This window comes from Canis lupus, chromosome X (genome assembly GCF_011100685.1).
Source record: "Canis lupus familiaris isolate Mischka breed German Shepherd chromosome X, alternate assembly UU_Cfam_GSD_1.0, whole genome shotgun sequence".
NCBI classification, from domain to species: Eukaryota; Metazoa; Chordata; class Mammalia; order Carnivora; family Canidae; genus Canis; species Canis lupus.
This window is the reverse complement of record NC_049260.1, coordinates 48820853-49109210: the sequence shown is the minus strand read 5'-3', so window position 1 is coordinate 49109210 and position 288358 is coordinate 48820853. Positions and strand designations below refer to the sequence as shown.

General features: G+C 39.3%; 1 protein-coding gene, 2 non-coding genes and 2 pseudogenes across 13 annotated transcripts; 2 read left to right on the top strand and 3 right to left on the bottom strand.

Annotated features, from left to right (window-relative positions):
- Window positions 1–63477: 63477 nt before the first annotated feature.
- On the top strand, window positions 63478–63568 carry MIR1468 (microRNA mir-1468). Its single transcript, NR_128885.1, has one exon. It is a non-coding gene; the product is annotated as a microRNA mir-1468 (primary transcript).
- A 355-nt stretch (window positions 63569–63923) lies between these two features.
- Window positions 63924–275975, top strand: ARHGEF9 (Cdc42 guanine nucleotide exchange factor 9). Of its 11 annotated transcripts, none has more exons than XM_038587547.1 (11): window positions 63924–64521; window positions 134818–134997; window positions 165905–166096; window positions 194014–194193; window positions 212967–213199; window positions 218703–218832; window positions 231005–231136; window positions 240345–240588; window positions 249326–249394; window positions 272658–272817; window positions 273967–275975. In XM_038587547.1, the coding sequence occupies exons 1-11, from the start codon at window positions 64492–64494 to the stop codon at window positions 274019–274021; spliced, it is 1605 nt and encodes a 534-aa protein (XP_038443475.1). In that variant the 5' UTR covers window positions 63924–64491; the 3' UTR covers window positions 274022–275975. The 11 variants fall into 11 exon arrangements, with proteins under 11 accessions (XP_038443475.1, XP_038443483.1, XP_038443479.1 ...); XM_038587551.1 differs by lacking the exon at window positions 63924–64521 and adding an exon at window positions 64840–64860; XM_038587550.1 differs by lacking the exon at window positions 63924–64521 and adding an exon at window positions 100401–101226.
- Window positions 106173–106311, bottom strand: LOC119868688. Its single transcript, XR_005386652.1, has one exon. It is a non-coding gene; the product is annotated as a U4 spliceosomal RNA (small nuclear RNA).
- On the bottom strand, window positions 116960–117769 carry OR6C86P (olfactory receptor family 6 subfamily C member 86, pseudogene; annotated as a pseudogene).
- Window positions 154514–155782, bottom strand: LOC111094709 (annotated as a pseudogene).
- Window positions 275976–288358: the final 12383 nt, after the last annotated feature.

Sequence of the window (288358 nt, the reverse complement as noted above, 5' to 3'; positions counted from 1 at the left end):
CTCTGCCTTGGGAATAAGACACTTTCTCACAATCCCCTGGGAGGTCAGGCCAGGGAGTCTAATGCAGATTATCTGGTCATAGCTATTACTCTCCTCCCAAATTAGGAAGTGATCCCAACTCCTGGAAATTCAGACGCCTTTTAAAGAAGCTGTTACTACTTCACTGCCCGTATATAAAATGCACCCTGACACACACTAGCCTCCTGATTGTCAGGAACAGATGAAAGCCCCTCCGGGAAAGGCCTGGCAAAGCTAGGGTTAATACTTATTTTGTGAAATGCTCTGGGGTTATTTATAAATAACCTCATGGCTGGGAAAATGTATCCCTGAGATTGGCACAGGTCCTGCCATCACCTCAGCAGCTGCTCTCACCTCTGGGATATAAGTGGCTTCCACATTGTGGCTCTGCTTCTCAAGGTCCCCAATAGACACTTGTGCTAAAGATATCACTAAGAAGAAGAATGACATCAGGATCCCACTTCAGAAGCCAGTTGTCATTTATCTCCTCTTATATCCCCAACCCTGGAGGCAATGGGATCCAAAGATCTCATTCCCATTATGTTTAGTATTTTTTATACCTCTATCTTCCTCAGTCTAAAGGATTCAGTGTATTTTCTAGTGCTCAATCTCTGTCCTTCCATCTTGCTCCACATATATTTCTACTGGCCTCTGCCTCGCAGCTTCTAATCTGAAGTTTCCCAGGATAAAGCAATATAGTGGAAGCAGGATCTACTTTGGAGTTGGATAGACCCACGTTCACATTCCTATTCTGCCACCTTGAGCAAGTTGCATAACCCTTCTGAGCCTATTTGCCCAACTGAAGAAGAGATGCTGGATAACATTTGACTCCTGGGATCATTGTGAGTATTGAATGAAATAGAGTCTAAATGAATTTTCCTGCCATAGTTCCTGGCATACAGACGTGCTGTCATGGGATATTCTTCTTACCACTGTCCTTTACCAGCTCCATTTGCCCAAGAACTTACCGAAACATGCATATATACATTAACATGGGATTCAACCTGAATATGCTCTAGTACTACTTCCTCTCATTATTCACTCACTCGCTCACTCAACAAATAGTTATTGAGTAAAATCAGAAAGGCAATGGAGATTGCCTTCTATTAGCCTGGTGTGCTGAAAAGGACAAAAGTTTTGAAGTCAGAGGGTGGGGCAAGATGGCAGAGGAGTAGGGGTCCTCAACTCACCTGGTCCCACCAACTGACTTAGATAACTTTCAAATCATCCTGAACACCTATGAATTCGACCTGAGATTTAAAGAGAGAACAGCAAGAATGCTACAGAGAGAAGGGTTTTCGCTTCTAGCAAGGTAGGAAGGCAGAAAAAAATAAAAAAAAAAAGAATCAAATGGGGGAAGGGCATCGCAAGATGCCCAGCTGAGGCTGGGGAAGCAAAAGCCTCTGGGACAGGAAAGCCCAGCCCCAGAGAAGTGGGAACTTTAAAAATCCACACCAGTTTCTTCCGGACAGAAAAGCACTTAGCAGGGAAATTGGGCAGAATCGCAGGAGGGGCAGGGAAGCCTCCAGTTTCCAGGAGACACTAATAGAGGAAGTGTGCCTGGGGAAACTGCACCAAAAACTGCACACCAATCTTGGTAAGGGGCTAGAGCACAGCCAGCAGGGCTGTTAGGCGGTCCGTACAGAGTTGTCTGTGACCTGCTGCCTTCGGGAGCCACCCCACCTGGGGGCATGATTCCAGCAGCACAGTACCCTGAATCCCAGGGCACCAAGAAGATGAATCCCACAATGTTGCACTCTTCCTGGGACAGGCGGAAGTGGGGAGGGCACAGGATAGCAAGGACTCTCCTGCCTGTGGGCACCCTGCAAGCTGTGCAGATAAGTGGTCTCATTCATTTGGGGAATATAAAAAATAGTGAAAGGGAATAAAGGGGAAAGGAGAGAAAATAAGTGGGAAATATCAGAGAGGGAGACAGAACATGAGAGACTCCTAACTCTGGGAAATGAACAAGGGGTGGTGGAAAGGGAGGTGGGTGGGGGGTGGGGGTGACTGGGTGATGGGGCACTGAGCGGGGCACTTGATGGGATGAACACTGTGTGTTATGCTATATGTTGACAAATTGAACTACAATAAAAAAAAGATAAGTGCACCCGTGCCTGTGCCTGGAGCATCTAGGCCAGTGAGGACTGCATTAGTTACTAGTGGGGAGCTGACTCCAGAGCTGCAATTCTAGCTGCCACCACTGTTGTTTTAACTCCTTGTTTCATCTTGTGCCTGGGAGAGGCAGGCCACCAGGGAAAAAAGGCCTCACTGGGTAAACAGCTCCCACTGAGCCTAACACCCAGCAGGGGGGTGGGGCATTTCAATTCAGGCACACACACCTGAGAATCAGCACAGCAGACCCTTCCCCCAGAGGACCAGCTGGAAGAACAGAGGAAGAGCAACTTCTTGACCAAGCAGCACTGGAAAGCTCCAGGGGAAGTTGGAGGGATTTATAATATATAGAACTAGAGGCCCCTCTTTTTAAATTTTTTTCCCTTTTTCCATTACATCTTGTTTTTATATCAGACTAAATATTTCCAATATTTTTCTCTTTTCCCACCTTAACTACAATATTTTACCACATACTCATTTTTAAGTTTCTTCATTTTTGACTTTCATATTTCTACAACTACATGTTGGATATATATTTTCCAATTTAGATTCCATTCGACATACTCAATTTAATTCTGGGAGATATACGAGATATGAATTTTGTTTTGTATTTTTTGTTTTCTCGGCCTCATTTTGTTCTACAATGGCAGGAGTTAATACCTTCTAAAACATGTTGAGCATGTACCCAGAACCAAGTAGAATACTGTGCTGGCTCATTCTCTGAGATTATATTCTCTCTTCATTCCATTCTGCCCCCCTCTTTCATCTCGTTTATGTTTTAGTGGTCAATGTTGGGGATTTCTACAAGTATTGCTGGTTTATATAAATTTGGGAATAAGCATCTTCTAACATACAGAACTTAATACTCTCAGAACCAAGAGGACACCCTCTAGGACCCCTCAAGTAGACTACATTCTCCCTCCACTACAACTACTTCACCACCATCTCCCAGTCCCCCCTTTTTCTTTTATTTTTTTCCTTTTTTCCTCTTTCCTTTTTTTTTCTCTTCTTTCTCTCTTTATCTTTTTTTCTTCTCCTTTGGTATTTTTGCCCTATTATTTTTAAATACTTTGTTTTAAAATATGATTTTCAATTTACTAGTCCTTTTATTTTATTTCGTTCTGATCTTTGTTTCCAATTTCTGGTCTCTGCTCTCGTCAGAATCATCTAGGGTGAAATTTACTTCAGTTGTGGTTAATGCTCTTAAATCAGCCACACATACACCCACTCTGCACTGAGTGAAATGACTCGAAGGAAGGATCCACCACAAAAGAAAGAAACAGAAACAGTACTCTCTGCCAAAGAGTAACAGAATATGAATTATAATTTGATGTTAGAAAGCCAATTCAGAAGCACAATTATAAAGCTACTGGTGGCACTGGAAGAAAGCATAAAGGAATCAAGGGATGTCATTACTGCAGAATTTAGATCTAATCAGGCAAAAATTAAGAATCAATAAAATGAGATGCAATCCAAAATGGATATCTTAACTAGGGTTACTTGGTGGAAAAAAAGAGTGATTGACATAAAACACAAGTTGATGGCAAGGAAGGAGGATGAGGAAAAAAGAGAAAAACAATTAAAAGAGCATGAGGAAAGGTTAAAGGAAAGAGATAGCCTCAGAAGGAAAAAATATACATATAATTAGTGATGTAGAAAGTGCTCAGAGGGACAGAGGGCCAGAAGGCATATTTGAACAAATCATAGCTGAGAACATCCCTAATTTGGGGAGGAAAATGGGCATTCAGATCCAGGAGATAGAGGTCCCCCCCAAAATCAATAAAAAGCGTTCAACACCAGGACATTTAATAGTGAAACTTGCAAATTCCAAAGATAAGGAGAAAATACTTAAAGCAGAGAGACAAGAGTTTCTTAAAATATGCACAGAGAAATATCAGATTAACAGGACTCTCACCAGAGACCAGGCAGGCCAGAAAGGTCTGGCAAAATATATTCAGGATCCTAAGTGAGAAGAACATGCAACCAAGAATACTATATCCAGCAAGGCTGCCATTCAGAATAGAAGAAATAAAGAGCTTCCAAGAGAGGCAGAAACTGAAAAAAATGTGACCACCAAATCAGCTCTGCAAGAAATACTAAGGCGGATACTGTAAAACAAAGAGGAAACCCAAAGAAATAATCCACAAAACACAAAATCCATTTAGGTATTAAAATGACACTAAATTCATCTTTCAGTAGTAACTCTGAACATGAATGGGCTAAATGATCCCATCAAAGGATGCAGGGTTTCAGACTGGATAAAAAAGCAAGATCCATCTATTTGCTGTGTACAAGAGACTCATTTTGAACATAAGGACACCTCCAGCCTGGAAACGAAAGGTTGGAGAACCATTTACCAAATGGTCCTCAAAAGAAAGCAGGGGTAGCAATCCTCATATCAGATAAATTAAAGTTTATCCCAAAGACTGTAGTAAGAGAGGAAGCGGGACACTATATCATACTTAGAGGGTCTAACCAACAAGAAGACCTAACGATCATGAATATTTATGCCCTTAATGTGGGAGCTGCCGAGGATATCAATCAATTAATAACCAAAGTAAAGACATACTTAGATTTTAATACACGAATAGTAGGAGAGTTCAACACAGCACTTTCTGCAAATGACAGATATTCTAGGCACAACATCACCAAAGAAACAAGGACCTTAAATAATACACTGGACCAGATGGATTTCACAGATACATACAGAACTTCACATATGAATGCAACTGAATGCATATTCTTCTCAAAGTCACATGGAACATTCTCCAAAATAGAACACTACTGGGTCACAAATAAGTCTCAACTGATACCAAAAGATTGGGATTGTCCCCTATACATTTTCAAACTACAGTGCTTTGAAACTAGAACTTAATCATAAGAAGAAATGGGGAAGAAACACAAACATGTGGAGATTAAAGAGCATCCTGTTAAAAGATGAATAGGTCAACAAGGAAATTAGAGAATTAAAGAGATTCATGGAAGCTAGTGAAAATGAAGATATAACCATCAAAACCTTTAGGATACATTAAAAGGAGTTCTAAGAGGGAAATACATCCCAATAGAAGTATTCCTCAAGAAATTGGAAAACTCAAATACACAAGCTAACCTCACACTAAAAGGAACTGGAGAAAGAACAACAAATAAAACCTACACCAAGGAGATGAAGAGAGAATATCAAGATTTGAGCAGAACTCAATGAAATAAAGACCAGAAGAACTGTAGAACAGATCAATAAAACCAGGAGTTGGTTCTTTGAAAGAATTAATAAGTTAAAAAAAAGTTAGATAACCATTAGCCAGCCTTATTAAAAGTAAAGAGAAAATATTCAAATTAATAAAATCATGAATGAAAGAGGAGACATCAAAACCAATACAAATAAAATACAAACAATTTTAAAAACATATTATGAGTAGTTATGTGCCATTATATTAGACAATCTAGAAGAAATGGATGCATTTCTGGAGAACCACAAATTACCAAAACTGGAACAGGAAGAAATAGAAAACCGGAACAGGCTGATAACCTGGGGGGGAAATTGAAGCAGTCATCAAAACACTCCCAAGGCACAAAAGTCCAGGGCAAGATGGCTTCCCAGGGGGAATTCTACCAAACGTTTAAAGAAGAAACCATACCTATTCTACTAGAGCTGTTTGGAAAGATAGAAAGAGATGGAGTACTTCCAAATTCATTCTAGGAGGCCAGCATCACCTGAATTCCAAAACCAGACAAAGACCCCACCGAAAAGGAGAATTATAGACCAATATCCCTGATGAACATGGATGCAAAAATTCTCAAAAAGATACTAGCCAATAGGATCCAACAGTACATTAAGAAAATTATTCACCATGACCAAGTAGGATTAATTCCCGGGACACAAGGCTGGTTCAACACTCATAAAACAATCAACGTGAAGGATCGCATGAACAAGAGAAAAAACAAGAATCATAAGACCCTAACAATAAATGTAGAGAAAGCATTTGACAAAATACAGCATCCATTCCTGATCAAAACTCTTCAGAGTGTAGGGATAGGGGGAACATTCCTCAGCATCTTAAAAGCCATCTACCAAAAGCCCACAGCAAATATAATTCTCAATGGGGAAACGCTGGGAGCCTTTCCCCTAAGATCAGGAACAAGACAGGGATGTCCACTCTCACCACTGCTATTCAACATTGTACTAGAAGTCCTCGCCTCAGCAATCAGGCAACAAAAAGAAATAAAAGGCATTCAAATTGGCAAAGAAGTCAACCTCTCCCTCTTCACAGATGACTTGAGACTGTCCATAGAAAACTCAAAAGGCTGCACCCCAAGATTGCAAGAACTCATACAGCAATTTGGCAGTGTGGTAGGATACAAAATGAATGTCCAGAAATGGTGGCATTTCTATACAATAACAAGGAGACTGAAGAAAGAGAAATGAAAGTCAATCCCTTTTACAATTGCACCAAAAGTGTAAGATACCTAGGAATAAACCTAACCAAAGAAGTAAAGGATCTATACCCTAAAAACTACAGAACACTTCTGAAAGAAATTGAGGAAGACACAAAGAGATGGAAAAATATTCCATGTTTATGGATTGGAAGAATAAATATTGTGAAAATGTCAAAGTCACCCAGGCAATTTACACATTTAATGCAATCCTTATCAAAATACCGTGGACTTTCTTTTTCTTTTTTTTTCTTTTTAGGAAATTTTTTAAATAATAAATTTATTTTTTATTGGTGTTCAATTTGCCAACATACAGAGTAACACCCAGTGCTCATCCTGTCAAGTGCCCCCCTCAGTGCCCGTCACCCATTCACCCCCTCCCCCGCCCTCTTCCCCTTCCACCACCCCTAGTTCATTTCCCAGAGTTAGGAGTCTTTATGTTCTGTCTCCCTTTCTGATATTTCCTACCCATTTCTTCTCCTTTCCCTTCTATTCCCTTTCACTATTATTTATATTCCCCAAATGAATGAGACCATATAATGTTTATCCTTCTCCAATTGACTTATTTCACTCACCATAATACCCTGCAGTTCCATCCAAGTTGAAGCAAATGGTGGGTATTTGTCATTTCTAATGGCTGAGTAATATTCCATTGCATACATAAACCACATCTTCTTTATCCATTCATCTTTCGATGGACACCGAGGCTCCTTCCACAGTTTGGCTATTGTGGACATGGCTGCTATAAATATCGGGGTGCAGGTGTCCCGGCGTTTCACTGCATCTGTATCTTTGGGGTAAATCCCCAACAGTGCAATTCACCCCCACCCCCCGCCCTCCTCCCCTTCCACCACCCCTAGTTCGTTTCCCAGAGTTAGAAGTCTTTTAATTGTTTCTCTCTTTTTTCCTCAGTTTCCCTCTTTGCCATCAACTTGTCTTCTATGTCACTCACCCATTCTTCCACCTCGTTAACCCTCATCGTTAGGACTTCTAGTTTGGATTGTATCTCATTCAACTGATTTTTAATTTCTGCCTGATCAGATCTAAATTCTGCAGTCATGAAGTCTCTTGAGTCCTTTATGCTTTTTTCTAGAGCCACCAGTCGCTTTATCATAGTGCTTCTGAATTGGCTTTCTGACATTGAATTGTAATCCAGATTTTGTAACTCTGTGGGAGAGAGGACTGTTTCTGATTCTTTCTTTTGAGGTGAGGTTTTCCTTCTAGTCATTTTGCTCAGTGCAGAGTGGCCAAAAGCAAGTTGTATTGGGAAAAGGAGAAAAAGAGAGGAGAGAAAGAAGGAAAGAAAAGAGAAAAAGAAAAAAGAAAAAAGGAAGAAAAAAGGAAAAAAGAGAAAAAAGAGAAAGAAAAAGAAAGAAAGGGAAAAATAGGGTGGGGAAGCAATCAGAAATCAAAAAGAAAAAAAAAAACAAAAAAACCCACAAAAAACAAAAAACAAAAAACACGGGGGAGTATCTTCTGATTCTGTATACTTTAAGTCCCTTGACTTCCCCTGGAACTTGTCTGTCTAGCTGGTCTTCTGGGGGAGGGGCCTGTTGTGCTGATTTTCAGGTGTTAGCACTTGGGGGAGCTGCTCTGCCCCCTGCCTGGTGCAGGGCTCAGTTGGGGTTGTTTACCCCGTGAGGCCCCAGGAGGAACAACCACAGTGGCTGCAGCCAGCTCTAGAGCCCTGGATTCAGCTCCCGCAGTAACTAAAGAGCTCTCAGTCTACAAGGCCTGGATGCTCCGGGGGGCGGGGCCGCTGATCTGCTCAGCTCGGGACAGGAGCCCCCTTGCTCTGCCTGTCCCAGGGGGAGGTTGGATTCTGGGCTGTGTCCCTGGCGCCTTGTGCTCCGGTGCCTGTACTTTTGGATTCCCGCTCCCAGCCCTGCAGCCGCCTCTCCGCGGAGCCTCCGCCCGAGCCCCTCCAAACTGCTCCCAGGCCTGCGCAGCCCCCTCCGCAGGGAGTCTCTTCCTCTGCCGGAGCCGCCTCCGAGCTGCTCCCGGCCATGCAGCCGCCTCTCTGCAGAGCCGACGCCCGAGCCCCTCCGAGCTGCTCCCTCCGAGCTGCTCCGGTGTCCAGCCGTGGGTGCGCTGTAGCCCTTTAGGGAGCTCGGCACACTCTTCCTGGTGCATAGTTGCTCTGTTAGTGTCCCAGGGAGCCTGAGGGCTTCCCCACCTTTCCGGGGTCCTGCTCTAACTCCCTGGGAGCGCCTTTCCGCCCAGGAAGATTGCTGAAGCTCCTGCTTCTCTGGGAGGGAGCTTTCCTGTCCTGGATGCACTCGCCCCAGCCTTAGCCCGGCTCCTAGCGGGGCCCCTCTCCCTTGGATGCCTTTTGTTTCTCTATTTCTTTTTTCCCCGTCTTCTTACCTTGATAGAAGCGTGAACTCTTCTCACTGTAGCATTCCAGGTGTTCTCTCTTTAAATCTCAGGCTGAATTCATAGATTTTCAGGATGATTTGAAGGTTATCTAGGTAATTTGGTGGGGACAGGTGATTTGGGGACCCTACTCTTCCGCCATCTTGCCCCTCCTCTCTGCTTTATTCATTAAAAGAAAATGAACAGCACTATGCAGTCTCTTTGGGGAAAAAATTTAAAAAAAATAAAATAAATTCAAGTTACTTAACATATAGCGTAGTATTGGTCTCAGGAGTAGGATTTAGTGATTCATCACTTGCATGTAACATCCAGTGGTCATCCCAACAAGTACTCACCTTAATGTCCATCACCTGTTTAGCCTATCCCTTCCCGCATCTCTCTTTCAGCAACCCTCACTTTGTTCTCTATAGTTAAGAGTCTGTTATGGTTTGCCCCCTCTCTGTTTTTATCTTATTTTATTTTTCATTTTATTCTCCAATGTTCATCTGTCATATTTCATAAATCCCACCATATGAATGAGATATATTTGCCTTTCTCTGACTGACTTATTTCACTTAATACACTCTAGTTCCATTCACATTATTGCAAATGGCAAGATTTCATTATTTTTGATGGCTGAGTGATATCCATGTATATATCAAATAATATTCCATATGTGTATGGAATATATATGATTGACCTCTTTTTTATCTATTCATCCACCAATGGACATATGGACATTTGGGTTCTTTCCATAATTTGGCTATCATTGATAGTGCTGCTATAAACATTAGGGTGCATGTGCTCCTTTCAATCAGTATGTTTGTATCCTTTGGTAAAATAACTAGTAGTACAGTTGCTGGGTCATACAGTAGTTCTATTTTTAACTTTTTGAGGAGCCTCTATAATGTTTGGCTGCACCAGTTTGCATTCCTACCAACCATGCATCAGGGTTCCCCTTTCTCCACATCCTCGCCAACATCTGTTGTTTCCTCAGTTGTTCATTTTAGCTACTTAGACAAGAGTAAGGTGGTATCTCATTGTGGTTTTGATTTGTATTTCCCTGAAAATGAGTAATGTTGAACATTTCTTCATGTGTCTGTTGGCCATTTGTATGTCCTCTTTGGAGAAATGTCTGCTCATCTTTTCTGCCTATTACTTCACTGTTTTTTTTTTAAATTTTTGAGGTGTTAAATTCTTTATAGATTTTGGATAATAGCCCTTTAACTAATATATAATTTGCAAATATATTCTCCTATTACGTTAGCTGACTTTTAGCTTTGCTTTTGTTTGTTTGTTTGTTTTTGTTTGTTTTTTGCTGTGCAGAAGCTTTCTATTTTGAGCAAGTGCCAAGAGTTCATTTTTGCTTTGGTTTCCCTACCCTCTGCAGACATATCTAGTAAGAGGTTGCTATGGCCAAGGTCCAAGAGCTTGCTGCCAGTGTTCTCCTCTAGGATTTTGATGGATTCCTATTTCACATTTAGGACATTCATCCATTAGGAGTTTATTTTTGTGTATGGTTTAAGAAAGTCGTCCAGTTTCATTCTTTTGCATATGGCTGTCCAGTTTTCTCAATACCATTTATTGAAGATTTTTTTTCCATTGGGTAATCTCTCCTGCTTTGTCATATCACTTGACCATAGAGTTGCAGGACTATTTCTGGGTTTTCTATTCTGTTCCATTAATATATGTGTCAGTTTTTGTGCCTGTACCATACTGTCCTGATGAATAAAGCTTTGTAATATAGATTGAAGTTCAGAACTGTGATGCCTCCAGCTTCAGTTATTTTTCAACATAACTTTGGTTATCTGGGGACTTTACTACTAACATTTACACATTTTAGAATTATTTGTTCTACTTCTCTGAAAAATGCTGGTTTTGTTTTGATAAGGATTTCATTGAATATGTAGATTGATTTGGGTAGTATAGACATTGAACAATATTTGTGCTTCCAATCCATAAGTATGGCATGTATTCCCTTTTCATTGCATCTTCTTCAATGTCCTTCACAAATGTCCTATAGTTTCCAGAGTACAGATAATTTAACTTTTTGGTTATGTTTATTCCTATGTATCTTATGATTTTTGGTGCAATTGTAAATGGGGTCAATTCCTTGATTTCTCTTCTGTTTCATTATTAGTGTATAGAAATGCAAAAGTTTTCTATGCATTGATTTTATATCCTGCAACATTCCTGAATTCATCTATCAATTCCAGCAATTTTTAGTGGAATCTTTTGTTTTTTCTATATAGACTATCATGTAATCTGCAAATAGTGAAAGTTTGAATTATTCGTTTCTGATTTAGATGCCTTTTATTTCTCTTTGCTGTCTTATTGCTGAGGCTAGGTCTTCCAGTACTATGTTAAATGGTAATGCTCAGAGTGGATATTCCTGTCATTTTTCTGACCTTAAGGGAAAAGTTCTCAGTTTTTCCCCATTGAGGATGATATTTACTGTGGGACTTTAATGAGGTTGAACTATGTTTCCTTTATCACGAATATTTTTGAGGGTCTTTATCAAGAAAGAATGCTGAATCTTGACAAATGCTTTTTCTCCATTGAATGAAAGGATCATATGGCTTTTACCCTTTTTTAATCATTGTGGTGTCTCATGTTGAATTATTTGTGAATATTGAACAAGCCCTGCAGCCCAGGAAAAATTCTTACTGGAATGCAATGCTTATTTTAATGTACTGTTGGATTCTATTTGCTAGTATCTTGTTGAGAAATTTGCATCTGTATTCATCAGGGATATTGGACTGTAATTCTTTTTAGTGGGATCTTTGGTTTTGGAATCAAGGTAATGCTGGCTTCATAAAAAAGTATTCCTTTCACTTATAATTTTTGGAACAGATTCAGAGAAAAAGGTGTTAACTCTTCAATAAATGTTTGGTAGAATTCCTCTGGAAAGCCATCTGGCTCTGGGATCTTGTTTGTTGGGAGATTTAGATTACTGATAAAATATTTTTGCTGACTATGGGTCTGTTCAAATTTCTTATTTCTTCCTGTTTTATATTTGGTAATTTATATGTTTGTAGCAATATACCCATTTCTTCGATTGCCCAATTTGTTGGCATATAATTGCTCATAGTATTCTCTTATAATTGTACTTCTGCAATGTTGGTTGTCATCTATCCTTTTTCATTCATAATTTTATTGATTTGGGTCCTTTCTCTTACCCTTTTGATAAGTCTGAGTAGGGACTTATCGATCTTATTAATTCTTTCAGAGAACCATCTCCTAGTTTTGTTGATGTGTTCAACTGATTTTTTAATTTCTATATAATTCATTTCTACCCTGATTTTTATTTTTCTTTTTTGCTGTTTTAGGCTTTACTTACTTTTTTTTCCAGCTCCTTAAGGTGTAAGGTTAGGTTATGTATTTTTGACTTCTCTTGTTTCTTGAGTAAGGCCTGTATTGCTATATACTTCCCTCCTCAGGCTGTCTTTACTGAATCCCAAAGGTTATGAGCTGTAGTTATTTTATTTTCATTTGTTTCCATGCATTTTTTATTCTCCTTTAATTTCCTGGTTGACCCATTCATTCTTTAGTAGGATGCTCTTTAACTTCTATACATTTGTGTTCCTTCCAAATTTTCTTTTGTGATTGAATTCAAATTTCAAAGCATTGTAGTCTTCAAAATATGCACCGAATGATCTCAATCTTTTTATACTTGTTGAGACCTGATTTGTGACCCAATATAATCTATTCTGGAGAATGTTCCATATACACTCAAAATGAATATATATTATGCTGCTTTAGGATGATATTCTCTGAATATATCTATGAAGTCCATCTAATCCAGTGTATCATTCAGAGTCCATTTCCTTGTTGATCTTCTGCTTAGATGACTTGTTCATTGTATTTACTATCATTATCAGTGTGTTTCTTTAATTTTGTTATTAATTGGTATATTTAACTGCCTGCTCCCAATTTAGGGGAATAAATATTTACAATTGTTACATATTCTTGCTGGATAGTCCTTTTTATTATGATATAGTGTACTTCTTCATCTCTTATTACAGTATTTGGTTTAAAATGTAGTTGATCTGCTATTGAGATGGCTACTCCACCTTTAATTGATGTCCATTAGCATGATAAATTGTTCTTTACTCCCCATTTTCAATCTGGAGGTGTCTTTGGGTCTACAATTAGTCTCTTGTAAGCAGCACATTGATGGGTCATGTTTTTTATTCCAATCTGTTAAGCCTCCAATCAAAGATTGGAGCATTGAGTCCATTCACATTCAGGATAATTATTGAAAGGTATGAATTTAGTGCCATTGTATTACCTGTAAAGTAACTGTTTCCATAGATTGTCTCTGTTCCTTTCTGGTCTTTGTTACTTTTGGGCTGTCTCCTTGCTCAAGGGATCCTTTAGTATTTCTGGTATGATTGGATTAGTGCGCACAAATTTCTTTAGTTTGTTTGTCCTGGAAACTATTTCTCCTTCTATTCTGAATGACAGCCTTGCTGGATAAAGTATTCTTGACTCCATATTTTCCCCATTTAGCACATTGAATATATTATGTCAGTCCTTTCCAGCCTACAAGATCTCTGTGGAGAACTCTGCTGCCAACCTATTATTTCTACCCTTGTAGGTTAAAGACATCCTGTCCTAAGCTGCTCGTAGGATTTACTCTTTATCCTTGAAGATTGCAAGCATCACTATTATATGACATGGTTTTTTTCCCATTTTTATTTATTTTGAGGTAAATGTTCTGAGCCTCCAGGACTTGAATGCCTGCCTCCTTCCCCAAAGTAGGGAATTTCTGAGTTATACTTTATTCAAATATCTCTCTCTCTCTCTCATCTTCTGGGAATCCTATTATTTAAATATTATTTCACTTTGCTATATTGCTGATTACTTGGTCTCAGGTTGTGATCCAGTAGCTGTCTTTCACTCTTTTTTCACCTTCTTTATTCTCCATCATTTTTTTTTATTCTCCATCATTTTGTCTTCTGGATCACTGCATCTCTCTTCTGACCCATATGTCCTCCATGTTATAGCCTCTATTTTTTACAGCATATCGGTCATAGCAATTTTAATTTTGGCATCATTAGACATTACTTCTTTTATTTCTATAGTAAGGGATTCTTGAGTGCCTTCTCTGCTTTGTTTCAAGCATAGCTAGTAGCTTTATAACAATTGTTTCAAATTCTAATTCAAAAAAAAAAAAACAAAAACAAATTCTAATTCAGACATTTTCTTATCTCCATAATATATAAAAAGCTGGCAGTGACTACTACCTCCTGTTCTGTCTTTTCTGGTAAATTTAAAGGTCTCATTGTGTTTTTTTTCATATATATAAAAATATATACATATATTTATATTGAAGTTCAATTTGCCAACATATAGTATAACACTTATTGCTTATCCCATCAAGACCCTCCTTAGTGCCCATCAGCCAGTCACGCTAACCCCCACCCAACTCCCCTTCCACATCCCCTTGTCCATTTCCCAGAGTTAGAAGTCTCTCATGTTTTCTCACCCTCTCTAATTTTTCCCGCTCATTTCCCCTCCTTTCCCCTATCATCCATTTCACTATTTCTTATATTCTGCATATGAGTGAAACCATATAATGATTGTCCTTCTCTGATTGACTTACTTCACTCAGCAAAATACACTCCACTTCCATACATGTGGAGGCAAAAGGTGAGTATTCGTCCTTTCTATCGGTTGAGAAATATTGTTATATATATATATAAAACAATATTTATATGTTATATATATATACACAATATTTATATGTATATATACAATATTTATATATAGCAATATATATATAAATATATATAAAGAAGATATGGTGTGTAAATATATATATATATTTACACACCATATCTTCTTTATCCATTCATCTTTCGATGGACCCTGAGGCTCCTTCCACAGTTTGGCTATTATGTACATTGCTGCTATAAACATTGGGGTGCAGGTGTCTCGGCCTTTCACTGCATCTGTATTTTGGGGGTAAATCCCCAGTACCGCAATTACTGGGTAGTAGGGTAGCTCTATTTTTAATTCTTTGAGGAATCTCCACATAGATTTCCAGAGGGGCTGTACCAGTTCACATTCCCACCAACAGTGGAAGAGTTTTCCCTTTCTCCACAACTTCTCCAACATTTTTTTTCCTGTCTTGTTAATTTTCACCATTATCAATGGTGTGAGGTGATATCTCACTGTGGTTTTTATTTGTATTTCCCTGATGGCCAGTGATGCGGAGCATTTTCTCATGTGCTTGTTGGCCATGTCTATGTTTTCCTCTGTGAAATTTCTGTTCATGTCTTTTGCCCATTTCATGATTGGATTGTTTGTTTCTTTGCTGTTGAGTTTAATAAGTTCTTTATAGATCTTGGATATGAGCCCTTTATCTGATATGTCATTCGCAAACATCTTCTCCCATGCTGTAGGTTGTCTTTTAGTTTTGTTGACTGTTTCTTTTGCTGTGCAGAAGCTTTTTATCTTGATGAAGTCCCAATAATTCATTTTTGCTTTTGTTGCCCTTGCCTTCATAGATGTATCTTGCAAGAAGTTGCTGTGGCCAAGTTCAAAAAGAGTTTGCCTATGTTCTCCTCTAGGATTTTGGTGAATTCTTGTCTCACATTTAGATCTTTCATCCATTTTGAGTTTCTCTTTGTGTTTGGTATAAGAAAATGGTCTAGTTTCATTCTTCTGCAAGTGGATGGCCAATTTTCCCAGCACCATTATTGAAGAGACTTTTTTCCAGTGGATAGTCTTTCCTGGTTTGCCAAATATTAGTTGGCCATAGAATTGAGGGCACATTTCTGGGTTCTCTATTCTGTTCCATTGATCGATGTGTCTGTTTTTGTGCCAGTACCACACTGTGTTGATGATCACAGCTTTGTAGTACAACTTGAATTCTGGCATTGTGATGCCTAGGGCTTTGGTTTTCTTTTTCAATATTCCTCTGGCTATCCAGCATCTTTTCTGATTAACACAAATCTTAAGATGATTTTCTCCAACTCTGTGAAGAAATCCCATGGTATTTTGATAGGGAATGCACTGAAAGTGTACATTGCCCTGGGTAGCATAAACATTTTCACAATATTAATTCTTCCAATCCATGAGCATGGAATATTTTTTCATCTCTTTGTGTCTTCCTCAATTTCTTTCAGAAGTGTTCTGTAGTTTTCAGGGTATAAATCCTTTACCTCTTTGGTTAGGTTTATTCCTACGTATCTTATGTTTTTGGGTGCAATTGTCAATGGGATTGACTCCATAATTTCTCTTTCTTCAGTCTCATTGTTAGTGTATAGAAATGCCACTGATTGAGTTCTGGACATTGATTTTGTATCCTGCCACACTGCTGAATTGCTCTATGAGTTCTAACAATTGTGGGGTGGAGTCTTTCGGGTTTTCTATGTACAGTATCATGTCATCTGCAAAGACGAAGAGTTTGATTTCTTCTTTGCCAATTTGAATGCCTTTTATTTTTTTGTTGCCTGATTGCTGAGGCTAGGACTTCTAATACTATGTTAAAGAGCAGTGGTGAGGGTGAACATACTTGTCATGTTCCTGATCTTAGGGGAAAGGCTACCAGTGTTTCCCCATTGAGAATGATATTTGCTGTGGGTCTTTCGTAGATGGCTTTTAAGATGCTGAGGAATGTTCCCTCTATCCCTACACTCTGAAGAGTTTTGATCCGGAATGGATGCTGTATTTTGTCAAAGGCTTTCTCTGCATCTATTGAGAGGATCATATGGTTCCTGTTTTTTCTCTTGTTGATATGACCTATCACATTGATTGCTTTACGATTGATGAAACAGCCTTGCATCACGGGGATAAATCCCACGTGGCCATGGTGAATAATGTTCATAATGTACTGTTGGATCCTATTGGCTAGTATTTTGTTGAGAATTTTTGCATCCATGTTTATCAGGGATATTGGTCTATAATTCTCCTTTTTGGTGGGGTCTTTGTCTGGTTTTGGAAATAATGTGAAGCTGGCCTCATAAAACAAGGTTGAAGTATTCCGTCTCAATCTTTCAGAACAGCTTTAGTTGAATAGGTATGGTTTCTTCTATAAACGTTTGTTAGAATTCCCCTGGGAAGCCATCTGGCCCTGGACTTTTGTATCTTGGGAGGTTTTTGATGACTGCTTCAATTTTCTTCCTGGTTATCAGTCTGTTCAGGTTTTCTATTTCTTCCAGTTCCAGTTTTGGTAGTTGGTGGTTTTCCAGAAATGAGTCCATTTCTTCTAGATTGCCTAATTTATTGGTGCATAGCTGCTCATAATAAGTTTTTAAAATCGTTTGTATTTCCTTGGTATTGGTGGTTATCTCTCCTTTCTCAGTCATGATTTTATTAATTTGAGTCTTTTCTATCTTCTTTTTAATAAGGCTGGCTAATGGTTTATCTATCTAATTAATTCTTTCAAAGAAGCAACTCCTGGTTTTGTTGACCTGTTCTACAGTTCTTCTGGTCTCTATTTCATTGAGTTTTGCTTGAATCTTTATTGACTCTCTTCTTCTGCTGGGCATAGGATCTATTTGCTGTTCCCTCTAAGCTCCCTTAGGTGCAAGGTTAGCTTTTGTATTTGAATTCTTTCCAGTTTTTGGATGGATGCTAGTAGTGCAATGCATTTCCCCCTCATGACTGCTTTTGTTGATTCCCAAAGTTTTTGAATGGTTGTATCTTCATTCTTATTAGTTTCCATGAATCTTTTTAATTCTTCTCTAATTTCTTGGTTGATCCTGTCATCTTTAAGCAGGATGGTCTTTAATCTCCACATGTTTGAAATCCTTCCACACTTCTTCTTGTGGTTTAGTTCTAGTTTCAAAGCATTATGGTCTGAAAATATGCCGGGGAGGATCCCAATATTTTGGTATCAGTTAAGACCTGATTTGTGATCCAGTATGTGGTCTATTCTGGAGAAAGTTCCATGTGCACCTGAGAAGAATGTGTATTCAGTTGCGTTTGCACAAAAAGTTCTGTAAATATCTGTGAAATCCATCTGGTCCAGTGTATCATTTAAAGCTCTTGTTTCTTTGGAGATGTTGTGCTTAGAAGATCTATCACTTGTAGAAAGCACCGTGTTCAAGTCCACGTATAAGTCTATTATTATCTAAGTATGTCTTAACTTTGGTTATTAATTGATTGATATACTTGGCAGTTTCCACATTTGGGACATAAATATTCATGATTTTTAGGTCCTTTGTTGGATAGATCCTTTAAGTAAGATATAGTGTCCCTCTTCATCTCTTACTATAGTCTTTGGGATAAACTTTAATGTATCTGATATGAGGATGGCTACCTCTGCTTTCTTTTGAGGACCATTTGAATGGTAAATGGTTCTCCAACGTTTCGTTTTCAGGCTGTAGGTGTCCTTAGGTCTAAAATGGGTCTCTTGTAGACAGAAAATAGATGGGTCTTGCTTTTTTATCCAGTCTGAAACCCTGTGCCTTTTGATGGGATCATTAAGCCCATTCACGTTCAGAGTTACTATTGAAAGATATAAATTTAGTGTCATTATAATAACTATTCAGTCCCTGTTTTTGTGGATTGTTTCCTTAGACTTCCTGCTTCTTTTACAAAGTCCCCTTTAATATTTCTTGCAGAGCTGGTTTGGTGGTCACAGATTCTTTCAGTTTCTGCCTATCTTGGAAGCTCTTTATCTCTCCTTCTATTTTGAATGAGAGCCTTGCTGGATAAAGTATTCTCGGCTGTAGGTTCTTCTCATTTAGGACCCTGAATATATCCTGCCAGTCCTTTCTGGCCTGCCAGGTGTCTGTAGAAAGGTCTTCTGTTAATCTAATACTTCACCCCATAAAGATTAGGGATCTCTTGTTTCTTGCTGCTTTAAGGATCTTCTCCTTATCTTTGGAATTTGCAAGTTTCACTATTAAATATTGGGGTGTTGAACAGTTTTTATTGATTTTAGGGGGGATCTCTCTATCTCCTGGATATGAATGCCTGTTTCCCTTCCCAAGTTAGGGAAATTCTCATCTATAATTTGTTCAAATACACTTTCTGGTCCTCTGTCCCTTTCAGAGCCCTCTGGAACTCCTAAACATAGGTTTTTCCTTTTGAGGCTGTCATTTATTTCCCTTAACCTATCCTCATGATCTTTTCATTGTTTTTCTCTTTTTTCCTCAGATTCCTTCCTTGCCATCAACTTGTCTTCTATGTCACTCACTTCTATGTCACTTCTTCTACCTCGTTAACCCTCATCATTAGGACCTCCAGTTTGGATTGCATCTCATTTAATTGATTTTTAATTTCAGCCTGATTGGATCTAAATTCTGCAGTCATGAAGTCTCTTGAATCCTTTATGCTCTTTTCTAGAGCCACCTGTAGCTTTATAATTGTGTTTCTGAATTGGCTTTCTGACGTTGAATTGTAATCCAAATTCTGTAAGTCTGTGGGAGAGAGTACTGTTTCTGATTCTTTCTTTTGTGGTGAGTTCTTCTTTTTAGTCATTTTGCTCACTGCAGAGTGGCTAAAAACAAGTTGTACTGGAAAAAGGAGAAAAAGAGAAAAAAGGGGTGGGGAACAAACAAAAAACAAAAAACAAAAAATAAGGAGGGGTAGCCTCTGATTCTATATACTGTAAGTCCCTAGACTTCCCCTGGAACTTTCCAGCGCTGCTTGGTCAAGAACTTGCTCTTCTGTCCTTCCAGCTGGTTTTCTGTGGGAGGTTCCTTCTGTGCTGATTCTCAGGTGTGTGCACCTGGGGGAGCTGCCCGCCCCTCCCAGGTGCATGGCTCAGTGGGAGCTGTTTATCCTGTGAGGCCCCTGCTCCCTGGCGGCCCTGCTCAGTCACAGGTTCAAGGTAACACCAAGAGGAAAAACAACAGTTGCAGTGGCCAGCTCTCCAGCTCTGGAGTCAGCTCCAGCAGTAACTACCGCAGTCTCCCAGTCTGCAGGGGCCTTGATGCTCCAGGGGCGGGGGCGCTGATCTGCACAGCTCAGGGCCGCCCTGCGGCAGGAACTTCCTTGCTGCCCTGTGTCTTCGGGCCTCTGCCTGTCCTGCGGGGAGCGCTGGATCTTGCTGTGTCCCCTGGGGCCCTGTGCTCCAGGGCCTGCGCCACTGGAATTGCACTCCCAGATGCGCAGCCTCCTCTTGCGGAGCCGCCACTGCCCGAGCTGCTCCTGGGGCTGCACAGCCCCCTCCGTTCAGAGCCGCTGCCTGATCCCCTGCCTGAGCTTCTTCAGGGGCCTCACCGGGGGTGCACTCCAGCCCTTTAGGGTGCTATGCCCGCAGTGTGTGCTCCCCCAGGGCACACTTCCTCTGTTAGTGACTCTGGGAGCCTGAGAGCATCACTGCCCCTCCTGGGATCCTGCCTGAGCTCCCTGGAGTGCCTTTTCATCCGGGAAGATTCGTAAAGTTCCTTCTTCTCTGGGACTGGGCTTTCCTGCCCTGGAGGCTCTCCCCGCCCAGCCTTAGTCCGGCTCCTTGCGGGGACCCCTCCCCCTTGGATGCTTTTTTATTTGTTTATTTTTTCCCTCTTCCTACCTTGATAGAAGCTCGAACTCTTCTCACTGTAGCATTCCAGCTGTTCTCTCTTTAAATCTCAGGCAGAATTTGTAGGTTTTCAGGATGATTTGAAAGTTATCTACGTAACTTGGTGGGGACAGGTGACTTGGGGATCCTACTCTTCCACCATCTTGCCCTGCCTCCTCCTGTCCCTTGAAATTTTGAAGCCAGGCACAGCTTCTTCTCTCTAGCTATGAAAGTCTCAGATGGTATCTTCTTCCAATAAAAGGATACTTCATCTACACTGAAAATCTGTTGTTTATGTAACTGCCTGCATTAATTGTCTTAGCTAGATCATTGGATAATCTGAGAATGATATTCACTGTGGAGTTTTCATATATGGCTTTTATGATAATGAGGCATGCTCCCTGTATTCCTACATGGTGGAAAGTTTTTATCAAGAAAAAATGCTGTATTTTGTCAAATGTAAAATTGTCCTTTCATGTTAGTTCTAAATATGACACTATGAAAAAAAAAGAAGATGCTTGCCAGATTTTGCAGGGGGCTGGTGGCTGTATTCCAAAGGTTAGGGCTGAGAGCAGGGATGAGGGTCTTATATCTCACTTCTGTCCCTCAGAAGATTGGAGTGTAGCTCAGAGATAATGGATATTTGACAGGCCTTACCCAGCATCTTATCTCCCTCTGACTGCCTAATTCTCGGGAAGTGGAAAAGAATTTTCCTTTTAGGGTTCTGGGATTGCCTCTCAAAACTGTTTCCACTTCTGGTTTAGAACTGTCATAGGTTGGGAAAGAACTATGGAGCTGGAAAATAAGAGGGGCAGTCTAACAGGATCTCTGTCTCCAACTGAGGACCATTTTCTGACCCATCCAATCTCCTAGAGGGACACTTTTCTCCCAGGTTAGTATCCATAGCTGTACCATGTCACCCAACAGGCCCATATTTAACAATATCGCCTGATCATTGGTAGGGTTCATATCAGAGCACACTCCAAGTCTCCCTGTCCTTTATTTTCCAGTCAGATAAGGCCTCATATAGTGACCCCTGACCTTCCCCCAAGATCTTTCTAATTCTTCTATTCCTGGAAAACATGACTTAATTTTATTGTATATGAAAGGCATTTCTAACACCACTGTTATGAATGGGTCTGGAAAACTACTAGGGGTTGGGACAAAGGACAGATAGGGTATTCAGGAATGAGTCATTTGGGTTGGAGGTGTGGTATGCCTTATTTACTTGGGGAGAGAGGGAGTTCTGACAAGGAAGAAAGGTTCTCTAAGGCAAAGTATAAATGATATTTCTCACATTTGTAGCTTGCATCTAGATCCAGAGCAGAGTTCCTGGAGACCAATGATTCAAGAGACTTCAGGGTCCCCAAAGCCACAGAAAAATCTAGGAATGGGGGCTATAAAATCTGTTTATGTCATGTTAAATATTTACTGTGCCCAAATGTATTCAATTTAAATCATTATTCTGTAGAATAAATAAAACAGAGATGATTCTTATAATGATGTACCTTAGAATGTTTTTGTTGAATTATAAATCTTAGTGTAAATATCAACTCTAAAAGATATTTACAAACCCTTATTTTCTGATTATTATGTAAAATCAGAAATCCAAGAACCAGAAAGAACCCTGAAAATGAGGCATAGGCTCTGCCTTCCTTTAAGAAGAGTCCTCGACCCATTTGTAGATGAGGATCAAATGTAGAGAGGGCCAGATAACATACATAATTTTGAAAATCGAGAAGTCCCCAAAGAAGTTTTGTTTAAAGCAATCTAAATTTATGGTTTCTCCTTTACTTGAACTTTGTTCAGTTTGTTTTAGGAGATAATGATCATTTCAAGTGTAACAGGGTGTAGAAGGCAGCCTCCCAGATATTCGCTAATGATCCTTGATTCCTGGTGTTCATGCCCTTGTATAGTTCTCTTCCATGTTGAAACAGAGCTGGTAGGTATGGCTAATCAAGAATCAGAGGTGACAGTGTGTGACTTCTGAGGCTAGATCATAACAAGTGTTGTTGCATTCGTCTTGATTTCTTGAATTGCTCACTCTGTGGGACTCCAGACACTGTGTCATTAGAACACTTGAGCAGCCCTGTGGAGAATTCCATAAGGAGAGGAATTGAGGCCTTGCATGAACAACCAGCACCAATTTGCACACCATGGGAGTGAACCATGTTAGAAGTGATCCTCCAGCCTCAGTCAAGCTGATAACTGGAACCTCATGAGACCCTGAGCCAGAACTGTCTAGCTAAGCCACCCAAATTCCTGACCCAGAGAAGCTGTGAGCAATAATAAATGTTTATTGTTTATGCCACTAAAAATAAAAAAAATCTGTTTATGCCATTTTCTCTGCTTTTGTATGTATGTAAAGGTTCAAAAGTAGATCTCCTTCAATCTAAAGTGTAATTGGTTTGAAGTACCCTGAGTGGGTAGCAAAACTCAAGTAGGCCTGGGTTACCAAAGATAGGATATTAAAGCTATATAGAAACAAATCAAAATGGCATTGCTGGGATTGATGTATAAATGGACTTTAAATGCCCCCACCCTAATACATGAAATCTTTTCCCTTTAAGGTATGCATTCAGAACTGTGGAACACATAAAAATTACTGGACAAATCTACACAGCTTATTTTTAAACATTTTTTTGTTTATTATGGGAACTTTGAAACATACACAAAACAGAGAAAACAGTATAATGAACCCCTACATACCCATTATCCAGCTTCAAAAATCAGTAATTTGTCTATTTCTCCACCCACTCCCTCACCACACTTCTCTAGATTATTTTGAAGCAAATCCTTGACATCCTATCATTTTGTCCAAAAATAGTATGTATTTCTAAATAACAAGAATTCTAAATATTGTGACTACAATACCATTATCAAACTTAAAAATATACTAAGAATGATTCATTAATAATATTCAATAATCAGTATTCAGATTTCCTTGATTGCCTCATAAATGTTATTTTTAAATGGCTATATTCCCATACGTATCCTCATTAAGGTCCATATATTAAAATTGACTGACACATTTTTTAAGTCTCTGTTAAGTTCAAGCTGTACAATCTCCCCTCACCCCGATTCCTCTGTATTTATTGAAGAAACTGAACTGGTTGATTTGTCCTGTGGAGCTTCCCACAGTTTTACACACATCTCTGTGGTAGACTTTAATGTTCCCCTCTCTTCTATCTCTTATAAATTAGAGAAATCTAGAGGTTTTATCAGACAGAGATTCAATCGTCATCATCCAGTCTGTGGCCAGATTAATCTTCACAAGGCACAGCACTGCTCATATTAGAAAAGCTGTGGAATATTGTCATCAGAGTGTAGGCTCTGGAAGCCAGACTTCCTACTTGAGCAAATATCCTAGTTCAGCTACTTCTTAGCTAGGTGACTTTAACTTCCCTGGGCCTTAGTTTCCTCATTTGTAAAATGATATATTGTGAAGGTTAAATAAGTTGGTAGGTGTCAGACACTTAGAATAATATCTGGCACATACTTTTGGCTTTGGTTTATGACATTTCTTCTGCCAGAACTAGCCACTGCCTATTATCCTCCACTTCCGCTTTTTGAAATCCTACCATGCCTCTAGCCCAGCTTAAGTGCTGCTTCCTCCCTAAAGCCTATCCTGAGCTTTTGCAACCTCTTCCTCTGCTACATTCCCAGATAATTTGTGTGTCTGTACAGCTCTTATGACATTTCCACATATTGTCATATATCATCATTGTTTACATGTGACATCTTTTTTTTTTAAGTTTTTTTTTAATTGTTATTTATTTATGATAGTCACACACAGAGAGAGAGAGAGAGGCAGAGACACAGGCAGAGGGAGAAGCAGGCTCCATGCACCGGGAGCCTGACGTGGGATTCGATCCTGGGTCTCCAGGATCGCGCCCTGGGCCAAAGGCAGGCGCCAAACCGCTGCGCCACCCAGGGATCCCTACATGTGACATCTTAATGGTATTCCCTTAAGAAAAACTGCCTGACAAACACCTGCCACTTAGTCCAGTGCTCAATAAGTGGGGATGATATTATTCCTAGGTGCTTTTGCTGTTAAAGCCAGTGGTTCAGTCATAGCTGCAAACTGGAATGACCTAAAGATCTTTAAAAACTACAGATATGGGCAGCCCTGGTGGTGCAGCGGTTTAGCGCCGCCTGCAGCCCGGGGTGTGATCCTGGGGACCTGGGATCGAGTCCCATGTCGGGGCCTGCTTCTGTTTCTGCCTCTCTATGTCTCTATGAATAAATAAATAAAATATTTTTTAAAAATAAAAATAAAAACTACAGATATGTCACTGCTCTGGAGTGGGGCCTGAGGATTTGTATTTTTTAAAATCTTCCCAGGTGATTTTGATGTATAGCCTGGGCTGAGAATTCCTGTTTTAAAAGTGTTAGTAACAGGGCAGCCTGGGTGGCTCAGCGGTTTAGCACAGCCTTCGGCCCAGGGCATGATCCTGGAGATCTGGGATTGAATCCCATGTTGGGCTCCCTGCATGGAGCCTGCTTCTCCCTCTGCCTCTCTCTCTCTCTCTCTGTGTTTCTCATGAATAAATAAGTAAAATCTTAAAAAAAAAGTGTTAGTAACAATACTGTTCTTATATAAGCCTCAGAACAACACTGGCAAGTTATACTGTAGACTAATGTAAATCATATTTTATAAATGAATAAACTGAGGCTCAAAAAGGTTAAAATGACTAGTCCAAGGTCACACAGACCTCAAATAGCAGAATGGAGAAATACGGAAAGAATTTGTAACTCCAAGTTCAGTGCTCTGTCCAGAGCATAGATTTCTTAGCCTCTCCTACCATTTTGGTTACTCCTCAAAATCAAGAACTGTGTCTTAAAGGTTAGGGACTTTTTCAAGGAATAGAAACATATCCTCAAGGTTGGAGATTATGTTTTACTCTCCTAAGTGCTCTGAGCATGTGGTATTAAATGGTAAAAGGCAAAGAATGAAATGTATCAATCACTCATGAGACAAGAAAATAGAGAGGGGGTGTGGTAGGTTGGCATAGGTGAGGAATGCTGGGACAAACATTTTGAAGAAAGATATTGAGGCAAGGATTAGCACAGTATTCTCCTAATATAGTGCTCCTCCTAATATAGTATTCTTTCCATTACATTCCACAAAAGAAGGAAAGAAAGAAAGAAGTTAGTTAGTTAGTTAGAGGTAAATGCTTAAATGACAGCACCATAATAAATTGCTAAAGAAAACAAAGATGTGTCGCAATGTCTCTCACATTGGAGATTGCTTTTAGCAGGTACACAGACCTTGCTTCTGAAGAGTCTTCACTGAAAGATATGTAGACTGGAGGTTCTGTGGGCCCACCTGGAGTATTTGGTATGGCCTGTAAGTCATTATAAATTAGTAACAATAACTTGCCTGTGTCTACACAAGACTGAAACTATAGGTGGAGAATGAAAAAGGGAAAGAGGAAAATGGTCAAGGGATGTTGGAACTGTGGAGAAAGTGGAAGCCATGGCAAAGGAGGAGGTATGCTCTTAGTGAACAGTAAAGAATATATTTAATACTATCCCAGGTTAGCAGGGCAAATGTATATGAGAGAGAGAGAGAGAGAGAGAGAATAAGAAAGAGAAAGAAGTGGAGAGAAGAGAAGAGGGAAGAGGAGAAGAAGGAACAGGAAATGGAGAAGAAGGAAGGGGAGTGGGGCAAAGGCAAAAGCAGCTCTGGAAGGGGGATGATACAGCAATTTTTAAATGCTTGATTCTCCTCACAGTGTGAATAAAAATTTGTCAACCCAGTAAAGCTTGATGAAGATAACAATTACCACCATCCAATGTCCTTTTTTTCAAGCTCACCAAGAAGCCTGTGAGATGAGGGAGTGAGAGTAGGGATTCTTGGCCAGATTACAGGCATTGCAAGTTAGGTGATCTCTCTAAAGTCACAAGGTAAGTTTATTGCTCAGTCAGGACTAGAACTTCCCTTTCCTGTTAGCTAGGCCTGTTCCTCTTTTTCTAGACTACTGAGCTCAACTCACAAATCCCCTGCATTTCACTTGGTCTTAGAACCAACCATTAGACCTTCTTTTGCGGATCCTTGAAGGAATTTTTTTAGATTGTTATAACCCTAAGAAAATGTAAATGTTCTTTCAGAGGGATCACTCCTTAAGTGTATCAGCAGAATGACAAGAATGCCAGAGACAAATATTCTTCACAATTTTTCTAAGGAGTTATATCCCAGACATCAGGCTTTTCAACATCCAGGCATATACTTTCATTCCCTGGGGTCATTGGCAGATAGTAACTGCCTTTTGGAAACAAATATCATCATTGGAATTTCAGCAACATAACAGACTGCTAGTGGTGGTGAGAGAGTAATATAAGGAAATTTGTTTCATATATCACCCCTTATAGGGAGCTACCTGCTCCAGCCCTGCATATGGTCATATAACTATGAAACCTCAGAGTCTCCTCTGACTCCCTCTTTCTTTACTTCCCCATATAAACATTTGCTAGGTGTTGCAGATTCTAGCTTTATTTATTTTTATTTTTATTTTTTTTAATTTATTTTTTATTGGTGTTCAATTTACTAACATACAGAATAACCCCCAGTGCCCATCACCCATTCACTCCCACCCCCTGCCCTCCTCTCCTTCTACCACCCCTAGTTCGTTTCCCAGAGTTAGCAGTCTTTACGTTCTGTCTCCCTTTCTGATATTTCCCACACATTTCTTCTCCCTTCCCTTATATTCCCTTTCACTATTATTTATATTCCCCAAATGAATGAGAACATATAATGTTTGTCCTTCTCCGACTGACTTACTTCACTTAGCATAATACCCTCCAGTTCCATCCACGTTGAAGCAAATGGTGGGTATTTGTCATTTCTAATAGCTGAGTAATATTCCATTGTATACATAAACCACATCTTCTTTATCCATTCATCTTTCGTTGGACACCGAGGCTCCTTCCACAGTTTGGCTATCGTGGCCATTGCTGCTATAAACATCGGGGTGCATGTATCCCGGCGTTTCATTGCATTTGTATCTTTGGGGTGAATCCCCAACAGTGCAATTGCTTTATATCTTAATTATGTGTTGTACTGTTTCTCCTTGGTCCTAATTGAAGGCCTTTATTGTTTTCTCACCTGGACTGGTGCAATAGCCTCCCAGCTACTCTTCCTACGTCCCATCTCACCTCACTCTGGTCCATCTTCCCTGACGTACAAAGGTTACTGTTTTCAAGCACAATTCTTCCAGTGGCTCCACTCCTCATAAGCAGCTGCTTTCCCATTTTTTCCTGAGGCAATCCTGTTCTCTATAATGCTCTCTGGCTTACATTCACCTATTTAGACTTTATTTAGCTGGAGGCCACCACTTCTACAAAGCCCCTGCATCATGTGACTGCCTTCCTTTGGGCTGTTAATACCTACCTAACAGCACTTGACATATTCTATCCTGTCCCAGAGCTGTATAGTTATATGTTATCTCCATTGTCTCCCTCCCACCCAACACACACTAATACAACAAATACAGCAACATGATTGTATTAAACTAAGATCTGAATATTCCTCGTCAGGGTATTCTACATGTCTGGCTCACAGCATTGAGCCAATAAATATTGGTTGAGTAATTTGAAAATCTTTGGAGCTTGCTGCCCTAGTCTCTGTGTACTGCTGCATATTGCAGCATAGAAAGCAGCCATCTCAGGTTTTTTTAAAAAATCTGTTAAATTGGGTCAGTTTATAGACTAGGCATATCAGCTGCTTAGCTTTCAGCAACCTCCTCAGCAGGCACCTTCCAATGAGCTGATAGGGAAGTGGGGGCAAAGAGGGATTGGATGAGCTTCCCACACCTAGCAGCAGCTGCTGAGCAGTAGGATGGGGGAGGAGGCTCAGAGAGCAACAAGGCCAAAAATACAGGTCAAAACTCAATTTATACAGAAAAAAAATGTTTGGTGATCTTAATGGCAAGGAGACTTATCTGAAACCTACAGAAGACAGCCAAGGGGCATTCAGTGAGGGATACCTCTCCAGCTCACTCCCATTCTAAACTTCATTCCAATCTTCCTTTGACTTCCCTTTGAAATGAAGTCTATTTATTTTTGCCTATAAGCTGTCACTTAGTATATGAAAATAATCATTTTTATATCCTATGTTGCTAAATCTGGACACAAAGCTATTTCTTCTGCTTGCTCCAGCAGTGGAGCTGAAGATACTAGAAAGGAGGACTGACTTATGCAAGGTCATATGGCAAGGAGGTGCCCAGACTAGAAATTACAAGCTGCCCTTGCCATTTCTTCTCCTTGCAGGAGTCCAAGAATGAGGAGATATACCACTGGGAATGGAATCTCCAAGGACTAGAAGGGGCAGGTGGTGAGATGCACATAGGCATAATTTGAGACCTAGAAAAACTAAAAGCACCACTGCAGCAAATGCCAAGGGAAAGGAATTGCCTGCAGCCTAAGAGCATGGGCCCTGGAGTCTGATAGGTAAACAAATGACCAAATGCATATTGCTAAGTAGCCTTAGGGCCACAGAGAAGAAAGTGTGTGTGTGTGTGTGTGTAGAGAGGAAGAATGCACCATATATGCATGGGTGTGCATGTGTACATGCATCAACAAGCCCCTCTGAGGAGAGAGATTCACTGTTAATCTTTGACAAATTACATGAAACACCTTATCATTATACTGATATACTTGCTGAGGCTTCAGTCAAGCCAACAAAATACAGAGAAAGGAGGTCCAGGCAACTGCAAGTGCAACAAATGCTGGTCGAGATGATTCAGTAGATTGAGTTCAAGTCCATTATCCCCCACCTCCTTGCCTGTGGTCCTATAGTACCTGTTTCCTCACTGAAAGCCAGCGAGAGCCCAGTGGGAGGGAGAGTCAGTCATGATTTCTAGAATTTTTGACCCTGTGTGAACAGTGTTAACCACTGTTACACTTACAACCCCCAGCCTGGGCTTATCACCCCTTTCCTTTTTTTTTTTTTTTTTTGTAAACCAAAATTTGTATTTTTATTAGCATCAAGAAATATAAACTCACTCTGTCAAATGGCCATAGAAGTTTCTAAATGCTTACTGTTGACCTCTCTACTGACCTCATCACAGACCTAGAGCAGTCCAGGGACCGAACTGGTCTACAGACCACAGTGCATAGCATTGTTCTGGCAACATGTCCTTGCCCTCACCTCCACAAAAACCTGAAATGGTTTGGATCATCTTTCCAATTTAATTTCCTCCACCAGCCATCCTTCTGTGGTCCTTGCCTAGTGGCGCCGGTTCTCCTGGGTGACAATGACAGGCAGGCTTTGAAGAGGGTATGATGGAAGTCTCTGACCGCAGCCAGAAGCTGTTGGGAAGGAAGCTGTCTGCAGTTTGCCAGGTATCACCCCTTTTCTGTAGTACTGATAGGGCCTCCATATAAGCTTGCCTTTTTTTTTTTTCCCATGGCAAGGTCACTGGTTTTTTCCCTATCATTTGCTTGCTTTGAAACATAGCAGTGAAGAGTGTGTGAGCTCTGGAAACAAACTACTTGTGTTTGAAGCCTGACTCTTTTCATTCTAATTAGTGTGATCTTTGGCAACATAGTTAAGCTCTTGGCCCAGTATCCTTTTCTGCAAATCAGGGATAATAATACAGGTATCCCTCACTTGTTGAAAGTTTGTGTTAGACTACTTTGCTTTTATGAAACCCTTACACTAGTCCCTGCTTTTCCTAACTGAAAGAAATCTGAAGAGGGTTTTTGCTTTTATGAAAGAAGCCAAAAAGTCAAGATAGTGTTCAGTGTTTGTTTTGCAGCAAGTCATAATAGAGGCAGCACATCCCTAGCAGGGGAGTAGCACTGCCAAGTTTCTTCCCTGAGAACTACACACAGCATCTCAGCATCATGCCTAATTGTGTCTGTGAGCAGATATGGTTTTTCTCAATTTATTTTTATGCATTTACTAACAAGATATGTCCTAGGGTATCAGCAAAGCCTAAGAGAGGTTATTTTGGGGGCCTAGTACTGCGCAAAATTTTTTCCATATAAAAATAATGGTAATTACTTCTTTATGTTATCCCATTTGGGCTTAGGAAAAGTTTCATAGGAATGTTATACTTTCAGATAGCAGGGTAGACATGAAATACCTGCCTCCCCAGGTTTTTGTGAGCATTCACTAACTTGTTCCAGGTAAAGCTACTAGGATTGTGCCTGTCTCATAAGTGCTATATAATTTATAAGTTAAGATCTTGCTCTAGTTATCTCCCTTTTGGAATCCCTTATTTCTTTATGTCTGTAGTACAATAATGCTTACTCTGTTATAGCTCCTGAAGTCGGAATAATTGGACAAGAAAATATTTTACTAAGAGAAGTCAGGCAAGATTTATTCTACTGGCAGGGTGGGTATAGTATCTAGGGCATGTTTCAACTGAGTTTTGGCTATACTTGTAATACAAATTATAGAAATTAAGATATGGGAAAAAGAGAAAAAGAGAGGAGAGAAAGAAGGAAAGAAAAGAGAAAGAGAAAAAAAAAGGGAAGAAAAAAAACGAAAAAAAAAAGAGAGAGAGAAAAAGAAAGGAGAAAAAAAAAGGGGGGTGGGGGAAGGAAACAAATCAAAAAGCAAAACAAAACAAAACAAAACAAAAAAAAGAACCACTGGGGAGTATCTTCTGATTCTGTGTACTTTAAGTCCCTTGGCTTCTCCTGGAAGTTGTCCGTCTAGCTGGTCTTCTGGGGGAGGGCCTGTTGTGCTGATTTTCAGGTGTTAGCAGTTGGGGGAGCTGCTCTGCCCCTGCCCGGTGCAGGGCTCGGTGGGGGTTGTTTACCCCGTGAGGCCGCAGGAGGAACAGCCCCAGTGGCGGGGCAGCTCTGGAGCCCTGGATTCAGCTCCGGCAGGAACTCCGTCTGCAGGGCCTGGAGGCTCCGGGGCGGGGCCGCTGATCTGCTCAGCTCGGGGCAGGAGCGTCCTTGCTGTCCTGGGCCCTCCCGGCCTCTGCCTGTCTCGGGGGAGGCCGGATCCTGGGCTGTGTCCCGGCGCCCTGTGCTCCGGAGCCTGCGCTGGTGGATTCGCGCTCCCGGGCCGCGCAACCCCCTCCGCGGAGCTGCCGCCCGAGCCCCTCCGAGCTGCTCCTGGAACCGCGCAGCCCCCTCCGCACGGAGCCTCTTCCTCTGCCCGAGCCCCTCCGAGCTGCTCCCGGGGCCACGCAGCCCCCTCCGCGGAGCCGCCCCCGAGCCCCTCCTGGCTGCTCCGGGTCCCGCCGTGCGCGCTGCAGCCCTTAGGGAGCTCGGCGCACTCTCCCGGGGCGCAGTTCCTCTGTTAGTGTCCCCGGGAGCCCGAGGGCATCCCCGCCCTCCTGGGTCCTGCTCCAACTCCCCACGAGCCCCTTTCCGCCCGGGAAGGTTGGTGCAGCTCCTGCGTCTCCGGGACGGGGCTCTCCTGTCCTGGGGACACTCGCCCCGGCCTCAGCCCGGCTCCTCGCGGGGCCCCTCCCCCTTGGAGGCCTTTGTTTCTTTACTTCTTTTTCCCCGTCTTCCTACCTTGATAGAAGCGCGAACTCTTCTCACTGTTGCATTCCAGGTGTTCTCTCTTTAATTCTCAGGCCGAATTCATAGATTTTCAGGATGATTGGAAGGTTTTCTAGGTAATTTGGTGGAGACAGGTGATTTGGAGACCCTACTCTTCCGCCATCTTGCTCTCAACCCCAAGTCGAAATTAAGATATGGACCCCAATGTTTATAGCAGCCATGCCCATAATAGCCAAACTATGGGAAAAGCCAAGATGTCCATTGACAGATAAATGGATAAAGAAGATTTGGTGTGTAGATATACAATGGAATATTACTCATCCATCAGAAAGAATGAATACCTACCATTTATATTGACATGGATGGAACTGGAGGGTACTATGCTGAGTGAAATAAGTCAATCAAAGAAAGATAATTATTGTGTGGTTTCACTCATACCTGGAATATAAGAAACAGTAAAGAGGATTATAGGTTAAGAGAGGGAAAACTGAATGGAAAGAAATCAGAGGGAAACAAACCATGAGAGACTATTAACAAACTGAAGCTTACTGGAAGGTAGGGGGATGGGGTACTTGGGTGATGGGCATTAAGGAGGGAATGTGATGAGCACTGGGTGTTATATGCAACTGGTGAATTATTGTACTCTATATCTGAAACTGTATGTTGGATAATTGAATTTAAATAATAAAGAAATTTAAAATAAATAAATAAATAATAAATTAAGATGTGGATATGATTGGTGAAATTTATGTGGTAACTTAGATGAGATTATCTGCAGAGGGCAGTATGTATTTTGGTTGACCTTTGGAGGTCTCTCACACACACACACCTTAATTTCCAAGAGAGTGAAGTATTTCACAGTTTCATATTACTTTTGACTACTACAACTTAACAGTTACATGTAGTTAGGTTATAGATGACATTTAATAAGGTCAGAACTTATTTTATTCAGTCTTATTAAAGGAATTATAAATAATTTACTTATTTAAAAACATAAAAAACATTGCATTGTGGTAAATAACCTTTAATCTTATGTTGAGGTTTGAGAATTTCTGTGCAAAATAAAAAAAATGGCCATGTTAAACATCAGAAATGTGAATGGAGTCCAATCCAGTCTCAATTTCTCCAACAGCAAACTGGAGTTGTTAATCTCTTCCCTGGTTGTCTGGCAGGACCATCATATAATTCAAATTTGATGATGAATATCAAAGCAAGTTAAAAAAATTGTAATATACACATGTGAGTTATAACAGTAATACTAACTACAAAGGCCATGTATTGAGTATCTACTTTGGGCTAGATTCTCTTTTTAAGACTGATAGATTGATTTAAGAAAGAGAGCACACTCCGTGGGAAGGAGCAGAGGGAGAAGGGGATAAAGTCTTAAGCAGACTCCATACTGAGCACTGAGCATAGAGGCCAGCATGGGGCTTGATCTCACCACCCTGAAATCACAACCTGAATTGAAACCAAGAGTTAGACGCTTAGCCTGAAACCAAGAGTCAGATGTTTAAGCAACTGCACCACACAGGTGCCCCCTTTTAATAATGATAGCTAAAATCAATTGTAATGTTACTCCACTTCAGCTGTTATTCTAAAAACTTTACACTAATTCTTACAACAGCCCTAGGGAGTAAGTAGTAGTATCATCATCATCCCTGTGGTATAGAGATAATGTTGCTATACAAGATGTAAAATCGCTTTCTCTAAGCTACACAGCTACTAAGTGGCAGATCTGGGATTTGAACCTAGATTGTTTGTAAAATGCATACTTGTAACCACTATACTACATACTTTCAGAAGAACCCTCCAAAGTTGTATGGGGTACTTTTTTAAAGATTTTATTTATTGATTGATGAGAGACACAGAGAGAGAGAGAGGCAGAGACATAGGCAGAGGGAGAAGCACGTTCACTATGAGGAACCTGATGCGGGACTTGATCCCAGGACTCTGGGATCATGACCCGAGCCAAAGGCAGATGCTCAACCACTGAGCCACCCAGGCGTCCCCCTGTATGGGGTAATCTTGTTGTTCAATGACAGCTGATGCAGGCTTAAAAGCCCTCCCACTGGCCAAGTACTGACACATAAAACAAGAACATTCACACACACACACACACACACACACACACAAGGATGACAGCTAATTGAAATGAATTGAGTCCATAAGAGGCTTGAATCTATGGGCTTACTAAAAAGAGTAAATCAAAAAACTAATTGAGTGGAATTGGGCAGATATGACTCAGTAATAATAGTGATAACAGCTAGCATTTATTGAGTTCAATGCTTATTGAGTTCATTACCTCATTTACTATAGGCCAAGAACTGTTTTAAATAATCTACACATATTAGCTCATTTAATCCTTACAACTACCCTATGAGGTAGATACAATTATTATCATTCCTATTTTACACATGACATAAATGAGGCGTAAGGAGGTTACATATTATGTTCAAGATCCTAAAGCTAGTAAATGGTAGGACTAGGATTTACAACCCAGGTAATCTGTCTCCAGAGTCCATTGTGCTCATCGCCATACAATAGTACCTAAATGCATTCACTTATGTCTTTTCTGAGGTTAAAACCTTGGTTGATAAGTGTAATAATTAACATTTATTGAGTGCTGACTGTGTGTCAAGCACTGTGACAAGACCAATTACAAATAAATAATGCATTTAATCCTTATAAAATCCTGAGAATCAGAGACTATCTTTCTAAAATTCCCATCTGACAAAAAGAACAGAATTAGAAAGGATTATGTAAGTTATTACTACAAACAAAACACCTTGAATTATGCCTGATGTCTAAAAGTATCCAGAGTGGAGACCTAACATAATAAGCATTGGAGTTGGCATTTGAACTCATATTTCTCTCCCACCCACACCTATGGCAACAATACCTTTTCAGTGTGAAGGAAGATCAAGTGGCTATGGTGGGGGAGGGAGGTGGAGGGAGGAAAGAGGTATATTAGGCAAATAACTTCAGAGAGATTGACAGGTGACAGATCACACAGAACCTTGGAGCCATAGTAAGGAGTTTGTATTTTGATCTGTTGTGAGAAGCCACCAAGGAGTTTGAAAGCTGGGCAGTAATAGAATTTCAATAGCTTTCTGCTTTCTGGGAGGAGAGTGGTCTATAGGGCCCAAGGGAGCCACGAGTGAGGAGGCTACTGCAATATTCAGGTGGGAGGAGAGGGTACTGGTTTAGACCAAGTGGTCAGAGTCTGAATATATTTAGAAGGTAAAGCTAGGGATGCCTGGATGGCTCAGTGGTTAAGTGTCTGCTTCAGCTCAGGGTGTGATCCCAGAGTCCCAGGATCAAGTCCCACATTGGGCTCCCTACATGGGGACTGCTTCCCCCTCTGCCTATGTCTCTGCCTCTCTCTGTGTGTTTCTCGTGAATAAATAAATAAAATATTTTTAAAAAAAAAAAAAGAAGGTAAAACTAACAAATAGGCTTTCCTGATGGGTTGGATAGGGGTATGAAGGAAAATGAGAAATAAACGACTACTGCCAGGTTTGGGGCCCCATCAATTTGGTGAATGGTGGCACTCCTGGTTAAAGAAATGGGGAAAATGGGATGGAGGTAGTGAATCAGTGAAAAGTGATATTTTTAATTTTTTTATTTAAATTCAATTTTTCAACATACAATATAACACCCAGTGCTCATCCCATCAAGTGCCTTCTTTAGTGAGATTTTTTTTTTTTTTTGCTGGCCATGTTTGAGATGCCTATAAGAGAAAGAAGCCATGGGAATTCAGAGAAGGAAAAGATTTCCAGATGAGGAAGTAATGGGAGACTTTACAATGAAGGTGAAATCTATGCTATACTAGGCTTGGAAGAAGAGATAGGATTGGATATACAGAGTTAGTAGAGGGAGGGAGCATAGGAAGAGTTTAGAGAAGAAGTGTTTCTCAAACTTCAGAATTTTTGCCTTTTGCAGACACCATTTTACTTACTATTTTTCCTTAAATGACTCACTTTTAAAAAGTTTGATATTTGTTTTTAAAAAACTTTATACTGGTGCTATATAAGGTGATTTTAGTTATCTGTTCCTAAACACACATTTAAAATAAGCATCTATTAAAGATTTTGTTAATGTAATAATAACTAGGATTTCTTGAGTACTTACTATGTCCTAGGAGTAGTTCTAAGTGCTGTAAACTGATAATTTGGTTTTGCTTTGACACTAATTGCTTATAAATCTTGTTCTAAGTGCTTTACATGTACTAACTCATTTAATTCTTATGACAAAATTATGCTACAGGGGTATTGCCTTCCCTGTTTACAGTCCTAGCCCATAGGGGTTAGGCAACTTGCCCAGACTTGTACAAATAACGAGTAGCAGATCTGGGCTTTGAGCTGCAGGTCCATATTATAAATCACTAGCCCATTTATGCTCACCATTGGCTACATATGAGAATCACCTGGGGAGTATTTTTTTAATACTCATGCCTGGGCCCACTCAGACCAAATAAATCAGAATTTTGGGGATGGATCTCCAGCATTTGTGTTTTTACAAAGCTCCTGGGTGACTCTTAGACACAGCCAGGGGTAAGAATATCTGCCATATGCAATAAGGCCTCCACCACCTACAATCACCTCTTAACTACAACACGCTGGGAAACATGAGCTTAGGGCATTTGAGACGAAGAAGTACTTAGGTAAAGGCATAAAGATGTCTATTAGCAGTCCAAAGAAATGTATGTGGCCTTTTTAGATTTACAGAGGTCCAGGAGTTCATGCATCTGGTGGGGAAGCAACAGCCCACACAGGAGATATATTTGGTAGAAAGTTAATCCTCTGAGATGAGTTTGGGTCACATAGTTCCCAATTAACATGCTAATTTTTTTTACCAAATTAAATTTGCTGACAGATTATTAACTTTCAGTTGTTGAAATGTGTTGGGACAGGAATGAGGGAAGGAAGCCTAGCAACCAACTGCATGGCTTAGTAACCAATTTCCACACCTTAGTTAAAGCAGATGTGGGAGTCTGTCTACAAAATTGCAATTGCTGGAGCTGGGAAGACAAGTCAACAAACTAGCCACACAGCCAGCTGCAGATAGCAAGTAAGGACAAAGCACACTGCCACTAACTCACTGAATGAACAAGTCTGTTATTTGTTTCTTGAAATTCTTTCTCCAACTATAACATAGGGATAGTTTTTATGGATCAAATGAAAAATGTCTTAACTTTTTCAGCAAATACAAACTTGATTTAAGAGTTATTTGGGGGGCAAGATGGTGGAAGAGTAGGGGTCCTCAACTCACCTGGTCCCACAAACTTACCTATATAACTTTCAAACCATCCTGAGCACCTACGAATTCGACCTGAGATTTAAAGAGAGAACAGCCAGAACACTACAGAGAGAAGGGTTTTCGCTTCTAGCAAGGTAGGAAGGCAGAAAAAAAAATAAAAAAAGAATCGAGTGGGGGAGGGGCACCGTGAGGAGCCGGAAAAGCCTAATGGCTAAAGCCTCCAGGACAGAAAAGCCCAGCCCCGGATAAGCCATAATTTTAAAAATCCGCACTAGATTCTTCCTCTCCACGACAGAAAAGTGCTTAGCAGGGAAATCCGGCAGAATTGGAGGAGGGGCAGTGAAGCCTCCAGTTTCTGGGAGTCAGTAATGGAGGAAGTGCGCCCCAGGGGAAAGTGCACCACAAATTGTGGACCATCTCTGTAAAGAGCTGGAGCGCTCAGCTGATGCGGCATTTGGGAGAAGCCAGTCGGTTTGGTGGGCTGGCTCCAGAAGGAGTTGTCTGTGCCCTGCTGCCCTCAGGAGCCACACTCCCCGGGAACTCGATTCCAGCAGCACAGGGCCCCCAATCCCAGGGCCCCAAGCAGATGAAGCCCAGGATGTTGCACTCCCCCTGGGACAGGCAGAAGTGGGGAGGGCACAGGACAGCAAGGACTCTCCTGCCTCTGGGAGCCCCCAAGCTGTGCAGATCAGCACACCCAAGCCAGTCCCAGGAGCATCTAGGCCAGTGCAGACTGGGAGACTACATTAGTTACTTGAGGGGAGCTCAACTCCAGAGCTGGAAATCTGGCCACTGCTATTGTGGTATTTCCTCTTTGTTTCAGCATGTGACTGGGAGAGGCAGGCTGAGGGGAACAAAGGCCTCACAGGATAAACAGCTCCCACTGAGTCTGGCACCCAGCCTGGGGCAGGGCAGCTCTGTCCAGGCACAGAAACCAGAGAATCAGCATGGAAGGCCCCTCCCCCAGAAGACCCACTAGAAGAATCCGGGAAGAGCTTCTTGACCAAGCAGTGCTAGAAAGCTCCAGCGGAAGTCCAGGGATTTAGAATATAGAAATAGAGGGTACCCCCCCATTTTTTTTCAATTTTTCCAGTAAAACTCCTTTTTATATCAGACTAAAAATTTCCAAATTTTTTTCTGTTTTCCCACCTTAACTACAATATTTTACCACCTCTTCATTTTTAGGTTTCTTCCTTTTTGACTTCCATATATCTACAATTACATGTGTTAGATATATTTTCCTCTTCTAGATTCCCTAAAACATAATCAATTTTTGGGAGATATGCAAGACATGGTTTGTTTTGTTCTGTGTTGTGTTTTTTGTTTTCTCTGCCTCATTTTGTTCTACAATGGTAGAAGTTAATATCTTCTAAAAAATGACCAAAATGCACCCAGAACCAAGTGGTACACCGTGCTGGTTCATTTTGTGAAATTATATTCTCTCTTCATTCCCATTCTTCCCCTATCTTTTATCTATTTATGTTTTGGTGGACAATGTAGGGGCTTTCTACAAGTATTTCTGCTTTATATAAATTTGGGAATGAGCATCTTCTAAAATACAAAACTTAAAACAGTCAAAACCAAGAGGATCACCCTCTAGAACCCCTCAGGTAGATTACATTCTCACTTCACTACAACTTCATCACCACCGCCATTTCCCAGGACTCCCCCTTCTTCTCCTTTTCTTTTTTTCTTTTTTCCTTCTTTATTTTGCTTTTTTCTCTTCTTTCTCTCTCTCTCTTTTCTTCTTTGGGATTCTTGGCCTTTTATTTTTTACAACTTTGTTTTAAAATTGGTTTTCCCCACAATGAGATACCACCTCACACCACTGAGAATGGGAAAAATTAACAAGGCAGGAAACAACAAATGTTGGAGAGGATGCGGAAAAAAGGGAACCCTCTTACACTGTTGGTGGGAATGTGAACTGGTGCAGCCACTCTGGAAAACTGTGTGGAGGTTCCTCAAAGAGTTAAAAATAGACTTGCCCTAAGACCCAGCAATTGCACTGCTGGGGATTTACCCCAAAGCTACAGATGCAATGAAACGCCAGGGCACCTGCACCCCGATGTTTCTAGCAGCAATGTCCATAATAGCCAAACTGTGGAAGGAGCCTCGGTGTCCATCAAAAGATGAATGGATAAAGAAGATGTGGTTTATGTATACAATGGAATATTACTCAGCCATTAGAAATGACAAATACCCACCATTTGCTTCAACGTGGATGGAACTGGAGGGTATTATGCTGAGTGAAGTAAGTCAATCGGAGAAGGACAAAAATATGTTCTCATTCATTTGGGGAATATAAATAATAGTGAAAGGGAATAGAAGTGAAGGGAGAAGAAATGGGTAGGAAATATCAGAAAGGGAGACAGAACATAAAGACTCCTAACTCTGGGAAATGAACTAGGGGTGGTGGAAGGGGAGGAGGGCGGGGGTTGGGGGTGAATGGGTGAGGGGCACTGAGGGGGGCACTTGACGGGTTGAGCGCTGGGTGTTATTCTCTGTATGTTGGCAAATTGAACACCAATAAAAATAAATTTATTATTTAAAAAATAAATAAAAAATAAAATAAAATAAATAAAATAAAATAAAATAAAATAAAATAAAATAAAATAAAATAAAATAAAATTGGTTTTCCACTTTAGTGGTCCTTTTGTTCTATTTTGATCTTATCTTTGTTTTTAATTTCTGGTCTCTGACCTCGACAGAATCATCCAGGGTGAAATTTACTTAGCTTGTGGTTGATATTCTGGACTCAGCCTACTCATACAACCACTCTGAACTGAGAAAAATGACTAGAAGGAAGATGTCACCACAAAAGAAAATAGCAGAAATAGTACTCTCTGTCAAAGTACAGAATATGGATTGCAATTCGATGTCAGAAAGCCAATTCAGAAGCACAATTATAAAGGTACTGGTGGCTCTGGGAAAAAGCAAAAGGGATTCAAGAGACTTCATGACCGCAAAATTTAGATCTAATCAGGCTGAAATAAAAAATCAATTTAATGAGATGCAATACAAACTGGAGGTCCTAACAAAGAGAGTTAATGAGGCGGAAGAAAGAATGAGCGACATAGAAGACAAGTTGATGGCAAGGAAGGAAGCTGGGGAAAAAAGCAGTAAACATTAACAGACCATGAGGAAAGGTTAAGGGAAATAAATGACAAACCCCGGAAGGAAGAATCTATGTATAATTGGAGTTCCAGAAAATGCTGAGAGGGTCAGAGGGCCAGAAAGCATAGTTGAACAAATCATAGCTGAGGACTTTCCCTAACTTGGGGAGGGAAATGTGCATTCAGATCCAGGCTATAGAGAGTTTCCACCCCCCAAAATTAATAAAAACCATTCAACACCTCAACATTCAATGGTAAAAATTAAAAATTCCAAAGATGAAGAGAAAATCCTTAAAGCTGTGAGAGAGAAAAGATTCTTAACATATTCTCCCCATAGGGATAAATATCAGATTAACAGCAGACCTCTCCACAGAGACCTGGCATGCCACAAAGGGCTGGAAGAATATATTCAGGGTCCTAAATGAGAAGAACATGCAGCCAAGAATACTTTGTCCAGCAAGGCTGTATTCAAAATGCAAGCAGAGATAAAGAGCTTCCGAGATAGACAGAAACTGAAAGACTATGTGACCACCAAAACAGCTCTGCAAGAAATATTAAGGGGGAACCTATAAAACAAAGGGGAAACCCAAAGAAATAATCCACAAAAACAAGGACTGAATAGGTATCATGATGACACTAAATTCATATCTTTCAGTAGTAACTCTGAATGTGAATGGGCTAAATGATCCCATCAAAAGATGCAGGGTTTCAGAATGGATAAAAAAGCAAGACCCATCTATTTGCTGTCTATAGGAGACTCATTTTAGACAGAAGGACACCTACAGTCTGAAAATGAAAGGATGGAGAACTATTGACAATTCAAATGGTCCTCTAAAGAAAGCTGGGGTAGCAAACCTCATATCAGATAAATCAAAGTTTATCCTAAAGACTGTGGTAAGAGATGAATAGGGACACAATATCATAATTAAAGAGTCTATCTAGGGCAGCCCGGGTGGCTCAGTGGTTTAGTGCCACCTTTGGTCCAGGGCGATCCTGGAGACCCGGGATCGAGTCCCACGTCGGGCTCCGTGCATGGAGCCTGCTTCTCCCTCTGCCTGTGTTTTGCCTCTCTCTCACTCTCTCTCTCTGTCTCTCATGAGTAAATGAATAAAATCTTAAAAAAAATAAAAAAGCATAGAAAACTTACTATATTAAAAACAAAAGAGTATCTAACAAGAGGACCTAACAATCATGAATATTTATGCTCCTAATGAGGGAGCTGCCAGGTATATCAATTGATTAATAACCAAAGTAAAGACATACTTAGATTTTAATACACTAATAGTAGGAGACTTCAACACGGCACTTTCTGTAAATGACATATATCCTAAGCACAACATCACTGAAGACACAAGAGCTTTAAGTGATACACTAGACTAGATGGATTTCACAGATATACACAGAACATTCCATCTGAACGCAACTGAATACACATTCTCAAGAGCACATGGAACTTTCTACAGAATAGACCACATACTGGGTCACATATCAGGTCTCAACTAATACCGGAAGATTAGGATTGCCCCTGCATATTTTTCAGACCACAAAGCCTTGAAACTAGAATTCAATCACAAGAAGAATATTGGAAGAAAATCAAACACTTGGGGGTTAAAGAGTATCTTGCTAAAAGATGAATGGGTCAATCAGGAAATTAGAGAAGAACTAAAAACATTCATGGAAACTAATGAAAATGAAGATACAACCATTCAAAATCTTTGGGATACAGCAAAAGGAGTCAGAGAGGGAATACACTGCAATATAAGCCTCCCTGAAAAAATTGGAAAAAAATTAAATACACAAGCTAACCTCCCACCTAAAGGAACTGGAGAAAGAAAAGCAAGTAAAACCTACAGCAGGGGAGGAGGGGCAAGATGGAAGAAGAGTAGGGTCCCCAAATCACCTGTCCCCACCAAATTACCTAGATAACCTTCTAATCATCCTGAAAATCTACGAATTCAGCCTGAGATTTAAAGAGAGAACCGATGGAATGCTACAGTGAGAAGAGTTCGCGCTTCTATCAAGGTAGGAAGATGGGAAAAAAGAAATAAAGAAACAAAAGGCATCCAAGGGGGAGGGGCCCCGCAAGAGCAGGGCTAAGGCCTGGGCGAGTGTCCCCAGGACAGGAAAGCCCCGTCCCAGAGAAGCAGGAGCCTCACCAATCTTCCTGGGCAGAAAGGCGCTGGCCGGAGTTGGAGCAGGACCCGAGGAGGGGCGGGGATGCCCTCGGGCTGCCTGGGACACTAACAGAGCAACTGCGCCCCAGGGAGAGTGCACCGAGCTACCTAAAGGGCTGCAGCGCACGCACGCACTGACCCAGGAGCAGCTCCGAGGGACTCGGGCGGTGGCTTCGGGTGGAGGGGGCTGCGGGGCTCCGGGAGCAGCTCGGAGGGGCTCGGGCGGCGGCTCCGCAGAGAGGTGGCTACGAGGCCAGGAGCGCGAATCCAACAGCGCAGGCCGGGGAACACTGGGCGCCGGGACACAGCCAAGGATCCAGCCTCCCCCCGGGACAGGAAGAGGCCAGGAGGGCCCAGGACAGCAAGGACGCTCCTGCCCCGAGCTGAGCAGATCAGCGGCCCCGCCCCCAGGAGTATCCAGGCTCCTGCAGACCGACAGCTCCATAGTTACTGCAGAAGCTGAATACAGGGCTCCAGAGCTGGCCGCAGCCACTGTGGTTGTTCCTCCTGGGGCCTCATGGGGTAAACAACTCCAACTGAGCCCTGCACCAGGCAGGGGGCAGAGCAGCTCCCCCAAGTGCTAACACCTGAAAATCAGCACAACAGGCCCCTCCCCAGAAGACCAGCTAGACGGACAGTTCCAGGGGAAGTCAAGGGACTAAAAGTATACAGAAACAGAAGATACTCCCCCGTGGTTTTGTTTTGTTTTGTTTTTTGATTTCTGTTTGCTTGCCCCACCTATCTTTCTTTGTGGGGGATGGAGGGGAGGGGGGATGGCAGGGAGGGAGGGAGGGCGGGTGGGGGCGGGAGGCGGGCGGGCGGAAGGTCGGGAGGAGGCGGGCGGGGGGGGGAGGGAGGGAGGGAGGGGGAGGGAGGATGAGGCGGTGCGAGGGGGGAGGGGAGCATGTGTGGTCTCTTCTTCTTTGGGCTTTCTTTTTCTTCATTCTTTCTTTATTCTTTCTTTTCTTCTCTTTTTCATATTCTTTTCTCTTGTCTTTTTCTTAACTTTTACTTTTTCCCTTTTCTTTCCTTCTTTCTCTCCTCTCTTTTTCTCCTTTTCCCAATACAGCTTGTTTTTGGCCACTCTGCACTGAGCAAAATGACTAGAAGGAAAACTTCACCTCAAAAGAAAGAATCAGAAACAGTCTTCTCTCCCACAGAGTTACAAAATCTGGATTACAATTCAATGTCAGAAAGCCAATTCAGAAGCACTATTATACAACTACTAGTGGCTCTAGAAAAAAGCATAAAGGACTCGAGAGACTTCATGACTGCAGACTTTAGATCCAATCAGGCAGAAATTAAAAATCAATTGAATGAGATGCAATCCAAACTAGAAGTCCTAATGACGAGGGTTAACGAGGTGGAAGAACGAGTGAGTGACATAGAAGACAAATTGATGGCAAAGGGGGAAACTGAGGAAAAAAGAGACAAACAATTAAAAGACCATGAAGATAGATTAAGGGAAATAAACGACAGCCTGAGGAAGAAAAACCTACGTTTAATTGGGGTTTCCAAAAGCGCCGAAAGAGACAGAAGGCCAGAATATGTATTTAAACAAATCATAGTTGAAAACTTTCCTAATCTGGGAAGGGAAACAGGCACTCAGATCCAGGAAATAGAGAGATCCCCCTGAAAATCAATAAAAACCGTTCAACATCTCGACATTTAATAGTAAAGCTTGCAAATTCCAAAGATAAAGAGAAGATCCTTAAAGCAGCAACAGACAAGAATCCCTGACTTTTTTGGAGAGGAGTATTAGGGTAACAGCAGACCTCTCCACAAAGACTTGGCAGGCCAGAAAGGGCTGGCAGGATATATTCAGGGTCCTAAATGAGAAGAACATGCAACCAAGAATACTATATCCAGCAAGGCTCTCATTCAAAATGGAAGGAGAGATAAAGAGCTTCCAAGACAGGCAGCAACTGAAAGAATATGTGACCTCCAAACCAGCTCTGCAAAAATCTTAAGGGGGAATCTTAAAATTCCCCTGTAAGAAGAAGTTCAGTAGAACGATCCACAAAAACAAGGACTGAATAGATGTCATGATGACACTAAACTCATACGGTTCAATAGTAACTCTGAATGTGAATGGGCTTAATGACCCCATCAAAAGGCACAGGGCTTCAGACTGGAAAAAAAAGCAGGACCCATCTATTTGCTGTCTACAAGAGACTCATTTTAGACAGAAGGACACCTACAGCCTGAAAATGAAAGGTTGGAGAACCATTTACCATTCCAATGGTCCTCAAAAGAAAGCAGGGGTAGCCATCCTTACATCAGATAAACTAAAATTTACCCCGAAGACTATAGTGAGAGATGAAGAGGGACACTATATCGGACTTAAAGGATCTATCCAACAAGAGGAATTAACAATCCTCAATATATATGCCCCGAATGTGGGAGCTGCCAAATATTTAACCAATTAATAACCAAAGTTAAGACATACTTAGATAATAATACACTTTTACTTGGTGACTTCAATCTAGCTCTTTCTATACTCGATAGGTCTTCTAAGCACAACATCTCCAAAGAAACGAGAGCTTTAAATGATACACTGGACCAGATGGATTTCACAGATATCTACAGAACTTTACATCCAAACTCAACTGAATACACATTCTTCTCAAGTGCACATGGAATTTTCTCCAGAATAGACCACATACTGGGTCACAAATCAGGTCTGAACTGATACCAAAAGATTGGGATCGTCCCCTGCATATTCTCAGACCATAATGCCTTGAAATTAGATCTAAATCACAAGAAGACGTTTGGAACGACCTCAAACACGTGGAGGTTAAGGACCATCCTGCTAAAAGATGACAGTGTCAACCAGAAAAAATTAAGGAAGAATTAAAAAGATTCATGGAAACTAATGAGAATGAAGATACAACCGTTCAAAATCTTTGGGATACAGCAAAAGCAGTCCTGAGGGGGAAATACATCGCAATACAAGCATCCATTCAAAAACGAGAAAGAACTCAAATACAAAAGCTAACCTTACACATAAAAAAGCTAGAGAAAAAACAGCAAATAGATCCTACTCCCAGTAGAAGAAGAGAGTTAATAAAGATTCGAGAAGAACTCAATGAAATCGAGACCAGAAGAACTGTGGAACAGATCAACAAAACCAGGAGTTGGTTCTTTGAAAGAATTAATAAGATAGATAAACCATTAGCCACAATTATTAAAAAGAAGAGAGAGAAGACTCAAATTAATAAAATCATGAATGAGAAAGGAGACATCACTAAAAACACCAAGGAAACACAAACGATTTTAAAAACATATTATGACCAGCTATACACCAATAAATTAGGCAATCTAGAAAAAATGGATGCATTCCTGGAAAGCAACAAACTATCAAAACTGGAACAGGAAGATACAGAAAACCTGAACAGGCCAATAACCAGGAAGGAAATTGAAGGAGTCATCAAAAACCTCCCAAGACACAAAAGCCCAGGGCCAGATGGCTTCCCAGGGGAATTCTATCAAACGTTTAAAGAAGAAACCATACCTATTCTACTAAAGCTGTTTGGAAAGATATAAAGAGATGGAGTACTTCCAAATTTGTTCTATGAGGCCAGCATCACCTTAGTTCCAAAACGAGACAAAGACCGCACCAAAAAGGAGAATTACAGACCAATATCCCTGATGAACACAGATGCAAAAATTCTCAACAAGATACCAGCCAATAGGATCCAACAGTACATTAGAAAATTATTCTCCATAACCAAGTCGGATTTGTCCCCGGGATGCAAGGCTGGTTCAACACTTGTAAAACAATCTACGTGATTCATCATGTCAGCAAGAGAAAAACCAAGAACCATATGATCCTCTCATTAGATGCAGAGAAAGCATTTGACAAAATACAGCATCCATTCCTGATCAAAACTCTTCACAGTGTAGGGATAGAGGGGACATTCCTCAACATCTTAAAAGCCATCTATGAAAAGCCCACAGCAAATATCATTCTCAATGGGGAAGCACTGGGAGCATTTCCCCTAAGATCAGGAACAAGACAGGGATGTCCACTCTCACCACTGCTATTCAACATAGTACTGGAAGTCCTAGCCTCAGCAATCAGATAACAAAAAGACATTAAAGGCATTCAAATGGGCAAAGAAGAAGTCAAACTATCCCTCTTTGCCGATGACATGATACTCTACATAGAAAACCCAAAAGCCTCCACCCCAAGATTGCTAGAACTCATACAGCAATTCGGCAGTATGGCAGGATACAAAATCAATGCCCAGAAGTCAGTGTCATTTCTATACACTAACAATGAGACTGAAGAAAGAGAAATTAAGGAGTCAATCCCATGTACAATTGCACCCAAAAGCATAAGATACCTGGGAATAAACCTAACCAAAGAGGTAAAGGATCTGTACCGTAAAAACTATAGAACACTTCTGAAAGAAATTGAGGAAGACACAAAGAGATGAAAAAATATTCCATGCTCATGGATTGGCAGAATTAATATTGTGAAAATGTCAATGTTACCCAGGGCAATTTACACGTTTAATGCAATCCCTATCAAAATACCATGGACTTTCTTCAGAGAGTTAGAACAAATTATTTTAAGATTTGTGTGGAATCAGAAAAGACCCCGAATAGCCAGGGGAATTTTAAAAAAGAAAACCATATCTGGGGGCATCACAATGCCAAATTTCAGGTTGTACTACAAAGCTGTGGTCATCAAGACAGTGTGGTACTGGCACAAAAAACAGACACATAGATCAATGGAACAGAATAGAGAATCCAGAAGTGGACCCTGTACTTTATGGTCAACTGATATTCGATAAAGGAGGAAAGACTATCCATTGGAAGAAAGACAGTCCCTTCAATAAATGGTGCTGGGAAAATTGGACATCCACATGCAGAAGAATGAAACTAGACCACTCTCTTGCACCATACACAATGATAAACTTAAAATGGCTGAAAGATCTAAATGTGATACAAGATTCCATCAAAATCCTAGAGGAGAACACAGTCAACATCCTTTTTGAACTTGGCCATAGTAACTTTTTTCAAGATACATCCACGAAGGCAAAAGAAACAAAAGCAAAAATGAACTATTGGGACTTCATCTAGATTAAGAAGCTTTTGCACAGCAAAAGATACAGTCAACAAAACTAAAAGACAACCTACAGAATGGGAGAAGATATTTGCAAATGACATATCAGATAAAGGGCCAGTATCCAAGATCTATAAAGAACTTATTAAACTCAACACCAAAGAAACAAACAATCCAATCATGAAATGGGCAAAAGACATGAACAGAAATCTCACAGAGGAAGACATAGACATGGCCAACCTACACATGAGAAAATGCTGTGCATCCTTTGCCATCAGGGAAATACAAATCAAAACCACAATGAGATACCACCTCACACCAGTGAGAATGGGGAAAATTAAGAAGGCAGGAAACCACAAATGTTGGAGAGGATGTGGAGAAAAGGGAACCCTCTTACACTGTTGGTGGGAATGTGAACTGGTGCAGCAACTCTGGAAAACTGTGTGGAGGTTCCTCAAAGAGTTAAAAATAGACCTGCTGTACGATCCAGCAATTGTGCTGTTGGGGATTTACCCCAAAGGTACAGATGGAATGAAACACCGGGACACCTGCACCCTGATGTTTCTAGCAGCAATGTCGACAATAGCCAAACTGTGGAAGGAGCCTCGGTATCCATCGAAAGATGAATGGATAAAGAAGATGTGGTTTATGTATACAATGGAATATTACTCAGCCATTAGAAATGACAAATACCCACCATTTTCTTCAACGTGGATGGAACTTGAGGGCATTATGCTGAGTGAAGTAAGTCAGTCAGAGAAGGACAAACATTATATGTTCTCATTCATTTGGGGAATATAAATAATAGTGAAAGAGAATATAAGGGAAGGGAGAAGAGATGTGTGGGAAATATCAGAAAGGGAGACAGAACATAAAGACTCCTAACCTTGGGAAATGAACTAGGGGTGGTGGAAGGGGAGGAGGGCGGGGGTTGGGGGTGAATGGGTGAGGGGCACTGAGGGGTGCACTTGACTGGATGAGCACTGGGTGTTATTCTGTATGTTGGTAAATTGAACAACAATAAAAGATAAATTTATTATTAAAAAAGAAAGATTAAAAAAAAACCCTACACCAGGCAGAAGTACGATAGTAAACATTGGAGCAGAACTCATAGAAACAGAGACCAGAAGTGTAGTACAGATCAACAAAACCAGAAGTTTGATCTTTGAAAGAATTAATAAGAAGGCTAATGCCTTCTTTATTGAAAGAAAAGAGAAAACACTCAAATTAATACAATGATGAAGGAACGAGGAGAGACCACAACCAATCCCAAGGAAATACAAACGATTTTTAAAAAGTATTATAATCAGCTATATGCTAATAAATTAGGTAATCTAGAAGAAATGGATGCATTTCTGGAAAACCACAAATTACTAAACCTGGCACAGGAAGAAATAGAAAACTTGAACAGGCAAATAACCAGGGAGGAAATTGAAGCAGTCATCAAAAACCTCCAAAGGCACAAAAGTCCAGGGCCAGATGGCTTCCCAGGGGAATTCTATCAAACGTTTAAAGAAGAAACCATACCTATTCTACTAAAGCTGTTCCTAAAGTAAGAAAGGAATGGAATACTTCCAAACTCGTTTCATGAGCCCAGCATCACCTTAATTCTAAAACCAGACAAAGACCCCACCAAAAAGGAGAATTATAGACCAATCTCCCTGATGAATATGGATGCAAAAATTCTCGACAAGATAGGATCCGATAGTACATTAAGAGGATTATTCACCATGACCAAGTGTGATTTATCCCTGGGATTTAAGACTGGTTCAACACTCATAATGCAATCAATGTCATAGGTCATATCAACAAGAGAAAAAACAAGAACCATATGATCCTCTCAATAGATGCAGAGAAAGCATTTGACAAAAGACAGCATCCATTCCTGATCAAAACTCTTCAAAGTGTAGGGATAGAGGGGGCATTCCTCAGCGTCTTAAAAGCCATCTATGAAAAGCCCAAAGCAAATATCATTCTCAATGGGGAAACACTGGGAGCCTTTCCCCTAAGATCAGGAACAAGACAGGGATGTCCACTCTCACCACAGCTATTCAATATAGTACTGGAAGTCCTAGCCTCATCAATCAGACTACAAAAAGACATTAAAGGCATTCAAATGGGCAAAGAAGAAGTCAAACTCTCCCTCTTCACCGATGATATGATACTCTACATAGAAAACCCAAAAGCCTCCACCCCAAGATTGCTAGAACTCATACAGCAATTTGGCAGTGTGGCAGGATACAAAATCAATGCCCAGAAGTCATTTCTATACACTAACAATGTGACTGTCATTTCTATACACTAACAATGCAACTGAAGAAAGAGAAATTAAGGAGTCAATCCTATTTACGATTGCACCCAAATGCATAAGATACCTGGGAATAAACCTAACCAAAGAGGTAAAGGATCTATATCCTAAAAACGATAGAACACTTCTGAAAGAAATTGAGGAAGACACAAAGAGATGGAAAAATATTCCATGCTCATGGATTGGCAGAATTAATATTGTGAAAATGTCAGTGTTACCCAGGGCAATTTACACGTTTATTGCAATCCCTATCAAAATACTATGGACTTTCTTCAGAAAGTTAGAACAAATTATTTTAAGATGTGTGGAATCAGAAAAGATCCTGAATAGCCAGGGGAATTTAAAAAAAATGTAAATCCCCTAAGATCAGGAATAAGACAGGGATATCCACTCTCACCACTGCTATTCAACATTGTAGTAGGAGTCCTAGCCTCAGCAATCAGGCAACAAAAAGAAATAAAAGGATTTCAAATTAGCAAAGAAGAAGTCAAACTTTCCGTCTTCGCAGATGACATGAGACTGTCCATAGAAAACCCAAATGACTCCACCCCAAGATTGCTAGAACTCATACAGCAATTTGGTAGCGTGGCAGGACACAAATTCAATGCCCAGAAATCAGTGGCATTTCTATACACTAACAATGAGATTGAAGAAAGAGAAATTAAGGAATCAATCCCATTTACAATTGCACCCAAAAGCATAAGATACCTAGGAATAAACCTAACCAAAGAGATAAAGGATCTATACCCTAAAAACTGCAGAACACTTTTGAAAGAAATGGAGGAAGACACAAAGAGATGAAAAAATATTCCATGCTCATGGATTGGAAGAATTAATATTGTGAAAATGTCTATGCTACCCAAGGCAATTTGCACGTTCAGTACAATCCCTATCAAAATACCATGAACTTTCATCAGAGAGTTGGAACAAGCAATCTTAAGATTTGTGTGGAATCAGAAAAGACTTCGAATAGCCAGGGGGGTATTGAAAAAGAAAACCAGAGTTCAGGGCATCACAATGTCGGATTTCAAGTTGTACTACAAAGCTGTCACCATCAAGACAGTGTGGTACTGGCCCAAAACCAGACACATAGATCAATGCAGCAGAATAGAGAAGTTACAAATGGGCCCTAAACTCTATGGTTGACTAATATTCGATAAAACAGGGAAGACTATCTACTGGACAAAGGACAGTCTCACTCGATAAATGGTGCTGGAAAATTGTACATCTCTATGCACAATGAAACTAGACCATTCTCTTACACCATACACAAAGATAAACTCAAAATGGATGAAAGATCTAAATGTGAGACAAGAATCCATCAAAATCCTAGAGGAGAACAGAGGCAACAGCCTTTTTGAACTTGGCCATAGCAGCTTCTTGTAAGATACATCTATGAAGGTAAGGGAAACAAAAGCAAAAATGAATTATTGGCACTTCATCAAGATAAAAAGCCTCTGCACAGCATAGGGGAACCCTCCTGCACTGTTGGTGGGAGTGTGAACTGGTGCAGCCACTCTGGAAAACTGTGTGGAGGTTCCTCAGAGTGTTAAAATAGAGCTACCCTACAACCCAGCAATTGTGCTCTTGGGGATTTATCCCAAAGATACAGATGTAGTAAAACACCAGGACTCCTGCACCCCAATATTTATAGCAGCCTTGTCCATAATAGGCAAACTATGGAAGGAACTTCCATGTCCATGGAAAGATGAATGGATTAAGAAGATATGGTGTATATATACAATGGAATATTACTCAGCCATTAGAAACGACGAATACCCACCAATTACTTCGAAGTGGATGGAACTGGAGGAGATTATGCTGAGTGAATAAGTCAATTTTAGAAAGACCATCATGTGATTTCACTCATACAGGGAATATAAAACAATAGTGAAAGGGATTATAGGGGAAAGGAGAGAAAATGAGTGGGAAAAAGCAGATAGGATGATAAGACATGAGAGACTTCTCACTTTGGGAATCGAACAAAGAGTAGTGGAAGGGGAGCTGGGCAGGGGGATGGGGTGACTGAGTGACAGGCATTGAGGGGGGCCCTTGAGCGGATGAGCATTGGGCATTATACTATATGTTGGCAAATTGAACTCCAATAAAACATATACATTAAAAAAAGTGTTTCATCAGAGGAGGACCAAGCAATGCTTTAAAGTTCTAACTGGAAGCAGTGTGAGAATGAATTGGATAGCAGCAAAAATGGAGGTAGGTAGACCCCTAGCAGGCTGATATAATGGTCCAGGAGAGACATAAATGAGAGCCTGACTTGGAGTAGTGGTTAGAGGTAGAGGAGGGGGCACACAGAAGAAATGACATTGGGGTAGAGGCAACAGTAGTTGGCAACTAATTATATGTATGTGTGTAGAGGTGATGTCTTTTCTCCTTCCTGGTTTGCCCTTCACCTCAGGGCTTCCATGGCAGCCTAATGAATTCTGGGAATTCATCTATACCTTGTAGAGGGAGCATGGGAATGGGTGGGTGGTACTACTATGCAACAGATAAGGAAGAGAAGACAGTTCATCATAGGCAAGCCAGGAGGCCAGGCTGAATGGAGCCAGCTCATTTTGTTGCTATAGCATTTCAGAAGATCATAGAATTTTAAAGCTGGAAAAGGAGCTCAGGTTCCTGCTGTGAGGATGTCCTCCTGTGAGGAGGGGTTGGTGAATGAGGATGGATATTTCTAACAAAGAAAGAGCCTTTTCAGGAAAATCCTCAGACTTGATCCTTTATGTTCACCTCTTCCCCTTTGCTCCTCTCCCTTCCCCCCTCCACCTGATTCCATCTTCCTCTTCATCCACCATCTTCCTCTTCATCCACCATCTTCCTCTTCCTCCTTTTCCCCCTCCATCTCTTCCTCCTCTATATTTGACTCTTTCTCTTCCATTTCTTCTCATCTTCCTCTTCAACTTCCTTTTTTTCATTTTTTCCTTTATCATCTCCCTCCTTCTCTTTTCCCTTCTCTCCCTGACCCTCCTCAGGGTCTTCAACAACAAAACAAATTTCCCTTGGAGTTCAGGACTCAGCACTTGGAACCTGAAAGGTGACTTTAGCCATCCCAGGTTGGTGAGGGCAAATCCCCTAAAAGTAACCTCACGTAACATTAAACAGATACCTTGCCAGATTTCTTTTTAATGCTTTTCTTGTCAATCACTCCTCTGGCCAGAAGAATCTCCTTTTGTTTGTTTGTTTGTTTGTTTTTACCATCTCCCTGGAGAATGATTTACTAGGCCTGTGGAACAGAGGTTTAACAGTTTTCCCAATGTAGTTAATGAAAGTCATTGAGAGCTAGGGCTAAAGGTATGGCTCTTGCTTCTCCACTTCTTGCTCTTTCTACTATCTTCTTACTTCTGTAATTGTGATCCAAGGACCAACAGCATATCACCTGGGAGTTTTTTTTAGAAATGCAGAATTTCAGGACCCACCCTAGACTTATTGAATCAGAATCTTCATTTTAACAAGAACATCTGTGAAAATTAAAGTTTGAAAAGCCCTGTTCTGCATTCCTGGCACTGCCATTCCTGGAGCAACCCATTCTAGGTTTGCTAGGAGGGGTAAAGAAGCTGAAGTTCACAGAGCCCTGGAGGGCAAAGATCACCACTCAGACATCAGCAGAGGCAAGGCAGGGGTCTGTAAGCAGGGACTCTGGCTCTAAAAGGAGGCAGCTGTCATCCAGCTCCAACTAATTGTTACAAGGTAGGAATACTAGCCCAGGGCTACCGGATCTTCTGATGTTTTTAAAGAAGCTGGAATTCTGGGCATCCCCGGTGGCTCAGTGGTTTAGCGCCACGTTCAGCCCAGGGCGTGATCCTGGAGACCCAGGATTGAGTCGGGCTTCCTGCATGGAGCCTACTTCTCCCTCTGCCTGTGTCTCTGCCTCTCTCTCTCTATCTCTATGTCTCTCATGAATAAATAAATAAATAATAAACAAAATCTTTAAAAAAATAAAAAAAGCTGGAATTCTAGATTATTATATGAACTATCCTTATTAAAATTATATATAAAATAATATAATATAATATTAGTTTAACATCCAACAAAATTAAAACACCATGATGGACTGTTAGCCAGATTTTCTGTTTACAGCCTCTGATGTAGTCTAGGCTTGTTTGTTTTTAGCAGCAGAGACTGTTTATGTAATCACAATCTTACCTGAAAGCCTAATGTATTAAGCATATGAAAAGAAAACCACTCTGGTTGAAGTGGGGCCCAAAGATCTTCCCACTCAGCCTTCCCTATGCCCTATAAGGCAAGGAGTAGCCTCTGAAGGACCTTCCCTACATTCTATAGAAGCACAGGTCAAAAAGCATTGAGAAACTCTGACAAGACCATTTGACAGATGAAGAGACGGAGTGTCCCGTTCAAGGTCACACAGCAATTTAGCAGTCACCAGAATTCCAATCCAGTGCTCTTCTCATCTTGGCTCACTGACTTCTTTGCATGGTTCTCTAGCACAGCCTTCCATCGATGGAGGATTTACTCTATAGCATCTCTAGTAGGTACTCTTCCAGACTTGGATGACTTCAATGATGGGAAGCTCATCATTTGATAAAACTGGACCATTAACAAGTGAATTTGGCTTGCCCAAGAATCATTAGGCAGATATATATTGTTTGTAAGTTCTGCAGGTCCTGAAATCTGCCCAAGTGTTTTAAGTAACACCTCAAACCAGATGTAGGTTAAATCTGCTCATCTAATTGAAACTCCTTATGAAGTTATTTCAGCTCCTGCCTTTGTACTGAAAATAAGTAGTGGACTGAAAAGCAAATTCCTTGGATAGACAGGAAGTCCTTTGAGGCTGAAGGCATGGCATGGGAGAAAGAGAAGAGAAAGCTAAAGAGGAAAGGGGTGACTGCTAGGAAAAGGGATGGGTGAGGTGAACTTGAAGTCATTTATACTAACTTGAGAGAAAAGAACCCATGGAGAGCTTAAAGGAAAAGAATAACTAATGGGTCCCTAATCATAGTAGAGGGAATATGATTTTCACTGTCTGGTCCCTATGATCAAGCTGAAGTGGCCCTGCAGGGAAGTTGTTGGGCCAAGGCCTTCTGCATTCCAAGTGGTACTTTCTGTAGCAGGCCACTAAGCAGCATCTCACCCTGTTTCCACACTTTGCCTGTTGAGGCCTGAAGAAAGACAAGTATAGCTACCTCCTCCCTGTATTCCCCTGAGCTGCTTGGAGCTTGCTTCAAATGCCTGTAGGGTCTATTGAGTCTTTTCTCTGGCCTGGGTCTACAAGGTCAGATAGCTGCTTGGGAAATCTAGGGATAAGAAATTGTATTCCCAGGTGAATGACTGTCTTAACTAATATCCTCACAGAGAAAATGGGAGTCCATATGCCCAGCAAACCTTTTTCCCCAAATTAGGAACCCTGACTGTCCTCAACATCTCCGACTATTAATCTTCTACAGATGAAGATGTTTCTTATTCTTTTTTGGGCAAAGAAACTTATCTCAATGACTCCAACATAGTGACATTAGTTTGGTCTAGAGCTGGGCTTCTTACAATTTAATGCGCATGTAAATCATTGGGAATTTTGTGAAAATACTAATGCTAGTTAGTAGGTCTGAGGTGGGCCTTGGATTCTGCCTTTCTAATAAGTTCCCAGGTGATGCTACTGCTATTGGTCTGAGGCCCAAATTTTGAGTAGTAGCTAAGGGATAGATGATCTTAAGAATTCATCCAGCCAGATTTTACTTTTCAAAGTCTAAAATAGATTGCATTTAATCTATACATACTTTTACTATTACACTAACATCGTGCTTTGAATTCTTTCCTGTGTTAGCTTATTTGGGATGACATCTATCATGTTTCCCATTTCTTTATCTCCTGCCTTCACAACTCCCAGCTTCTTGGAAGCACATGTCATCTGCCTCTGCCACCCACTATATCTCTTCTTTTTGCTTCCATCTCCTGACATTCTGGCCCTGCCTGCCTCTCTGACATCATCTACCACCACTATATTATCCTCCACCACATTCTGCCATGCTGACCTTATTTTGTTCCTTGCACGTTATCAGTCTTATTGTCATCTCTGAACCTTTGCATTTGTCACTCCTTCATGTCTGGAATGCTCCTACCGTAGATTTTTTACATCACTGATTTCTTCCCATCATTCTGGTATTAACTCAGATGTCACTTCCTAAGAGAGGCCTTCCTTGGCTATTTGGGTAAAACAGTGTCTTTTTTTTTTAAAAAAAAAAAAGATTTATTTATTTATTCATGAGAGACACAGAGAGAGGTAGATACATGGGCAGAGGGAGAAGCAGGCTCCCTGCGGGGATCCTGATGAGGGGCTTGATTCCAGGACCCCTGGATCACTACCTGAGCCAATGGCAGATGCTCAACTACTGAGACACTCAGGCTCCCCAAACAGTGTCTTTCTTCCTCAGTTACTTTCTATTATATCATCTTATTTATTATTTTTGTAGCTATTCAATACCTAAAATTATTTATTGGTTTTGGATTCAATGTCTAAATCCCTTCATTAGAATATAAGTTCCTTGAGGAAAGAGACTTAGTCTATCTTATTCACTACTGTGTTCCCAGTACCTAGAAAGAACTTGGTAAATAGCAGGTATTTTATTTTTTTTCCTTTTTTAAATAATAAATTTACTTTTTATTGGTGTTCAATTTGCCAACATACAGAATAACACCCAGTGCTCATCCCATCAAGTGCCCCCCTCAGTGCCCATCACCCATTCACCCCCACCCCCCGCCCTCCTCCCCTTCCACCACCCCTAGTTCATTTCCCAGAGTTAGGAGTCTTTATGTTCTGTCTCCCTTTCTGATATTTCCTACCCATTTCTTGCCCTTCCCTTATATTCCCTTTCACTATTATTTATATTCCCCAAATGAATGAGAACATATAATGTTTGTCCTTCTCCGATTGACTTACTTCACTCAGCATAATACCCTCCAGTTCCATCCACGTTGAAGCAAATGGTGGGTATTTGTCATTTCTAATGGCTGAGTAATATTCCATTGTATACATAAACCACATCTTCTTTATCCATTCATCTTATTTGCAAATGATGTATCAGATAAAGGTATTTTACACATAACTCTCGGCTGACAGATTGTCTTTCTGGACATTCTTCCTCACTCATTGAAAACTTTAGCTCCTGGATCATCACTGTCTTCATCTTTCTTTTGTCTCTCTAACCTCAACACTCCCTATTAGATGGCCTATTCAACCCTGGCCTTGCTTTCAACAACCTGTTTCTTTACCTCAGTACAGTCAGAAAAATCCTGTAGTAATACCCTGGATCATGTCATAGTGTATGAATAACTGGATTTCCTCCAGAATCTTGATTTCAGGAATCTCTTCTCTGATCACTGCTCTGTTCTTCGAGCTTACTTACTCTGTTACCTCTATTCCAACAATTCTTCTATACCATAAAGATCTATCATTAATCCCACTGTTCCATTAAGCCGAGATTATTACTAATCATATCTCTTCCTGTAATCTTTTCTTCTCTGTCCAGCTTAGATCCCTTGGTCCATTAATATCACTTCCTTGAAAATATTTGCAACTCTATTGTCCATTTATTTTCTCATTTTATTTTTCTGGAAAATCTCCCCTAGATTCCACCCAACTACCTACCTTCTTTATGCCTGTGCTTGAGCAGCAGAATGGGCATGATAAAAGTCTCACATCTTGGGCTGATTGATTTTGCTTTGCCACAAGCCTTGGGCACTCAACACTTCCTCCAAACCCTACTGTATGTCACTAACATGTTTGCTTTTCCATTCTCTCTAAGACAGTGGCTCTCAACCCTAGTTGCATATTTAGGATTATCTAAGGATCTTATAAAATCTTGATGCACAGGCAATACCTCACTCTTATTAAATCATAATTCTTGAAGGTGGGATTTATTTACTTATTTGTTTATTTTTAAAAAGATTTTATTTATTTATTCACGAGAGACACAGAGAAAGAGATAGAGACAGAGACACAGGCAGAGGGAGAAGCAGGCCCCATGCAGGGAGCCTGATGTGGGACTCGATCCCAAGTCTCCAGGATCACACCCTGGGCTGAAGGTGGCGCTAAACCGCTGAGCCACCAGGGCTGCCCTATTTATTTATTTTAAATTATTTATTTATTTATTCATGGGAGACATGCAGAGAGAGGCAGAGACACGGCAGAGGCAAAGCAGGCTCCCTGTGGGCAGCCTGATGTGGGACTCGATCTCAGGACCCCGGGATCACAACCTAAGCCAAAGGCAGATGCTCAGCCATTGAACCAAGTGTCCCTTGAAGGTGGGATTTAGACAGCAATGATTTTTCAAAGCTCTCCTGGTGATTCAAGTGTGCAGCCAAGGTTGAGAAACACTGGTCTGAGAGGACTATTTCATACCTGTTCCTCTCTCTTATAACTTGCAATGACTCCTTCCATATTCCTCTCTCAACTTTGTCTCTTTATTGAAGAAACTGATAACACTTTAGGCAAGTTCCCTCCTCTTTCATTCACTAAATCCATAGGCCCACTGGCATTTGTACTCTCACTCACTTTCTCTGTTCTTCCTTCCTGCTAGAGTGTAGGAGGTAGCCCTGTTTCTGTCAAGGGCAAATATTTTCTCTTATGCTCTGGACCCCATCCCTTCCCACCTTCTCAAGGACTTTGCTCCTGCAAGCATTCTCTTTGCTACACCCAATGCTTCTCAGACTTTGATGTACTTGCAGATCACTGGAGGATCTAGTTAAAATGCAGATTCAATAGGTCTGAGATGGGGCCTGAGGTTCTGCGTTTATAACAAGTGCCCAGGTGATGATGATGCTGTAGATCTGTAGAACATCCTTCAAATAGTGAGGTCTTATATTGTCAGCTCCTTCTCATTCCCATAATCATATAGGCATGCTCCTAACTTCCTGTTAAAAGAAAAAAATTGCTTCCTTGATCTCATATACCCATTCAGATATTACCCTATTCCTCTTATTCCCTTCAGAGCAAAACTTCTCAAAGAGTTTTCTATACTTGTCTCCACTTTACCTTCATTCACTTCCCCGCCCCCATTCACTCTTCAAGTACTACAGAATGACTTCTGTTACCCTTGTTCTGATGAAGTTACTCTTGTTAAAGCTATCAATGGCAACCATGTCTCCTATACAATGGACGTATCTGTCATTATCCATTCAACTTCTCAGTTCCATTCCTCAAAACTTTTTTCACCTGAATGTGATTTCTCCTGGTTTTCTACCTCACCACCACCTCTTGATCTCCATTTTTACCCTTCTTTTTCTATTCAACTTTAGTCTAATTGTTGGAGAGCCTCAAGACTTGCTTCAGGGCCCTTTTCTGTTTATACTCTCTCCCTAGATGATCACATCCTGTTGTATGACCTTAAATACCATTTCTATGATGATGACTCCAAAATGTATGTCTCCAGGCAGATCTTCTCTTCTGAGCTCCAGGTTTGTATATTCAATTGTCTTTCTTAAATCTCCTCTAATATGACTAATGGACAGTTCACACTTCTTTATACATCCCAAATGGAATTCTTGGTTTCTTCCCCTCCTCAAACCTGCACATATTCCACTCTTTCCACATCAGCAAATGGTGCCACCATCTACTCGGTTGTTTAAGTGAAAAACCTGGAGTCATTTATAATTCCTCTTTCCATTCCCTCACACTCCACGGTCAACCCATCACCAAGTTCTGATGTTTCTACATCTAAAATATAGCCTAAGGATGTTTACCTCTGTCTGTCATCTTCATTGACCTTCCAGTCCATTTGCATCATCTCTCTCCTGAATGACTACAACTGCAACAGTTTCAACCCTTTGGCTCACCTTTAATCTGTTTACCACACAGCAATTTATGTTCAACAAATTTAAATCAAATCTATTTATTCTCTTGCTCAAAATCACTCAGTTCTTTCCCCTCTGTTTCTGTTGTCCTCAGATTAAAATAAAAATTTTCTACTGTGACTTTCAAAGCTTTATGTGACCTGTTTCTGCCAAATTTGTCTCCTATAACTTTTTCCCCTTTCTCTCTAGGTTTTAGCTTCATTGTGCTTCTAATTCCTGGAACACTAAACCCATTCAATCTTTGGACTTTTGGACTTTCTGTTTCTGTGTCTAGAATACTTTCTCCCTACCTCTTTATTTGGCTGGCTCACTTTAAGCCTGCAGGCCTCAACTAACTGTCATCTCCTTGGAGAATTCTTCTTTATCTAAATTCTACCCCCCCCCCCCCCGGCTATCTTTTCACTTTCTTCCACAGTACTTATTACTTATCATCATCTGTATTGGCATATTTATTTATTTTCCTTATTTAGTTATTTATTATTAAATTTATAAATTAATGAATAAGAATAGGTAGTGATCTATGTACTAAATAATACTTTTTTCAAGACAACATGGGTTATAGTGTAGATGTTAGCCATAGGCTCTCAATACTGGCATTATAATAGTTGTGTACTTGTAATTTTTATCCTTTTTTCACTATTCCATTCCACTCTTGAGAATTAAGAGTCTGAGTTTTCAATCCAGCCCAGCCACTAACTTACTTTATAACTTTGGAAGTCCCTTTCATTCCTAGGAGCTATATTTTCTCATTTGTAAAATAAGAATGTTGGAGGAGATAATCTTAAAGATATTTGCCAGCTCGGATCTATGGATAAGTGATTGCTTAACACTATTAAGGTAAATAATAATTAGTGTGTTCATTATATGGTTGGGGAACCTAAGATGTAAAGAAATTGGGTACTGTCCCGGGTTACTCATCAGTATTGATTTCAGTTCTTCATTCATCTCTGCACACAGGTAGGGACCAGTTTGGGCTGGTGCCTCTGGCCCTCAGAAGCCTGACTCTGAGCTCCTTGAATCACTATGGACTCAAAGAGAATGTGGTAGGCAGGGGACTTACCTAAGACTGTCTTTCTCCTTAAGCTACTCATGGCTGAAAAGAGGACAACATTTGGCATTTGTCCACTGGAGAGCTGGTGCCAGGCTAAGTACCAAATAGGCTTCTAGGAGATCACAGGGCTTCAGAGGAGAAGTATGGGGCAAGGAGATTGTGGAAACCCCTTTTCCAAATTTCTACTATTCTGTCCTGAATGTTTACTGGTTGCCAGACCCTGTGGTAAATGCTTTTTTCCCATGGATGAATTGATCAAATCTTATGAAGCAGGCACTATTATTATCCCTATTTTACAGATAAGGAAACTACCAAGATACAGGACATTTAATAACCTTCCCAAGTAAGTAGCAAAGCCAATAATTGAATCCAAGCAGTTCTGGCCCCAGAGTTCATACTCTTATCTACTACACTATATCATCTCTAACTGCTCGTAGGTACACAAGGAATACTGGATTCAATAGCCTCTATGCCTCTGGGATCAACATTTATTCTTTTTTTAAAAACTTTTATTTATTTATGATAGTCAGAGAGAGAGAGAGAGAGAGAGGCAGAGACACAGGCAGAGGGAGAAGCAGGCTCCATGCACCGGGAGCCCGACGTGGGATTCGATCCCGGGTCTCCAGGATCGCGCCCTGGGCCAAAGGCAGGCGCCAAACTGCTGCGCCACCCTGGGATCCCAACATTTATTCTTTTGAAAGAGTTTCTAGGCACATACATTAACACAGGGTTGTCTGGTCTCAGGTTCCTTCTCCACTCTTCATCTACACACTAAATTTCTTAGGGTCCCTTATTGTCTCACTTCTTTTGTCCAATGGGAGACACTTGAGAGAGATTTGTGAGCAGGTGGAAGGAAGGTATTTTCTTTACTCCCCACCTCTATGCTTCAGAGAGGTGTACTCCGGAAATGGTTGTATCTCCTACATGATTCCAGCATCTGTTTAACTATTCCTCCATTCATAGCTTCTGAACCATCAGGCCACCCACCCATGCTTTTAGCTTCCGTTTAGCACCGGTTTCTGGATTCTGGTAACATTATCTTTCTCATTATCCATCTATCCCTAGGAGTGGTAATAGTTTTCTGTGGTTGCTAAATGCTGACTTTCCTCACCATGCTCTGTTTGACTTTCTAGCTCTGCAGGCAAGATGTATTTCCTTCCTTCCTTCCAGGTAAGATCTAGGGTAGTTTCTATTTTCTTGACTGGATTATGATTGATATAGACAACTCCCATAATCCTAGGACTACTCATTATCACATAAATTAGTTTATAATCCTTCAAAACATATATCACAATCTTTAATTATCTTGTTTGTTTACTATTTGTTTACTTTTCCTCCACTCAAAGTAGATTGTAAGGTCCATGAGGAAATTTGTCTTGCATCTTGAGCATCTATCACAATGCTTGGTACATAGGGGTTCAATAATATTGTTGAATGAATGTATCCATCAAAAAAAAATCCAAGTGTTTATTGGATATTTCTTATGTGACAGTCACTATTGTAGGGAAATACTAAGTATTTCATTGTCCCTGACTTAAGAAAATACTTATAATTCCATTTAAATTACAAGACATAGAAAAATGTACACATGACCAGTGTATTAGTTTGTCAGGGTTGTCATAACAAAGTACAAAAGACTGGGTACCTTAACTAACAGAAATTAATTTTCTCAAAATTCTGAAGGCTAGGAGTCCAAGATCAAGGTGGTCTCTTCTGAGGCCTCTCTCCTTGGCTTGCAGATGGCTACCTTCTTCCTTTCTTTTCATATGGTCTTTCCTCTGTACCTGTTTGAGTCCAAAATTCCTTTTTATAAGGACACCAGACATATTGGAAAAAGGTCTATCTTAGTAATCTTATTTTAGCTTTATTATCTCTTTAAAGATACTATTTCCAAATAAAATCACATTATGAGGCATTGGAAGTTCAGACGTCAACATACAAATATTAGGGGGACACAATTCAGGCTGTAACAACCAGTAAGTAAAAGATTATTTTCAATTGAGAGAGATAAAAGGTAGCACTATAGGAATTAGACAAGAGATAATAAAACCAGGGCCTGGAATATTCCAGGAAAGCTTCCTAGAGGTGGTGTGCCTAGTGCTGTATCTTAAAGAAATCTAAGAGTGCTAACAGCCCTGACTGGCCTGGTTGGCAGGGGAGGTAAATCCAAGAGGCTTAGTGTGATTGAAGGCTCAGAGATGAGAAAGTGAGGAGACAATTGTAGAATTACAAGACTATCAGCCTTGGGAGGAAGTTGAAAGGCTACCTAGGCTAAGCTCCCATTTGATTCAAGAATCCTTTGCCAAAGGACCATTCACCTTCTGCTTGTATCCCTCCCAGGATTGAGTGCTTATCAAAGCATCTGCTTAGATCTTTGGCCAGCTCTGTCTGGCCAAACACAATGGCTTGGATGAAGTGGGGGAGAATCTGCTAGAACAGAGGAAAATAAATTTGTGTGTGTAAAATGCCAGTGATGTCTTCATACCAATCACCTTCAGGCACTTCTTTCTGCTGTCATATTTTAATTCCCTCTTGCTGAAGCTGCAACAATTGTTTTTGTAATCCCAATTTTGCCTGACCTGCCCTGTGGGTCAGGAGACTTGGATTCTTCTCTTGTTTAGCTGTACTACCTTAGGCAATGTTTTTCAATCTTTGGGCTTCAGTGTTTATGTGTGTAACAGGGGGCTCATTAACATTCCCTGTCATGTTCTTCTTACAGGGTAATTGTAAGGACTATATGGGTTTGAATGTGACCAGCAATGTCAACATTCAGCAGCTGTAAAGGTGCCAGCCTGGATTGCACTGCCCAGATTTAGGGACATCATGAAGAGGTGGGTGGTTTCTCCGTTTGCCTGTTTTGCTGATGTTCTTTTGACTCATTCTCAGAAAAACAAGCAAATGGAAAATTCATCCATCAACAAGCTACCTTTCATATTCCTGAGGATGTGAGGGAGAATCCTGGAATGGTGTTATGTGTGCGTGCTCGCGCGCGTGCGCGCCTAGGGGCGCGCGCGCACTTGCGTTAGCAAAAAGAGGCTTGGAAAGCTGCAAAGGGTAAAGTCAAGGCTTTATCTTTTTATGTGACCTTAGATAGGTCCCTTCCATCTTCTAAACCTCCATTTATTTATCTGTAAAATGAAGATACTAATGCTTTGTTCACAGAGTTGTTCTGAGAAGCGAAAGTAAAGAGGATGAAAGCCCCAAGAGTACACAATAGAAGACAGGATCCGAGGGGAGTATGCAGAGGGAGGGCTGGGGGAAGGGAGGGAGGGAGGAGAGTATCGGCGTGGCTCCACTGGGGCAGGATCTTATTGTGGCTCCACTGGGGCAGGATCTTATTATTTCGGAGGTTGGCCCAACACCTCTGGCAACTTTGGAGGGGACTTTTTGCTGACTCGACACAATTGACACAACTGGGGAGCCCCACAATAAACAGCATCTAACTACAGCACGGGGAGGGGGTTCAGGCAGGAAGAGGTGGCCTCCGCCTTCTCCCGGGTGAAGGTCATTTACCCCCATCCTCTCCCTGCACCCCACCTCCCAGTTCTGAAGCCTTGGCTGGGGACAAAGGCAGTCGGTTGGGACCCTCCTCCTACGCTTCTCCCAGCCAAGCACCCCTGGAGCTGCAGGGCGGAGAGGCAGAGCCTGCCAGCTGGGATGGAACAACCTGACTGAAGGGGAGGTCCGGGGCGGAGGGGATTGGGCTTTAGGGCTGTGGAGGAGGGGAGGCAGAGGGGGCGCTAGGGCTTTCGCTTGATCCAGCCCTGCCAGCCCAGCCTGCCTGAGACAACCCGCGCCAGCCACCCAGGCCTCAGAGAAGACGGACTTCTTCTCGGGCACCATGCAGTGGATAAGGGGCGGATCAGGAATGGTGAGTGCATATAACCCCAGTTTACCCTGCCTGAGCCTCAGTCCCCTAGCCCCACCCCAGCTCCTTCACCAGAGGCTCTGCAATGAGCCCCCTGGTTTCTGCTCACCGCCCTCTCCGGCTCTGTCCTTGAGACAGTAGCGAGCTTCCTGTGGCCATTTTAGGAGTCCTAGCTCACTCGCCTGCTGAAGAAAGACCCCTCCCATCCCCCTCCGCATTCCTACCTACCTTCCCCCATTGGGGTATGGTGAGAGTGGGGGTCACCTGGAAGGCCAATGAAGCAAGGAAGGCTGGTAGAGGGTCTCTCTGGGAATAGTGAGGCTCGAAAGCGCCGGTGAGCTGGTATGGATTTGGGAGGGAGAGAGTAGTCAAAAAGCCTGGGATTGTGGAGAAGACAGTATTGGGAGAGCTTCATGGTCCCCTAAATAGGCTGCATGCACCCCTTCACCCTGGCCAGTCTCAGGGCTTGAGGGCCAGGGAGTGACTCTCAGGGAAGCTGCATAGGGGGGCCCTGGAGCCCTTTGCCTGGGCTGGAGACATCCTGTACACACTTAGGATTTTGTAAAGGAGAGAGCTTCAGAAATCCTCATCTTGGAAATGGGTCTGAGCCCCATTCAGTTAGGAGAGCTCTTTCTCATCCCCACCCCCCATCAAGGAGTGTGTGCTTGTATGTGTGTTTAGTATTATCCTTCAACAATTCATTGTATGCTATGGTGCTCCCTTCTCCACCTGGAGACCTTGGAATGACTTCCCTTGAAGAGAGGAAGTGGTGGCTGCTTGTTGATGCCTTTCTGACTCAGCCAGGGGTAGCTCAAGTCTAGTCAGGGACTGGGGCCAGGGTGGGGGAGTGGGGGTTGTAGGAGGCAAGAGGGTCTTGGAGGGCAGTTGTGTTGGGTCAGCAGGCGCTGATGGCAACCCTAGCCCACACTTCTGCACTCCCAGTCACAACCCACAGCTGAAGGAAAGTAGCCTGAAGCAGTTGGGTAAAAACTGATGTTTAAATCTTTTTTGCTCCTGTTCTGGAAGGGAAGAGGAATTTGGTATGGATTAGGACTGTATTCAGAGGAGCTGTCCTCCTTTCCTCCAGGTTTCCTTAGAATTCTGTTTCACTGATTCTTAAAGGCATCCAGTTTATATTCCTATATGCCAGAGCTTTGAGAGACTTTCTTAGACCTCTACTTCCCTGCGGTCCCATGGAAACTGTTTCAGATGTTTGTAGAACCAGAAAAGGTTACGTCAGGAAAAGACCTTCAAGTCCTTGTCATCCATCCAGGAAACCTGCAACCCAGAGAATGGGAGAGACTTGCCCAGGGCCACACAGCTCCATGAAGGCAAAGCTGAGTCTAGCACAGGAGTCTTCTATCTCTTCATCATTGTCCCTCCCCACTGCTTCACAGAATCATCAGTTCAAATGGTGCTGAGAGGCAGAAAGAAACAAACAGTCATGATCTTGGGAAAGAATTTCTTTCAGGATGAACTAATGCCATGAAATTTGCCTGAAAAACAAAACAAAATATGACAGTCCTGGTATTTCTGGAAGATGAGTATGGGTGAGACCTCCCACCTCTTCTATATATATATTTTAGTATAGGGGTCCAGAGCCACCCATTGACAACAGATTAAATTAATAGAGAAATCTAAAATTTTGCCAATTGTGTGTGAGAGAAAAGAGAGAGTAACAGAAACCTTGTAGAGACTATGAAATTAAAGATTGATTGATGGGGAATTCTTATAATATTTTTAGGGGACTTAAGTGGTGATAAAAGCATTTATTTAAAAATTTGCCAGAATTTAAGAAACTTTATTCTCATCTGGTGGCAAGAAATCTCTAGTCTTGGCCCTACTACTGTTTTGATAGGAATGTTTGGGGACTTAGTTTTCTCACCTGTTAAATGGGGCTATTCATGATCACCAAAATTTCTTGGAAGTCTGAGATTCTCAGATTCTTAGAAGTAAATGTTGGATAAAATGTAAGTAGTGGCTCATTACAAAAAAAATAGAGAATATTTATTTAGCCACCATTTTTTAACGAGGCCATTCTAAAGGTCTTTACTCTTTCATTTGCAAAGGGCCTGTAATTTATATTAGGCTTTTTATAATAGTGGGATTCCTTTTTAGAGCATTTGATTGTTTTAACTGATTGCAAGTGTCACTTGCAAATGAAGGTCTTTGAACATAAAAAACACCAGTAGGGATTTTACAGAATAAGAATTGTCTCAGTAAAAAAAAAAAAAAAAAAAAAAAAAAAAAAAAAAAAAAAAAAAAAGAATTGTCTCAGTAGAGAGTGTCAAAAAAAATTGTGAGTTCACTTTTGATGGTAAATTGTAGTATATTCATTCATAACTTCTTTTTTTAAAAAGATTTTATTTATTTGAGAAGGGGAGAGAGAGAGAGCATGAGAGTGCAAGAGCAGGGGAAGGGAGAAGAAGACTCCCTGCTGAACTCTGTCCCAGGACCCCTGGATGCTGGGACTGTGATCTGAGCCAAAGGCAGAGGCTTAACTGAGCCACCCAGGCTCCCCTTATTAATTTGTGCTAGGTTAAGCCTAGAGTGGAGAGAACGCTGGTCTCAGAGTCACAAGCCTGGCTTTTATACTTCTCAGCTCTGAAACACTTGCCAATTGTCAAACTTTTTAAATCCTCGTCTATAAAATGGGTATAAAATAGCTTATTTCATAGGTGCTATTGAAGTTGTTAATTCATTAAAAAATAGAGTATCTACTATGAGTTTGCACTGATTTAAGTGCTGGGGAGACAGCAGTGAACAAAAACAAATTCCCCATTCTCATGGATCTTATATTCTGGGGGCTAGGTGCTCACTATACAATGACACAAATTAATATACAATATGGCAGGTGGTGCTAAGCACTAAAAAGAAAAAGAAAACCTGGCAAGAGAATAGAGAGAAATAGGGGGTGGGATGATATATTAGACAGATGACTCAGAGCCTCTCTGATTAAGAGACATTGGCACAGAGATGTGTAGGAAATGAAGAAACAAGCTCTGTGCAGATATTTAGGAGGGTTCTAGGCATAAGAAACAGCCGAGGTGGGGGGGGGGGGGGAGAGAGAGCGCGCGCGCGCGCGAAAGAGAGAGAGAGAGAGAGAGAGAGAGAGAGAGAGAGATTGAAGGAGCAAAACTGATTTGTTTAAGGAACAAGGAAGCCAGTTTCCCTGGGGCATTTAATCTGAGTGAGATTGGTAGATTTTGGAAGATTTGAACATGTAAGGGACATAATCTGATTTAAAATTAAACAATATAGTGGGGCAAAGGAAAAAGGTGTAAGGAGGCTCTTACAAGAGTCCAGGTTAGAGGTGATGGTGGTTTGGACAAGGGTAAAAGGGCTATACCTAGCATCATTTGCAGATAATTTATGTCTTTCTCCTTTCTGATCACCCATCTGTTTCTCATATGGTTGAGTGTGGGGCTAGAATGAACAAATAATGGGTATATGTAGGCAAGGACATTTCACATCTAAGTCAATGATCAAATGATCTGCTTTGGGCTCCTGACCTCTGATGGGGCTAATTGAAGATTGGTTCTATGTGAATTACCAGTGAGCCAGTTCCTTGCTTTCTAGAATTCTGGACAATAAGATTAATTAGATTATTACTACTTTGGAGATCTAGAATACTTAGCATTTATGTGAGATCTGAAATAACTCATTATTTATACTCTCAGCTATTTGACAAAATTATTTTTAATAGTAATCTGTACTAATAATTATTTTGTTTTGTTTTTAATTTTAAAATAATTAGTAATGAAAAAGAGGAATGAACTTAAATTTAAAAGATATTTAAATTCAGTAACATCTCACATTTAACTGTAAATGTGCACTTACTGAACAAAAATGGTACACATTGCAGTTTGTATTGTTTTTGCTGTTTTAAATTTTAAGCATAAATAAAAACTGTAGTTGGTCAAATAGAATGGCAGAATTGAAGACACTTACATTCCGTTTCTTTGACTTTACAATATCTGTGCTATCATTGTTTACTTTGAGCCTACAATTTAAATGATGGAACATATATTACCAGAGGGATTGAAGCCATGAAATGCACCCAAAGCTACCTTAAATGATTTTAAAGCTTTGCAAGTGAAATGAACTGAAGAAACACCTGTAAAGTCTGTGTGTGTGTGTGTGTGTGGGGCAACTAAATCCACATCCATGTAAATACAGTGTTATTAAAGTATATGTAATACAAGATGCTGATTTAAACCTCAATAGTAATAACAATTGCCTAGAACTTTGACCAGCAAAAGGTTTTATTCAGGGAGGAATATTTTATTACTGACATTGTTTAAAATTGCTGGTTCATGGTGCTAAAAAAATACTTTGACTTTTCATCTATAAAAAATCTCTATAGATAGCACACTCCTTCACTGCCTGCACTAAGGGTTGTTTACTTCTATTGTCACACCCTTGGTATGCCACTGCTTTGAAGAAGAATATGAAATCATGGGCTAAATTTCATGCCAAATTTCATGTGACCTTTATAAAAGCCACATTGTTGGATTTGGTGGAAATCTCTGCATAGGCAAAATAAAATGGCCAATTTGTAAGTTTAATAGTTGACTTGAAATCAGAGAGGATAATCATTATATGGTTTCACTCATACAGGGAATATAAGAAATAGTGAAAGGGATTATAGGGGAAAGGAGGGAAAATGAGTGGGAAAAATCAGAGAGAGTGACAAAACATGAGAGACTCCCAACTCTGGGAAACGAACAAGGGGTAGTAGAAGGGGAGGTGGGCAGTGGGGGATGGGGTGACTGGGTGATGGGCACTGAAGAGGGTACTTGATGGGATGAACACTGGGTGCCATACTATATGTTGGCAAGTCGAACTTTATATATATATAGTTGACTTGATTCTGCTATGAATCAGAGATATATCTACACTGGCTTAAAGCATACAGGTATTATTCCACATAAAGGAAGTCAGAAGATAGGCATATTAGGACCAGTATGGCAGCTTCATGAAGCGTTTATGAACTTCTCTGCTCTACGATCCCAGCATTTGGCTTTAATTGTTGAGGTTACTTAATCCAAGATTGGTCCAAGATTGGTATGGAAGTTCCAGAACATCTGTTAACATCCACATTCTAAGAAATAGGAAGGTTAAAAGAAGAGGAAAAGGACTTGACCATCCTTTTTAAATAAATATTCTTAAAGGTCTTATTTAATATTTCTACCTATGTCTCATTGGTCAGAATTGAGTCACAAGAATGCTTCCAGTTGCAAGGGAAACTTGGGAAAGTAGTCATGTAAACGGGTGACAATGTGTATAGCCAACAATCGGAGCAAGGTTTCTGATACAAAGGAAGAAAGGGAGAATGGGCTGTGGGGAGACAACCTGCAGTCATTGTCTCAGTTAATTCACATCTATGTATGCCAGTGTAAAAAATGCAAAATCTTAGGACTTGAATTTGGCTTTGGACTGTGACCCATAGCTTGATGGATGTGGCCAGAGTAAAAATATTGCTATCAGTCTGGTGGAAGATCAATCAAGATGTGACATACCCTAGTCTTCCTTTGCTTCCTCCCAGTGACAGAGTCTTCTTATGAGACCAAATGAATGGTGATATCTCCCACAGAAATGGGGAATGCAAAATGAGGACCAATGTTTAAGGAGAGGGTGGAATGAGGAGATGACAAGTACAGTCTGAGCCATGTTGAGTGAGATGCTTGGACAGCCTTGTATGGGGCATATCCAATAGACAGTTGGTGATCTACGTATTGAGCTCAGAGGACTGGGAGGCATTAGTGACAGTTAAAGTTGTGACAGTAGATGAACTACTAAGTAGTTCAAAATGTAGTTTAGCCTGGGTAAATGAGAAATGAGAACAAAACTTGAGCTTTCTCCTTTTTTGAGGCGTTCTAACTTAAAGCAGACCCAGTTCACTCTGTTATCTATTTTCCAGAATTTCATGGCAAGTATAGTTTCAGGCTTTATCCATGTTGCATATGGGCTGCCTCAGCTATAATGTCCAAGCTGAGGATATTGGGAATAAAAATTTAGTCCAACACCTTAGATCAGGGGTCAGCAAACTACGGTTTGCCAACCAAATCCAGCCTACAGGCTAAGAATGGTTTTTATATTTTTAATATAAAAATATATTTTTATATTAAAATATATAGGCTGGAAAAAGATTGGACAAAAAAGAGTAATATCTTGTGACACATATATGAAATTATATGAAAATTTATATGAAATTCAAATCTCAGTGTCCATAAATTAAGTTTTATTGGAACATAGCCATGCCCATTCTGCCTTTATGATACAAAGACAGAGTTGAGCAGTTGTGACAGAGACCATATAGCCTGAAAGCCTGCAATATTCACTATTTGACCCTTTACAGAAAAGGTTTGCAGACCCCTACCTGAATGCCCTAGAATTACCATGGCGGTGCCTCAAGGAAAGGAGATGGGCAGGGGCAGCCAGAAATTTGGGTCTCCTCCTTTTAATCTATGAAGAGTACCTGCGTTTTTGCATCATATGTTGGATTGTTGGTTAAGGTTTTGCAAAAAAGTTTTGCTTGCTCTGCATTTCCCCCTACCTGCTACAAAAAATGTGAATACTATTCATTTTATAGATTGAGAAAACTGAATGTCAGAGAGGGAGGGTGCTTGACACAAGACCACACAGCTACTCAGTAGTGGGAAAAGGATCCACATATCTCAATTCCCAGTTAAGTATGCCTTCTGCAACCTTCATTACTAGGGGGCAAAGGAAGGTAAATTTACCTGTTATATGCCAGTTATACTAAATATAATCTCAATCAATCCTTTCATTAGCCCCTACAAAATGGGTTTTAATGTCAACATTTGTTAGTTTATAAGTTCATGTAACAAATATTTGCTGAGCACCTACCATGTGACAGGTACTCTTCTACTCAAGTCATTGGGGATACACCAAGGAATGAAACAGAAAAATGTCTCTACCCTCTGGGAGTTCATAGCTTAGATCATCTTAGAAACAGGGATAGAGAATTTAAGTACCTTGCTCAGAGTTAAAGAAAGGGCAGCATCAGATTTCAAAATAAGATCTGATTTAAAAAGCCTTATTCTTAAAAAAAAAAAGCCAGCTACAACCCATTCACCCCATCCCTCTATCCATCCTTCATCCACTCACTGATTTACTTACTAATGCACATATCCATTTATTTGGTCCATCCATCCATTTATACATTTATCCAATGTATTTATTGATTATTTATAAACTGCTAGGTGTGGGTGATATAGCAGGCAGAGTTCTCTAGCTTTCATCATTCAGTCTTGGTATTAGAAACATTGTATAATGTTTAGGAGCACCCACCCTGGAACCAGATTCCCTGCATTCAAATAATTGCTCTGGCCACTTATTGTCTGCATGGTCTTGGACAGCCTGCTTAACCCCTCAGGGTCTTCATTTTTAAAGTTGAGAAGATAATAGTACATCCCCATTTGAAAATGTTGTTGTGAGTGAATGCATGTAAGGTACTTTGAAAAATGCCTGGAGCAGAGTAAAAGCTATATAAATATTTATTGTTTTTTTTTTATATTCTCTTCAGAGCCAGAGCCCATCCCAATTGGCTTAGAACCACAGCTTCATTTGTTTGTGATTGCCACCTAATTGTATTCCATTCCTCAGGGTCCTTTCTAGCTAATCTGAAAAAAATTTATGTCAATACTTAATGACAACTCCTTCTCCATGTAATAGATGCATGACAAAATTTATTTATCCTGAATTGGTAATAAATGCACATGGTGCAAAATTCAAAGAACAGGGAAGGGATTGAGGTAAAAATTATGTCTTTATAAGTTTTTTTCCTGCCCCTGGTCTTCAGTTGCCCAGCCTAGAGACAGATACTTTCATAAATTTCTTAGGTATTTGTATAGATATATCCTATGCTTCTACAAGCATTTACTTATGTACATAAACACACACACACACACACACACATACACTTTCTTTTCTTCATATAGTTAGTAGTATATTCAGCAGTTCTGTGCTTACCTTTTTTAAATTAATAATATTCTTGGAGATTATTCCATATCAGTGCATGCAGATATGCCTCTTTTTTTGTATGGCTACATAGGATTCTATTGTGTCCTTTACTGATGGCCAATTAGTTTGTTTCCAGTCATTTGCCATGATAAACAATGCTGCAACGGATTTTAGCAAGCCATTTAAGAAAATGGATGTTTATCAAGCCGCTACTCTTTCCGGGCACTATAGCAGGCTGAGGCATGGGATAGTCAAGACAAGGTGTGGACAGGGCTTCCTAGAATAGATAGTATTTAAGCTGTACTGTTAAGCCTTTCAGATAATAGAGTCGGCTTGGTGTGGAGAACAGGCATGGTAGATGAACCAAAAAGTATTCCCAGCAAAGGGAACAACATTAGATAAAGAATTGAAGCATGAAAGGGTAAGTATGTTCTGGAAATACAATATGGGTGCTCTGGTGTGGCTGGATCCAGTAATTATGGCAAGGTGAACTGGGGCCACATCAAAAAAGCCTTTGAATCCTTGAATACCAGGCTCAAAAGCTTTTCCCTGTTAGAAAGGGCAATGACATAAGATTGAGTGGTGGAGGGTTCCTTTTGTGGTACAGATAGGATAAGAGGAGGGAAGAGGTTGCATTTGATAGCTAGAGGCAACACACCAACACACAAACACCACCCCCCCTCCCGCCACCACACACACACACACACACAGTATGTCCTAGCCCAAGCTGTCAGGCAGGAGAAGTTCCCTCTTACTTAGCCTTTTTGTTTTATTCAGGTCTTCAATTGATTAGATGGGATGCATCTTTGGAGAGGACACTGCTTTATTCAGTCTATGAATTTAACTATTAATCTCATTCAGAAACACCCAGAATAATGTTTGACCAAATATCTGGGTATCCTGTGGCCCAAGTTGATACATAAAATTAATCATCAGATAGCTTCACTTATCTTCTGAGTCTACTGTGAGAATCAGATGAGTGAGTAGACAGAAAAGGGCTGTGTGAACTCTGCTTTTCTCTACCCATATAGGGAGTAATTAGTATTTCTGATGGGACAGAGGGATCCATAGTTGGGTGGGCAGAATATGATCTTTTCTTCTGACCTGAATTCAGACCTCAGAAGACCAGACCTGAATTTTTGCTGAGTGCTATGAGATGCAGTAAGAATTTCATTCACAAGGAACATATCCCCCCACCCAAGCCTTAGGCTTCTTGAATTGTCTGCTTGAGGAGAAACTGAGGAAGGCCCCAAACACATGACATAACGAGAGGAACTTCTTAGGAGCTCATTGCTCGTCATGCTATTTTTGCTACTATTTTTGGTGTGTCTATGTGTGTGTTAGAACATGACTAGTTCTGCAAATGATTAAGCTGTTTGGTAATGGAAACCAGGCAGGGGTGGGGGGAAATAAATGCATTCAGCTAGGTTTAAGAAGCCTGATTGTCATGAGGAAACATTTTGTCAAAGAGCCTGCCTAGCATACCCAGGGAAGTGACATTATGTTGAGTCAACATGTAGAGATTTGAGGAAAGATCCTAACAACTTTGGATTAAAATAAAGAATAAAGAAGGAGACAATGAGGTTTGTCGGGAGTTTGGGAGAGGTAGCAGGAATAGCATGTGCAAAGTCCTTGAGGTTGAAATAGTCTATGCTTGAGGGATAGAAAGAAGGCCAGTGTGACTGTAGCACAGGAAGAGAGGGGCAAGTGGCATGATAGGAAGCTATAGAGTTAGGCAGGGACCAGCTCACATAGGACCCTGTAGGCCTAAGGAGTTTGTAGGCCGTGGGAGAGTGTGCATTAGCTATCCTCAAAGGCAGCTATCCATGGTTGCGTGGTTAACAGCACACACTCTGGAACTAGACTGCCCAGGTTCAAATTCTGACTGCTACTTCTTAGTTTTGTGACCATGAGCATGTTACCTAAACTTTCTGTGCCTTAGTTATGCCCTCTTAAAAATGGGGATAATAATGGTACTACTCATAGTATTATTATGAGGATTAAATAAATTAATATGCTCACAGTGTATGTGACAGTGCTGGACACTGGCAAGGGCTATTTATTCTAAGTACAATAGGAAGCATTTGAAGCAGTGGAAAGATGGCGTTGATTTATTAATCTGAGAAGTTGACTTTTACAAACTCTTATAGACAGTGAATTGAGGAGGACAAAAGTGAAGATGTCAAGCTCAATTAAGAGACTGCTGCAGAAATGAAGTCAGTGAGATTGGGGAGAAGAGGGAAGACTTAACATCAGTTTTGGAGATAGAATCAATGGTAATTGCTGCTGGATTGATTGAAAGAGGTGTAGGACAGGAAAGAAAAAAAAGAAGATGATCCTTAGATTTCTGGCTCTGCCACTGACTAGCTGTGTAATTATGGACAAGGGATTTAAACATTATAGTCTTCAATTTTTTTATATTTTAGTCAGGGTGTCCAGAGAAATAGTAGTAACAGGGTGTATGTGTGTTTGCGTGTGTGTGCATGTGTGTGTGTTTGTGTAGAGGGAGAGGGAGAGAGATTTTAAGGAATTTGTTCATGTGAATATAGAGGTACAAGTCCAAAACCTGCAGAGTAGGCCAGCAAAGAAAGCTAAGAGTTGCAGTCTGAGTCCAAAGGCAGTCTGCTGGCAGAATTCCTTCTGGAATTCTTTGTTCTATTAAAAACCTTCAACTGATTAGATTAGTCCCACTTACATTATGAAATATAATCTGTTTATTCAAAGTCCACTGATTCAAGTGTTAATTTCATCAAAAATACCTTTGCAGAAATATTCAGAATAATATTTGACCAAATATCTGGGCATCTTCATCCCCTCAAGTTGACACATAAAATTAACCATCATTCCTTATCTATGAAACTTGAATAATAGTAGTACCTGGTTATTGGTACTATTGTGAGGGTAAGATGATTTAATCTATGTAAAGCACTTGGTACAGTGTCTTTCACATAGCAAGGGCTCAATTAATGATAGCCTTTATTATTTTAATACAATAATAATCCTTCACATTTGTTTGGTGTTTTGCATTTTCAAAGTACCTTCACATATGTGAATTCATAGAAGTCTCACAGCAGTGTTTGTATTTTAAAGTTGAGGAAACTAGGGGATTCCTGGGTGGTTTAGCAGTTTAGTGCCTGCCTTTGGCCCAGGGCATGGTCCTGGAGTCCCGGGATCGAGTCCCACATCGGGCTCCCTGCATGGGGCCTGCTTCTCCCTCTGCCTGTGTCTCTGCTTCTTTCTCTCTCTCTCTCTCTCTCTCTCTCTCTCTCTGTCTCCCATGAATAAATAAATTAATAATATTAAAAAAAATAAAGTTGAGGAAACTAAACCTGGAAAAGATGAAATATCTTCTTCACATACCTATCTCCAAATGGCGGCAGGACGAGAAATAGGTGTGTAACTTAATACTAGCTCCTCAAGCATTACTCTTCCCACTTGCCAGAAATGGATATTTGCCTGGCCTCCTTCATTCCAGAGGTGAAGGGCACCGGTAATAGGATCATGAATGCAATAAGGCTTGAGAAAAATAGCTAATATTTACCAAGCCAGCATTCATTTTGTGCCAGGCACTTTAAGTGTTTTGCATGTGCATCTAATTTAATCTTTCCAGCCATTCTATGAGGTAGACACAATTCTGTGGGACTTTCAGCCCACATGCTGAGAATTAAAATAACTTTTTCTCCTTTCTCCCTCACCATTATATAGTCCAGGGATGGTATACTTTGTGTACATAGCAGAAACTCTGAATATTTGTGGAATGGAAAAGTGTGCTGATGAAGGAGTGAACCCCAGTTTACCTGTAGCTACCATGCCTGGAGCTAGCCCAAGAAAGGCATTTGTAGTAAATGTTCCCTTTGCCCAGGTAAGATATCTCTGAATCAGTCAGGCAGTAAAGTGAGGGAGATAGGCTGAATTGGTGAAATGAGAAACTTCAGAAGTCCTTCCTGGGAAAAATTAACTGCTCTGGATATTAGTTTACTCATATGCAAAATAGACCATTCTCTCTGTGTCTCCTTGTCTTTGTCTCTCTCTTTCTACACACACACACACACACACACACACACACACACACACACACTTAATCATTCATTTATTCAGTAACATTCATTGAGCTTCTGCTATGTACCAGGCACTGTTCTAGGCACTGAATGGTGAACAAAACAAACAAAAATCCTGCCCCCATGGAATAAGGAAGATACATGCTTAGCAAATGATTACATAGTACATATTATGATAGTTCTAAGTACTAACAAGAAAAAGTACAGCAGGAAAGAGGAATAAGTATATGTGTGAATGGTTAAAATTTTCAGTTTCTATTTCCTGCTGTACTTCTCTCAGAAGGCAGCCATGAGGTTTAAATACCATAAAAGACCACAGTACTTAGGAAGTTGTGAAATTCTATCTAAATGTAATTTGTAATTATTCTTGGAGGAATAATTTTCTCCTAGTCCTTATTGCTGTTTCCTTTTATGTCATCAGTGCAGCAAGAGTTCTGATCTGGAGGACAGGAAATTTGGGTTCTAGGCATGGCCCTGGCATGACAGTTTCTTAAAATCCCAAATGTATAGAACTTTACAGATTTTAAAGCACTTTTCCCAGAACTTGGTCTTGTGACTCTTAATCCTTTATTATTTCCATTCTCCTAGGAAGTTGTGAGAGCTAGGGTAAGTTGCTTTCCCTCTAAGAAGCAAAATGTTCATCTTCTATAACATGGGAATGATTACTCCTCACCCCTTGACAGCCTTCTTGGGCTATTATGAGGTGAAAATCATATGATGGGGATAAAAGGGTATTATATGTCATAAAATAAGCCTGTAAAGGCAGGTCGCCAAGATTTGGAGAATTTCTACTCCTGCTGATGTGAATGGTGTTGGACTTTGTAAACTGATTATATGTGTGGAGGGTGGAAAGTGAGACTTCAGGACTGAGTACCACTTACTTTCCTTTCTGAGAAGCTTCTAAGGATGGTGGGGGCATCACTGAACTTCAGAACCTCCTAGAAATAGGAACAATTACATGGGAACACTTGGCATCTTACAATGGAGTGGCAACTACTGGAAGGAGACCCCTTTTGCCCACTCTTCATTAGAGAGGTGGAAACCAGGACTCATCTTCTGATATTTAATATACAAATAACTCATGAAAAACAAACAAACAAGCCAAATACCTCATGGCCTTTAAAGACCTTCACTTGCCCTTTGCATGTGATCTCACCCAGAATGCTGTAGGTGGCTGTAAGGAGCCTTGCATAGATAGAATCTCCATTTAGTTTGCCCCTTAACTTTTACTATAAATAATTCTTCACATTTTATTTTATTTTATTTTTAATTTGTATTTAAATTTTAGTTACTTAACATACATCACAATATTGGTTTCAGGAGTAGAATTCAGTGACTCATCACTTATATACAACACCCAGGGCTCATTGCAACAAGTGCCCTCTTCAATATTCATCACTCATCTACAGCATCCCTCACGCACCTCCCCCTGTCAACCCTCAGTTTGTTCTCTATCATTAAGAGACTCTTATGGTTTGTTTCCCTCTCACCTTTTTGTTTATTTGTGTTTTTGCTCTTCTCAATATGGGCATCTCTTGCTTTTTAAGTTCCACATATGAGTGAAATCATATGGTATTTGTCTTTCTCTGACTGACTTATTTCACTTAGCATGATACTCTCTAGCCCTATCCATATTGTTGCAAATGGCAAGACTTCATTCTTTTTGATGGCTGAGTAATATTCTACTATATACATATATACATATACATATATATGTGTGTGTGTGTGTATACACATCTTTATCTATTCATCAGTTGATGGACATTTGGGCTCCCTCCACAGTTTGGCTATTGTTGATAACACTGCTATAAACTTTAGGGTGCATGTATTCCTTTGAATCTGTATTATTGTATCCTTTGGGTAAATAGCTAATAGTCCAGTTGCTGGATGGTAGGATAGTTTTGTTTTTAAAATTTTGAGGAAACTCCCTACTGTTCACTGGAGTGGCTGCGCCAGTTTGCATTCACATGAACAATGCAGGAGAGTACCCCTTTCTCTGCATCCTCACCAACATTTATTGTTTCTTGTGTTGTTAATTTTAGCCATCCTGACAGGTGTGACATGGTATCTCATGTCATAGCTTTGAATGATATTTCCCTGATGATGAGTGATTTTGAGTATCTTTTCATGTGTCTGTTATCCATCTGGATGTCTTTTTTGGAAAATTGTCTATTCATGTCTTCTGCCCATTTGTTAACTGGATTATTGCTTTTTGGGTATTGATTTTGATAAGTTCTTTATAGATTTTGGATACTAACCCTTATTAGATATGTCATTTGTAAATACCTTCTCCCATTCTGTAGGCTGCCTTTTGGTTTTGTTGATTGTTTCTTTGACTGTCCAGTCCTGAAAGTTCATTTTTGCTTTTGTTTCCCTTGCTTCTTGTGATATGTTTAGAAAGAAGTTGCTATGGCTGAGGTTAAAGAGGTTGCTGACTGGGTTCTCCTTTAGGATCTTGATGACTTCTTTTTTCACATTTAGGTCTTTCATCCATTTGAATTAATTTTTGTGTATGGTGTAAGTAAGTGGTCCAGTTTCATTCTTTTGCATGTTGCTGTCCAGTTTCCCAACACCATTTGTTGAAGAGAGTTTTTTCCATTGGTTATTCTTTCCTGCTGTGTCGAGATTAGTTGACCATACACTTGTGGGTACATTTCTGTGTTTTCTATTCTGTTTGATTGATCTCTTTTTAAAATTTTTTATTTATTTACGATAGTCAGAGAGAGAGAGAGAGAGAGAGAGGCAGAGACACAGGCAGAGGGAGAAGCAGGCTCCATGTACCAGGAGCCTGACGTGGGATTTGATCCTGGGTCTCCAGGATCGCGTCCTGAGCCAAAAGCAGGCGCCAAACCGCTGCGCCACCCAGGGATCCCTGATTGATCTGTCTGTTTTTGTGCCAGTATCATACTGTCTTGCATGACTACAGCTTTGTAATAAAGCTTGAAGTCAGCAGTTGTGATGCTTCCAGCTTTACTTTTCTTTTTCAGTATTGATTTGGCTATTCAGGGTCTTTTGTGGATCCATAAAAATTGTAGGATTGTTCATTCCAGCTCTGTGAAAAATGCTAGTGGTATTTTGAGAGGGATTGTATTAAATGTGTAGATTGCTTTGGGTAGTATAGACATTTTAATAGTGTTTTTTCTTCTAATCCATGAGCATGGAATGTCTTTCCATTTCTTTGTGTCCTCTTCAATTTCTTTCATAAGTGTTCTATAGTTTTCAGAGTATAGACCTTTTACTTTGGCTAAGTTTATTCTTAGGTATCTAGTTTTTGGTATAATCGCAAATGAGATCAATTCCTTGATTTCTCTTTCTGCTACTTCATTATTGGTATACAGAAATGCAACATATTTCTGCATGTTAATTTATATCCTGTGACATTACTGAATTCATGCATTAGATCTAGCCAATTTTTGGTGGAATCTTCCAGTTTTTCAACATAGAGTATCGTGTCATCTGCAAATAGTGGAAGTTTGGTTTCTTTCTTGCCGATTTGGATGCCTTTTATTACTTTTTCTTGTCTGCTGAGGCTAAGACTTCCAGTACTATATTAAATAGTATTGATGAGAATGGAAACCCCATCTTATTCCTAACTGTAGAGGAAAAGCTGTCAGTTTGCAGATGAGCTGTGTGTCTTTCATATATGCTTTTTATGATGTTGAGGTATATTCTATCTATCCCTACTTTGTTGAGGGTTTCCATCAAGAATAGATGTTGTATTTTGTCAAATGCATTTTCTGCATCTATTGACAGGATCATATGTTCTCTTAGCCTTTCTTTTATTACTGTAGTGTATCATGTTGATTAATTTGGGAATATTGAACCAACCCTTCAGCCCAGGAATTAATCCCACTTGATCATGGTGAATAATTCTTTAAATGTACTGTTGAATTCGATTTGATAGTATTTTATTGAGTATTTTTGCATACATTTTCATCAGGGATATTGACCTGTAAGTCTGCTTTTTAGTCGGGTCTTTGTCCAAATTTGTAATGAAGGTAATGCTGGCCTTATAAAATGAGTTTGGAAATTTTCCTTCCATTTCTATTTTATGGAATGGTTTAATAAGAACAGATATTAACTATTCTTTAAATGTCTCGTAGAATTCCCCTGGAAAGCCATCTGGCCCAAGACTTTTGTTTTTTTGGGGGGAGATTGTTGATTGCTACTAACTCAATTTTTTTGCTGGTAATTGGTATGTTCAAATTTTCTATTTCTTCCTGTTTCAGTTTGGTATTTTGTACATTTCTATGAACTTGCCTATTTCTGCAGACTTATCAGTTTGGTGGCATATAATTTTTCCTAGTATTCTATTATAACTTTTATATTTCTGTGGTGTTGATTGTAATCTCCCTGTTTCATTTGTGATTTTTTCTATTTGGATCCTTTCTCTTCTTTTTGATAATCTGGATAGAGGTTTATCAATTTTATTAACTCTTTTGAAGAACCAGCTCTTAGTTTTGTTGACCTGTTCTACTGTTTTTTTGTTGTTGTGCCTATAATTGATTTCTGCTCTAATCTTACTATTTCCCATCTTCTGCTGGCTCTAGGCTTTATTTGCTGTTCCTTTCTAGCTCCTTTAGGTGTAATCTTACATTGTGTATTTGAGACTTTTCTTGCTTCTTGAGGTAGGCCTGTATTACAGTATACTTCCTTTTTCAGACTCACTCTTTTTGCTACATCCCAAAGGTTTTGGACTGTCGTGTTTGCAATTTCATTTGCTTCCATGTAGTTTTTAAAATTTTTTTAAATTAAAAAAAATTTTTTTCTGTAATTTCCTGGTTTACCCATTCATTTTTTTTTTGTAGGATATTATTTATCCTCCATGTATTTGTGGTCTTTCCAGATTTTTTCTTGTGGTTGACTTCAAGATTCACAGAGTTGTGATCCGAAAAGATGCATGGTATGACTGATCTTTTTGAATTTGTTAAGGCTTGTTTTGTGATCTATTCCACATACACTTGAAAAGAGTGTATATTCTGCTGTTTTAGGATGGAATGTTCTGAATATGTCTGTTAAATCCATCTGTTCCAGTGTGTCATTCAAAGCCACTGTTTCCTTGTTGATTTTCTGTTTAGATTATCTGTCCATTGATGTAAGTGGGGTGTGAAAGGCCCTACTATCATTGTACTATTATCAGTTAGTTCCCTCATGTTTGTTATTCCCTCATGTTTTATATATTTGGGTGCTCCCATGTAGGGTACATAAATATTTACAATGGTTAGATCTTTTAATGGCTAGACCCTTTAATTATGATATAATGCCACTTTTCATCTCTTGTCACATCTGTGTTTTAAAATCTAGTTTGTATGTTGTAAGTTTGGGTACTCTAGCTTTCTTTTGACCTCCATTGGCATGATAGATCATTCTCCAGCCCCTCACTTTCAATCTGCAGCTCTCTTTAGATTTAAAATGAGTCTTTTATATGCAACATATAGATAGATCTTGTTTTTTCTTTTTTCTCCATTCTGATACCCTGTGTCTTTTGATTAGAGCATTTTAGTCCATTTACTTTCAGAGTGATTATTGAAATGTATGAATTTAGTGCCATTGTATTACCTGTAGAGTAGGTGTTTCCAGTGATGTTCTCTGGTCCTTTCTAGTCTTTGTTGCTTTTGTTATTTCTTTTTTCCAGAGTCCCCCTTAAAATTTCTTGCAGGGCTGGTTTAATGGTCACAAACTCCTTTAGTTTTTATTTGTCTGGGATACTCTTTATCTCTCCTTCAGTTGTGAATGACAGCCTTGCTAGATAAAGAATTCTTGGCTACATATTTTTGTCTGTACAGCATTTTGAATATATCATGCCACGGTCTACTGACCTGCCATGTTTTTGTGGACAGATCTGCTGTGAATCTGATCTCTCTTCCCTTGTAGGTTAAGGACTTTTTTTCCCTTTCTGCTTTTGGAATTCTTTCCTTTGCTGTGTATTTTGTTAATTTGACTCTGATATGCCTTTGCAATGGTCGACTTTTGTTGAATTTAATGGGAGTTCTCTGTGCGTCTTGAATTTTGATATGTATGTCCTTCCTCAGATTAGGGAAGCTTTCAGCTGTAATTTTCTCAAATAAACCTTCTGCCACCTTTTCTCTTTCTTCATCTTCTGCGACTCCTATAGTATGAATGTTATTATGTTTTGATGTGTCATTGAGTTCCCAAAGTCTACCTTCATATTCTATTACCTTCCTGTCCCTCTTCTGTTCAGCCTCATTATTTTCTATATGTTCGCTTTCACTGGTTCGTTCCTCTTCATCCACCTTCATTTTTTTGGCCTCCACTTGGGATTTCATTTCAGTTGTAGCATTTTTAATTTCAGCCTGACAAGGTTTTAGTTCTTTTATCTCTGCAATAAAGGATTCTCTGGTGTTTTCTATGCTTTCTTCAAGTCCAGCTAGTATAATTATAGTTATCTTAAATTCTAGTTCATATATCTAACTTATATCTGTATCGATTAAATCCCTGGCCATTACTTCCCTGGCCATTACTTCTTTGTGTTCTTTTCTGGGGGTGGATTTCTCAGTCTCATCATTTTTTCCAGAAAAGAAAAGAGGAAAGAAAAAACAAAACAAAAACAAAAACAAAACCAAAATCTAGATCCTGGGTGTGTTTTAGTCTGCTTATTGAAAGAATTTAAATCCAATAATAATAATAATAATAATAAAATACAGAAAATTAAAATAAGCAAAAATATAGAAATTAAAAATTATAACGTAATTATTTGTTATGTTATTCAATTAAGGAATTGAAAAATTAAGAAAAAGACTGAAAAAATAATTAAGAAAATAAAAAATATATAAAAGTAAATAGGAAGCTAGATCCTATTTCCCTTAGAGCTGAGTCTTTGCGGGGCAGCCCAGGTGGCTCAGCGGTTTAGTGCTGCCTTCAGCCCAGGGCGTGATCCTGGGGACCTGGGATCGAGTCCCATGTCAGGCTCCCTGCATGAAGCCTGCTTCTCCCTCTGCCTATGTCTCTCTCTCTCTCTCTCTCTCTCTCTCTGTGTGTGTGTGTGTGTCTCTCATGAATAAATAAATAAAATTTTAAAAAATTAAAAAAAAAGAGCTGAGTCTTTGCATCACTCTATCATCAGTAGACTTGGTGTGACTGAGTTGTTTTTTCTGTTCTTCTGGAGGAAGGGCCTGTTGTGCTATTCTCAGATGGACTTGCTATATTGGAAATGTGCCTCCAGGGTGCAGGAGGGCGTGGCTTGGTGTATGTGGCTCTGGCCTTCACTAGGTGATGCTGTTTTGCTCTATGAAGGCTTTCAGTGCTTATGAGCAGGATGAATGTGGCAGTCCCCAGCTCTCTAGCCCTGGTGCTGGGAGTTCATGCTTCCCATTCCTCAGGGAGCCCTTACAGAAGAGCAATCAGTCACCCTTGCTTATGTCCCCAGTTTTTGTCAGAACCTTGTGTTCACCCTGCCTGTGTCCAGGCTTTTTTATTTCAGGTGCATGACTGAGCTTCAAACTTCCAAATTTTAGGGACTCCTATTGTGTGGACCCACAATGATCCTCTAGGGGAGGGTCTTGCCATGCTTTTTCAATTTGCCAGCCCATCCCAGTAAAGCAATTATGTGACCACACAGCAGTTCACAGTTTATGGTAAAACAGAGCAGAAAGCCAGCATGAAGACTTGTTATTCTCCGCTGGCATCCCCATTCCTATGCCTGGGAACAGCATGTTGGCACCACCCATTCTTCTTGCAACCCAAGGGATCCTCAGATCATGCTGTGAGTCCTGGGATTCTGCCCTGCTTTGCCGCCTGAGTACTTTCAAGCCAGGCATGTCCCCCATGGTAGTGGACTTCTAAAAGTTTAGATTTTATGCTCTGCTCCATTATTACATTTGGTGGTAACCTCCATAAGCAGGGCTCCCCTCCCCCACCATAATACCCACAGTTATATCTCCCCCAAGTCAACTCTGCACCTCTTACCTTCCAAAAGGTGGTTGCTTTTCTATTTGTAGACTTGCATTCCGGGAATGAAACAAACTTAGTGTCCCCCTACCTCCTACACCCCCACCATCTTAACTTCTCTAATTCTTCACATTTTTAAAAATATTTTTATTTATTTATTCATGAGACACACACACACACAGAAAGAGAGAGAGAGAGAGAGAGAGGCAGAGACACAGGCAGAGGGAGAAGCAGGCTCCATGCAGGAGCCTGATGTGGGACTCAATCCTGGGTCTCCAGGATCACAGCCTGGGCTGCAGGCGGTGCTAAACCGCTGTGCCACCGGAGCTGCCCAATTCTTCACATTTTAAATAAATTTTTATTCCACAGAGCACTTTCAGATCCTTTATATCATTTTCTCCTTGGTAGGTAATATTTGTTTCTTCTCTTTATAGATGTGGAAACTGAGGCTCAAAGAATAAATTATTTGTCGAAAGTTAAGGGCAGAGATAGTATTCAAGCCCTCATATTATAGTATTTGTTAGTATTTACTTAGCATTATTATGTACCAAGCATTGTCCTAATTGTTTTGTATGTATTCACTCTTTAAACCTTCAACAACTGTATGAATCTGTTTTTCACAGATGAGGAAACTAGGGTAGTGAGTATATGAGGCTTGCTCCAAGTGAAGGACATTATACCATTCTCTACATTTTCAAGATTAGAAAAGTAAACCTCAGAGACACTAAGTAGAGAGAGAGGGAAAGATGGCAGCAGAGTAGGAAGACTCTCATCCCCCTTCATCAAAGGAATATAACTAGATAACAATTAAATCATTATAAATACCCCCAGAAATTGACTTGAAGACTGGTAGAACAAACTTCACAACTAAAGGTAGAGAACAGGCCACATCAAAGAAGGCAGGGAGTGCAGAGATGTGGAATGGGAGAAAAGCAGATCACGGCTACTGCAATGGGAGGGAGCTGCAGTTGCAGAGAAGGGCAAGAGACAGCACACAGGGGAGGACAAGAATGATGATTCATCATAGAAATTAGCTTGGAAACTGAGAGGGGCTGTATTTGGTCAGTTCTTGCAACCAGCAGGGCTTAAAACCTAGAGTTCTAACGGTCAATTGGTTGGCTTGGGGAGAGCCTGAAGGGCATTGGGGCTGCTCTTGGAGAGAAAACACTGCAGCTCACAGACATACAGCTTGAAAGCAGAAATTTGAAGAGAACCTGGGGCATGCAGTGGGGATATTATTTACTCATCTTGGAGTGTGTCCCAGAGAACCAGTATTCACATAAAGACCCCTCTGGGAACAAAGGAACTCACCTGCACCACTTCCCTCCCTCACACCTTAGCAGGCACAGGGCCACTTGTGGGAAACAGCACAGCACTGACGCTCACTACTTAACTTGCTTACAACAAACCCCCTTCTCCCTCATATACTGGTTGAACTGCCCTTGCCAGTTACACTGGCCTCAGTCTCAGTGCAGGGGCCCTCTCCCCAAGAAGACCAGCCCAAAACCCTGCTTGCACTGCATTTCCTGATGTGGGAGCTTGGCAGAGCCACGGTTCCAGTGGCAGTGGCAACAGGTCTCATTTCACAAGTAGACTAGAGCACACCTAATTAAAACTCACCACATTTGGGCCACGGACCAAACACTGCCCATAACAGGCAAACAGAGCCTCTGCAGACACCTGGCCTGAAGGATAAAGTGGCCAGGACACAACAACAGAGCACATGCAACATACATTGGAGACACTCTGGAAAGCATAGGCCCTGGGGAACAGGGAACACTACAGTTCAGGGCACTATAAGACTCTTGTTAATAAGGCCATTACCCTCAAGAAGAGAGACTTAGACAAAATGAGAAGACAGAGGGATTTGTTCCAAATGAGAGAACAGGACAAGGCCATGGCCCGAGACCTAAGTGAAACAGATATAAATAACATGCCTGATGGAGAATTTAAAGTAATAATCACAAAGATGCTGGACTTAAGAAAACAGTGGAAGGCATCACTGAGATCCATAACACAGAAATAAGGGAAAACATAGCAAAGATAAAGGGCTAAATAAACAAAATGAGAAACATGCTTGATGGAATAAACAGCAGGATGCAAAGAGCAGAGGAACAAATTAATGACCTAGAAGACAGAGTAATGGAAAGTAATCAAGCTGAGCAAAAGAGAAAAAAAAATAATTATGCAAAATGCGAATAGACTTAGGAAACTCTGTGATTCCATGAAATGTAATAGCATTCATTATAGGAGTTCCAGAAGGAAAAGAGAGAGAAAACGGGACAGAAAATTTATTTGAAAACAAAATACCTAAAAAATTCCCTAATCTGGGGAAGGAAACAGGTATCAGATGCAGAAGGCTCAGAGAACCCCCAACAAAATCAACAAAAGAAGATCCGTAGCAAGACATATTATACTTAAATTGTCAAAATATAGTCATAAAGACAAAAATTTAAAGCAGTAAGAACTAAACAGTTACATACAAAGGAAATCCTATAAGGTTATCAGGGGATTTTTCAGTAGAAACTTTCCAAGACAGAATGAGGTAGCATGATATATTCAAAATGCTGAATGGGAAAAATCTGCAGCTAAAAATAACTCTATCCAGTAAGGCTATCATTCAGAAGAGAAGGAGAGAGATTTCCCCAGTCAAACAAAAACTAAAGGAGTTAATGACCACTAAAACAGTCCTATAAGAAATATTAAAATGGATCTCTGAGTGAAGGAAAGTCCAAAAGTAAAAGTATGAAGGTAGGAAACACTAAAGCAGCAAAAATGAATGTTTTTGTAAAATATCAGTCAAGGAACTCACAAAACAAAAAGATGTAAAATATGACACCATATACCTAAAACTTGGGGAGAGAGGAGTAAAGAATGGGTTCAAACTTAAGTGATTATCAACTTAATATAGACTGTTTCATGCAGAACAGGTTCTAGACAAACTTAATGGTAACAATGTATCAAAAAAAAACACCAGTAAATATGGAAAGAATAAAGAGCAATAAATTCAAATATATGACTAGAGAAAACCAGCAAACCATAAGAGAAAGACAAGAAAGGATCAGAGAAAATCTTCAGAAACAATCACAAAACAAGCACTAAAATGGCAACAAATGCATATCTACCAATAATTACTCTGAATGTAAATGGCTAAAGGCAATCTAAAGACATAGGATGTCAAAATGGATTTAAAAAAGACCTATCTATATGCTGCATATAAGAGACTCATTTTATAACCAAAGACACCTGAAGACTGAAAGTCAGGGGATGGAGAACCATCTATCATGCAAATGGATGTCAAAACAAAGCCATAGTAGCAATACTTATATCAGAAAAGATAGAATTTAGAACAAAGACAGTAACAAGAAACAAAAGAAGGCACTATGTAATAATAAAGGGATCAATCCAACAAGAAGATATAACGACTGTAAATATTTATGCACCCCACATGGGAGCACTCAAATATATAAAACAGTTAACAACAAACATGAGGGAACTAATTGATAATAGTACAATGATAGTAGGGCCTTTAATACCCCACTTTCATCAATGGACAAATCATCTAAACAGAAAATCAACAAGGAAACTGGCTTTGAATGACACACTGGGACAGATGGATTTAACAGACATATTCAGAACATTCCATCCTAAAACAGCAGAATACACATTCTTTTCGAGTGGAATAGATCACATATTAGCCCACAAAACAAGCCTTAACAAATTCAGAAAGATCAAAGTTATACCATTAATCTTTTCTGATCACAACTCTGTGAAACTAGAAATCAACCACAAGAAAAAAATCTGGAAAGACCACAAATAGAGGGAGGTTAAACAAAATGCTACTAAACAATGAGTGGGGGATGCTTGTGTGGCTCAGCAGTTAAGTGTCTGCCTTGGGCTCAGGGTGTGATCCCGGAAAGGAAACAAATCCCACATTGGGCTTCCCTCAGGGAGCCCGCTGCCTCTCTCTGTATGTCTCTCATGAATAAATAAATAAATAAATAAATAAATAAATAAATAAAATTTTAAAACAAACAATGAGTGGATCAACTAGGAAACAAAAGAAGAAATTTAAAAAATACATGGAAACAAATGAAAATGAAAACCAAATGGTCTAATGCCTTTTGGATGTAGCAAAAGTGGTTTTAAGAGGGAAATTTGTAGCAATACAGCTTTACCTCAAGAAGAAAGAAAAGTCTGAAATACACAACTTAACCTTATAGATCTAAAGGAGCTATAAAAAGAACAAGAAAACCTAAAACCAGGAGGAAAGAAATAAGTATTGTAGCAGAAATAAATAATATAGAAATTAAAAAAATAGAAGAGATCAATGAAACCTGGAATTGGTTCTTTTAAAAAATCAGTAAAATTGATAAACTCATACCCAGACTTATCAAGAAAAAAAGAGAAAGGACTCAAATAATATCACAAATGATAGAGGAGAAATAACAACACCACAGTAATACAATTATAAGAGAATATTATGAAAAATATACACCAAAAAATTGGACAACCTAGAAGAAATAAATAAATTCTTGAAAACATATAACCTACCAAAACTGAAAGAAGAAGAAACAGTAAATTTGAACTTACTTATTACCAGCAAGGCAGTTGAATCAGTAATCAAAAATCTCCCAACAAACACAGGTCCAGGACCAGATGGCTTCCAAGTTGAATTCTACCAAACATTTAAACAAGAGTTAATACCTATTCTTCTCAAAATATTCTAAAAAATAGGAAGAAAAACCTCCAAATTCATTTTCTGAGGCCAGCATTACCCTGATACCAAAACCAGATAGAGACACCACTAAAAAAGAGAACTGTAGGTCAATATCGCTGCTGAACACAGATGCAAAAATCCTCAACAAGTATACACACACATACACACACGCACCCACACTAGAATATCATTCAGGCATAAAAAATAATGAAATATTGTCATTTGCAAGAACATGGTTGGAGCTAGAGAGTATAATGCTAAGTGCAATAAGAGAAATATAAATACCATATGATTTCACTCGTATGTGAAGTTTATTAAAATAAATGAGCAAAGGAAAAAGAGATAAACCCAGAAGTAGACTCCTAACTATGGAGAACCATTGATGGTTACCAGAGGAGAGGTTGATGGGGGGATGAGTTAAATAGGTGATGGGGATTACAGAGTGGATTTGTCATGATGTGCACCGGGTGATTTGTGGAATTGTTGAATCACTATGTTGTACAATCACTATGTTGAAGCTAATGTAACACTGTATGTTAACTACTAGAATTAACATAAAGACTTTTAAAAAAAGGCATTAAGTATCTTGTTCCAGGTCACACAACCAGCAATTGTCAGAACTAAGGTAGAACCTCAGTAGGTTGGCTCTAGTGCCTGAGTTCTCAGCTGTCAAGCTATACTGATTCTAAGTCTAGGGCTCTTCCTGGCCTACTTAACTGAAGCAGAGAGTGAGGGGGGAGAAAGGGAGACTATGAGCAAAGTCTCATGCTTAATTTGATGATGAGTGCTTTCTGTCATGACTGCCCAGTAGTTTACTGTTTAAATGAAGCCTATAGGTAAATAATTTGGAAATGGGGGTCATAGGGGACAGCTGGTTGAATGAGTCACGAGGCCCCAAAATGGAACTATCCAGAAGATCAGGCTCCAAAACTAAATACTGGGCCTATACTAAGGGAAGCATTCGCTGTCCATCCCAGTTTTGAATTGATGTATGATTGGCTGCCCCAGAAAGATCCTGAGCCTGATAGGAAAGCATTGTACTTCCTCTGAAGGGGCTTTTAGATCCTTGCTGCTCTTTTCCTTTTTTTTTTAATTTTTTTTTTACTTATTTATGATAGAGAGAGAGAGAGAGAGGGGCAGAGACACAGGCAGAGGGAGAAGTAGGCTCCATGCACCGGGAGCCCGACGTGGGATTCGATCCCGGTTCTCCAAGATCGCGCCCTGGGCCAAAGGCAGGCGCCAAACCGCTGCGCCACCCAGGGATCCCCCTTGCTGCTCTTTTCCAACTAGTCCTTTCTACCCTGAGTACAGGCAGGTTGTCTGGTCCACTGGCTTACTTGACATAGAGCTGAAATAAGTCCCTTTGGCCTCTCTCCTCCTACAAAACAGGCTTGAAATAAATCCATGTAAAGGAACAGGAAGAAATTGCTATTCCTGGGTATTTAATTCAAATATGTATTCAGTCTTTGGCCACATGAGGTCGGTATAGGCAGTGATTCTTGAGGGAAGGGCTTCGGGTGGTGGTTTAGAGTGGAGTATGTGCCAATTGGGAACAGAAAACCGAAGGGGTCTGAAATTCTAAGCCTATAACTGGAACTCTTATTCCCTTATGGAGGAGTACTAACTACCAAAGGCCTTTTGGTGGGGGAGGGGCAAAAGTTGATATTCACAGGCTGCAGTAGAGAATATTTTCCATGACTACATCCTACATCCTAAAAACAGTTATGCTTTTATTCATTCATTCATTTATTAATTCATTTAGTTATTCAGTCATTAAAAAATATTTGTTGAATATCAAGTACTGCTCTATGTGCTAGAGATTTAGTAATATCAAAATGTTTTCTGCCTTCGTGGAGCTTACAGTTTATAAAGGGAGACAATAAATCAATAAACAAATAATTATATAATTTCTCATATTGTGATAGGGCTAGAAAGAACATCATGATAATGGAATTTAATAGGATAGTGATGCAGTGGTATACTTTCAAAGAGGGTGGTCAGGTAAGGATTCCTTTTGAAAAGATGAAAGAGCTAAACTTACAGAGAGCTAGGAGAAAAGTCTTCAGGCAGAGTCAAATTTTTAACCCTATGTCTGATTCTCCCCCCACCTAAAACTCCACCCCTCACAGCCAAACAATTCTGTGCATCCTTATTTAATTTAAGCAAATCACTCATCACCTTGTCCTCAGGTTACCCTACTTGGGACAAACTTCATGCCTTACACCTTTGGTAAGGCAGTTGAGATTTTAAAATAGTGCTTTATGTTAAGTTACAACTGAAACAAGTCATAGCCTTTTGAGATTTAAGGCAGTTAAGAGACTTGTTTGAGATCACACAGATACCAAGAAGCAGAGGTTGGACTTACATCTGAAAGTTTTAACTTTTTATTCACTGCCTTTTTCACTTTGCCATGAGCTTCTCAAGGCATGCTGGGGACACAGCAGCACACATGAGCATCATACATTTTAGGTGAACATGAGCTCACAGGTAGTTCTTCTTAAGGACTAGTGTTTAGAATAAGGGAGATGATAATCCCTCTCCCCACTGTCACTCCCACCTGGATATGTGTTCTGAGGTATATTGGACAAACTGATGAGCAACCAGCCTGGAGAAAGTTGCATACCATGCCACAAGGAAGACCTTAAAGACATGGTCACATTTATCTTGGAGAGTAAGTCGTGTGTGTGTGTGTGTGTGTGTGCGCGCGCGCGCGCGCCTATGTATACAGGGGGTGGGTTGTTAAGGAAGAATCAGAGTTTGAACCCATGATAGATATTTTGAAACATTTTAAGAGGACTATTGTTTAGGACTTGGATTTTTTTGTATAGCTCAGAGGATAGTGTTCTAACAAATGGTTGAAACCAGCTCAAAACAAATAATGGCTTTGAAAGCTTCAGAGTGAGCTTCCTGTTACTGAAAATATTCCAGCAGTTGTTGGATAGAACTCATCAGAGCCAGTAGGCTTTGAAAATATATCTTACCTGTATGGCTAAGGGTAATTGATATAAATATTCTGAACCTTAGTTTCTTACTCTTTAAAATAGTGATAACAATTCCTTCTTTTCAGACTTCTGGGGAGGATTAAATAAAATGGTATGTTGAAAGTCCTAGCACCATGTGTGCCCAAAGTAGGTGTTTCCTCCTTCTTCTTCCATTCCCCCTACCTCATCACAAAATATAGAGAGGATTCCTATGTAGGGAGGTTGGGAGAAGATGACTTTTATTCCCTTTTTGAGTATTAAATTATATGATTAATTCTATAGCCATCAACAATTTTATTCATTATTTGATTATGCTTAGGACACTTTACTGTATGAAATGCAAATTATGTGTGTTTGTGACTATGTCTACCACTAGACTATAAGCTTCCTAAGAGCATCTCTATACCCCATCTGCTATCAGAATAAGTGCTTCTTGGGGCACCTGGCTGGCTCAGTAGTGCATGCAACTCTTGATCTCAGGGTCATGAGTTTGAGCCCCACACTGGGGCAGAATTTACTTAATAAAAACAAATTAATAATAATGAAAAAAGAATAAGTGTTTATTACATTTAACTGATTTTGGAGGAGCAGTGAAGCTAATTCTCTTAAATAGAGTGGACATGCACAAATATGCAAGAGTATTTAGTCATATAACTGGCCCAAACAATGAGCATACAGGATTCAATATCTTCAGACTGTCTGTGGCAAGCATTGGGGATTATCAGGGGACTGGGGGGGAGCTGAATGGCAATAAGTGAATAGCAGAGGGGTCAGGATAAAATATGGAACTTTCCTTGGTTATGATTCCTAGAAGAGGTGTGACTTTGGGAACCATTTGAACCATGAGAGGCAAAAGACAACTAGGCATTGGCTTTTCCCTGAGATAAGGCAAAGATTTAAGACTTAGAGATCTTTGGAGGTAGACCACTGGGATTCAGATCAGAACACTGAAATGGTTTATTCCTGTGACCCAGGAGACATCTTGTCAGATGCTATGGGAAGATAGGACATGTATTATTTAGTGGCATTTATAAAGCACAGTGTCTAAGTGTATAGGCTTTAGAGTCAGACTGCCTGAGTTTTCATCTGGCTCAACCATTGACCAGCTATATGACTTTGGGCAAGTTATTTAACCACTGTGGCTCAGTTCCCTCATCTATAAAATAAGAACAATAAATAGTATCTATCTCATAGGGTTTTTGTGAGAATTAAGAGTTAATATATGTAAAGGGTTTAGAATAGTGCCTGGTATAGAGTAACCACTTTCATTTTCTTTAAATAATAAATTTATTTTTTATTGGTGTTCAATTTGCCAACATACAGAATAACACCCAGTGCTCATCCCGTCAAGTGCCCCCCGCTCGTGCCCGTCACCCATTCACCCCCACCCCCCGCCCTCCTTTATAAGTGTTCATTATTATCTAATGAATGATCTTTAGATCTTGAGAAATATACTGGGTGCTTATAGTAATTTCAGTGTGAGTTTTGGAGCATTTACATTCCAGACCAGCATTTACATGGAATGATTAGCTTCTCATCAGTGGTTGTGGTAGAAGTGGTGATAACATCTGGCTCAAAGAGATGCAAGAACTTTCTGCCAACTGAGATTGTCCCAGAGATGAATGGACTGTCTTAGGAGAGAAGAACCTCTTCATTGCTGTTGGTGTTAGAGTTTAGACTGGATAATTATTTAGTGGGGATATTGCAGGAGGGATTGAAGGATGGAAGTAGGATTTTGCTATACCCCAAATTCTCTGATTTCTTAGTACTTGTCATCAGAAGAGTTGGCTATGGGGTGGGGATGCTGCTGCTTGAAATACGGGAGACTCGTCTTTTTATTTTTTTAATTATGAGCAGCATTGGGTGGTCACTTCATTCAGAATGCTAACTGCACATGGATGGAGCTGGGATCAAGTGTCATGTACAATGGTCTGAAATCTCTCAAAAGTACTTTTGAGATTCAAGAAATAAGGATTTTGGTTTCTACTTTGCCAGAAATTAGCTGTGTAACCTTGGGTATGTTGCTTCCATTCTCTGGGCTCAGTTTTCTAACCTAGAACCTAAGTGTTTAGACTAGATTTTCTCTGCGATCTCATCATGTCTTACTTTATATTCTTGGAAGATATGATTCTCTGAGTGGAAACAAGTGGATGAAGAAGACATCCGTGCATTTAGCAAATGTTTATTAAGCATCTGCTAAGTGTTAGGCAGTGTGCTGGGCTTGGGAGAGAAAGCAGTGAACAAGACAGGAGTGGTCCAAAGTCCAGTGCAGGATACAAACAAGAAAAAAAATTACAATACAGTTTAATAAATGTTCTAAGAGGGTAAAATGCAGGATCCTGTATGATACAGAATAATTTTGAAAGAAGAATATCAGAGAAAGTCTTCTGGAGGAGATGGCATTTGAGTTGAGTTGTGAGATGGGGGCTGGGGAAGGATAGCAGCAGTTGTGTAGCTCTCAAGGCAAGAGAACCTGATAGTTATGAGAACTATGGTAGACTCTGTTTAGCTAGCTGGAGAGTGGAGAATGAGAGGGCATTGATGAAAGCTGAGGTTAGAAAGACAAAAAGACACCAGATTGGCAAGGTTCAGAATTTGTCATAAAGGCAGTTGGGAGCTATGGAAGGCCTTTAAGCAAAGAAGTTATGTAAGTCAGGTTTCAGCTGCAGAAATTAAATAATTCTAGTTATTCTCAGCAGAAAGAGTCCTAATACAGAAAATCAGGTGCTTCTAAAATTGGTAGAAGGGTGGCAGGGGCAACCTTTAGGCTAGGCTTCTAGGAATAACTCCCAGAATACCAGGGAAGATGTTTTCTGTGCCATAAACAGCAAGGTGAGGCATCAGGGGCTTTGGAAACATCACCTTATCTGAAGTCTAGGAATCAAGAATTTGCCACTGCCTTAACTATTGACTAGAGTATCATTATGCCTTCTAGATCCTCACTGAGAAAAAGTGAAGATAAAAACAAAAACAAACAAAATAAAATCAAATCATCCCATTCTCTGGTTCCTCAAATACACAAGGCCAGTGACCAGACACTGGGGCCTATGGAAAAGTAACATGGCTGCAGAAAACCCTAAAATCTCCATCACTGCTTGCCAACAGAAGCAGCAGAAATATGACTTTTGCGTCATTACCTACTTCCAAATATTGTGTGAGTGCATATGATTACCAGAAATAAATCACATCCAGAACGCTGGATGCAAAGGAGCCTGAGAAATGACAGGCTGTTGTAGGTTTTTGGTTTTAAGCTTTTCAGCAATATAGAAAGGAAGGCTAGAAGGAGGGTGGCATGGATCCTAAGCAACCAAACTACAGTATCCACCATAGGATTGATAAGAGTAGAACTGTTTTTGATAATTTGGGCAGGAGAGTAGAGGCTGAACTGGGGGGAGAGAGCAGCACAAGAGACCAAGTAATGGATGTTAATGGAATCAGAGATGATGAGGAACTGATTAAAAATACAAGTAGCAGGGAGACAGAGGAAGGACACATGAGAGAGATTAAAGAGGAAGAGAATTACCAGGACTTAGAGGACTGCTTGGCCAGAAGCAAGATGAATGAGAAGCAAGACTTAGGGATATCTACTAGGTTTTTTTTTTTTTTTTTTTTTTTTTTTTTTTTTGCAAGGAGACGTTCTTACAAGACAGGAAACTCCGGGGAAAGAGGAAGCTGGCAGGGATGGGAGATTTCAATTCTAGACTTATTAAATTTGAGGTTCTTGTGACATATTCAGGAAGAGATATCCAGAAGGCAGTTGGAGAATCATCTCTGGAATTCAAGAGAGCTACCTGGGACTCATCAGCAAAGAATTGTTAGCTGTATGCAGGCAATGGCTTTGTTCCCTCTGGTGTTCAGTACTTTGTTGAAAGGAGGTGCACCAGTGTGTAATGTAGGTGATAATTCAAACTTTGGGAATGGATGGGTCCACCATTCAATGCAAGTGCGGAATGCGAAGAAAAGGGGACTGAGATTAGAAGAACCCTGAGAGATCATGGTTCATCATCAGTGACTGAATGAAGAAGAACCCAGACAGGAAGTAAAGATTATATAACCAGACAGGTCATGTGGATGGTGTTGTCATGGCAAAGGGAGCATTTCAGAAAGGAGAAAGGCATTAATGGAATCAAGAGGGAGAGAAGTCAGGGAAAATAAAAATGGAAAATTAGCCATGCCATTTAGTAACAAGTTGGTTATTTGTTTATATTCACGAGAAATTCTAGTTTTGTATGAGATGATGTGAGTGAAAGCCAGGCTGCAGTGGATTGAAGAGTCAGTAGACAATGAAGTGGAGATAGGATACAACTGCACTTTCAAAGGCAAGGAGAACAAGAAACAATAAGTGTTGGCAAGGATGTGGAGAAAGAGGAAACCTCTTGGTCTGTTGGTAGGAATACAAACTGGTGCAGCCACTACCGAAAACAGTATGGAGATTCCTCAAAAAGTTAAAAATAGAATTACCCTACAATCCAGCAATTGCACTACTAGGTATTTACCCAAAGAATACAAAAATGCTAATCCAAAGGGAAACATGCACCCCAATGTTTATAGCAGCATTATCTACAATAGCCAAATTATGGAAATAGCCTGTGTCCATTGACTGATGAATGGATAAAGATGTGATATAATGTGATATATTTTGTTAAGCAAATTGAGTCAGAGAAAAACAAATACCATATATTTTCATTCACATGTGGAATTTAAGAAACAGTGAACAAAGGGAAAAAAAGAGAGAGAGGCAAACCAGGAACCCAACCTTAACTATGTGGAATAAACCAAGGGTCACCAGAGGGGAGGGGTGGTGGGTGGGGGGACAGGTTAAGTATGTGATGGGGAATAAGGAGTGAACTTGTGATGAGCACTCTGTGATGTATGGAAGTGTTTAATCGCTATATTGTACAGCTGAAACTAATATTACAGTATACATTAATGAACTGGAATTCAAATAAAACCTTAAAAAAAAGGAACAAAGGCAAGAAGAAAGAGTCTAGTTGCTTACGATATGGTACTGTCCTGATCACTAGTACGTGTCTTAACATAATCTAGCAGAGAAGCTTTCAAATTATTTAGACATTACCTGCTATAAGAAATTCATCTTATGGGGCCCTTGGGGGGCTCAGTTGGTTAAGCATCTGACTTGGGCTCAGGTTATGATCTCAGAGTCCTGGAATTGAGCCCCATGTTGGGCTCCATGCTCAGTGGGTAGTCTGCTTCTCCCTTTCCCCCTGACCCTCTCCCAACTTGTGCTGTCTAATAAATAAAATCTTTAAAAAATAAATTTGACATCACAGTCTAGCACATTTATATTTATATATAAATGAAACAAAAGCCTCATTAAACTATAATTATATGGACATTTCATATAAATGGCATCATACAAAAGTCTTTTGTGTCTGGCTTTTTTACTTACAATATTTTCAAAGTTCATCTATATTGTTGCAATAATAGTACTCCAGTCCTTTTTATGGCTGAATAATATTCCATCATATGACTATACCACATTTGTTAATCCATTCACCAGTTGATGGACATTTGAGTTTTTTCCATCTTTTGGCTATTGTGAGTAATGCTATTATGAATGTTCATGCACAAGATTTTGTGTGGACATTTTTTTTCACTTCTCTTAAGTATATACATAGAAGTGGAATAGTAACCCTATGCTTAACTTTTTGAGGAACTACCAGACTGTTTTCCAAAGTGGCTTCAACATTTTGCATTTTGACCAGCAGTATTATGATGGTTCTGATTTCTCCACATCCAGCTTTTTTATTATAACCATTCTTGGGGTATCTTATTACAAATATTGTTATAGTAAATATCCTGCATTTGCATTTCCTGCATTTGATTTGCATTCTTCTGATGGCTAATATGTTGAGCATCTTTCCCTGTGCTTATTGACCATTTCTTTGGAAAATGTTATTGAGAACCTTTGCCAACTTTTTAACTGGGTTATTCTTCTTTTTATAATTGATTTGTAAGAGCTTTTTATATATTCTAGGTACAAATTTCTTATCAGATATGTAATTTCCAAATGTTTTCTTCCATTCTGTGGGTTGTCTTTTCATACTTTGGATAGTATCCTTTGAAGCACAAAATTTTTTTAAAAATATTTTATTTATTCATTAGAGACAGAGAGAGAGAGAGAGAGAGGCAGAGACACAGGCAGAGGGAGAAGCAGGCTTCATGCAGGGAGCCCGATGTGGGACTCGATCCCGGGACTCCAGGATCACAGCCTGGGCTGAAGGCAGGTGCTAAACTGCTGAGCCACCCAGGGATCCCCTGAAGGACAAAAGTTTTTAATGTTGATGAAGTCCAATTTATATATTTTGTTGTTGTTGCTTGTGTTTTTCATGTCATATCTAAGAAACCATTGCCAAATTCAAGGTCACAAAGATTACTCCTATTGCCCCCATTTTGTTAAACTTTGCCACAATATAGTTATGACAGCTAAGCAATTAATAGTTATTCCTATTAAGTGTTCAGTCTGTTCAAATTTCCAGTTGTTTCATGAATATCACAAATGTGTGTGTGCACAAGCACACAGACACACACACAAAGTTCCACCTGAGTCACATTTTTGTTTATTTGTTAAAAATCCAGGTTGTTGGTCCTGTATTTTATTTTTTTCTCTATCTCCATATGCAGTTTAATATGCAGTTTAATATGTTTTTCTGTCCTCTGTGTGTTCCGTAAATTGATAATTGATCTAGAAGCTTGATCTGATTCAGGGTTTTATGTTTGTTTTGGCATGAGTCATTCATAGATGGTGTTATAAACCCAAAACTTTGAAGTTGGGACTTCTTTGGGTTTTATTCTGTCTTGTAGGGCTAGGAGCCATTTTGTTTATGACCTGCATTCATTCAGAATTTTGAGTCATCTAGTTAAGATGGGTGACTGTTCTAGCCTCAACTATTTCTAGAGAATAAATAGCAATTCTCATTCCTCTTAGAGTCTATGGTATTCTAGGAGTTCCAGAATTTAATTTGTTCTATTCCTGGCTAATCTATTTTCTGCCTCCCTCCACAAATATCTATCTGTTCACTTCTACAGTCCTAGGATGTAAGAGGAAGATGGGCCCTTAGAGATCTGTATAAGGGAGTCTTGGGTTTTTGAGGGCCCTGAAGCCTGTTGAAATTGCATATATTTTTTCTGAGGTGAGGTTTCAGAGGTTTCACTGAATTTTCAAGTAGGTCTAAGTCCTCATGTGACAGAAGGGAGATGGAGGCTAAGAGAGGGGAAAGGAGTTGCTGAAAGTCATAAAGCAAGCTTGAAGTAGGGCTGGAAATAAATCTGAAACCTTTCTGTCTTCTAGTCCAGGGCTTTTTCCCTAGTTCCAGACACAGGGTCAAGATACAGAGTACAGCAGTGATTTCAAGCATATTACAAGTTTTGTAGAGGCTGTTTCAACTGCGAAGTTGGCTTCTCTTCATAGTACCCAGTTTGTTGAAGAATGCAAACAGTCATAGTCTAAAGAAACCATAAAAAGGAAAGGAAATTGACCTGCAAGTACAGGGGTCTCAGAGAAAGCCAAACAGAATTGGATTTTGGATAACTTGTAGTCTTTCCTTGTGGTTCTGTGACAGCAATGGTTTTTTGAACGTGTGTGTATAGCTAATTATGAGTTGCCTGAAAATACTTAGGGAGTGGCCAAAGAAACCTTTGCTTCCTCCTTGGCCCAGACTCCAAAAAAACTGGGTGCTAAGGCATGGCTCCTCCCCACCTACCTATCCCTTTTTTCCCATTCCTTGTCCCTCTTCTTCAACCTTTTTTCCCTTATTTTCCTTCATCCTTCTCATTCTTCACCTACCCCTATCTCATCTCCATCCTTCCCTTTTTTCCTTCTCTTTTCCCCTGCTTTCCATAGTCTTCCCTTTATTCCTCCGTCCCTCCCTCCTTGCCACGCCCTTTCCTTTCCTCCCACTTCTGTGCGCACCCTCCCTTTTCCTCTCCCAGTGTCTCTGTCAACCCACTCCCAACAAGCTCCCCACACCTACGTTAGAGCCAGCCATCATTACCTCGCGCTAGTGGGTCGGGGGCAGGGGAAGCTTTAGTTCTCTGATTGGCTGACGGCGCTAGCACGCCAGCTGAAGTCCCGCCCCACCCAGCGAGTAAACGCGCGACTACAGCATCAGCTATTGGCCGAGGGAACTGTCAGCAGCTCCGGCCGCGCCCCACGCAGGCGCCCACAGTCACTAGGTGAATAAAAACACCGCCTACAGGCTGGGGGGTGGGGAGAGGAGAGGGAGAGAGCCAGCGAGGCAGGATTTAAATGAGAGGCTGGTAGCTGGGACCCCCGCGGAGAGAACAAGCAAGCTAGCAGGCTAGAAAAACGAAGGGGCTAGGAAAGCGAGCGACCTAGAGGGTGTAGGGGAGACCGAGACTGACCTGTAGCCAGGCAGGTGGACAGACGCACGTCCGGACAGACAACCGAGCCCGCGCCGGAGAACCTCGCACTGGTTCCTCCCGCCTTTCCCTTTGAAAGCCAGAATTTTGCCTTTTCCTTGGCGCCCGAGAGAGAATGCTGGACTCTGCTGACTTCAGCGCGAGCTAAGATTTCTCAGCTAGGGAAGAAAGATCAGCTTAATCCTGAGGAGGGAGAAAGCAATCTCCCCTGTCCCCATCCCCCCACCCCATACCAAACTCGGGCGCCAAACCCAGCCCTTCCCCAACCCTCAGACTTCCTCCTCTCCTTTCTAGCATGGTGGCTGTATGGACAGTCTGACAGAACAGAGACTGACATCTCCCAATCTGCCGGCCCCCCACTTGGAACACTACAGTGTTCTGCATTGCACCATGACCCTGGATGTGCAAACTGTAGTTGTTTTTGCCGTGATTGTAGTCCTCCTGCTTGTCAATGTCATACTCATGTTTTTCCTGGGAACGCGCTGAATGGAGTCCAGCTTCCTGAGCTGTTGCGAACTCTCGCTTTGATTTCATCCCGAGACCACCGAGAATAAAAAAGAGACAGAGACAGGGAAAGAAAGGGAAAGAGCAAGAATTTTTACTCAGGGGGGAAAACGTTTTGAGCTTCAACATGGCCTCGCTGTGATATGTATGACGTTGGTATATTATCTCTCCCTAAATCTTTTGTCATGTCTTGTCTTTTAAATATGCCTGTGAATGTAGTTGCTTATTGCTTGAGTAAAATTGTTGATGAAGAAATGCATTCTATTTAAGTCTGCATGTGTGTGCATTCTCCATCTATGTGACGTTCATGGAGCAAGATCTGCATCCTTAACAGTGGCCTTGCTGTTTGTGTTTTGTCAATTCATTTTCTTGAAAGCTACCTTTAAATTCCATCAGGAAATTTTTGTCAAAAATTTTCTCTTGCCATCGGGAGTGAATTTGGGTTTGTTTTTGGACAAGGGTTGTTGTGGGAAGAGTGTGATGGATTTTTGACATTTTAGGAAAGACAGTCCTACATTGAATGTTAAGAGGAAAAAAATTGATACAAAGAATGAGTTTAGGGAAAATGGTTCTTTAGTTTCTAATGAGAAGTGAGAATTTGAGAAGTGATATAGTGGGGTGAATTGAGCTGGCAGTTGGTGATTGTCCTTTGACTCAATGTGCTGTCCATGGTTCAATTCATAGTTTCCAATTTGGAAAGAAGCCACCTTTAAAAACATTTCTTAAGGCATTAAATGTCAGTTTCTTTGGAATTATGGACTGAGACATAGAAGCCTTCTCTGATCTTTATGAATTGGCAAGACGAGACACTGACAAGAGCTGTTTGGGTTCCTTTTCCCAAAGAAGATTGTACCCCTGGATTTGAGTTTGTGGATTTTCTCTCTGTGTCCTCTAACAAACAACAAAAGCTAACTCTTTACCCACCTTGGGAATAATAGTATTTGTATATGCCTCTTTTGGATAATCTTATTTGCAATGATGTTCCTGAACTGCATTTAAAATAGAATTTGCTAGTGCTAATGAGAAAGTGGTGGGTTTTGTTTGCTTCCTTGTTCTTTAAAGATCAGAGGTCTCTCTAATTGAAAGATTTCCATAATAAAATGAAAGTATGTATCATGCTAAATTAAGAGTTTTGAGCACTCCTCCCCACATCCCCCCCAAAATCTGGATGGAATGGGATGAGAGCTGGGGAAAACATGATTTAGAAACAACATTCAATTTTGACATATATTTGCTTGTCTGTATTAGATGGTAGTGGTGGTGGTTGCTGTCATTATTGCTATTGCTATTGCTATTATTTTTATTTTTCTCTTTTTGCTGAGAAAGCGCCTTTGGAAAAGCCAGGAAAAGATTATCTCTGCTGCCAATGTGCATGATATTTATTATCCCCCTACCCCCATCCGCTAATTGGCAGGTATTCTCATTCTGTGTTTACCTGACTTGAAATAGTGCTGTTTCTGGCCCATGTAGCAATGAATCAGGTGCATACAGTCTACATGCATGTTTCCCCTACACCCGTGTGGGTGGCTGCTCATGTGTGATGTACAAATCTGCCTGCATTGTGCTGTCAAGTTCCATGTCCTGTTGTTCAGTTTCTTTGGAAATGATTATGAAGGGAAGGGAACTGTGAAGGGAGCTCTTGAAATTGTCCTGATCTCAGAACCCAGAGAGGATTATTTAATGGCCTCAGAAGAGGTTTTGAGCCCCAGGGTGTGCTCTTGGCTCTGTGTGGGTAAAAGACTTAAAGACTTTTTTTTTTTTTTTTTAATTCTGTTGGTACCATGGTATAAGCATGATCTGGGAAGTTTGGTGGTATTGATTCTTGTTATTTACTCTTTGGTTCTTTTGTTGGGAGTGGGGCTGGATTGAACTGAACTTGTTTCTTTGCAAAGAGAATCTTGTGATTCCCCCGTCCCACTACATACCCTTACCTCCAGAGATATTCTATAAAGTAAGCTTTTATTTTGGTTGGGCACTTTGTTTAGAGACATGTTGGACTAGAAAATATCTAGGCTGATCAGCTACATACTTGGGTTCTCTCTTTTGAGTAGTTATTTTACCTTGGGCATTTTTTTCCTTCTCAATGTGTTTGGGGTTCCCTATAACATTGGCACTTGGGGATGGTTGGACTAGGTGACCTCCAGGTTATTGCATTCAATGATTTTGGGAGCCCATAGGCACTTGAAATCAGAGGGAGATGAACTGGAAAGAACAAGTAAAAAAAGAAAATTAAATATTAATCAATGAGTGATGGGGAGGGGGAAGAATACCTGGTTGCTGGTATCTGGAGAAATTTAAATTGTACCTAAGAGATTTTTTTTTTATCTAGCTATGTGGGAAGAAAACTGGACTACAACAATGGAATGCTTTTTGCTTTTTTTTCCCCTTAAGGGGACAAGGGTTCTCTAAGGCTAGTCTTTGAGCCAGGTTTGTGGCAAAGTAGTGTCATGAAATGCCACAACCTTCGTCTCTGAGTGCCTGACAGACCCTTGGCAGAGAAACTTTGGAAATGTATGTGTGTAGGATATGTGGCAGTATGTTTGTGGGTGTGTATGCACACCCTTCCATATGTGTGGAGAGGAGAGGGTGCACACTCTTGAATGTGGGTAGGGGTTGGTTGTGCTAAGAATGAGGAAAAGCAGCAGGGCATGCATTGAGTGTTCCATAGTTCTGAATGGCCTCCTTGTGCTAGAGCCTATAAAGATTTGACTGGCACCAGAATGGATGGGTATTTTCCCTACAATACTTTGCCCCCACCGCACAACCCCTTAGGCTAAAGGGGTTGCTTGACTGAGCCTTTCCATCAGTAATTTAACTGACAAAATGGGTAAACATTTTTCAAATTAACTTATCTATAGGTAAATAAGGGGATGTTGCTAGCCAGATGGCAGGCCACCCAAGAGCAGCTAAAAGGGAGTTTGGGAAGTAGAGAACCAAAGTTGGCAGTGTGACTTTTTACTTGTGTGAATCCTAAAGGTTTGGCATTTCTCCTTCAGACTTGTGAGGATATGCAAAAAGAAAAGAGTGGGAGAAAATGAAAAATGCATCCCAGAGGAGTGGAAGGAACCTTCTACATTTTAACATTTTATTCTTCCCTCTCCTTTCTTCATTTATTCTCCCCTCTGATAACAGCCTCCTCTAGCCTGCTCAAAGTGGGCGGGTGGTGGGAGAAGGAGGAGTGGGAAGAGAAGAGGACTTTTCATCTCTGAGTGTCCCAACTTTTCCCAAGTTTCTAGCTTCCTTTCCTCCTCTCTGACCTCCTTGGATAATGGATAAGCTTTTGCTTTTAGGACAAAATTCCAGCTCAGAAATTTTCCCTCCCAGCTCTCCTCCTGGGGATTCAAGAACAGCCCTTTATCAGTATCCTAGCAACCTCCTACGTCACTCAGCTCCTGCCGAGCTCCAGAGCCCACCCTTTAAAGGCCCAGGCACGAAGGCCTCTGGAGAAAGGGCGCTGGAGCCTATAAAGACTTGGAGAGATGCTTTTGGGGAAGCGGACAAAGAAAAAGCAAGAGCCTCATTGCCTGCAAGTGCCTAGAAAACATATCCACAGAAGGCATACAGAGCCTAGCCTCATTCCAGCCATGGGGACTGTTTATTGGAAAATTCCTGGGTTCAAATTCCTTTCTCCTTTCCTCCAAACGGCTTCTTAAGATTGACTGAATCATTTCACAGTCCAGCTTTAGTGCAAAGAAGTCTGTAGACCCTGAAAAATATTTTTTTCACTCTGACTTTTGGCTGAGGCAGGGAGGAGGTGAAGGGATAGTATAGTGGGAATAAACTGAGCAGTGCTTTCCCCCCATTGGTGGGGGTAGGAAGCAGTTGCCTAGTTTGCCCCAATTTTGTTTGTGGCTTAGGGAACCCTGCCCAGGCAGACTGCAGTGTGGAATTTGGGGGATTTTGTTTCTATGTCAGTGGTCTCTGAGTAGTTTCCAAATGGGAAGGCTGGGCAAATTAGGAAGGCCATTTTGATTGTGGGCCTGGTGAACAGGTCTTGGGCCTTGGCTGATTGTCTCATTCACTTGTGTGGGTGATTAAGTTTTTAGGGAGTTGAGAGATCCCAGTGAACCTCTTCTGCCCTGTGGTGAGGCCCAGATTGAGAGTGCCTGGCTATGACTAGAGAGCACAGTCTCACAGTTGCAGGAATGGAGCCAAGCCATGTCTTCCTGGCCTTTGTCTGTTATTGTGGCCCCTGCTCCCTTAGGCTTGTGGAGTGTTTGCTCTGGAGAAGGACATAATTGAGAATTGAAACTATTCTCCCAAATTAACTATGTCCTCAGAAGATCTTACACAAAGCTTCTGGATCCAGCCCTAGCAGCTTTGCCCCAAGAAGTGGGATGGATGCAAGGAATCTTATACTCTCTAGCTCTTAGTTCTAGTTCTGCAACTTGTTCTAGGCAAACTGAGGCTCTGGCTTTCTAAGAATCATTGATCAAAGCTAGTTCTTCTGATATCTGCCCAGCGTGTCTCCTGTCATTAGGTGGGTCTAGCTCTCAAGAACATTTAGTTAAACATGCTTTGCCCTGGCACCAAAGCACAATATGGCTATTAAGGGAAAAGGGCCTAGAGGATAGAGAAGACTTGGGATACAGTCCAGTAATGATAGTACTAGTAATCCCTTGTCAGTGCATGGGTCTGTGGAGCTTACATAGCAAGTTCACATCTTTTCTAAATTTTGTGCATCACATCAGCCTTGTGAAGTGTATAGGGATGATTGTTATTTCCTGCTTTACAGATGAGGTAAATAAAGGTCAGAGACTTTGGTGGGATGGACTTAGATCTGCCTTTCAAATGGAGAGTGGGGAGAGTCAGAGTTGATCATTCCCAGCTAGTGTGAAGCTGAATGAAGTCAGGTGGAGAGGGAGGTGTGTGAGTCACTTCTGAAGTCATACTAGCTTCCTCAGCTTACTCACATTTTTAGTTCTTTTTCATACTTTTCATTCTTATAGCAATTTTGCACAGAATTCCATATTCAGTAAAATGTTTTTTTTAATCTTGAATATATATCAAAGAGTTCCCTTTAGTCTTATGAAAACTCAATATTTGGGATCTTTAAAGAGAAAGGCAGTGTGTATTGGTGAAGCCTAAAATACAGAATGTTTTGAAGGAATTGCAGTTTTCATACAATTGTCTTTCCTTTCAAAGTACTCTTATTTTTCTATATTTCTATTAGCAATAATCGCGCCTCGGATAAACCTCATTGGCTACGATACTGCCACTGCGCAAAGCTTATTTTTCTATATTTCTTTAAAAATATGCTGCCCAGAACTGATTATGCTACTCCAGGGGCTACTTGATCAGGATTAAGTACAAGTACAAAGGGACTTTGATCTGTCTGTGAAATATCTAATAATGTTGCCTTCTACTGGTTCTCAACCCTCCCTGAACATTCAGATCAGTTGGGGGGTTTTTAAATATCCATACCAGGTCCACACTCTGAGAAATTCTGATTTAATTGGTGTAGGATAGGTCCCTGGCAGCTTTTTCCCCCCCTAAATTAAAAATTTAAGGCTCCCCAGAGTCATGCAGTCAGCATTAAGAACCACTATATTACCTTTTTGGACTATAGGCTGAAACGCTTTGCTGTCTAGTCCAGGCTTCTATTCTGTTGTGGAATTGGTTTTTTTGAGCCATATTCATTAAATTTTATTTTGTTTGGTTAGTCAATTCTAACTTCTTATGGGCTTTAAATTTTTTTCTTTATACTGTGCAACAAATTAACAGTCCCTTCTAGTATTGCATCAGTTAAACTTTATTTCATTTGGTTGGCCTATTCATGTTTTTTTTTGGGGGGGAGGGTTAATTACTTTTTCTTTATGCCATGAAACAAATTAGCAGTTTCTTCTAGCATTGCATTGTTTGGAAACTGAATAAGTATAATCTGAATTATTGATCCAAAAAAATGTTCAATATGTTGGAGTTAATTTCACCAGAGTCCCGTCTTGGAGTTACAGTGTTAATTTTGTATATATCTGGTCAGCAAGTGCAGAATCCACTGGATTTTACCATCATTTATCCTACTGATGTGTTAATGAGGATAATGTGGCATGAGAGATTTGCTGTATGCTCTGTAGACATCAAGTGTATACTAGGTTAATAGTAATCATCTACCAAACCAATGACCTCATCAGAAAAAGGAGTATGAGTCCAGTTGGCATGTTAATCCTGGTAAATCCTATTGCAGGCTCCAGAATTCCCTATTTTTTTTCAGTACCCAGAAACTATATGTTTCTTTTCTTTTTTTTTTTTTAAACTGTGTTTCTTAACTGGGCCCAGGATTTGCTGAGGGCTAGTGCACACAACTGTAGATTCTGTGTACCATCAGTTTGTTTTCCCCTTTTTGGAAAAACAGGACATCATAGATGTAGCTTTAAAACAATATAATTGGTTTTCAAAAAGTTCAAGAAAATGTTTGTGCATGTTTCCCTTTGTTGGCGGAATTGTTTCTATTAACCAGTGGTTCTCAACCTTGGCTACACATTGGAATCACCTGAGAAGTTAACAATACTAACAATTCACAGAATCTCTTGGGGAGATCTGATGAGGCCTTGGCATCAATATTTTTTAAAAGCTCTGTGAGGTGACAGGAAAACATCCAGGGATGAGAATGACTGCTATGTTGAAAGGAAATGTCAGATCAGCCTGAATCTAGCTTATCACACATGTGAATAGGCAGACTTTGCAGATGGTGAGATTTTATTCTAGGATTGTGGGGGCCTTGACAAATTTGAGGGACTCGTACCCAGTCTGAAAAGGACTCAACCCCAAAGAGGTCTGGGGACCTTTTTGGGTTTAAAATTGTCAGCCATGAGATGGTTTGAACCATTCAGGAAAAAGTCCCTGTGCATTTGCTATAATAGTGGGGGAGATTCTGTTCATTTGCTGGGTGACCTTGGGTAAATTACTTCTCCCCTCTAAAATTTGGATTCCTCATCTGCAAATAAGGCTAGGAGGATTAGATAGCTTCACAGATTTCTTCTGGCTCTAATGACATATGCTTACTTTGTAATTAATAAAAATTATCAAAATGATTAAGAATATTTTTATTCAAAACCGGCAGGTAATCCAAAGATCCCTTTTAGCAGACTTGGAATATATAAGGTAATTTTGGGGGTAATAGACTTGCCTTCCTAATTGTATTTGGCTCTGTTCTTATGTTGAATCCACTCCTCATTATAATGACACGGAAACTGAGGCCTAGTGGGGAAGGGCCTTGATCAAGTTCTGGCAGCAAGGTTGGAACAGAGCTATAGCTATGCCTGGCATCCAGGGGTTCTAAGGCCATTTCCAGTGTTTTTATTTCCTACTGAAGGTCTGCCTTCCATACACTATGTCTCTGCTATAGATGCATAACTTGCCCTCTTCTCTGCTACCAACTCTTGACCTTGATGCTCAAAGACCAAATGGCCAATTTTTGTCAGGGGGAAACTAGCACAGAAGAATGATAAGGGCAAGAAAGAACTTACCTCAAACACATCCTTCCCTTAATATTTCCTTTTCCTCCAGGTTGGCCCTTTCCCCCTTTCTTCTAAGCTTCCTGAACTGCCTCTTATAGATAAAAGATTAAGTGTTTTACTCAAGATCACACAGTTCAGGAAGTGGTAGATCTTGACCTAGAACCCAGGACTCTTGATACCACATCCTGCACTTCTTCTAGCTTAGTCTGCATAGTGGACCCTGGTCATAATGCGGTCATGACTCAGAACTGAAAGGGTTCCACTAATATAGAGGGAAACTCAGGAGGAAGCTTAGAAGGTAAGTTCAAGAGTGGATTTAATGAGGAGTGGATTCAACAGAATAACCATGTTCTCAAATGAAATTTGAGCCAGAAACTTCTATATAGAACAGGAAAAAGCAGAACTAATATGGTTGAAATGGGCCTAGGGCCAGAGGTGGAAGACAGAGTCTTGAGGTAATCATCTTGCCAGTGCAGACCTTAGTTACTAGGGGAATTGGGATTAAGAGAGTAGGGATGGCCCTGCCCAGTGAGAGACAGACTGCTTGGAAGATAGGACAGCTTTGGTGGGGTGGAGAGGGTTCTTTCAGAATGCCTTGGAGATCTGCAACATGCCTCCCTTTCCCTTTTCTATTTCCTATTTTATAAGTGAGAAAACTAAGGCACTGAAGGGAAAAGGGACTTGTCCAAGGTTTCAGTGATGGGCATGGGTTCCTGACTCCTCAAATCAAGCCTTTATCCTCTGTAACCTGCTACCTCTGTTATAGGGTGCTGGCTCAGGGCTCTTTTGGCTGGATCAGAGACCTGAATAACCTCTCAAATCTGGCTGGAGAAAGCAAGCTGACAGAGAAACTGGGAAAACAGTAGTATTATATAACCTCCTGGAGGAGAGCAGGCCTGTCAGTAGCCCTTGGGGTACCAGGCAGTGAGATGAGGAACGAGGAATCATAGAATTTCCCGCAGACAACATTAGTTCTCCTGAGCAGGGGAGCCCTAGATGCAGCCCTGTTCTGTGCAACCATCCACCCTCAGGGCCCAGAAGAGGCCAGCACTGCATATCCATAGCCAGCTCTGGGACTAGTTCTGGCAGCTCTGGTCTCTGCCTGCCTGCCTTCATTAGAGGAGGGGGAGCCATGCACCTCCATGCCCAGCTGGCTGCAGGAAGGATGTGCTAAGAGCCCACCCTCCACCCCCTCAGAATGTGGTGTCTAAAAACAGCAGCTACTTTTAGCTGTACCTCCCACAGCCTCTCCTCCACCCACTCTCTTCCTTCCTCCTCCCTCTGTGAACCCTTCTGGTTGGCAGGAGGGCTGGGCAGTAGTGGGTGCTTTGGCATTGAGAAAGAGGCAGGCAGGGGGGAGCCAGGCATCCCTAGGAGAGGCTGTGGTAGACCTAGTATAAAGGGAGGGCTCAGAACAAAGGCAAAATTATGCTTAGGGCCCAAAGGGAGTAGAAGGACTTCTTAATTTCTTTTGGATCTTGCAACCAGCGAGGTGTTTGTCTTAAGAATCTAGGTTGAACTGCACAGGAGGGCTCAGGAAGATTTATTGCACAGAATGCACATAGACACTTTCTGTGCTTGGATTTAGAGAAAGGCAACTGGAGCTAGTGATGCTCACTTGATTCTTGACTCTCCCTCTTGAACATTGTCATACACTGATCATTGGGTTTTACAAATTATCTTGCTTGATCTCTGTGGCCCTGTGAAGTTGGAAAGGCAGGGATTATCATTTTACAGATGAGAAAAATGAGGCTCAAAGAGTTATCATGTAACTGATCTGGGTTCAAACTCTGGAAGTTCTAGTGCCATTTAAAGTCATTCCAGACAGCTGTATCTTCTAGAAAAGGAGTATTGCAGCTGTTCTGAATCTAATTCCCTCATTGTGGAAGCTGGAAAACTAGGCCCAGAAAGAGAAGGGACTTGCCCAAGGAAACACAGTATGTTTGTAGTAGTACTGGAACTAGAACGTTGCCTAGCAAGGATGTGAGTTTCTGGGCCTGTGACTTACAAGCTGCTCTTGACTTTCAGGGATGGTGAGGGAAACCTGTGTGGTGTGATGGGAAGCAAAGGGTGACTGAACTAGTAAACTGTCATATTTTAGCTCTGTGTCCTTGGACAAGGTACTTAGATTCTTTGAGTTAGTTTTTTTTTCTGTTAATTGGTGCTGAAAATCCCTGAGAACTCTCTGGGGCAGAAATCTGTGTGACTGCTATAATGGAGGGAACTGACACTCAGTAGGTCCTTTTTAAAGGTTTGTTAATGAAAGACATGCACATAAATTAAGAGGGGCTTACAAAGATGAACTTAGTTACTGGGTGACCTTGAACAAATACCATTGTATTTTTGCCTTATTTCTCCATCACAGCATGAAGGACTCTATTTTACTTCCCTCACTTAAAAGTATAAAAGTCCTATGACCTGGCACATGTCTTAGGTCCTTGGTGGATAGCTGGAATTTTTTTTATAGGAAGCTTTCTTTTATTTACCCTCAGCTCCATCTCCCCCACTAGGCCACACACATATTGCTATGAATAGCAGACTGGCTTTCTCTCTCCCTGTCTCCTGCAAAACTAAAAGAGGAGCTTGGAAGAAAGCCAGAATTAACTGTGTTTTTATTTAGTGCCTTCTCAAGTCCATCAAATCAGAACCATCTAGGCACTTGGCAATTAAAAGTCAATTCTTGGCCCTTAAGTCCTTGGCTAGGATTTGTGATGAGCAGGAGTGGGTTCTCATGATATGATTAAGATTTGTTTTAGAAATTGTAGGCTTCTCGCAAACGACCTACTTAGAACAAATAAACACTCTTCACATTGTCTGCATCATTTTGTTTGGAAGATTCTTGTTGCTCCAGGGGGCAGAGCAAGAAGGTAAGAGCTATTGTATAGTCCTGCCACATTGTCCTGTCTCCACAACCGTATAAAGTGAGCAAGGCCAGGATTATGTCCCATTTTATGGCTAAGGAAATTGAAACTCAGAGAATTGCTCATATTGACTCAGATCAGTGCTCCTCTTAAAAGCAGAGGTGTGCAAGGAAGAGCTTAGCATGTAGTTAACTGTTATCAATCCACCTATACCAAGTGGTCTTGGGCAAGGAGATTGTTCTAAAGATGCCTTTTGCACTTTGATTCTATCTAGGTCTTATTATAAAAGCTAGTCAGTAGCAGATAAAACCAGATAGATGCCACTAGATAATTCTGGCTAGGTTGGCATTGAACTAATTGGCAATTCAGATACATCTATTTGGCCTATGGTACGTCCACTCAAAAATTATATCATCCAGGGATGCATGAGAGGCCTTGCCAAATGCAGAAGTGTGGCCATAGATGCTATGGTCCTTCATGTTCAGTTTGGAGGTTTTCTTTCTGTGAGGTATATTTGGGAGGTATATGGAATACACGTGTGGAGTACACTTTCACACTGACATGCTTGGAGCATACACGTTTAGTTAACCATGGGATATACTCACACTTGGACATACTCCATACAGGCATGGTATACACACAAAGACAAACATGATGCGTTCTTATGTAAATTTGTATGTGTGGACATACATGCATGCATATAAAACACAACTACACACCCAAATACACATAGGGCATGCTGAGATGCACATTCAGATATGTTCTACTCCCAAGACATACACTCTATCCCTGAGATGCACTTTTAAGGACTTACTTGGACAAACCACCCTCTCCCTATGAGACACATTTGAACACACCTGTGGTACACATCCCTGTGGGACACACTCTGATCCAGAACATATGCTGACCCTTAGGACCAACTTACTGTCCCAGCTTTCCAACTGGGCACAAAGGGCACTGGCCTCATCTGATAGGCCTTTATCAGTTTGCTCTGGCTTTCCTTTCCTTTATCCCTGAAATCAGGCTTCAGAGGGCAGTGAGCTCAGGAATAAAATGAACAAGATGGCATGTGTTATAGCAGGCTCTTCAAGGCAAAAAAAAAAATTTATAACTAAGCCCTCAGATGTTGAGCTAATAAGCAGATGGAGAAGAACAGAGAAGATAAATTGTTACTGATCAATTAAGAAAACTTGAGCCTGCTCCTCTATCCCCCAATCTACTTACAAACCATCATGGAATAATATAATTATGAATAATGTCCTAGAAAACCTAAAGTAACTGAATATTAAACTTCATTTTTTCTTGGGAGTAAAGTAACAATTTACACCAGAGCAAGTATATCTAAGTTATGGGTGGGATGATGTGAGAGGAAGTGGTGGGATGCATAAGGGGAGTGCAGAGGCCCAACTTCTCCTGAGTCAGTGGTGGGTAGAGAGAACAACCACATTCTTTTTTTAAAACTTTTATTTGCATTTATTTTATGCAGAATTTACTATTTACTCTCAGACCATAAGTTTTTGTTTCTTCCATTTCTTCCGGGATATCTTTTTCTTCTGTGCAACCTCTTCTTCTGGTTTAAGAACAATCTTCTCTTTTTCAGTAAGGATCATCTCAATGTGTCATGGAAAGCTCATGTATGGGTTAATCTGACTGTGAGCCCTATAATTTCTATGCCACATCTTGAGGGGGGTTGTTTACCTAGGTATGCTCAATGACCAGAGAATCTGCATCTAAGCCCTTAAGTTCAGCATTACTCTCTGCATTTTTAAGCATGTGCAGTTAAAATTCAGTACTCTTTTTGGGCCACTGGCCCTGTGTCCAGCCTCTCTGTTTGACCTGGACCCACCTACCAACTCAATCACTGTAGTGAGTGGCATCCTTCAGATACTTGGTGACTTTTCAGATATGCATACCCTTGATGGCCTGGGCAGTTTCATGTGTGTTCTTGAAGTGAACACAAATATTTGAACCTCTTGCTTTGCATGATTTTGTAGGGTTTTCTGGGTCAAAAGAATAGTGAACCATTTTCAGAGATCACCTCAGGCCTCTTGAATAGCCACTTTCTTAATGACCACAGCCCTACCCCTAGGCCATAACAGCTTGAGCCATCTGGCCCCACTAATGAGGACCTGCTATTTTTAGAGGTTCTCAAGCTGGAAACCAGGTCAGGATGTCCTGGGGAGGCCTTTCTGGCCTTTAGTAACCAAAGGCTGGAACTGGAAAGAGAAAACCCTAGACTGGGTCTGGATTGAAGGGCATGAAGCAGTGAAACAGGTGGTTACAGTGTGCCAGGTCTGCTGTGGCAGACTTCAAAGCAGTATCCTCAGAGCTTCTTGGGCAGGATACTGTTGACTGTGACAGGCTTATGCTCATTTCTCAACTTTGGACTTAAGATCAAGAAACATGAATTCATTTACTATTCTGCAGCTTAGGGTCTACCTCAGTCAGGTTTCCCTCCTCTGTCTTGGTCTTATTTGATCTATGGGCAAAATAGCCAGTATATCCCTCAGATGCTTGCAAGACTCATATAGACTAAGAGTTGAGAAAATGCTTTGCAGATATACTTATTCTTCACCCACAAAGTTGTACCCCCATCCTTAATCTAGTGTCAATGCCCATGAACAACCAGGCCTGACTCCTATCACAGTAGCCATAGAAAGAAAAGTGAGTCATGGGAAGGAAACCTCATGGTATCGGGTTGGGCAAAGCTATGCTGGGATCACTCTTACCCTTACAGATGCCTTTCAATGCTGGGCCAAACTTTTCCCAGAAATCAGGTTTGCAACATTTAGGTGATCATATAGTTTTGGCTCCTCAGGAACCCTATAGGCAGTAAGGAAAAGTGGAGAACATCAGGAGCAAGTACTTCTTCCTAAACTAGGAAAAGCAAGGTCAGACCACCTATACCTGCCACCTGCCAGAGGAAGCAACTTGGAATGGCAGTTCTGACCCTGAGAGAGTATATTATTTCATTTTATGCTCAGGGTCATTTCACCTGCTTTGTTTAAGGGAGTGGGTCAGGAACTACAATATGTAGCTCAAGTTCAGGTTTTTCCTCCTATACATTGTCGGCAAAGTTCTAAGGCTCAGTTGTCTGGTCTGTAAAATGGGCTTACATGTAAATCTTAGGATTCTTGGGTGCAAGAATTCATTATGGCAAAGGATGTGGAACATGCCTTGTAAAATGTGTTGCTCCTGTTTGGATTGTTAAGAATCCATCCAGGTCATTATTACAGATAGTTTAGAGGTAATTCAGGAGCTTGTCTTTGCTTTATTTCTCACTCCTTCCCTCTACTCTTCTTTTTAATCAGTGTTGGCTCCACTTTAGGGTTGGGGATACTGAGGTCCAGAGAAGGGAGGGACCAGCCTGAGGATATAGGAATAGGCAGTGGTGGATTCAGGATTAGAAACCATGCTTTCAGATCTGTTCAGTGTTCCTTCTATAGTCCCAAGTTACTAGCCAGAATTACAGTGCCAAAGGATGCTGCTGGTGGCAGCTTAAGTTAATATGTATTAAAAACTTAGGTTTATCTCTGACACATAGCAAGAAAATGGGGTGCTACTTGGGGCCTACCCTTCCCAGCAGTGCCCTGCTTGCCCATGAGAGGCACACTGACTGACCTTTCATCCTTTCTACGGCAGCTCACATCCTACTCGTCTCTTGTATGTTGGAAGCGGTGAAGCATTGAAGATTCTAAGCTATATTGTAAGAGGGAATTGTTCTGCCCACTTAAGCTACTTCAGAAGGGTCCCTGAAAACACTTGATCCACCTTGGCTACCTCCACCTTCTCGTAGCTTCCTGGGTATAGAAGCTTTGTGTGGCTGACCTGCGTAAGGGTTTAGGTCAAAAGGTTATCTGAGAAAATGTTTGAGGGCCTTGATCTGTGGAGTATTTTACCAATTCTTGAGGGATAAGATAGAGGAAATCCAAGAACCAAAGCTGGGAGAGTCCCTTGAGAACATCTTGGCTGATTCTCACCTGGCCTTGATGTAGATTAAATCTCAGCTGAGCTGACTTTTTCTCACTTTGTGTGTTCTTCCTTGTACACCACAGACTCTTGAGGTGGGCCAGATTTCCTGGAGCCTTTCTAGCTTGTTTATTTTTGCCTTTCTGAGCCCTGGAGAGATACATTGAGACTTAGTGGTGAGAGGAAGGATATGGAATAATTTGTGGAGCTCATGCATTGGGTGTTAGACACTGGGGAAGATGGCCTTTTGTGTCCTTCTTCATCTGTCCTGCCACTACTTATTTTCTTATGGCCCCCTGATTGGCTTAGGGAGCTTAACTGAAAGTGTTGTTTTTCACTTGTGATGCTAAAACCTATTGGATGACTATGGTATTGTCTTTTCTGGGGGATTAGACAGTTTCTAGAGTGGGGAAACCAGAGAAAAAATGAGAGACACCTTCTGTTCTTCATTTTTGGGAGGAAGAGGTGGCTCTTCCTCCCAAAGTGGTCAGGGTCAGAATTGCCATTCCAAGTTGCTTCCTCTGGCAGATGGCAGGTATAGGTATAGGTCTGACCTTGCTTTTCCTAGTTTTTCCTAGCCAAAACTATATGATCACCTAAATGTTGCAAACTTGATTTCTGGGAAAAGTTTGGCCCAGCATTGAAAAGCATCTGTAAGGGTAAGAGTGATCCCAGCATAGCTTTGCCCAACCCATTTTTTTTATTATTTTATTTTTGAGTAAAAAATACATTCACATGATCAAAATCTAAAAGATATAAGTGGGTACACAGTGAAATACTTCCCTCCTGCCCCTTCCCTCCAACCATTGGCTTCCTCTGCATAGGCATCCAGGGAGTCCTTCCACAGAAATGTTCTATGGATATATAAGCATATCTGTATATATTCACTTTTCTCTTTTTATGGTAATATATACACTGTTATATGCCTTGCTATATCATGGAGGTTCTTTGATCCTGTGGGGCATGAGGATGTGCTGTGGAGAGCAGAGATTAAGAGCACTGGTTCTTTTTTTTTTTTTTTTTTAAAGATTTTACTTATTTACTCATGAGAGACACAGAGAGAGGCAGAGAGAGACACAGGCAGAGGGAGAAACTGGCTCCCTGCAGGGAACTTGATGTGGAACTTGATCCAGGACCCCAGGATCACGCCCTAAGCTAAAGGCAGACGCTCAACCACTGAGCCACCCAGGCAGCCCAAGAGCACTGGTTCCAAAGTCAAATTATTTGGGTTTTCATTCTGGCTCTCTGTGACCTTCAGCAATCACTTCATCTCTTCACACCTTGGTTTCTTCATTTTCAAAATGGGGATCAAATAAGTTAGTATATGTAAAAACTTAGATTTACCTCTGACACATAGAAGCACTCAGCCATTTTTTTGATTAGAAGAAAAACATTTTTTGTACTGTGAGTTGGAAGATCTAGGTTCTCTTCTGGCCTCTTCTCCTGGGATAGTTGAGTGAATTCCTTTGTCTAGGCTTGTTTTCTCTTTCTTTCTTTTTCTTTCTTTCTTTCTTTCTTTCTTTCTTTCTTTCTTTCTTTCTTTCTTTCTTTCTTCTTTCTTTCAGTAGTGAAACCACTTTATTAATAGCCACTTCTTTTGTTGTAGGATTCATATAAATGAACATGCATGTGCCATAGGTGATGGAAACCACAATCATGTGGGAAGAACAGGTAGAAAAGGCCTTTTTTCTTTTTTCTCTGCTGAATAGATGGAAATCCTAAAATTGTTTTGATAATATAAGATAGAATTACACACATAAGGGTCAAACTGAGGGTCAGCACAGCACAGATTAAAACAGCCTGTTCCATGGGCCATGTGTCCGAACATGATATCTTCAGGAGGGGAGCAGCATCACAGAGAGAATGATCAATGAAATTGGAGTCATAGAATTTCAGATTTAGCCCCAGAATAACTGGGAAGATTATGACCAACAATCCAGCCAACCAACAGCAAAAAATATGAATTCTGCAGACTCTGCTGCTCATGATGGTTATATAATGCAGGGGCTTGCAAATGGCCACATAGCAGTCATAGGACATGGCAACCAGCAGAAAAAATTCTGTCACAGCAAAGAAGTCAATAAAAAACACTTGGATGACACAAGCATTATAGGTGATGACCTTGTTACCTGTTGCTATGTTATACAAGTACCTGGGAATACAGGCAGTTGTGAATGAGATCTCTAGGAAGGAAACATTTTGTAAAAAATGGTACATGGGTGTTTTAAGGTGAAGATCCACAAAAGTGAGTATGATGATGGTCAGATTTCCAGTTACATTCAGTGTGTAGGTGAGAAATAGAATACAATCAGAACTTGTAGCTTAGGGTCATCTGTCAGTCCCAGGAGAATGAATGTTGTTATGGTGTAGTTTTTCTTTTTTTTTGTATATTTTTTTATTAGAGTTCAATTTGCCAACATATAGCATAATATCCAGTGCTCATCCCGTCAAGTGCCCCTCTCAGTGCCCATCACCCAGTCACCCCAACCCCTGCCCATCTCCCTTTCCACCACTCCTTGTTCGTTTCCCAGAGTTAGGAAGTCTCTCATGTTCTGTCACCCTCACTGATATTCCCCACTCATTTTTTCTCCTTTCTCCTTTATTCCCTTTCACTATTTTTTATATTCCCCAAATGAATGAGACCATATAATGTTTGTCCTTCTCTGATTGACTTACTTCACTCAGCATAATACCCTCCAGTTCCATCCACATTGAAGCAAATGGTGGGTATTTGTCGTTTCTAATGGCTGAGTAATATTCCATTATATATATATCCCACATCTTCTTTATCCATTCATCTTTCAATGGACACCGAGGCTCCTTCCACAGTTTGGCTATTGTGGACATTGCTTCTATAAACATTGGGATAGATGTTACTATATTATTTAGGTGTCCTGCCATTTCACTGCATCTTTATCTTTGAGGTAAATCCCCAGCAGTGCAATTGCTGGGTCATAGGGCAGTTCTATTTTTAACTCTTTGAGGAACCTCCACACAGTTTTCCAGAGTGGCTGTACCAGTTCACATTCCCACCAACAGTGCAAGAGGGTTCCCCTTTCTCTACATGCTCTCCAACATTTGTTGTTTTCTGTCTTGTTAATTTTCACCATTCTCACTAGTGTGAGGTTGTATCTAATTGTGGTTTTGATTTGTATTTCCCCGATGGCAAGTGATGCAGAGCATTTTCTCATGTGCTTGTTGGCCTGCTTTCTTATCTTTAAAATTAAGGTCTTATTCTTACTCTGCTTATCTTCCAGAGCTGCTAGGAGGATACAGTGAGCTTGAAATGATGTGAAAGCAACTTAGAAACTGTAATGTGCTAAGCACATGGAAATGGTGCTGCTTATTCTTTTCATAGAAACTACTTTTGATGTGGGATGCCTGAGTGGCCCAGTGGTTGAGCATCTGCCTTCAGCTCAGGGTATGATCCTGGAATCCTGGGATCGAGTCCCACATTGGGCTCTTTGCGTGGAGCATGCTCTCCCTCTGCCTGTGTCTCTGTCATGCTCTGTCTCTCTGTCTGTCATGAATAAATAAATACAATCTTAAAAAAAGAAACTACTTTGGATGACTTGAACTCAATGGCCTGAGCTGGATGGAGAAGGCATTGCCCTTTCTTCTGGAAGTAGAACACAAAGGCCATCCCTGAGCTGGAGCTCTATTCTGGGTGGAGGTGGTTCATGGTAAAAATTCAAGAGTCAAGTTTTGTCTTTGACCTTTTTATCTCAATGCATACCTCTATCTGACTTCCTTGTTTCCATGTTTTGTTTTATTTTGTTTTGTTTGCCTCCCTTCTATTCCCTTTACCTCCCCTCTGTCTCTTGTCAAAACTTGCTTTATTTTATTTTATTTAAAAAATTTTAATTTATATTCTATTTAGTTAACATACAGTGTAATATTGGTTTCAGGAGTAGAATTTAGTGATTCATCACTTACATATAATATCCAATGCTTATCATAACAGGTGCCCTCCTTAATACCCATCACCCATTTAGCCTATCCCCCAAACACGTCCCTATCAACCCTCAATTTGTTCTCTATCATTAAGAGTCTCTTGTGGTTTGCTTCCCCCCCCTCTCTTTTTTCCCCTTCCCATATGTTCATCTGTTTTATTTCTTGAATTCCACATGTGAGTGAAATCATATGGTATTTGTCTTTCTCTCACTGACTTATTTCACTTAGCATAATACACTCTAGCTCCATCTATTTCATTGTAAATGGCAAGATTTTATTTCTTTTGATGGCTGAGTAATATTCCTGTGTGTGTGTGTGTGTGTGTGTGTGTGTGTGTGTACCACATCTTCTTTATTCACTCATCAGTTGATGGATATTTGGGCTCTCTCCATAGTTTGGTTATTGTGGATATTGCTGCTATAAACATCAGGGTGCATTTACCCCTTCAAATGCGGATATTTGTATCCTTTTGGTAAATACCTAATAGCGCAATTGCTTGGTCATAGGGTCTAAAAATCTAAAATCTTTTAGATTTTTAAAATCTTTTCCAGAGTGGCTGCACCAGTTTGCAATGCCACCAATACTGTAAATGGTTTCCCTTTTCTCTGCGTCCTCCCCAACATCTGTTGTTTCCTGGATGGTTAATTTTAGTCATTCTGACCGGTATGAGGTGGTATTTCATTGTGGTTTTGATTTGTATTTCCTTGATGATGAGTGATTTTGAGCATCTTTTCATGTGTCTGTTAGCCCTCTCGTTGTCTTCTTTGGAAAAATGTCTATTCATGTCTTCTGCCCATTTTTATATGTTTTTTTGGGTGTTGAGTTTATGAAGTTCTTCATAGATTTTGGATACTCACCCTTTATCATATATGTCATTTGCAAATATTTTCTTCAATTCCATAGGCTGCCTTTTAGTTTTGTTGATTGTCTCTTTCACTGTGCAGAAGATTTTTATCTTGATAAAGTTCGGAGTTCATTTTTGCTTTTGTTACCCTTGCCTCTGGAGATGTATATAGTAACAAGTTGCTATGGCCAGTGCCAAAGAGGTTGCTGTCTATGCTCTCCTCTAGATTGTGATAGTTTCCTTTCTCACATTTAGATCTTTCATTCATTTTGAAATAAATTTTGTGTATAGTGTAAGAAAGTAGTACAGTTTCATTCTTCTGCATGTTGCTGTCCAGTTTTTGCCAACACCATTTGCTGAAGAGAGAGTCTTTTTTTCCATTGAATATTCTCTCCTGCCCTGTTGAAGATTAGTTGACCATACACTTGTGGGTCCATTTCTGTGTTTTTTATTCTGTTCAATCGATCTGTCTGTTTTTGTGCCATACCATACTATCTTGATGATTACAGCTTTGTAATATGGTTTGAAGACCAAAATCACGTTGCCTCCAACTTTTCTTTTCTTTTTCTGTATTGCTTTGGCTATTTGAGGGTCTTAAGTGGTTCCATACAAATCTTAGGATTGTTTGTTCTAGCTCCATGAAAAATTCTGATAATATTTCGATAGGGATTGCATTAAATGTGTAGATTGCTTTGGGTAGTATAGACATTTTAACAATGTTTTCTTTTCCAATCCATGAGCATAGACTCTCTTTCCATTTCTTTGTGACCTTTTTTAATTTCTTTCATCAATGTTTTATAGTTTTCAGAGTACAGGTCTTTTATATCTTTGGTTAGGTTTATTCCTTTGTATATTTTTGTTTTTGGTGCAATTGCAAATGGGATTGATACCTTGATTTCTTTTTCTGGTGCTTCATTATTGGTATATAGAAATGCAAGAGATTCTCTATGTTGGTTTTATATTCAGTAATTTTGCTGAATTCATGTATTAGATCTAGCAATGTTTTGGTGGAGCCTTTCAGATTTTCTACATAAGAGTGTCATGTCATTTGTGAATAGTAAAAGTTAGACTTCGTTCTTGCCAATTTGGATACTTTTTATTTCTTTTTGTTGTCTGTTTGCTGAAGCCATGACTTCCAGCAGTATGTTAAATAATTATGGTGAGAGTGGGCATCCCTGTCTTGTTCCTGACAGTAGAGGAAAAGCTCTTAGTTTTTCCCCATTGAGAATGACATTAACTGTGGGTCTTTCATATACTGCCTTTATGGTGTTGAGGTATGTTCTGTCAATACCTACTTTGTTGAAGGTTTTTTTAAAAATATTTTTTAAAGCTTTTATTTATTTATTCATGACAGACAGAGAGAGAGGTAGAGACACAGGCAGAGAAAGAAGCAGGCTCCATGCAGGGAGCCTGATGTGGGACTCGATCCCAGGGCTCCAGGATAACACCCCAGGCCGAAGGCGGCGCCAAACCACTGGGCCACCTGGGCTGCCCTGTTGAAGGTTTTTTAAATCAAGAATGGATCCTGTGTTTCGCCAAATGCATTTTCTGCATCTGTTGAGAGGATCATATGGTTCTTATCCTTTCTTTTATTAGTGTGAAACCTGCTTTTAGAAGCAAGGCAACAGCATCTTTCAAAGATGACCCCAACTTTCATTTGAGGTAACCTAATCCAAGTAGCTCAGAGAGAATCTAGATCTGCCCAAGTTCATACCACAAATCAGTAACCAAACCAGCCCTGGAGTCCATTCTTCTCATACCATTGTTTTTTCACTAGCATTTGCATTTTATTTTTTTTAATTAAAAAAAATTAAATATTTTATTTATTTATTCATGAGAGAGACAGAGAGAGAGAGAGAGGCAGAGACACAGGCAGAAGGAGAAGCAGGCTCCATGCAGGGAGCTTGATGTAGGACTCGATCCTGGGACTCCAGGATCACGGCCTGAGCCGAAGGCAGACACTTAACCACTGAGCCACCCAGGCATCCTGCATTTGCATTTTAGTATGAATTTAAATTTGAAATTCCTTAGGAAAGATATTTGGTGGTGAGAGAAATTCTGCAAGTGTCTGTGTTTAGCCTTCAAAGTGAGGTGTTCTTACCCCTTAATTAACAGGGTCAGACTTTTTTGGAGCCCTGGGAGGTAGGAGAGGCAGTAATTGTTAGAGTACTGAAGGGGTGATATCTATAGAGCAGAGGGAGGAAAGAGGACAAGAAAATGTCTAAAACATTGATCTTCAAAGTGAAGCTAAGGGGAAAACATGAGAAGTTCTTTATATATTAAATTGCTAATCATTACTTAATCTCTATTTTTGTGTAAATTTTATTTAAAAAATAGTAAATTAGTAGTAATTTAGAAACTGGGATAGGTATTCCTTTTTTTGACCAATTGATGATTTTTTTTTACCCAACATAATTGACAACTAACTTTCTGAAATACTGTAGGCTTGGTTTCTAATCTTGGCTCTGCCATTGACTAGATTTACTTGTTAGGTAACTTCTCCTCACTGGAACCTCAGTTTTCTTATCTGTAAAATGTTGGACTGAACTAGGTGTGCTAGTTCTTGAGAATCTCCAGTCCTGAGCTTCTCTAAGTATAAGAATCCAGCGTCAGGGTCTTGAACCTGAGATAGAGTCAAGAAGCATAGGTTCAAATTCTAGCACTGTACTGGATGCTTTGTCCCTCATTTAGTTGCCCTGGGCCTTCCCTTCTCTGCCCTCATCTCCTTCACCTAGCCCAGACAGATAGAAGGTGTCTTACTTAAGCTTGCTGACCTACTTGAAATTCTGTTGTTATAAGCAGAACTACTTTTCCTTCAGACAAAGACCCAATGCCATCCCTCACAGGCCTTGAGGATGGGTCTGATTGTGCTTCTCATGTGTCCTCTTTGACAGCCTCAATTTAGATGTATCCCTTTGTTTGAAGGGAAGCCAACTCAGCCATTCTATCCCCTGAGGCCTGATCTAGTGGCTGTTCACTGAATACCACTGCCATCCACTGATCCAGTATTTACCATGTATGCTGGGAACCCCGGATTGTGCTAGGCTTTGCTATAAACATGGCTCATCTCTGAACAGGAAGAACTGCTGACAGGGACCAAAGGCACTGCTAGTGCCTTGGCCAATGTCTTTTCTCTCACTGTGAATCAACAGGCAGAGGGAAATCAATAAGCCACTGGAAACTATCTTCTCCTTTCTGATGGGCTGTTTAAATGCAGATTTCCTTTCTGGATTGTAAGCACTCCCCAAGAGATAGTTACATTGTCTTTGGAAAGGCTCAGAACCTTTGTAAACCTGTGTCCTTGGTGGACATGCTTAGTAGACTTCAAGGTGGTTTAAATTTATTGAAATATATGTATTTTTTCTTTTGTTCTCCAGATAAAGGAACAGGTCAAAATGCTCCTATAAATTCTGTTTCTGTTCTCATCATCTTAGAGCAGATGGCCATGTTTAAAGACCACATTAGAACCATTAGTTCTAACCTATCTCCTCCTCTGCTCCTCCCCCCACCTACAGCCCTCCTTCCCTTACAATATTTTAACACGACATCTGTCAAATGGATAAAAAATGACTTTCCTTTATTCGTTTTGCCTTGCCCACCCACCCTCTGGCTGTGGTGTTGATGAGTATAGAACTATGCATGTGGGAGGCATGGAGGACAGATTCTTCATGTAGTTCTAGTCCCCTCCCCCTCCCCTTCTGTAAACCTAGAGAAGCCCCACCCCCACTTCTCCAGAAAGTCCAAGGCTGGCCTTCAAGTCACAATCCGGGAAAAGTTAAGGATCCCAGGGTTGGTCCCAGTAGAACCACATGAAGAAATTCAAGAACCCAGATGCAGATTCCTAGATAGGTCTAGGTCACCTCAGGGACTGGGGGCTCTTTGAGCTCCCTACCTCTTCCCTAGGTTTGGCCTGGCCATCTCTCAAGGTTTGAAGGCAACAAAGAGACTCCAGTGGGTGGCTGGAAATTAGTACTCACAGCAAGTCCAAGAAGCAGCTCACAATGCCCAGGACAGGAGTATTTTGGAGATGGAGCCCAAGCTGACTCAAGAGACAGGTGGGGTCAGAGTAACCTCCAGTTTGGAATGGTATGCTTCTGTCTCAACTCATGGAGAGAGCATTCCTGAGTCATTCTCTATTTGTTTTACTAATAATTTGTCTCTTAGAATATTAGAGTCTGACTTGAATAGTTTGAGCACAGCTCTTGGAAATTGCTTCTAGACTATAGGATAGAGACATGCTGTAAGGATTTTTCCATTAGGGCCACTAGGGCTAAAGGTCAGGGCAGGGGCCAGAGTAGAGGTACAAGAGAACAGGTACAGATAGCCTCTCAAGGCAGACTGAGAAGATCATCCTGGACAAACTACTCCTTAACCTGCCTGGAATCTAATACAAGGAGAAGCCAGGAGACAGAGTTTCAGAAATTCTGGTTTCCTCGAAATGATCCAGTGCAGTAAGATGAAATTCTTGTATTTCAGACTCTGGTTCTAGTAAGTTTAAGATGCTTGGTTTCAATATGATGTATGATTTAGGATCACTTGGGCTGCTTTTTTAAGAAGTCTGTGGTGATTTTGAGCAGCAGGTCTGTGGACCACACATTGAAAGACTAGTCTAATGGATTGGAGACATCTGGGTAATGCCAAAAGATCCTAGAATAACTTGACAGTAACTATTATTTCCAGTATTTTGGACATTCAGGGTAATGTTTATCATGTTGGGAGATGCTCTGGGTGTGAGACTTCTCTAGCCAACAGAATCATGGTTGGTTGGTGGTCCAGAAACATGTCTTTTCCATGATCTGTCCAATCCTTGACGTATTTGGCTGCATTTTCTCTAAAGGACTTAATTCTTCAGCAAGACCAGACTCTTAACATCATGAACTTTGGGGCAGTAGCTAGGTCTCACTTTACTAACTCCTGGGCCTGTTAGGTTGAGCTAGTGGCTGAAGTTTCATGTCAGAAGAGTCCATTGCTAAGGTCCAGACCAAGCAAATAACTCCCCTTCTTTCATATATGTTTGGTCACTATTATAGCTAAGATCACATGTAGCTTCTTTGGAAGAGGTACAGAAAGGTGTAGCCTTTTGTTATTAGTCTATAATGAATGAGGAAAATGTCCTTCATACCTTAGGAAGCTCATCTAGGATTCCCAAACTTTTAGGTTCTGGCTTATGACCAAAGTACATATTGGCCTTTGGTTCGTTCAGGTGATACATTTTGCTGACCTGATCCTCATCTAGGCCCACCTTTCTAAATCAAGCCAGTCCAGCTAGGTTTTGTGTCTGTCAGGTGTTACTGAAACCAACCATAGATGTTTTATTTTAAAAAAAGATATTTTATTTTATTAAAGTGAAAAATGGATGGTACGATGGGACATTGAAGGAAGCCAATGTCCAAATCACATGAACAAAGTAGGGAAAAAATGATCATGTCATGAAAAGATGATATTTGCATACTTCCTTTCAGTACATTTAGAGCCATAATCACTTAAATTCATTAATTATTCTGCTCAGAAATGAAATTATTTAGTTATGGGTGATAGCAACACCCAGATTAAAGCCGAAATCAACCTGATGGGATGAGCACTGGGTGTTATTCTATATGTTGGCAAAGTGAACACCAATAAAAAATAAATTAAAAAAAAAAGCCGAAATCAGCCAGGTGTGAACTATTAAGTCATCAGGGAAAAAAACCAATTGGAATTTTAAAAAATATTCATAGTGGTGTTTTTCTTACTGGGAATCTTTTCTCTTTTCCTTGATGACCATCAAGCACCTGTGCACATCTTCAGCAAAAACCAGCAGCCCACCCCACAAACCACCTGACCATAAATCCTATCAACAACAGACTGTTTTATAGGACACCTGGTACATATTTTGTAAATAATTTTCTTAGCCCCATAGTATGTTCTGAGACCTGACAGAGATGCTAATTCTGTTGTGATCTGCCTCAGAACTTGCCTTATTTTAAGGCTTAGACTGTAGAGGCTAAAAACAGTGCTGTTCATTATGAATTAAGCAGATTGTTTAGATCTACTATTCACAAGTGTACACTCTGGTTGTGTGGAGAATAACACTCTGGTTGACAACTTGAATAAATCCATAATGCCTTATTTTCTTTTTATCCTACTTAGAAATTAGTGAAAGAGGCAAAGGGAGAAAGGATACAATCTAGTCATCAGGTGAGGGATTAATGAACAGGCAAGTCAAGATCACACAGCTAAGAAGGGGCAGCCTAGTTCCAGTGTTCCTGTACTTAACCATGGATATGACTTTGGGTAAATCAGAGGCACAGAAGTAGGAGTATATCTGCCTGCAAGACAATCCATTTGGCCAGAGTGGAAGGTCCTTGCCAGGGTCAAGATAAGGGCTGGATCCATAGGCGGGGCTTTGCAAGACTGACAGGAGAGAGTTGTTGAGGCTTCTTGAGTGTGGATAGTTTCACAAGCAAAGTTCTGAGAAATGCATCATTAAGGAGTAGCTTAGTCAGTAGCAGGAAGGCCAATTGGGATGCAACTTAGGTGATAAGGGCTGGACCTAGGATGGGAGGTTGGATATAAAAGGTCATATCTGAGAGACATCTGGAAGGAAAAATCAGCAAGCCAAGAAGAGGTATCAGAAATGGGAAAATTTAGGAAGGAGGGGAATGGGGGTATATGATGAGTTTTACATATGTTTTATTGGAGGTGATAGCAGGCCATCCAGTGAAATGAAGAGCAGGAAGTTCGAAATATGAAAGTGGAAGTAAGAGAGCTGATATCATGAGGAAAATGATTTTTCTGACTTTTGATTGGGGTAGTCAAGAGCTAAAGTAGTTTCTCAGCTTTCCCAGCCAGTCTGACTAGCCTGTCACCAGCAATGCCTGAATGAGTTATATTCAGGAAGGGGCTAGTTAGCTCCAAGTTCTCATTTTCCTAAGAGCAGTAAAAGCATCCTATCAAGCACACAGGAGGGTAAGAAAAAATATGCTGTAATAATGAAATATCTGTCCTTTGAGAAGCTGAAATGCTAGCCTCAATAGAAAGCTAGAAGTGGAAGCAAATTAAGAGGTTGTCTGTCTGGTTCAAGTCTGTAACTTGACTAATAAAGAAACTGAGGCAGGTAAAGAACTTGCCCAAGATCATTCAATGAGCAGAGCTTCTTCCAATAGCCAGTCTTCAATGAGCAGAGCTTCTTCCAATAGCCAGTCTTTGCTGCACATCATGGTGCCTCCTAGCTGTTGTTGGAACAGCCCAGGTCACACCTTTCCAGAAGTGGGGGAGATTATTGTCCTTGAACACTTTGAGCAATATAGCCAGAATCTGTTTATAAGACTACATTAAAAAGGCTATTCAGGAGGGAGAATAAAATCCCATCCTATTTTAGATGTACTTAAAAGGAACAAAGGAAAGGATTTTGCTCTTGTCCATGCCTAGCTGTTGAAGGAGGGGACCTTCTGAGAGGATGGGGCAGGCACCAATGGAGAAAACCATTTAGAGGCAAAAAATGCCTCAAGTACCTTCTTATCCTCCTGTGAAACTTCTCAGAAGGAAGGTCCAACTCCGCTACCTTCATGGCAATTGACACATTTGCTATTCTGCCCAACATATGTTTATTTTTTAATGTTTTCTGCTACTCCTTGCCATTAAAACTCTAATATTTCTGGTAGTCACCTAGGCTAATTAACTATTTAGGGGTGGTACTGTTTAGCTAGAGGGCAAAAGCAAAAAATGGAAGACAAGTGCTATGTCTCTGGATAACCTGGGATCCCAGGTTTTTTTCTATGTTTGCAAGGCCTGGCATTATGCATACTCCTTACATGACCCAAAGTATCCTTTCTCAGACTTACCAACCACTGAGGAAGACTTTGAGGATCGTCAGGGAGCCCAACTTACAGGGTAACATGGGAATCTCTGAGAATAATGAGGCACCAAGAGAGTCAAGGGTGAAACCTAGACTATGAAGGTCCTCCAGGGCAGTGATTCACCAAGTGTCATCACCTGGAAACTTCTACTTAAGACCAATGAATTGGGGCACCTGGGAAGGTCAAACATCTGCCTTCAGCTCAGGTCATGATCCTGATCCGAGGGTGCTGGGATTGAGCCTCATATTTGGCTTCCTGCTCAGTGCAGAGCCTGTTTCTTCCTCTCCCTCTGCCACTACCCCCACCTCATGCTTTGCTGTCTCGATCTCTCTCTCTCTCTCTCAAATAAATAAATAAAAATATTTCTTTTTAAAAGGCCAACTGAATCAGAAACTCAAACTTGGAGGTCTAGTAATATGTGTTTTAACAAGCCTTCCAGAGGTTGAGAACTACTACTCAAGATCATTCACAGGATGTGCTGATATGCCTGGAAAGAGAAACCAGCTGGGAGCCTTCTCTCTCTGCCTTCTTGTGGGTGATTGGCAAAAGCAAAGCTATACAGTAAGGCCTACTAAAGATTCAAATCTGCTCTACCACCTGTAACTGAATGACTGTGAGCTACTTGGTTAATGCCACAGGTTATTTTCAGTTAAAAAATAGGGTTATTAACCTTGGAGAGTTAGAGATTGAGATTACAAAGTCCCTTGCCCAGTGCTTAATACATGTTTTTTTAGGATTTTTATTTATTTATTCATGAGATATACACACACACAGAGGCAGAGACACAGGCAGAGGGAGAAGCAGGCTCCATGCAGGGAGCCCAATGGGGGACTCGATCCAGGGGCTCCAGGATCACGCCCTGTGCTGAAGGCAGGCACTAAACCGCTGAGCCACCCAGGGATCCCCCTAACATATGTTTTCAACCAATATGTTTCTTCCTCCCTCCTTCCTTTTCTTCCTCCCTGTTTTACTTTTTTTGTCACTTCTTCCCTGCCTTTTTTCCTTCCACCTAAAAGGGCCCCCAGCCTACTCCAAGTTAGCTGTAGACACATGCCACATTGTTGACAAGAAACCAGGCTTAGAAGTCAATCTCTTAGAGGTCAGTGCCTCTAGGGTGTGGTGGCCATATTTCCAGGGTAAAAATCAGGAAACATGGGTCTGATAACAGATGTATCTACTTGTAGTATCGATGGGATAGAATGTTTGAAATTAGGGTTATCCTGGGAAACCTAGACAAAAATAAATAGGATATCATCTTTTTTTTAATATATATATATTTTAATTTTTATTTATTTATGATAGTCACAGAGAGAGGAGGAGAGGCAGAGACACAGGCAGAGGGAGAAGCAGGCTCCATGCACCGGGAGCCCGATGTGGGAATCGATCCTGGGTCTCCAGGATCGCGCCCTAGGCCAAAGGCAGGCACCAAACCGCTGTGCCACCCAGGGATCCCAGGATATCATCTTTTAAGAAATATGTTATGACTCTTCCCCCTCCCCATCTTCTTATTCATGTCCAAAAGTGTCTTTGGTGTACGGGTGCAGAACACTGTGTGTCCCACTCACTGGCAAGTCTGAGCAAGAGCCAATCTATATTTGGTGCTATACCTGAAATGTCCTGGGGATTAGGAATTATTCTGTTAGAAGTCATACCAGCACTTTCCCAAGGCCAGGAGCTATTGGGGTACCTAGTACCATTTCTTGGCTTTATATTGGGCTTGTAGGATGAAGGGTGGGGATAATTGGGAAATTAAGGCTTTTGCTTAGGGGAGGAGTATAAACTAGTTTAAGATATAAAGAATTTAACCCCTGATATAGCCACTCTCAAATGGCCTTTTCTTGGCTTTCTTCCTTTTATATATAGCTCTGTACCATTTAATAATATCAGCTCCAGCTACCTAAAACTCTTGTCCTTCACGTTTGCAAGATTACACTCCGTGGTGTCCTACTTATGTACCGAAAGCTTCATTTTGGGTTGTTTCTCTGGCTTCTCTTCTCTTCCTGACCTCTCATTGTTGTTGTTTCCCTAGGTTTTGGGTCTTCTTTCTTAGCACTTTGTTCCAGGGCAGACTTCCTTTATTTTCACAATTTCTGGGCCATTGATTTCAAAACCTATACAACTATCTCTCCTGACATATCTTGAACTTCAAATATGCCTTCATGTCCTTCTGGCCCCCTATATTCAACACATTGAAGAGAAAATTTGTCACCTCTTTTTACCCTCCCAAATGAGCATTTCTTTGTGTAGTTTACCCTCATGCTTTAATCATCACACTTTGACTTGAAACACCTCCACCCCTAAATCAACTTTGATTTCTTCCTTTTCCTCAAATTAAATTTTAGAGTCTTCAAACAGAACTCCTGCCTACCTTTCAAGCTTTCCTTCCCACTCCCCAAGCCCCTCTTCCCAGCCCTTTCCAAACTCTGTTACCTCTTTGCTATCAAATTCCCTGTAGTCCTTACCTTTGAGAACTTTTGTAGTCTCACTCCTCATTTCTCTGCCTCAAATGCCTTTCCTCCTCCCTCCTCTGTTACAATCCTACCCATTCTTTAAGATCTATCTTCAGTGTCCCACACAATCATTCTAGAGCCCAATAGGCACATATATTACTCCCTTCCTCTGAAGCCTTGTACTAGGCCAACATATACTAAGCACTGCAGTAGGCACTGCATATCTAGTGCTCAGTTTACCCTCTCTACAACCCTGAGGCAGGTATTATCCCCATTTTGTCTATAAAGAAACTGAAGCCCAGGGTTGTATAGCTTGAAACTATTGTCCTTGTCTTTTGTGATATTGCACTTCTAGGTATCCTGATTACATGCTGAGAGTTCCTTTTTGGTTTGTTTCTCTGGCTCTTCCTTTCCTCACCTCCCATTATCACTGCTACTTTCTAAGGTAGAAAAGCCAAGAATTGAAGCTAGTTTTGCTTGTCTTAACCATATTTGCATATTGCTTGAAAGACATTCACTGTTGGTTCTTGAAGGGTCTTTGATCTTCAGTTAAGGACTGTGTCTGAATCACAGTAAGAAGACTCCTGTATATATAGATAGTGGGGGTCACTGAATGAGTGTTGGATGGAAAATGGATGAGCAAAGCGCATATTTATTTTAAAAATCATAACAAGTTAAGTCAATCCTGTACAAAAAAGGGAGATTTGAGACCAATTTCAAACCCAGATTTAATTCACTGTTAAAACAATCCAGAGGATGGGTGAGTAGTATCCCCTTATTCCTGCTTCTATTTGTGATTGAAGAGCACAGGAGCCCCATACAACTCCTTCTCTCGTGGATTAGCCCTTCTTTCATGTCTGCACACATATCCATCAAGTCTAGGTTTAGTATATTAAAATGGAAACAGGTAGGTATGTAGAATTATCCATGTTTAACGGGTAAAAAAACTGACCCGGGATGCCTGGGTGGCTCAGCAGTTTGGCACCTGCCTTCGGCCCAGGGCATGATCCTGGAGGCCCGGGATTGAGTCCCACGTCGGGCTCCCTGCATGGAGCCTGCTTCTCTCTCTCTGCCTGTGTCTCTGCCTCTCTCTCTGTATCTCTCATGAATAAATAAATAAAATCTTTAAAAAAAATAAAGAAACTGACCCAATGGCACCATAGTTTATAAGAGCAGATACTCTAAAGCCATACTGTAGCTTCATTTGAATTATATCTTTAATACTTATTTTCTATGTAAATTTGGGAAAATTATTTAATCTCTCTGAGCTTCAGTATCCTTGTCTATAAGATAGGAATAATAATATTCTTTCCTCAAAGGGCTTCTGTGAGGCTTTAATGGATTAATGTGTGTAAAGTGCTTGGAATAGTGCCTGACATAGAGCAATACTCTATATTGGCTAATATCATCATCATTATCATTACACCTTTAGCAAGTAGCAGAGGAAGGTCTTAAATCCAAGATAAGATACCTTCTCTATCTATGATGTTACTTTGGGGGAACAGTGGTCCAGGAAGCTGGCCATCAGATGACTGTAGGCAAGTTACTCCTGCTATATCATACCTGATCTATAGAATGAAGGATTATGGGTGATGGTCTTTGAAATGCTGTCCAATTCTTACTGTCTTTGATTCTATGTAGGCCCTGACAATAGGTTTACAATTGGTTTATGGCCACTGGATCCTAGATTGGCCTTGTCTAGTGTATAGCTGGGCCTGTGATCTGAGGGCCCAGGCAGGTCAGCTGGACTAAATGGGGACACGAGTGAGCCAACTGCTCTTGGGAAAAGCTGAACATAAAATTGATAAAAAGATGACTGTACTGTAGAAAGAGCACAGACAGTGAAATCAGCCAGACCTGGGCCTAGAGTACCTCAGACAGCATCACAGGTAGCATCATGAGCAGAGGGTTGGTAATTGATATTAAAATATGCTTGACCTTTGGTAAAAAGTCAAGGATATAGATTTAAGCCATAAGCCTTCATGGTGTTGTGAGTTGGGGCTGTATATTCTTTTTTTTAAAGATTTTATTTATTTATTCATGAGAGACACAGGCAGAGGGAGAAGCAGGCTTCATGCAGGGAGCCCGACGTGGGACTCCATCCTGGGTCTCCAGGATCATGCCCTGGGCTGAAGGCGGCGCTAAACCACTGAGCAATCCAGGCTGCCCAGGGCTGTATATTCTTATTGAACTCTAACAACACCAGCTGGAACATGTCTTTGTCAGGAGAGGGAGATTTTCTTTATGGAGATTTATTTTATTGAGACCAGTAACCAGCAATTCTCCACTGAGGCCAGAACAAGAAGAAATTGACTTTTAGTGCAATTGGAAGAAAGCAATTTCAACATAAAAAAAAAATCTCATAGACAGGGCCACTGGTGGGCTAAAGGTGGCTGTCCATATCTCCTTCTCTGTAGTTCTTTATGAATAGGAGTCATCTGCTTTGTAATATTAGGGATGGAGTTCTATGAATTCAGTGTAGCTAATGAGTAGACATTGGTAGTATCATGGGTGTTAGAGCATATGCAGTCAGAAGGCCAGGCTCCATAATTTTTTATTTGTATGACTGGACAAAGGACAGGTCACCTCTCTGAGCCTCAGTTCCCTTATCTTTAAAATGTGGGTAATAGGGCAGCCTGGGTGGCTCAGCGGTTTAGCACTGCCTTCAGCCCAGGGTGTGATCCTAGAGACCTGGGATCGAGTCCCATGTCGGGCTCCCTGCATGGAGCCTGCTTCTCCTTCTGCCTGTGTCTCTGCCTCTCTCTCTCTGTCTCTCATGAATAAATAAATAAAATCTTTGAAAAATATATGGGTAATAGTGAGATGTAGTCATTCAGTAAGGATTAAGTGATACAGTAGATATGAATATATTTTTGTAAATAGTGAAGCATGAGGTCATTGAAAGGGGTATTATAAAAGCCCTGTTGGAAATCTTGTTTGCATCCATGCTACGGAGCTCCCAGTATGCCTTACCTGACCAACAGAATGACTTAACTAAGTCAAATTCAGTATAGGGTGTATTTTCCTATGTATGTAATGTGTTATGTGTTAATTTCATGACCATAGGGTTCTTCTTCAGTTGGTATATTGAAAAGCAGACCTATGTGAGAGGATGCATGTTACATATTCTGTCTCTGTTGTCTTTGAACTGTTGCCTTTGGTCTTGTGGAGCTATAGTTACCTTGGGGAATCAGTCCTTCATCAAAGCAGACTGATGGAAAAGTTGACTTCTAGACAACATATTCAGAAATTTAGTTCTAAGGGAAAAGTTCTTAAATCTTTTGCCTCGACAGGCCGTATGTTCTCTGTTCTGGGATCTGTTTCTCTAAATGCTAGGAAGATTGATGGCCTATATAGGCTGGAACCAATTGAGGAAAAAGGAAAACAAACAACACAGGGGTCAGGATGGCACCCAGAAAGAGACAGACTATTCCCCCACCCTTATCCTCATCACTATGCTTAGGCGAATGTTATGAGTGAGTGTGTGTGTGTGTGACATGGCACTGGGATAGATGTCTTCTTGTTGTTGTGTGTAGCCCAGTCCTGCTGGTCACAAAGTTTAATGACCAGGGTTAAGGTCTTTGCACAGCCCCTGCCTTGCTGCGTGATCCTGAGCTCACCCTTTAACTTCCTTATGGCTCAGTTATGCCATCTATCAAATGCAGGATTCAACCTAGATTCCATATGTATCTCACCGGGTGGTGGTAAAAAAATCACTGAGTGAATCTGTGCCAAGGTTGAGTAAGGCATCAGAGAAAGCCATATTCTTTCATACCCATGACTTCTCTGGATGGCATAATGTGTGGGTGAGAAAAGGAGTCTGCAGTACTGGAGTCCATTGTGTGTGAGGAATGCCATGGTCTGTAACCCTTTGGGGGTGGGGTACAGTGGTGTTAAATAATGTAACACCAATTCTCAGTTGGTCATTTCCAATGAGGAGGAGAAAAAGGGGAGGAACACAGAGAATTTAGAGCAAATATTTTTGAGCTTCATTTTAGCTTTTGATTTCAACCTCTTCATCCATTCCAGACCTAGGACTGCCTTGAAGCACCAAGGGAAGATGCACTGGAACCTTCTTTCTTCTCTGGGGAAGGAGCTTATGAGTAGGAATAAAAGCATGAGGCCTGTGTAGTCCATATTCACATTCTGGGTCATCCCACCCACTGGCTAATGGAAAGTTGACAAGTATTGTTTGTCTTGTGGTCCAGTGGAGCTTGTGCTCCCAGTGCCATCTCCCTCTCCCCAGCCCTTCACCACTAGTATGTCAGCTTTTCCATAAATAGTAGAGTTGTGTGGGTGGGGTAAAGGGCAAGTAAGGTAGCCAGCTGTGTGGACTGAACACATTCTCATTTTGTCTCCTAAGCTGATCACTGGAGATTCCATCGTTAGTGCTGAGGCAGTATGGGATCACGTCACCATGGCCAACCGGGAGTTGGCATTTAAAGCTGGCGACGTCATCAAGGTCTTGGATGCTTCCAACAAGGATTGGTGGTGGGGCCAGATCGACGATGAGGAGGGATGGTTTCCTGCCAGCTTTGTGAGGGTGAGTGTCAGCCTTCACTCTCCTCTCCTGTCTCCTTGGCTACCTGCCCATGGCTTTCCCCTCACCAGCCTCTGTTTTTCTGCTCATTTCTCTTCCGGTGGCTCCTCTCACATTCCCCCTACCTTTTTTTGTTTTTGTCTTTTACCCAGGACTTAGGCCTTCTTTAATCTTTTCCCTTCTAATTTTGAGTCTTTTCTTTTCTTTTTTTTCCCCCTTATTTAATTTAACAATCCCCATATTCTGCCTCCTGACTTTGACGTGTTGTGACTTTGTACAAATCAGTTCCCTTTTGGTCTGGATGGTTTTTGAAGACTCTTTTAACTCTATATTGCTTTGAACTTACTTTTCTTATCTCTTTTCTTTTATTACTTTCCTTGTCTCCCCTTTTTTGTTCTTTCTTTTTATAGATCCCTCTCTTTCCTTCCCCTCCTTACTCCTCCGTCTGCTTTGCCTTCTTTCTCTTATTAGGGAAGTATGAACACCCCTGTGTGTTGTCTTCAGATGTTAATGTATGAGTGTGGGCTCCCTACCCTCTAGGGGCTACAGTTTACTGACTGCAGATCTTACTTTGAGTCAGGTAACTGGGATCTAAAATGTGTTGAGGGTTGGGAAGCGGGCAGCTTGATGCTTGTAAGACCTTGGCCCTTTTGACATTGCACCACGAAAAACCTAGCCCCTAATAGAAGGGGCACTTGAGAAAGGGTTCCTTAGCAATTTCCGCTCCCTCTGGGTCACCAATTGGCAGGATGCTATGATGTAAGAGCACTGGCCTGGTGTCCCAACTGTTGGCCTTCCTTAGAGTTATAAGCTAGAATCTGTTCTTTTAGTATTTCTGAGCTGTGATTTTTTCCCCCATCCACAAAATGGTATTGATAATTCTTTCATGCCAGTGGATATCACAGTGAATGAAATAATTCACATGGTGACAACTTTGGCAGTACAAGTACCAAAGCTATATCAGGATGTTTTATGATCATCTTTACTATAGCCTATCACCTTTGGTTGGTTTATTCTGTAAGATATCTGATGTCCAACAAAAGATCAGATTGGTTTGGGCTCTTTGGAAGATGAAAGCCCACAAGACTTCAATGATGACATTGTGACATAATTGAAGGAGCAGGTTATTCCCGGAATTAGACAACCCAAAATGCAATTTCAGCTTTACTACCTCCCAACTCCATTGCTTTTGGCAAAATTTTTCAATTTCCTGAACTTTGATTTCATCATCTGAAAAATAAGGATAACAGAATTTTTATGATGATTAAATGAGATCACACAAAGGAGTAAAGTGATTAGCACAGTTCTTGCCACACAGTGAGTACTTGGCAAATGATAACTTGTTTTATTACCATCATTATCCTCCTCATGGTCACTGTCACCAGCGTATTAGCCCCAAAAGATCTTAATGGTTAAAAGAGACTTCCTTCCTTGGAGGGCTGTAAACCCAGAAAACACTGTTATCTGGTTGGAATGATTTAGATGAAGACAGTATTCAGAAGCAGAGAAGTAAACAAAATGATTTCTAATCCTCTGATCCTGAGAATCTCCAAATGAAATACCCAATTCTTTTTCTTCTATCTATATGACATCTTCCATCAGAGTCTTCAAATTCTAAATTTTAGATAGTTAACATACAGCACAATATTGGTTTTAGGACTAGAATTCAGTGACTTATAACTTATATACAACACCCGGGGCTCATCACAATAAGTGCCTTCTTCAATATTCATCACTCATCTAGACCATCTCTCACACACCTCCTCCCCATCAACCTTCAGTTTGTTCTCTATCATAAAGAGATTCTTATGGTTTGTTTCCCTCTCATCTTTTTGTTTGTTTATTTTCCCCTTCTCAAATGGCCATATGTTCTGTTTTTTAAGTTCTACATATGAGTGAAATCATATGGTATTTGTCTTTCTCTGACTGATTTATTTCACATAGCATGATACCCTCTAGCCCTATCCACATCATTGCAAATGGCAAGATTTCACTTTTTGTAGCTGAGTAGTATTCTGTTTACACACACACACACACACGCACACACACACGCACACACACGCACACACACACCACATCCTCTTTATCCATTCATAATTTGATGGACATTTGAGCTCTCTCCATAGTTTAGCTGTTGTTGATAATGCTGCTATAAACATCAGGGTGCATGTATCCCTTTCAATCAATGATTTTGTATCCTTTTGGTTACTATCTACCAGTGCACTTAACTGAATTATAGGGTAGTTCCTCTATTTTTGAGGACCTCCTTACTGTTTTCCAGAATGGCTGTACCAGTTTGCATTCCTATCAACAATGCAAGAGGTTTCCTCTTTCTCTACATCCTTCCCAACACCTGTGATTTCCTGTATTGTTAATTTTAGCCATTCTGACAGGTCTGAGATGATATCATATTGTAGTTTTGATTTGTATTTCTCTGATAATCAGTGATATTGAGCATCTTTTCATGTGTCTGTTTGCCATCTGTATGTCTTTGGGAAAATGTCCATTCCTGTCTTCTGATCATTTTTTAATTGGATTATTTGTTGTTTGGGTGTTCAATTTTATAAGTTCTTTATATATTTTGTATACTAACCCTTTATCAGATATGTCATTTGAAAATATCTCCTCCCAACCCTACAAGTTGCCTTTTAGTTTAGTTGATTGTTTCCTTTGCTATGCAGAAGCCTTTTATTTTGATGAAGTCCTGATAGTTTATTTTTACTTTTGTAGGAAACCCAGATTCTTTCTTCAGTTATGCTATTAAATGTGCAACTTGAGCAGTTTCTTATACATCTTTGAAACTCCGTTTTCTTCCTTGTAAACTGGGGATAATTGAGTCTTGTGAAAATCCTTTGTGACCTGTGGTATGTTGGTTTCCTATAATTAGGAATTTTGATACCATTTTGGCTGCTTTACAAGAAATTGCTAGTTGTGTCTTCTACACAGTCAAATATCTGCCTCTCCTGTTGTTCAGACTTTTATTCTGTGTGTGTGTGTGTGTGTGTGTGTGTGTGCGCGCGCGCGTTCATGTGTGTTCTCAGATTTTCTTCCTTCTGAACTTGGGATAAGGCTTCACAAGAACATTGCAGGAGTTGATGTACCTTACTAGCAGTTGGTTAGGTTATGTAAATTACAGCTTGCTGAACATTGGTCCCCATATCTGGCTGTTGACATCTCCAGCTGCTATTCTGGGCTGATTTCCTCCCTGGGAGCTGAAAGCAGACTGCTGGCATATGAAAGTACTAGATGTAGCAGATCCCACCCCTGTGGTAGTCATCCTTTTATAAGCTGTGCCCTAATCTCACATCATTCAGGCTTTTTTAATTTGTCACTGTGTAAAATGCAGCTTTGTTTCTGACTCTGAGCCATGGCCTGGGGAGGACTTATTGCCCACTGAGGGCAGGATAAGTACAGGACACGTGAAGTCTGTGTGATAAAGCATGGTTTTGGTCAGAAAGTAAAGAGCCCATTCAGATGCCATCAGCATGTATTTTCCTTGTTTCCTCAAATTCTAGATTTATCTGGTTTCTGGGCAGACTTGAGGCAGAAGATGAAAGGATGAGCTAATCAGGTCATTATTGTCATTCCTTGCAATTGTACAGATCAGATGTCACAGAAATAAAACTCCTGTTATAGGGAAGCTCACTGTTTCAGAGTGTTACTTGGATTTTAATTATGTAGAGTCTCTTGGCTACATTTTGGGAAGGATTTTCACTTGTATGAAAGCCTACACTCATAGTAGATTTACAGCTGAAAAGACTTATCTTGGTCAGCAGTGGCCAACTTAAATGTTTATAAGGTCTAGGCCACTAATTTATTTGAGTAAAGCAATTTGAGACTAGGGTATGTCTGGTTCTGCATCCAATTGGAAAATCTATGCAATCTAAAGTGAACAAAAGTAATTTGGATGGTCCTTATTGGTGAGGTAGGGTGTAAGAAGAAGGAAAGTCTAGTAGCTTGATATCTTCCAGTTTTTTTCAAGAAAATCCAGAAATTGGATCTTCTGTAAAAATCTCCATATTTTTTAAATGTTGACCAGTGATTCACTTTTTTTTTTAAAGAAACACTCTGAGGGACAAATGAAACATATCTGTAGTCTAAATTGTCTCTCCAAGTCCCAGCTTATGACCAGTGATCAGTCCAAGCTCCTCATTGTATAAATTTTGAGGAGACATAAATCCAGAGAATGGAAGTGACTTGCTTACTTATGTAGGGAATTAGTGACAAAGGCAGCACTTGAACCTAGACCTCCTGAATCTTAAGATGGTTAAAATCTTTGTCTAATAAGTACAATGTCTGGGCTTCCTCTCATGTAATTCCTATCATTTTTTCCCCATGGATGGACCATAATTTCCTGTTTCTTTGTATGCCTTGTAATTTTTTTGTTGTTGAAACTGAGCATTTTGAACATTAGAGTGTGGTAACCCTAGGAATCAGATTCTTCATCTTCCCCAGGGTTTGCTATTGTTGGTTGTTGAGGGCTGTCATTGTCTTTTCACTTAATGTCCCATTCCAGGCTAATGGCAACAGTGTTTTGCTTTCTTGTGATTAGTTCATTTATGCCAGCCCTTATTTGTCCACTCCAGCTTCAAATGAATATAGGACTTCAGCTTTAACCATCTATGTAGACAGTCTTATTTGTGGCCCTAGAGGTGAATCATTATAGGATCTGTGAGTTGAGGTTAACATTAGCAGGAAGGACCTTTCTCCCTAGATAATAGAGATATATCTTTTCCATAGTAGAATTTCAAATGGCATTATTAATACTTATATGCATTCACATAATCCATTTTAATGGCATCTCACTATGTACATGTTTTGGATGAGATCATCAGTGTATCCTTTGGCTAATTGGAAAGGGTTTTTTTTTTTTAATATGGAGCCATCTTCAGCTGAGAGAAAACTTTAAATCTTGTTGTTGTTGCCTGACCCAGGTGATTTCCAAATTCAAGTCTCTCTTAGAATCACCCAAATTTAAAGCAACCTTTAAGATAATATGATGTATATTGTAGCCATCAGGCAGGATTTATAACCTAATCACCTGGAACTTCTGAGAACTGGCCAGCAGTTGTCAGGAAAACCTGAACTACTTTTCTACTTCCTTGTTTAAAGCTGATAACCCTTATACTGTAGTCTAAGCTAATTTCTTGAAATATGTTGCTTTTTGCAGTAGGCAAATGCTATTATTTAAGAGTTGGCACCAGTAGAAGACACTTTGTATTGTTCTCTTGGTGGTGGATCTTTCCTTCTGAGGCCCAGTTGTTGATCCATAAAATGAATCAGCGATTTGATTGGCTACCTGAGTTGAAGGCTGTGATCTGGGACCTGCGGCTTGTTTTTTCTCTCTGTAGCCAATCCCCCGGGTTCATTTGAAGATTACCTTGGGCCTCCCTAGTAAAATGTCTAATCTGCCTTAGTGGTCTTCATCACCTGAGGAAAGAAAGACCATGATTGATTGAGTGCTCTTTGGGAAGTATGAAATTTTGGAAAATAATGATAATTGTATATATAATTTTCTTTTTCAACAGTATAGATATCATTATGAGTCAGAGTAAACCTCTTTTTCTCCTCATGCCTTCTCATTTCTAGTACTATTAATATTTCCTTGCCAGTACTTACTAAGCACCAAACAAAAGTGACTATCTAGCACTTAGCACAGCTGCCTTCTTGAGCCAGGTAGACAAGGGCTAAAGCTATCTGGTATCTTGAAAGGACTCTTTCCAGGTATTCTGCCCTGCTTATTGGAGGATCACCAGAGAAACCATACTTAGAAACCCATGGTTTCTCTTCTTGTTTTAAGAAGTGAGTCTTCTTGAAGAAACTTGATTTGGGATACCTTAGTGTTGAATGAAAAAAATGATGTTTTCTGTTCCGAGAATGGATTTAATTCCTCAAGTTAACACAGGGTACTAATTTCTGGAGGACATGAAGGCTGAATGCAAATCTCTAGGATATCAGTCATGAGACAAAGGGTTCTGGGGGCTCAGTCCTTATGTGGACTATTCCTATTAGAGAGCCAGCCGTGAGAGTCTGACATCTAAATATATATAGGTGCCATATCCTTTTAGAGACATGTAGGTACCATTGCCATTCAGAGTATCTGGATGTATATGAGAGCTTTAAGCAAGAAGGCTGGACTGATCAATTGAACGTGTCAGTCCTTAAGGGACATAACCATCTTCCCCTTTTCTTGACTAAGACTGGTACTCAGACCCAGGGATACTTGAGTTACAGGCTGACTTTTGCTAAGTCTTTTGTCTTAGAGGAGCCAAGAGGGTAGGTAGATGATGCTAAGAGGACAAGAGAGGGAAATGAATAGGGAGCTTTAGGCAGAAAATATGCTAGCCTTTTGAGGTTGAATGGTTCTTCTCTATTGGAAATATGCCGCGTAGGCATAACAAAGATCAGTTTGTATGTGTTGAGTAGGGGGCATTCTCTGTAGAGGAATAGGGAATGGTGGAGTTCCTGGGGATGGAGAGAGAAAACATTAGACAGATTATCGTGCAGAAAGAGCACAGTGAAAGTAGCAGGAACATTGGGCTGAGAAGTCAGAGACCTGATTTGAAGGGCTAGCTCTGCTGCCAATTCTCTGGGGAATGTCAGGCAGGGACCTTTCCTTTCCTGGGCCTCAGTGTCTCAACTGACAATTCAAGGGGTTGGACCAGGTGGTTTCTAAAGGCCCTATCTGCACCAGTCTGAAGTTCTTTCATGATTCTAGAATCAGGATTACCTGCGTTTACCATTCTGCATCCACTGAGAACAATACATTCAAATTGATTTGATGGAACTGCCCAGTGGAGCAGGAAGGATTTGGCTCAACACTACAGTTGTTGAGTAGAGGGTAGGGACCATTGACACATTAATAGGTAACAACTTATTGCCAGGTGATGAGGTTGTTTCTGTGAGGTACTAACCACTTGGTACTTCATGGGAAGATGCCACAGGGTGGCATGATGAAACAATTCAGCCCAGAAATGGCCTTCTTGTACTTTGAGCAGCCAGACCCTAAGTTAAAAGACAGTTTCTCTTGATCTCTGCCAGTTACCACATCCACTAAGTAGGAAACTTCCAGAGGTGTAAATATCTAGGTTCCAAGCTCACCTCCTTATATATGCCTCTCCTACTGTCTCTCTGAAGCCAGGATGCTCTTTATTAGGAATCATAGACTTTCCTTTTATAATTACAACTTTGTTTTAGGATACAGACCCCTTGAGAGAAAATAAGTGAGGATTAACTTTAGCCTATTAACCTATTAAGTCTGAAGTATATATAAATGATTGATATCAAACCTTTGCCTGAGAATGATTTGGAGGGGAGAAGGGACCATGAGAGAAGCAAAGAAAGGAAGTAAGCAAAGAAAAAGAGAAAAAAGGTAGATATAAATAAAAAGGTTCATAGAGACACCATGGGAAGCGAGGGGTGTAAGCATATACACTTCCCCAGCACCTCCATTTCGATGGAGCTAGCTCACCCTCTGCAGGGACTGGCTCCTAAGGCTCTGTGCCCCTTAGGAAGTACTTGAAATTCTAGAAGACTGGCTTGAGAGAGTACTGACTTTACATCTTATATCCAGTGCTTGTGAGTGGTGTGATCTTCAGCATAGTTCTTCATAGCTTTGAACCTTTAATTTTTCTCACCTGTAAGTTGGGGATATTGAGCCCTGCTTTTTCTCAAATATCAGACCCTGACATTTGAAAAGTATGCTACAGGTTGATATAGTCTTTCCCAACATGGCCTTGATTTACCGTCTCTCATATACAGAATTCTAAGTTTAGCAGAATAGGGCAGAGGGGTGCAAACTCTGGTTACAGCTGAATACTAGAGCACAGAGATCTAGTATTAGAGACCCAAGCTACTTAGAATAGGACCTGGAACCTGGGCTTCTTGGGGCTCACAATCCAATGCCTTTGCCGTTCCCCAGGACCACTGTGGGGCTCAAAAGATCTACTTGGTGTGAAATGAGGTTAGCAATCCTGAGGTCTATGCCCCCACAAGAGATTATACTTCTTCCCTTGAAACAGAAGCTTGAAAGTTTGGTTGGCTTTCTTGAGAGGGAGAGACCACAAAGAAGGCAAAGGATCAGGTCAGTGCAGAAGACAGCCACCCAGGAAAGGAGTGCCACTGGTACTGTCAGGGCCATGAAATCATGACGGCTTGGCCCTGGCAGTTCTCTTTTGGTTCCTTCTTGTCCTGAAGTTCTAGTTCAGAGATGTCAGGGTTATTAGCTCTCTCATAATGGCATGTTTCTCTCCTAGTCTGGGGCCAAAAGTACCCCTGGCTAAACCATACAAAATCCGGGCTTGTCAGTAACATTGCCTAGGCTGCTGGTCTCCAGGCCTCTTTATGACTCTACAAGGGCCAGCCTCTACCTTTCCTGATCCCCTGAGAGAGATCTGGACACACCTTAGATAGACCTCAGCTATGAAATCTCCAAGTCTACCAAGTTCAGCTTTATATCTACTTTCTTATTTTCCCTTCCCACCCTTGGGCCCTTGGTCTTAACCACTCCCCAGTCATGGAGATAACTAGTTTCCCAGGTCACTGCATCCAGTCAAGTGATATACTTTCCTATGTGAATACCAAAATTGGGTGTGGACTGAGTTGGCACAGCAGTATGCCAGAACAAAGGGTCAGCACTAAATCTCTGTCAATCTCAAAGATCTAGAATTTTAATCCCTGGACAGCACTTACTGGTTTAAATTGGGGCATCTCCTGAGAATTCTTGAATTTCCTAACTGACCCCAGAACACACAATAGTCATAAGATACCATTCCAAGGAGTTATATCATAAAGAGACACCTTAGCAAACAATATTCTTCCCTTTGGCCTTTATTACTTTTCCAAAAACTTTAGTTCTAGCATATACTTGCTCCATTTCTCTTTCTTTAAAAAATGATTGATTGATTGATTTCAGAAAGTGAGAGAGACTCTCAAGCAGATACCATGCTGAGCGAAGAGCCTTATTGGGGCTTGATCTCATGACCTTGAGATCAGGACCTAAGCTGAAATCAAGAGTCAGATGCTTACCAACTGAGATACCTGACCATCCCTTCTCTTTCTTGACTGGGGCAGATTAGAGACTATTCCTTGCCTGTCCCCAACCTGCATCCCCAAATACAACCTTTCACCTCTGGAACAGAAATAACTAGAGCTCACAGGTCAATCCACTCAGCTTAATTTCTGTTTCCTCACAGAAAACATTAGACTGCACATTAGGCTGTTTTTGGATGAGGTATGATGGAATTGAGAGGGAGACTGGGAGTAGGGTTTTCTATAACAGCATATCTAAAGTGGTACCAGGCCTAGGTACTTCCCCCTTGATCCTTCTTATAGGAATGGTACTACAGAAGGCAAAACAGAAGTCTCCTTCAAGTGCAGATGATTTCTTAAGAGGTAGAAGGAAGGCCTCTCCTACATCATAAATGGCCAGTTCTCTGTTTCACTTTTGATTTTCTCCCTTTCTGCTGAGAAAATATGCAGCTATACAAGGAAAAATCTATTTGGGGTGATTGGGGCTCAGAGTTCTTTGTTAAAAAGTAGTTAAAGATAACATTTGGGAGATCTAACTTTCCTGACTCTACTTTCTTTCCACCACTAGCACTTCACAATCACCCACCTTACCACCCATCCACCGACCCCTATCCAGCAGCAGAAGATGTAGAAGGTGAATCTGCCCCTTAACAGATAGCACATAACAGATTACTAAACAAAATTACTGCACCAGCTTTTTTTTGTCTTGTTAAGTACAAGATAGAAACTAAACAGATAACAGGGACAAGGGTAAGTAATGGGAGAGCAGAGCCCAAAGGAGAAAGGAGGGAAGGAATGGGAGGAAGAGAGGAAGAGGGGAGTTCTCTCCTCTGGAAGGACTTTCATCACTCACCATTTTTATCATCACTACCAATTGTTTAGAGAGCCCCTTCTTATATGTACACTCTCCGTGGCTTTAGCATGCTCAATTAAAAGAAGTATTTCTTCAACCTGGAATCCCATACTGTCATTACTTTTACTAGCTGAACAGATGTCTTAATGGAGAAGCCTGTTTTGTTATGATAGTTCCTTTCATTACCTAGTGGCTTTCTTTAAACTTTTATGGATCACTTGACCTGTCCTATCTCATGAAAGCCTCTGGTCACCAGCATTTCTCATCCCCATTGCAGAAAGAGGATTTTGAGGCCTCAAAATGGGATATAGTTTATCTAAGGTTATATAGCAAATTAGAATTGCGGAGCATAACCAAATCTCTAATTTAGCCCTTCTGGTTGTTTAGCTCAGTGTTGTTTCTTTGACTTCCACTAGGTTGCTTACTAGGAGTTTTTGCTGTTTGAAGATGCTTAGAAACAGGCTTTAAAAAATAGGATGAATATTACTATAATCTCACTTGTGCTAATAATATGTCTTCTGGACCTTTTATTTGCCTCCATGGACTATCATACAGAGGCTTCAGCATTGATGTTGTCAGTATATTGTTTGTATTCATGCTCTAGGTATTATTCCCTGTGATTGCCCATGGGCCCTGCTTAATGAAAGAAATTCTGGCTGAAGTTTGTGTTTGACTGGACTTGAATTGGATTCAGCCAAAAGATCTGTGAACAGTGGTTGTTGACTTATACAGCCAGGACATTTTAGGGCTTAGGTAGATTTTAAAATTCATCTATTGTGGTTCCATACAAATTTTAGGATTCTTTGTTCTAGCTCTGTGAAAAATGCTGGTGGTATTTTAATAGGGATTACATTAAATATGTAGATTGCTTTGAGTAATAGAGACATTTTAACAATATTCCTTCGTCTAATCCATGAGCATAAAACGTCTTTCCGTTTTTTGGTGTGTCGTCTTCAATTTTTCCATTAGTGTTTTATAGCTTTCACAGTACAGGCCTTTCACCTCTTTGGTTGGGTTTATTCCTAGGTATCTTATAGTTGTTAGTGCAATTGTGAATAGGATGTATTCCTTGAATTCTCTTCCTGCTGCTTCATTATTGGTGTATAGAAATGCAACGGATTTCTGTACATTGATTTTGTATCCTACTAATTTACTAACTTCATGTATTAGTTTTAGCAATTTTTTGGTGGAATGTTTTGAGTTTTCTATATAGAATATCATGTCATCTGCAAATAGTGAAAGTTTCATTTCTTCCTTACTGATTTGAATGCATTTTATTTCTTTTTGTTGCCTCATTGCTGTGGTTAGGACTTCTAGTATTATGTTAAATAACAGTGGTGGAAGTGGACATCCTTGTCTTATTCCTGACTATAGAGGAAAAGTTCTCAGTTTTCCCCCATTGGGGATGATAATAGCTGTGGACTTCTCATATATGGCCTTTATTATATTGAGATATGTTCCCTCTAGCCCTACTTTGCTGACGAATTTTATCATGAATGAATATTGTACTTTGTTAAATGCTTTTTCCGCATCTATTGAAATGATCATATGGTTCTTATTCTTTCTTTTATTAATGTGCTGTATAACATTGATTTGTGAATACTGAACCACCCTTGCAACCCAGGAATAAACCTACTTGATCATGCTGAATGATTTTTAAAAATACATTGTTGGATTCAAATTGTTGTATCTTATTGAGAATTTCTGCATCCTAACAATCCAAAAATTTGTATGGAACCACAAGACTCTGAATAGTCAAAGCTACCTTGAAAAAGCAAAGCAAAGCTGGAGGTACACAATTCCAGACTTTAAGTTGTATTATAAAGCTGTAGTGATCAAAAGTTTGGTAATGACACAGAACCAGGCACAGACCCATACAGTCCAAGATGAACCACTAATTGCAGGTGGCTCATGGCATTGCCCCCGATGGCGGTAAGTGTACATTTCAGTTGATGATGTGAAAGGCCTTCAGGTTGTAGGGGTGTTTCCCTTCAAGAATGGAATTAGAGACCAGTGGATGGGAAGAAACTCCCTTAAAGACACTCTCACCTGAATAAAGGACTTTCCACTAATGAAATTGCACTGTTGATCCCATCTCATGGGGAAAGGCAATCTGTGGGCAGCTAGGCTTGAACATTAGTTTGCTAAGATTTGTGTTCATTGCCCCTCTTCTTTCTCCACATACCAAGGAAGTATAGATGAGAAGAGAAGCACTATCAGCTGGTTTGAAAATTCACCTTCAAAGTGATTCGCATCCTGCCTTTCTTGGCAGAAGTCAGACTTATTAATATACCTAGATTCCAATACTGGCTTTTCTACTAACTTGCTGTGTGATCCTGGGCTAATTGCTCATCCTCTCTGTTGTTGTTGTTGTTGTTGTTGTTTTTAATCTCAAATAAGATGTAACTAGAATAAATAGCATCTGAGAGTGAGAAGAGTCTTAGAAAACATCGAGTTCAATTTCTGACTTTATAGATGATGAAGGTAAGTTTTTAAGGAGGAGAAGCGACTTAACCTCTGATTCCAGAAGTCTTTGGACTCTAAATTCTAAGCAACTCATGCAATAGTGTGGAGAGCCAATATTAGACCCACAGAGACAACCTGGCCCAGCAGGTTCAGATTCTTCCTCAGATGTGCCTGCCAATAATGAAGATGGAGCCTGAACAAAGCCTTCAGAAGCCCGTTCATTTCCCTTGAACGTGTCTCTGCTGTCAGGCCATGCAGGGTGAGGAGGAAAGATAATGCAGTTGCATCTAATTCTCTCCCCAGCTGATAAAGAAGACACTGGTGACAGGGATCAGCAGCCAATGTGGCATGTGGATGGGTAGAAAGAGTTTCCATCTTCCTAAGCCAGACAGCTCTGGTACTATTGAGTGGTGAGCTGCATTCAATTCTGGGTTATTTAATAGAGGCAGCAGGTAAGTGTGGGAGAGGGAAGTGTGGGTGAGAGAGGAACAAATAGGAGAGAGCACCCCACTATCAGGAATCTAGGGTTCACCTGACCTAGCGAATTGTGGCTCTGGGAGGAACAGGATGTTCCCGTGTCCTCCAACTCCTATGTACAGAGAAATATCTTAATAAATACTTTTGGAGTCAAACTGGAAAAAAAAAAGTTTGGTAATGACAAAAATAGATAAATAGATGAATAGAACAGAATAGAAAACCCAGAAATGAGCCCACAACTATATGGTCAATTTTTGACAAAACAGGAAAGTATATCCAATGGGAAAGACAGTCTCTTCAATAAATGGTGCTGGGAAAACTGGGCAGCAACATGCAAAGAAAGAAACTTGACCACGTTCTTACACCATACACAAAAATAAATTCAAAATGGGTTAAAGACCTAAATGTGAGACATGAAACCGTAAAGTCCTGGAGGAGAATACAGGCAGGAACCTCTTTGACATAGCCTGGAGTAACTTCTTTCTACATATGTCTCCTGAGAGAAGGGAAACAAAAGTAAAAATAACCCATTGGGATTTCATCAAAATAAAAAGCTTCTGTGCAGTGAAGGAAGCAATCAATAAAACTAAAAGGCAACCTATAGAACAGGAGATATTGTAAGTGACCTATTCTTAATTAATTAATTGATTTTTAATTTAAATCCTAGTTAGTTGACATACAGTTCAATATTGGTTTCAGGAGTAGATTCAGTGATTCATCATTTATATATAACACCCAGTGCTCCTCATAACAAGTGCCCTCCTTAATACCTATCAACCATGTATCCCATCCCTGACCTACCTCCCTCCATCAACCCTCAGTTGGCTTTTTATACTTAATAGTCTTTCATGATTTGTTTCCCTTTCTCTTTTTCACCCCTTCATAAATTCATCCATTTCGTTTCTTAAATTTCATTTATGAGTGAAATCATATGGTATTTGCCTTTCTCTGATTGACATATTTTGCTTAGCATAATACATTCTAGCCCCATCCATGTTGTAACAAATGGCAAGATTTCATTCTTTGTGATGGATAATATTCCAGTGTGTGCGTGTGTGTGTGTGTGTGTGTGTGTGTGTGTATCTTCTTTATCCATTCATTCATCAGTTGATGGGCATTTGGACTCCTTCCATAGTTTGGCTATTGTTGATAATGCTGCTATAAACATCAGGGTGCATGTACCCCTTTGAATGTGTATTCTTGAGTCCTTTGGATAAATACCTAGTAGTTGAAACTGTTGGATCAGAGGGTAGTTCTATTTTTTAGCTTTTTGAGGGACCAACACACTGTTCTCCAGAGTGGCTGCATCAGTTTGCATTCCCATCAACAGTTCAAGAGGGTTCTCCTTTCTCCACATCCTCCCCAACACCTATTGTCTCTTGTATTATTGATTTTAGCCACTCTGATAGGTATGATGGTAATATCTCATTGTAATTTTGATTTCTGTTTCCATGATTATCAATAATGTTGAACATCATCTCATGTATCTGTTGGCCATCTGGATGTTTTCTTTGGAAAAATGTCTAATTATGTCTTCTGACAATTTCTTAACTAGATTATGCAAATGACATATCTGACAAAGGGTTAGTATCTAAAATCTGTAAAGAACTTATAAAACTTAACACCCAAAACAACTTTATCCTATCCCTCAATATCTGCTTCCTGCTACTCCAACATGTATATAGCTAGACAGAGGCCATTTGACCAGTAAAAGCTTCTGTTTCTCTTATTCAGTCACTTGTATGAGGACATGGGCTATAGGGAAGCCTGAATAGGCTGATACTGCCAGGCTTACAAAACTAATAGAAATGGTGTTGCAACTAATGAGTCTGCTGAATATGCAATTGAACGGCGTACTGCTACTCTGGCTTCTACCAACAGTCATAACGTTACTGGGGCTATATATCAGAGAGGGTGGGTCTTTGTACTTCTATATTTGGATAGCTTAACTAGAAGTCTTTTCTTTTAGCCCATACAAAATGTAAATAAAGGAAATGCAGAATGAACTTTTAAAGGTCCTGGCAGTCAATTATTATGTACATATCTCTACATGAAAATATTCGTTTTCTGCCACCTCCCCCCAAGAACACAATATCCTATACGTAATATTGTGAAGTAAATCCTGGGTAATTTGATAAAATTTGACCCAACTATTATTTTTGTGACTATTTGACTAATATAAACCTAAATTTTATCAAGGTCTAAGCAGGCGATAGGCCCATGCAAACCAGCTAAAAGGAGAAGACTTAGGTGTAATATGGGGCATAATTTGTTTCAGAGACATTTAGTGGGTTTTTTTGTAACAATTATACATTATAGATTGGAATAGATATTTGAATACATACATATCAAATATGTATACCATTGAAAGTATTTGAAACACGGGTGTTTGCTTAATTTGACTTGAAATATTTTTTCAACATTTAAAAAATTATTTATTTTTGACAAATAAAATTATATGTATTTAAGGTGTACAAGATGATGTCCTGGTATATGTATACACTGTGAAATTATTATCACAAACTAACATATCCATTACTTCCCATAGCTAACTATTGTTTTTACTTTTTATGATGAGAGCACTTGAGTTCTAATTCTCCCCACATTTCAAGTATACAATATATTATTATTACCTATACCCAATATGCTACATGCTAGATCTCCAGAATTATTTATCTTATAACTAAAAGTTAGTACTCTTAGATCAATATCTTCCCTTTTCCCTGATAACCATCATTCTACTTCCTAGTACTATGAGTTTGACTTTTTTTTAGATACCATATGTAAGTTAGATCAAGTAATATATTTATCTTTCTGTATCTGGCTTATTTCACTTAGCTCAATACCTTATAGGTTCAGCCATGTTGTTGCAAATGACTCTGTTCACTTTTTTTAAAAAGATTGAGTAATATTTCATTATTAATATACATACTATATTTCATTATATATATGTATATATATAATATGTATATATATGTATATATATATTTTATGTTGTTTCCCTATCCTGACTACTATGAATAAAGCTTTAGTGAACATGGGAATATAGAATTCTATTTGAAATAGTGATTTTATATACTTTGGATATGTGAAGTAGAATTGCTGGATCATATAATAGTTCTACTTTTAATTTTTTTTGAGGTACATCCAAACTGTTTTCCATAATGACTGTACCAATTTACATTCCTACCCATAGTTCACAAGGGTTTACTTTTCTCCACATTCTTACTAATTTGTTATATTTTGACTGTTTGATTAGCTATACCCTACATGGATAAGGTAATATCTCATTATTGTTTTGATTTCCATTGTCATTAGAAAAGATATTTAAATGATTTCAATCTTCTTAAATCGATTAAGACTTGTTTTATGGCCTGACAACACATGGTATATCCTGGAGAGTGTTCCACAAGCACTTAAGGAGAATGTGTATTCTGTTGCTGTTGGATGGAATCTTCTGTGTATGTCCATTAGATACATCTGGTCTAAAGTGTAGTTTAGGTCCAGTGTTTCCCTATTGATTTTTTGTTGGATGATCTGTAAATTGCTGAAAGTGGGATATTGTAGTCCCCTACTATTAATGTATTACTATTTCTCCCTTCAGATCTGTTAATATTTGCTTTATATATTTAGGTGCCTTGGGTGCACATGTATTTACTGTTATTATTCCTCTTTATGTATTGACTTCCTTATGATTATATGACTACCTTTTTTATCTCTTATAGTTTTTGACTACTAAACTTTTTTTTTTTTCTGATATAAGTATAGCTACTCCTACTCTCTTTTGGTTTCCATTTTCATGGAATATCTTTTTCCATTAACTTTACTTTAAGCCTGTACATATCCTTTTGTTCTTTTACTTTTTAAATTCAAGTATAATTAACAGTGTTATATTAGTTTCAGGTGTACAATATAATTCAAAAATTCTGTATATTTATTAGTGTTCATCAAGATAAGTGTATTCTTGAGGTGCCTGGGTGGCTCAGTTGGTTAAGCCTCCAACTCTTGATTGCAGCTCAGGTCATGAACTCAGGGTCCTGAGAGCAATCCCTCTCTCCCTCTCCTCCTTCCCCACCTCTGTTCTCAACACCTGCATGTGTGTGTACATGCTCTCTCTCTAAAAAAAAGATAAGTATATTCTTAAGCCCTGTTATCTATCTCATAGATAACATACCCACCTCTCCTCTAGCAATCAGCAATTTATTCTGTGTATTCAAGAGCCTTTTTGTCTTTTTTCCTTGTTTTTTTTTCATTTGTTTTGTTTCTTAACTTCCTGAATAGATATTTCTAAAGAAGACATACTAATGGCTAATATACTAATGGCATGAAAAGATGTTCAACATCTCTAATCATCAGGGAAACGTAAATTAAAACCACAATGAGATATCACTTTACACCTGTCTGAATGGCTAAATTCAACAACACTAGAAATAACAAGTGTTGGCAAGGATGTGGAGACAAAGGAACCCCTTGTACGGTGTTGGTGGAATGCAAATTGGTGCAGCCATTGTGGAAAACAGTATGGAAGTTTTTATTTAAATTCCAGTTAATTAACATACAGTGTAATATTAGTTCAGGTGTACAATATAGTGATTCAACACTTCCTTACATCTTTTTATATTGTGTATCCATTCACAAAATATTGTAGCTATGGTTATTTATAATTTGTCCTTTAGGCTTTATACTAGAATTAAGTGATTTATATACCACCATATCACAGTGTTAGAGTATTCTTAGTTTGACTATATATTTACTTTTATTAGTGAGTTTTATACTTTGATATAATTTTGTATTAGTAGTCAGCATCCTTTCTTTACAGCTTGAAGAATTCCCTTTAGCATTCCTTGTAAGACAGTTCTACTAGTGGTGAACTTCAGCTTTTACTTACCTGGGAATGTCTTTTTCTCTCTTTCAATTGTTTTTGATGGCTTTGCTGTGTAAAGTATTTTTGGTTGGCAGTATTTTTCTTTCAGTAATTTGAATAAAGCGTCCCACTTCCCTGGTCTGCAAGGTTTCTGCTGAGAAATCCACTGGTAACCTTATGGGGGTTCTTTTGTATGTGATGAGCTCCTTTTTTCTTGCTGCTTTCAATATTCTCTCTTTGTCTTTGATTTTTGACATTTAAAAAATATTTTATTTTTTTATTTGAGACAAAGAGAGAGAGAACATGAGCTATGGGGAGGAGTAAAGGGAGAGAGAGAATCAAACTCCCCACTGAGCAGGGAGCCCAACTCAGGGCCAACTCAGGGCCCAACCCTGGGTCCTGGGATCATGACCTGATCCCAAGGCAGATGTTTAACCAACTGAGCCACCCAGATGGCCATGACCTTTTTTTTTTTGGCCATGACTTTTTATATTTTTATTGTAATGTTTCTCAATGAAGTCTTTGGATTGAACCTGATTGGGAATCTGTGAGCTTCATGTACCTGGATGTCCAAATCTTTCCTGGGGAGTTTTCAGCCATTGTTTCTTTAAATAAGCTTTCCTCAAGAGGCATCTAGTTCCTATCCTCAGCACATTTTGAACACTTTTGTTTTCAATTTTTTTAATTTTTAAAAATGTACTTAGAGAGAGAGAGAAGGGAAGAGAAAGAGGAAGAGGAAGAGAATATCAAGTAGACTCCCCACTGACCACAGAGCCTGACATGAGGCTCAATCTCATGACCCTGAGCTCATGACCTGAGCCAAAATCAAGTGTCAGATGCTCAACTGACTGAGCCACCCAGGCACCCCATTGTCATCAAATTTTTCATGCATGCCAATCTGTTAACTATAAAATATCATCTTGTTCTGGTATTACTTTACATTTTTAATATTTCTGAACAGATTGAACATATTTTGATATGTTTATTAATCATAATTTCTTATCTGCAAGGTGTGTCTCAAGTTTTTCTCATTTTTTCCTAATGTGCTGTTGGTCATTCTTTCATTTATAAAGACCTTTATAATTTTGAAAACTAATCATTTGTGCAAACATCTCCTGACAGCTAATGGCTGGCTTGTCTTTCACTTTATCTATGCTACCTTTTTAGAGAGAAGTTCCTACTTAAAGTGGTCAAATTTATTAATTTCTTTCTTGTTTGTGATAATTTTTGTTTCTTGTTTAAGAAATTTTCTCTCAGGCTATAAAGTCATTCTTCTAAGTTGTGTTTTGAAAGCTTTCATAGCTCTGGTTTTAATTTTAAGTATTTAATCCCTTGGGAATTTATTATATATGGGGTGAGAAAAGGATCTGATTTTATTTCCTCCATTTATTAAACATCTTCTTTTTTTTTTGAGTGAACCCAGGCAATTTTATTACTTCATCCTTGAACCTCAGTTTCCTCATCAGTAAGATGGGGATAATAGCACCTATTTAATAATTACTAACTACATTAATGCAAGGGAAACACAGTATGCTTAGTATGTACCTGGCACATACTAAGCACTCAGCAAATCCAGCTATTATTTATATATGCTGATGTCTTCAAACAGGGATGGGATCTTAATACAGAAAATAGGAGGTGTCAGCCACTCATATGTTCTCTTGGCTTCTGAAACATGAGCTCCCTGACCCCAGTTCATCCAAGCACATGGGCATAGTTTTCCTTAATCTCTGCAGAGGTGTGATTTGAACAGTTGTCAGATGGCTTCCAACTGCATAACTGAATAATAAAAGCAATTTTGGCTGTTTTGAAGGACTAGACAGTAGACTTTAATCTTCAAACTTGATGGACTTGGAAGCGTTCCTGTCAATATAAAAGATTTTGTCTGGAGTGGAGGAGAAGCCGAGGCCAGCACCATGCTTGTACTTCCAGCTCATGGCCTGATCATAGTCCTGCTGCAGGTTCTGCTGCAGGGTGTCAGCTGCCTTCTTGTTGAGAGCCATGTTGGGCCTTCTAATTGTGTTAGGGGGTGGCTGAATGAAGGGGACATGTTTTTAAAGCCACCCATAAGTTTGAGAAATTTCAATTTCTGTTCCTTGTTTTCAAAACCAGCAGTATCCCACTGGCCAAACTGAGTTCCCTAGTCTACATGTGCCTCATCCATGTTGCCTTTCTTTTCCAACACCACTTCTAAGTCTGTGTCAGGCTCCTCTTCCCAAGATTCTACTGCTACTCTTCTCTTTCCCCTTCTTCCCATTCTTCTTTTTATTCCTCTTCAGAGCTGGTTCCTCAATCCCTGGCTGCTCTGTCTTTTTCTTGGACTTCATTTTCTTCTTTGCAGGGGGTTTGGGGTTATATCCTATTGGGATATATTCTGGAGCCTCAATTTTGACTGGCTTCTTACTTCCTTTCCTAGGGCTTCTCTCTACGGACTTGGAGTACTCAAGGTGCCCTGGAGAAGTATCTCCCTTCTGGTAGATTTTTTTCTTCTTCATCTTCACATTGCATTCTCTGGGCTCCCCTGCTTTCATTTCTGCCCTGAGGTTGCCTGCTCCTCGCTATCCTTCCCCACTGAACAAGTGTATAGAGCATCCCCAAACTCACAGAACCAAGCATCCTTGGCTGAGGAGGCTGTAGCCTCCTGGGCCTTTTCCTCCTTCTTGTGTTTTTTGGGTTTCTTGCCGACTCTGGTTACCTCCTCGTCCTCTCTGGAGTCTGGGGAGGTCTTCACTCTTGAGGCAGGGGGCATGGCCAGAGGCCGTAAGGACTTTGTCTTCTTTTTCTTCTCCCCACCTTGGAACTCAGATGAACCAAGAGCCTGCTTCCTCTGTCCATACAGCACGTAACACAGTCTCAGGTTCTAGGTACTCCTCACAGAGGGTGCTGTGGCCCTTCTTTTTCTTCACTAGAGGCATCTCAGATGCCTGCTCTAGGACCACACCCTTTGAGGGGGATGTGGCTCTTGTGGAACAGATCTCACTGAAATAATTCTCAATGTTTAAAACTGAGTATTGAGTCTCTGGTTCTTTGACCACCTTCTTCTTCTTTTTCTCTGGGAGACCAAGGCCCAGGTCTCCTTTGTGGGTTTTGGTGATCATTTCCGTAGGCCAATCTTCCCAGCCTCCATGTGAAAGCCTATATTCTTATTTTCTCAATAATTTGCAATAATCTTGTGAATCACATTCTCTCTTTTTCAAAAGATTTATTTATTTATTTATTTATTTATTTATTTATTTATTTGAGAGGGGAAGAGAGGGAGAGGAAGAGCAAACAGAGGGCGAGGGAGAAGCAGACTCCCCACTTAGTAGGGAGCTCAATGTGGGACTCAATCTGAGGAACCCACGATTGTGACCTGAGCCAATGACAGATACTTAACTGACTGAGCTACCCAGGTGCCCCCCATGGATCATATTTTTTGAATTTCTGGTACTTTCTAATTGGTCCCACTGGCTTATCTTCATTACTATATTTTTATTAATTCTTTGTAAGTCACTTCACTTTAATTTTTTTTCAGGCATGACTTGGCTATTCTTTTCTTTCTTTTCTTTTCTTTCTCTTTCTTTCTTTCTTTCTTTCTTTCTTTCTTTCTTCTTCTTTTTCTTTCTTCTTTCTTTTTACTTATTTGTATACATTTTATAAGTGTTCCAAAGTTCCTATTGAGATTTTGGTTGGAATAAATGTAGTCACTAGATCAAGTTAAAGAGAATTGAGAATTTTATAATATTGAGGCTAGCAAAAAGTATGGTTTCAATCTCCATTATTTCAATTTCAATGTCTTTCCAAAAAGGTTATTAATTTTCTTCACAAAGAGTTTGTGCGTACTTTCTTAGGTTTACTTTTAGGATTATATATTTCATAATTATAAATGATATCTTTGTAAAATCATATTTTTCCCTAGATAATATCTGTTAATTTATAGAAACTCTGTTGACTTTTCTATATTGATCTGGCATCTTCCAACTTTACCAAAGGCATCTAGTTTTGTTGGATAGGAAGAATTATGTCATCTATTAAGTGTTTCACTATATCCACTCCCATTCTGGCTTGAGCTCTCTCACTTTAGGATGCCTTATCACAGGCAAAGGATGTCAATATCTCTAACCTAGACTAAGTCTCCCTTAATGTGAACTATTTAGACTCTGCCTGTCAAGGAAATGGCATTTGGAATGTGAGAGATTTATGAAAATTACAAGGCAATTACAAAAATACTTCCTAAATAAATACCTTTCCTGGCTAGAGAGAACAATTTTTCCCAGATGCCATGTTTCCATGTGGATCTCAGGCAGATGGTGTAAACTTAGAGGATAATAATAATAACAGCTAATATTGGACTCTGTGCCAACGGCTGTTGTAAGGGTTTCATATGTATTACCTTGTTTAATCTTCATAACAGCCCTCATGAAGTAGATTGATATTATTCTCTATATTTTATAGCTGAGGAAACAGGATCATAGATATTAAGTAACTTACTCTACATCACTCAGCAAAGCAATCTGTAGAGTCAGGATTTGAACCCAGGCTCCGAAGTCTATACTCTTCAACACTGTCATAGATTGTCTCTCTTAATTTTGGCCTGAGTCTCAAGACTTTTGCTTGAATCCTGTTTCTTGTTCACTGTGAGGCATCCCTCTCTGTTCTTGGATTTCTCATCTAGAATGTAGGACTAATAAAGATATAAGATATATTTGTCTGCCTTGCAAGGTTGTTTTGAAACAGGAAGACACTGTTCTTGAACTAGGCTTTCAGAAAAGCCAGAAACAATGGAAGAATGTTAGAAAACTGTAGGGAAGGTCCTCTTGTACAGAAGGTGGACGGCAGCCATTAGAAGGAATAAGTAGAATGTATTGGAATGATCAGCAAAAGTGGCCTGACTGATGTTACTGGTCTTTATTAGGGAGGAGTAGAATTTATGGGCTAGGCCCATTCTAACATGTTTGTAACCATGAATGCTGAGACAGGATTTCTACACAGGTCTTGTCTTGTATTTTATTTTATCTTTTCCTTTTCTGTTTTCTTTCTTTCTTTCTTTCTTTCTTTCTTTCTTTCTTTCTTTCTTTCTTTCTTTCTTTCTCTTTCCTTTCTTTTCTTCTTTCTTTCTTTCTTTCTTTCTTTCTTTCTTTCTTTCTTCTTCTTTCTTTCCTTCTTTTTGTCAGCAGCCTTATTATAATAATCTTTCATGTAATTAGTGACAGTTATTAAATCTCTCTCTTGAGGAGAAAAGAATGGTTTCTGTGCCTGATTATACATGCCATGTTGTTTGGATTTGTGCCAGAGAGGAATATAAAATGCTTCCTGGCATGCATGCTCAGAAATCTATAAGCATACCAGATTCTCCTGGAAGCTGGGACTGAGGCTCCAAACCAGAGGAGGGTATATGTATGCAAGAAGTGGGAGCTGTGCCTACAGCATACCAGGTTTCTTTCAGTTCCCCACATCCACTTTTATAGCCACTTTGCCATTGCTTAACTCTTGTGGCAGAGAAGGGTATTTCAGTGACCTGTATCATAGGAAAAGTTCATTTCCTCCAATCCCATTTTCTTTATTTTTTTTTATTGAAGTTTGATTTGCCAACGTATATAGTATGACACCTAGTGCTCATACTATTCTCTTGTCTGTGTTTTGCCCTTTTGCTGAGATTTTTGGCTGGTGCCTTCATAAAACAGAGGCACATTAGAGGGCCCTGCTTATGATTAGAGTTATCTGAAAAAGGAAGGGGCTGCCTTGGGAAATAGCAATCTCATCACTTGTTGTATTCAAGCAGAAGGGCTGGGCAATTGCTGGCAGCAGATGTTGTCTAGAAAGTTTTTGTGCTGATTAGGGGGCAGGGAGTATTATGGACTGGATGACCTGCTATTTCCTTTATAACTCTGATTTGACGTCTCTGAGATTAAATTATTTAATGGGACTGGCAATAACCGTTCACTTTCTCAGAGGAGAGCTCACTTTTTTTTTTTCTCTCTGGCTGACTGAATTTGACCTTTGAAGATATTGAGGTGACATTTAGACAATATTGCTTACTCCTTCCCTTCTCAGAAAAATCATACTGCTCGAGCCAGGGGTAGGCTGACTTTCTGTGACACTGCTTAAGCCCCTGTTGAATTCTTCATGGGTGCTAAGGCATCACGCTGGGATCTGAGAGAGCTGGATGTTTATGGCACCCCTCCTTTAAGAACTACTAAACCTCTTGCAGGGATAGGCTACTAAAGATGTTGAAGTATGTACCAAGGGATGAATTAGCATGAGTTTAACATGTGGAACAATGAATGAATTGTAGTGGAACAATGAATTTCTCTGTATTATGTGTATAGGTATATAAATACATGAGGGAAAGTTAGCAAAAATTATACAAATCAATTTATAACCATAATTTCCTTAGGAAAGGTAGAAATAACTAGGATGAGGTGTAGTCAAAGGAGAACTTTCACCTTATCTAGACTAGTCTACCTTTTTATTTTTTATAGAGATATATCACATATGCCAAAAACTTACCATTTTAAAGTGTACAATTTAGTGGGTTTTAGTATAGTTGACCCTGAACAACATGGGTTTAAAACAGTATAGGTCCACTTACACATGGGATTTTTAAGATAAATATAGTACAATTCTGTCAATATACTTTTTATGCTTTTCTTATTTTTTCTCTAGCTTACTTAATTGTAAGGATATAGTATAGTAGATGATACATACAAAATACAAAATGTGTGTTAATTAACTGTTTATGTTATGGGTAAGGATTCTGGTCAATAGTAGGCTATTAATAGTTGTTTCATTTTTTAAAAGATTTTATGTATTTATTCGTGAGAGAGAGATTGAGAGAGAGAGAGAAGGAGAGGGAGAGGCAGAGACAGAAGCAGGCGCCCACAAGGAGCCCAATGTGGCCTCGATCCTGGATCCTGGGATCAGGACCTGAGCTGAAGGCAGACACTCAACTCGCTGAGCCATCTAGGCATCCCAATAGTTAAGTTTTAGAGTCAAAAATTATACACAGATATGTTTACTATTTGGGAAGTTGGCACCCCAACATCTATGTTGTTCAAGGGTCAACTGTATATTCATTGTGCAACAATCACCACTATTTTTTCCAGAACATTTTCTTCACTCCCCAAAAATAACTCTGCAACCATTAGCACTAACTCCCCATTTACCCCTCTCCCAAGCCCCTGGAAACCACTAATCTGTTTTCTGTCTTTATGGATTTGTCTATTTGGGTTATTTCATATAAATGGTGTATATAATATGTGGTTTGAATAAATAAATAAAATCTTTAAAAAAAAGGTTATTTGTGTGTCTGGCTTCATTTACTTAGCATGCTGTTTCTGAGATTTATCCATATTGTATCTTATTCCTTTGTATTGCTAAATAGTATTCTATTTTGTGTTTGTGTGTGTGTGTGTGTGTGTGTGTTCACATACAAACCACATTCTGATTTATCAATTTATCAGTTGAAGTTTTGGATTGCTTTCACATTTTGGCCATTATGAGTAATGCTGCTATGAACATGTGTATACCAGTTTTTGTGTGAACATGTATTTTCAGTTCCCTTGACTATATACCTAGGAGTAGAACTGCTGGTTACATTATATGGTAACTATACATTTAAATTTTTGAGAAATTGCTAAAATGTTTTCCACAGTAGTTTTACCAATTTACACTCTTACCAGTAGTGTATGAGGGTTCCAATTTCTTCATATCCTCATTAACACATGATATTGTCTTTTTTTTATTATAGCCATCTAATTGAGTGTGAAGTGATATCTCATTGTGATTTAGATTTGTATTTCACTGGTAGCTAATGGTGTTGAGCATCTTTACATGTGTTTATTGGCCATTTATATATCTTTGGAAAAATGCTCAGATGCTTTGCCCATTTTTAAGTGGATTATTTTCCTTTTTATTGTTGAGTTCTTTATATTCTGGATACTAGATCCTTACCAGATATAGTATATGCAAATATTTTCTTTCATTCTAGGCATTGTTTCACTTTCTTGATGCTATCATTTGTAAAGCAAAATTTTTAATTTTAATAAAGTCTATTGTTTTCCTTTGGTTGCTTGTGTTTCAGGTGTCATATGCAAGAAACTATTGCCTAATCCAAGGTCACGAAATATGCTTCTGTGTTTACTCTGACATATTTTATGATTTTAGCTTTTACATTTAGGTCTTTAATCCATTTTGAGTTAATTTTCATATATAGTGTGAGGTATGGGTCCAAGTTTATTCTTTTGCATGTGGATATCCAGTTTTTCTCACACACCATTTATTGAAAAGACTGTAAGGTTCCCCTTTGAATTGTTTTGACACCTTTGAAAAATATCAATTTAGTGTAAATATTGAGTATTTCTGTACTCTCATTTATTTTGTTGATCTTTATATCTGTTCTTATGCCAGTACTACATTCCCTTGGTTACTAAAGGCTAGTAGTAAGTTTTGGAATCAAGAAGTGTGAGTCCTCCAACTTTGTTCTTTTTCAAAATTGTTTTGGTTATTTGGGGTCTTTTGAATTTCAGTATGACATTTAGAATCATCATGTTAATTTCTGCAAGCTGAGAGTTTTGATAGGGATTATGTTTAATCTGAATCAATTTGCATAATAATACCATTTTACCTATATTAAATTTTTTAATCCATGAACATGAGACATCTTTTTATTTAGTTAGGTCTTATTTACTTTCTTTCAACACTGTTTTGCAATGTTCAGTGTACAAGTCTTACACTTCTTTTGTAAAATGTAATCTTGAGGAATTTTTTCTTTGTGATGCTACTTAATTGGGATTGTTTTCTTAATTTTATTTTCAGAAAAACAATTGACTTTTGTATATTGATTTTGTATCCTGTAACATTGCTGAATTCATTTATTAATTATAATAGGATTTGTGTGTATATTTCTGTGTGTGTGTTTCTTAGGAATATATATATATATATAAAATCATGTCATATGTGAATAGTGTTAATTTTTCTTTTCTGAATGTTTTTTTCTCCAATTGTGCTAGCCCTCAGTATAGATGTTGCATGGAAGTGATCTTTGTTCTTGATTGTAGGATGAAAGCATTGAGTCTTTTACCATTAATTATACATTAATTAAGGATGTTCCATAAATTTCTATCAGCTATTTGAGAAACTTTCTTCCTATTCCTAATTTATTGAGTGTTTTCTATTTTTTTTATCATGAGAAGGTATTGGATTTTGCCAAATGCTTTTTTTTTGTCTATTGAAATGATTATGGTTTTTCAAACCTTTTTTGCATTAATAATTATATATTACATTGACTGATTCTCATATGTTGAACCAATCTTGCATTCTTGGCATGAATTCCATCTGGATTTTTAAAAATATATATATCTTACTGGATTTGGTTTGCAGATATTTTATTGAGAATTTCTGCATTTCTATTTTTTGAAAGTTTGTGAAAGATTGATTCTTTAAATGTTTGGTGGACTTCGTGAGTCATGCCAACTGATCCTGGCTTTTTATTTTCTTTTTCCCATGGAAGAAGTTTTTAATTAGTCTTTACTTGCCATAGGGTCTATTCAGGCTGGCTATTTCTTCTTCAATTATTTTCTGTAGTTTTTATGATTCTAGGAATTTACCGATTTCATTGGGTTATCTAATTTTGGCATACCATTGTGCATAGCATTCTCTTTAATCCTTTTTATTTTTTAAAAAATATTTTATTTATTTATTTATTTATTTATTTATTTATTTATTTATGAGAGAGAGAGAGAGAGAGAGGCAGAGACACTGGCAGAGGGAGAATCAGGCTCCATGCAGTGAGCCTGACATGGGACTCAAACTCGACCCCGGGTGCCCAGGATCATATCCTGGGCTGAAGGTGGCGCTAAACCGCTGAGCCACCCAGGCTGCCCTCTTTAATCCTTTTTAAAAATTTTGTTAGACTGGCAGTGGTTTTTACTCTTTTATTCCTAATTGTAATAATTTGAGTCTTCTCCTTTTTCTCTGTTTTCACTTTTTACAAAGCAAAAGTATTCCTGTATCTATTATGTAACATAAAAAATAGAGAGAAAAAAGGAAGGTACATAAAAAATAGAAAAGAAAAGTATATTAAAATGGGGATCTTGGTAGGTTGGTAATTCCCTGGCATTATTTTTCCTGTATGTGCCCAGGTTTCTTCATCAGGAAGTTGAAATGTTGGTTCATTTTTGCTGAAGTGGTTGAAAGTCTCTGTACTCTATTTTTTACATGATCAAGTGTGGGATTAAAGACCATAGTTGGGAATATTTGTCGACAGAAAATAGACCAGTTTGGGAGAAGCCAAGTATTCCTGAAGGACAGAGTAGAAACTAAGGATGGAAATGCAAATTGAAGCCAGATTATGGTAATGTTTGAATTTCAGGGTAAAAGATTTGGACTTGGTAATGGGTTTTGGAGTGTGAGAGTAGCCATCAAAGTTATAGCCAAGGGGATCCCTGGGTGGCTCAGTGGTTTAACGCCTGCCTTTGGCCCAGGGCGCGATCCTGGAGTCCCGGGATCGAGTCCCATGTTGGGCTCCTGGCATGGAGCCTGTTCTCCCTCCTCCTGTGTCTCTGCCCCTCTCTCTCTCTCTCTATGTCTATCATAAATAAATAAATAAATAAATAAATAAATCTTTAAAAAAAAAGTTATAGTCAAGGAAATTGGCCTGATAGTGGTATATGGGGGGTAATTAGAGCTGGTAGATAACCTATGGGAATCATCTAGGGAGTGGGGGCCATGACAATGAGAATGGAATAGGAAGAGATAAGAACCAGAGATATTCTCTGATTTGGAAAGCATTCCCTGGAACCAATGAGGCAGGAGAGAGGAGGGAGGTGTTAATAGCTCATCCTTGTGTCTCTAATAGTTAGAGGTGAAGTAAAGAATAGATACAAAATAGGTTTTTGTTCAATTGAGTTGCATTAACCCAGCTTTGCTTTGAGTTCAATAAAGGTTGAAGAAAATAGTCTTCAAGTACTCTGAGAGGATTTCCTGGAATGTCTTCCAACTTGCCAGGCTCTAGACATTGCCTGTCTGGACCCTACCCCCACAGATATCTTGTGCTCCTTCCTACTGGAACTGTTCCAGAGAGTCATCTCATTCCAGCCATCCAAAAGCCAGTATTTTGAATTGACTCGTCTTAAACTCCTGAGAAAAAAAATAAATGTTTTGTTTCATTTTAAATCTCTTAAAGACCTGCCTATGGAACCCTTTTTATAGCAAAGTTTAGCTTGCTATATGAAAATCTGGGAAAAGCTAATGAATTATTATAGGATGAGTCCTTCATTGTTTCACATAGATGACATCATGTATATGTTATGCTTCCTTCAATGCCTTAGAATCACCTTTTTGAACAGATCTGTTCCTTGATTAATCATCCCTTATCATTGTCTATTGCTGGTATTAAAGAGCAACTGTTAGCATATTGAAGACACAAAGTTGACCTTTGAAAGATGTAAAGAGATTTCCAATAGAACATTTGGAGGATGATAGGTTCTGAATGGAGATGGATTTTTGCACATTTGGCTGTGTATGAAAATTTATTAAAAAGAGATGAGACCTAATTGCTTTGGCCTGTGGCAAATAAGTAGACTATATTGCTGGTGACATTTCTAGGTTTGTTGGGTGATAACCATACCCCTCATCCTCTGTGAGGCAAAAAGAGGGGAGAATACACAGAGTTGAGAAATAACTACTGTTCCTTTAGCTCCATCCCAAAGCCTCTGACCTCCTAAGGCCACTCACCAACAGGCCTTTCTGATGGCAGAGATAGTGTTGCATCTAAATTGATTGATCTCAGCTTTTTTTTTTTTTTATTTATGATAGTCAGAGAGAGAGAGAGAGAGAGAGAGAGAGGCAGAGAGAGAAGCAGAGAGAGAAGCAGGCTCCATGCACCGGGAGCCCGACGTGGGATTCGATCCCGGGTCTCCAGGATCACGCCCTGGGCCAAAGGCAGGCGCCAAACCACTGCGCCACCCAGGGATCCCCGATCTCAGCTTCTTGAGGCAGGAAAGTGGAAAAAGCTGGGGGTGGTTATGGAAGGGAAAGATGGATTGTTGATTAAAACTGTTGAGACAACTCTTTAGCTCTTTGGCTAATTCCCCTGGCAGATTTTACCACTCTTCCTAAGGTTCCACCCTTCCTTTTTTCCTGACCCTCTCTCCTTCCTCCTTCCTAGGACCAGGGTGAAATGAGCCATCTCCCTGATGTAAGCCATCATCATAGATACAGAAACATTTCACTCAGCCTCCCCAAAGGACGTTTTCCTGCATCCCTTTGCCTTTATGTGTTAGAATGTATAGTTTCAACACTTACCAATTGCACCCATTTCTAATGATTTTGATAATTCTCAGCTCACCTAAGCCCAAGCCCTTCTTTACTCTTTTCCTGTTTTCCTTAGAACCAGAGGTATAAAGATGCTAGTATAGTGGTTAAGACGTAGGCTTTGAAGTCAGACCACCTGGTTCCTATCCTGGTTCTTCTGCTTTCCTAACTGAGTGACTTGGGACAAATTCCTTAATTTTTCTGAGCCTCATTATTCTCTTACATCAAATAGAGGTAATAATGGTACATGCCTAGCAGGACTGAGTAACACAGTTCATTGAAAGCTCTTGGCATAGTGGTTGCTATATAGTAAGTGTTCAATCAGCTGTTGCTGTTATGTGGTATGGAAATATTATGTCATCTTTACTCCAACTTTGTAGATGTAGAGATCATTACATACCCGAGGCATTTTATAGTAAAATTTTAATAATTATGTACATATTTTGATGTAAATAAACACTGAAGATCCTGTTTTCAGGATACTCACACCAGTATTCAACTTTGGTCTCCATGCTCATAGGTGTTGTGTTTGATCCAGCTGTGACATATACCCAAGATATATAGCTTAGTCTTTTTTTCTTTTTGATGTCAGCTGGGCTACCTAGATATGTTCAAGCATGAATGAGTTCTGTTTGCCATAACTCTTCTCTGAAATCTTAGACATCTTATCCTCTCAGATATGATTTAATTGTATCCTTCTCCATCCTCCATTTTACAGATATGTCATGAGAGGCCTAGAGAGGATTAAATTCCTGCATAAAGCCAGCAAGTTACCCTAAAGCCAAGCCTGGCATTCAATTTACAGGGGCCTCTGGTTGAATGTTCTCTGAATACTTGAAGAATTTAGTTTATCATTTTTCTACTTGACTAGAAAATTTTCAAAGAAGAAAACTACTCTATTATTATTCTTTTGCCTGCTTCCACAGCTCTGGGTGAACCAGGAGGATGGGGTGGAGGAAGGGCCCAGTGATGTGCAGAATGGGCACCTGGACCCCAACTCAGACTGCCTCTGTCTGGGCCGGCCACTACAGAACCGGGACCAGATGCGAGCCAATGTCATCAATGAGATCATGAGCACTGAACGTCATTACATCAAGCACCTCAAGGACATTTGTGAGGTAGGCCCAGCTGTGATAGTGTATGTGGGGGTATCCAGGGTGGGGTAGAGGGCATTTTCATGAAGAACCAACAACTCTCCTGAGCTGTACCTGTGACAATCCCAAGATATTGGAAAGAGCAGCTGGACTGGCCTCCTACATTCTGCTAAGTGGGTGAAACAGCTCCCTTGGAGCTTCTCAGTCCTTATATCAGTTTCTCTCTTTCTTTAACTTTTCTCTTTCATTTTTATATTCCTTCTCTCTCTATCTTTCCCTGATTCCATCCCCCATCTTTTCTTCCTTGAATCTCTACCCTTATCCTATTGGCTTCTGATTTGGTTGTTACCACACCATGTAAAGGCCTGACCTCATTCATTAAAGCAAATCACTTCTTCCTACAGCTTGTGGTTCACAAACTTGAATGTGCACTAAAGTTTCTGGAGTGGCTTGTTAAACATACAAATTCCAGCCCCTTCTGCCTCCCAAAGTTGTGAAATCTCAGTCTGGGTAAACCACAGGCATCTCTATATTTAACAGGCATTCCTGGTGAAACTGATGTTATTGGTCACCTTCTTTCACTTGAAGAACACTGGTTTTAGGTTTGAGCAGAAAAGAGCTTAGAGGAGGAATCTATAGGAGATAAAGACTGAGTAGACAATTCTAAGCTCCTTCAGTATATGCCACTTAGCTCCCCAGGAGCTGTGGCTCCACATTCCCTAACTCCATCTCTTCCATGTCTCTAACCTGAGTAAGGAGACAGCCCTTTTTCTCATTCTCTCTTGAGCTCATGGGACTAGTTGACATTTTCAAAAGGCATTTTACTAAACAATAACATGGGAATACCAATGGGAAATAGCAGAAAGAATGTTTCTAAAAGATTCTCTCTCTCTCTCTCTCTCTCTCTCTCTCTCTCTCTCCCTCTTTCACGCACACACACACACACACACACACACACTAGCATTCTACTTGACTCAGAGAAAACTCTACTTTGAATATGTTTATCCTCTTTTTTCCAGATGAGGGGTCAGGTCAGAACTTTCTGTTCTTTAAGTGCTATTGAAGCCAGGGCCCACTCTGGAATCAATAGTATAGCTTTAAAACTTGTTCTTGTTTCTTTAGAATATTGTTACCCAATAGAACTTCCTATAGTGATAAAGTACATCTGCATTCTCCAACAGAGTAGCCACTAGCCAGCCATCTGTGGTTACTGAGTGGTTGAGAAGTGGCTAGTATGATTGAAAAATGGGATGGAGTTTTTTTTGTTTTTATTTTTTTAATTTGAGTTCAATTAGCCAACATATACTACATCAGTATTTTCAGATGTAGTGTCCAATAATTTATCAGCTGGATATAACAGTGCACATCACATGCCTTCCTTAATGTCCCTCATCCAATTACCACATTCCCCCACCCACCTTCCTTCCAGCAACCTTCAATTTGTTTCCTATAGTTAAAAGTCTCTCATGGTTTGTCTTTCTCTCTGATGACTTCCCATTCAGTTTTCCCTCCCTTCCTCTATGAGAATGCAACCTGGTACAGCTACTCTGGAAAACAGTATGGAAATTCCTCAAGAAGTTAAAAATAGAGCTACTCTATGACCCAGCAATTGCACTACTAGATATTTACCCGAAAGATACAAATGTGATCCAAAGGGGCACCTGCACCCCAATGTTCATAGCAACAATGTCCACAAAAGCCAAACTATGGAAAGAGCCAAGAAAAAAAATAATAAAAAAAGGAAGAAGTTGAGATGTCCATCGACAGATGATGGAGATATATATACATACACACACACACACAATGGAATAGTACTCAGCCATCAGAAAGGGTGAATACTTACCATTTACATCAATGTGGATGAAACTGGAGGATATTATGCTAAGTGAAATAAATCAGTCAGAGAAAGACAATTATAATATGGTTTCACTCATATGTGGAATATAAGAGAAATGGAATTTTAAATTTAATTTTAAATTAAATACACATGTGACTAAATGGCACCCATGTTGGACAGTGCAGATCTAGAAAGACCAAGGCCAAGGATTATGGGCCTTAACTTTCTTTACCTCAACTCATTTTTTCATCCCTTCCAGGAAGGTTAAACATTATCCCCACTACCCCATCCACGAGGCAATAAAGTAGAGTGGAAAGAACAAGGGCTGTAGGTATGTGGAATGCTGGCTGTCACACCCTGACTTAGTCACGTAGGCACACTGTGGCCTTGAACTTGCCCCTTAACTCCTCTAAATTTTGATTTTTTCTATTTTGTCCAGTGGGCTTCAGTATACCAAACTCTTAAGTTTGTTGATGAAATTAAGTAAATATATTTGTAAAAAGTTAGTTTTCCTTTTTTTCCTTTTTCATCTATTCACCCATCCATCCATGTCTCTCTTTATCTTTTCCTCTTCCTTACCTCCATACAAATAGCTAAATATTACCCTCTGAAATGTGCTATGTGGCATTGGATATCAAACCACTAATGTCATTCATGCAGCAAACATATAATAGAGTTGTCAAGCTCCATGCCAGCATTGGACATAGCTCCTACCCTCAAAGTGTTCTGCTCTGGCCTAGCATCTGAATCACCTGAGAGTTTGTTAGAAATTCAGGATCTTTAGCTCCACTCCAGATTTAACAAGTACAATTCTGCATTTTAACACGGTTCCTATTTGACTTATATTATATATTAAAGTTTGAGTAGCACTGCTGTAAAATGGTAGCTGTCTTATAATGTCATAAGGTCTATAATATAAGTATAGTCTGTTCTTTACCTTGCAGCTGAGGGTTACTATCAAGATCTAAGTTGGAAAACAAAAAAAGATCTAAGTTGGGTCATATCACTCCTCTGCTCAAAACCATCTGATGGCTAACAATCTCTCCTTGAATAAGAGCCAAATTCTTAAAAAAAAGAGCCAAATACTTACTATTATCTACAAAGTTCTGTGTAATCAACCTATTCTTACCTCTATGACTTCATTTCCTTCACCTTTCCCACATTCTTTCCCCACTCCAGATAGTCGTGGCCTCTTACTGTTCCTAAAAAATGTCTGGCATCCCCCTCGCCACAGATTTTGCATTTGTTTTTCTCTCTGTCTAGAACACTCCTGCCCCATATACTTCATGGCTCCAATCTTCACCTCTTTCATGTCTTTACTCATATATCACCTTCTCCTTGATATCTTCCCTGACTTTTCTACTTAAAATTGACTGTCTCCCCCTCTTTCCTGCTTTATTTTCCTCTATTTTATTTTTTGCTATCTGACATATTACATGTTTTGCTTATATGTTTTCTTTATTGTTCTTCTCCCCACTAGAATGTAAATTCCATGAAAGGTAGGGGATTTTACTTGTTAATTTACTGATATATCTCTAATACCTAGCACAATGATACATGCTCAATAAATATCATTGAAAGTCAGAATTAAATTCAAATGCTAACGTGCACATATTAACTTTAGCAAAGTACATTCACATGTGATTTGATTTTCAGATGGGGTAGAGGTTATTAGTATTATTCCCATTTTCTAGATTAATAGACTTGAGTCTCTAAGAAACAAAATTACCTTCTCAGTATTCTTTCAGACACTGGCCAAGTGAGAGTCCTTTAGTCTTAGAAGGATCTCTGGTCTCAACTCCCAAACATCTTGGCCTCTTCTTACAGGGCACAAGCTCAGGACACCAATAGAAGAATTCATCAATCTAGAAGAGGGAGTGTTATGTCCCTGCTTTAAGAACTTGCCCAATCCAGCCAAACCAAGTAAAGCTTTGTTAGTGATCTTCTGGTTCCATATTTCTCAATTATTCTTGGTACTGAAGTTAGGGGTTTAAATGGGAAGAATCTCTTTGTCCTATCCTGCAACCACCGTGTCAGAAGGTGTAGCTAGGAAAAAAAGGATGGAGAAATCTGTGTTTAGCTGGACCAGAAGACAGTATTTTAGCCCAGGATTATGGCACCTCTAAATCAAAATATGTTTTAACATAGAGAATACCAGACTCAGAATTGAGTCCCAGGTTTAGGAACCATCTTGGTGACTGATGAAAGGTGAATGATTTCGATCATGGGCCTTGTTTCCCAATGGTTATTTTTTGTTGTTGTTATTTAATTTTTTTTACATATTTTTTATTTTTTTATTTTTTTGGCAGTTGTGGCGATTTACTTTTTTAAAATAAATTTATTTTTTATTGGTGTTCAAATTACTAACATACAGGATAACACCCAGTGCTCGTCCCGTCAAGTGCCCCCGTCAGTGCCCATCACCTAGTCACCCCTACCCCCCACCCACCTCCCTTTCCACCACCCCTTGTTCATTTCCCAGAGTTAGGAGTCTCTCATGTTCTGTCTCCCTTTCTGATATTTCCCACTCATTTCTTCTCATTTCCCCTTTATTCCCTTTCACTATTTTTTATATTCCCCAAATGAATGAGACCATATAATGTTTGTCCTTCTCCAATTGACTTATTTCACTCAGCATAATACCCTCCAGTTCCATCCACATCAAAGCAAAAGGTGGATATTTCTTGTTTCTAATGGCTGAGTATTCCATTGTATACATAGACCACATCTTCTTTACCCATTCATCTTTCGATGGACACCGAGGCTCCTTAGACAGTTTGGCTATTGTGGACATGGCTGCTATAAACATCGGGCTGCAGGTGACCCGGCGTTTCACTGCATCTGCATCTTTGGGGTAAATCCCCAGCAGTGCAATTGTTGGGTCGTCGGGCAGATCTATTTTTAACTCTTTGAGGAACCTCCACACAGTTTTCAAGAGTAGCTGCACCAGTTCACATTCCCACCAACAGTGCAAGAGGGTTCCCTTTTCTCCACATCCTCTCCAACATTTGTTGTTTACTGTCTTGTTAATTTTCGCCATTGTCACTGGTATGAGGTGGTATCTCATTGTGGTTTTGATTTGTATTTCCCTGATGGCCAGTGATGCAGAGCATTTTCTCATGTGCTTGTTGGCCATGTCTATGTCTCCCTCTGTGAGATTTCTGTTCATATCTTTTGCCCATTTCATGATTGAATTGTTTCTTTGCTGTGGAGTTTAATAAGTTCTTTAGAGATCTTGGATACTAGTTCTTTTTCTGATACGTCATTTGCAAATATCTTCTCCCATTCTGTAGGTTGTCTTTGAGTCTTATTGACTGTTTCTTTTGCTGTGCAAAAGCTTCTTATCTTGATGAAGTCCCAATAGTTCATTTTTGCTTTTGTTTCTCTTGCCTTCATGGATGTATCTTGCAAGAAGTTGCTGTGGCCAAGTTCAAAAAGGGTGTTGCCTGTGTTCTTCTCTAGGATTTTGATGGAATCTTGTCTCACATTTAGATCTTTCACCCATTTTGAGTTTATCTTTGTGTATGGTGTAAGAGAATGGTCCAGTTTCATTCTTCTGCATGTGGATGTCCAATTTTCCTAGCACCATTTATTGAAGTGACTGTCTTTTTTCTAGTGGATAGTCTTTCCTCCTTTGTCGAATATTAGTTGACCATAAAGTTGAGGGTCCACTTCTGGATTCTCTATTCTGTTCCATTGATCAATGTGTCTGTTTTTGTGCCAGTCACACACTGTCTTGATGACCACAGCTTTGTAGTACAACCTGAAATCTGGCATTGTGATGCCCCCAGATATGGTTTTCTTTTTTAATATTCCCCTGGCTATTCGTGGTCTTTTCTGATTCCACACAAAACTTAAGATAATTTGTTCCAACTCTCTGAAGAAAGTCCATGGTATTTGATAGGGATGCATTAAATGTGTAAATTGCCCTCAGTAGCATTGACATTTTCACAATATTAATTCCTCCAATCCATGATCATGGAATATTTTTCCATCTCTTTGTGTCTTCCTCAATTTCTTTCAGAAGTGTTTTGTAGTTTTTAGGGTATAGATCCTTTACCTCTTTGGTTAAGTTTACTCCTAGGTATCTTATGCTTTTGGGTGCAATTGTAAATGGGATTGACTCCTTCATTTCTCTTTCTTCAGTTTCATTGTTAGTCTATAGAAATGCCACTGTCTTCTGGGCATTGATTTTGTATCTTGCCACACTGCCAAATTGCTGTATGAGTTCTAGCAATCTTGGGGTGGAGGCTTTTGGGTTTTCTATGTAGAGTATCATGTCATCGGCGAAGAGGGAGAGTTTGACTTCTTCTTTGCCAATTTGAATGCCTTTTATTTCTTTTTGTTGCCTGATTGCTGAGGCTAGGACTTCTAGTACTATGTTGAATAGCAGTGGTGAGAGTAGACATCCCTGTCTTGTTCCTGATCTAGGGGAAAGGCTCCCAGTGTTTCCCCATTGAGAATGATATTTGCTGTGGGCTTTTCATGGATGGCTTTTAAGATGCTGAGGAAATGTTCCCTCTATCCCTACACTCTGAAGAGTTTTGATCAGGAATGGATGCTGTATTTTGTCAAATGCTTTCCCTGCATCTAATGATAGGATCATATGGTTCTTGTTTTTTTCTTGCTGATATGATCAATCACATTGATTGCTTTATGAGTGTTTAACCAGCCTTGCATCCTGGGGATAAATCCCACTTGGTCATGGTGAATAATCTTCTTAATGTACTGTTGGATCCTATTGGGTAGTATCTTGTTGAGAATTTTTGCATCCATGTTCATCAGGGATATTGGTCTATAATTCTCCTTTTTGGTGGGGTCTTTGTCTGGTTTTAGAATTAAGGTGATGCTGGCCTCATAGAACGAATTTGGAGGTATTCCATCTCTTTCCATCTTTCCGAACAGCTATGGTAGAATAGGTATGGTTTCTTCTTTAAACGTTTGATAGAATTCCCCCGGGAAGCCATCTGGCCCTGGCCTTTTGTGTCTCTCGAGGTTTTTGATGATTGCTTCAATTTCCTCCCTGGTTATTGGCCTGTTCAGGTTTTCTATTTCTTCCTGTTCCAGTTTTGGTAGTTTGCAATTTTCCAGAAATGCGTCCATTTCTTCTAGGTTGCCTAAATTATTGGCATATAGCTGCTCCTAATATGTTTTTAAAATTGTTTGTATTTCCTTGGTGTTGGTGGTGATCTTTCCTTTCTCATTCATGATTTTATTAATTTGAGTCTTTTCTCTCTTCTTTTTCTAATTCTGGCTAATGGTTTATCTATCTTATTAATTCTTTCAAAGAACCAACTCCTGGTCTTGTTGATCTGTTCCAGAGTTTTTCTGGTCTCTCTTTCATTGAGTTCTGCTCAAATCTTTATTAACTCTCTTCTTCTGCTGAGTGTAGGATCTATTTGCTGTTTTTTCTCCAGTTATTTTAGGTTCAAGGTTAGTTTTGTATTTGTGTTCTTTCCAGTTTTTGGATGGATGCTTGTTTTGCGATGTATTTTCCCCTCAGGACTGCTTTTGCTGTATCCCAAAGATTTTGAATGGTTGTATCTTCATTCTCATTAGTTTCCATGAATTTTTTAAATTCTTTTCTAATTTCCTGGTTGACCCTTTCATCGTTTAGCAGGATGGTCCTTAACCTCCACGTGCTTGAAATCCTTCCAAACTTCTTCTTGTGATTTAATTCTAATTTCAAAGCATTATGGTCTGAAAATATGCAGGGAAGTTTCTGAACTTTAAATGATTGGATTGGAAGATTTACTCTTTAAGTGCTCTGTGGATCTTATTTTCTATGATTCTGTACAATCTCAATATCTCTTACTAAAGAAAGCCGTGGTAGTGATCCAGGTTACTTTTGCATATTCTCTTTTAATTTAAATTTAATTAACCAACATATAGTACATACTTAGTTTCAGATCTCATGTTCAATAATTTATCAATTGCTTATAACACCCAGTGATCATCACATCAGGTGCCCTCCATTTTTTTATAAATTTATTTTTATTGGTTTTCAATTTGCCAACATATAGAATAATACCCAGTGCTCATCCCATCAAGTGCCCCCCTCAGTGCCCGTCACCCAGTCACCCCCACCCCCCACCCACCTCCCCTTCCACCACCCCTAGTTTGTTTCCCAGAGTTAGGAGTCTCTCATGTTCTGTCTCCCTTTCCATCAGATGACCTCCTTAGTGCCCATCACTCAATTACCTCATCACCCCCCCACACCTCCCTTCCAGCAACCCTCAGTTTGTTTCCTATAATTAAAAGTTTATAAAAAAATAAATAAATAAATAAATAAATAAATAAATAAATAAATAAATAAATAAATAAAAGTTTCTAATGGCTTTTCTCCCTCTCTGATGGATTTCCCATTCAGTTCTCCCAAAGTTAACTCTATGGTCCTCTACTCTCTTTCTTATATTCACATATGAGTAAATCCATATGATAATTGTTTTCCTCTGACTGATTTATTTCACTTAGCATAATATCCCCCAGTTCCACCCACATCAATATAAATGACATTCTGATAACTGAGTAATGTTTCATTTTATATATACATGTTTGTGTGTGTGTATATATATATATATATATATATATATATATGCATATATATTGCTGCTATGAACATTGGGGTGCAGGTGCCCCTTTGGATCATTATATTTGTATCTTTGGGGTAAATTCCCTGTAGTGTATAATTGGTTGGTCATAGGGTAGCTCTATTTTTAACTTCTTGAGAAACCTACATACCATTTTCTAAAGTAGCTGTACAAGATTGCATTCCTACCAGTAGTGTAAGACTGTTCTCCTTCCTCTGCCTCCTTGCCAGCATTTGTTGTTTCCTTCGTTGTTAATTTTAGCCATTCTGTTATAGATGGTATCTCATTGTTGTTTTGATTTGCATTTCCCTGATGCCAAGTGATGTGGATCATTTTTTCATGTGTCTGTTGGCCATTTGTATGTCTTCTATGGAGAAAGTTTTGTCCATGTTTTCTACCCATTTTGTGACTGGATTATTTGGTTTATTGGTGTTGAGTTTAATAAGCCCTTTATAGATCTTGGATATTAGCCCTTTATCTGATATGTCATTTGCAAATATCTTCTCCCATTCTGTAGGGTGCCTTTTACTTTTGTTGACTGATTCTTTTGCTGTGCAGAAGCTTTTTATCTTGATGAAATCCCAATAGTTAATTTTTGCTTTTGTTTGCCTTGTATTTTTAGGTGTGTCTAGTAAGAGGTTGCTGTGGCTAAGGTTGAAGAGGTTGTTGCCTGTGTTCTCCTCTAGGAGTTTCGTGAAGTCCTGTCTCACATTTATGTCTTTCATCCATTTTGAGTTTATCTTTCTATATGGTGTATGAGAATGGTCCGGTTTCATTCTTCTGCATGTGGCTGTTCATCTTCCCAACACCATTTGTTGAGAAGACTGTCTTTTTATCATTGGTTATTGTTTCCTGATTTTTCAATATTTGTTGACCAATAGAGTTAAGGGCCCATTTCTGGGTTCTCTATTCTGTTCCATTTATCTGAGTGTCTGTTTTTTTGTCAGTACCATACTGTTTTTATGATTATAGCTTTTAATATAGTTTGAAGTCTGGCATCGTGATCCCACCAGCGTTGGTTTTCTTTTTCAACATTACTTTGGTTATTCAGGGTCTTCTCTGGTTCCATACAAATTTTGGATTATTTGTTCCAGCTCTGTGAAAATGTTGATAGTATTTTGATAAAGATTGCATTGAATGTATAGATTGCTTTGGGTAGCATAGACATTTCAACAATATTTATTCTTCCAATCCATGAAGATGGATTATTTTTCCATTTCACTGCGCCTTCCTCAATTTCTTTCATAAGTGTTCTGTAGTTTTTAGAGTATGGATCCTTTGCCTCTTTGGTTAGATTTATTCCCAGGTATCGTGTGGGTTTTGGTGCAATTACAAATGTGATAGATTCCTTAAATTCTCTTTCTTCTATTTCCTTGTTAGTGTATAGAAATGCAATGAATCAATCTGTGCATTGATTTTATATCCTGCCAGTTTGTTGAATTCCTGTATGAGTTCTCACAATTTAGCGGTAGAGTATTTTGGATTTTCCCCATAAAGTATCATGTCATCTGCCAACAGTAAGAGTTTGACTTCTTTGCCTATTGAATGCCTTTTATTTCTTTTTGTTGTCTGATTGCTGAGGCTAGGACTTCCAGTACCATGATGAACAACAGTGGTGAGAGTGGATATCCCTCTCATGTTCCTGACTTTAGGAGCAAGGCTCTCAATTTTTCCCCATTGATGATGATATTCATTGTGGGTCTTTCTTATATGGCTTTTATGATGTTGAGATATGTTCCCTCTATTCCTATACTGTGGAGAGGTTTAATCAAGAAAGGATGCAGTCATTTGTCAAATGTTTTCTCTGCATCAATTGAGAGGATCTTATGGTTCTTGTCCTTTCGTTTATTAGTGTGCTGTATCATCTTGGATGATTTGTGAGTGTTGAACCACCCTTGCAGCCCAGGAATAAGTCCCACTTGGTTGCGGTGAATAATCCTTTAAGATACTGTTGGAGCCTATTTGCTAGTATCTTGGTGAGAATTTTTGCATTCATGTTCATCAGGAATATTATTGGTCTGTAATTCTCCTTTTTGATGGAATCTTTGTCTGGTTTTGGGATCAACGTAATGTTGGCCTCATAGAATTATTTTGGAAATTTTCCTCCCTTTTCTATTTTTTGAAGCAGCTTCAGAATAGGTTTTATTTGTTTTTAAATAGTTGGTAGAATTCCCCTGGGAAGCCATCTGAGCCTGGACTCTTGTTTTTTGGGGGGAGGGAGGGAGGATTTTGGTTACTGCTTCAGTTTCCTTGATTCTTATGAGTCTGATAAAATTTTCTGTTTTTTTTTTTTTTTGGTTTCAGATTTGGTGGTTTTTAAGTTTCTAGGAATGCATAGATTTCTTCCAGGTTGCTTAATTTGTTGGCATATAGTTGCTCATAATATGTTCTTAAAATTGTTTGTATTTCCTTGGGGTTGGTTGTGATCTCTCCTCTTTTATTCATGATTTTATTTATTTGGGTCCTTTTTCTTTTCTTTATTATGAATCTGGCTAGGGATTTTTCAATCTTTTTAATTCTTTCAAAGAACCAGGTCCTAGTTTCCTTGATTTGTTTTACTGTGGTTTCTATTACATTCCTTTCTGCTCTAACCTAATAATAAATAACCTTTATTATTTCTCTTCTCCTCCTTGTGTTAGGCTTTATTTGCTTTTCTTTCTCCAGTTCCTTTAGGTATAAGGATGGAACTGGAGGGTATTATGCTGAGTGAAATAAGTCAATTGGAGAAGGACAAACATTATATGGTCTCACTCATTTGGGGAATATAAAAAATAGTAAAAGGGATTATAGGGGAAAGGAGAGAAAATGAGTGAAAATATCAGTGAAGGTGACAGACCATGAGAGACACCTAACTCTGGGAAACAAACAAGGGATAGTGGAATGGGAGGTGGGCAGGGGGTTGGGGTGACTGGGTGAGGGGCATTGAGGGGGGCACTTGACGGGATGAGCACTGGGTGTTATGCTATATGTTGACAAATTGAACTCTAATAAAAAATCTAAAAAAGTTAGCTAGTGTAATTGAGATTTTTCTAATTTTTTAGAATGTCTTGTATTGCAATGTACTTCTCTCTTAGTATCACCTTTGCTATATCCCAAAGGTCTTGAAAAGTTTTGTTTTATTTTCATTTGTTTCCATGAAATATTTAAAATTCTTCTTTAATTTCCTGGTTGACCCATTCATTCTATTTAACCTCCACGTGTTAGCTTTCTTTTCAACTTTCCTCTGGTGATTGAGTTCAAGTTTCAAAGGATTGTGGTCCGAAAATATGCAGAGAATAATACCAATCATTTGGTACCAGTTGAGACTTGATTTGTGACCCTGTATGTCATCTATTCTGGAGAATGTTCCTTGTGCAGTTGTGAAGAATGTATTCTATTGCTTTAGGATGGAATGTTCTGTATATATCTTTGAAGTCCTTCTGGTCCAGTATGTCACTTAAATCTCTGTTTGTTTATTGATATTCTGCTTAGATGATCTGTCCATTGCTATGAGTGGGGTGTTAAATTCCCCTACTATTATATTATTATCTGTGTTTCTTTAATTTGGTTATTAATTGGTTTTTATAATTGGCTGCTCCCAAGTTAGAAGCATAAATACTTAGAGTTATCAGATATTCTTGTTGGAGAGACCCTTTAAGTATGATTCAGTTTCCCTCTTCATCCCTTACTACAGTCTTCAGTTCAAAATATAATTTGCCTGATATGAGGATTTCTACCACTGCTTTCTTTTGAGGTCCATTAGCATGATAAATTGTTCTCCACCCTCTCACTTTCAATCTGGAGGTGTCTTTAGGTCTAAAATGAGTCTCTTGTAGACAGCATTTGGATGGGTCTTTCATTTTTATACAATGATACCCTATATCTTTATATTGGAGCATTTAGCCCATTTTCATTCAAGGTAACTCTTGAAAGATATGAGTTTAGTTCCATTGTAACACCTGTAAAGTCCCTCTTCCTACAGATTGTCTCTGTTTCTTTCTGGTTGATGGAGGGGCAAGATGGCAGAAGAGTAGGGTCTCCAAATCACCTGTCTCCACCAAATTACCTAGAAAACCTTCAAATTATCCTGAAAATCTATGAATTCGGCCTGAGAATTAAAGAGAGAACACCTGGAATGCTACAGTGTTTCTTTCTGGTTTATGTTACCTTTGGGCATCTCTTTACTTACAGGATCCCTCTTAATCTTTCTTACAGGTCTGGCTTGGTGGTCACATATTCTTTCAGTTTCTGTCTTTCCTGGAACCTCTTTATCTCTCCTTCCATTCTGAATGACAGCCTTGCTGGATAAAGTATTCTTGGCTGCAAATCATGCCAGCCCTTTCTGGCCTGCCAGGTCTCTCTGGATGGGTTTGTTGCCAGTCTAATGTTCTTACTTCTGTCGATTAAGCACCTCCTTTCTTGACCTGCTTTCAGGATTTTGTTTATCTCTGAAATTTGCAATCTTCACTATTATATGTTGTGGTATTGATATATTTTTATTGATTTGGGGAGGGATCCTCTCTACCTCTTATACTCGAATGCTTCTTTCCTTCTCTGGATTAGGGAAGTTTTTAGCTATGATTTGCTCAAATATACCTTTGTCCCTTTCTCTCTCTTTCTTCCCCCTCGAGGACCCTGATAATTCTTAATATTGTTTTGTTTTATGGCGTCATTGATTTCTCAAAGCCTCCTCTCATTATCCATTACTTGTTTTTCTCTCTTTTGCTTAGCTTCCTTCCTTCCCATCAGCTTGTCTTCTATTTCACTGTCTCTTCTGCCTTATTTATCCTAGCTTTTAGAACATCCAATTTAGACTGCATCTCAGAGTGTGTTTAATATTGGCCTGATTATATTTCATTTCTGCACTAAGAGATTCTCTAGTGTCTTTTATGCTTTTTTCAAGCCTAGGTAGTAACTTTATTATTGTTATCTGGAACTCCAGCTGTGACATCTTGTTTCTATCCATATCATTCAGATCTGTGGCAGAGAGTATTACCTCTGGTTCTTCCTTTTGTTGTGAATTCCTCCTTTTAGTCATTTTTCCTAGAGAAGAATGGAAAGAGGAGATAACATAATCTCCCAGGTGGACAAAATAGTGTGATCCATTTGCTCCTGAATGTCTTTTGGTCTGTGTCTTAGAGGATACTAAATCCCAAAATTGTAAAGAAGGCAAAAGATATATATATATAATTTAATACAGCAAAAGGAAGCCAAAATGAAGCATATATCTATAAAATGTAAATGGAAACAATGAAAGTTTTTTTAAAAAAAGGCTTAGGGATCCCTGGGTGGCGCAGCGGTTTGGCGCCTGCCTTTGGCCCAGGGCGCGATCCTGGAGACCCGGGATCGAATCCCACGTCAGGCTCCCGGTGCATGGAGCCTGCTTCTCCCTCTGCCTGTGTCTCTGCCTCTCTCTCTCTCTCTCTCTCTGTGACTATCATAAATAAATAAAATTTAAAAAAAAATTTAAAAAAAGGCTTAAAAACAAAAGTTGATAAACTAGTTAAAAGTGGAATAAAGAAAAAGAAATGGAAAATTTATACTGAAAGATAAACAAATCATAAGAAAAAAACTCAAATTCTATATACTATTTTCCCCTAGTGCTGGAGTTTTACAGTCCTGTTTAGTCCTTAACCTTGCTGTTCACCTGTTTTCCAGCTGCCTTTAGGGGAGGGGCCTGCTATGCTGATTCACAGGTGTCCTTGCCTGGGTTTAATTGCACTGCCCCTTGCCAGAGAGCCATGCTCAATGTAAACTGGTTGCTCTGTGTGACTTTTGTTCCCTGAAGGCTTTCAATGCCTCTTTAGAGGGTGAAAATACAAATGGCCACACCCAGATCTCCAGGCCTCGAGTTAAAAGTCAGGTGTGTGCTAAATTCTGCAGACTCCTGTGGTGTGTGCCCACACAAATCCTCCCTGAGGGAAGGCTAAGTGTAGCCCTGTTTCTGTCCTTTATTGAACCCTGACACAGAAAGTGTTTGCCCATGCAAACATGCATCAAACATGCACCCACTTTGCTCTTCCAGGGGAAAGGCAGAGGGTTGCTTTGTTCCAGTCCTTTTCAGGGCCCCAACATGGAGAGCAGTTACCCGATGGGGCCATGGTTTGCAGTTTATGGCAAACAGACCTGAGAGGCCCCTCCCAGGCAAGCTGTCAGAAACCTGTTTTCCTGATCTAGTGCTGGGGAACTCTGTTGGCTCATGCACCTCTGTTGATTTTGTGCCTCTGGGGATCTTGAGACCCCACTGTCCCTACTGGGATTCTGCCCTGCTTCACCACTGATCATCTTTCAGGCAAGGTAGTCTCTCACTGGAGCAGATTTCTAAAGATTCCAATTTTGAATTCCAAACCTTATCACTTTACAGTAGCTGGCTATGCAGGCTCTCTCCTCTGTCATATGTCTTCTGATATAGCCCCAGTTTCACTTCTTCCTGCCTTGCAAAAAGTGGTCACTTTTCTATTTGTTTAATTCCATTCATTCTTTTCTTACATCCCAGGTTGAATTCATAGGTATTCAGGATGATTTGATAGTTATCTAGCTAAATTCAAGGGACTAGATGAAACGAGGTCCCCTACTCTTCTGCCATCTTGCCTCCCTCTCTAAGTGCTTTTGCATTTTCTGCTTACTCAGGCATGAGTGTGTTAACATCAGGCATGAATATGTTCACATGGTGTAATCTACTCATTTTGTAAATTAAGAGAGACCTCCCAATACTTTCCACTCTTGTGCTTTTCAGAAGGAAATGGGAGACACTGCATTCAGTATAAAAAAGGTCACATGTATTAAAAACTATACATACATATATATTTATTTTTATATATCCACTAATCTATAGTAATATTTGTGGCATATATGATTAAATAGGATATATATAATATAATTTATAATGTAATTATAATATTATAGATTATAAATACCATATATATTACATATATATTTTCTCCTGGGAACAGAAAATACTTTACAAACATTTAAGTTACGAGACCTTCATTTGACAAATGAGAAAATAGGAAATAAAGTATTATTTATCACAGTCATTCAGTGAGGCCTGTAAGGTAAAAGATCTTTTGAATGAGTTATTTGCAAAAATGATATTTTTCTTTCTAAATCTAGACAGTGGGCTAAAATAGCCTTGATTCAGTTCCAGGTCACCTTGAACAGTGATTGGTGGTATTGCCTCTGGTAACCTTACAACTCATAGTATTTTAAAAAATTATTTATTTATTTATTCACGAGAGACAAAGAGAGAGGCAGAGACATAGGCAGAGGGATAAGCAGGCTCCCTGCAGGGGGCCCTATGAGGTACTTGACTCTGGGACTCCGGGATCATGCTCTGAGCTGAAGGCAGATGCTCAGCCACTGAACCACCCAGGCGTCCCTAGAACTCATAGTATAATCAGGGAAACTGAGACAGCAAAGTAAGGAAATATTAAGATTCTTTGTAAAGTTGCCTAGTAATGTCTCTATTAAGGAAGATAATCTCAGTCATCCCGTAGCTGTGAAATAAAATGTTCTCAAATGCCTCCAGAGAAGCTGGACTAGTTTTCCTCAGTCATTTGTATTAGTGTCTCATATCCTACACCCTTAAAAAATTCTTCCTTAGGTCTAATTGAGTTTAACATGCTACAGCTTCAAGTTATTTCCATTTGATATGCTTAAGTCTGGGGTTATTCATTTGGGTTTTCCTTTCTGTGAATTACCTATCCTGATGCTTCTCAATTGTCTCTTCATCTGTGTACATATAGGAAATAACACATTGTAAAATGGTAATGTTTGTATAGCATAGTAAGATATAGGGATATGGCAGCTTAGCAACTTGAAGTGATCATCCCAGGGTTTTCTGGATACCCTATGCCCTCCCTATTCATCTGATATCACCTGGACACCCCAGGCCCTGTTCCTATCCTTTGCCCATTCTCCTATAGTTTCATATATATATAGTCCTGTTTAGTCCTTAACCTTGCTGTATTTATATATATTATATATATTGTAAAATATTGTATATATATATATATATATATATATATATATATTTGTTGCTGACTTACAGTATTTCCTCATATATTCCAGTTATTAATCCCTTGTCAGTTTTCCATGTTGCAATATCTTCTTCCTGCTACTCTCTTGTTTTTTAATTGTCTTATTTCATTTGAAGAAAGGATTCCCTGGCCCAAAAAAATGAAAAAAAGAAAAGAAAAGAAAACCTACCAGTATAAACATTCTGCTTCTAATTTAGCTTTTTTCATCATTAGATGAAAAGAGCTAGTCATTTTGCAGTTATTCAACATATATTTATTGGACATCAGCTATATTCCAGGTACTGTTAAACTCTGGGATACAGCCATAAACAGAATAACCATGATCATAATCCCCTAATTTTCTTAAAATTATTTTCAAGATGTTTATCAAGTCCACCGTCAGGCCTCTGGCTTCCACACAAAACAATGTATGAAATCTCTGGATTTGAAAGGGGCCCCGGAAATCTTTTCTGTTAAATACATTTTAGAAATGGAGACAATGAGGTCCAGATTTGTGCAGGCCTTCCTCTAAAGGACTTCCCAAACCCTAGGTAACCCAGAGGTTCTTTGGTCCGTTTTACTTCCCTGTAGTCTTTGGGATCTTCCCTAGAGGTAATGGCTGTGGTTTGTATCCCATATCAAGGCACTAATTTTAGCTCAATGCACTAGATCTAGCCTTTTAGATGAACTCTTGTGGATTTAAGAACAGAGTGAAATAGGCAGGCAACCTTTCTTGACTGTTACTATAGCAATTCCAGGGCTAATTTATACAAATTGTTACTAATTTGATAAACTCCCATAGTCCTTTTTAATTAATATGTGGTCTGCCTTCTCACCCATGCCTACTTTACTCTTAGAAGCAGAAGTGAAGCTCCCAGATATTGCCTCTGTTCAGTCAGTTCACACTACTGCCGTATCACCCTATTCTTTCCTACCATTCAATGGGGTAGCATCTGATAGCATTAGAAGCATGACTGACAGTAACAACCACAGACCCCCTTTTGTTCCTTCTGCCTTGTGTTGTTTCTCAGGCCCCTGTCTATCCTGCTTATTCCTCTCTGACTCTGTACTATTTTCTTCAGTTTCTTCTTTTTAAAATGATTTTATTTATTTATTCATGAGAGACAGAGAAGCAGAAACATAGGCAGAGGGAGAATCAGGCTCCCCGTGGAGAGCCTGATGTGGGACTCCATCCCAGGTCCCCAGGTTCACACCCTGAGCTGAAGGCAGACACTCAGCCACTCACTGAGCCACCTAAGTGCCCCTTCAGTTTCTTCTGAAAACAGGGCTCATGACTGAATGCTGCTTTCCTGCATTGGTATAACATTTTCCTATCATTTCTCTCATTCTATCCTCTCAGTCTGGTTTTTGTTTTCCCTCCAACATAAACTGGTTATTAGGTTTTTTGGCAGTCACATTCCACTGCCAGCTCATCTTAAGTTTACATACCCTAAAAAATGAGTGAATGAGAAGAAACAAGTACTGATTGACTCCTAAGCCAAGCATTTTTTCACCACTGCTGTGGAAAATGTAATATAGTCACCGGGTCAGCCAAAGGAAGAGGATGAAAAATAAAAGCAAGACTCTAGGGACTAGTGATCTCTCCTGGCCATTCTTTTCTCAGAAGCCTAGATAGTTGTGTTGGTTAGGGGATAAAGATGACATTTTGGGGTTCTCTGACTACTCCCATAGTCTTATGTCCTATTTCCTTGATAAGGACAGTTTATGTTTGTAGTCCCTTAAGCAAGTCATGTATCTGAAACACTAGGGCTGGAGACTTTTGAGAAAATATTGGATTTTCCCTCTTTCCTTGATAATATTGTTCTCAAGGCAGACTTCTTGAGATTACAATCTTGACATTTACTCACAAAGACCTTTTCCCCCTTTTTTAATCATAAAAACATTAGAGGAAGTTCAAAAATAGGAAAACAGACCATCATAATTCACCAAATATAACAAAACTGTCTGCATTTTTTATAATTGCTTAAAATCTGTCTATGTGTATATGTATTTACAGAGTTATAATTATGGTGACATACCATTTGTTTTCTGCTCTTTAATGTTACTTAATTTAGAACTATTTTAAGTTTCTAGAGAGTGTTTTTTGAAAGTTTTTATTTACATCCCAGCTAGTTTACATGTAGTATAATTTAAGTTTCAGATGTACAATATATTGAATCAGCACTTCCATACAACACCTGGTACTCATCAGAACAAGTGCATTCCTTAATCCCCACCACATATTTAACCCATTGCCCTACCCACTATTCTTCTGGTAACCATCAGTTTGTTCTGTGTAGTTATAAATCTGTTTCTTGGTTTGCCTCTTTTTTTCCCCTTTGCTCATTTTTTTCAGTTGGTTTCTTAAATTCCACATATGAATGAAATCATATGGTATTTGTATTTCTCTGAATATTTCACATAGCATAATACTCTCTAGCTCTATTCACATTGTTGCAAATGGCAAGATTTCATTCTTTCATGGCCGAGTAATTTCCCATTGTATATATACATAGCACATCTTTATGCATTTATCAGTTGATGAGCACTTGGACTGTTTTCATAATGCTTCTATAAACCTAAGGGTGTATGTATCCCTTTGAATTAGTATTCTTGTATTTTTGGTGGTAAACTAGTGTAATTGCTGGATTGTACAGTAGTTCTATTTTTAACTTTCTGAGGAACCTCCATACTGTATTCCATAGTGGCTGCACCAGTTTGACTCCCCAGCAGCACTGTAAGAGGGTTTCCCTTTCTCCATATCCTTGCCAACACTTGTTATTTCTTGTGTTTTACCATTCTAATAGGTGTGAGGTGATATGTCATCGCAGTTTTAATTTGTATTTCTGTGGTGGTCGGTGATTTTCAACATCTTTTCATGTAATCTGTTGGCCATCTGGATGTCTTAGAAAAATATCTATTCATAGCTTCTGCCCATTTTTAAGCTGAATTATTTTTTTTAGGTGCTGGGTAATATAAGTTATTTATATATTTTGGATACTAACCCTTTATGAGATATGTCATTTGCAAACATCTTCTCCCATTCTGTAGGTTGCCTTTTAGTTTTGTTGATTGTTTTCTTCCTGTACAGAATCTTGTTATTTTGAGGAAGTCCAAACAGCTGATCTTTACTTTTGTTTCCTTTTTCTCAAAAGGGACATATCTAGAAGAAGTTGCAATGGCCAATGTCAAAGAGGTTATTTATTGCCTGTGTTCTCCTCTAGAATTTTGATGGTTTCAGATCTCACATTTAGACTTTAATCCATTTTGAATTTATTTATTTATTTTTTTTTTACTTTTTATTTTTTTTTTATTTTTATTTTTTTGAAGAATTAATTTATTTTTTATTGGTGTTCAACTTACTAACATACAGAATAACCCCCAGTGCCCGTCACCCATTCACCCATTCACTCCCCCGCCCTCCTCCCCTTCCACCACCCCTAGTTCGTTTCCCAGAGTTAGCAGTCTTTACGTTCTGTCTCCCTTTCTGATATTTCCCACACATTTCTTCCCCCTTCCCTTATATTCCCTTTACAAGGCAGGAAACCACAAATGTTGGAGAGGATGCGGAGAAAAGGGAACCCTCATACACTGTTGGTGGGAATGTGAACTGGTGCAGCCACTCTGGAAAACTGTGTGGAGGTTCCTCAAACAGTTAAAAATAGACCTGCCCTATGACCCAGCAATTGCACTGTTGGGGATTTACCCCAAAGATACAAATGCAATGAAACGCCGGGACACCTGCACCCCGATGTTTATAGCAGCAATGGCCACGATAGCCAAACTGTGGAAGGAGCCTTGAATTTATTTTTGTAAATGGTGTAAGGAAGTGGTCCAGTTTCATTCTTTTGCATGTTGCTGTCCGATTTTCAGTACCATTTGTTAAAGAGATTGGCTTTCCGATTGAATATTCTTTCCTGCTTTGTTGAAGATAAATTAACCATTTAGGTTCATTTCTAGGTTTTCTGTTCTGTTCCATTGATCTATTTGTTTATTTTTGTGCTAGAAATATACTGTGTTGATCATTACTGCTTTGCAGTATAACCTGAAGTCTGGAATTGTGATGCTTTTCTTTTTCAAGATTGCTTTGGCTATTTAGGGTCTTTTGTGGTTCCATAGAAATTTTAAGATTGTTGGCTCTAGCTCTGTGAAAAATGCTGATGGTATATTGTTAGGGATTACATTATACGTGTAAGTTGCTTTAGGTAATAAAGACATTTTAACAATTTTTTCTTCTAATCTGTGAGCATGGAATGTCTTTCCATTTCTTTGTGTCATCTTCAATTTCTTTCACAAGTGTTTTATTGTTTTCAGAGTACAAGTCTTTCCCCTCTTTGGTTAGGTTTAATCCTAGGTTTCTTATGGTTTAAGTAATTGTAAATGGGATTGATTCCTTCATTTCTCATTCTGGTGCTTTATTACTGGTGTAGATAAATGCAACAGATTTCTGTACATTGATTTTATATCCTAAAACTTTATTGAATTTCTCTATCAGTTCTAGTAATTTTTTGGTAGAGTTTTTAGGGTTTTCTGTTAGAGTATCATGTCATCTGCAAGTACTAAAAGTTTGAGTTCTTCCTTGATGATTTGGATGCCTGCTATTTCTTTTTGTTGTCTGATTTCTGTGTCTAGGATGTCCAATAGTATGATAATAACAGTGGTGAGAATAGGCATCTCTCTCTTATTCCTGACTGTAGAGGGAAAGCTCTCAGTTTTTCTCCATTGAGATGATAATTAGCTGTGGATTTTTCATATATGAACTTTATTATGTTGAGGTATGTTCTCTTTATTCTTACTTTGTTGAGGGATTTTACCATGAATGGATGTTGTACTTTGTCAAATGCTTTCTCTGCAGCTATTGAATTGATCATATGATCTTGACCTTTCTTTTATTAATGTGGTATAATTATATTATATATATATATATATATATATATATATATATATATATATATATATTACGTGATTACAGGTAATCATTATATGATTGATTTGCAAATATTGAACCACTCTTTCAACCCAGGAATAAATCCCCCTTGATTCTGCTGAATGAATCAACTTTTTAAATATATTGTTGGATTTAGTTTGCTAGTGTTTTGTTAATAATTTTGCGTCCATGTTCATCAGGGATATTGGCCTACAGTTCTCTTTTTTAGTAGAATCTTTATCTAGTTTTGTTGTCAGGGTAATGCTGACTTCATAAAATGAATATGGAAGTTTCCTTCCTTTTATATTTTTTGGAATAGTTTGAAAAGTATAGTTTTTAAGTCCTCTTTAAATGTTTAGTAGGTTTTGCCTGTGAAGCCATCTGATCTTGGGCTTTTGTTCTTTGGGATATTTTTAATACTGATTCAATTTTTTTGCATATTATTAGGCTGTTCAGGTTTTCCTATTTCTCAGTGTTTCAGTTTTGGTAATTTATATGTTTTCAGGAATTTATTCTTTCTTTCCCCAAGTTTTCTGATTTGTTGGCATTTAGTTTTTCATAATATTCTCTTATACTTGTTTGTATCTCTGTGATGTTGGTTGTTATTTCTCCTCTCTCATTTGTGATTTTATTTATTTGAGTCATGTCCTTTTTCTTTCTGATGAGTCTAGCTAGGGTTTTATCAATTTTATTAATTTTTTCAAAGAACCAGCTTCTGATTTCATTGATGTGTTCTATTGTTTTAAGAAACATTATTTCATCATTATTAACATTAACAAACATTAACATTAATAAACATCATTATTTTCTGATCTAACCTTTGTTATTTCCTTTATCTGTTGGCTTTAGGATTCATTTGTTGTCCCTTTTCTAGCTCCTTTAGATGTAAGGTTACATTGTTCATTTCAGATTTTTCTTTCTTCTTAAGGTAGGCATGTATTGCTCTATAGCTCCTTCTTAGGGCTACTTTTTTCTGCATTCCAATGGTTTCATTGTCATTTGTTTCCATGTATTTTTTTTAAATTTCTTCTTTGATTTCCAGAGAATATTCCATATGTACCTGAAAAGAACGTGTAGTCTGCTGTTTTAGAATGGAATATTCTCATTCTGTCTGTTAAGTCTATCTGTTCCAGTATATCTTTCAAAGGCAATTCCTTGTTGATTTTCTGCTTAGAAGATTTGTCCATTGCTATGAATGGGGCATTTAAAGTCCCGTAATATTATTTTATAATTATCAATTAGTTCATTTGTGTTTGTTATTGTTTTATATTATTTGGGTTCGCCCATGTTGGAAGCATAAATATTTACAATTGTATCTTCTGGATTGTCTCATTTATTTTATATGGTGTTCTTCTTTGTCTCTTGTTAACATTCTTTGTTTTAAAGTTCAGTCTGTCCAGTAAAACTATTGCTATTCTGGCTTTTCCTTTGGCATATATTTGTGTGGTAAATGTTTCTCCGTCCCCTCACTTTCAATCTACAGGTATCTTTAGGTCTAAAATGAGTCTTTTGTAGGCAACATATATATAGGTCTTATTTTTTTAATCCATTCTGACACTATGTATGTTTTGATTGGAACATTTACATGCAAATTAATTTTGGTAGGTATGTATTCACTGCCATTTTTTATTAGTTTCAGAGATAGAATCCAGTGATTAATCAATTGCACATAACACCCAGTTCTCATCACATCAAATGCCCTCTTTCATGCCCACCACCCAATTACCACATCTCTCTACCCACCTCTCCTCCATCAGCCTACAGTTTATTTCCCATAATTAACAGTCACTAAAAGTTTGCCTCCCTCTCTGTTTTCATCTTATTTTCTTTTTCCTTCCCTTCACCTACATTCATCTTTTTCTTACTTAAATTTCACATATGAGTGAAATTATATGGTATTTGTTTTTTGACTGACTTATTCCACTTAGCATAATAGCCCCTAAATCCATTCACATCATTGCACAGGGCAAGATTTCATTCTTTTTTTTTTTTTTAATTTTTTATTTATTTATGATAGTTACAGAGAGAGAGAGAGAGGCAGAGACACAGGCAGAGGGAGAAGCAGGCTCCATGCACCGGGAGCCCGATGTGGGATTCAATCCCGGGTCTCCGGGATCGTGCCCTGGGCCAAAGGCAGGGCGCCAAACTGCTGCGCCACCCAGGGATCCCGATTTCATTCTTTTTGATGGGCGTCAAAAAGATAAATAATATTCCACTGTAAATATCTGCCACATCTTCTTTGCCATTCATTTGTTGATGGGCGTCTGGCTCTTTCCGTATTTTGGCTATTGTGGACATTGCTGCTATAAACATTGAGATGTATATGCCCCTTGGAATCAATATATTCATACTCTGAATAAATACCTACTAGTACAATTGCTAGATAGCTCTATTTTTAACTTTTTGAAGAAGCTCCATACTTTTTTCCAGAGTGGCTGCATCAGTTTACACTCCCACCAACAGTGTAGGAGGATTCCTCTTTCTCTGAACCCTCCCCAACATCTGTTGTTTCTTGACTTGTCCATTTTAGCCATTCTGACTGGTGCGAGGTGATGTCTCATTGTGGTTTTGATTTGTATTTCCCAGATGCTAAATGATGTCGAATATTTTTTCATGTGTCTGTTGGCCAGGTTTCCTTTGGAGAAATATCTGTTCATGTCTTCTGCCCATTTCTTGACTGGATTTTTAAAATTTTTTTTGCATGTTGAGTTTGATAAGTTCTTTATACATTTTGGATACTAGTCCTTTATCTGATAAAACATCTGCGCATACCATCCCCCATTCTGCACATTGTCTTTTAGTTTTGTTAACTGTTTCCTTTGTTGTGCAAAAGCATTTTATCTTGATGAAGTCCCAGTAGTTCATTTTTGCTTTCGTTTCCCTTGCCTCTGGAGACATGTCTAGAGAGGTGTTGCTGTGACTGAGGTCAAAGAGATTGCTGCTTGTGTTCTCCTCTAGGATTTTGATGGATTCCTGTCTCACATTCAGGTCTTTCATCCATTTAAAAAAATTTTTTATTGGAGTTCAATTTGCCAACATATAGCATAACACCCAGTGCTCATCCTGCCAAGTGCCCCCCTCAGTGCTCATCACCCAGTCACCCCAACCCCCGGCCCACCTCCCTTTCCACTAACCCTTGTTCATTTCCCAGAGTTAGGTGTCTCTCATGTTTTGTCACCCTCACTGATATTTTCACTCATTTTCTCTCCTTTCCCTTTATTCCCTTTCACTAATTTTTATATTCCCCAAATGAATGAGACCATATAATGTTTGTCCTTCTCCGATTGACTTATTTCACTCAGCATAATACCTCCAGTTCCATCCACATCAAAACAAATGGTGGGTATTTGTCATTTCTAATGGCTGAGTAATATTCCATTGTATACATAGACCACAACTTCTTTATCCATTCATCTTTCGATGGACACCGAGGCTCCTTCCACGGTTTGGCTGTTGTGGACATTGCTGCTAGAAACATCGGGGTGCAGGTGTTCTGGCGTTTCACTGCATCTGTATCTTTGGGGTAAATCCCAAGCAGTGCAATTGCTGGGTCCTTCGGCAGATCTATTTTTAACTCTGAGGAACCTCCACACAGTTTTCCAGAGTGGCTGCACCAGTTCACATTTGCACCAACAGTGCAAGAGGGTTCCCCTTTCTCCACATCCTCTCCAACATTTGTGGTTTCCTGCCTTGTTAATTTTCCCCATTTTCACTGGTGTGAGGTGGTATCTCATTGTGGTTTTGATTTGTAGTTCCCTGAGGGCCAGTGATGCGTAGCATTTTCTCATGTGCTTGTTGGCCATATCTATGCCTTCCTCTGTGAAATTTCTGTTCATGTCTTTTGCCCATTTCATGATTGGATTGTTTGTTTCTTTGCTGTGGAGTTTAATAAGTTCTTTATAGATCTTGGATAATCGCCCTTTATTTGATAGTTCCTTTGCAATTATCTTCTCCCATTCTGTAGGTTGTCTTTTAGTTTTGTTGACTGTTTCTTTTGCTGTGCAGAAGCTTCTTATCTTGATGAAGTCCCAATAATTCATTTTTCCTTTTGTTTCCCTCACCATCCTAGATGTATCTTGCAAGAAGTTACTGTGGCCGAGTTCAAAAAGGGTGTTGCCTGTGTTCTCCTCTGGGATTTTGATGGAATCTTGTATCACATTTATATCTTTCATCCATTTTGAGTTTCTCTTTGTGTATGACATAAGAGAATGGTCTACTTTCATTCTTCTGCTTGTGGATGTCCAATTTTCCCAGCACCATTCTTTCATCCATTTTGAATTTATTTTTGTGTCTGGTATAAGAAAGTGGTCCAGTTTCATTCTTCTGCGTGTCCAATTTTCCCAACACTGTTTGTTGAAGAGACTTCTATCATCATATTTAAAGCTATTAAATTAGCTTTTAAGAAAAACAGTTGACAGAATATTGTAGGGTCTCCCCGTCCTATGGACAGTTACATTTCTCCTCATATATCGCTCATATTCCCTTGCTACAACACATATACTCTAAGAGAAAGAAAATGATGTTCTTGATAATGGCAATAAACAGCATATTTAGGGAATTAGGAAGCTGCACTGACATCTCTATCAGTTCTTTCTTTACCAGAACCCACTCTTTTCTTTCTTCTTCATTTCTGTTATATTCCATAGCAATGCTGAGCTCTAACATCCCTCCTATACTTTGGGGATGTGATGCTAATTTGTTATTTCCCTGAGATCTCTCAAATAGGAGCAGTGAACAAAACTAAGTATTTTTTGAACTGACTTCTCAGGGATTGAATGAGCTCTCCAGCCTGGCTTCTTATGTCTTCCAATGTGGTTACCAACCAATACCTACTGCTTATCCAGAAATGACGTGCTGATGTGACATTGTTACCAATTTTTTTTCCAGCTGTGCTCACAGGCTTATTTTAGGGAGGAAAATTGGGAGTGGGATTAGGAAATCTATCTCTCTTCGCCTAGTGTCAAGATAGAAATGTTCCTGCTAGATTATATGTTCCCTTCTCCACTATAGCTGATACACTTCTAAAGGTGATAGGGTGAGAGAGAGAAAGAGAGATGGAGTATGGAGACAGAAGCATGGAAACCCTGGGAGTTACATATTAGGCAGGGAGTTTATTCTTCTATCCTTAGTCAATGAATGCTTTCTAGGGAGGCAGAATTTGGGGAGCTACTGCAGTAAAGGGAGTATCATTTAGGGTATTCTGGAAATAGAAGGCATCTTCTTCCTGGTCAGGAATTGGATATGAATGAATATAGGACATCTTGAGCATGTCAATCAAAGAAAACATTAGTCATTAGTTAAATGCCAATGCAGGCACAGACTATTAATTTACACATTGTTGAAAGACACTTAGTATTTGATGGCTGAACTGGAGGGTGAGAAGGGAGATTTTGCTAGGTGTTGATAAACGGCTTTGAAGCAAGGGATGAGGATGCCTAGAGTAATGGTTCCATTGGAAGCTATATTAAGAGGAGACCAAGTGGAGGAATAGACAGTTGTTAACCTATCACTACAATGTTACTTATTAAGGCCTCAACACTTAAGGTGTTACAAAAATTATATTTCACTTTTAGATGAAAGCAAACAACCATAATTTAGTCTTACCAAGAATATTGTCATGTGCTAATGATTTCTAATGAATACGGTCGCCATTAAAACTTTATATCAGTTGGTTCAGAATGGAATGATGATGGCTGGTCTTTCTGTCTCTCTTTCTCTCTTTCTCTTTTTCTCTTTCTGTCTGTATCTTTCTTTCTCTCTTTCTCCTCTTTTCTCTTTCTTTCTTCTTTCCTTCCTTCCTTTCTTTCCCTCCCTTCCCTTTTTTTCTTTCCTTCCTTCCTTTCCTTTCCTTTCTTCTTTCCCTGACTTACAGTGTGCCCTGAGTCTGGTTATATAATCTTAGTCGTCTCATATCAGATCAAGAATATGTTTCATTGATTCTAGTCTTTCATCAGTGACTAGCTGTATTAATTCATCTGTTTATTCATGAATGTGTCCTGAGCACTATGTTAAAAACACCATGCCTGGGCATTTGTGGACTTGTTGGCCAAGCTTATCCAAATGGTCTTTGCAGTCAGCTATCTTATATGGTTAAGACATTGTCTTTAAGGAATTTTTAGGCTTCATTAATTCATATTCCCTTTTGGGAATTTTTCCTGACTTGGCTTGTTTCCAAATTGTTGTCAATGTTATTAATACATTTTGGATTGGTCCTATAAGAAATGGGAACTTTTGAGATTGTGAATGGATCCAGCTAAATAAATATTGACTAAAAGGAGTAAAAATGCTTGTGCTTAATCAGCTTCTGAGAAAGGGCCCTATGACTTTTGCGTTCTTTTTCACAGAGAATGCTGGGGAAAGCTTTATACTCTGGATTCTGCATCTCAAGAACTTTGCTTATGATCCAGCTTTCCTAATTACTCACTGGTAGAGTGACTTACTTCTTTCAACCTTAATTTTCTTATATGAAAAATGGAAATGATTATTTCCTATTTCATAAAATATTAATGAACTTTCTTAGGGCTTAATAAATGATAAAGCCCTCATGGAGTCAGGAACATCCTCATCCTGGACTTTACCTTTGTGTGCAGGGCTACCTGAAGCAATGCCGGAAGAGAAGGGACATGTTCAGTGATGAGCAACTGAAGGTGATCTTTGGAAACATTGAAGACATCTATAGGTTTCAGATGGGCTTCGTAAGAGACCTGGAAAAACAGTACAACAATGATGATCCCCACCTCAGTGAGATAGGACCCTGCTTCCTGGAGCACGTAAGCATCTTCCCCCTTGGGAAGGGTTTTGAGAGGAGTTAGGAAAAAAATGGAAGGAGTGTTTGAACTGTCTGGTCCCGCCCAGTTTTTTGTCCTGTGGTGGAGGAATAGATTCCTATAACCCTGATGAAACCTCCTTGCCAAGGTATGAGAAATTAGGAAGGGTACTGTGATTTGGCCTAGGACTCTTTCTTTACCATTGTCTTCCCTTTTTTCTCTCCTTCAAGAAAGCTACCAGTAGGGTTTTCTTCATTTTCTTTTTTCTGTACCTGTTGGGTTCAGTTTCTCTAGGAACCATTGTTTTGCAAAAGGCTCTGAACATATTCACTGCATGGAAAAATCTAAGAATCTACGAAATGTAGTCAGCATGAAAGTAGGCCCCTTCAAGGCATTTAGAAGAGAGCAATAAGGTAGAGGAAGTGACAAGTGACAAATGTAGGAAAAGGGACCTTGTGACCTAGAGGAAGGAACACTAGGAAATAGCCAAGCAAGGATTTGAGTCCTGTGTCTGTAATGATTGTTTAGGTAATTTTGGGTAAATCCCTTACCTTTTTTGTGCTTCCTTATCTGGAATACAAGAAGGTTTCATTGTACACTTCTGTGGTTCTCTATCTTTTGGGTCTCATTCCCAGATGAGTTAGTTGTTCTGACAACTCTTCTCCTCCTTTGTATAAAGTATGTAAAGGTAATATGTGCTCATGATACGAAATTCAAATGACACAGAAAAGGTGCAACTTAGGAGTAAATCTTTTTTTAAAGGTTTTATTTATTTATTCATGAAAGACACACACAGTGAGAGAGGCACAGACACAGGCAGAGGGAGAAACAGGCTCCATGCAGGGAGCCCGACGTGGGACTCAATCGTGGGTCTCCAGGATCATACCCTGGGCTGAAGGCGTCGCTAAACCACTGAGCCACCGGGCTGCCCAGAAGTAAATCTTTTTGCAAATTCCCCATAAGGGATATTTGTTGGGGGACTGTCCCTAAGACCACTCTTACATTAGGTGATTACCTAGAAGGACTCATAGGAATCAGCATATAGTCATACTCATGGCTATGATTTATTATAGCTAAAGGATGCAAAGCAAAATCAGCAAAAGGAAAAGACACATGGTGAAAAGTCTGAAGGAAACTAGGGATAAGCTTCCAAGACACCTTTCCCTGTGAAGTCACATAAGATACATTCAGTTCCCCTTGCAATGAGTTGTAACAACACCTGTGAAATGTTTTCTATCAGAGAAACTCATTAGGGAATTAGTAACCAAGTTTTTTATGGGGGACCGGTCATGTAGGCATGCTCTGCCTAGAATATACCAAAGTTCCAGACTCCCGGAAGGGAAGCAGGTGTTCAGCATAAACCACATTGTGTATACAAACTTTGTAGACACAGTGAACCAGTCTTGTCAGGGAATGTAAGAACCCTCCTGAGATCCAAGTTCAAAGATACCAGCTAACAACCAACCTTCCAAGCAGGTCTTTCTAAGAATAGTAGTCTTAGGCCTAATAAATTAGCTTTTTCTGCACAGTGTTTAAAACGGTTCAGCCATTTCAGAAAGCACCTGGGCGATATTTATCAAAGCTAAACATATGTATGACATAGTGTTTCCATACAGAGGTTCATGAGGGAACATTTGCAAGGCTGTTAATTGCATAGTAATCTTGTATGTGGTGGAGTGCAATTAGAAGCAATTTAGGTATTTACCACCAGGGGATGAATAAGAAACATATAGAGGATGCTTACTATGGGGTATTGTGTTGCAAGAAGCAACAGACTAGATATATGTAGTTATAGTAACAAACAATAGACTAGATGTATGTAACTTATAGCAATATGTATCGATATCATAAACACAATAATTATTGGGAAAGTAGAATATAGAATAGTGGTTCTCTGCCTTGTGCATGATAGTGTGTTTAACAGCATTCATGTACTCTACCCACTGAAGGCCTGTAGTACCCCAATACCACTGAATTGTGACAACCAAAAATGTCTCCAGACAATATCAAATGTCCCCTGGGGGACAAAAAGTACCATTGATCTGTTGAAATGATCACATGCTTTTTTACCTCTTAATCTATTAAAGTTGCAAATTTGCATTAATTTTTTTATGTTAAATGAGCATTATATTGCTGGAATAAAGCCTACCTAATCATGGTACATTATCATTTTTTTACATGTTATTTTGCCTTTTTAAAAAATTTGATGGTTTACCCTTTTCTTATTCAGTTCTACAATGTCATTTTTCTCAGCTTTGTTTAGGTGTAATTTACATACAGTAAGATTGACCAATTTTTAGTTTATAATTTGATGAATTTTAACAAATGTATATAGTTGTATAACTACCATATAATCAAGATACATAATATTTCTATCATTTCAATAGGTTTTCTTATTCTCCCTCTGAAGCCGATCCCTGCTCTCACTCCTGGCCCTTGCTAAATACTGAGGGCCATAATAATTTTACCATAATTTTACTTTTTCTGCAGTGTCATATAAATGGAATAATATAGTAATAGTCTTTGTATTTAGCTTCTTTTACTTAACAAAATGCCTTTGATATATCATCCATGGTGTTCTATGTATCAGTAGTTGGTTCTTTTTTATTACTTAGTAATATTCCATTTTATGAATATATCACCCATTCACTAGTGCATTCCAAGATATCTGGGTTGTTTACTAGGTTGTTTCCATCTGGGGTATTACTACATGGTAATAGTTTCATGGTAGTTTGTTTGTTTCTTTGTTTTTGTTTTTGTTTTTTGCCATTCTAATAGGCATGTAGTGGTATTTCCTTGTAATTTTAATTTGTATTTCCCTAATGGCCAATAATGTTGAGCATTTTTTCATGTACTTAATTGCCATCTGTATAAAATCTTTGGTGAAATGTCTGTTCATGTCTTTTTTCCACTTCTAAGTAGATTGTTTATTTTCTTATTGTTCAGTTTTGAGAAATTTTTAATTTGTCATTCCTAAGTTATTGGTCAGATATGTGATTTGCAAAGATTTTTCTCCCAGTTTGTGGCTTAGCCTTTAATTTTCTTAACACTGTCTTTGAATAGCATAAACTTTTAATTTTGTTAAAATTCAATTTATCATTTTTTTCTTTAATGGTTCATGTGTTTTGGGTCTTATTTAAGAAAATTTTGCCTAACCCAAGGTCACCAGATTTTATCCTGTTTTGTTATAGAAATTGTGTCGTTTTGTTTACTATATAGGTCTATGATTTTATTTTCAGGTAATTTTTATATATGGTACAATATAGGAGTCACAGTTAATTTGTTTTCATACGTATATCTAGTTGTTCCAGCACCACTTATGAAAAAACTTAGCTCCTACATTGAATTACTTGGACACGTTGATCAAAAGTCAATCATATATGTGGGTGTTTATTTTTAGGGACATTATTGTGTTCCAGTGACATATGTGGGTATTCATATTCAAATACCATACTGTTATTTCTTGTTGCTATTTTTATTGAGATATAATTGACATATAACATTAGTTTCAGGTGTACAACATAATGATTTGATATTTGCATATATTGCAAAATGATTACGAAAAATATGATCACAATAAGGCCAGCCAGCTAGCATCTATCACCATACATAGGTAAAAAAAATTTTTTTTCTCATGTTGCCTTGATTAATGTAGCTTCATAGCAAGTCTTGAAAGCAGGTAGTTTAAGTGCTCCAAATTCATTCTTCTTCAAAATAATTTTGGCTATTATAGGTGATTTGTATTTCTATATAAATTCATCCCATCAAAGGTTGTAATATTTTCTCTTCTTTTTTTTTAAGTAGGCTCCATATAAATTCATCCCATCAAAGGTTGTAATATTTTCTCTTCTTTTTTTTTAAGTAGGCTCCACATTGTGGAGCCTGATGTGGGACTTGAACACATGAGCCTGAGATCGAGATCTGAGCTGAGGTCAAGAGTCAGACACTTAACCGACTGAGCCACCTAGGCACCTTGTTCTCTTATCTTTATTGTAACTATAGGAGGTGATGGATGTTATCCTATTATAGAGTCATTTCACAACATATATAAATCAAACCATCATGGTGTATACCTTAAACTATTACAGTGATGTATGTCCATTTTTTCTCAGTAAAACTGAGGTGGGGGGAATCAGCTTGTTAAGTTCTACCAAAAAACAAACAAGCAAAAAAAAAAAACACTGCTGCCATTTTGATTAGGATAGAATTAAATCTGTAGACCAATTTTCGGAAAATTTATAGACTTTCAGCTCTATGACCAAATATCTAAGTTTTCTACAATTTCTTCTAGCATTATTTCTAGTCTTCATTGTATAAATCTTGCCGTTATTTTTTAAAAATTATTTCTAGGTGGGTTTTTTTGCTGCTAATATAAATGTATTTTTATTTCAATTTCCTATAGTTTGTTGCTGTGATAGCTAAATACAATTGATTCTTGTGTATTGAAGTTGAATCCTGACACATTACTGAATTTAATAATTGGTTATAATATTTTTTGTAGATTCCTTAGGATTCTATATACTTATAATCATATGTTATTTCTGAACAGACAGTTTATTTCTCCACTTTGCTTGTTTTTTTTTTAATTTTTAAGAATCGTTGACACACAATGCTACATTAGGTTTTATTTCTTTATATATAATCTATATGCCTTCTCTTTCCTTTTCATGTCTTATTGCACTGGTCAAATGGTAAAAAGCAAGCATCTTTTGTTCTGTACTTGATCTTACGGGCAAGCATTCCATATTTCAGCCTTGAGAATGATATTAGCTTTAGGATTTTCATAGTTGGCCTTTATCATATTGGGAACATTTCCTTCTAATCATAATTTACTGGTGGTTTTTTATCATATATGATTTTTTTTCAAATGCTTGTGTATCTACTGAAATGATTGTATGACTTTTCATTTTAATATTTTTTAAATAATAAATTTATTTTTTATTGGTGCTCAATTTGCCAACATACAGAATAACACCCAGTGCTCATCCCATCAAGTGCCCCCCTCAGTGCCCGTCACCCATTCACCCCCAGCCCCCGCCCTCCTCCCCTTCCACCACCCCTAGTTCGTTTCCCAGAGTTAGGAGTCTTTATGTTCTGTCTCCCTTTCTGATATTTCCTACCCATTTCTAATATGTTAATGTAGTGAATTGGATTGGGATAAATCCCATATAATCATAGTGTTTCATACTTTTAATATACTATTTTGCTCTTTTTAAAATTACGTTGCTTGTCCTGAGAAGGTGAGAGACAAACAAACACTGCATAATTAGAATAGGCTTTAGAGAACTCAGTGACTCCATCAAATGTAATAACATTGCATTATAGGGATCCCAGAAGAAGAGAGAGAAGGGGTGGGGCAGAAAATGTATTTGAAGAAATAATAACTGGAAAATTCTTGAATCTGGGGAGGGAAAGAGCGATCCAGGAGGCACAGAGATTGCCCTGACAAATTCAACTCAAGGAGGTCAACACCAAGACACATAGTAATAAATTTGGCAAAAAAAAAATAGTAACAAAGAATTTTAAATGTTTCAAGGAAAAGAAGAAGGCTGGATACAAAGAAAAACCCATAAACCAGTCAGAGGATTTTTCAGCAGAAACTTTGTAGACCAGAAGAAAGTGGTCTAAATATTCAAAGTACTGAAAGAAAAATATCTGCAGCCAAGAATACTTTATCCAGCAAGGCTGTCATTCAGAATAGAAGAGATAGAGTTTCCCAGATAAACAAAGGTTAAAAGAATTCATGACCACTAAATCAGTCCTACAAAAAAATGTTAAGGAACATTCTGTAAGTTGAAACCAAGAATCAATAAGTAAGGGTATGAAAAACAGGAAACTCAAAGGCAAAAAAAAATTAAGTAAAATCGATCAAGAGAAGCACAAAATAGAAGGATATAAAATATAATACCAAATATCTGCAATGTGAAGGAGAGAGAAGGAAAGAATGAGTTCAAAATCAAGTGACCATCAGCTTAATATAGACTGCTATATGCAGAAGGTGTTTATATAAACCAAATGGTAATCACAAATCAAAAAAAACATAAAAGAAATGCAAATAATAGAGTAAGGATCCAAGTATATTACTAAAGAAAGCCAATAAACCATGGTAGAGAGAAGAAGAAATAATAAGAGAAAAATTACAAAGTTAAACAGATAACAAAATGTCAGTAAATACATATCTATCAATATTTACTTTGAATATAAAGGACTAAATGTTCCAGTCAAAAGATAGGGTGACAGAATAGATAAAGAATAAAAGACCCAGCTATATGTTGCCTACAAAAGACTCATTTCAGGAGCAAGGCATGATGGCAGAAGAGTAGAGGTCCTCGATTCATCTGGTCCCCCAAACTTACCTAGATAACTTTCAAAACATCTTGAACACCTATGAATTCAACCTAAGATGTAAAGAGAGAATAGCCAGAATGCTACATAGAGAAAAGTGATCACTTCTGGCAAGGTAGGAGAGTGGAAAGAGGAAGATAAATGGTGGGGGAGGGAGTCAAGGAAAGCCATGGCAGGAAAGCTGTGCTGCAATCAGGAACCTTACAAATCTGCCCTTAAAACAGTCTTCCTCGACTGAAAAGTCCTCAGTGAGGAAATAGAACAGAACTGCAGGAGAGGCAGTGAAGTCTCAGTATTCCCAGACACACAGTAAGAATAGGGGCACCAGGGAGAAAGTTCACCACAAACCACAGTCCAATTGCAGTAAAGGGCTGGAATACCACAACTCTCCTGGGGTATCTGGGAGAGGTGCACCAATTACATAGGCTAGCACCTAAACTCTATTTACCTCAGAGCCCGGCAACAGACAGAAGCAGGCTATCCTTGGTTCCTTTCAGGAGAGACAGATACCCAGAGCACAAGTCTAGAGGTGCAGGGATCTTGGTTCTAGGGCACTGAACAGACAAAGCTGGCTATCTTCCCTTGCCTCTGAGACAGGTGGAACCAGGGAGGACTCAAAATGGTGAAAGCTCTGCTGCTGCTAGGCGCCCAACATTTGTACAAATCAGTGCCTCTTGTGCCTATCCCCAGAGGCATATAGGTCAGTGTGCACTGAGAGACTATGATTGGGTACACATGGGGAGGTCTTGGCTCGAGGGCTGGAGATCTGGCAGCTGCAATTTTTTTTTCTTTTAGCCTTTCACCTGAGATGTGTGGCCTCTAGGGAACAAAGGTCTCACAGGACTAACAGCTCCACACAGCCTGGCCACCCAGTAAGGAGTGAGGCATCTCTATCCAGGCACAGACACCTGAGAATCAGCACAGCAGGCACCTCCCCCAGAAGAACAAATGGGAGAACAAGGGAAGACCAAGTTTACTGACAAAGTAGCATTGGAAATCTCCAGGACTGAGGGAAAATAGTATATAGAACTCACAATCTTTTCCTTATGATTCATTTATCTTTCAGATTAAAAGTTTCCAATATTTTTATCCTTTCCTGCCTTAACTACAATATTTTACCAACTATTTGTTTTTAGGTTGTTTTTTTTTCCTTTTTGACTTTCATATTTCTACAAATACATGCCTTAGATATGGTCTTCATTTTTAGATTCCTTTCAACACATTCAATTTAATTTTGTTAGGTATGTAAGTTGTGGAATTTTTTTTTTGTTTCTTCTTCTTTTGTTCTATAATTGTGGAAGTTAGTACCTTCTAGCATACAGACCAAAGTGCACTCAAAAACAAGTGGATCACCATGTTGGTCCATTCTGTGAGATTATATTCTCTCTTCCTTCCCATTCTACCCCCCCACCCCCGTTTATCTTCTTTCCGTTTTTGTGGTTGATGTTGGGTCGCTATATAAGTTTTGCTGGTTATTTAAATTTGGAATTTAGCACCTTCTAACATACAGAACAAAATATACACAGAACAAGGAGGATCACCCTCTAGGTCTACTCTATGAGACGATATTCTCTCTCCACATTAAAAACAATTTTTTTTTTACTATTTTTAAAACATGTTTTTCACTTTAGTGGTCTTTTTGAAATTTTTTGCCCTGTTTTTATTTTTCTTTTATTTCCTGATCTCTGACCTCTTTGGAAAGATCAAGGTGTATTTTACTTAGGTTGTGGCTGATGTTTTTGACTCTGCTCACTCATATAGCCATTCTGCATAGGACAAAAAGACTAGAAGGAAGAATTCACCACAAAAGAAAGAACCACAAGTAATACTCTCTACCACAGAGTTACTAGATATGGATTTAAGTAAGATGTCAGAAATACAATTATAAAATCACTGGTGGCTCTGGAAAAAAAAGTGTAATGGACTCTAGAGATTATTTTACTGCAAAATTGAGATTCAGTCAGTCTGAAATTAAAAATATTTAGCTGATATGCAGGCTAAACTGGATGCTCTAACTGCTAGGGTTAATGAAGTGGAAGAGAGACTGAGTGACATAGAAGACAAATTGATGGAAAGGAAGGAACCTGAGGAATAAAGTGAAAAACAAGAATACACAAGGAGAGGCTGTGGGAAATAAATGATAGCTTGAGAAAGAATGATATTCATCTTATTGTGATTCTAGAAGATGTAGAAACAGAGGACCACAAAGTATATTTGAACAATTCGCACTGAGAACATCCCTAATCTGGGGAAAGAAACAGGCATTCAGATTGAAGAGATATAGAGGACCCCTCCCAAATAAAGAAAAAATGATCAATACCCCCAAAATATAATAGTGAAGCTTACAAATTTCAAAGATAAAGAAACAATCCTAAAAGCAGCTTGAGACAAGAGATTCTTAACTTTAATGGGGAGAGATATCAGATTAACAGCAGGCCTATCCACAGAGACCTGACAACCCAGAAAGAACTGGCATGATATATTTAGGGTACTAAATGAGAAAAAATGCAGCAAGGAATAGTTTATACAGCAAGGCTGTCATTCAGAATAGAAGGAGAGATAAGGAGCTTCCAGGATAGACAAAAAGTGAATGACTATGAGACCACCAAATCGACCCTGCAAGAACTAGTAAGGAGGACCCTGAAAGCGAAGGAGGGAGCCCAAAGAAACAATCTGCAGAAACAAGGACTATATGGGTAATCTATGACACTAAGATCATATCTTTCAATAGTTACTCTGAACGTGAATGGGCTAAATGATCCAATCAAAAGACACAGGGTATCAGACTGGATAAAAAAGCAAGACCCATATATATACTGTCTATTTTAGACCTAAGGACACCTTCAGCCTGAAAATGAAGGAATGGAGAACCATTTACCATTCAAATGGTCCTCTAAAGAAAGCTGGGGTAGCAATCTTCATATCATATAAATCAGAGTTTATACCAAAGTCTGTAATAAGAGATGAAGAGGAATACTATATTATACTTAAAGGATCTACCCAAAAAGAAGACCTAACAATTATGAATATTTATGCCTTTAATGTGGGAGCAGCCAACTATATCAATCAATTGATAACGAAAGTAAAGTGATACATAGATAACAATACATTAATAGTAGGAGACTTCAACACGGCACTCTCAGCAAAGGATAGATCTTCTAAGCAGAACATCACCAAAAAAAACAAGATCTCGAATGATATATTGGGCCAGATAGATTTCACAGATACATACAGGACATTCCTTCCTAATGCAGCTGAATACACATTCTTCTCAAGTGCACATGGAACTTCCCCAGAATAGACCACATACTGGGTCACAAATCAGGTCTCGATAGCTAAAGATTTGGATTATCCCCTGCATATTTTCAAACCACAATGCCTTGAAACTAGAATTCGATGACAAGAAGAAATTTGGAAGGAGCTCAAACACATGGAGGTTAATGAGCATCTTACTTTAGGATGAATGGGTCAACTAGGAAATTAGAGAATAATTTAAAATATTCATTAAAACTAATGAAAATGATAATATGACTGTTAAAAATCTTTGGGATACAGCAAAAGCGGTCCTAAGAAGGAAATACATCATAATACAAGCCTCCCTCAAAAATTGGAAAAATCTGAAATACACAAGTTAACCTTGCACCTAAAGCAACTGGAGAAAGAACAGCAAATATAGCCTAAACTAAGCAGAAGAAAAGTAATAAAGATTAGACTAGAACTCAATGAAATACAGACCAGAAGAAATGTAGAAAGATCAAAGAAACCAGGAGGGGTTCTTTGAAAGAATTAATGTAATAGATAAACCTCTAGTCAGGCTCTTTAAAAAAGAAAAAAAAGACTCAAATTAATAAAATCACAAACAAAAGAGGAGAGATCACAACCAATAACAAGGAAATACAAACAATTTTTAAAAATGTATTATGAACAATTATATGCCAATAAATTAGGCAATTTGAGAGATTTGGAAGAAATGGATGCATTTCTGGAAACCTACAAATTACCAAACCAAAAACAGGAAGAAATGGAAAACCTGAACAGGCCAATAACCACTGAAGAATTTGAAGCAGTCATCAAAAACCTCACAAGACACAAAAGTCCAGGGCCAGATGGCTTCACAGAGGAAATCTCACAACCATTTAAAGAAGAAATAATACCTATTCTACTAAAGCTGTTTCAAAGGACAGAAATGGAGGATATACTTCCAAACTCATTCTATGAATCCAGCATTACCTTGATCCCAAAATCAAAGACCCCACTAAAAAGGATAATTACGGACCAATATCCCTGATGAACATGGAAGCAAATATTCTCTCCAAGATACTAGCCAATAGGATCCAATAGTACATTAAGAGGATTATTCACTACAACCAAGTAGGATTTATCCCTGGGATGCAAGGGTGATTCAACATTTGTAAAATAATCAACATGATAAATCACATCAATTAAAAAAAATGACAAGAACCATATGATCTTTTCAATAGATGCAGAGAAAGCATTTGAAAAAATACGGCATCCATTCTTGATTAAAACTCTTCAGAGTGTATGGATAGAGGGAACATTTCTCAACATCATAAAAGCCATTTAGGAAAATCCCACAACAAATATTATTCTCAATAGGAAAAAACTGAGAGCCTTTCCCCTAAGATCAGGAACACGACAGAGATGTCCACTTTCACAACTGTTATTCAACATAGTACTAGAAGTTCTAGCCTCAGCAATCAGACAACAAAATAAAGGCATTCAGATTGGAAAGGAAGAAGTCAAATTCTCCCTCTTTGCAGATGACATGATACTGTACAAGAAAACCCAAAAGACTCCACCCCAATATTGCTAGAACGCTTACAGCAATTCAGCAACATGGCAAAATACAAAATCAATGCGCAGAAATCAATGGAATTTCTGTATACAAACAATAAGCCTGAATAAAGAGTAATTAGAGAATCAATTGCATTTAAAATTGCACCCAAAACCATAAGATACCTATGAATAAACCTAACCAAAGAAGTAAAGTATCTATAGTTTAAAAAGTACCAAACTTATCAAAGAAATTGAGGAGGACATAAAGAGATAGAAAAACATTGAATGTCCATGGATTGAAAGAATAAGTATTGTGAAAATATCTATGCCACCAAGATCAATTTACACATTCAGTGCAATACTTATCAAAATACTGTGGACTTTCTTCTGAGTTGGAACAAATAATCTTAAGATTCATATGGAACCAGTAAAGACCCTGAATAGCCAGAGGAATGTTGAAAAAGAAAATCAAAGCTGGGGGCATCACAATGCCTGACTTTAAGCTGTATTACAAAGCTGTGATCATCAAGAGAGTATGGTACCGGCTCAAGAGAGTATGGTACTGGCACATAAGCAGACACATAGATCAATGGAACAGAATATAGAACCCAGAATTGGACCCTCAACTCTATGGTCAACTCATCTTTAGCAAAGCAGGAAAGAATATCCACTGGAAAAAAACAGTCTCTTCAATAAATGATGTTGGGAAATTTGGACAGCCACATGCAGAAGAATTAAACCAGACCATACTCTTACACCATACACAGAGATAAACTCAAAATGGGTGAAAGATCTAAAGAATCCATGAAAATACTAGAGGAGAACACAGGCAACAATCCTTTTAACTTGGCCAAAGCAACTTCTTGCAAGATACATCTATGAAGGCAAGGCAAACAAAAACAAAAATGAACTATTGGGACTTCGCTCAGGATAAAAAGCTTCTGCACAGCAAAGGAAACAATGAACAAAACTAAAAGCCAGCCTATAGAACGGGAGAACATATTTGAAAATGACATCGGATAAAGGGCTAATATCCAAGATCTATAAAGAACTTATCACACTCAACACCCAAGAAACAAACAATCCACTCATGATTTTGCAGAACACATGAACAGACATTTCTCTGAAGAAGACATATACATGGCCATCAGACACATCAAAAAAAAAATGCTCCATGTCACTTACCATCAGGGAAATGCAAATCAAAACCACAATGAAATACCACCTCACACCCAAGGACAATGGCTAAAATTAACAAGACAGGAAACAACAAATGTTGGAGAGGATGTGGAGAAACGGGTACCCTCTTGCATTGTTGATGAGAGTCCAAGCTGGCACAGCCACAACAGAAAACAGCATGGAGGTTCCTGAAGAAGTTAAAAGTAGAATTACCCTATGACCCAGCAAGCACACTTCTGGATATTTACCCCAAAGATACAGATGTAGTGAAATGACAGTATACCTGCACCCCAATGTTTATAGCAGCAATGTTCACAATAGGCAAATTGTGGAAGTAACCACGTATCCTTCTCCAGATGAATGGATAAAGAAGATGTATGTATCTCAGATACACACACACACACACACACACACACACACACACAGTGGTATATTACCCATCAGAAGGATGATTACCTGCCATTTGCTTCAGCATGGGTGGAACTGGCAGTTATTATTGTGATGAAATAAATCAATCACAGAACGACAATTATTATATGGTTTCACTCATATGTGGAATATACAAAATAGTGAAAGGGACTGTAATGGAAAGGATGGAAACTGAGTGGTGAAAAATTAGAGAGGAAGACAAACCATGAGAGACTCCTACCTCTAGGAAACAAAGGGTTTCAGAAGGAGAGGAAGGTGGGGGGATTGGTGGACTGGGTGAGGGGCACTAAAGAGGATGGTTGATGGGATCAGCACTGGGTGTAATACTGTATGTTGGCAAATTGAATTAAAATTTGAAAAAAGGTAAAAAGACTCATTTCAGACCTAAAGACACCTGCACATTGAAAGTGAGGGAATAGAGATGGCACAAAAAAGAGAAAGTGAGGGAATAGAGATAGCACAAAAAAAGACACAGATCAATTGAACTGAATAAAAACACAGAAATGGACCCACAAGTGTATGGTCAACTAAACTTCAACAGGGAAGGAAAGAATATCCAATGGAAAAAAAGACTCTCTCTTCAGCGAATGGTGTTGGGAAAAACTGGACAGCAACATGCAGTAGAATGAAACTGGACTACTTTCTCACACCGTACACTAAAGTTAATTCAAAATGGATGAAAGGCCTAACTGTGAGAAAGGAAACCATCAGGCAGCAACCTCTGTCATTGGCCAAAGCAACTTGTTACTATACTCATCTCTGGAGGCAAGGGTACCAAGGCAAAAATGAACTCTTGAAACCTTATCAAGATAAAAATCTTCTGAACAGTGAATGAAACAATCAACAAAACTAAAAGGCAACCTTTGGAATAGGAGAAGATATTTGTAAATAACAGATCTGATATGAAAGATCTTATCTATAAAGAACTTATAAAAATCTATAAAGAACTAGAAAGAACTTATCAAACTCAATACCTAAAAAAATTAATCCAGTTAAAAATTGGCAGATGACATGAATAGACATTTTTCCAAAGAATACATACAGATGGCTAGCAGATAAGAGATGTTCATCATCTCCCATCATCAGGGAGGTATAAATCAAAACTATGAGATATCACCTTACACCTGCCAGAATAGCTAAAAGTAAACAACATAAGATATAACAGATGTTATCAAGGGTGTGGAAACAGGGAAACTTACACTGTTGGTGGGAATGCAAACTGGTGTAGCCACTCTGGAAAACAGTATGGAAATTCCTCACAATGTTAAAAATAGAACTACCCCAGGATCCAGCAGTTGTACTACTAGGTATTTTCCCAAAGTTTACATTAATACTAATTAAGATAGATACATGTCCCTGATGTTTATATCAGCATTATCACCACTAGCCAAATTATGGAAAGAGCCTAAATATCCATTGACTGATGAATGGATAAATAAGTGAGATGATAGATAGATAGATAGATAGATAGATAAATAGATAGATGATAGATAGATAACTCAGCCATAAGAAAGAATGAAATCTTGCCATTTGCAATGACATGGATGGAGCTAGAGAGTATTATTCTATGTGAAATAATTAGTCAGACAAAGACAAATACCATATGATTTCACCTATATGTGGAATTTAAGGAACAAAACAGATGAACAGAGGGGGGGAAAGAGAGAGGCAAAATATAAAGTTGACTCTTTTAACTATAGAGGACAAACTGAGGGTTGCTGGAGGAGAAGTGGGTGATGGGTATTAAGGAGGGCACTTGTGATGAGCATTGGGTGTTGTATTTAAGTGATGAATTCCTGAGTCCTATTTATTCATGAAGCTAATATTACACAGTATGTTAACTAACTGGAATTTAAATAAAAGCTTGGAAGAAAAAAAACTTAGAATTTCTTTAAAAAAAAAGATAGAAAGTTATTCAAGCTCAAGTGAGGACAGCAGCCCAGAATACACAGTCTTAATATGGAAGAAAGTGCTCCAGAAAAGGAGTATTTAATACAGGGTTATATATAGCTTTTTGTTACATTAAGTCACAAATCATCATGATGAAGGACATTTCAGAAGGTTACAAATGTTATCTTATGCTTTTAGTATATGCAAGGTTGCAGATTTCAGAGCTATGGAAATGGAACTTAGAAAATTTTTACTCTTATCTTTAGTTTGAAATGTTTTTTTTTTTGTTATTTGCTACAAAGTAGATGTACAGTCTGTGCTCAGCACAGATATAGAGCCCACACTTTGAAGTTTGGTGAAGTCATTCTGACCCTGATAAAAGTATAGCTTCCCTGGGAGCCCAGGAGCAAGATCCACAAACATTAAAAATTGAACATTTCCTTTATAACTAGACAAGAAAGAACAAACAAAATCCAAAACCAGCAGAAGTAAGGAAATAATAAAGATGAAAGCAGAAATAGATAGTATAGAAACTAAAAAAAAAAATCAGTAGAACAGATCAGTGAAACCAGGAGCTAGTTCCTTGAAAAGATCAACAAAATTGATAAACCTTTAGCCAGATGAGACAGAGAGAGAGAAGGGAGAAAGAGAGAACTACAGGTCAATCAATATTCCTGATAAACATGGGACGCCTGGGTGACTCAGTGGTTGAGCATCTGCCCTCGGCCCAGGGTGTGATCCTGGAGTCCTGGGATGGGGTCCTGTCTTGGGCTCCCCGCGTGAAGCCTGCCTCTCTCTCTATGTCTCTCTCATGAATAAATAAATAAAATATTTTAAAAATATATTCCGGATGAACATACATGCAAAAATGCTCAACAAAATATCAGCAAAGCAAATCCAACAATGTTTTAGAAATCATTTACCACAATCAAGTCGGATTTATTCCCAGAAAGCAAGGGTGGTTCTATATTCAAAAATCGGTCAACATCATATATCACATCAGTAATACAAAGGATCAATAAGACATATGATCATTTCAATAGATGCAGAAAAAGCGTTGGACAAAGTACAACATCTAGTCATGATAAAAGCCTTCAACAAAGTAGGTTTAGAGGAAATATATTTCAGCATAATAGAAGCCACATTTGAAAAACCCACAGCCAACATCATACTCACTGGGAAGAAACTGAGAGCTTTCTTCCTAAGGTCAGTAACAAAATAAGGATGTGCTCTTTCACCACTTTTATTCAACATATTACTGATTCCCTAGCTACAGCAGTTAAACAACAAAAAGAAATAAAAGGCTTCCAAATAGATAAGGAAGAAGTTAAACTTTCCCTATTTTTAGATAACATGATACTCTATATAGAAAACCTGAAATCCACCAAATACCTGCTAGAACTTATAAATGAATTCAGTGAAGTTGCAAAATGTAAAATCAATGTGCAGAAATCTGTTATTATTTTTATATACTAATAATGAAGAGGCAGAAAGAGAAATTTTTAAAAATCCTATTTATAATTGTACCAAAATTAGATAGATAGGAGTAAACCTAACCAAAGAGGTGAAAGACCTGTACTTTCAAAACTATAAAACACCAATGAAAGAAATTGAAGATGACACAAGGAAATGCAAAAACATTCCATGCTCATGGGTTGGAAGAATGACTATTGTTAAAATGTCTCTACTACCCAAAGCAATCTACATATTTAATGCAATCCATATGAAAATCCAATAGCATTTTTCTTTCAACTAGAAAAAAAGCCTGAAGTATATATGGAACCAAAAAAGACCTCAAATAGCTAAAGCAATTTTGAACAAACAAAGCAAAGCTGGAGTTATCACAATTCCAGACTACACATTATACCACAACATGATAGTAAGCAAAATAGTGTGGCACTATCACAAACATAGACACATTGATCAATGGAACAGACTAGAAAACCCAGAAATAAGCCCATAATGATATGTTCAGTTAACCTTTACAAAGCAGGAAAGAATATCTAATGGGAAAAAGTCTCTTAAACAAATGGTTTTGGGAAAACTGGTCAACTACATGCAAAACAATGAAACTAGACCACTTTCTACACCATACACACAAAAAAACAAATTAAAAATGGATTAAGGGCGGGGGGTGGGAGTGACTGGGTGGCGGGCACTGAGGGGGGCACTTGACGGGATGAGCACTGGGTGTTATTCTGTATGTTGACAAATTGAACACCAATAAAAATAAATTTATTATTTTAAAGAAAAGGACCTAAATGTGTAACAGGAATCCATCAAAGTCCTAGAGGCAGGCAGTAATGTCCCCAACATCAGCCATAGTAACATTTTTCTAAGTATGTCTCCTGAGGCAAGGGAAACAAAGCAAAAATAAACTATTGGGACTATACCAAAATAAAAAGCTTCTGCACAGCTAAGAAAATAGTCAACAAAATAAAAGGCAACCTACTGAATGGAAGAAGATATTTGCAAATGACATATCTGATAAAGGGTTAATGTCCAAATTATATAAAAAACTGATACAACTCATCACCTCAAAAACCAAATAATTCAATTTAAAAATGGGCAGAATACATGAACAGATGTTTCTGCAGAGAAGACATACAGATGGCCAATGGACAAATGAGAGGATGCTCAACATCACTTATCCTCAGGGAAATGTAAATCATAACTACAGGGATCCCTGGGTGGCGCAGCGGTTTGGCGCCTGCCTTTGGCCTAGGGCGCGATCCTGGAACCCAGGATCGAATCCCACATCGGGCTTCCAGTGCATGGAGCCTGCTTCTCCCTCTGCCTGTGTCTCTGCCTCTCTCTCTCTCTCTCTCTGTGACTATCATAAATAAATAAAAATTAAAAAAAAAATCATAACTACAATGAGATGCCATCTCACTTCTATCAGAATGGCTAAAATAACACAAGAAACAACAGGTGCTGGCTAGGATGCTGAGAAAAAGTAACCCTCTTGCACTTTTGGTGGGAATGTGAACTGGTGCAGCCACTGTGGAAGCAGTATGGAGGTTCCTCAAAAATTTAAAATTGAACTACCCTATGATCCAGTAATCACACTACCAGGTATTTGCCCAGAAATTCTAAAAACATTAATTCAAAAGGATACATGCACCCCCTACATTTATAGTAGCATTATTTACAATAGCCAAGATATGGAAGCATCCCAAATGTCCATCAGTAGATGAATGGATATGAGACACCTGGGTGGCTCAGCGGTTAAGCGTCTGCCTTCAGCTCAGCATGTAATCCTGGAGTCCCAGGATCGAGTTTCCACATCAGGCTCCCTGTATGGAGCCTGCTTCTCCCTCTGCCTATGTCTCTGCCTCTCTCTCTCTGTGTGTCTCTCAGGAATAAATAAATAAAATCTTAAAAAAATAGATGAATGAATAGAGAATATGTGGTGTATAATACACACAGATACACAGACACACACTGGAATATTATTTATCTGTAAAAATAATGAAATTTTGTCACTTAAAAAACATGGATAGAGATGGAGGATACAATGCTAAGCAAAATACAATATTTCACTCATATATGAAATTTAAGAAACAAAACAAATGAGCAATAGAAAAAAAAATAAAGGAGAGAGATAAACTGAAAAACAGACTCTTACCTATAGAGAACAAATTGATGGTTACCGAAGGAGAGAGGTGGGTGGGTGGATTGGTTGAAATAGGTGTGGGGATTAGGAAGTACACTTGTGATGAGCACTGGGTCACCAACTGGAATTGTTGAATTGCTATACTGTACACCTGAAACTAATACAATGCTATATATTAACCAACTGGAATTAAAATAAAAACTTAAAAAAATAAAAATAAAATCCAATGCCAAAATTTTATTACTGTAGTGTCTTCACTTTTGTCAAGAGCAGTGTTCCGTCATGACTCTTCTTTTATGGGATTTCATTACAATTCCTACGTATTTTTTCTATACAAATGTTTAAAGTTTGTCTACTTCCCAAATAATTCCTCTATTTTATTATTAAACCATGAATCGATTTAGGAAAATTGACATTGTTACCCATATTAGGAGAGGATCTGTTTTTTTCATTTCTCCAAAACTTCTTTTGGAATTCTCAGTAGACTTTTTTTTTCTCTCCATTTTTCCTGTGCTCATAGCAAGATGGATTCTGGATATACTCTGAGTATTGTAACAACCACCTGGATGCCTGCATGGAACTCTCCAAACTTATGAAGGACAGCCGCTACCAGCACTTCTTTGAGGCCTGTCGCCTCTTGCAGCAAATGATTGACATTGCTATCGATGGTTTCCTTTTGACTCCAGTACAGAAGATCTGCAAATATCCCTTACAACTGGCTGAACTCCTCAAGTATACTGCCCAGGACCATAGGTAAAAGATAGAGGGAAACAGGAGTTAGAACCTCATCTACATGTTGGTCTTTATTAAAGATATATGTCCTTTAGCCTTTTCTGAGCCTCTGTTAACTTATCTGCACAATGGGATGGTGATATATTTTTGATTACCTCACAAGGTTATTGTGTGTATAAAGCAAAGGAATGCTTGTGAGAGTTTCTTATAAAGCTGGGCATCACTATGCACAAAAAGTCACTATGCAACATCATTACTGCACAACTTACACCCTGCCTTCAGGGAGCTTAACTGGGTCCTTAGTTCTGAGTTTAGCTAAGTGAAACAATCCAGATGGAGTAATTTTTCAGCTGTCTATTCTGCACTGTTTGATAGATTCAATATCCTGATAACAGCCTACATAACTTGTATTTACCTTAGAATTTTTCTGCAAGGCTATAGCCCTGTTATTCTTCAGTCTTCTCCACCCTCCTCTGCATCATCCCAAATGTACCTTCCCTTTATACTCAAAGCATGACTAGGGAATAAACAGACTTGAAACTTCTCCTGGAATTTTTTTAAATTGTTCAGTATTTTTATGAAAACCAACCCAAAAATGGTCAAGAAGGTTATCTCTCTCTGAATGGAAATGATCTACCAGGAAATGAGTCTACCAGTAAGGCATATACTGAGAATCATCTCCAACAATAAGTGAACCACCTCCCACTCTTTCACATGCTTTACTTTATGAGCTAGAACCCTCATCATTTTTATTTTTTTAAAGATTTTTATTTATTTATTCATGAGAGACACAGAGAGTTCTGCCTCTATTTCCCTCATCATTTTTATAGCCTTCTTTAATTAGTATTAAATCCCTGATCTTAGACTTACTAGTTCAGCTCTCTTCCTGATTGAACCTTCCAAGAAGAAAGAAGACCTTTGTCCAGTTTCCCTTAAGCTTTCTGCCTAATTCTCATTAGGCCCACTTCCTACTTTCACTTGGCTCCATTGTCTGGTTTCCTCAGAGCTGACTTCCAGACCTAGTTGTGTAAGGCCAATTGTATTAGCCAGTTTGTTTTGTTTATGCTAATCTCAAGGCCAATCCCTGAGTTCATTTTTAAGTTGATGCTGTTTCTTTAGCAAATCATGGTTATGTGCTTCAGTAGTTCCAGAGCCTTGGGCAAATTTCTGATTTGAATCCAAATGTGGTAGCACTTGATTCTCCTTTTGTGTAATACCACCAGTGGTAGCTCTGCCTGCCATGCTGTGTTGGGTATGAAGGAGGGAGGTAGTGAAGGCCCCACAAAAGGGGATTCTGTTCCCTCCTCTCTGAGTCTGGGCAATGCTGGGCATACTCATTGGACATGAAATTTGGAGGCGACTAAATGTTATTTTAGAAGACTTAATACAGGGGCACCTGAGTGGTGATTCAGTGGTGAAGCGTCTGCCTTCAGCTCAAGTCATGATCCTAGAACCCTGGGATCGAGCCCTACATCAGGCTCCCTGAGCCTGCTTCTCCTTCTCCCTCTGCCTGCCACTCCCCTTGCTTGTGAACACTCTCTCTGCCAAATAAGTAAATAAAATCTTTTTAAAAAAGATTTTATTTTTATTTGTTCATTAGAGACACACATAGAGAGAGAGGCAGAAACATAGGTAGAGGGAGAAGCAGGCTCCATGCAGGGAACCTGATGTGGGACTCAATCCTGGGACTTCAGGATCACATCCTGGACTGAAGGCAGGTGCTAAACCACGGAGCCATCCAGGGATCTCTAAATAAAATCTTTTTTTTATTTTTTTTTTTTTATTTTTTTTTTTTTTTTATTTTTTTTTTTTTTAAATCTTTTTTTTAAAAGAAGACTTAATACAGACCATTGCTAGAACTGAGCCCCAAATTTTCTAAGGATACAGTTTCTTGTGAGATCTAATAGGACAATGAAGAACTTCCACTAAAAATAGAATATTTTAAAAACAAAGATGGAAAATATTTATGGCACTTAAAATGGAAAGCCCTTAAAGGAAAGTCTTTGAGTCAGACTTCCTCATTTTATGGCGAGAAAGACTGAGAGGCAGAAAGCAAGTCTGTGTGACAAAGCAGGGATGCAAAGTGTGGACAGTGGCCTGTGAACCTAGCTTTGTAAAAAGCCATCCAGGGAATTTTCATGCCCAAGAAGGTTTATGAACCATTGTACTAACCAGTCTGTAAGGCCTCTTCCAGTTCTGCCAGCCCATGATGTCATGAGCCTAAATGACCTCCACGGTTATACTTCATGGTGCTAAGTGACCAGAAGTGATCACGATTATACCTAAATCTCAGAGTAGCAACCTTCTGATCAATGGTTTTTAAATCAGGATATCCAAAGAATGGTTCTCAATTTTTTTTTATATTACAGCTCATCTCTCACCTACTCCTGAGTATCTATTCATGGAACCTAGCAGGAGGCTCTAAAAATCATACTTGTGGGCTGATTATATTAATAGGTAAATTATATATTATACAATTGCTTTTAAGAGCCCCAGAAAGACCATTTTCAAAGCATAGCCCAAAACTATGTGTTTCTTTTTTTAAAATTTAAATTCAATTTACCAACATATAGTACATTATTACTTTCAGATATAGTTTTCAATAATTCATCAGTTGTTTATAACACCTAGTGCTAATCCTATCACTATGTGATTTTCTTAAGCTAAAGCAACCCCAGGACTTTATTGGGTTTAGTTGGAGCCGGTAAGATAAGATATCTACCTGTGATTTGCCATCTCTGTGGTCCTTCATGCTGTGATTGGAACTGCTGCCTCAAGGTCTTCTTGTGCTCTGGGTCCCTGGTGCCCTCTCTTTCTACCACCTGGGCTCCAGAGACCTGAGAGAGTGGTTCAGGCATTAGCAGGATACATGAATACCTGTCCTCCAGGCCATGGGGCACCTCTTTTGACAGGCCTCAGGGAGCTATATTAAGATGACAGCTCCTGCGATGCATGTCAGAGTAGCTTGGATTTGAAGTCATTTAGAGGCTGCTGCCATTCTGAAGGCTTAGATAGATGTTCGGACAAGTAAGTCTGAAATGCAAGCAGTCAGAGTGGCGTCTAAGGGAGAAGATTAGATGGATGGAGAATAATAAATGGATAATAATACTGCCTTTGCTTACAGAAGGGTGATGTGTCCCCACCCTACCTTCCAACCTTTCTTAAGCTGACAGGAAGGAAGACTCTATCTGAGAAGGAGGGTAGCTGACATATCTGGAACAAGACAGTCTTGGCTCAGTAGATCTTATCAAGGGGCTGGGCTCAGACCCCATCTGAAGGCCTGGGGGCTCTGAGCAGGGTTTAGGTGAGACCACAACTATTCACTTCTCTCACCCACCCTTTTTTTTGTACATGTTTTTATTGGAGTTCGATTTGCCAACATATAGCATAACACCCAGTGCTCATCCTGTCAAGTGCCCCCCTCAGTGCCCATCACCCAGTCACCCCATCCCCCTGCCCACCTCCCTTTCCACTACCCCTTGTTCGTTTCCCAGAGTTAGGAGTCTCCTATTCTGTCACCCTCACTGATATTTCCCACTCATTTTCTCTCCTTTCCCCTTTATTCCCTTTCACTATTTTTTATATTCCCCAAAAGAGTGAAGCCATATAATGATTGTCCTTCTTCAATTGACTTACTTCACTCAGCATAATACCCTCCAGTTCCATCCATGTTGAAGCAAATGGTGGGTATTCGTTGTTTCTAAAGGCTGAGTAATATTCCATTGTATACATATACCACATCTTCTTTATACATTCATCTTTTGATGGACACCAAGGCTCCTTCCACAGTTTGGCTATTGTGGACATTGCTGCTATAAACATTGGGGTGCAGGTGTCTTGGCTTTTCACTGCATCTAGACAGCAAATTTTAAAGAGACTTAGGAAGCATTAGTCAACCATGAGTTCAACATAAGTCAGAAGTTGGATCCAGAAGAAAAACTTGTAATAGCTAACATTTATTAAGGCTAAGAATAAATAAATCAGAATAAATAAATAAGAGGTTTTTTTTAAACAAAGTTGTCTCGAGACAGAATAAAATTGTTAGGATATATAGTGAGTGTCACTGGAGGTGATAAAATTTAGTTATATTTGAAGACTGATCTGGCAAGTGTTTAGAGAACACAAGGAGGCCAACTAAGAGGAGGTGCTACATGGTGTCTGACCTGTCAGTTAGAACTAACTTCCCTGTCCCTATGATTGGTCAACAAAACTATACTTCAATGTATTAGGAAAGAAAAAGACAGTTGCCATTTATCTTTTTTTTTTTTCATCCTTTCTTCTTTCTAATTCATGCTGGGACAGTGACCAATTTATTAACCACTAAGCCTGTTCAACTTTTCTAAGGAAAGGTTAGTTAAGAATGAATCATAATTCATTCTCTTGGCCTCTTGGTCTATTGTAGCTCCACTAAATGACTGGGATCTCACTTTTAATCTGCCTTTCAGAGGAACCATTTGATTGGAAATCAGATCAGATAAGCAGAAAAAACTGAGCAAGATGGTATAACCTTCAACAAGTAGGGAATCCAAAGTCCCAGGAAACTGCCTAAAATTTGCACTTCCGGGACTAGATGTTTTGAGAGGCAAACTATGTGGTGTCTATACTAGAGAAATGTTTGATTTGTATTGATAATACTACTAACATTTACTATAGGCCAAGAGTAAAACAGTTTATGTGGATGATTATACCCTCAACAAACCTCCTATAATTTTCCTCATTTCACATATGAAGAAACTGAGTCATTGAGAGAATCAGTGAGACTTACCCAAGGCCACTAATCAGTGACAAAACTAGGGTTTGAGCCCAAAGAGTGTGGATCCAGAATCTGTTCTTAACCACTGTATTATATCCTATCTCTATATCATACTGGAGATAAGGAGTGGATATTATTTCACAGTGACTTTGGGCAGAGTTATCTAGAAATAAATGGTAGAAGGCATGGTAAGGCTCTGGACCATGCCATGTAGAAGGTTCCCTTCTTGATTACTGGCTGGTTGTATCAGATTGGACGCAAAAATAATGCTATAAAAAAACATAAGGGTCTATTTCCATTTCACATGAAAAAAAGTCTGTAGTTGGGCAGTCTATATCTGCTATAGTAGTTCTATGGTCATCAGAGAGTTGGGCTCCTTCCAATTTTCTGTTATCCTATCCCAAGGAGTAGGGACCTTTTTCTTATGGTCCAAGATGGCTGCTAGAACTTCAACCATTACATCTACGTTCCAGGCATCAGGATTGAGTAAGGGCCAAAGAAGCATATGCTACCTTCCTTAAAGGAGGTTTCTGAAAATCTCTGCTCAAAATTTCTATTTACATGTCACATAGGCACATAATCACATAGGCATTCCTTAATGTAAAGGAAGATAGGAAATATAATCTTTTACTCCATGTGGTATGGGTTACACCTGAAAATCAGGGCTCTGTTACTATGTAGGAAGAGAAGAATGGATGCTATGGTTGGCATCCAACACATTGTTTTTCTAACATATTGATTCATCCAACTTGTACTTTTGTGTCTTCACAGTGACTACAGATATGTGGCAGCTGCTCTGGCTGTCATGAGAAATGTGACTCAGCAGATCAATGAACGCAAGCGGCGTTTGGAGAATATTGATAAGATTGCCCAGTGGCAGGCATCTGTCCTAGACTGGGAGGTAGGATCCTTACCAACAGGGGTACTGGGAAGTCTGAATAACTTAGCTAGAATATCACATCTTAGCCAAAAATTGAACTGAAAGAGCAGCAGAAAGGATGTAGATTAGAGCCAAGGCAAAACTTTCTACTAATGGGTGGCATTGTGTACTTGAATAGCTTTCTAAGAAGGTTAGAGAAATCTTTGAGGCAACACTTCATTAAAAAAAAAGGTTCATCTCTCTGGATGATGCCAGGAAAAAAATGGATTGACTCAATAGACTTTCAAGCCTCTTTCCATTCCTGGAGTTTTATCACCATTAGATGAACACTTGAATAAGAAATAGTATATACTAATTCACTCCCAGACACAGAATATAAAGTTGGTTCTATGGTGCAGGCCAACCAACATACTTCTTTTTACATTGGTAAGATTACCCTGACACATTTACTAGGTCTACCCAAGCTTGCACACTTGAGGTCAAAGTCATCACTCCTTCCTAATCAAAAGACTAAATTCTGCTTTTTATCATCTGCTTATAAAAATAATTCCTGACAGCCTCCTATTTCATTGGAAACAGCCATGACTTCTCTGAACTCAGAAAGTGTTTAGTGAGTAAAGTCACTAAAGTGTTCCTTTCCTAAGATACTCACTTGCAGAGGATATATACAACCTAACAAATAAATATAGCTATTGCTTCTGTAATGCCACTACTCTGTTGAGGTTCTTGGGTTTCTGTTCGATAGAAATAGCTGTGAATTACAAGGCCCCACAGGTATATGTGTTGAGTACACCATTTAGCATTTGTTTCTTGTGCCCACCAAGAGAAGCAGGGGTCACAGTATTTCACATTTATCTCTCAGACCCACATAGTGAAATCTGACAGTGTACAGGCTAACATAACCAAGATGAGAAAGGCTGATCATGCTACCAGGGAGAGTATGGCAACTTTTAAGCTTCATAGTCACAGTGTAGAAGTTGAGCCAGTTCTCTATTTCACTTATCTCAACTTAGGTATCATTCCCTGTGATTGAGAGGTAGTATCTCCCTAATATTTCAAGCAGTTTAGCACATTCTTTTTTTAAGATTGTATTTATTTATTCATGAGAGACACACACAGAGAGAGACAGAGACATAGGCAGAGGGAGAAGCAGGCTCACTTTGGGGGACTGATGCAGGACTCTATCTGGGATCACAACCTGAGCCAAAGGCAGATGCTCAACCCCTAAACCACCTGCGCATCCCAGTTTAGCACATTCTAAAAAGATTAAGCACCATTCTTCTTTTAAAGATTTTATTTATTTATTCATGAGAGACAGAGAGAGAGAGAGAGAGAGAGAGAGGCAGAAACACAGGCATAGGGAGAAGCAGGCTCCACGCAGGGAGCCCAATGTGGGATTTGATCCCGGGTCCCCAGGATCAAGCCCTGGGCCAAAGGCGGCACTAAACTGCTGAGCCACCTGGGATGCCCAGCACCATTCTTGCAAACAGCTATTTTACCAAAATCTAGAAAAAAATCATCTTTCCTTGTTTCTACTACTTCTAATCTTTCTTAATGTAAATGACTGGAAAAGACCAAAATTCTGAGTTTTTGCTATACTTTTTAGTCTTATTTGAAGGATAATGTCCCCATAAGAAAACAGCAGTGATTGTTTGAGATGAAGAGAGAAGAATGCATCTATATTAAGAGATTCTGTTGCTCATAAGAGGAAACCAACACTGGCCCAAACTTATTAGGGAATCATGGTTCCTCCTTCCCTTGTGTCTGGCTTACTTTGGCTAGTTGCCTGATCAGAAGCAGAAGGCTAGACCAAATCACCTCTAGCAAGCCCATCAATTCTAAGGCACTCTGAAATTGTGGCTGATTAGCAGGCCCCTTTCTCTCTACCCCTGCAGGGTTCTCTGTAAAAGGAGGTACCCAGCAGTAGTTGTCTTCATATTCCCTGGAACATCTTTCCTCTTCTCAATGCCTAGATCTTCTAATTCCTCTATATCCTCTGGGCTTCCAGTCATTGAAGCTGGAGTCATAGAGGACCAACAACTTTGAAATTCCTTGGCCTATCCAGGGAGTCTCATTAATACCAAACTCGAAAGCACTGAACTATGATTTAAAGACTCAGCACCTAAAACGGAATTTCAAGTATGTTTTTCTGGACATGGGGAGGTAGGAAACAAAAAGGAAATTTTGAGCCAGGATTGATGGGAGAACAGTTACTCTCTGCCTCCTTTGTTAGCATGATTGATTGGTCTTCTAATCTCAACCAAGCCCATATGTACAACTCTGACACCTTGCTGCTTGGTGAAGCCCTTCTTTGTCTAGTTTGGTAAGAAGAAAAATTCCTCATGGTTCCTTTTTCAGACTCTGGGGTCACTGTGGAACTTACTAGCTCTAGAAGAGTTGTCTTCTTGGAAGCTTTTCTCCAGCGAATCCTGATGGGTACATTTCAGAGGACAAACCTAAAGTGTCATGTTTGTCATATCTAGTCTTCAAGACTTCTAGAATGTCAGTCACCAGGGCTTTTAAGGGACTACACTTCCCATCAACAATTCTGGCCATGGTCATGCAAATGTGCATGTATACACCTGCGTGCACGTGTGCGCACGTACACACACACATACTCATTATAATGATAGTGAAAGTCTGAGAAGTTTATTCCTTACCAAGACCATAAAGCTAAAATTTTAATCTGATTTCCAGGTTCTCTCTGTGGTATTCTTTTCACTGCTGCACAACATCTTCTTTAAACCTTCTGCTTCCCACAGCCCATTTTCTTTTCTTTGTGATACTACAGGGACTTGTTTTGGCAGTAAAGGCAGTAAAGTCCATATCTAAGCAAGGCAGCAAGACTTCCTTTGGGGGAATATCCAAATCCTAGTATGACTAGAGGTTGTTGAATGCTAGAGGACCACCCCCCAGAAGGCAATAGGATATGTCCACTCCATGGCTTGCTAGCTATTGACGTAAGTGGCCAAACCTCACTGGTTCCCTGGTATAGGTTCTCTGTATGTTCTACCTGTCCAAGTAGTTGCACAAGCAGAGAGAGGTCCTTCCGGCTTGCTGAGGGCTGCTTTGGACAAGCCTTGCAAATCAAGAAAAATGATTTCTTTCCCTCCCCTAGATGTTTGAACAAATACGGTGGTTTTCAAAGCATCTACATAATAATTTAAGCTTAATTTGTCAAACTAAAAAGAAGAATCATAGGGGAAATCTTCAGAGCTTAATCTCCTTTGAAAAGGAATTGTGAAAGATGGTTGAGGGTTGATAGCATACAGGTAATTGGTACCTACTCAATAATTCAGAACATCTTGCTAGAGAGTAGGAAGCCTTGTATTATATTCAGACCTGACCATGCCTCAATTAATTCCATAAATATTCAGGGATTTTTTTTTTCAACTCCAGTTATCATCCCTGTTCCCTGCCCCCCTATGAGGACTGGACTTCATGAAGTACCTCCTCTGTCCTACCTCCTAGGATTCCTAAAAAAATACATGGATGAGTGAAAGTATCACCCACACCTCTAAGTAATAATCAATACATTAGAGCATCTTAGTGGAACAATAGGGAGAAGAGCCTGTTCCCATGGACTATAATTTCAGGGAAATTTATATTTCTAATTTCTCTGATGCTGATGTTTGATTGAGCTATCACATTGCTGCCCTTCACACTCACTAGATCCACTTGAAAGAAAGGGATAAGGACTATATACCTGGCAGCTTCCTTTTAACCTTTTTTTCCCCTGGAGATTTTTATCAGGAGCCCAAATTTGCTCCTCATGTTTAAGAATTTGACTATATATGATTGTGGTGGTACCCCTCCCATAACAGCCTGCTTGTGTAATACCCAAAAACCTGCAAAAGCATCTATTTAAGAGCTAAAGTACCGTACCTTCCCTTCCCTTCCTTCCCTTCCCTTCCCTTCCCTTCCCTTCCCTTCCCTTCCCTTCCTTCTTCCCCTTCCCTTTCCCCTTCCCCTTCCTCTATTCCTTCCCTTCTTAGTGGAGTTATGTGTGCCAAGTACTTAAAATAAGAATGTTCCTGACTGGTACAGTGGTTATAACTTTAAAAGTTATCCTAAAAGCCAAGTTTCTTTGGCATTGGCCTGTTTTTATGGCTTTTATTCACTTTATACATATTCAAAATGGACTGTGGCACATATTTCTGTCCTGCCTCAGGGTGGGACATGGCAGACTGGTACCATTCTCAGCTTCCCATGCGTCTAACAGGAAAGCCCACACAAATTCCTCACCCTGAGAGCTTACGCTCCCAGAAGTTCTGTGTTAGTATGTGGGCCCCGCAGGAATGAATGGTTACTCAAGTTCCAAGGTACCCCTGAAATGGAGTCTGAAGTCACAGTAGTATCTCTGAGCTTTCTTTTTGAGGTTATATTATTAAAAAAATATTTCTACTGAGCTCCCCTTTTCCTTCTCACCCCATAGACTGCAAAAAGTGGTATTCTCAAGAATGCCATTTCCAGCTACCCCTCTCTTTGGCCCATTGCCATGTCTAGGCTGTTGTGATTATTTCTAGGAAGATGCAGGGATCTCCATCTCTCATCTTGACTTGAAACTTTTGGGTACAAGGCCGAGATATTAACATGGAGTATCAGGGCTAGGACCTTGGAGATCATCCTCATATACCACATTTAACATCTGGAAAAACTGGAAAAGTTTGGTAGAGGCAAGATGGTGGAAGAGTAGGGTCCCCAAGTCACCTATTCCCACCAACTTTCCTAGATAACTTTCAAATCATCCTGAAAACCTATGAATTCGGTCTGAGATTTAAAGAGAGAACAGCTGGAATGCTACAGTGAGAAGAATTTGCGCTTCTATCAAAGTAGGAAGACGGAAAAAAAATAAAGAAATAAAAACGCATCCAAGGGGGAGGGGCCCCATGAGGATCCGGGCTAAGGCTGGGGGCAGGTGCCCCCAGGACAGGAAAGCCCAGGCCTGGAGAAGCAGGAGCTTTACAAATCTTCCCGGATGGAAAGGCACCTGTAGGGAGCTCAGGCAGGATCCCAGGAGAGGCAGGGATGCCCTCAGGCTCCCAGGGGCACTAACAGTGGAACTGTGCCCCAGGGGAGAGCGTACCACACAGTGCGGGCCTAGCACCCTAAAGGGCTGGAGCCCACACCCGGCAGGCCCCGGGAGCAGCTCAGGTGGCAGCTCAGGCGGCAGCTACATGGAGGGGGCTGCCGGCCCCCCAGAGGACGATTACAGTGGTGCAGGCCCCAGAGCCCAGGGTGCCGGGGACACAACCCAGGATCCGGCGCTCCCCCCGGGACAGGCAGAGAGCAGGAGGACACAGGACAGCAAGGGCGCTCCTGCTGCCGAGCAGCCCCTACCTGTGCAGATCGGCGCTCCCTGCCCCCGAAGCATCCAGGCCCCTGCGGACTGACAGCTCTGGTAGTTGCTATGGGAGCTGACTCTAGAGTTGGAGAGCTGGCCGCCACCACTGTTGTTCCTCCTAGTGTCAACTTGTACCTGGGACTGAGCAGGGGACTCAGGAAAAACAGCTCCCACTGAGCCCTGCCCCTGGCAGGGGGCTGGGCAGCTCCCCCAGCTACACACACCTGAGAATCAACACAGCAGGCCCCACCCCCAGAGCACCAGCTAGAAGGACAGGATAAAAGCAAGTTATTGACCAAGCAGTGCAGGAAAGTTCCAGGGGAAATCAAGGGATTTACAGTATATAGAATCAGAGGATAACCCCCTTGTTTCTTGTTTTCTATTTGTTCCCCCCTTTCTTCTTTTTTCCCCTTTTTTCTGTCTTTTTCTCCTTTTTCCAGTACAACTTGTTTTTCACCATTCTACACTAAGCAAAATGACTAGAAGGAAACACCACAAAAGAAAGAATCAGAAACAGTACTCTCTCCCACAGAGTTACAAAATTTGGATTTCACTTCAATGTCAGAAAGCCAATTCAGAAGCACTATTATAAAGCTACTGGTGGCACTAGAAAAAAGCAAAATGGATTCAAGAGACTTCATGACTGCAGAATTTAGATCTAATTAGGCCGATATTAAAAATCAACTAAATGAGATACAATCCAAATGGGAGGTCCTAATGATGAGGGTTAATGAGGTAGAAGAAGGAGTGAGTGACATAGAATACAAGTTGATAGCAAGGAAGGAAACTAAGGAAAAAAGAGAAAAACAATTAAAAGATCATGAGGATAGGATAAGGGAAATAAAGGACAGCCTGAGAAGGAAAAATCTGCATTTAATTGGGGTTCCTGAGGGTGCCGAAAGGGACAGAGGTCCAGAAACTGTATTTGAACAAACTGTAGCTGAGAACTTCCCTAACTTGGGAAGGAAAACAGGCATTCAAATCCAGGAGCCAGACCCCCCCCCCCCAACATCAATAAAAACCGCTCAACACCTCGACATTTAATAGTGAAATTTGCAAATTCCAAAGATAAAGAGAAGATCCTTAAAGCAGCAAGAGACAAGAGATCCCTAACATTTATGGGGAGAAGTATCAGAATAACAGCAGACCTCTCCACACAGACCAGGCAGGCCAGAAAGGGCTGGCAGGATATATTCAGGGTCCTATATGAGAAGAACATGCAGCCAAAAATACTTTATCCAGCAAGGCTCTCATTCAGAATAGGAGAGATAAAGAACTTCCAAGATAGGCAGAAACTGCAAGAATATGTGACCACCAAACCGGCTCTGCAAGAAATATTAAGGTGGACCCTGTAAAAGAAAGAAGAAGTCCAAGGAAACAATCCACAAAAACAGGGACTGAATAGGTATCATGATGACACTAAACTCATATCTTTCAATAGTAACTCTGAACGTGAATGGGCTTTATGATCCCATCAAAAGGTGTAGGGTTTCAGACTGGATAAAAAATCAAGACCCATCTATTTGCTGTCTACAAGAGACTCATTTTAGACATAAGGACACCTACAGCCTGAAAATAAAAGGTTGGAGAACCATTTACCCTTCAAATGGTCCTCAAAAGAAAGCAGGGGTAGCCATCCTTATACCAGATAAATTAAAGTTTATCCCAAAGACTGTAGTAAGAGATGAAGAGGGACACTATATAATACTTAAATGATCTATCTAACAAGAGGACCTAACAATCATCAATATTTATGCCCCGAATGTGGGAGTTGCCAAGGATATCAATCAATTAATAAGACATACTTAGATAATAATACACTTCTACTTGGTGACTTGAATATAGTACTTTCTACAATTGACAGGACTTCTAAGCACAACATCTTCAAAGAAACAAGAGCTTTAAATGATACACTGGACCAGATGGATTTCACATATATTACAGAACTTTACATCCAAATGCAACTGAATACACATTCTTCTCAAGTGCATATGGAACTTTCTCCAGAATAGACCACATACTGGGTCACAAATCAGCTCTAAACCAATACCAAATATTGGGATGGTCCCCTGCATGTTTTCAGACCATATGCTTTGAAAGTAGAATTCAATCAGAAGAAGAAGTTTGGAAGAATTTCAAACACGTGGGGGTTAAGGACCATCCTGCTCAAAGACGAAAGGGTAGACCAGGAAATTAGGGAAGAATTAAAAAGACTCATGTAAACTAATGAGAATGAAGATACAACTGTTCAAAATCTGTGGCATACAGCAAAAGCAGTCCTGAGGGAGAAATACATCACAATACAAGCATCAAAAAACTGGAAAGAACTCAAATACAAAAGCTAAACTTGCACCTAAAGGACCGGGGAAAAAAACAGCAAATAGATCCTACACCCAGCAGAAGAAGAGTTAATAAAGATTTGAGCAGAACTCAATGAAATAGAGACCAGAAGAACTGTGGAACAGATTAAGAAAACCAGCAGTTGGTTCTTTGAAAGAATTAATAAGATAGATAAACCATTAGCCAGAATTATTAAAAGGAAGACAGAAAAGACTCAAATTAATAAAATCATGAATGAGAAAGGAGAGATCACCATCAATAGCAAGGAAATACAAACAATCTTAAAAACTTATAATGAGCAGCTATACGCCAATAAATTAGGCAATCTAGAAGAAATAGACGCATTTCTGGAAAACCACAAACTACCAAAACTGGAACTGGAAGAAATAGAAAATCTGAACAGGCCAATAATCAGGGAGGAAATTGAAGCAGTCATCAAAAAACTCCAAGACACAAAAGTACAGGGCCAGATGGCTTCCCAGGGGAATTGTTTCAAACGTTTAAAGAAGAAATCATACCTATTCTACTAAAGCTGTTCAGAAAGATAGAAAGAGATGGAGTACTTCCAAACTGGTTCTATGAGGCCAGCATCACCTTCATTGCAAAACCAAAGACCCCACCAAAAAGGAGAATTATAGACCAGTATCCCTGATGAACACAGATGCAAAAATTCTCAACAAACACTAGCCAATAGGATCCAACAGTATGTTAAGAAGATTATTCATCATGCCCATGTGGGAAATATTCCCGGGATGCAAGGCTGGTTCAACACTTGTAAAGCAATCAATGTGATTGATCATATCAGCAAGAGAAAAAACAAGAACCATATGATCCTCTCAATAGATGCAGAGAAAGCTTTTGACAAAAGACAGCATCCATTCCTGATTAAAACTCTTCAGAGTGTAGGGATAGAGGGAACATTCCTCAGCATCTTAAAAGCCATCTATGAAAAGTCCACAGCAAATATCATTCTCAATGGGGAAACACTGGGAGCCTTTCCCCTAGATCAGGATCAAGATAGGGATGTCTACTCTCCCCACTGCTATTCAACATAGTACTAGAAATCCTAGCCTCAGCAATCAGGCAACAAAAAGAAATAAAAGACATTCAAATTGGCAAAGAAGAAGTCAAATTCTACCTCTTTGCAGATGACATGATACTGTACTTAGAAAACCCAAAAGAAAAAACAAAAACAAAAACAAAAAACAAAAGTCTCCACCCCAAGATTGCTAGAACTCATGCAGCAATTCAGCAGTTTGGCAGGATACAAAATCAATGCCCAGAAATCAGTAGCTTTTCTATACACTAAGAATGAGACTGAAGAAACAGAAATTAAGGAGTCAATCCCATTTACAATTGCACCAAAAAGCATAAGAACGCCAGGAATAAACCTAACCAAAGAAGTTAAGGATCTATACCCTAAAAACTGCAGAACACCTCTGAAAGAGATTTAGGAAGACACAAAGAGATGGAAAGATATTCCATGCTCATGGATTGGAAGAATTAATATTGTGAAAATGTTTATGCTACTCAGGGCAATTTACACATTTAATGCAATTCCTACCAAAATACCATGGACTTTCTTCAGAGAGTTGGAACGAATCACCTTAAGATTTTGTGGAATCAGAAAAGACCCTGAATAGCCAGGGGGATATTTAAAAAGAAAACCAGAGCTGGGGGCATTACAGTGCCAGATTTCTTGTTGTATTACAAAGCTGTGGTCATGAAGACATTGTGTTACTGGCACAAAATCAGACACATTGATCAATGGAGCAGAATAGAGAATCCAGAAGTGGACCCTCAACTTTATGGTCAACTAGTATTTGACAAAGCAGGAAAGACTATCCACTGGAAATAGGGCAGTCTCTTCAATAAATGGTGCTGGGAAAACTGGACAGCTACGTGTAGAAGAATGAAACTTGACCATTGTCTTATACCATATACAAAGATAAACTCAAAATGGATGAAAGATCTAAATGTGAGACAAGATTCCATCAAAATCCTAGAGGAGAGCACAGGCAACACCTTTTGAACTTGGCCACAGCAACTTCTTGCAAGAGACATCCATGAAGGCAAGAGAAACAAAGGCAAAAATGAATTATTGGGACTTCATCAAGATAAAAAGCCTCTGCACAGCAGAAGAAACAGTCAACAAAACTCAAAGACAACCTACAGAATTGGAGAAGATATTTGCAAATGACGTATCAGATAAAGGGCTAGTTTCCAAGATCTATAAAGAACTTACTAAACTCAACAGCTAAGAAAGAAACAATCCAATCATGAAATGGGCAAAAGACATGAACAGAAATCTCACAGAGGGAGACATAGACATGGCCAACACACACATGAGAAAATGCTCCTCATCACTTGCCATCAGGGAAATACAGATCAAAACCACAATGAGATACCACCTCACACCAGTGAGAATGGGGAAAATTAACAAGGCAGGAAACCACAAATTTTGGAGAGGATGCAGAAAAAGGGGAACCCTCTTGCACTGTTGGTGGGAATGTGAATTGGTGCAGCCACTCTGGAAAACTGTGTGGAGATTCCTCACAGAGTTAAAAATAGATCTGCCCTACAACCCAGCAATTGCACTGCTGGGGATTTATCCAAAAGATACAGATGCAGTGAAGCACCGGGACACCTGCACCCCAATGTTTATAGCAGCAATGTCCACAATAGTCAAACTGTGGAAGGAGTCTCGGTGTCCATCGAAAGATGAATGGATAATGAAGATGTGGTATATGTATACAATGGAGTATTACTCAGCCATTAGAAACTTCAAATATCCACTATTTCCTTCGATGTGGAAGGGCCTGGCGCTGAGTGAAATAACCCAGTCAGAAAAGGACAAACATTATATGGTCTCATTCATTTGGGGAATATAAAAATTAGTTAAAGGGAATAAAGGGAAAGGAGAGAAAATGAGTGAAAATATCAGTGAGGGTGACAAAACCTGAGAGTCACCTAACTCTGGGAAATGAACAAGGGGTAGGTGGAAGGGGAAGTGAGTGGGAGGTTGGGGATACTGGGTGATGGGCAACAAGGGGGGCACTTGACTGGATGAGTCCTGGATGTTATGCTATATGCTGGCAAATTGAACTCCAATAAAAAAATTTAAAATTAAAATAACATCTGGAAAAACTGAGACCCAGAGAAAGGAAGGGACCGACTAGCCTAGAGACAACATAATGTAGTGGCAAGAGTGAGTATACTTTCTGGAGCCACAGAATTGGGTCTTTGTTATGGATATCAATATAATGAGCTGGATGATCTTAGCTGATCATTTGACATCTCTCTACCTTGCGCTATAAAATGAGAGTAAGACTATCTACCTCCCAGTATTCTTGTGTGTCTCAGAAGAGATAGAGTGAAAGTATATAGCACAATGTCTCATGCATATAGGTGCTAATATATTTTTTAGAGAGGAGGAGAGGGGTGGCAGAGGGAGAGAGAGAATCTCAAGCAGACTTACAACACGGGACCCAGTCTTACAGCCCTGAGAACATGATCTGAGCCAAAATTAGGAGTCAGATGCTCAACTGACTGAGCCACCCAGGCACCCCTATAGGTGCTAATTTTAATTCTCCTGAGTCTTAGACCACTGATTTTTATCTCTATCTTCATATAGATTCTGGAACACACAGCCCTGTGCCCAGAGCTTTGGTGTGGTTTGCCTCCTGTTCCATGAATTTTGTGCACACCTACATTAGTTTCCTCCACTAACCATAAGCTCCTTGAGAACAGGGGCCAAGTCTGGCTCGGCATATGACATACATTCCCACATATCTGTGACCTAGCAGAGTTACTGTGAAAAGGAGGCCTTGGTAACTCTGTAGAATTGAATTAGCTAGTCAGATATGTTCGTCCTTTTTTCTGTCTGACTATGTAGCAAGGAGAGGAAGTAGTCTCAGGCTATGAATTACAGACCAAAGAATCATGTAGTTGTGAAGTTTCCTATTTAATCAATATATTTTAGTGAACTGAGATGAGAAGAAAAAATTCAAGAGAGTGAATATATTCTCTTTTTCTCCCTCAATCATTATCTCCTTCTTGCTCTCCCCTGTCCCCCTTTTTACTCATTTGGGAAGCTGAGAGACTTCTATTATTTGCTTGGGTTTACTCTTCAGGTATAAAAAAGGGACTAAGAGATGAGATATGGGATGAAGGACTGATACAGAAAGAGAAAAATCATAGAGAAAAGTGAGGAAGGGGGAGAGAGAGAGAGAGAGAATGAGAATGAATATAAGAATGAACCTCATAGAACCAGAATTAGCCTTGGTGCTGGTAGGGTTCATTTGGCCTGAGAGTAAACAAGACCATGAGTCTTTCCAGCTCACAGAGCCTTTTAAGGATTCCAAGGAGTCCTCTCTATCCTTCTTTCCCCACCTGGCCTTTTCTGTACTCCTCCTGCCCCAGTATATACCCAGCTTTAGGTGCTTCCAGGCAGGTGACAGGGCAATCCCTTCTGCCTGGCTGCCTCTCACTATCACATGTTCTTCCCAGGGTGAGGACATCCTAGACAGGAGCTCGGAGCTGATCTACACTGGGGAAATGGCCTGGATCTACCAGCCCTATGGCCGTAACCAGCAGCGGGTCTTCTTCCTGTTTGACCACCAGATGGTCCTCTGCAAGAAGGTAACCCCAAACTCTTCTTTCCTGAGGGAGATGGGCACCTCAGGAACATCAGCCCCTCCCTCTCCATCATTCCCAATTCCCAATGAGGTAGTTATTATAGTAGATGGGAAAAGATGCCAGTGGCTTCTAATTTTGTGATCCATTCTTAAACTTTTGCTGATTTCCCTCTTTGTCAATTTTCTTTTAAAAAAATCTAGAATAAGACTCTTTGTTCTCTTTCTTCTTGTCTCCCACGAAGGCTGTCTCTACTATGCATCTCATTGCCCTGTTATTTTAGTTATATATGTGTTTTGTTATTTTCTTCCTGAGATGATTACACTGGAAATTATTTTGCTGATTTGGAAAATTTTTCCTTTTTTTTCCTTTCCTTTTTTTCTGAGGAAGAGTGGAGATCCCCTTTCCTCTCTCCTCAGTCACCCACTAATGTTTCTACAGCTCTGAAGTTGTCCCAAACAGCTTTTTCCCTGTATCCTTTGTTTTTAATTATACCAGTCTAGACATACTCTGTTGTCCTATGTGTCACAACTACTAGTTATTTATGTTGGTTTAATTGTATTCTGGGAGGATCAGGAACTAAATAGAGTATAATAATGCTGGAGAGAAAACTTCTCCTATTCCAGGAACTTTGGGCTTTTGTGCCATTTTTTCTTGCATTAATGGCCCAGACTTGGAGGATGTACCATTTGGGACTCAGAAATGCAACAATACCAACAGAGATTGGGGATGGAGCAGAAAAGAGATGGGGATTTGAAACCAGAACACCTGAGTCCTAGACTCTACTATCTCTAACCTTGAACCAGTTTTTTTAAGGTCAAGGTCATGTCCTTATTTTCCTCAGTACCAAATCAGGCTGATGATAGAATTTATTTCTGGAGGCTTTGAGGAGGAATACCTTAAGTAGTGGGAAACAGTGAAGTATAGTGTTAAGAGCATGGCTTCTAGGGCCAGACAAAAGGCCACCAATTACCTTTTTTTCCATGAGCTATGTGACCGTGGGGAAATTTTCTGTGTCTAAAATCATCTCATTTGCAAAATGGAAATCATAATGGTATCTACATAGAAGAGAGGTTGTGAGAGTTAAATGAAACAATACAGTTGCAGTGCCTGGACACAGTAAGTACTTAGTAAATGTTAGCAATGGATTTTATTGCTGTATATTTGGTGTTACTATTCATTCATTCAGCAAATCTTTATTGGGAGACAGTATATACAGTGGTTAAACAAGCACAGATTTTAGAGCCAGATAGTCTGGATTCAAAGCCCAACTCAACCATTTGATAGCTTTTCTTCCTGAGTAAGATTCTTAAGTGTTCTATGTCTATAATTCCTCATAAAATGGTATTATAAAGGTACCTACCTTGTAGGATTGTTGGGAAGATTATTTAAGTTAATAAATGCAAAGCATTTAGCTGCCAAGGGATGAATGCATAAAGAAAATGTGACACACAACACATACATTCATGCACACACAGACATACACACACTGTGGAATATTATTCAGCCTTAAAAAAAAGAGTAGCTCCTGTCATTTGTGACAATATGGATGAACCTGGAGGACATTATGCTAAATAAAATAAAAGAGAAAGGCAAATACCATATGATTTCACTTTCTTGTGGAATCTAAATCAGTTGAAGTCATAAAGGCAAAGAATAGAATGGTGGTTTCCAAGGACTGGTGGGGATTTGGGGAAATGGAGAGATATTGGTTAAAGGGTGAAAACTTTTCATTATGCAAAATGAATAAGTTTTGGAGAGCAAATGCACAATATGATGCCAATAGCTAACAATACTGTATTGTATACTTGAAATTTGCTAAGAAATTAGAACTTAAGTGTTCTCATCACAAAAATAAGTAACCGTGTGAGATGATATATATGCTAATTATCTTGATTGTGGTGATGATTTCACAATGTATACATATATCAAATATCACATTATATGCTTTAAATATATATAATCTTTATTTGTCAATTATACCTCAATAAAGCTGGGTGGGCAGAAATCCAAAGCATTTGGAATAGTGCCTAGCATATGATAAATGCTAAGAGTCAACTGTTGCCATTGTTGTTGCTGTTATTATTTTTTTGTTTATTTTATTCATGAGGGACACAGAGAAGGCAGAGACATAGGCAGAGGGAGAAGCAGGCTCCCTGCAGGGAGCTCAATGCTGGATTCGATCCCAGAACCCAGGGATCACGCCCTGAGCCGAAGGCAGATGCTCAACTGCTGAGCCACCCGGACGTCCTCTTATTATTTTGTTATTATGAAGGTACTCTAGATGCTGGAATGCAACAATGAGAAACATAAGCCCAGTCCTAGCCCCATGTGCCTTTCTCAGGCTCTGGAGAGAAAACTCATGGTGCTCAAGGCTAGGAGTGGGCAGTAACTAGGGCGCCTCTTTAAAGAGGAAAGACTTGGGGATCCCTGGGTGGCTCAGCAGTTTGGCGCCTGCCTTTGGCCCAGGGCGCAATCCTGGAGTCCCGGGATCGAGTCCCGCATCGGGCTCCCGGCATGGAGCCTGCTTCTCCCTCGTCCTGTGTCTCTGCCTCTCTTTCTCTGTATGTCTATCATAAATAAATAAACAAATCTTAAAAAAAATAAAGAGGAAAGACTTTACTGACTAGGGAGTGAGACAGGCTGCAGTCCTTAAGAGTTACATTCCCCCAGATTGCAGCATCTGTCATTTATACAGAATGTTTTACAGTGTCTTAATAACTGACTCTCATGTTCTGTCACCTTCTCTGATATTTCCCACTCATTTTCTCTCTTTTCCCCTTTAACATGACAGATTCCTAACTCTGGGAAATGAATAAGGAGTAGTGGAAGGGTAGGTGGGTGGGGGGATGGGGTGACTGGGTGACGGGCACTGAGGGGTCACTTGATGGGATGAGCACTGGGTGTTATACTATATGTTGGCAAATCGAACTCCAATAAAAAAAATAAAAATAATAATAAACCCCATGACTACCCAGTAAGGCCAAATTCAATTATCTCCCAGATGTTTGAATTATGCAATGTCAGAAACTGGAGTAGGCTCCTTGCTGGATCCCTGGCTAGGCTCAGTGCTTGTCTGCAGACTGCTAGGGACCTTCTGGAGAAGCACTAGTTCCCTTAATATCCTCCAAATTGGGTGAATGGAAGAAAAAAGGAAGAAGGTTAGCATGCTATTAGAAACTAACCCATGTATGCAGGGAACTTGTGATGACCTAAATAGCATCTGTGGTGAGTACCTATTCACCGTGTCCCTATGAAAGCACTTAGACCACCATTACCAAGTGGCATTTGGGCAGCTTGGTCCTAAAAGGACCTCAGGCAACCAGGGCTCTAGAGGACTTTGTCCCCTTGCCATGTGCAGAAGCTGAGCAGAGAAACTTCTGAGGCTTTGCCAGCTGTCTTTCCCTGGACAGCCCCAGAGTAAGGCAGGAGCAAGGAAGGTGCACTACTGGGCACAGCTTCAGTAGACTGAAGATAGACTATAAGCTGTGAAACAGAACTAATGTAACTCAGCAGTGTGGTGACTGAGTATAAATTGTGTAATGGTCTTCATTATCAGTGCTAGCATTCAGAAAAGGGAAACTGCAATGACTTGAGGTAGAAGATGCAGTCAGGAAAGACTTCTTTGAGGAGGAAGAATGTGTAAATTTGACTTTGAAGGCTAGAATGATTGGAATAGAAAGCATTGTTGAGGCGTAGAGAACATATTAGTGTGAGCCTAAGTATAGATGTGTGACCACTGCCTCCCTGAAAAGGTATATGGAATTTCCAAGGACATAGAACTAGCTATGTAAATTTTAAAATATTCAGTTACTTTTGCTTTGATTTATTTTTGTCACAATATTTAACTTATTTTGAAAGTTTAAATGTACTAAAGGAGGCAGTGAGATTTTTAGGTTCATTAAAGGAGTTTTAAAAGCCTACAAAAAATTAGTCTGGGACCAAGAAAGCTCAGCACCACATTTATCAGATAAGGCTGGCCTCATGACTTGGAAACTGCATGTTTAGATTTGAGCTTTATAACCATTTTACAAGGTAAGGATTACTTGTCTAGTTTCATAGTCGAGAAAATTGAGGTTCAGAGAGATAAAATGGCTTGCCCAAGACCACAGCTGGTAGGTTAAGCAGCTAGGAGTTTGTATAACTCACACTCTTTCTGTGCATGTTGCATGCTGCTTTGTGGCCTTAGCTACCATTTCTGATGGGGTTTTTTGAACAGTAGGTCATTCTTAATCATTCCTATTCTATCACATCCCTAAACTTGGCTTTATAACCAATCTGGTACCTGAAAACTCACATTCAACCCTCTGGAGAGCTAGAAAGAGTAGGCAAAGGAAGAACCTTAATGATATATTTCTCTAGTCCTGTTCCCCTACCACAGAGGCAGAATTCTCTCAAGTTTCTTGTTATCCTTAAATATCTAAAGAAACAATAGGAGTTTCAGTTGATGCTTTTAATTTAGCTCTAAGATCATGTATATCCTTTCCAGTTTTTGGAAACTAGTTAGTACCACTTTTGAACCTACTGTAGTAGTTTTGAACCTACTGTTCAAAAAGGTTTTGAAGGCTGACAATGATTATAATACACCAACTTAGAGTCAAAAGAAGCTACAGGTAATGCTGGCAGGCTGGGTTCAAGGACCCAAAGGGGGTCCTGCAGGACCATCAGGAGCATTCTTGGCTTCATGAAGGATAGAAATAAAATGTGAGCCTGCAGGAGGTGAAAGCAGAGTTTACTGAAAATACAGAGAGAGCAGATACAGACAGTGTCTGGGAAACTCAGAAAGGAAAGGAGGGAGTCTCATCTTAGTTCAAGGTTGGGGGGATTAAAAAAAGGTCTGGGGGGGTTTTGAGGATGATAGTCTGGTATATGTGTCCCCATAGTCTTCTAGGTACTAGTTTGAACAAAGATGAGGGCCTAGGTATTATTCCTTGGAGCCAGGGGATCTTGGCATTGAGATACCTAGCTACTATTGTGCAGAATACGCACATGATAGCTTTGTCTAGTCATTCTCACCTGATCTCTCCTTAGATATTACCTATTCTAGAAAAACCATTAAGTCCAGTCCCTTATAAGGAGGACATATGCTGCTTGCATTATAAGACATATGTGTAAAGTGAGGTGGGGGTGCAGTTCCTAGCAAGAATAGAAGCAGGAAAAGAAATAAAAAAAAACAGATTTCTATGGAGCCTTTCTGTTTCTCTGTCTCATAAGCTGAAGTTAGGAATAGTGGGAGGTTAAGGCTGCCTATTCTAGTTAGATGGGCATCCACCTATTAGCTATGTGATCCAGACCTGGCTTCCCAGTTCTCTGTGTATTTGTATTAAGTATTTTAAGTCCAGTTTCAGGCCTTTATGAGATCAAACTAGATCACATCAATCCATTCTCCTTTGCTTGTCCTGATTTTGTAGTTAGACTGACAAGGCCCACTTTTTATGCATATATCTCAAAGTATTCCTGAGGATTGTGGAAGTCAGTGCATGGGAACTACCCCATCCTTTTGGCCAGGATTGAGCTTGTCCATTTCGAGCATGCTAAAAGGAACCTAGGCTCTGAATCAGGCTTGGAGAAACATTGGCCTACTCTATAGAGTTGACCTTTTTCTCTCCTGTGAACTTGATGCCAGGGGCACCCAGAAGATCAGAACCCATCTGTACTCACAACCTACTTATATGCATAATTATTATGGAAGGAAAAGCATAATGTAGAGGTTTAATTCCACAACACCTGTATTTCACAACCTGGAGGTTTGAGATTGATAGAGCAATGTTGGAAATTCTTAAAGACAGCCTTCCCCAGACATACCAAAAAGCTCAGTTTACCAGTGTGAGGAGTTAGGTTTACAAAGGCAAATTCTTTGCAAGTAGCCTGCAGCTGAGAACAGACGCATGCAAGGCAATTCAGCAGAATGGGAATAGTTTAACCAAACTGTATAATGTTAATAAAAATTAGTGAACATTTCTGATTCTGTGAAATTGTCTAAAAGGCCAAATATAAGCAGAAGGGAGGTAGAGTTGGTCAGAATAATTTGGCTAGTAGAAGACATCTATTAGGATGTGGCTCATGGGACCTTCTTGGCCAGTCTCAGCCATACCACAGGTCCCAACAGTAGATGTGTGTCATGAGCATGCTATGAAGGTATACACATGAGTTGAATCTTTCCACAATGTCAGCTTTATTCAATCATAAAGCTAAGTTAATCACAATTATAAAGCAGGTTCAGGATTCCAAACTCAATGATATTTCGCCATATGATTAAACTTGGCTTCTTACACAGCACACAGAGCAGGACATAAGACAAACCACATGACAGGATAACAGAAGGAGTATAGGAAGTTAATGAACCAAACTCAAAGTTAGTCTATGGGTATGCAGTTGAGATAAGACCTCAGTCCAATCCAGGTCAGCTCTCAGCACTTACTGCTTATTATGTTCAAGTAGGGAAGAATCTCAGTTCTGTTCAGAGATCAATCAGAGCTTTCAGTGGCAGTTGCATTTTTGAAGTGGTCAGACTTACATAGAGGTTATATCTGAGGAGTCTGACAGTTTGCTACCAAAATCCTCCCCCTTTTAAAGGGATTCAATTGGTCTTGGGCCCCTGCATACCTCCTCTGGTTCTGCTTATTATCAGTTCTGGGGTGTCAGCTGATGCTGGTCCCAGCAATATCTCATAATTGCAGTACCTTTAACTTGTGCAATTGCTTGACACAGGCTCCTGCTTGACACGAGAGACTCCACTTTGCTCTCTACAATGTGCTCTCAGGAAGGAGTCAACGACAGTGCTAAGAGGAGGAGGGACTGGAAGACCATTCTGAGAGATAGCTACCTATCAGACCTTATATTCCACAAGTTCACAGGTCATTTCATCCATCCCTCTGGTTTTCCTTTTTTTTATTTGACATTCAAAAAGATACAAAAAATAATACAATGGGCACCTATGTACTTATTATCCAACATAAGAAATAATTCATTACAAATACATTCTTCCTCTTCTCACTCTCTGCTCCTTCCCTTCCTTTTCCTTCCTTCCATTTTCCCATTCTCATCTCTGTATGCTCTTGAATTTGGCATGTGTCATTGTCATATTTTTGGTATAATTTCTGTACATATGTATGCATCCCTAAACATTATGTGGCATTTCTTTGTAGGTTTTTTAAACTCATATAAGTGGAATAGATATAGATGAGATAAAGCTGTATAGAAAAGAAACCAGAGGAGTGATGAGCATGGAATTTAAGGTTGCTGTGGCATCATAGCTTTTATTTTTTTAAATTGTTTAAAATTTTTTATTTTATTTAAATTCAACCAACAGTATAATATTAGTTTCAGAGGTAGAATTCAGTGATTCATCGGTTGCATATAACACCCAGTGCTGGGATGCCTGGGTGGCTCAGTGATTGAGCATCTGCCTTCAGCTCAGGGCCTGATCCCAGGGTCCTGGGATTGAGTCCCACATTAGGCTCTCTATAGGGAGCCTACTTTTCCTTCAGCCTATGTCTCTGCCTCTCTCTTTGTGTCTCTCATAAATAAATAAATAAATAAAAATATTTTAAAAAAACACCCAGTGCTCAATACATCATATGCCCTCCTTAATGCCTATCACCTACTTACCCCATCTTCCCACCCACCTCCCCTCTACCAACCCTCAAATTGTTTCCTATACTTAGTCTTTGATGGTTTGTCTCCCTCTCTGATTTCATCTTATTTGCTTTTTTCCTCCTTTCTTCAATGATCATCTGTTTTGTTTCTTAAATTCCACATGAGTGAAATCATATAATTGTCTTTCTCTGATTGACTTATTTTGCCTAGCATAATACCCTCTGGTTCCATCCACATCATTGCAAATGGTGAAATTTCTTTTTTGATGGTTAATAGTCCATTCTTTATCCATTCTTTATCCATTCAACTGTCCATGGACGTCAGGGCTCTTTCCATAGTTTGGCTATTGTGGGCATTACTGCGATAAACATAGGGGTGCAGGTGCCCCTTCAGATCACTGTGTTTGTATCCTTTGGGTAATTACCTAGCAGTGCAATTGCTGGGTCATAGGGTAGCTCTATTTTTAACTTTTTGAGGAACTTCAATACTGTTTTCCAGAGTAGGTGTACCAGCTTGTGTTCCTACCAGCAGTGTAAGAGTGTTCCCCTTTCTCTGCATCCTCGCCAACATTTGTTGTTTGTTCATTTTAGCCTTCTGACTGGTGTGAAGTGGTATCTCATTGTGGTTTTGATTTGTATTTCTCTGATGCCAAGTGATGTGGAGTATTTTCTCATGTGTCTGTTGGCCATTTTGAATGTCTTCTTTGGAGAAATGTCTGTTCAGCATGATACCTTTTAAATTGGGTGGCAGGTTCACCAAGCTTAATATAGTATTAAAAATAAGTAAGTAAATAAATAGAGAAATAAGAGTACCTTGTGTGGACTAGTGATGAGTGTCTCATGGACTGAGAGTTAGTATTAATCCAATTCTGTATACCAGAGAGTAAAACAGCAATGATAGAAGATAGGCAATATATTGTTTGTATATTGCCTATCTGGCCTATACTGTTTGTATATTTGTATATCCAACTACAACTTTTATTTTTCTCATGCAATAAGATTTGTGAGATTCATTCAAGTCTTTTAACTTTTAAAGTCAAGTCTTTTAACTCCTACACCTATTTCTCCTATCAGACTAGGCCTTCTCCAAAGTTCCCTAGAGTGCTAAGTGTTCAGCTCTTTCAATATAACCATTCCTAGCCAGCAGCCTGTGGCCATCTTAATACTCTTACCACTCATCTCCACTATGATATGTAGGTCTCACTAGCCTGCTTAAATTCCCAAGTACACTTTAGGCAAACACCCAGCTTATTTCATCCTTCTAGAAGTCTTGCAAATATTTTGGAAAAGAAAAGGCCCATGCTAGCAATGATTGTGTGGCTTACTGCTTCCTTTTTCCCATATATGTATCTTACAAACACATATAAAGATTGATGCTGGGGTCTGAGACAGGGTCTTTGGATGTAGGACAAAGACTTTCTCTACGAGCATTTAGTTAACCAACCTATCAATGTCATACTGCTAAGCTAACCTGCCTAAATTTGACCAAACTAACCTCTGTTGGTACTCCAAAACAATGGCAGTCTTAGCGTCTTGCTGAGCCCATGAGCCAACTCTTATGGCACCTACTCTGCACATCCCTACAGTAAAAAAGCCTTTTCTTCCTTCCTACATAGGATCTGATCCGAAGAGACATCCTGTACTACAAAGGCCGCATTGACATGGATAAATATGAGGTAGTTGACATTGAAGATGGCAGAGATGATGATTTTAATGTCAGCATGAAAAATGCCTTCAAGCTTCACAACAAGGAAACTGAGGAGATACATCTATTCTTTGCCAAAAAGCTGGAGGAGAAGATACGCTGGCTCAGAGCTTTCAGAGAAGAGAGGAAAATGGTACAGGAAGATGAAAAAATTGGTAAGTGATCTAAGAGAAGAAAGAAGAATATGGCTATGAAGAACATAGAGGATTTGAATTAGTCTTCATTTTTCTAGAAGCAGAGGGGAATATTTCTGGTGCAAACTGACCTAATCCACTTTGGTGGTTTCCTATTATTAGGCCCTTTTCGGCAGATACCAGTAGTCTTTACTAATCAGAGTTAGGTAAGAGTTATAATTTGGCCTCCCTTACAGCCTCATAACTAGATAAGACTATTACACTGGAAACACACTTTAATATCATTTTTCCTAAACATATAAACATTTATTAACAAACAAACACAAAAGCAATCATACAACCTGTTCTGTAATCTCAGTGGAGTCCTAGTTTTATTCTTAGATACATGGCTGTATCTTCTGTAGAGAGGTTAGTCAAGGAAGAGTTGCTGATATTATAGCAACATAATTCAACTAACTTTCTTGTTAGAGTCTGGTGACAAAATCCTTTAAGGGATAGGACATACCACCTGTTTTCAATCTTGAGTTTAAGGCTTCCTTCTGAAGGGTAAAGGCTATAGGGCTCATTGGAATTTTATACCCAGGTCTGGTGAGGGCTAAAGAGCATTTAGTACATTTGTGGCTAGTACACATCTTGAATAACATTCATTTTTACCAATGAAAATTCATTTTTAACATGTGTTAGGCTGCATTAAAGTGACTGAACTGCTGGGAGTAGTGGCTTTTGAAGCAAAGACTTCTGAGTGTTTAATGTGTTAACAAATCACCTCTTGAGTGTGTATGCCAGATTAAGACACTTTATATGTTAACTAAATGTCCCTAGAACATAGATTAAAATTAATGTGCATGTATATATCAGCTCTCTGTATGAAAGCATTTAAAAATAAGTTACAGAAAATATAACTGGCTCTAAAACTATGATCACTTGCATGATTCAGAATCACACTAAACCATAATTTTTTTGGCTTTAAAAATGTTTTTCCCCTTTGCCAGGGGGTATATAACTGGCAGAGAGATTTTTCATGCTGCTTTCTAACTGGGATTTAGGTGCCATAGACTATAGTTTTGTGGTTTACAAAGTATCATCTGGTCTGTTGCTCACAGTGCTGCCATTCCAGCATAAAAATACCAAACAGCCAGGCTTTGTAATTCCCTGAGAAGACAGAGTTCCTGTTTTTGCTCCACTTGAAGTGAGAGTAGTATTTTATATTAAAACATTTACCAATGTTTTAATTGGTAAACATTTACCAATGTTTAATTGGTATATTAAAACATTTACCAATGTTTTAATTGGTAAACATTTACCAATGTTTAATTTACCAGCTCAAGCTGGTAGAAACTGCCTCTAGAAAAATGGGCCTACTCATTGAGTCCAAATGCAAATGATTTTGAGAGTGCAAATGGATTCTTCTCTCTTTCAGTGTTGGGGATTTAAATGGTTAAGAGATAAAGAAGAATGATCAAAAAGACACACCTTAGTCTAATGCTAGTCCTTGCCTCAGGTTTGGGGTATAGTGCACATTAATAATTCACTTTGAGTCCCATTGAAGCCAAATTGCTTTTAGCATATGAGCACTGCAATGGAACATGGTGTACAGTGGTACAGAAATGCTACTGGGTTGCTTCTCTCAGTGGTAGGCAGAAGCAGCCTCTGATACCACCTAGATTATTAGACCTATTAAAGGAATTGTCTTAGTATGCTTTATGCAGACCCTAGATCAACTAGAAGATCCCCACCATTTTTTCTGGTTCCAGTATAATATTTCCCACACAATTCCCTAATAACCTGTAACTTTAAGAATCTGCTTCTAATAGAAAAGCTTCCAGAAATTACATTTTTAAAAACTTTTTGCTTAGTTTTTGTAAAGATTTTATTCATTTATTCATGAGAGACAGAGGGAGAGAGAGAGAGAGGCAGAGACACAGGCAGAGGGAGAAGCAGTCTCCATGCAGGGAGCCCAATGCAGGACTCGATCCTGAGACTCCAGTATCACGCCCTGGGCCAAAGGCAGGTGCCAAACCTCTGAGCCACCCAGGCATCCCTGAATTTTGCTTAGTTTTCATTTAAATTCCAGTTAGTTAATGTACAGTGCAATATTAATTTCAGGTGTAAAATTGAATGATTTAACACCTATACACAATGCCTGGTGCTCACTGCAGTAACTGTACTCCTTAATCTCCATCACCTATTTAACACCTCTGCCAGACCACTTCCCCTCTGGTAATAATTGATTTGATCTCTATAATTATTAGTCTTTTTTGGTTTGCCTCTCTACTTCTTTCCCCTATGATCATTTGTTTCTTAAATTCCACATATGAATGAAATCATATGTTGTCTTTCTCTGACAAACTTATTTTGCTTAGCATAATACTCTCTAGTTCCATCTGTGACGTGGTACACACACACACACACACACACACACACACTCAGCCATAAAAAATAATGAAATCTTGCTATTTGCAAGGACATGGATGGATCTATAAAAATACCTTCCGACAGATCTATGTTATCTCTTCTAAAACATTAAGTTTTTTTCTAATTATAATACTTTTTATTATAGGAAATTTGGGGGGAAAACACAGAAAAATTAAAAAGAAAACTAAAAATCACATAAGATTTACTCTACCCAGAGAGAACATTTGTAAATGTTTGATATTTTTACATCTAAACAAAAAAACCCCTAGGACTAAGGTGGTTGAATCATTCTGTCTCCTCCATTCTCTACCTCCCTATGATGAACAGTTCTAATATTACATCCTCATTTTGCATGTACAATCATATCATTAGGATTTCCCTAAATCATTTATTTAAAAATTTTTCTCATTGTATTTATTTATTTTTTTTTAAATTTTATTTATTTATGATAGTCACACAGAGAGAGATAGAGAGGCAGAGACATAGGCAGAGGGAGAAGCAGGCTCCATGCACCGGGAGCCCGACGTGGGATTCGATCCCGGGTCTCCAGGATCACGCCCTGGGCCAAAGGCAGGCGCTAAACTGCTGCGCCACCAGGGATCCCTTCTCATTGTATTTAAATTCAATTAATTAACATATAGTATATGATTAGTTTCAGAGGTAGAATTTAGTGATTCATCAGTTACATATACACCCAGTTCTCATTCCATCAAGTGCCCTCCTTAATGCCCATCCCCCAGTTACCCCATCTCCCCACCCACCTCCCTTCCAGCAACCCTCAGCTTGTTTCTAAGAGTCTTTTATGGTTTGTCTCCCTAGTTTCATCTCATTTTATGTTTCCTCCCTTCCCTATTCCTAGGTGCATCTGTTTTGTTTCTCACATTCCATATATGAGTGAAATCCTATGGTATTTGTCTTTCTCTGGTTGACTTCTTTACCTTAGTTATACACTTATACACTTATACCTTAGTTATACACTCTAGTTCCATCCACATCATTGCAAATGGTAACATTTCATCCTTTCTGATGGCTGAGTAATATTCCATTATATATACTGCCTCTTCTTTATCCATTCATCTATTGGTGGACATCTTGTCTCTTTCTATAGCTTGGCTATTGTGGACATTGCTGCTATAAACATTGGGGTGCCCCTTTGAATCACTATGTTTATATCCTTTAGATAAATGTGTTGTAGTGCAATTGCTAGGTTATAGAGTAGCTCAATTTTTAACTTTTTGAGGAACCTTCATACTGCTTTCCAGAGTGGCTGTATCAGCTTGTGTTCCCACCAGCAGTGAAAGAGTGGTCCCCTTTCTCTGCATCCTTGTCAACACTTGTTTCCTGACTTGTTCATTTTAGCCATTCTGACTGATATGAGGTGGTACCTCACTGTGGTTTTAACTTGTATTTCCCTGATGCCAAATGATGTGGAACATTTTCTCATGTGTCTGTTGGCCATTTGTATGCCTTCTTTGGAGAAATGTCTGTTCATGTCTTCTGCCCATTTCTTGACTGTATTTTTTGTTTTTTGAGTGTTGAGTTTGATAAGTTCTCTATAGATTTTGAATACTAGCCCATTATCTGATATGGCATTTGCTAATATCTTCTCTCATTCTGTAGGTTCCCTTTTAGTTTTTTTGACTATTTCCTTGGTGTGCAAAAGCTTTTTTTTTTTTGCAAAAAATTTTATCTTGATGAAGTCCCAATAATTCAGTTTTGCTCTTGCTTCTCTTGCCTTTAGAAGATATGTCTAGCAAGGAGTTGCTGCAGCTGAAGTCAAAGAGGTTGCTGCTGTATTCTTCTCTAGGATTTTGATGGATTCTTATCTCACATTTATATCTTTAATCCATTTTGACTTTATTTGTGTGTGTATGGTGTAAGAAAAATGGTCCATTTTCATTCTTCTGCATGTGGTTATCCAATTTCCCCTAACCATTTGTTGAAGAGACTATCTTTTTTTCCACTGGATATCCTTTCCTTCTTTGTCAAAGATTAGTTGACCATAGAGTTGAGGGTCCATTTCTGGGTTCTCTATTCTGTTCCATTGATCTGTGTGTCTGTTTTTGTGCCAGTACCATACTGTCTTGATGATTAGAGCTTTGTAATACAGCTTGAAGTCTGGAATTTGTGATTCCACCAGCTTTGATTTTCTTTTTCAACATTCCTCTGAGGTCTTTTCTGGTTCTATACAAATTTTAGGAATATTTGTTACAGCTTTATAAAAATGCTGATGGTATTCTTATAGAGATTGCATTAAATGTGTAAATTGCTTTGAGTAGCATACACATTTCAACAATATTTGTTCTTCCAATCCATGAACATGGAATATTTTTCCATTTCTTTGTGTCTTTCTCAATTTCTCTCATAAGTGTTCTGTAGTTTTTAGAATACAGACCCTTTACCTCTTTAGTTAGGTTTATTCTTGTGTTTTCTGGTGCAGTTGTAAATGGGATCCATTCCTTAATTACTCTTCTGACAAAAGGAGAATTAAAGCCCAATATCCCTGATCAACATGGATGCAGAAATTCTCACCAAATACTAACAAATATCTAATAGTATTTTAAAAGAATTATTCACCATGACCAAGTAGGATTTATTCCTGGCTTGCAAGGGTGGTTCAACTTCTGCAAATAAACCAATGTGGTATACCACATTAATCAAAGTAAGTACAAGAACCATATGATTCTCTCAATAGATGCTGAAAAAGCATTTGACAAAATACAACATCCTTTCTTGATTAAAATTCTCTGCAGTGTAAGGATAGAGGGAACATACCTCAATATGGTAAAAGCCATATATGAAAGACAGTGAATATCATCCTCAACTAGAGAGCATTTCCTCCAAGGTCAGGAACACAACAGAGATGTCTACTCTAACCACTGCTATTCAACATAGTGCTGGAAGTCCTAGACAACAAAAAGAAATAAAAGGCATCCAAATCAGAAAAATAAGTCAAACTTTCACTCTTCTCAGATGACATGATACTCTATGTTGATCACACAAATGACTGTACCCAAAAATTGCTAGAAGTCATACAGGAATTCATCAAAGTGGATGATATAATGCACAGAAATCAGTTGCTTATCTATACCCTAAATCACTTAATATTTTTTAAAAGATGTATTTATTTATTAATGAGAGACAGAGAGAGAGAGAGGCAGAGACACAGGCAGAGGGAGAAGCAGGTTCCATGCAGGGAGCCTGACATGGGACTTGATCCCAGGTCTCCAGGATCAGGCCCTGGGCTGAAGGTGGCACTAAACCACTGAGCCACCCGGGCCGCCCTCACTTAATATTTTTAATCATCATTTTTATGGCTATTATATAAATTTACCATAATTTTTTTCTTTATTTTTACTTTTTAATGATAAAATAAATACATGATTATAATAACCACTTGAACATATACCAAAATATAATAAATTTAGCATTATTTTCCCTTCACTATCACTCCTATGCTATGTGAGATAATTAGTATAGGTGTGGTGTATCTATTTCCATACTTGTGTTTATATAAACCTTTATACAGATAAGACTTTTTAAAAACTTTTCTACTTACAAAAATTATACCAATCATATTACTTTATAACTCATTTTTAAACTTAATTTATCATAAGTAACTCTTCAGGTGAAGAATATAGTATTTAACTAAAATTCCTTCTATCAGTCAGGATTCAACCAGAGAAGTACAACTCATAGAAGATGTGTTAAGAGATTTATTATAAGGAATTGGCTTATGTGATTACAAAATCTGGCTAAGCAACTCCAAAATCTATGGAGCAGGCAGGTGGAATGCAAAATCGTGGGCAGGCTCAAACTCATGAGCACAGTCCAAAGCTGTCATCTATAGGCAGGAAGATCATGAGAAGGATGGGACTCCACATACATGGGCTAAAGCTGAAGAAGAATTTCTTCTCTTTTGTAGGTAGATCTCAATCCTGTTTTTTTAAGTGGTAGAAACACCATGAACCCTATACACTTCATACATTTTTAAGTGCATAATATAGTAATATTAACCATAGGCTCAATGTTGTAAAGCAGATATATAGAACTTATTCATACCATGTATAAGTGGAACTAGAGTTTTGATAGGATTGCTTTGAATTTGTAGATGGCTTTCAGCAGAATGGATATTTTAACAATATTGTCTTCTAGTACAGAAACAAACAAACAAAACCTAAAGACCAATATCCCCAATGAATGCATATGAAAAAGTCCTTAATAAAACAGCAACAAACAGAATTCAGCAACACAATACAAGGATCATACACCGTAACTAAGTCCGATTTGTCCCTGGGATGCAAGGATGCCTTAACATATGCGAATCAATTAATGTGATACACCACACTAATTGAATGAAAGATAGAAATCACATGATCAGGGGATCCCTGGGTGGCTCAGCAGTTTAGCACCTGCCTTTGACCCAGGGCGTGATCCTGGAGTTCCAGGATCGAGTCCCACATCGGGCTCCCTGCATAGAGCCTGCTTCTCCCTCTGCCTATGTCTCTGCCCCTCCCCTCTCTCTCTGTGTGTTTCTCATGAATAAATAAAATCTTTAAAAAAAGAAATCACATGATCATATCTACAGATGCAGAAAAAGGATTTGACATTACTTATTCTTTCATGATAAAAAACTCACAAGCTACTATGTATACAAGAAATTTACCTGAATATAATAAAGGCCATATATGAAAGGGCCTACAGCTAACATCATACTCAAGGGAGAAAAACTGAAAGCTTTTTCTCTTATAACAATGACAAGACAAGGATGCCCATTTCACCACTTCTATTCAACATTGTAGTGGAAGGCCAACCAGAGAAAATTAGACAAGAAAAAAATAAAAGCATCCAAATGGGAAAGGAAGAAGTGAAGTTATTTCTGTTTGTAGATGATATCATTTTATATATAGATAACCTTAAAGACTCCACAGAAAATGTTTTTTCTAATAAATGAATTCAGTGAAGTTGAAGAATATGAAAGTAACATGCAAAAATCAGTTGTGTTTCTATACACTAACATAAACTATCTGAAAAAGAAATTAAGCAAATAGTCCTAAGTATAATCACATCCAAAAAGGGTGGATGGATTTCTTTATTCTTAGGAATAAACTTAACCAAGGAGGTAAAAGACTTGTACACTCAAAAATGTAAAACCTTGCTGAAAGAAATTAAAGAACATATAAATAAATAGCTTTAGTATTGTTAAAATGTCCATTTTACCCAATGCCAGCTATAGATTCAATGTGGTCTTATCAAAATTCCAATGGAATTTTTTACAGAAATAGAAATAACAATCCTAAAATTCACAAAAGATCCATCATGGGTAAAGATATTTGAGAGAGAGGAACAAAGCTAGAGGTATCACACTTCTTGACTCAAAATGTATTACAAAGCTACATTAATTAAAACAGTATATTACTGGCATAAAGATGGGATATAGATGGATGGAATAGGATAGAAAGCCTAGAAATAAACCCACACATATACAGTCAACATATCTTTGACAAGGGTACCAAGAATACACAATTGGGAAAGGATGGTTTCTTCGATAGATAGTGCTGAGAAAATTGTATATCCATATGCAAAAGAATGAAACTGAATTCCTACTTTATACTGTACGTGAAAATTAACTCAAAATGTGTTAAAGATTTAATTGTATGACCCCAAACTGTAAAACTCCTAGAAGAAAATAGAGGGAAAGAGCTTCTTGACATTGATATTGGAAATGATTTTTTGGATATGACACCAAAAGCATAGTCAAAACAAAATTACAGCAAAATAAAATGCTTCAGCACAGCAATGGAACAGAATGAAAAGGCAACCTATGGCATCAGGTAAAATATTTGCAAATGATATATTTGATAGGAGGTTAATTTCCAAAATATATAAGTAACTCCTACAACTCAATGGTGAAATATCAAATAACTTAATTTTAAAATTGGACAAATGACTTGGACAGTTGAGTACCTTTTGCTATTTGATTTTTTCTTCCTTTTGAAACTTTTCTTTACAAAAATGTCTTGTAATCTCTTATCTTTTGACTCATTATTTTCTTCTATGTTTTTGCCTTTGGTTGTGAAATATTTTTCCACTTCACACCATACTTTATTCATGACTCTTCATTGAACAGTCTCTTAACTCATGTTTTCATTTTTTTTGCCTCTGTATATTGTGAAATTCATTTTTGTAACTAAATATTTGTTCAAATTTCTCACCATTTATTTCCTTTTCAAAACTTTTGATATATCTTGCCAAAACTACTCTTTCAGAAAAGTTGTACTAATTTATACATTTAAGAAAGCTGTGTTTTTTTATAACAGAGTCATGTATTTCTATGTTATAGGCTTTGAAATTTCTGAAAACCAGAAGAGGCAGGCTGCAATGACTGTGAGAAAAGTCCCTAAACAAAAAGGTAAAGCTGCCTTTAACTACCACCACTCCACCAGCCCCACTTTCTCTATCTGTGAGACTGGGAAGCCATAAACTATGTGACTATATATACCCAGGTTTGTTTCCAGGCTGAAGTTCACTTGGGGTGATGGGGATTGTCTGGGTTTCCAGGTATTCCTGATGACATGTGGCAAATGGCCTTAAAGACATAAGGCTTAGCCATTAGAAATGATGAATACCCACCATTTGCTTTGACGTGGATGGAACTGGAGGGTATTATGCTGAGTGAAGTAAGTCAATCGGAGAAGGACAATCATTATATGGTTTCACTCATACAGGGAATATAAGACATAGTGAAAGGGATTATAAGGGAAAGGAAAGAAAATGAGTGGGAAGAATCAGAGAGGGTGACAAAACATGAGAAACTCCTAACTCTGGGAAACAAACAAGGGGTAGTGGAAGGGGAGGTGGGTAGGGGAATGGGGTGACTGGGTGACAGGCACTGAGGTGGGCACTTGACAGGATGAGCACTGGGTGTTATACTATATGTTAGCAAATCGAACTCCAATTAAAAAATATATACAAACAAATAAAAAATTAAATTAAAAAATAAATTAATTTTTAAAAAGACATAAGGCTTAGGAGTAAATAGTGTAAGGTAGTTATGTCTACAGATAGTTCTTGGTAGTAGAAAGGGAGGTGGGCAGGGGCTTGGGGTGGCTGGGTGATGGGCACTGAGGGAGGCACTTGGTGGGATGAGCACTGAGTGTTATGCTATGTGCTGGCAAATTGAGCTCCAATAAAAAAATTTTAAAAAAATTGGACTTCAGAGATCAATAAGCTTCCATAAAAAAATAAATAGTTCTTTAGGTACAGGAAAAATATAGAATTTCTGTTTCTTTTCATTTTAACATAAGTGAGAGAGAGAGAAAGAAACTAAACTTTATCCACAATGTAGAGACAGATGGACAATAATAACTGTGTATAATTTTTAATAAGTGCTTTTGGAATATGTATACAGTTTTCTTTGATTTGTTTGGGGACATTTGCAAGACCAGGAGTCCCAAATCAGAATGGAGAACTTCAAACTGAACCAAGGCAGAAGATTCAGATATTCATTCTCTTTTTCTGAACCACAAACTAAAATACTTAAAAAAGGAAACTAGGGGTATCTGGGTGGCTCAGTTGAGTGTCTGACTCTTGATTTTGGCTCAGGTCATGATCCTCAGGGTCATGAGATTGAGCCCCACTTTAGGCCCCATGCTGGGTGTGGAGCCTGCTTAATATTCTTTCTTCCCCTCTGCCCCTCCTTTTCCAGCCCTCCTCATGGGCACACACTGGCACTCTCTCACTTTCTAAAAAAAAAAAAAAGGAAAGCACCTTAAGAATCAATTTGAATATGAAATGAAGCTTTATTTTCTCATTTTCATAAACTAGACAAAATTAAAATGCTTAGTTGAACAATGGGGAGTAACTACCCTTTGTTTACTTATGAGCATATTCAGTACGAGTCATTTTATATAAGTTCTTTAATTTCATTTTTATGGTACATCTTTAAGGTAGACATTATTAGACTCATTTTCCAGATGAAGAAACAAGATCTTTGAGGTGAAGTGATTATGAACTTAACTCATCTTTATTCCAAGTCCACTGTTCTTCCCTCATCATCTCAGGGCTCTGCTGATTCTCTATGCTGGGAGAACACAGCTTGCTTTTTTGTCTCACCTCAATTACTGACAAATGCTTCTATTACTGACAGCCACTGTCATTTTCTCCAGGGGTAAGTGATTTTAATGAGACCTCACTTTTCCCAGGCCCTTCTGCTTTCTCAGTAGGTTCTTTGGTTCAGAATGAGTCACCATACAAAATTATTAGATTCAAGTTGCCTGAAATTCCAGTGGCCACATAAAGCATCCTTAATTATTCCCAAATGAAGCTCCTTTTCACTAAGGAGCTATATGCCTGTGAATATCTGATTTCCAATTAAACAGTGTGCCTAGCTGGGCCCTCCCTGGCTAGACATACCTTCCTTTTAACTGCTTATTGTTTCTTGTCCTTGGGAGGCACTCACTGGTTCTTTCCCTTATTATGGAGATGTGATTATCTTCAGATAGAGAATTAAAGGCAATCACTCCTAACCTCTTGGGAGTGAGAATATGAGAGTCAGTGTTAGAAAGTTATCTGGGGTTAATGTCAGTGAAGATATGGTCTGTACGAGTAGGGGAACCCTGGGAGAGACTGTGCCCATTCCTTAGAGATATAAACAGAACAGAACTCCAGCCAGCTGGGGAGTCCTCAGGCTATAAAGAAGCTACTGGCCTAGTGGCCTGTCTGTTTCCTGGAGGTTCTTAACCCTTTAGCTTCTCTTACTATGATTCTCTCCACTGTCCTTACAACACTGACCTTCATGATGGGATGGGACTCCTTGATATCAGCATAGGTTCCCCCTAGCCTATCTGAGGCTGGCTGGTCTTTTCACTATGAATTCTTAAAGCAAAGGAACATCCATAAAACAACAAATTAGAAAACAGTCCTGCTCACTTATACCAAGCCTTTGCGTCAGGTTCCTTTTCTACCCTGTCTAGTCACAAGGCTATTCCCTTCAAGTCCTCTCTTATTCCCAGTGTTTAAGCAATTGTTCACCTGAACAGCTTTCCACCTTTAACAACAACTCTAAAGTTTTCAAAAAAACTCATTTAGCTTCAAACCTCCCAAAATTCTTTTGTATCTTCTCTATTATTTCTATTTCTAATTTTCAAGACTCTCCTAGTCCAGGATTGTAATGACTGATATATATTGAGACTCAGGGCAACTATACATGTGGAAGCAATAGTCAAACTTAGGAATTCAATGGTTATATTATGTACATGGGAAGACAAAGAAGAGAATTCTTTTAGATACCCATTAAAGCCAGTTTCCTTAACCCTTCCAGTGACTGCTTCCTGGAAATGATGGGAGCATTGTTGTTAAGATTTCTCTAAGGCAGATATAATTGGATAGGTAATTATTCTAGTGTCCCCTTACAATCCCATCTATAATGCCATGGGACCTTATCAACTCAGTATACTACTCTGGAGAAGGGGAAGCCTTCTTCTGTTTATCTGTGTAAGATAAACAAAGAGGACAGAAGTCCTAGCTCCAATGAAGGCATTTTTACTTTATGCTTACCTTTTATACTGTCTTGATTTTAAGAATTGATGTATAACTTCTTGGAATTTGAATACTAATTCCTGATCTATCAACCTATTTCAGTCTGTCATCATGGAGCTCCCTAGAGCCATGAACACAGCTCCCATCTCCAGAAGCTATGGGACCATCTCAAAATCAAATGAATATCCTAAATTAACTAAAAACGTGAAAAAGAAGAGTAAAATTGAAGTAATCAGTCCTGGTTTTAACACAAATTATATAGCTACAATAACCAAGACTGTGGTATTGGCAGAAGGATAGACATATTTTACCAGTGGAAGAGAACAGAGGAACTAAAAATAGGCCTACACAAATATGCCCAACTAATTTTTGATAAAGATGCAAAAGAAATATAGTGGATGAGGGTAACCTTTCCACCAAATGCTTCAGCTATAGACCAAAAATAAAAAACTTCAACCTAAACTCACACCCTACAAAAATTAATTCAAAATGGATAATGGGCTTAAATTTAAAGCTACAAAAACATTTTTTTTTCAAAAACTTTTTTAAAGGAGAAAATCTCCAGCATCTAGGGCTAGGCAAGAAGTTCTTAGACTTGACACCAAAAGCTTGAACCATGAAATGAAAAATTGATACAATGGACCTCATTAAAATAGACAGTTTTGCTCTATGAAAGACCATGTGAAGAGGATAAAAAGACAAGCCACAGACTAGGAAAAAATATTTGCAAACCATGTATCTGACAGAACACTACTATCTAGAATGTATAAAGAACTCTAAAAACTCAGCAATAAAAAAAACTATATGATCCAATTAGAAACAGGGCAAAAGACAGATATTTTACTGACAGGATTATATGAATGGCAGTTAAACACATGAATGGCAGTTAAACACATGAAAAGATGTTCAACATTTTTAATCAGTGGAGAAATGCAGATAAAAACCACAGTGAGATATCAGTACATACCTATTAAAAAGACTAAAATAAAAAATGGTGACAACATGGAATGCTGACAAGGGAGTAGAGGAACCAAATCATTTATACCTTGCTAGTGAGAATGTTAAATGGTACAGCCACTCTGGAAAATAGTATTGTGGTTTCTTAAGCCACAAAACATACAACTACCATATAACCCAGCAATTATACTCGTGGGCAGTTTTCCCAGAAAAATGAAAACTTACTTTCACACATACATCAAAAAAACCCTCTATGTTAACTAACTTGAATTTAAGTAAAATCTTGGAGAAAAATTAAAACTCCAAACAAATGTTTATAGCAGCTTTGTTCATAATAGCCCAAACTGGAAACATGTCAGATATCTTTCAGTGAGTGAGTAATTATGGTATATCCATACCATGGAATATTACTCATGAATAAAAAGGAGCCAACTATTGGTACATTCGGCAACCTGGGTGAATCTCCAAGGAATTTTGCTGAATAAGAAAAGTCAATCCCCAAAGATTATATATATGGTATGACTCCATTTATATAACATTCTTGAAATGATGTCATTTAGTAATGTGGAACAGATTAGTGATTGCCAGTGGTTAAAAAAGGGGTAAGGTCAGGAGAAAAGTAAATGTGGTTATGGAAGAATAACAAGAATGATTTTGTGATATAGAAATGTTCTCTCTTGTCTGTGTCCTATAACCATGTTAATAATCTGCTTGTAATATTGTACTACAGTTTTGCAAAATATTATCATTGAAGAAACTGAGTAAAGGCTACAAAGCATATCTCTATTATTTCTTACAACTGCATGTAAATCTACAATACTCACAAAATAAAAAGCTTAATTGAGAAATTAAAATGACCACTTCCCAAATTTTCTCCCTAATATTTTCATATCATTTGTTGGTACCCAGTACCCTCATATTTTTGACACTTACCACCTTTGGAAATTGCCTATTAGAGGACATCATCAAAATGGCAGAATAGTTTTCTACTGTCTTCCCTCTAAAAACATTGGTTTTGGCAGTCACCCACAGATGCATGTGCTTTTGTGAAAGTTCAAAAGTCCAGGAGAAAAGTTCCAGAGCACCCATGGAGAAAAAAAAAATCCATGACTAGGTGCATGGAAAAAATATGCCAATCAATAAACACTAGAGGAAGTGAATGCTTTTTTCAAATGCAAAGAGCAATTCAAGACAACAAGGAACATGAAAAATTAAGGAAACATGACATCACCAAAGGAACACAATTTTCTAGAAACTGACCCCCAAAGACATGGAGATATGCAATTTTTTTCCAGTAAACATTTCAAGATAGTTGTTTTAAGTTCAGTGAGTTACAAGGAAGCAGAGAGAGACAATTCAACGTCAGAAAAACAATACACAAAACAAGAAATTTAACAGAGAGTAGAAATAATAAAAAAGAATCAAACAGAAATTATAGAGCTGAAGAATATAACAAATGAAATAGAAAAAAAATTCAATAGAGAACATTAACAACAGATTGAACAAGCAGAAGAAAGAATTTGTGAAGGCAAAACTGGTCATTTGAAATTGTCCAGAGTAGAACAAAGGAAAAAAAAATTAAAAAGTGGAGAAAAGCCTATGTGAGTTATGAGATAAAATTAAGAGAGAAAATCTATAAAATATTGAAGTCCCAGAAGAAGCAAAGAGGGGGAAAGGAGAAGAATGCTTATTTAAAGAAATGACAGCTGAAAAATTTCCAATTCTGGATGGGTATTTAAATATTCAGCTTCATGAAGCTCATTGGTTTCCAAACAATTTCAACCCAAATGATCTTCTTCAAGATACATTATAATTAAAACTGTCCAAAATCAAAGACAAATAGAAAGTATTAAAAGTAGCAAGAGAAAAACAATCATCAAATACAAGGTAACCCACATAAAACTATTCAAAGGTTTCTCAGCAGGAACCTAGTGGACTAGGAGAGAGTGGGATGTTATATAGTCAAAGTTCTGAAAGAAGAAAACTGTCAGCCAAAATACTATACCCAGGAAAGGTGTCCATTAGAAATGAAGGAGAGAGAAAAACTTTCCCAGAGAGAGAGAGAAAATGAGAGAGAGAGAGAGAGTTCATTACCATTAGACTTGTCTTACAAGAAATGCTGAAAGGAGTTTTTAAAGCTTAAATGAAAGGATGCTAATTAGTAACATGAAAACATATGAAAATATAAACACACAGGTAAAACAAGTATATAATCTAATTCAGAATATTCTAATATGGTGATGTATTAGTTACTTATACCTATCAAGGATAAGGTATGAACGGATTAAAAATAACTATAGCTACAATAATTTATTAATGGATAAGAATAAAAAGATGGAAATTATGACATCAAAACATAATATGTGGGGTTGGGGATTAAAAAGGTAGAGTTTTATTATGCATTTAAAGTTAATTTGTTATTAGCATAAAATAGACTATTGTAACTATAAGGTGTTTGATGTAAGCCTCACTGTAACAACAAAGCAGACACCTAGACATACAAAAAAAAAAAAGACATGAATCAAAGCATACCTTTGGAAAACTATCGAAGATAGCAAAAGAGGAAGAGAAGGACAAAAGAGCTATAAAACAAAGTAATAAGATGACAATAGAAAGTCCTTACCTATTAACAATTTTTTTCTGCAGTTTATTTATTTTTTATTTAAATTCAAGTTAGTTAACATGTACTGTAGTATTGTTTCAGGAGTAGAATTTAGTGATTCATCACTTATATATACCACCCAGTGCTTATCCCAACAAGTGCCTTCCTTAATGCTCATCACTCATTTAGCCCATCCCCCACCTGCCTCCCCTCCAGGACATAAATGAATTCAATTCCCTTATCAACGTGCATAGAATGGCTGAGTGAATAAAAATACAAGACACAACTATACATTGTCTACAAAGGTCTAAGTTCATCTTTGAGGATACACATAGCCTCAAAATTAACATATGGGAAAAGATATTCCGTGCAAGTGGAAGCCAAGAGAGAGAAAGGGTAACTATTCTTATATCAGATAAACAGAATATAAGTCAAAAACTTTCACAAGAAACATAGAAGGTGGGATCCCTGGGTGGCGCAGCGGTTTGGCGCCTGCCTTTGGCCCAGGGCACGATCCTGGAGACCCGGGGTTGAGTCCCACATCGGGCTCCCGGTGCGTGGAGCCTGCTTCTCCCTCTGCCTGTGTCTCTGCCTCTCTCTCTCTCTCTCTCTCTCTCTATGTGTGTGTGACTATCATAAATAAAAAAAAGAAAAAAAAAGAAACATAGAAGGTCATCATATAATGATAAAGGGATAATTTATCAAGATATATATGTCCCCAAAACATAAATATATAAATTAAATATATATGCACCAAATATGAAGCACCTAAATATATTAAGCAAATATAAATATATCTGAAAGGAAGAAACAGAAATATAATTAAAGCAACAATTGATGGGATGAACACTGAGTGTTATACTATATGTTGGCAAATCAGACTTCAATATAAAAAAGAAATATAATTAAGGCAATGATTGATAGAGCACCTAGACAAAAAAATGATTAAGAAAATGTTGGACTGGAAATATATTTATTTTTTAAAAGATTTTATTTATTCGAGAGAAAGAGTAAGGGAGAGAATGAGCAGAGGGGGAGGGGCAAAGGGAGATGGAGAAGCAGACTCCCCTCTAAGTAGGGAGCTCAACATGGGGCTCAAACGCAGAATGTTGAGATCATGACCTGAGTGGAAAGCAAATACTTAACTGACTGAGCCACACAGGTGCCAATGGACTAGAAATATATTTAGACCAATTTGGACCGACTTTATTTATTTATTTATTTATTTATTTATTTATTTATTTATAAAAACAGGCTTTAAAAATATTTTATTTACTATTTATTCATGAGCAAGAGAGAGAGGCAGAGACACAGGCAGAGGGAGAAGCAGGCTCCATGCAGGGAGCCTGACATGGGACTTGATCCCGGGACTCCAGGATCAGGCCCTGGGCCGAAGGCCATGCTAAACCACTGAGCCACCTGGACTGCCCAATTTGTATCATATTTAGACCTAAAAGACATACAAGAATCATGCCATCCAATAGCAGCAGCTCTTTTCTCAAGTAGAAATGGAACATGTTCTAGGGTCATAAAACAAGTTTTAGCAAATTTAAGAAGACTGAAATCATGTCAAGTATCATTCACCACAATGGTATGAAACTAGCAATCAATAACAGGAGGAAAACTGGAAAGTTCACAAATATGTGGAAATTAAACAACACACTCCTGAACAACCAATGAATCAAAGAAGAAATCAAAAAGAAAAATTAAAAAAAGATCTTGAGATAAATGAAAATGAAAACACAACATAACAAGTTATTGGATATAGCAAAATCAGTTCTAGGAGGGAAGTTTATAGCTGTAAAGCCTACACAAAGAAAAAAAAATTGAAATAAGCAACCTAACTTTACATTTCAAGGAACAAGAAAAAGAAGAAAATTTAAGGCCAAAGTTAACAGGAGAAAGGAAATAAAGATCAGAGGAGAAATAGAGACCAGAAAAACAATAGAAAAGATAAGTTAAGAGCTGGCATTTGAAAAGATAAACAAAATTGAGAAACCTTTACTAAGAAAGAAAGAGAAGACTCAAATAAATAAAATCAGAAATTAAATAGGAGATATTACATATGATACCACAGAAATAGAATCATGAAGATGACAAGTGTATACTGTGAACAAGTATACACTAACAAATTGGATGACCTAGAAGAAATGAATAATTTCCAAAAAACATCAAATGTACCAAGATTGAACCATGGAGGTAGAAAATCTAGCCATACCAAAGATGAGTAAAAAAAAAAAATTACTAAGTAGAAACATCCCAACAAAGAAAAGCCCAAGAATAGTTTCACTAGTGAGTTGTACCAAGTATTTAAAGAATTAATGCCAATCCTTCTCAAACTCTTCAAAAAATTGAAGAGAAGAGTACATTCCCAAACTCTTTTTATGAAATCAGCATTACACTGACATCAAATCCAGATAAGGACACCACAGGGAAAGAAAACCACAGGACAATATTTCTGATGCAAAAGTTCTTAACAAAATACTGGCTAACCAAATGCAAGAGCACATTAAAAGGATCATACAGCATCATTAAGTGGCATTCATTACTGAGATACAAGGATGGGTTAACATATGCAAATCAAAAATGTAATACACCACAATAATAGAAAGATAAAAATCATATAATCTCAATAGATGCTGAAAAAAGTATTTGACAGAATTCAACATCTTTTCATGATAAAAAATCTCATTAAATTAGGTATAGAAGGAACTACCTCAATATAATAAAGGCAATATATAGAAAATCTACAGCTAATATCATATTTAATGGTAAAAGTTTAAAAGCTATTATTCTAATATAAGAACACAGTGGTGCCAGATCTCACCACTCCTATGCAAAATAGTACTAGAAGTCAAGCAGAGAGCAATCAGGTAAGAAAGAAAGAAGAAAGAAAAGAAAAAAGAAAAGGAAAGAAAGAAAAAGAAAAGAAAAAGAAAAGAAAAAGAAAGAAAGAAAGAAAGAAAGAAAAAGAAAGAGAAGAAAGAAAGAAAAGAAAGAAAGAAAAAGAAAGAAAGAAAGAAAGAAAGAAAGAAAGAAAGAAAGAAAGAAAGAAAGAAAGAAAGAAAAAGAAAGAAAGAAAGAAAGAGGAGGGGAGAGATATATTCCCCATCTGGCAGTTAAGACAAGAGAGCTAAATTAGTCAGAAGTTTTATAGCAAGGAGAACAGAGAAATATAGTGCTCAAGCACAATTAAGCTGTAGAACCCTCACTGGGGGATAAGGGGGCTAGGGAATAGCAGGGCTGGCTGAAGGCCTGGAATGAGAGGCCAGGGATTCGAGGGAAGTCGGTGGGAGAAGCTCAGAGGGCAAATCAGGGCTAAGGGCTCAGGCCTTAGGACCAATGGCATGGACTACTAAAGGGCTAGAGTTGGCACTCATGGGAAAAAAAGAAAAGATTTTGTATGTAGAAAATCTTAAAGACTACCAAAAAACTGTTAGATTTAATCAATGAATTCAGTAAGGTTTCAGGATGCAAAGTCAACATACAAAAATCATTAGCATCTATACACCAACAATGAGCTATTCAAAAAACAAAATAAAACAGTCCATTTATAATAGTATCAAAAATGATAAAATACTTAGAAATAAATCTAGCCAAGCAGGTGAAAGATGTATTCACTGAAAACTCTAAGACATTTATGAAAAAAAAGGAAGATATCCTGTGCCTCTGGATTTGAAAAATTAATATCATTAAAATGACTGTACTGACAAAACCATCTATAGTTTCTGTGCATTTCCTGTCAAGGTTCTAATGACATTTTTTCCAGAAATAAGAAAAACAATTCTGAAATTTATATGGAACCATAAAAGACTCTAAAGAGCCAAAGTAATCTTGAGAAAGAACAAAGCTGGAACCATCACACTTTCTGGCTTCAAAATATATTACAGAACTATGGTAACCAAATAGTTTAGCACTTGGAAAAATACAGATACAAAGACCAATAGAAAAGAATCTAGATCCCAGAAATAAACCCATGCATATACAATCAAGTAAAATCTGACAAGGGAGCCACAAATATTCAATAAAGGACAATCTCTTCAATAACTGGTTCTGGGTAGTCACCTGCAGAAGGATGAACTAGACCCCTATGTTACATCACCCATAAAAATTAACTCATAATGGCTTAAAGACTTAACTATAAATATATATATATATATCTTCAATTGCTATAAGAAAATATGGAAAAATCTTCTTGACATTGGTTTTGGCAATGAATTATTGGACATGGCACATAAAGCACAAATAACAAAAGAAAAACTAGTGGAATCACATCAAATTTAAAGGTTCTGCACAGCAAAAATCAACAAAATAGAAAAGCAACCTATGGAATGGGAAAAATACTTGCAAACTACATATGTGATAAGGAGTTAATATCCAAAATATTAAAGGAATTCATACTACTCAATAGCAAAAACCCACAAATAATCCAATTAAAGAAGAGACAAATGATTTGAATAGATACTTTTCCAAAGAAAATATTCAAATGTCCAACAAGTACATGAAAAGTTGCTCAACATCACTAATCATCAGGAAATGCAAATAAAAAGCACAATGAGATAACACTTCACACCTGTTAGAATGCCTATCAAAAGACAAACAATAACAAGGACTGACAAGGATATGGAGAGAAAGGAACCCCTGTATACCGTGGGAATGTACATTGGTACAACCAATATGGAAAACAGTATGGAGGTTAATAAAAAATTAATATGATCCAGCAATTCCAGTTTAGGGTATATATCTAAAGGAAATGAAATCACTGTCTCAAAGAAATATCTGCTCCCTATGTTCACTGCAGCATTACTCACATTAGCCAAGACATGGAAACAACCTAAATGTCCTTTAGCAGACAAATGGATAAAATAAATGTATATAAAGTACACACTCACGGAATATTATTCAGTCATAAAAGAAGGAAATCCTGCCTTTTGCCACATCATGAATGAACCTGAAAGGTATTATGCTAAGTTAAATAATTCAGAGAAAGACAAATACTGTATGATCTCACTTATATGTGAAATGTAATAAAATTGAATTCATAGAAAGAGAACAGATTGGTGGTTGCCAGATGCAAGAGGGTATGTAGTGGGAGAAATGGGTAAAGGTAGTCAAAGGGTACAGGCTTATAAAATAAGTGTATAGCATGGTCACTAAAGTTAATAATACTGTATTGTAAGTTTGAAAGTTTCTAAGAGAGATCTTAAAAGTTCTCATCAAAAGAAAAAATATATAACTATGTGAGGTGGTAGATGTTAAATAACCTTCATGTGATTATCATTCTGTAGTGTATATATACATCAACTCATTATGTTGTACACCTTAATCATATCCAATGTAATACGTGTATTTTACCTCAATAAAACTAATGGACAAAAAGGAAATACAAAATCTGAGCAGCTCAGTGAGACTAAGACGACTGAATTAGCAATCAAAAACCTCACGAAAAGAAAAGCTTAGGACCAGATGGTTTCACTAGTGAATTCTATGAAAGATTTAAAGAAGAATTAATACCACTTCTTCTCAAACTCTTCCTAAAAACCTGAAAAGAACACTTTCAAACTCATTTTATGAGGCGAGGATTACACTGACACTAGTTCCAGATAAAGACAATATAAGACAATATAGGTCATTATTTCTGATAAATATGATTCAAAAATTCTCAAGAAAATGCTAGCAAACCAAATTCAGCAGCACATTAAAAGGATCATACACCATCATCTAGTGGAATTCATCTCTAGGAAGCAGAGACATATGCAAATCAATAAATGTGATGCACAACATTAACAAATATAAGATAAAATCACATTCCTATAGATACAATACAAGCATCTGACAAAATTCAACATATTTTCATGATTAAAATTCTCAGTAAATTTGTATATAAGGAACATACTTCAACATAATCAATGCGTTATATGACAAGCCTAACCACTATTAACAAGTATGCTCAATGGTGAATGGCTGAAAGCTTTTCCTCTAATATCAGGAACAAGACAGGGATGCCAACTCTCACCACTTTTACTTAATGTACTGCTGGAAGTCCTATCCAGAGCAATCAGGCAAGAAAAAGAAAGGAAGAAGCAAAATTGTCCCTGTTTGGAGCTGACATGATTTGTTTTAGGAAAAATCTAGAAACTCTCCTAAGAGATAATATTAGAATACTATAATAATAATGGAATTCAATAATGTTTCAGGATACAAAATACAAAAATTACTTGTTTCAATAACAATGAACATTGAAAAGAGAAATTAAGAGACACTCCCATTTACAATAGTACAGAATAGGATAAAGTGCTTAGGAATATATTTAACTTCAGCAGTTAAAAATCTATACACTGAAAGCTATTAGAAATTTATAAAAGAGGAGGGAGGGGCAAGATGGCGGAAGAGTAGGGTCTCCAAATCACCTGTCTCCACCAAATTACCTAGAAAACCTTCAAATTATCCTGAAAATCTATGAATTCGGCCTGAGAATTAAGGAGAGAACACCTGGAATGCTACAGTGAGAAGAGTTCGCGCTTCTACAAGGTAGGAAGACGGGGAAAAAGAAATAAAGAAACAAAGGCCTCCAAGGGGGAGGGGCCCCGCGAGGAGCCAGGCTGAGGCCGGGGCGAGTGTCCCCAGGACAGGAGAGCCCCGTCCCGGAGGAGCAGGAGCTGCACCGACCTTCCCGAGCGGAAAGGGGCTCGCGGGGAGTTGGAGCAGGACCCAGGAGGGCGGGGATGCCTCGGGCTCCCCGGGGACAGTAACAGCAACTGCGTGCCCCGGAGAGTGCGCCGAGCTCCCTAAGGGCTGCAGCGCGCACGGCGGGACCCGGAGCAGCTCAGAGGGGCTCGGGCGGCGGCTCCGCGGAGGGGGCTGCACGGCCCCGGGAGCAGCTCGGAGGGGCTCGGGCAGAGGAAGAGGCTCCATGCGGAGGGGGCTGCGCGGTTCCAGGAGCAGCTTGGGGGGCTTGGGCGGCAGCTCCGCGGAGGGGGCTGCGCGGCCCGGGAGCGCGAATCCACCAGCGCAGGCTCCGGAGCACAGGGCGCCGGGACACAGCCCAGGATCCGGCCTCCCCCGGGACAGGCAGAGGCCGGGAGGGCCCAGGACAGCAAGGACGCTCCTGCCCCAGCTGAGCAGATCAGCGGCGCCGCCCCGGAGCCTCCAGGCCCTGCAGACGGAGAGCTCCGGAGTTCCTGCAGGGGCTGAATCCAGGTTTCCAGAGCTGGCCCCGCCACTAGGGCTGTTGCTCCTGGGGCCTCACGGGGTAAACAACCCCCATGAGCCCTGCACCAGGCAGGGGCACAGGAGCTCCCCCAACTGCTATCACCTGAAAATCAGCACAGCAGGCCCCTCCCCCAGAAGACCAGCTGGACTGACTGACAACTTCCAGAGGAAGCCAAGGGACTTAAAGTACACAGAATCAGAAGACACTCCCCCGTGGTTCTTTTTTTTTTTTTTTTGTTCTGTTTTGTTTTGTTTTGCTTTTTGATTTGTTTCCTCCCCCCACCCCTTTTTTTTTCTTTCTTTTTCTTTCTCTTCTTCTTCCCTTTTTTTTTCGTTTTTTTCTTCCTTTTTTTTCTCTCTCTTTTCTTTCCTTCTTTCTCTCCTCTCTTTTTCTCCTTTTCCCAATACAACTTGCTTTTGGCCACTCTGCACTGAGCAAAATGACTAGAAGGAAAACCTCACCTCAAAAGAAAGAATCAGAAACAGTCCTCTCTCCCACAGAGTTACAAAATCTGGATTACAATTCAATGTCAGAAAGCCAATTCAGAAGCACTATTATACAGCTACTGGTGGCTCTAGAAAAAAGCATAAAGGACTCAAGAGACTTCATGACTGCAGAATTTAGAGCTAATCAGGCAGAAATTAAAAATCAATTGAATGAGATGCAATCCAAACTAGAAGTCCTAACGACGAGGGTTAACGAGGTGGAAGAACGAGTGAGTGACATAGAACACAAGGTGATAGCAAAGAGGGAAACTGAGGAAAAAAGAGACAAACAATTAAAAGACCATGAAGATAGATTAAGGGAAATAAACGACAGCCTGAGGAAGAAAAACCTACGTTTAATTGGTGTTCCCGAGGGTGCCGAAAGGGACAGAGGGCCAGAATATGTATTTGAACAAATCCTAGCTGAAAACTTTCCTAATCTGGGAAGGGAAACAGGCATTCAGATCCAGGAAATAGAGAGATCCCCCCCTAAAATCAATAAAAACCGTTCAACACCTCGACATTTAATAGTGAAGCTTGCAAATTCCAAAGATAAGGAGAAGATCCTTAAAGCAGCAAGAGACAAGAAATCCCTGACTTTTATGGGGACGAGTATTAGGGTAACAGCAGACCTCCACAGAGACCTGGCAGGCCAGAAAGGGCTGGCAGGATATATTCAGGGTCCTAAATGAGAAGAACATGCAACCAAGAATACTTTATCCAGCAAGGCTCTCATTCAAAATGGAAGGAGAGATAAAGAGCTTCCAAGACAGGCAGCAACTAAAAGAATATGTGACCTCCAAACCAGCTCTGGAAGAAATTTTAAGGGGGACTCTTAAAATTCCCCTTTAAGAAGAAGTTCAGTGGAACAGTCCACAAAAACAAGGACTGAATAGATATCATGATGACACTAAACTCATATCTCTCAATAGTAACTCTGAATGTGAATGGGCTTAATGACCCCATCAAAAGGCGCAGGGTTTCAGACTGGATAAAAAAGCAGGACCCATCTATTTGCTGTCTACAAGAGACTCATTTTAGACAGAAGGACACCTACAGCCTGAAAATAAAAGGTTGGAGAACCATTTACCATTCGAATGGTCCTCAAAAGAAAGCAGGGGTAGCCATCCGAATATCAGATAAACTAAAATTTACCGCGAAGACTATAGTGAGAGATGAAGAGGGACACTATATCATACTTAAAGGATCTATTCAACAAAGGACTTAACAATCCTCAATATATATGCCCCGAATGTGGGAGCTGCCAAATATATAAATCAATTATTAACCAAAGTGAAGAAATACTTAGATAATAATACACTTATACTTGGTGACTTCAATCTAGCTCTTTCTATACTCGATAGGTCTTCTAAGCACAACATCTCCAAAGAAACGAGAGCTTTAAATGATACACTGGACCAGATGGATTTCACAGATATCTACAGAACTTTACATCCAAACTCAACTGAATACACATTCTTCTCAAGCGCACATGGAACTTTCTCCAGAATAGACCACATATTGGGTCACAAATTGGGTCTGAACTGATACCAAAAGATTGGGATTGTCCCCTGCATATTCTCAGACCATAATGCCTTGAAATTAGAACTAAATCACAACAAGAAGTTTGGAAGGACCTCAAACACGTGGAGGTTAAGGACCATCCTGCTAAAAGATGAAAGGGTCAACCAGGAAATTAAGGAAGAATTAAAAAGATTCATGGAAACTAATGAGAATGAAGATACAACCGTTCAAAATCTTTGGGATGCAGCAAAAGCAGTCCTAAGGGGAAATACATCGCAATACAAGCATCCATTCAAAAACTGGAAAGAACTCAAATACAAAAGCTAAACTTACACATACAGGAGCTAGAGAAAAAACAGCAAATAGATCCTACACCCAAGAGAAGAAGGGAGTTAATAAAGATTCGAGCAGAACTCAACGAAATAGAGACCAGAAGAACTGTGGAACAGATCAACAGAACCAGGAGTTGGTTCTTTGAAAGAATTAATAAGATAGATAAACCATTAGCCAGCCTTATTAAAAAGAAGAGAGAGAAGACTCAAATTAATAAAATCATGAATGAGAAAGGAGAGATCACTACCAACACCAAGGAAATACAAACGATTTTAAAAACATATTATGAACAGCTATACGCCAATAAATTAGGCAATCTAGGAGAAATGGACGCATTCCTGGAAAGCCACAAACTACCAAAACTAGAACAGGAAGAAATAGAAAACCTGAACAGGCCAATAACCAGGGAGGAAATTGAAGCAGTCATCAAAAACCTCCCAAGACACAAGAGTCCAGGGCCAGATGGCTTCCCAGGGGAATTTTATCAAACGTTTAAAGAAGAAACCATACCTATTCTCCTAAAGCTGTTTGGAAAGATAGAAATAGATGGAGTACTTCCAAATTCGTTCTATGAGGCCAGCATCACCTTAATTCCAAAACCAGACAAAGACCCCACCAAAAAGGAGAATATCAGACCAATATCCCTGATTAACATGGATGCAAAAATTCTCAACAAGATACTAGCCAATAGGATCCAACAGTACATTAAGAAAATTATTCACCATGACCAAGTAGGATTTATCCCTGGGACACAAGGCTGGTTCAACACCCGTAAAACAATCAATGTGATTCATCATATCAGTAAGAGAAAAACCAAGAACCATAGGATCCTCTCATTAGATGCAGAGAAAGCATTTGACAAAATACAGCATCCATTTCTGATCAAAACTCTTCAGAGTGTAGGGATAGAGGGAACATTCCTCGACATCTTAAAAGCCATCTATGAAAAGCCCACAGCAAATATCATTCTCAATGGGGAAGCACTGGGAGCCTTTCCCCTAAAATCAGGAACAAGACAGGGATGTCCACTCTCACCACTGCTATTCAACATAGTACTGGAAGTCCTAGCCTCAGCAATCAGACAACAAAAAGACATTAAAGGCATTCAAATTGGCAAAGAAGAAGTCAAACTCTCCCTCTTCGCCGATGACATGATACTCTACATAGAAAACCCAAAAGTCTCCACCCCAAGATTGCTAGAACTCATACAGCAATTCGGTAGCGTGGCAGGATACAAAATCAATGCCCAGAAGTCAGTGGCATTTCTATACACTAACAATGAGACTGAAGAAAGAGAAATTAAGGAGTCAATCCCATTTACAATTGCACCCAAAAGCATAAGATCCTTAGGAATAAATCTAACCAAAGAGGTAAAGGATCTATACCTTAAAACTATAGAACACTTCTGAAAGAAATTGAGGAAGACACAAAGAGATGGAAAAATATTCCATGCTCATGGATTGGCAGAATTAATATTGTAAAAATGTCAATGTTACCCAAGGCAATTTACACATTTAATGCAATCCCTATCAAAATAACATGGACTTTCTTCAGAGAGTTAGAACAAATTATTTTAAGATTTGTGTGGAATCAGAAAAGACCCCGAATAGCCAGGGGAATTTTAAAAAAGAAAACCATATCTGGGGGCATCACAATGCCAGATTTCAGGTTGTACTACAAAGCTGTGGTCCTCAAGACAGTGTGGTACTGGCACAAAAACAGACACATAGATCAGTGGAACAGAATAGAGAACCCAGAAGTGGACCCTGAACTTTATGGTCAACTAATATTCGATAAAGGAGGAAAGACTATCCATTGGAAGAAAGACAGTCTCTTCAATAAATGGTGCTGGGAAAATTGGACATCCACATACAGAAGAATGAAACTAGACCACTCTCTTTCACCATACACAAAGATAAACTCAAAATGGATGAAAGATCTAAATGTGAGACAAGATTCCATCAAAATCCTAGAGAAGAACACAGGCAACACCCTTTTTGAACTCGGCCACAGTAACTTCTTGCAAGATACATCCACGAAGGCAAAAGAAACAAAAGCAAAAATGAACTATTGGGACTTCATCAAGATAAGAAGCTTTTGCACAGCAAAGGATACAGTCAACAAAACTAAAAGACAACCTACAGAATGGGAGAAGATATTTGCAAATGACATATCAGATAAAGGGCTAGTTTCCAAGATCTATAAAGAACTTATTAAACTCAACACCAAAGAAACAAACAATCCAATCATGAAATGGGCAAAAGACATGAACAGAAATCTCACGGAGGAAGACATAGACATGGCCAACATGCATATGAGAAAATGCTCTGCATCACTTGCCATCAGGGAAATACAAATCAAAACCACAATGAGATACCACCTCACACCGGTGAGAATGGAGCAAATTAACAAGGCAGGATACAACAAATGTTGGAGGGGATGCGGAGAAAAGGGAACCCTCATACACTGTTGATGGGAATGTGAACTGGTGCAGCCACTCTGGAAAACTGTGTGGAGGTTCCTCAAAGAGTTAAAAATAGACCTGCCCTACGACCCAGCAATTGCACTATTGGGGATTTACCCCAAAGATACAGATGCAGTGAAACGCCGGGACACCTGTACCCTGATGTTTATAGCAGCAATGGCCACGATAGCCAACCTGTGGAAGGAGCCTCGGTGTCCAACGAAAGATGAATGGATAAAGAAGATGTGGTTTATGTATACAATGGAATATTACTCAGCTATTAGAAACGACAAATACCCACCATTTGCTTCAACGTGGATGGAACTGGAGGGTATTATGCTGAGTGAAGTAAGTCAGTCAGTGAAGGACAAACATTATATGTTCTCATTCATTTGGGGAATATAAATAATAGTGAAAGGGAATATAAGGGAAGGGAGAAGAAATGTGTGGGAAATATCAGAAAGGGAGACAGAACGTAAAGACTGCTAACTCTGGGAAATGAACTAGGGGTGGTAGAAGGGGAGGAGGGCGGGGGGTGGGAGTGAATGGGTGACAGGCACTGGGGGTTATTCTGTATGTTAGTAAATTGAACACCAATAAAAAATTAAAAAAAACAAATAAAAAAAAGAAATTTATAAAAGAAATTGAAGAAAACACAAATAAATGGAATAATATTCTGTATTTATGGATTGTAAATATTGATATCATGAAAATGCCCTTACTACCCAAAGCCATCTGTAGATTTATTGTAATCCTTATCTAAAATTCCATGGCATTTTTCACAGAAGTAGATAAAACAATTATAAAATTCATATGGAACCACAAAAGACCCCAAATAACTAAAGCAAACCTGAGAAAGAAGAACAAAATTGGTGGCATCATGTTCTCTGATTTATTTAAACTTTATTCCAAAGCAAATAGTAATCAAAACAATATACTGGCAATAAAATCTGACATATAGACTAGTGGGAGAGAATCAAAAGACCAATTATATCCATTCATCCTTCGATGGACACCAAGGCTTCTTTCACAGTTTGGCTATTGTGGACATTGCTGCTATAAACATCGGGGTGCAGGTGGATGAATGGATAAAGAAGATGTGGTCTATGTATACAATGGAATATTACTCAACCATTAGAAATGACAAATACCATTTGCTTCGACGTGGATGGAACTGGAGGGTAGGTATTATGCTGAGTGAAATAAGTCAATCAGAGAAGGTCAAACATTATATGGTCTCATTCATTTGGGGAATATAAAAAATAGTGAAAGGGAATAAAGGGGAAAGGAGAGAAAATGAGTGGGAAATATCAGAGAGGGAGACAGAACATGAGAGACTACTAACTCTGGGAAACGAACAAGGGGTGGTGGAAAGGGAGGTCAGCAAGGGGTGGGGGTGACTGAGTGACGGGTACTGAGGGGGGCACTTGATGGGATGAGCACTGGGTGTTATGTTATATGTTGGCAAATTGAACTCCAATAAAAAAAATGAGAGAGACCAATTATAAACCCATAGTCAACTAATATTTATCAGGAGGTCAGGAATACTCAGTGGGGAAAGGATAGCCTCTTTTATAAATGATATTGGGAAAATTGGATTTTCACATGCAAAGGAATGTATTGGACTCCTGTCTTACACTGCTCAGAAAAATTAACTCAAAATGAATTAAAGATTTAAGTGGAAGACCTAACACCATAAAAATCCTAAAAGAAAATATAGGGAAAATACTCCTTGACATGATTTTGGCAACAAGTTTTTTAATATGACACCAAAAGCATGACCAAAATAAAAAAAAGTGGGACTACATCAAACTAAAAAAAAAAATCAACAAAATGAAAAGGCGACCTACAGAATGAGAGAAAATATTGGCAAACCATGTATCAGATAAGGGATTAATATTCAAAATATATGAGCAACACATACAAGTCAACTACAAACTACAAAAAATGGGCAAATGACCTGAATAGATGTTTCTCCAAATAAAGCATGCAAATGCCCATGTAAATGTTCTACAAGTGTAAAAAAAAAAGATGTTCAATGTTACCAATCATCAGAATAATGTAAATCAAAACCATGAGAGGTTATATTTGTTAGAGTGGCTGCTATCAAAAAAAGAGAGATAACAAGTGCTGGTGAGGATTTGGAGAAAAAGGAGCCCTTGGACACTGATGGTAGGAGTATAAATTTGTAAGGTGCTATGAAAACAGTATGGAGGGTCCCCAAAAAGTTGAAAATAGAGTGGTCATCTGATCCAGCAATTCCACTTCTAGTGTATAAGGAAAGAAAATGAAATCAAAATCCCAAAGAGATTTCTGCACCCTCATGTTCATTGCAGCATTATTCACAATAGCCACGACAATGAACAACTGATATATCCTTCAGCAGATGAATGGATAATATATATGTTACATATACAATAGAATATTATTCAGCCATAAAAATAAGGAAATATTACCATTTATGGAAACATGGATGGACTTTGAGGGCATCATACTATGTGAAATAAGTAAAACAAAAATATAAATACTATATGATTTCATTTATATTGGAATAAAAAAAAGCAAAATTATAGAAACAGAAAGTTTCTTGTTTGGTAGTTGCCAGGGCCTGGGATGGGGGAAGTATAAAGATGTTGGTCAAAGGGCACAAAAGGGTAGTTGCCAGATGAAGAATTCGGGGAATATAATGTACAGCACAGTGACTATAGTTAATATTTTAACTTGGGAGTGCTAAGAGAGTAGTTCTTAAATGCTCTTAGCACACACAAAAAAAGGTTATTTTGTGAAGTGATGGATATACTAACCTTATTGTAGTAATCATCTTGGAATATATATGTGTATCAAATCATCACATTGTACACCTTAAACTTATAGAATGTTACTTATTGATTATATCTCAATAAATCTGGAAAACAAAAGTAAGATCTAAAACAAAGCAAAACAATATTAGCTTTTAAAAAAGAACTCATTGCTTCCTACTTAAGTGCCAATGGCTGACAATGACTCAATATGATACTACTTCTAGGATAATGGGATCGAGTCATCAAACAAAGGCAAACAAAGAAGCTGTAATGTTGAAATTTCAGACATTAGCCAGCAGTTGAGGAAGCTATTTGGGAGCAGCAGAGAGGTCTTCATTGCATTCTGAATCATATGCTGTATGCAATTATGCTCTGAATATAGGTTAGGATTAAACTTTAAATTCAGCCCCTCCACCCTGGAATCTTCTATTCATGTGGATTTTGCTTTGAAGCTTGCAAATATTTCTATGAAAGTTGTAGTCATTGAATTGTCCCCTTTGAATGGTCACAAATATATTCCAAGTCTTCCTTGTATTACATGAATCATATTTTCTTTGCTTTCTTTCTAATCTACCAAATGTGACTTTCATATTAAATATGGTTTCATCACTACAACCTGAGGTAGAGTACACTTGTACCTTGCCTTTTAGAAAACCATTTCCCAACTGAAGACCTGCTTTGAAGTCACTAGTTCTTAACTTGGCTCTTTTGACACTTCTAGGGGGAGTTGAGGAGGGAGAAAACCAAATTGCTTTGAAATTAAATGGAAAGCGTTGGGTGATTTGCAGGAACGTCTGGCATAATGGATTATGGTCTCTTGGGGTGCCTGGGTGGTACAGTCAATTGAGCATCTGACTCTTGGCTTTGGCTCAGGTCATGATCTCAGGGTCATGGGATTGAGCCCTGCATTGGGATCCCTGCTCAGCTTGGAGTCTACTTAAGTTTCTCTCTCCCTGTCCTTTTGGCCCTCCTCCTGCCCCCCCCCCCTTAAATAAATAAGTAAATATTTTTAAGATTTTGTTTATTTTTTTATAGATTTTATTTATTTATTCATGAGAGACACAGAGAGAGAAAGGCAGAGACACAGGCAGAGAGAGAAGCAGGATCCATGCAGGGAGCCTGATGTGGGACTCGATTTCAGGATTCCAGTATCACACCCTGGGCCGACGGGAGGCGCTCAACTGCTGAGCCACCCAGGCGTCCCTAAATAAGTAAATCTTAAGAAAAAAAGAATGAGAAATCAAATAATGTGGATTCTAGGGACGTCTGGGTGGCTCAACAGTTGAGTGTCTCCCTTTGGTTCAGGGTATGATCCCAGTCAGGGTATCGAGTCCCACATCGGGCTCCCTGTGAGGAGTCTGCTTCTTCCTCTGTCAATGTCTCTGCTTCTGTCTGTGTCTCTCAGGAATAAATAAATAAAATATTTTAAAACAAAAAAATGTGAATTCTATCCTTTGCTTTATGACCTTAGATATGACATTTCACCACAGGTCTCAGTGTCCTCATCTGTAAAATGGCTGATAACACCAAAGCTTCTCAGTAATGTCTGAGTAGGTGGGAAAGTGTGTGTTGTTGTATTAGTCACCATACCATTCCAAAATCTGTTAAGGAATTGCAGTTTTTCCCTTGGATGATTTTCAATTCCAGTTCATACTCTCTAAATAGGCTGCCTTTAATTGTCTGCTCAAAGTGGTCACTGGATGATTTGGGAAACCACGTAACTTATACTCTCCATTTGATCTCCCATCTATTCTAGGTGTCAACTCTGCCCGCTCAATTCCTCCTTCCTACCCACCACCGCAGGACCCGTTAAACCAGGGCCAGTACCTGGTCCCGGATGGCATCGCTCAGTCGCAGGTCTTTGAGTTCACCGAACCCAAGCGCAGCCAGTCACCATTCTGGCAAAATTTCAGCAGGTTAACCCCTTTCAAAAAATAATACCTACAGGGAGGCAGATAATTTTAAAATAAAGTAAATAAAATTATATTTATAGATGGACAATTTTTTGGAGAAGCACTGTTGAAATTTATATATATATAAATATATATATCTACATATATATATTTATATATAGAGAGACACACATACACACACAGACCCTTGAGTATACACAAACACACACGTACACATACACACACACACACAGAAGGACCAAAAAACGTTTTGTTTGTTTGGGGAAGTAAAATCTGTAGTTGGTAGGAAGAGGTACCAATGACTTCTAAATATGTGATCCCTTCTTAAAAGTTTTCTGTTCTTACCCTGTCCCCCTCCCCTTTATTTTCAGAAACTGACATTTCTATGTGTTCCTTTTCTTGTTGAGATAATCTCTTTGCACACCTGTGAGTGATTCATTGACTTGTCATTATTACCATAGATGTGTTTGTATTGTTTTTTTCTTTCCTAATGATACTGATGCTGATAACTTTTGAATATACTTTAATGTGATGGAGTTTGGGAATTTGAATTTTTTTCCTTTTCCTTTTCAATGGGTAAGGGAGGATTCTCCTTTCTCTTTCTCTTCTCCCTCAGCTGACCACCTGTGAATGTTTCTGCAGGCCGGCATTTGCCCTAGACAGCCTTTTCCCTGCATCTTCCGTCCTCAGTTGTGCCAGTCTAGACATGCTCTGTTGTGCCCTGTGACATAACTGCTTGATATTTCTATTGCTTTCACTGTGTTTTAGGTGTTGTAGAGGGATCAAAACCAAACAGAATCAAGGGAGAGTCAGATTATAATAATGCTGGAGAAGACTTCTGTTCAGGGAACATTCTGCATTTGGGCTCTTCTAGCACTGGGGGTTCCCATGTTGTAGCACTGCTGGATCATGAGTAGTTTTATATCTGGGACTTAGTTGAGCTAATTATTATCTTCTTCAAGCTGCTTTGGTTATGGTGTCCCTTGTAGGCCTCTCCCTCCCCTAACCTAAAAGATCTGAGCTTGAAGCAAAGGGGCTGAGACTCTGCTTCCCGGGGGAGGGATTCAACTGCCTAGCACCAAGTAGGCTTAAAATTGGAGGTCCCAACTGAAATTATTTCAGGGGCCTGGTCATCCCTGCTTCCATTTTCAGATTACAGGTGGCATTTCTTGGAGTCTATGAAGGGGTCAAGACAGAGCACACCTGATCAAGATCATCAGCTGCCTTCAAATTATTGACCTGGACAGGATCCAAGGCTGACCATAACCTCTTAAAGGAAAGAACAGGAATGGGCATGGAAAGAGGCAGCCCTAGCCCAAGATATATACCTGCAGTTCCTACCACTCAAGTTATATGAAATTTCCCCCATTGTTAACAGATTGCATGGACAGTCTTCCGTGACTCCTTCCTTCTCCTCTCCCTGTTGTCCTTCATTCTCCTATTCTCCTGGCACAGGAAAATTACTGCTATTAGCATAAAGAACTTCTGTCACTCTAAGAAAGCCCTATGTCCAACATTCTCCCATCTCAGGACATTTGAAGTAAGTAAGTGAGGAGCCCAGTGAGGCTTCCCTATGGAGAAAAGATCTGAGGTAGAGACACTACCCTCAGGCTCATATTTTGCAGGCTTTATACTTAGGAAAAACTAACTTCTCCCACTAAGAGGCAGGGTCCCTATGGGTGCAAGAGTACCTGTTCTTCCTCCCCACATAGCCCTTTAGGTGGGCAGACCTTGAACAGCAAGAATAATGGAGTACAAAGGAGTAAGAATGGGCCCTACTATAAAGAACCACTCTAGTGAGGAATCTGGAAATTTTGAGTCTGTTCTGGACCCCAGGAGAAAACTGTCATGAAAGGACTTCAGCTTACTGAGCAGCAGCCATGGCTACATGAAGCCCTCAGCACAGCTAACTTGATTGCTGCTCTATGCCTCCTGACCCAGACCAGGCCCTGCCCAGCCTAGGAATTATTCCTCTTTGGGAATCAAATTACAAGCTCTTTATGCTACCATTCCACCACATTCAAATCAGACTTGTGGAGTAAGTCAAGGGTAAGCCTGAGATGGGCAGAGGGCTGGGGCTCGGGACTGGCCACAACTGCTCAGCAAATGACCCAGCTACTTAAGCCTCCCATGGCAAGGAACCTGGTACCCAGTGCCTAAGCTAAAATGGTCTCCCTGAAAAAAATAAAATAAAATAAAATGGTCTCCCTGGCAAACAGCATGTGTTTCAGTAACTGTGTAGGCCTCCCTTAAGTATACATCCTTTTCCTACTTTCCGTTCCTCTCCACTAGGCTTAATCTTGACGTTTTTCTCCAGGGGCTAGGAATAAACCAAGAGCGGATGGTTGGCCAAGTCCCTGGGCCTACAACATCTCTTAGCCAAGCCTCCTTGTCCTCCCTCCATTCCCTTCCCCCTGAGCCTGTGACCAGAGCTCCAGGATCAGGGATGTTACCTCTTGCCACCCACCTCTCATCTACCCAAACCACTGGCCTCACCAGATACCAAGAACTTGTGAAAACAACAAGAAATCAGTTCACCATTGGTTGGAGTATTCCCCAGCCTATGGCGGCAAAGCAGACCAGTGACCAACAGCCCCAAGGGGAGCCCTATTACCTGGGATCAGGGTCCAGGTCTATTCTGTGCCCCACAGCAGTGCTATCCCCAAGAATTCTGTAAATCTCTTCTATGTGTGCATGGCCCCCAAGCTCCCCTTTCCTCAACTCAATGAGGCCTGGATTTGCTCTCCAAAAGGCTTTGCTAGTGTATTTTTTGGGCCCTGCTGTGGGATGCTCCTAACACAGAAATCTAACTCCTCTTTCTCCCTCTATCCTCTTCTCTCTGTGTGTATAAATCTAATGGATTTATCAACGGCAGTGACAAGAGAGTTCTAACAATTCTAGTGTGAAGCCAAATAGTGATCTTTTAGTGCTTTGGGGCTGGGGTGGGCTGGGGTGGATGGATGGGTAACAGTGATTTTGATTACCCCTGCTGCTCTGCATTTGCCAGTTTATTATTTTGTTTCTTCCGAATGTTTGACGCTGTCAAACAAGTGTCAAAGTTGTGTGTTTAAAAAAATGTTTATCAACAAAACTATGATGTTGTAATGACACAAAGCCTTATGAAAATATTTATGGAGTTCAATAAAAGAAGTAAAAAGACACTTCCAGGCAGAGTTTTCTTGCCTCTGTGTGTGTGTGTGTGTGTTTTACTAGTTGCAAAATAAAGAGAATTTTCCTGATGAGGGACAGCTTATCCCAACCTAATCTTGGCCTGCCAGTCCTGCTGTTACATTGTCAGGCATCTCATGGGATGTCTGTGACCTTCCATGTCCTTTCTGGAAGAGTGGTCCATAAGAAACAAGTTTGATCCTATAACCAGGGGCACTTCAAATGTCTTTATACATGGGGCTGTTCTTCATATCACCTGTCCCTTGAGGACCTATTCCTGACCCCATTCCTTTTCCTTGTAGCTACAAGTCCAATACCTGCCCTGGGCACTCACAGGAGCTTAAAAGCTGCTTTTTGGATCTAGCCAGAGGCCATATCATATTCTTGTTCCATCTTCTCAGAGGTAGACACATTCCTTATCCAACCCCCAAAGTCAGTGTAGTGACCTTACTGTTTTATTCATCATGGTGTTGCCTACAAATAGATGCTCCTTGCTGCCCACAAGGCCCCCATGTGGTGTCTTATCCTATGCATCAGAGATGCAATACTAGGTTCGTTCTGGCACTGCCTCACCTGACTGTTTCCAGAGTGACTAAACACTAACTCTAATTACTTATTTCCTAAAAGGGACCAGGTAAATGTTCCAAACTACAGAGTTAGGAGGAAGAGCAAGTATTCTACCTCTGGGTTAGAGTATGAGCCCTGTCTATCTAGGATGAAAGGATGCCCCTAATCCTAGATTTGGAGAAAGTAATTATTAAAACATCTCCTTCAATAAAATTTACACTCTCCATTTCTTGACTCTCTCATAAGCTAACCACTTTCCCTACTACTCCCACTTTTCCTCTTTTCCATGTAGTCTGCAGTCTTTTTTCATCAAACTCAGAACACTCAGTTCTCGCCAGTCCTTGCTCCATCTTGCCAGTTCTGAGCCTCATCAGCTTCCAAAGGTGAATTTCAATTACTGCCTCTGCTCTGAGTATTCCCTAAACTACCTTCTGATGGTCCTAGAATGGAGGATGGGGAGACAAATTCTGGGGGGTAGGATGCAGCTAATTCTCTCCTAAGGTACCTAAAATAAAGCATGTCTCAGCAGAAGATTTATTTCTGAAAGTCCCATACGGTCCACATGATCATCCATATTCTTTATTACCATGAAGAATGGCTCTATGACTTACAAGCTAAGAGCATTTACCCACTTAACTGCCATCAGTTTTATTACAGAGCACCTTATGTTGACTGTTGACAGTGCTGCTATGTTCACTGATGGAAGTTCCACTTGCCTAATTGAGTTTCCATTTTTTAATATTTTTTATTGAAGTTTAATTTGCCAACATATATTATAACACCCATTGCTCATCCCATCAAGTATCCTCCTCAGTGCCCATTACCAAGTTAAACCATCCCACTCCCCACCTCCCTTTCCACTACCCTTTGTTCGTTTCCCAGAGTTAGGAGTCTCTCATGTTCTGTCACCCTCTCTAATTTTTCCTTCTCATTCTCCCTCCTTTCCCCTATAATCCTTTTTATTATTTCTTCTATTCCTCATATGAGTGAAGCCATATGATTGTCTTTCTCAGATTGACTTACTTCACTCTACATAATACCTTCCAGTTCCATCCACATCAAAGAAAATGGTGAGTATTCGTCCTTTCTAATGACTAATATCGCACTCGATATATATATATATATATATATATATATATATATATATATATATATATATCTGTCCCTTTCTACCCCTTGTGTGTGTGTGTATATATATATATACACACACACATACACACACACACACGCATACACACATCTCCCTTATTCATTCATCTGTCTAAGCACATAGTGGATCCTTCCTCAGTTTGGCTACTGTGAACATTGCTGCTATGAACATTGCAGGTGCCCTGGTTTTTCAATACATCTGTATCTTTGGGGTAAATACCCAGTACTGCAATTGCTGGGTCATAGGATAGCTCTATTTTTAACTTTTTGAGGAATGTCCACATAGTTTTCCAGAGTGCTTGCACCAGTCTGCATTCCCACCAAGAGTGCAAGAGAGTTCCCCCTTCTCCACATCTTGACCAACATTTGTTTCCGGTCTTGTTAATTGTTCTCACCTGTGTGAGGTGCTATCTCATTGTGCTTTTGATTTGTATTTCCCTGATAACAAGTGACATGGAGCATTTTCTCATGAGCTTGTTGGCCATGTGTATATCTTCTTTGGTGAAATTAAAGTTCTTGTCTTTTGCCCTTTCAGGATTGGATTGTTTTGTTTCTTGAGTGTTGAGTTTCATAAGTTCTTTATAGATATTGGAAACTAGCCCTTTATCTGATATGTCATTTGCAAATATCTTCTCACATTCTGTAGGTTGTCTTTTGGTTTTGTTGACTGTTTCTTTTCCTGTACAAAAGCTTTTTATCTTAAGTCCCAATAGATCATTTTTGCTTTTGTTTCAATTGCCTTCATAGATGTATTTTAAAAGAAGTTGCTGTGACCGTTAAAAAGGCTGTAGCCTGAGTTCTCTAGGATTTTGATAGATTCTTGTCTCACATTTAGAGCTTTCATCCACTTTGAGTTTATCTTTCTGTATGATATAAGAGAATGGCTAGTTTTATTCGTCTGCACATGACTGTCCAAATTTCCCAGGACCATTTATTGAAGAGACTGTCCTTTTTCCAATGGATATAATTTTTTCTATTTTTTTACCTTTCTTAAAAATCTTTTTATTGGAGTTCAATTTGCATAATACCCAGTGCTCAACCCGCCAAGTGCCATCCCCAGACCCATCACACAGTCACCACAACCACCCGCCCACCTCCCTTTCCACTAACCCTTGTTCATTTCCCAGAGTTAGGTGTCTTTCATGTTTTGTCACCCTCATGATATTTTCACTCATTTTCTCTCCTTTCCCTTTATTCCCTTTCATAAATTTTTATATTCCCCAAATGAATGAGACCATATAATGTATTTCCTTTTCCAATTGACATATTTCACTCAGCATAACACCCTCCAGTTCCATCCACCTCGAAGCAAATGGTGGGTATTTGTTGTTTCTAATGGCTGAGTAATATTCCATTGTATACATATACCACATCTTCTTTATCCATTCATCTTTCAATGGAAACCAAGGCTCCTCCTTCCACAGTTTGGCTATTGTGGACAATTGCTGCTATAAACATTGGAGTGCAGATGTTGCAGCGTTTCACTGCATCTGTATCTTTGGGGTAAATCCCCAGCAGTGCAATTGTATACATAAACCACATCTTCTTTATCCATTCATCTTTCGATTTGTGTTTCCCTAATCGCAAATGATGCGAGCATTTTCTCATGTGCTTGTTGGCCGTGTCTATATCTTCCTCTGTGAAATCTCTGTTCATGTCTTTTGCCAATTTCATGATTGGATAGTTTGTTTCTTTGCTGATGAGCTTAATAAGTTCTTTATAGATCTTAGATACTAGCCCTTTATCTGATATGTCATTTGCAAATATTTTCTTACATTCTGTAGGTTGTCTTTGAGTCTTGTTGACTCTTATTTTTGCTGTGCAACAGCTTTTTATCTTGACAAAGTCTCAATAATTCATTTTTGCTTTTGTTTCCCTTACCTTTATGGATGTATCTTGCAAGAAGTTGCTGTGGCCAAGTTCAAAAAGGCTGTTGCCTGTGTTCTCCTCGAGGATTTTGATGGAAACTTGTCTCACATTCAGATCTTTCATCCATTTTGAGTTTATCTTTGTGTAAGGTGTAATAGAATGGTCTAGTTTCATTCTTCTGCATGTGGATGTCCAATCTTCCCAGCACCATTGACTGAAGAGACTGTCTTTTTTCCAGTGCATAGTCTTTCCTCCTTTGTGGAATATTAGTTGGCCATAAAGTTGAGGGTCCACTTCTGGATTCTCTATTCTGTTCCATGATTTATGTGTCTGTTTTTGTGCCAGTACCACACTGTCTTGATGACCACAGCTTTCTAGTACAACCTGAAATCTGGCACTATGGTACCCCTGGCTATGGTTTTCTTTTTTTAATATTCCCCTAGCTATTCAGGGCCTTTTCTGATTCCACACAAATCTCAAGATGATTTATTCCAACTCTCTGAAGAAAGTCCATGGTGTTTTTTTTTTTTTCCATGGTGTTTTGATAGGGATTGTATTCAATGTGTAAATTGCCCTGGGTAGCATAGACATTTTCACAATATTAATTCTTCCAATCCATGAGCATGGAATGTTTTTCCTTCTCTTTGTGACTTCTCAATTTCTTTCAGAAGTTTTCTGTAGATTTTGGGTTGTCTCTGGACAGTATCCTGTCATCCGCAAAGAGGGAGAGTTTGACTTCTTCTTTCCCAATTTGAATTGGCAATTGAATTCCCAGTTTCTATTTCTTTTTGTTGCCTGATTCAGGGACTAGGACTTCTAATACTATGTTGAATAGCAGTGGTGAGAGTGGACATCCCTGTCTTGTTCCTGATCTTAGGGGAAAGGCTCCCAGTGTTTCCCCATTGAGAATGATATTTGCTGTGGGCTTTTTGTACATGGCTTTTAAGGTGCTAAGGAATGTTCCCTCTATCCCTGCACTCTGAAGGGTTTTGATCAGGAATGGATGCTTCATTTTGTCAAATGCTTTCTCTGCATCTATTAAGAGGATCATATGGTTCTTGTTTTTTCATTTGTTGATATGATCTATCACGTTGATGGCGTTACGAGTGTTGAACTAGCCTTGCATCCTGGGGATAAATCCTACTTGGTCATGGTGAATAATCTTCTTAATGTACTATTGGATCCTATTGGCTAGTATTTTGTTGAGAATTTTTGCATCTGTGTTCAACAGGGATATTGGTCTATAATTTTCCATTTTGGTGGGGTCTTTGTCTGCTTTTGGAATTAAGGTGATGCTGGCCTCATAGAATGAGTTTGAGAGTACTCCATCTCTTTCTATCTTTCCAAACAGCTTTAGTAGAATAGGTATGGTTTCTTCTTTTAACATTTGATAGAATTCCCCAGGGAAGCCATCTGGCCCTGGACTTTGTGTCTTGGGAGGTTTTGGATGACTGCTTCAATTTCCTCCCTGCTTATCAGCCTGTTCAGGTTTTCTATCTCTTCCTTTCAGTTTTGGTAGTTTCTGGTTTTCCAGAAATGCGTCCATTTCTTCTAGATTACCTAATTTATTGGCATACAGCTGTTCATAATAAGTTTTTAAAATTGTATTTCCTTTCTTATTCATGATTTTATTAATATGAGTCTTTTCTCTCTTCTTTTTAATAAGGCTGGCTAATGGTTTATCTATCTTATTAATTCTTTCAAAGAACCATCTCTTGGTTTTCTTGATTTGTTCCACAGCTCTTCTGGTCTCTATTACATTGAGTTCTGCTGGAATCTTTCTTAACTGTATTCTTCTGCTGGTGGAAGGTTTTATTTGCTGTTCCTTCTCCAGCTCCTTTAGGTGAAAGGTTAGCTTTTGTATTTGAGTTTTTTCCAGTTTTTGTATGGATGCTTGTATTGCAATGTATTTCCCACTGAGGACTGCTTTTGCTGCATCCCAAAGATTTTGAATGGTTGTATCTTCATTCTCATTGTTTTCCATGAATCTTTTTAATTCTTCTCTAATTTCCTGGTTGACCCTTTCATCTTTTAGCAGGATGGTCTTTAACCTCCATGTGTTTGAAATACTTCCAAACTTAGTCTTATGGTTTAGTTCTAGTTTCACAACATTGTGGTCGGAAAATATGCAAGGGACAATCCCAATGTTTTGGTATCAGTTGAGACATGATTTGTGACCCAGTATTTGGTCTTTTTGGAGAAAGCTCCATGCGCACTTGAGAAGAATGTGTATTCAGTTGCATTTGGATGTAAAGTTCTGTAAATATCTGTGAAAACCATCTTGTCCACTGTATCATTTAAATCTTTTTCTTTGGACATGTTGTGCTTAGAAGATCTGTCATTTGCAGAAATCTTCATGTTAAAGTCTCCCACTATTAGTGTATTATCTAAGTATGTCTTTACTTTGGTTATTAATTGATTGATATACTTGGCAGCTCCCACATTAGGGCCATAAATATTCATGATTGTTAGGTCCTCTTGTTGGCTAGATCCTTTAAGTATGATATAGTGTCCCTCTTCTTCTCCTACTACAGTCTTTGGGATAAACTTTAATGTATCTGATATGAGGATGGCTAACCCTGCTGTCTTTTGAGGACCATTTGAATGGTAGGTGGTTCTCAAACCATTCATTATCAGGCTGTAGGTATCCTTAGCTCTAAAATGAGTCTCTTGTAGACAGCAAATAGGTGGGTCTTGCTTTTTTATCCAGTCTAAAACCCTGCGCCTTTTGATGGGTTCATTAAGCCCATTCATGTTCAGAGTTACTATTGAAAGTTATTAATTTAGTGCCATCATGATACCTATTCAGTCCTTGTTTTTGTGGATTGTTTCCTTGGAATTCCTGTTTCTTTTACAGGGTCCCCCTTAATATTTCTTGCAGAGCTGGTTTGGTGGTCACAGATTCAGTTTCTGCCTATCTTGGAAGCTCTTTATCTCTCCTTCTATTCTGAATGCGATTTTGCTGGATAAAGTATTCTTGGCTGCAGGTTCGTCTCATTTAGGACCCTGAATATATCCTTCCAGCCATTTCTGGCCTGCCTGGTGTCTGTAAAGTGGTCTGCTGTTAATCTAATACTTCTCCCCATAAATGTCAGTGATCTCTTGTCTCTTGCTGCTTTAAGAATCTTCTCTTTATCTTTGCAATTTGCAAGTTTCACTATTAAAAGTCGGGATGTTGAATGGTGTTTATTGATTTTAGGTGGGGGGATCTCTCTATCTCCTGATTTGAATGCCTGTTTCCCTTCCCATGTTAGGGAAATTCTCAGCTATGATTTGTTCAAATACACTTTCTGGTCCTTGTCCCTTTCGGTGTCCTCTGGAACCCCAATTAAATGTAGATTTTTCCTTCTGAGACTGTCATTTATTTCCCTTAACCTTTCCTCATGATCTTTTATTTGTTTTTCTCTTTTTTCCTCAGCTTCTTTCCTTGTCATCAACTTGTCTTCTATGTCACTCACTCATGCTTCTACCTCATTATCCCTCATCATAGGACATCCTGTTTGGATTGCATCTCATTTCATTGATTTTTAATTTCGGCCTGATCAGATCTAAATTCTGCAATCATGAAGTCTCTTGAATCCTTTATGCTTTTTTCTAGAGCCACCAGTAGCTTTATAATTGTGCTTCTGAATTGGCTTTCTGACATTGAAGTGTAATCCAAATTCTGTAACTCTGTGGGAGAGTGTACTGTTTCTGATTCTTTCTTCGTGATGAGTTCTTCCTTCTAGTCATTTTGCTTAGTGCAGAGTGGCTAAAAACAAGTTGTACTGGAAAAAGGAGAAAAAGAGAAAAAAGGGGTGGGGTGAACAAACAAAAGACAAAAACCAAGGAGGGGTATCCTCTGATTCTATATACTATCAATCCCTAATTTCTCCTGGAACTTTCCAGCACTCCTTGATCAAGAACTTAACTTGCTCTTCCACTGTCCTTCCAGCTGGTGTTCTGGGGGGTCCTGCTGTGCTGATTCTCAGGTGTGTGCACCTGGCGGAGCTGCCCTGTCCCCTGCCAGGTGCATGGCTCAGTGGGAGCTGTTTATCCTGTGATGCCCCTGCTCGCTGGTGGCTGTGCTCAGTCCCAGGTACAAGGTGATACCAGGAGGACCAACGACAGTGGCAGTGGCCAGTTCTCCAGCTCTAGAGTCAGCTCCAGCAGTAACTAATGCAGTCTCCCATTCCATAGGGGCCTGGATGCTCCAGGGTCGGGGGGCACCGATCTGCACAGCTCTGTTCTGCTTGGGGGCAGGAGCGACCTTGCTGCCCTGTGTCCTCCCGGTCTCTGCCTATCCCGGGGGGAGTGCCGGATCTTGGGCTGTGTGCCCTGGCACCCTGGGCTCCGGGGCCTGCACCACTGGAATCGCTCTCCTGGGGCAACGCAGACCCTCCGCACAGAGCCGACGCCTGAGACGCAGCCTGAGCTGCTCCCAGGGTCCCCCGGGGCACGCGCTCCAGCCGTTTAGGGAGCTCGGCCAGTGGTGTGTGGCATGCTCTCCCCTTGGGGTGCACTTCCTCTGTTAGTGCCCCTGGGAGCCTGATGGCATCACTGCCCCACCTGGGATCCTGCCCAAGTACCCTTTGAGCGCCTTTCCATTCAGGAAGATTGGTAAAGTTTCTGTGTCTCCGGAACTGGGTTTTCCTGTCCTGGGGGCACTCGCCGCCTGGCCTTAGCCCGGCTCCTCACGAGGCCTCCTCCCCCTTGGATGCTTTTTTATTTCCTTTTTTTTCCATCTTCCTACCTTGATAGAAGCGAAAACTCTTCTCTCTCGAGTGTTCCAGTTGTTCTCTCTTTAAATCTCAGGCCGAGGGATCCCTGGGTGGCGCAGCGGTTTGGCGCCTGCCTTTGGCCCAGGGCACGATCCTGGAGACCCGGGATCGAGTCCCACGTCGGGCTCCCGGTGCATGGAGCCTGCTTCTCCCTCTGCCTGTGTCTCTGCCGCTCTCTCTCTCTCTGCCTGTGTCTCTGCCGCTCTCTCTCTCTCTGTATGACTATCATAAATTAAAAAAAAAATTTAAATTTCAGGCCGAATTCATAGGTTTTCAGGATGATTTGAAATGTACCTAGGTAAGTTGGTGGGGACAGGTGACTTGGGGACCCTAATCTTCAGCCATCTTGCCCCGTCTCCCTCCAACTCCAGTGGATATTCTTTCCTGCTTTGTTGAATATTACTGAATCATAGAGATGAGGGCCCATTTCTGGATTCTCTATTCTGTTCCATTGATCTATATGTCTGTTTTTGTGCCAATACCACACTGTTTTGATGATCACAGCTTTGTAGTACAACTTGAAATATGGCACTGTGATACACCTGGCTTTGGTTTCCTTTTTCAATGCTCCCTGGCTATTCGGGGTGTTTTCTGGTTCCACAAAAATCTTTTTTTTTTTTTGGTTCCACAAAAATCTTAGGATTATGTGTTACAATTCTGAAGAAAGTCCATAGTATTTTTATAGTGATTGCATTGAATCTGTAAAATTCTCTGGGTAGCATAGACATTTTCACAATATTAATTCTTCCAATCCATGATCATGGAATATTTGTCCATCTCTTTGAGACTTCCTCAATTACTTTCAGAAGTGTTCTGTAGCTTTTAGGGTATAGATCATTTACCTCTGTGGTTTGGTTTTCCTAGGCATCTTATGCTTTTGGGTGCAATTGTAAATGGGATTGACTCCTTATTTTCTCTTTCTTTAGTCTCATTGTTAGTGTATAGAAATGCCACTGATTTCTGAGCATTGATTTTCCATCCTGCGGCATTGCTATATGAGTTCTAGCAATCTTGGGGTGGAGTCTTTTGGGTTTTCTATGTTCATGATCATGTCATCTGTGAAGAGGGAGAGTTTGACTTCTTCTTTCCCAATTTTAATGCCTTTCATTTCATTTTGTTGTCTGATTGCTGAGGCTGGGACTTCTAGTACTATGTTGAACAGCAGTGGTGAGAGTGGACATCCCTGTCTTGTTACTGATTTTAGGGGACACTTAGGCTCTCAGTGCTTCCCCATTGAGAATGCTATTTGCTGTGGGCTTTTCACAGATGGCTTTTACGATGCTTAGGAATGTTCCCTCTATCCCTATACTCTGAAGAGTTTTGATCAGAAATGGTTGCTGTCTTTTGTCAAATGCTTTCTCTGCATCTATTGAGAGTATCATATGGTTCTTGTTTTTTCTCTTGTTGATAAGCTCTATCATGTTGATTGTTTACCAAGTGTTGAATCACCCTTGTATCGTAGGGAAAATCCCATTTGGTCATGGTGAATAATCTTCTTAATGTACTTTTGGATCCTTATTAGTATCTTGTTGAGAATTTTTGCATCTGTGTTCATCAGGGATATTGGTCTATAATTCTCCTTTTAGGTGGGGTCTTTGTCTGGTTTTGGAATTAAGGTGATGCTGTCCTCATAAAACGAGTTTGGAAGTATTCTGTCCCTTTCTACCCTTCAGAACAGAATAGGCATTATTTCTTCTTCTTCTTCTTCTTCTTCTTCTTCTTCTTTTTTTTTTTTTTTTTGGTCTTATGCTTCGTATTATTTCTTCTTTAAATGTTTAATAGAATTTCCCTGGGAAGCTATCTGACCTTGGACTTTTGTGTCTTGGGAGGTTTTTGATGACTGCTTCAATTTCCTCCCTGATTATTGGCCTGTTCAGGTTTTCTATTTTTTCTTGTTCCAGTTTTGGTAACTTGTAGTTTTCCAGAAATGCATCCATTTCTTCTAGATTGCCTCATTTTTTGGTGAATACCTGCTCATAATATGTTTTTAAAATTGTTTGTATTTCCATGGTATTGGTGGTGATCTCTTCTCTTTCATTCATGATTTTATTAATTTAAGTCTTTTCTCTCTTCTTTATAGTAAGGCTGGCTAATGATTTGTCTATCTTATTAATTCTTTCAAAGAACCAATTCCTGGTTTTGTTAATCTGTTCTACAGTTCTTCCTGTCTCTGTTTCATTGAGTTCTTCTCAAATCTTTATTAATCTCTCTTCCTTTGCTTGGTGTAGGTTTTATTTGCTGTTCTTTCTCCAGTTCCTTTAGTTGCAAGGTTAGCTTGTGTATTTGAGTGTTTTCCAATTTTTTGAGGGATTCTTGTATTGCAGTGTATTTCTCTCTTAGGACAACTTTTGCTGTTTCCTAAAGACCTTGAATGGTTGTATCTTTATTTTCATTAGTTTCCAGGCATATTTTTTATTCCTCTCTAATTTCCTGGTTGATACACTCATCTTTTAGTAGGATGCTCTTTTACCTCCACGTGTTTGAATTTCTTCCAAATTTCTTCTTGTGATTGAGTTCTAGTTCCAAAGCACTATGGCCTGAAAATAAGCAGGATGGGACAATCCATATCTTTTTGTATCATTTGAGACCTGATTTGTGACCCATTATGTGGTCTATTCTGGAGAAAGTTCCATGTACCCTTGAGCAGAATGTGTATTTAGTTGCATTCAGATGCAAAGTTCTGTATATGGCTGTGAAATCCATCTGTCCAGTGTATCATTTAATGCCCTTGTTTCTTTGTTGATGTTGTCCTTAGAATATCTGTCATTTGCACAAAGTGCTGTGTTCAAGTCTCCTACTATTAGTGTATTCTTATCTAAATTTGTGTTTACTTTGGTCATTAATTGATTGATATACTTGGCAGCTTCCACATTTGGGGCATAAATATTCATAATTGTTAGGTCTTGTTGTTGGATATACCCTTTAAGTATGATACAGTGTCTCTCTTCATCTCTTACTAGTGTTTGGGATAAACTTTAATGTATCTGATAGGATTGCTACCCCAGCTTTCTTTTGAGGACCATTTGAATGGTAAATTGATCTCCACCCTTTCATTTTCAGACTGGAGGTGTTCTTAGGTCTAAAAATAGTCTCTTGTAGACAGCAAATAGATGGGTCTTGCTTTTTTATCCAGTCCAATATGCTGTATCTTTTGACGGGATCATTTCGCTCATTCATGTTCAGAGTAACCATTGAAAGATATTAATTCAGTGTCATCATAATACCTATTCAGTCCCTGTTTTTGTGGATTATTTCTTTGGGTTTCCTCTTTCTTTTACTGGGTCCCCTTTAATGTTTCTTTTAGAGGTGGTTTGGTGGTCACATATTCCTCAGTTCCTACCTGTCTTGGAAGCTCTTTATATCTCCTTCTATTGTGAATGAGAGCCTTTCTGCATTTAGTATTCTTGGCTGCATGTTCTTCTAATTTAGTAACTTGAATATATCCTGCCAGCTCTTTCTGACCTGCCATATCTCTGGAGAGGTCTGCTGTTAGTCTAATATCTGCCCATATAAATTAGGAATGTCTTGTCTCTTGATGCTTTAATGATTTTCTCTTTATCTTTGGAATTTGTGAGTTTCACTATTATATGTTGAGGTGTTCAATGGTTTTTATTTATATTGGGGCAGGGACCTCTGTATCTCCTGGATCTAAATGCCTGTTTCCCGCCCCAAATAAGGGAAATCCTCAGCTATGATTTGTTCAAATATGCTTTATGGCCCTCTGTGCATCTTGGCGATTTCTGCAACCCCAATTATACATAAATTCTTCCTTCTGAGGCAATTAGTTAGTTCCATTAACCTTTCCTCATGGTCTTTTAATTGTTTTTCTCTTTTTTCCTCAGCTTCCTTCCTTGCCATCAACTTGTATTCTATGGCACTCATTCTTCCTTCCACCTCATTAACCCTCATTGTTAGTACTTCCAGTTTGGATTGCACCTCATTTAATTGTTAATTTCGACCTGATTAGATCTAAATTCTATAGTCATGAAGTCTCTTGATTCCTTTATGCTTTTTTTCCAGAGCCACCAGTA

Excerpts from the sequence above, each read along its gene's own strand:
- ARHGEF9 (XM_038587547.1), top strand. The coding sequence starts at position 64,492 with ATGCAGTGGATAAGGGGCGGATCAGGAATG. Across the intron at positions 194,194-212,966 it reads GACCCTGCTTCCTGGAGCAC|CAAGATGGATTCTGGATATA; the intron begins GTAAGCATCTTC and ends CTGTGCTCATAG. Across the intron at positions 249,395-272,657 it reads AAAAGTCCCTAAACAAAAAG|GTGTCAACTCTGCCCGCTCA; the intron begins GTAAAGCTGCCT and ends CATCTATTCTAG.